Genomic DNA, 254,253 nt, shown 5'->3' on the forward strand with positions numbered 1-254,253 from the left:
CCTGCAGAGAGCTGGGACCAAAGTAACAGAGTAACACACAACGCCGCCAGGGACTCAAATCCTGCAGTGCTAGACGTGTCCCCCTGCTTAAGCCAGTACATGTCCAGGCCCATCTGAAGTTTGCTAGAGAGCATTTGGATGATCCAGAAGAAGATTGGGAGAATGTCATATGGTCAGATGAAACCAAAATAAAACTTTTTGGTAAAAACTCAACTCGTCGTGTTTGGAGGACAAAGAATGCTGAGTTGTAATCCAAAGAACACCATACCGACTGTGAAGCATGGGGGTGGAAACACCATGCTTTGGGGCTATGTTTCTGCAAAGGGACCAGGATGACTGATCCGTGTAAAGGAAAGAATGAATGGGGCCATGTATCGTGAGATTTTGAGTGAAAACCTCTTTCCATCAGCTAAGGCATTGAAGATGAAACGTGGTTGGGTCTTTCAGCATGACAATGATCCCAAACACATCGCCCAGGCAACGAAGGAGTGGCTTCGTAAGAAGCATTTCAAGGTCCTGGAGTGGCCTAGCCAGTCTCCAGATCTCAACCCCATAGAAAATCTTTGGAGGGAGTTGAAAGTCCATGTTGCCCAGCAACAGCCCTAAAACATCACTGCTCTAGAGAAGATCTGCATGCAGGAATGGGCCAAAATACCAGCAACAGTGTGGGAAAACCTTGTGAAGACTTACAGAAAACGTTTGACCTCTGTCATTGCCAACAAAGGGTATATAACAAAATATTGAGATAAACTTTTGTTATTGACCAAATACTTATTTTTCACCATAATTTGCAAATAAATTCATTAAAAATCCTACAATGTAATTTTCTGGATTTTTTTTCCATTTTGTCTGTCATGGTTGAAGTGTACCTATGATGAAAATTACAGGCCTCTCTCATCTTTTTAAGTGGGAGAACTTGCACAATTGGTGGCTGAACAAATACTTTTTTGCCCCACTGTATATACTGTATATACAGTTGAAGTCGGAAGTTTACATACACCTCAGCTAAATATGTTTAAACTCAGTTTTTTTTTTACAATTCCTGACATTAAATCCTAGGAACAATTCCCTGTCTTGGGTCAGTTAGGATCATCACTTTATTTTAAGAATGTGAAATGTCAGAATGATAGTAGAGAGAATTCATTATTTAAGCTTTTATTTCTTTCATCATATTCCCAGTGGCTCAGAAGTTTACATACACTCAATTAATATTTATGAGCATTGCCTGTAGATTGTTTAACTTGGGTCAAACGTTTCGGGTAGCCTTCCACAAGCCTCCCACAATGAATTTTGGCCCATTCCTCCTGACAGAGCAGGTGTAACTGAGTCAGGTTTGTAGGCCTCCTTGCTCGCACACGCTTTTTCAGTTCTGCCCACACATTTTCTACGGGATTGAGGTCAGGGATTTGAGATGACCACTCCAATACCTTGGCTTTGTTGTCCTTAAGCCATTTTGCCACAACTTTGTAAGTATGCTTGGAGTCATTGTCCATTTGGAAGACCCATTTGCGATCAAGCTTTAACTTACTGACTGATGTCTTGAGATGTTGCTTCAATATATTCATATAATTTTCCTATCTCATGATGCCATCTATTTTGTGAAGTGCACCAGTCCCTCCTGCAGCAAAGCACCCCCACAACATGATGCTGCCACCCCCATGCTTAACGGTTCGGATGGTGTTCTTCGGCTTGCAAGCCTCCCCCTTTTTCTTCCAAACATAACAATGGTCATTATGGCCAAACAATTCTATTTTTAGTTCATCAGACCAGAGGACATTTCTCCAAAAAGTACAATCTTTGTACCCATTTGCAGTTGCAAACTGTAGTCTGGCTTTTTTATGGAGGTTTTGGAGCAGTGGCTTCTTCCTTGCTGAGCAGCCTTTCAGGTTATGTCGATATAGGACTCGTTTTTACTTTGGATATAGATACTTTTGTACCTGTTTCCTCCAGTATCTTCACAAGGTTCTTTGCTGTTATTCTGGAATTGATTTGCACTTTTCGCACCAAATTACGTTCATCTCTAGGAGACAGAACGCGTCTCCTTCCTGTGCGGTATGACGGCTGAGTGGTCCCATGGTGTTTGTACTTGTCACGCCCTGACCATAGAGAGCCTTTTTATTCTCTATTTTGGTTAGGTCGGGGTGTGACTAGGGTGGGTGATCTAGTGCATATATTTCTATGTTGGCCTGGTATGGTTCCCAATCAGAGGCAGCTGTTTATCGTTGTCTCTGATTGGGGATCATATTTAGGCAGGCATTTCCCCACTGGTTTTTGTGGGATCTTGTTTCTGTGTAGTTTCTTGTGAGCACTGCTTGAGCTTCACGTTTCGGTTGCTGTTTTTGTGAGTTTCCTTTGTTAAACATGTGGAACCCAAATCACGCTGCAAATCACGTTGGTCTGAGTATATTTCCAGTTCGTACAACGATCGTGACAGTACTTGCGTACTATTGTTTGTACAGATGAACGTGGTTCCTTCAGGTGTTTGGAAATTGCTCACAAGGATGAACCAGACTTGTGGCGGTCTACAATTCTTTTTCTGAGCTCTTGGCTGATTTCTTTTGATTTTCCCATGATGTCAAGCAAAGAGGCACTGATTTTCAAGGTAGGCCTTCAAATACATCTACAGATACACCTCCATTTGACTCAAATGATGTCAATTAGCCTATCAGAAGCTTCTAGAGCCATGACATCATTTTGTGGAATTTTCCAAGCTGTTTAAAGGCACAGTCAACTTAGCGTATGTAGATTTCTGACCCCCGGAATTGTGATACAGGGAATTATAAGTGAAATAATCTCTCTGTAAACAATTGTTGGAAAAATGACTTGTGTCATGTACAAAGTAGATGTCCTAACCAACTTGCCAAAGGTATAGTTTGTAAACATTACATTTGTTTAGTGGTTGAAAAATGAGTTTTATTGACTCCAACCTAAGTGTATGTAAACTTCTGACTTCAACTGTACGTTGATTCCACCTTGACAAAGGATACGTTTTTTTGTAGATTCCCACTTTTTAACACAATAAAATATGAAGAAATCGAAGGGGGGTGTAGACTTTCTAGGCACTGTATATGTTAACTCTCAATTTGCACAAGCTCAGACAATCACTAGAGTAAATCCTGTGAAATGTATGCGAAAATGTTTTTGCGATAGACACGTTCTCCATCTCCACTCATTCCTCCTATCCTGTGGGCTGTAAAAAGAGACAAAGCTTTTTACAGTACGGACAGACGAAAGATGTGACCTTTTGTCCCAGGAGGGCAGAAGGTGAGAACTCTGGGAATCCACTAAGGAGGGCTGGCTCCAGAAGCCAGTCTGTAGACTAGCATCATGTCCTCCTCACCACATTCCTTCCCAACTTAGATCACTGAAACGCTCGCAGGCTACATTGAGCTCAGTCACTCAAACCCAAAGCAACATGGACTAATTTCACACGTTTTCGAAAAGGTGGGAGACTGGTTGCCTGACTGCATGGGTAGAGAGCTGAGCGCGAGAGGACAGAGGATGTAAAAAGTGAAACAATGTCAGTATAAGCCTCCACTTGAGCTTCCTGCAGAGGGAGAGAGAGAGAGCCTTGAGAAAATAAGAAAAAGGATTAAAATTGAAGTCTTTATTGAGGTGTTCAGAGTTGAAATTCAGATTAGCGTGACGGTGCTAGAGGTTAAACAGTCAGGTGTGGATTTGCTGCTCCTATTGTTAAGATGAATCTCTCTCAGGTTAAATACTATATTATGTGCAGAGAAGTCTTCATAAGACAGCCTTTTTAGTAGACACATTCTGTTAGAATGCAATAATATACACTGAGTGTACAAAACATTTACAAACACCTTCCTAATATTGACCTTGCACCACCTTTTGCCCTCAGAACAGCCTCAATTTGTCAGGACATGGACTACCAGGTGTTGAAAGAGTTCCACAGGGATGCTGGTCCATGTTGACTCCAATCATTTCCACAGTTGTGTCAAGTTGGCTGGATGCCCTTTGGGTGGTGGACCATTCTTGACACTGTGAAATTGTGAAAAGGATGATAATGCCCTTTTAGTGTAAGAGCTGTTTGAAATTTCCGCCTGTTTAAGAGTTCCAAACCTCTCTGCCAATAACAGCAAATTTTCTGTTTTCCGCTCCACACTCAAACCACCCCAACAGTCCATTCTTGCTTGAGAAATGACTCTTTGTTAAGAAGCGATTTTAGTTTATTTTTGACCATTTTAAATGAAAACCGCTACAGTGGACTTTTACAACAGCCCCTACATTATCTTCAGACATACACTGAGTTCTTGACACACTTAAACCGGTGCACCTGGCACCTACTACCATACCCCGTTCAAGGGCACTTACATGTTTTGGCTTGCCAATTCACCCTCTGAATGGCTTACAAATCCTTCTTTAACCTGTCTCCTCCCCTTCATCTACACTGATTGAAGTGGATTTAACAGGTGACATCAATAAGGGATCTTAGCTTCCATCTAGATTTACCTGATCAGTCTGTCATAGAAAGAGCGGGTGTTCCTAATGTTTTGTAGACTCAGTGTATTTCCTCTGCGTGTAACTGGGAATTGGAAGGTTCTTCAAATATGGGTAAAGTAAAGCTGAGCTCTACTAATGACTTCAAATGGATTACTTGCAGTAAATGCATGGTTATTGTGGTCAAAAGAAAAAAGTATGTTGGATGTCTTTACCTCGCACTCCTATTTAGAAAAAACAAGTCCTCATCATCCAACCTCAGCAGCAGGTACTTTATTGCATGTTCTGAGACCAGATTCAAGAACTTATCGAGAAGATTGCGTTGTTATGTAATGCCTAGTAAAAATGCACAACGACCTTACTCCCCATTCTTGTGATAATTAACCCATACACCAGCCAACCCACAGGGCTGCTGGCTTGGGGCTTTGCACGTAGGGAACTCCATATCACATCAGGTCACATCAAGTAAGAAGTTATACTAGCAATACTTCCAGTATGTTACCATACTTCTAATATATTGTAACATACTGTACTTCTCCCGTTTTCCTGTGAAACCATCTATTGATACAAAACCCTGGTCAAATATATCAGCACTCAGACAATAACTACAGTGCCTTGCGAAAGTATTCGGCCCCCTTGAACTTTGCGACCTTTTGCCACGTTTCAGGCTTCAAACATAAAGATATAAAACTGTATTTTTTTGTGAAGAATCAACAACAAGTGGGACACAATCATGAAGTAGAACAACATTTATTGGATATTTCAAACTTTAACAAATCAAAAACGGAAAATTGTGCGTGCAAAATTATTCAGCCTCTTTACTTTCAGTGCAGCAAACTCTCTCCATAAGTTCAGTGAGGATCTCTGAATGATCCAATGTTGACCTAAATGACTGATGATGATAAATACAATCCACCTGTGTGTAATCAAGTCTCCATATAAATGCACCTGCACTGTGATAGTCTCAGAGGTCCGTTAAAAGCGCAGAGAGCATCATGAAGAACAAGGAACACACCAGGCAGGTCCGAGATACTGCTGTGAAGAAGTTTAAAGCCGGATTTGGATACAAAAAGATTTCCTAAGCTTTAAACATCCCAAGGAGCACTATGCACGCGATAATATTGAAATGGAAGGAGTATCAGACCACTGCAAATCTACCAAGACCTGGCCGTCCCTCTAAACTTTCAGCTCATACAAGGAGAAGACTGATCGGAGATGCAGCCAAGAGGCCCATGATCACTCTGGATGAACTGCAGAGATCTACAGCTGAGGTGGGAGACTCTGTCCATAGGACAACAATCAGTCGTATATTGCACAAATCTGGCCTTTATGGAAGAGTGGCAAGAAGAAAGCCATTTCTTAAAGATATCAATAAAGTGTCATTTAAAGTTTGCCACAAGCCACCTGGGAGACACACCAAACATGTCGAAGAAGGTGCTCTGGTCAGATGAAACCAAAATTGAACTTTTTGGCAACAATGCAAAACATTATGTTTGGCGTAAAAGCAACACAGCTCATCACCCTGAACACGCCATCCCCACTGTCAAACATGGGTGGCGGCAGCATCATGGTTTGGGCCTGCTTTTCTTCAGCAGGGACAGGGAAGATGGTTAAAATTGATGGGAAGATGGATGGAGCCAAATACAGGACCATTCTGGAAGAAAACCTGATGGAGTCTGCAAAAGACCTGAGACTGGGACGGAGATTTGTCTTCCAACAAGACAATGATCCAAAACATGAAGCAAAATCTACAATGGAATGGTTCAAAAATAAACATATCCAGGTGTTAGAATGGCCAAGTCAAAGTCCAGACCTGAATCCAATCGAGAATCTGTGGAAAGAACTGAAAACTGCTGTTCACAAATGCTCTCCATCCAACCTCACTGAGCTCGAGCTGTTTTGCAAGGAGGAATGGGAAACAATTTCAGTCTCTCGATGTGCAAAACTGATAGACATACCCCAAGCGACTTACAGCTGTAATCGCAGCAAAAGGTGGCGCTACAAAGTATTAACTTAAGGGGGCTGAATAATTTTGCACGCCTAATTTTTCAGTTTTAGAGTGTTAAAAAAGTTTGAAATATCCAATAAATGTCGTTCCACTTCATGATTGTGTCCCACTTGTTGTTGATTCTTCACAAAAAAATAGTTTTATATCTTTATGTTTGAAGCCTGAAATGTGGCAAAAGGTCGCAAAGTTCAAGGGGGCCGAATACTTTCACAAGGCACTGTACATTCAAAGGCTCCTGACAAATGATGGAATAATTGTGTTCTCTATCTGGTTGCTTTTAAGTCTCCAAGAGAGGACAGCTTGTGAGAGAAATAATCACTTGCGGGTGTCCAGAATGACACCTTAATTACATAAATTAATCATTCATAGGTGGTGCTTTGCTTTGGACACCATTTCAAAAGCACAATGAAGACGCATGGTGAACGCCGGCTAACAGGCAGGCAGCACTGCACAGCACGAGTAGCTAGTGCAAATATTTTGATTTTACTTCACCTTTATTTAACCAGGAAGGCCAGTTGAGAACAAGTTCTCATTTACAAGTGCGACTGGGCCAAAATAAAGCAAAGCAGTGTGACACAAACAACAACAGTTACACATGAAATAAACAAACATACAGCCAATAACACAATAGAAAAGTCTATATACAGTGTGTGCAAATGAAGTAAGGTGAGGGAGGTAAGGCCTATAAATAAGCCATAGTGGCAAAATAATGACAATTTAGCAATTATCCGTACGACCTTGGGTGAGGCGGGTTGCAGGAAAGTATATTTCGTTCGTAGATAGAACGTGAGATTAAGATATATACGAAAAAGACTGGCTATTTACAAGGGATAGGATATGGGATAAGACAAAGACAGATATACACGTCCTACTGCGCCGCCATCTTGGAACAAGATCATGCATATCATTTTTCCCTCTGGTGAGCAGCTCTGTCTAAAGCATCTCATTCTAAAGAGTAATGTAAACATGCGGCAATGGAGGCACTGGAGACAAACCTAAGCAGCATCATACTGCTGCCCCTGCCTTTCAGAACAGGTATGACCCCAAGAGTAGAAACCCCAGCTAGAATGGAAAGCGCTCCAAGAACACCCAGTAGTGTGAACTCACAGGCATATAGCTCCCTCTAGGGGATGATTTCAGAGCTGATTAATTATAGAATGGCTGAAGCTTGATAACAAGACGGGGTGAATCTCAATCCTATTTCCTTGATTCCGCATGGAGAATATCAATTGTGTTTAGTTGATTCCTCATTGAGCTCCTTCTCAAATCACATTGGAGGTCCAGGATGGAGAGGACACAAGGAAATACTATTTAGATTCAGTAGTGTAAAGTAGTTAAGTAAACATACTTTAAATGACTACTTAAGTCATTTTTTGTGGTATCTGTACTCTGCTATTTAAATATTTTGGACAACTTTTACTTCATTACATTCCAAAATAAAATAAATCCATTTGTACTCCATACATTTTCCCTGGCACCCAATAGTACTCCCTAAATCATGTCTGGGTGTTGGAGTGTGCCCAAGGCTATCTGTAAATTAAAACAAAAAACACATTGTTCTGTCTGGTTTGCTTAATATAAGGAATTTGAAATAACATATACTTTTACTTTTGATACATATTTATATTTACTTTTGATACTAAAGTATAATTAAAACAAAATACCTTTTAAGACTTTTACTCAAATAGTATTTTACTGGGTGACTAACTTTTACTTTTAGACATTTTCTATTAAGGTATCTTTACTTTTCCTCAAGTACTTTTCCCACCACTGTTTTGATTTAGTCCACCAGGGAAGAAATCCTCCACCAACTCTTCCCACAACCACTCTCTTCAAAGATGGTTTCCTCCCAGCATCTGTACATATGACTAAGCACATTTTTACTGTGTGCTTTTCGAGTAGATGCTTCCTTTGTATATTTAGGTTGTTTTAATTCATTAGTTATTCTGCTGTTACTAAGATGGCCATGCTGGTGCATAGGTCAACACCAGTGTTATTTACAATACAGAAAATATTTGGATATGGGATATGGCTTTGTTGTCCTTCTCATCTTTTGGGATACCATTTATCCTGTGTTGTTCTGTTGCGAATATATCCTTTGTTTATGTAAACCTATCAGCTTGAGATGAGATCTATACACAAATACAGCAGAGAGAATGAATGAACACATCTATCAAAGGATATGTTTCTGTGGCTGACAATGAGCTCTCCCATACTGAGGTTATATAGTGTGTGTGTGTGTGTGTGTGTGTGTGTGTGTGTGTGTGTGTGTGTGTGTGTGTGTGTGTGTGTGTGTGTGTGTGTGTGTGTGTGTGTGTGTGTGTGTGTGTGTGTGTGTGTGAGATGTGGTGCCCAGTCCACAGCGATGTGGGCGGTCTACTAGTCTGCAGTGAATATGATGCTCAGCCCCAAGACAGTCAAGCTGCTCTGTGTCAGGCCACTGCAGTGGGAGAGATCTATGGTGGTCAGGCCATGCCGAGGACTGGCATGGTGGCCTTACAGTCACTAACCATTACAGTCCATCACCCTGAGTGTCACATCACACAATCCTCTGTAACATGAAAGCTGAACTGTTTTAGGATACTGACTCCTGGAATCCAGAGTTCTGACAGACAGTATATGGACAAAAGTGTATAATCACTGTCCAAAATCATGAATTAAAAGTATTATTAATCAAAGTTAATGGCCTTTTGCACATAAAACTCAACTGTATGAAGAAAAAGAGCTTGTGTTTTCAGTCCAACGGATCATTTTCTAATGATCTGCTATCGCTTGGCAAATGGCTATTAAACACTGTCCAAATGGCCTGATATCACCACTGTAATTGTTTTGGTGCCAATTGCTAGTGGTTAATCCCTGAACCCCATTTAAAGCATGAAAGCAATTGTATATCAAGGCTAACAAGATCTATGAAATATTATATATACACTACCGTTCAAAAGTTTGGGGTCACTTAGAAATTCTTGGTTTGACAGAAAAGCAAGTTTTTTTTGTCCATTAAAATAACATCAAATTGATCAGAAATACAGTGTAGACATTGTTAATGTTGTAAATGACTATTGTAGCTGGAAACGGCAGATTTTTTTATGGAATATTTACATAGGCGTACAGAGACCCATTATCAGCAACCATCACTCCTGTGTTCCAATGGCACGTTGTGTTAGCTAATCCAAGCTTAGAATTTTAAAAGGCTAATTGATCATTAGAAAACCCTTTTGCAATTATGTTAGCACATCTGAAAACTGTTGTTCTGATTAAAGAAGCAATAAAACTGGCCTTCTTTAGACTAGTTGAGTATCTGGAGCATCAGCATTTGTGGGATCGATTACATCTATGTAGACATTCCATTAAAAAAATCTGACGTTTCCAACTACAATAGTCATTTACAACATTAACAATGTCTACACTGTATTTCTGATCAATTGTATGTTATTTTAAATGGACAGAATGTTTTTCTTTCAAAAACAAGGACATTTCTAAGTGACCCCAAACTTCTGAACAGTTGTGTATATATCGCATCACAGATGGACATAAGCTAGAAAAGATTTAACTTATTTATGAGAATAGTTGATAGTGTTATTAATCTGGCTGTTAGACAGGTCAGTACAAGACATTCAGAATTGATTTCATTTTATAAACTGGGTGGTTCAAGCCCTGAATGCTGATACCCCAAAAATATTTGGAATGCTCTAATTATGAAACCAGTTTATAATAGCAATAAGGGTGTTTGTGGTATATCAAATCAATTTTTATGTCACATGCATCGAATACAACATGTGTAGTAGACCTTACAGTGAAATGCTTAACCAACCAATGCAGTTAAGAAAAATAAGTGTTAAGTAGAAAATACAAATAACAAATAGTTAAAGAGCACCAGTAAAATAACACTAGCGAGGCTATATACAGGGGGTACCGATACAGAGTCAATGTGCGGGGGCACAGGTTAGTCGAGGTAATATGTAGGTATAGTTAAAGTTACTACGCATATATAACCAGAGTAGTAGCAGCATAAAAGAGGGGGTGGGGGGGGGCAATGCAAATAGTCTGGGTAGCCATTTGATTAGCTGTTCAGGAGTCTTAGCCATTTGATTAGCTGTTCAGGAGTCTTAGCCATTTGATTAGCTGTTCAGGAGTCTTAGCCATTTGATTAGCTGTTCAGGAGTCTTATGGCTTGAGGGTCGAAGCTGTTATGAAGCCTTTTGGACCTAGACGTGGCGCTCCGGTACCGCTTGCCGTATATGGCCAATATACCACGAATAAGGGCTGTATACAGGCACTCCGCGTTGTGTTAAGAACTGCCCTTAGCCGTGATATATTGGCCATTTACCACACCACCTCAGTACTTATTACTTAAATAACTGTTACAGTATAATATTCAACAGATATTTCATAATAGATTGGGTAAAAATATATGCAGTTTACAACATATTTTTCAGATATTGATTTTTAATGTCAGAAAAATCATAATCTCATACATATACACTTGTCATTTTCACAAAAAGTTAAATGCAAGGGGAATTTTTTTCGGAACCAAACAGGCTTTAAGGTCTGTTTCAAGTTAAAAAGCAGCAGAACAGAAACATTGGCATTGTGTCAAATAAAAAATATAAAACAAATCCTTCACACCTGGTGACACTACGTCTGACCTACAGCCACATTTTAATCTTCATAATAATTCAATGTACCTACAAATTACAACGGGTGTATTTTTGTCTTTCTTAGTTGGAGCATGCCATCATACACACACCTCAATTCTTTATTTCAGTGACCTACCATTCGAAAGATAAATTGTTCTGACTTGGGTCTCCACTTGGTGCTATGCTTCTCTTGGGAAGCCAACTTGACACATCTCTTGATCAGAAAGTGAATGGTCACAGTAGCCTAGTGGCTACAGCGTAGCCTAGTGGTTAGAGCGTTGCACTAGTAACCCCCGAGCTGACAAGGTACAAATATGTTGTTCTGCCCCTGAACAGGCAGTTAACCCACTGTTCCTAGGCCGTCATTGAAAATAAGAATTTGTTCTTAACTGACTTGCCTAGTTAAATAAAGGTCAATAGAAGAGGAATAACAGTGTTCTTAAAAACATAATTTCACTCTCAGTGGGGATATTCTAGAATGAGCAAACTAGAAGGAATATCCAACCTGGCTCTGTCTAAATTCTTAGAATGGTGGAGGGAATATTTTTTATAAGAGAATAAGGTTTAAGACAATAGGGGTCAAAAGTAAACAATCCGTGAACAATTAATTGCTGTAAGTTTGTCCTTCTGGTGGTTGTGGGAGCTTCATATTCTCCTTGGACATCATTAGACGCCTTAACTCTTGAAGAACAACTTTAATGCTATAAGAATTTTGCCATTTAGATAGAATTGGTATGCTTCGTGTATCCACCTGATAGAGAGAGAGCGGCAAATCAGTGAACATCATTTGAAGAGCACTACATTTACCAGAACATATATATACACTAATAATTTAACAGATTTAGGTCTATCATTTGTACGAGCAAAAATGTGTATGTAATGTAACTTACCATCCCATTGGAATTATTTATCCCATTCATGCAAATTTTTGTTACAAATCTAACGACCGGTGGTGATTCAGGATATTTTGGACCACATTCCACTTTCAGACTGTATATCCTGTTCTCATAATTAGTCTGGAAAGCAAAACAAAGAAACAAACATTGCTTGGTCAGGGTAAAGGTAATCAGTTACAGTGAGGGAAAAAGTATTTGATCCCATGCTGATTTTGTACGTTTGCCCACTGACAAAGAAATGATCAGTCTATCATTTTAATGGTAGGTTTATTTGAACAGTGAGAGACAGAACAACAAAAAAATCCAGAAAAATGTTAGGGAAATAATTATTTGACCCCTTCTCAATCAGAAAGATTTCTGGCTCCCAGGTGTTTATTGTACAGGTAACGAGCTGAGATTAGGAGCACACTCTTAAAGGGAGTGCTCCTAATCTCAGTTTGTTACCTGTATGAAAGACACCAGTCCACAGAAGCAATCAATAAATCAGATTCTAAACTCTCCACCAGGGCCAAGACCAAAGAGCTCTCCAAGGATGTCAGGGACAAGATTGTAGACCTACACAAGGCTGGAATGGGCTACAAGATCATTGCCAAGCAGCTTGGTGAGAAGGTGACAACAGTTGGTGTGATTATTCGCAAATGGAAGAAACACAAAAGAACTGTCAATCTCCCCGGCCTGGGGCTCCACCCAAGATCTCACCTCGTGGAGTTGCAATGACCATGAGAACGGTGAGGAATCAGCCCAGAACTACACGGGAGGATCTTGTCAATGATCTCAAGGGAGCTGAGACCATAGTCACCAAGAAAACAATTGGTAACACACTACGCCGTGAAGGACTGAAATCCTGCAGCGCCCGCAAAGTCCCCCTGCTCAAGAAAGCACATATACAGTGCCTTGCAAAAGTATTCGGCCCCCTTGAACTTTGCAACCTTTTGCCACATTTCAGGCTTCAAACATAAAAGATATAAAACTGTATTATTTGTGAAGAATCAACAACAAGTGGGACACAATCATGAAGTGGAACGACATTTATTGGATATTTCAAACTTTTTTAACAAATCAAAAACAAAAAAATTGGGCGTGAAAATTATTCAGCCCCCTTAAGTAAATACTTTGTAGCACCACCTTATGCTGCGATTACAGCTGTAAGTCGCTTGGGGTATGTCTCTATCAGTTTTGCACATCGAGAGACTGAAATTTTTTCCCATTCCTCCTTGCAAAACAGCTCGAGTTCAGTGAGGTTGGATGGAGAGCATTTGTGAACAGCAGTTTTCAGTTCTTTCCACAGATTCTCGATTGGATTCAGGTCTGGACTTTGACTTGGCCATTCTAACACCTGGATATGTTTATTTTTGAACCATTCCATTGTAGATTTTGCTTCATGTTTTGGATCATTGTCTTGTTGGAAGACAAATCTCCGTCCCAGTCTCAGGTCTTTTGCAGACTCCATCAGGAGTCTTCCAGAATGGTCCTTGTATTTGGCTCCATCCATCTTCCCATCAATTTTAACCATCTTCCCTGTCCCTGCTGAAGAAAAGCAGGCCCAAACCATGATGCTGCCACCACCATGTTTGACAGTGGGGATGGCGTGTTCAGGGTGATGAGCTGTGTTGCTTTTACGCCAAACATAACGTTTTGCATTGTTGCCACAAAGTTCAATTTTGGTTTCATCTGACCAGAGCACCTTCTTCCACATGTTTGGTCTGTCTCCCAGGTGGCTTGTGGCAAACTTTAAAACAACACTTTTTATGGATATCTTTAAGAAATGGCTTTCTTCTTGCCACTCTTCCATAAAGGCCAGATTTGTGCAATACACGACTGATTGTTGTCCTATGGACAGAGTCTCCCACCTCAGCTGTAGATTTCTGCAGTTCATCCAGAGTGATCATGGGCCTCTTGACTGCATCTTTTGATCAGTCTTCTCCTTGTATGAGCTGAAAGATTAGAGGGACGGCCAGGTCTTGGTAGATTTTCAGTGGTCTGATACGCCTTCCATTTCAATATTATCGCTTGCATAGTCCTCCTTGGGATGTTTAAAGCTTGAGAAGTATTTTTGTATCCAAATCCGGCTTTAAACTTCTTCACAACAGTATCTCGGACCTGCCTGGTGTGTTCCTTGTTCTTCATGATGCTCTCTGCGCTTTTAACGGACCTCTGAGACTATCACAGTGCAGGTGCATTTATACAGAGACTTGATTACACACAGGTGGATTGTATTTATCATCATTAGTCATTTAGGTCAACATTGGACCATTCAGAGATCCTCACTGAACTTCTGGAGAGAGTTTGCTCCACCGAAAGTAAAGGGGCTGAATAATTTTGCACGCCCAATTTTTCAGTTTTAGATTTGTTAAAAAAGTTTGAAATATCCAATAAATGTCGTTCCACTTCATGATTGTGTCCCACTTGTTGATTCTTCACAAAAAATACAGTTTTATATCTTTATGTTTGAAGCCTGAAATGTGGCAAAAGGTCGCAAAGTTCAAGGGGGCCGAATACTTTTGCAAGGCACTGTACATGCACATATACATTGCCAATGAACATCTGAATTATTCAGAGGACAACTGGGTGAAAGTGTTGTGGTCAGATGAGACCAAAATGGAGCTCTTTGGCATCAACTCAACTCGCCATGTTTGGAGGAGGAGGAATGCTGCCTATGACCCCAAGAACACCACCCCCACCATCAAACATGGAGGTGGAAACATTATGCTTTGGGGGTGTTTTTCTGCTAAGGGGACAGGACAACTTCACCGCATCAAAAGGGACAATGGACAGGGCCATGCACCGCCAAATCTTGGGTGAGAACCTACTTCCCTCAGCCAGGGCATTGAAAATGGGTCGTGGATGGGTATTCCAGCATGACAATGACCCAAAACACACGGCCAAGGCAACAAAGGAATGGCTCAAGAAGAAGCACATTAAGGTCCTGGAGTGGCCTAGCCAGTCTCCAGACCTTAATCCCATAGAAAATCTGTGGAGGGAGCTGAAGGTTTGAGTTGCCAAACGTCAGCCTCAACCTTAATGACTTGGAGAAGATCTGCAAAGAGGAGTGGGACAAAATCCCTCCTGAGATGTGTGCAAACCTGGTAGCCAACTACAAGAAACGTCTGACCTCTGATTGCCAACAAGGGTTTTGCCACCAAGTACTAAGCCATGTTTTGAAAGAGGGGTCAAATACTTAATTCCCTCATTAAAATACAAATCAATTTATAACATTTTTGACGTGTTTTTCTGGATTTTTGTTGTTATTCTGTCTCTCACTGTTCAAATAAACCTACCATTAAAATGATACTGATAATTTCTTTGTCAGTGGGCAAACGTACAAAATCAGCAGGGGATCAAATACTTCCCCCCCTCACTGTATGTACATTACAATACCGGTTTTGACTTACTGGTTATTTTTCAAGAATTTTCAACAACACAATTCAGACACAGTATGTTCTTACACACACATATTACTCTTCCACTTCCCTGGTGGAAACACGTTTAGAGGTGCTTATGTTACAGAGGTGATTCGGTAATCAAACCAGAGACAAGAGGAAGCAAGACATCCCACTCGCTATTTCTGGTTCATATACAGTCAATAAACTAAGCAGACCAGACCCAGCTGCTAATGCATTGGTGCCTATGGGAGTGCCACCCCCTTAAAAAGCAACTGCCCCTAAAAAACAACTTCTCATTTAGAAAATCAATATGAGTCTGAAACGTTTATAAAAATTGACTACAAAGTGTAAATAGGATACTTTTGGTCATGAAGTCAGTCTTGACCAAAACATAGATTTGTGGTCGTGACTACATCACAAAATAAATACATGTTGGGTTTGTTTCAATCCTGCCCACAACACACAAGTAATCATCAATTTGGAGTGCAGTTGCACGCAACCCAATCGTAATGCCGTGGTAAATTTGAATTGACTTTGGATATCCCTATGGGGCTAGTTAGGGATCTTTGGTAAATTACAGAATGTACATGGGACAATGTTTAAATTCCAAAAGCTCCAATTTTCAATTATTTAAAAACCTGAAACCAACTATAAAATTGTAGAAATGTATTTACATATATTCAAAGTATGAGAACCTAAATATGTTCTACATTAGAATATTGTCCCATTCACATTGTGTAATTTATTGACGGTCCTTAAATAGCCAAACTAGTCAAACCAACTGCCACGGTCAGACACCAGCCGGCTGACGCTAATTGGCAAAATAATTTGGATAACTCTTCTACCTGCAAAGATACACGAGACTTCCAGATCAAACCACACCACAAAACCAACTCATGTTTGAATTCAGTCTTGGCCCCTAGCATTTCTTAATTAACCAAATCTAAAATTAGGGCAAAACAGGAAGTACAGAGCCTCTTGAGTGGAGCAGCAGTCTAAAGCACTGCATCGCAGTGTTGCGGCGTCACTACAGCCTGGGGTTTGATCTCACTACCGGCCGTGATCAGCCTGCAGGCACCCAGGGTCGTCCGGGTTAGGGGGGGCATTACTTGGCTCATCGCGCTCTAGCGACACCTTGTGGCAGGCCAGGTGCCTACAGGCTGATCTTCAGTTGAACTGTGTTTCCTCTGACACATTGGTGCAGCTGGCTTCCGGGTTTAGTGAGCGGGTGAAGAACAGTTTGGCGGGTCATGTTTCGGAGGATGCGTGACTCGACCTCCGCCTCTCTCTCTCGAGCCCCTTTGGGGAGTTGCAGCGATGAGACAAGTTAGTAATCACGAAAAAAGGGGTAAAAAGAAATTATGAAAAAGTAAGGGCAGTGACCCATTAAAGGTCAACTGCACTTCCTGATTTAGCCTCATTTTTCATCAATGCTCATGAACAAATACCATGACAGAAGGCAAATGAGAGTTGTCCTGGGGGTGTGGTTTGATGTGGGCGTTTCTTGGTTGTGTCTTATCCAGTCAATCACAACAAACAAGGACAGTAGCTAGCCAGCTCGAGTTTAAACATTATTGAAAGAAAGCTGCATAAAACATGTCGTCGGGTTTGCTTGATTGTGAGAACTAGCTTGCTAACATCAGTTAGCAGGGATCAAACCTGTCTTCAGATGCAACATTAGCTATGCAAATCTTCATCTCACATCTCAGGCTATCAAATAATGACATAATGCTATTAGCTAACAAAATGTAGCTACACACTAACCAACAACACACCTGTTTGAGGTTTGACGGTTGACAGCCCAAGACGAAGCTCGTCGGACTTAATCCATATCCTTGGCATTCGGCCAAGATTGTTGAACAACTTTATGGAAGCCCGTTTTCCCTAGAGTAGGTATTTCCTGACCATGGGCAAGTACTAACCACTATCTGGGGAAGACGTTCCAGTGGGCGAGTTTGTTTTGCGTGACTTGGTGCCCCGGGTGGGCGGGGTTTGCTCATGGTCCTTCTAAGGAAAGGTCTCCGCCCATCCGGGGTACCGGACCATGCAAAGCATACTTGCCCGTTCTTTTCCCAAAGAACAAACACTACGTGTTAATAGGCAAAAGGGGGCATGAATTGTTGACATAATGTTAACAATTAACATAATGTTAATCCAAACCTAACATTCATTTCCTCGTAAATTATATTTACATTTTGTAGTCAATTTTAAAACTACAATAAATGTTTGACTCATATCAATGCCACATATACTGTTTTCAAAGGGATTAGTTGTTTTTTTAGGGGCAGTCATTCTTTAAGCAGACGGGAACATTTTTTTCAAAAAGGTAAACAGTCTGAGTGGACATCTTCAATTATCCACCATCTGATCAAACATTATGTGCTGTGTTACGTTGCCTGAGACTTTTGTTACTTTAGCTCAGCTGCCTTTTACACAGTAATGTGGCGCGTAGATAACTCTTACTTACTCCTGCTGCAGTCACACTTACTCGTGCCGGTCCGATGATCATGCCCGTCCACCGTGTTAGCATTATATCTTCATCGTCTTCAAGGCCCCAGCTGACTGTCCCATCTCCAACACCTTTCTGACCCTCTTCAAGCTCTTCCAACAAGCGAAAATTACGTGGAACTTTAACTCCTGAAATAAAAACAAAACAAGATTAAAAACTAGAAGACAGGTTATCCTGGGGTGGGTTTGTCCATGCTACCCCCATGCTAACAACTGCTCAGGCCGCAACACTGCACAACAAAACCATATAAAAGTGCTGACTCAACAAGTTATCTGCAACTACTTCTTGAATTTAGTATTTGCTAGTGGCTGAAAACAGGCAACCAACTATCACTGTCATCATCCCATGTGCTGTAGGTCACTAGAATGAACACTACCTTCTAATGGGTAAATGCGATGTCAGTGTAGGTTACCATTTTAACTGTACACTGATGGCAAAGTATCAAATTCTGACCTGCCTCAATCTTTCCAAATCATCATTAAGAGATCATCCTAACACTGTAGCCTATTGAACACTGGATAATTAGTGATGGAACAGGACCTCATCCTACATGATTCCAGAGAGGGAATAATGAGGTACATGTCTATGTGCAATTTTAAGTGGGGTGTGTCAGTGTGGGTGTTGTGTTCTGGATCATTCTGCATGCCAGGGTGGAACCAAAGATATGGCACTCTGTGCTTGGCTTTGAAAGTAATGGAATGCAGCTGTCGTGATTCCTCAAAATCCACCACTGCACTAACTTCCTTTATGCTGAAAACAGGCGCAAGCCAAACGGCCAACTGTGAAAGCAGTGTTTCCCCTATATTCAATCGTTGCTGCCACTCCCAAAAAATCTGATTCAAATTCTGACGATTTTAAAGCTGCAATATTTTTGGGCGACCCGACCAAAATCTGTCACTCATTGAAAGCAAGTCTAAGAAGCGGTAGATCTGTTCTTTGTGCACTATTTCTATGCTTCCCGTTCATAAGTTTCGCTTTGTCTTTTACTTTCGGTTTTGTAACTAGCTTCAAACAGCAAAAAATACATTATTTCTGGTTACTGATAACATATTTCAGTGGTTTACATGGTACAATGATTCTCTACACTATACACTGCTTGTTTTGTCACAAACTGTTATTGAAATTAGACAAACTATTAGAATTTTAGCAACCAAGAAATGGTGGAGCACTTTCTGCATATTGCACCTTTAAACTTTTAAAGCCCTCACTCACCGGCAAGTTTATTAGGTACACTACCCCGATCACAAAATGGATCACTCATACAGACAGTAAGTCACCTGGCCGTGGCTTGCTATGTAAAGCAGTTAGACAGGCATTGAGGCATTCAGTTACTGATCGATTTGAACTTTATAATGGGCAAAATGAGTAACCTAGGCGACTTTGGGTATGGTATATCATTCGGTACCATGAGCACCAGATCTAGTATCTCAGAAACAACCCCCCCCTGGGCTTCACGCACGATAGTGTCTACGGTTTACCGAGAATGGTGATCGAAGGAGAATGGCAGAAATCCTGCAAGCGAACAGGCGGGCTACAAACAGACAAATAACGGCGCAGTACAACAGTGGTGTGCATAATGGCATCTCGGAACTCACAACTCGTCAATCCTTGTCATGGATAGGCTATTGCAGCAGACAACCACACATGGTTTTACTCCTATCAGCTAAAAACAAGAAGTGTCTCCAGTGGGCACAGTCACAAACACTGGACAATTGAAGAGTGGAAAAACATGGCCTGACGAATCCCGGTTCCTGTTACGTCAGGCTGATGGCAGGGTCAAGATTTGGTGTAAGCAGCATGAGTCTACAGCCGCATCCTGCCTGGTGTCAACAGTATAGGCTGGTGGTGGTGTAATGGTGTGGGGAATGTTTTCCTGGCACAGGGACCTACTTCATTCAAATTGGAAAGGGGGATACCTAGTCAGTTGTACAACTGAAACATGTCTTCCGCATGTAACCCAACCCCTCTGAATCAGAGAGATGCGGGGGGCTGCATTAATCTACATCCACGTCATCGCTGCCTAACTGCCTTGCTCAGGGGTAGAATGACAGATTTTACATTGTCATCTCGGGTTGAGTAACATTTCCATGCCCTGAAGAATTCAGGCTGTTCTGGAGGTAAAGGGGGGGGGTCCAATCTTTGTAATTGCACCATCAAATTACACATGTGAACGGCTGATCTCACCAGCCCGTAAAAACGGAAATCTACTCCTATGAAAGAGTCTCGCACCTCATAGAAAATGTGAGTTTCTGAAATTAAATGCATGCAAAATGCTCATAAGATGTCTGAGTAAATTTTCTAAGTATATGTAAGGCCATGTTCTGTTATAATCTCCACCCGGCACAGCCAGAAGAGGACTGGCCACCCCTCATAGCCTGGTTCCTCTAGGTTTCTTCCTAGGGAGTTTTTCCTAGTCACCGTGCTTCTACACCTGCATTGCTTGCTGTTTGGGGTTTTAGGCTGGGTTTCTGTACAGCACTTTGAGATATCAGCTGATGTAAGAAGGGCTATATAAATACATTTGATTTGATCCATCCTCAGCCATTAAACCTCTTAAATGTAACTAAATGTAATTACATAATCCCCAAAATGAATTATTTATCATGAAAGTGCCATAAACAATTACTAGTAATGCTGCATAATCCAAGAACGGTTCAAATCTAACCTTTCTGGTAAAAATAGTTATAAATTGCTGAGGTGTGGTCACTTTTAATGACACAAGCTCATGTACACATTACAAATATATTAAAATATGAAATTGTTTGATGTATTTCTTCAACAAAACTGTATAAAGGTTGAAATGACTTATATTTGTTCTAAATATAGTATAATCAATTTATAAAATGACTAACTAAGATTAACTGCCTTACAACTGTAAAATACATATTTGTGTATTTAGTGTTAGAGAACATTTGCATCTTTTCATTTCTGTGAACATCTCACCGAGCTCTAGCTTGGCTTCCTGAACTCGTTAGGAACTCACCTTTCATCTCATATTAATATTCTCTGTCCATTTTATTATAAAAAATACTGAACCTTTATTTAACTAGGCAAGTCAGTTAAGAACAAATTCTTATTTACAATGACGGCCTACCCCGGACGATACTGGGCCAATTGTGCACCGCCCTATGGGACTCCCAATCACGGCCGGATGTGATACAGCCTGGATGTAACAATGAGTACGGTATGACTACGACAAACAGAAAATGGTGTTTGTTTAAAATCTATTAATTACTTTAGATTACTGGCTATGAATCAATCTATGAATGTGCTACAGCAACGAAACCATCTCCTGCTGCGCTACGATGTGTTGTTGTTTGTGACGTAGGGTTCAGACAGGAGTTGGACAGTCGGAAGAGGGAATCAAATGTTAAACACTATTATTGCACACAGAGTCCTCGCAACGTATTATGTGACTCGTTAAGCACATTTTCACTTCTGAACTTATAGTTTGGCTTGTCATAACAAAAGGATACCTTTTAATTCATTTAAACATTTCCCAAAACATTCCACTTTGACATTATGGGATATTGTGTGTAGGCCAGTGACAAAACTAAATTAATACATTTTTAATTCAGGATGTAACACAACAAAATATGGAAAAAGTCAAGAACTGTGAATACTTTCTGAAGGCACTGATTGATACACCAGATAATGTGATTTGAACCAAACAGTTTTGGTATCCATTACTGGGAGTTTTAGGTTAGGTACAGTTTGGTATAGAACAGAGAATTTTCAACCAACCTTAACGATACTATCTTTGTACTCTTTTCTGCAAAACATACTGTATCTTCTAAATGTTCTGTGTCCAGTTGCTGGTGGTGCGTTTGAATTCAGAAAATGCTCAGTTTTTAAAATAAATACTTTTTTTGGTCCATGAAGTAATCAAATAATGAGTACGGTTACATGCACACAATAATGTGATTATTGTGGACAGTTAGTCGGAAGTTTACATACACTTAGGTTGGAGTCATTAAAATTTGTTTCTCAACCACTGCACACATTTCTTGTTAACAAACTATAGTTTTGGCAAGTCAGTTAGGACATCCACTTTGTGCATGACACAAGTCATTTTTCCAACAATTGTTTACAGACAGATTATTTCACTTTTAATTCACTGTTATCACAATTCCAGTGGGTCAGAAGTTTACATACACTAAGTTGACTGTGCCTTTAAACAGCTTGGAAGATTCCATGGCTTTAGAAGCTTCTGATAGGCTAATTGACATCATTTGAGTCAATTGGAGGTGTACCTGTGGATGTATTTCAAGGCCTACCTTCAAACTCAGTGCCTCTTTGCTTGACAACATGGAAAATCAAAAGAAATCAGCCAAGATATTTTTTTTTGAGACCTCCACAAGTCTGGTTCATCCTTGGGAGCAATTTCCAAATGCCTAACGGTACCACATTCATCTGTACAAAAAATGGTACGCAAGTATAAACACCATGGGACCACGCAGCCGTCATACCGCTCAGGAAGGAGACGCGTTCTGTCTCCTAGAGATGAACGTACTTTGGTGCGAAAAGTGCAAATCAATCCCAGAACAACAGCAAAGGACCTTGTGAAGATGCTGGTGGAAACAGGTACAAAAGTATCTATATCCAGAGTAAAACGAGTTCTATTTTGTAGAAATGTCCTCTGATGAAACTAAAATATAACTGTTAGGAGGAAAAAGGGGGATGCTTGCAAGCCGAAGAACCCCATCCCAACCGTGAAACACGGAGGTGGCAGTCTCATGCTGTGAGGGTGCTTTGCTGCAGGAGAGACTGGTGCACTTCACAAAATAGATGGCATCATGAGGCTGGAAAATGATGTGGATATATTGAAGCACCATCAAGACATCAGTCAGGAAGTTAAAGCTGGTCGAAAATGGGTCTTCCAAATGACAAGGACCCCAAGCATACTTCCAAAGTTGTGGCAAAATAGCTTAAGGACAACAAATTCAAGGTATTAGAGTGGCCATCACAAAGCCCAGAACTCAATCCCATAGGAAATGTGTAGCCAGAACTGAAAAGTCATGTGCGAGCAAGGCGGCCTACATGCCTGACTCAGTTATACCAGCTCTGTCAGGAGGAATGGGCCAAAATTCACCCAACTTATTGTGGGAAGCTTGTGGAAGGCTACCAAAAACGTTTGACCCAAGTTTAACAATTTAAAGGCCATGCTACTAAATATTGAGTATGTAAACTTCTGACGCACTGGGAATGTGATCACAGAAATTAAAGCTGAAATAAATCACTCTACTATTATTCTGACATTTCACATTCTAAAAATAAAGTGGTGATCCTAACTGACCTAAGACAGGGAATTTTTACTCGTATTAAATTTCAGGAATTGTGAAAAACTAAGTTTAAATGTACTTGGCTAAGGTGTATGTAAACTTCCAACTTCAACTGTGGATTAATATAATAGTTTGATTAAAATGTTTACTTGCTTTGCAAGAAGAACAATTTCCCTGATACTCCTGTTTACATGGACACATCTGAAATCAGGCTACCTGATGGCACTGGTAAATGCAGAAAATGGCCAATCAAAATAAACTTTCAACCACCACGACAGTTATTCTTGGGAAACATATTTGATTGTGAGTTTGGAAGTAAAGTTTGTATGTGAAAACTACTTCTAAGACGCATACATTCAGTAGTTCTGAATTCTTCACTTGCGCTGAAGAGGGAGGCTCGCTTGGCTGGTGCTAGCACAGGCACAGATCAAATACGTCAGAACGCAGATTTGGGTGTTTACATGTCTTAATTCAAAAGATTTTCTCAGAAAACCAGGTGTTTAAATTGGCGTATGCTTACTTTAATTTGGACCTCATGCCAATTAAGGTAAGAGAAAGGTTTACATGACTATTGCATAATCTGCCCCCTGCCCTAACCTGAGAAAAGAATCCAACCAGGAAGTGGGAAATCTGAGGTTTGTAGTTTTTCAACTCAGCCCCCATTGAAGATACAGGGTGATATTAGTTATGTTTCACTTCCCAAGGCTTCCACTGGATGTCAACAGTATTAAGAACCTGTTTTGAGGATTCTACTCCAAAGGAGGGGCTCATAAGAGCTCTTTGAGTGAGTGGTCTGGCAGAGTGCCACAGCCTGTCTGGCGCGCTCACGTGAAAGGTAGCTACGTTCCACTTCATTTGTACAGACAAAGGAATTGTCTGGGTTGGAAAATTAATTAAGTTTTATGTTTAAAAAATCCTAAAGATTGATTCCATACTTAGGTTGGCATGTTTCTACGGGCTGTAACGGACCTTTTTGGACTTTCCGTCCGATGTTCGGCGCGACCTGAACGCGCTTTTGGATTTGTTACCAAACGCCCTAACAAAAGAAGATATTTGGACATAACTGATGGACATTATCGAACATTTATGGTGGAACTGGGATTCCTGGGAGTGCATTCTCATGAAGATCATCATAGGTAAGTGAATATTTAAAATGCTCTTTCTGAGTAATGTTGACTACCCAATATGGCAGGTATCTTTTGGCTGCTTTGTTGTCCAAAGGCTGTACTGCTTCCTCCATAAAGTTTTTAAAAAATCTGACACAGCGGTTGCATTAAGGAGAAGTTTATCTAAAGTTCAATGTATAATAGTTGTATCTTTATCAATGTTTATTATGAGTATTTCTGTAAATTGATGTGGCTCTCTGCACAATGTTTTTGAACTACTGAATGTAACGCGCCAATGTAAACTTTGATTTTTTGATATAAATATGAACTTTATCAAACAAAACATACATGTATTGTGTAACATGCAGTCCTATGAGTGTCATCTGATGAAAATCATCAAAGGTTAGTGATTCATTTTAGCTCTTTCTGCTTTTTGTGACTACTCTCTTAGGCTGGAAAAAATGGCTGTGTTTTTCTGTGGCTTGGTGGTGACCTAACATAATAGGCTGTGGTGCTTTCGCTGTAAATCCTCTTTGAAATCACACTGTGTCTGGATTAACAAGAATTGTATCTTTAAAATGATGTAAAATAATTCTATGCTTGAGGAATTTTAATTATGAGATGTTTGTTGTTTTGAATTTGGCGCCCTGCACTTTCACTTGCTGTTGCGGGGTTAAGTACCCTGAAACTGAACAAATCCCTCTGCAACACATTCGCCACGCTGACCCTCAACACGCCCCCCCCCCCCCTCATAGGTGTGCTTAGTCTCCTCCTTTACTCCTTGTTAATGCACGACTCCAACACCATAATTTAGTTTGCAGGCGACACGACTGTGGTAGGCCAGATCGCCGATGAGACAGCATTGAGGGGGGGGGGGGTTCACAGACCTGGCAGTGTGGTGCCAGGACAACAACCTCTCCTTCAACGTGAGCAATACATAAGGAGCTGATCGTGGACTACAGGAAAAGGAGGGCAGAGCATGCCCCCATTCACACCGATGAGGGTTTAGTGGAGCGGGTCGAGAGCTTCAAGTTCATTGGTGTCCAGATCACTAAGGACCTATCATGGTCCACACACACCAACACAGTCATGAAGAGGACACAACACCCATTCCCCCTCAGGAGGCTGAAAAGATTTGGCATGGGACCGCAGATCCTGAAAATGTTATACAACTGCACTATCGAGAGCATCCTGCCTGACTGGTTGCATCCCCACTTGGTATGGCAACTGCTTGACATCCGACCACAAGGCGCTACAGGGTAGTGCGTACAGCCCAGTACATCACTGGGGCTGTGCGTCCTGCCATCCAGGACCTCTATACCAGGCGTGTGAGAGGAAGGCCTTAAAAGTTGTCAAAGACTCCTTCCACCCAAGTCATAGACTGTTCTCTCTGCTACCATACATTAAGCGGTATTGGAGCAGCAAGTCTGGGACCAAAAGGTTTCTTAACAGCTTTTACCCCCAAGCCACAAGACTGCAGAACAGTTAACGAAATGGCTACGCTGACTATTTCCATTGCCCCCCTTATTGTATTCTTATTTTTTGCACTGACTCTCTTGCACAGGCTCAATGTACTCTGACTGGACTCTAACCACACATACTACACTGACACTCCAACACACAAGCACACTGACGCCCCCACACACATAAACTAAGCAAAAAAATAAACGCCCCTTTTTCAGGACCCTGTCTTTCAAAGATAATTCATAAAAATCCAAATAACTTCACAGATCTTCATTGTAAAGAGTTTAAACACTGTTTCCCATGCTTGTTCAATGAACATGCACCGGTGGAACGGTCGTTAAGACACTAACAGCTTACAGAGACGGTAGGCAATTAAGGTCACAGTTATGAAAACTTAGGACACTAAAAGAGGCCTTTCTACTGACTCTATAAAACACCAAAAGAAAGATGCCCCGGGTCCCTGCTCATCTGCGTGAACGTGCCTTAGGCATGCTGCAAGGAGGCATGAGGACTGCCGATGTGGCCAGGGCAATAAATTGCAATGTCCGTACTGTGAGAAGCCTAAGAGCGCTACAGGGAGAAAGGACGAAGAGCTGATCATTCTTGCAGTGGCAGACCGTGTAACAACACCTGCACAGGATCGGTACATCCAAACATCACACTTGCGGGACAGATACGGGATGACGACAACAACAACTTCCTGAGTTACACCACGAACGTAAAATCCCTCCATCGGTGCTCAGAATGTCCGCAATAGGCTGATAGAGGCTGGACTGAGGGCTTGTAGGCCTGATGTAAGGCAGGTCCTCACCAGACATCACCGGCAACAACGTCGCCTATGGGCACAAACCCACTGTCGCTGGACCAGACAGGACTGGCAAAAAGTGCTCTTCACTCACGAGTCGCGGATTTGTCTCACCAGGCGTGATGGTCGGATTCGCGTTCATCGTCAAAGGAATGAGCAATACACCGAAGCCTGTACTCTGGAGCGGGATAGATTTGGAGGTGGAGGGTCCATCATGGTCTGTCTGGGGTGGTGTGTCACAGCATCATCGGACGGAGCTTGTTGTCATTGCAGGCAATATCAACCCTGTGAGTTACAGGGAAGACATCCTCCTCCCTCATGTGGTACCCTTCCTGCAGGCTCATCCTGACATGACCCTCCGGCATGACAATGCCACCAGCCATACTGCTCATTCTGTACGTGATTTCCCGCAAGACAGGGATGTCAGTGTTCTGCCATGGCCAGCGAAGAGCCCAGATCTCAATCCAATTGAGCACGTCTGGGACCTGTTGGATCGGAGGGTGAAGGCTAGGGCCATTTCCCCCAGAAATGTCCGGGAACTTGCTGGTGCCTTGGTGGAAGACTGGGGTAACATCTCACAGCAAGAACTGGCAAATCTGGTGCAGTCCATGAAGAGATGCACTGCATTACTTAATGCAGCTGGTGGCCACACCAGATACTGACTGTTACTTTTGTTCAGGGACACATTATTCCATTTGTTAGTCACATGTCTGTGGAACTTGTTCAGTTTATGTCTCAGTTGCTGCATCTTAAGTTCATACCAATATTTACAAATGTTAAGTTTCCTGAAAATAAAGTTGACAGTGAGAGGATGTGTCTTATATATATATATAACCACAATTAGCCTGACTAACCCGTACCCATTGACTCAGTACCGATACCCCCTTGCATATTGCCTCATTATTTTGTGTTACTATTTTCCATTTAGCAAATTGTTCATGCTTTTTAAAATAAACTGCATTGTTGGTTAAGGGATTGTACATTAAAAAAAAGTCACGGTAATGTGTTTATGTGAACTTGTATCAATTAGATCCACCTCTCTCAATCAATTAGAGAAGATTTGAAATGGACTAAATGGAGTACACACTGTTGGATTACTTCCGTTATATTTACTTTTATTCAGGAACATTTTCTAAATACAAACGCACCACATGCAACTGGACACGGTAATTTTAGAAGATATATGTTTGGCAGCTCGAGAACGAAGATAATGTTGCCACGTTAAGGTTGGTCTAGAATTGTCGGTGCTACACCAAACCGTTCTCTTATATAGAGGCGGAGTAGTTTTTATAACCGTTCGTGCGATTTGATAGCAACAACATTTAGTCACCATCAGTCAATAACGTTACTTGTAAAAATTTCAATTCTGAAACCTGTACCAACAATATGTTTACAGTGGGCCTTTTAGTCCTGTAATAACTGACCAATATACCACGGCTAAGCCCATTTGTCCTGTACAACCGCTGTCTTTCTGAGGAGAGCTGAAATGCATACTAAATTCAGTTTTATTGAATACAACCACTGACTTTTTCCTCATTTGTTTTGCTCAACTTACATACTCAAGGCCGCTATGTCTACAGTTTAACAGAAATTATGAAAATGTCAATGGTTATATTCGATAAATGTTATTCAAAGGTATGCATTTGAGCACACTGCAGAAGGACCACGGTTGTACAGGACAAACATAGGTACAGGTAAGCGTTTTCAGAAGGTATATTCTTACAAGTATCGACTGAATTGAACGTTCCTCAGCCATCCAGTACAGTTCGGTAACCTCCCAGTAATAATTGATAACAAAAATATTTTGTTCAATCACATCTGTATCATTCTCTAGCTAGTGATACACACACGTGTGGAGAAACGTTAGCTAGCAAATTATGAAAGCCAGTGGTCTATTCTGAAATAGGGCAAATTCTGTTTGCTTTTAACTAGCAAGCTAATTGTAACATCCATGATCCAAGTTAACTATATAACCGTTAACTGACGTTACTGTAGCAAAGAGATGCTAAGTTACTTGGTGGTAGGCTACGTTGACCTATCAAATCATTATGCTAGTTTGACCAACTTCATATAATGAAAATACACATCTTATCAGATAAATCTGGTGGCTGTTAGCAAAACAGTTTGTTACTGACAAATTAGCTAACCTTCACCAATAAGTGCCGATAGCTAGCTTGCTGCAAGCATTTCAGACCCCCTGCATCTTTCAGATTGTGTTCAAGTAAATACATACTATGAGTCACACGGACAAATAATCATTTAGAATCTTTACATATTGCCCAGTGTGTAGCAGACAAACCTGAGGCCGCCATCTTCTTCAGCCAAATCCAGAAGCAGTGACATCACGATTATCTGACCGCAGTCTATGAAATAGGGTGTGTTGGGCCTCAGGCATGTATGCAGAAACGGCTCAGGCCCCGCTGGGTCTTTCCATGTATTCGAATATACTACTAAGTTGGGGGGGGGGGGGGGGGGGGGGGGTTGGACAAGATTCAATTAAAGCCAAAAGGCATACCAAGAATATGGCTGACAAGGTGGTCTTGCATTGGGACAATCAGGAGGCACATTACACGAACTGCATACGAAATAAGCTTGAGAATGCTATGAACATACAGTACCTCAAACTGGTACAGCCAGATCTCTTCTCTGTTCCTCTTTAGGTTTAAACTTTTCTAGGGAGTTTTTCCTGTCTACTATGCTTTTGCCATGTGCTGGCTAACACAGTAGTCCTAAGTGCACACTGCCTGTAATCATGGCACGCCTTGTCATAGTGTTGCATTGTAGCCCTGGCATCAGCATTCTTCCATACCTGAAACATCCCAAATGACATATAAAAGCATTTCTTTATTTCTTACCAAAACATCAAAGCAACCAAGCACTATCAGTAATCATGAAGCATTACAATGCTAGTCCTGACTGAGTCATTAACATTAATGTGGTCAAACATTCTTCACAGATCAGTATTCTGTAGAGAAAGCTGCTGGTTCAGGGAAATAAGTGCAAATTCAATGACTGTACAAGGTAAGGGGAGGCGTGAGTTTCTTTACAGCAGGCGAACAGTCTTTCCAGTGACAGTCAGATAGTCTTCATCTGCCAGGGCGCGCAGAGCCTCTTCAAACATGTCCTTTGTTATTGCCTGAAAGTTAACACATTAGGAGACAGAAACACTATTCAGAAGATGGATATGCTTATCATTCAATTCAAATGTACAGAAAAACACACATTTAAATCTTGTTTTAGGGTAATTGTGAGGACTGTTTTGATCGTTCTCAACAGGAAAAGCAGAGCTGGGAGGTACTACTTACAGCTTCAGACTGTCCTCTGAGGTCATCAAACAGCTGCTGGTACTTCATGGCAGGGGTCTTTCCCCTGGACTGGATCATTTTCTTCAAGGCCCGGGCCACTTCCTCCTTACGCTTACGGGCCGTGGCACTCATTCCTGTGTTGAGTAAAAACAAAAAGACAAGATAATAGTTGCACCATATTGCACATTATCAAAGACACTGGCACATACAAATTCATTACATGGTTGGGTTCGCACATCCAACCAATCCAAAAACATATTTGAAACATTTAACATGGCAGACATCTGAAAGGAATTTGAAGAGCTGTCATAGTAAATAATTACAAATAAACTAAATCCTCCATACCGGTTGTGAGGATGGAGATGTCGACAAAGCCAGTCCTGGGGTCTGTAGCGGACTGCTTGAGGGCTTCGCGATGCAGTCTCTTGGCCTCCTCCACGTCGATGGTCTCCACCTTGTCAGAGAAGCGCACCTTGGCATGGGCCTCAGCCAGGCGGATCAGAGACTCCAGCTGCCTGGGGTAGGCAGACACCATCCCCCGCCCGCTACCAATCTTCCTCATGTCCACGTAGGCCTGGAAGAAAAATACCCATACAATCAATCCAATTTATTTATAAAACCTTTACACTGTTGAATGCTACTGCAGGATATCGACCAGGGCTTCATCTGGCTTAATATAGCCTAAACCTGGAACCAGCACAGAACTTGTTACATTCAGGGCCTGAAACAAACCTAGCCAGCCACTTAATACTTTTCTTCTTTTTTTTACCAGTATTTGGTGCTGTCAGGCCCTGAAGTTACATCTACATCACAACCCCTTTCAACTTAAGAGTATTTGTTATTATTATATGCCTATATCGTACCTCAATGAGTGCCTGGCTGGCTTCTTCGTTCAGTCTGGGGTTGATGTAAGTGCGAGCGTATGCAATGTAGTCCTTCAGCACAGCCATGTCCAGGAACTCTTCCTCGATCTGCTCCTCGCTCTGGTAGTAGAGCGCCACCAGGTGGTGAGCCAGGCGACGGTCGTACGCCTCGTCTTGAGGATCCAGCATCAGGAAGATCAGATCAAATCTGTAGGGGAAAAATATCATTTTATTTTTAAATATATTATGTTTAATGCCTCACATACTACATTTTTTAATAGTAGGTCATATTGTTGTGAGTTATTTTTATTTTCTATATTTTTGGCAACAAGGTGCATTTAGTTACAGTGGAGAAGTAATTGTTTGGGGTTCAGTGACCCTAAGGATATTATTGACAATCAATATAATTTATCAATAAGAGTGTCCAGGGTGGTTGACCTATCAGGTAATATTAACCTTGAGAGCAGTGTGTGAGGGAGCTGGATGTTCTCAATGGTCGTCTTCTTGGGGTTCCACTGAGACTCCACGGGATTGGCTGCTGCCAGGACAGAGGTGCGTGCATTGAGCTGGCAAATGATTCCCGCCTACACAAAAATAAAGAGAGAGCTTTGTAACAAACTACCCTGTAGTTCATCGTTACTAACAGACTATTTACAAAACAGAAAACAAAATTATAATGCTTCTCCAGTAGTGAAACTATTTAATCATTCGATGTTAGCAACACCACATTTAACATTAAAATTCAAGAAGAGCCTATAAGTTTCTGTGAAGTGCATCGTTTCTGTGAATAGTCTTGAACCTAGTGCTGAAACTTAAACATCAGTAAACTTTTTTATTTAACCTTTAACAAGGAAAGTTCATCCCCTGATCCTATTTTGTTCTTTAAAAAAAATGTTTAACCAACCTTGGCGATGGAGAGAGTCTGCTGCTCCATGACCTCATGCAGCACAGAGCGCGTGCTGTCGCTCATCTTGTCAAACTCATCAATACAACATATCCCGTTATCACTGAGCACCAGGGCCCCTGTCTGCAGCACTAGCTGCTTGGTCTCTGGGTCCTTCATCACGTAGGCTGTGAGGCCCACGGCGCTGGAGCCCTTCCCAGACGTGTACTGACCGCGGGGCACCAGGTTGAACACGTACTGCAGCAGCTGGGACTTGGAGGTGCCGGGGTCTCCACAGAGCAGGATGTTTACCTCGGCACGGAAGTTACCGCGGCCTGTCTGGCTGAAGTCTTTACGGGTGCCCCCAAACAGCTGGAGAAGAATACCCTTGGGAAAAGAGAACGTTTATAGTACTGTGCACGATCCCGTGGTGAGTTTCCCAAAAGCGTTGTAGCACAAACATCTTAATTACATAGCAGGCAATATAGAAAATGGTCTTTGTGCTACAACTTTGCTTTCACTGACCTTTTTGATGTCCTCGTGTTCATAGATGCTGGGGGCCAGGGCGGAGGAGAGACGATCGTATACATCTGGTTTGGAGGCCAGCTCCTTCAGTATCTGGACGCGCTCTTCAGTGAAAAGCTTCTGGTCTGAATCCTCATCCAGCCCGTGAAGGCGCTTCTCATCAGTCTTGCGGAAGTGGATGACATCGATGTGGGTCTTGTACACAGACTTCACGTTGCTCTGGCGAGGATTCTCACGCATAGGAACCGCTCTGTAGATACCTGTGGGGGAGTTGAGGAGTTTTGTCACGACAATAGGACCATTTTCTTGCATCCCAACATTAAAAAGCTCTGTAGCAGGACAGCTAACACGGATGTCGGGAGTCTCGGGACCTTGAGAAATTTAACAGTGAGTGAGTGATGACCATGAAAACACACAAGACTGACGGTTATTGCTATGCAGGGATGGAACCAAAATTATTCTCCAATCGTTTTGTTCTGAACAGAACCATTATTGTTTTGGTTCCGTTACACTGTTCCAAGCAGCAAAATAAAGTTCTGGACCGGTTTGAACCAAAAAAATGTAACGTTTATATTGTTCATTTCTGTTCCTTTTTAAACCTTTTTACATTCAACTCGACATTAAATTACTTCACCAATGGATACGGGAGCTTGCTATGGAGCAGGCAAGCTACAGACAAATGTAGGGGGCGACATGTGAATGAAATGCTGTGGGTGAGGAGAGCACTGGGCATGAAGCGCTGGGTAACTTGTTGATATGACATACATTATTTGAATTAGGCCCACATAATTATACCTACGGAGGAGTGACTTCTAAGAAGGAAGGTAACTTCAGAGAGTTGACTTAACGTTGGACCAGAGCTAGCCCTGGATCATGAATCATTTTATTTCACCTGTTCTCTTTACTGCTCCAGAACAGTAAAAGGTCACTTTTATTCTCGGTTCGGTTTCTTAAAAAAATATTCGGTCTTTCCCGGTTTTCGGTTCCCTGAACAGGTTCCAACTTGTTTCTAATGTTCAACAGAGCTGTGTCTTATGGCTTTATCTAGCTTTATTTGTGATATTTCCCCTTGCCTTGTTGGCTTGCTAGGTTATCAATCCTCTGACATCTGCGTTGTTGACGGTAACCATCTGAGTAGGTTTTTATTCAAATGTTTTACTTGTACGAGCTGCATTTGAAGTTACACACGATCATATCCACTGCTAGGTACACAGATGACGAACTGCACACTCAACGCAGCAGAGAAATTAGTCTATAGAACCATGTCTTCTTATTCAAACTCTAGTAAGGCACAGTAGCAGTATGCATGACTATGGCTAATTGTTTTTCCTTACCACGTGACCTGACCAGAAAAACTAAGCCCATGGTTATAGGCTTTAAAAAAGAAGAGGGGTAGGGGGGGCAAACAGCAGTTGAAACAAACAAAGCGCTATTGATTGCAAGGACTGACCACTAAAGTATCACAATTATAGTTAAGCATATTTCAAGTCGAAACAGTGTTTGTTACTAACATGGGATACGGTAGTTGCACTAAGCGCATGAGGCACTTACAAGTTATATTCTACAAGAAATCACTGAATATCATTTATTTATAAGCCCAAAAATGGATGCGGCAACTTCAGATTGCCCTTTTAACTAGAGCACACTTTTTGGAAAGCACTTTATATCCTGTTACAGAATCCCGTTGCCGTGGGCGCCACATCATTGTGTGCGCATTTGTTTATTTGCTTTCTGGAGCCGCGCTGTCTGGCTCTCACTCATCCTCACCCTTTCTCCCCCTCGCATGAGAGATTGAACATCTCCAGCTCGTGGCTTCAGCCAACTAGACAATAGCCATGTATCCCACCCCTGTGCACGCTCTAGCCATGCAGTCTCTCCGAGCCCTGATTGGCTAACCAGCCTGACCCACACTCCCCAAGGGAGTAAATATGGCCCGTACCCCGAACAGTCTTTTCCCAGTCGGTGAGCATGGTTGAACCGGTGGATATGGGGATGCGTGAAAACATAAGTTTGTATCACTATTGTTATGCCTGTTGGACGTGTTTACCACATATGTGCTCCAAGTAGAGATGAACTTTTCTTGACATTTATGTTGCCTATTTGTATAGCTTCACAGTGTTCATTGAATGTTATTGGGTAACTTGTTTATTGTTAGCATGAGCGGTAGTTGTGACTCGGGTTACTACAGCTGAAGTCAGAAGTTTACATTAACTAGTTTTTCAAACACTCCACAAATGTCTTGTTAACAATCTATAGTTTTGAAAAGTCAGTTAGGACATTACTTTGTGCATGACAAGTAATTTTTCCAACAATTGTTTACAGACCGATTATTACACTTATAATTCACTACCACAATTTCCAAATGCCTGAAGGTACCACGTTCATCTGTACAAACAATAGTTGGCAAGTGCAAACACCATGGAACCACGCAGCAGTCATACCGCTCAGGAAGGAGACGTGTTTTGTCTCCTAGAGATGAGCGTACTTTGGTGCGAAAACTTAAAATCAATCCCAGAACAACAGCAAAGGACCTTGTGAAGATGCTGAAGAAAACAGGTACAAAAGTATCTATATCCACAGTAAAACGAGTCCTATATCGACATAACCTGAAAGGACGCTCAGCAAGGATGAAACCATTGCCTCAAAACCGCCATAAAAAAGGAGGGAGGAGGAGGGACTGGTGCACTTCACAAAATAGATGGCATCACGAGGCAGGAAAAGTATGTGGATATATTGAAGCAACATCTCAAGACATCAGTCAGGAAGTTAAAGCTTGGTCGCAAATGGGTCTTCCAAATGGACAATGACCCCAAGCTTACTTCCAAAGTTGTGGAAAAATGGCGTAATAAGGACAACAAATTCAAGGTATTGGAGTGGCCATCAAAGCCCTGACCTCAATCCCATTACAAATGTGTGGGCAGAACTGAAAAGGCGTGTGCGAGCAAGGGGGCCTACAAACCTGACTCAGTTACACCAGCTCTGTCAGCAGGAATGGGCCAAAATTCACCCAACTTATTGTGGGAAGCTTGTGGAAGTCTACCTGAAACGTTTGACCCAAGTTAAATCATTTAAAGGCAATGCTACCAAATACTAATTGAGTGTATGTAAACATATGACCCATTGGGAATGTGATGAAAGATACTATACTATTTCACATTCTTAAAATGAAGTGGTGATTCTAACTGACCTAAAACAGGGAATTTTTACTGCGATTAAATGTCAGGAATTGTGTAAAAGTGAGTTTAAATGTATTTGGCTAAGGTGCATGTAAACGGTCTGACTAAACTCTATGTAATATATGGTTATTAGATAGTCCTCTGCTCCAGTTGTATTCATCATCATTCCTTCATACATAGCTTCTCTCATTTTATTGCACTCTGCACATATCTATGCAGTGTATTTATATCCTGTATAGCATATTCATCTTCTCTGTCCCTTTACAGGACCTTTCTCAGGGTGTTTAAATAAAGTTCATGTGTGTTAACTCTTGGGCTGCTTTATTCCCCTCTAACCGGGGACGGCGTCAGTGGCTCACAAACCAGTAAAATACGTAGAGCCGGGTTGCTCTCTTCCACATACCATATCCAACAGCTAAGTTATACATTATCGCTTCACAGCCAGTCCTTCTACGGGGTAAACAGCTCACCAGTGATGTTGATGCGGTCTCCTGGCTGTACTTTGTCGACCAGGTCATTGTGAGCGTACACTATGGTGGTGTGAGGGGTCTGCCCAGCAGGCATGTCATCAGGAGACTCCTGCACTTTGATCTGAAAAGGGGAGATGGAGGGGGGAAAAAAGGAATCCGAGTGAAAACAGGAGTTCTGCTTCTTCAGAGCTGTGTCTGGGAATACACTAATATTGGATTTGTGTTCTAACCCAGGAAGACAAGCTTTTATGGACTAACGGGTATCTGAACTAAACCACTCTCCTCAGTTTTCTGTTCAGCAGCATCCAAATAAATCGTATCTTCCATTTAAAGTAAGCAGACTGTCTTAAAGTATAACAGCCACCTGCATGATCTTGACCAACTTTAAAAAACGCTTTCACCCCATATCTCACCATCTGTTTGTCGGAGAAGGCTGAGCGGTTGTGGATGAGGGCCAGACTGTGGGTGGTGTTGCAGTTGCGGCACACGGCAGGCTCTGCGATGCGGCCGCGGTCCACCTCCACGCGGGTAGAAAAAGCACAAACCTGGCACTGGAAGAAGGCCTCCTGCATCTCTGGGATCAGCTGGGAGGTCCTGATCACCATGCCGCTAATGGTGATCATTTGGTCAATGTCTGGAAGGAGAGAGACAGAGGAAGATTGTATTAAGTACTGAGCACAATAGCACCAGATATGGCTTCAAATTGTGCTCGTTTCAAACATTTTAGATATGGTTGACTGAGCTTGCCCGGGACAAATGGAATCAATGTCAGCCCCAAAAGTACAAATCATCTGGCACTCTAGGCCGCAGGCTCATTCAAACGCTCAATTTGGAAAGAAAATCAATGTTAAATTGAGTATAATTCACTCTTCATATGGTTTATAGTGCAATAGATGTTCATGTGTTGTTCAGGGAAGCTAGACATCCATCAGATGCTCCCAGGTGATATTTATTTTTAACAACATTTCAACCCGTAGGTCTTCATCTGACATCGGTGCAAATGCAATCGAAATTATAATCAAATACTTCATGAGAGCCCTGGCATTCAGAGTTTGAGCGGAATAGGATTGCCTGTTGCACAGTGAGAGCCAGCTCCTCATAGCTACAAGACCATGGTGCTTACCTATGGCTATGCGCAAACCCTACACCCCAACCCGAGCACTCCTCTTGGCCCTCCCACCCCTACGGGATGGCAGCTCGCCTCTGTCCTGGCAACCCAATGGTGGAACCAGCTTTCCCCTGAATATAGGATAGCAGAGTCTCTGCCAATCTTCGGAAAACATCTGAAACGCTACCTCTTCAAATAGTATCTTAAATAATCCTCCACACCTCAACCCCCTCTCCCATTAAATAAACACTTAACCAGCACTTGCACTTGACCCCCTCTTCTAGCTCCGACTCTGACAGCTGTGTACTTTCCATGCCTGTGATATGTGGTTGTCCCAATGAGTTAAATGTAAGTCGCTCTGGATAAGACTGTCTGCTCAATGACTAAAATGTAAATAGCTGGTTGATGTATTGAATGAAGTAAGTTTTCCTATTAGCCCATGTTGCGCAACATTTCTATAGGCTATGCAATTGCATGGCAAAACTGAGTTGATGCCCTCTGCTAAAAGAGGGATACCATAAGTTTTCTATAGGCTAGGTCTACTATATTTATCTCTTAAAATTCCTAATATTAAGCACATTGCTTCGCTTTACAACCGGAGTAGCCTACCTGGCTGGCATGAAAAAGAACCACGGTGAAAATGTCCTCTATTCGCTATTTAAATGCCCAAGGATGACCTTTCCCCCCCCCTGACCCTGTTCCGACAGGTGCATGATAATGGCCCTAAATCAAAACTAATTTCACACATACAGTACCCGTCAAAAGTTTGGACACCTAATTTCAGGGTTTGTCTTTGTTTTTACTATTTTGTACATTGTAGAATAATAGTGAAGATATCTAAACTATGAAATAACAGATGGAATCACGTAGTAACCAAAAAAGTTTTAGATTCTTCAAAGTAGGCACAGCTTTGCACACTCTTGGCATTCTCTCAACCAGCTTCATGAAGTAGTCAACTGGAATGTATTTCAATTAACAGATGTGCCTTGTTAAAAGTTAATTTGTGGAATGAATGCCCTTCTTAATGCATTTGAGACAATCAGTTGTGTTGTGACAAGGTAGGGGTGGTATACAGAAGATAGCCCTATTTGGTAAAAGACCAAGTCCATATTATGGCAAGAACAGCTCAAATAAGCAAAGAAACGACAGTCCATTACTTTAAGACATGGAGGTCAGTCACTCCAGACAATTTCAAGAACTTCATGTGCAGTCACAATAACCATCAAGCCCTATGATGAAACTCTCTCTTATGAGGACCGCCACAGGGAACGAAGACCGAGAGTTACCTCTGCTGCAGAGGGTAAGTTCATTAGAGTAACAGCCTCAGAAATTGCAGCCCAAATAAATGTGACGCATCAAATCAAAGTTTTTTTGACGAATACAACACTCCTGAAATGCTTACTAACCAAATAGTGCAGAAAGGCATGTGTGTGTGTAGGTAAGTAAAGAAATAAAATAGTAAAAAGACATTTGAAAATAAGAGTAGCAAGGCTATATAAAGACACCGGTTAGTCGGGCTTATTGAGGTAGTATGTACTAGAGGTCAACAGATTATGATTTTTCAACTGCCGATACCGATTATTGGAGGACCAAAAAAACTGGATACAGATTTAAATCGGCCGATTTGAATTTATTTGTAATAATGACAATTACAACAATAGTGAATGAACACTTATTTTAAATTAATAATACAAATCAATTTAGCCTCAAATAAATAATGAAACATGTTCAATTTGGTTTAAATAATGCAAAAACAAAGTGTTGGAGAAGTAAAAGTGCAATATGTGCCATGTAAAAAAGCTAACGTTTGAGTTCCTTGCTCAGAACATGAGAACATATGAAAATTGGTGGTTCCTTTTAACATGAGACTTCAATAGTCTAAGGTAAGTGGTTTTAGGTTGTAGTTAATATAGTATTTATAGGACTATTTCTCTCCATACCATTTGTATTTCATATACCTTTGACTATTGGATGTTCTTATAGGCACTATAGTTTTGCCAGTGTAACAGTATAGCTTCCATCCCTCTCCTCGCCCCTACCTGGGCTCGAACCAGGAACACAACAACAGCCACACCCGAAGCAGCGTTACCCATCGCTCCACAAAAGCCGCAAACCTTGCAGAGCAAGGGGAACAACTACTCAAAGTCTCAGAGCGAGTGATGTTTGAAACACTATTAGTGTGCACCCCGCTAACTAGCTAGCGATTTGACATCGGTTACAACAGCCATTAGGCTGATAGGCTTGCAGTCATAAACAGCGCTGTGCTTGCGAAGAGCTGCTGGCAAAACGCACGAAAGTGCTGTTTGAATGAGTGCTTACGAGCCTGCTGCTACCTACCATCGCTCAGTCAGACTGCTCTATCAAATCATAGAATGAATTATAACATAATAACACACAGAAATATGAGCCATTGGTCATTAACATGGTTGAATCCGGAAACTATCATTTAGAAAACAAAACGTTTATTATTTCAGTGAAATACGGAACCTTTCGGTATTTTATCTAACGGATGGCATCTCTATATCTAAATATTCTTGTTACATTGCACAACCTTCAATGTTATGTCATAACTACGTAAAATTCTGGCAAATTAGTTCGCAATGAGCCAGGCTGCCCATATACCCTGACTCTGCGTGCAACGAACGCAAGAGAAACGACACAATTTCACCTGGTTAATATTGCCTGCTAACCTGGATTTCTTTTAGCGAAATATGCAGGTTTGAAAATACACTGCTCAAAAAAATAAAGGGAACACTTAAACAACACAATGTAACTCCAAGTCAATCACACTTCTGTGAAATCAAACTGTCCACTTAGGAAGCAACACTGATTGACAATAAATGCGCTTTTGTTAAATCACCCCCCAGCGTTGCATCGATTATATGCAACGCAGGACACGCTAGATAAATTAGTAATATCATCAACCATGTGTAGTTATAACTAGTGATTATGATTGATTATAAAAAACAAAGTTTAATGCTAGCTAGCAACTTACCTTGGCTTCTACTGCATTCGAGTAACAGGCAGGCTCCTCGTGGAGTGCAATGAGAAGCAGGTGGTTATAGAGTGTTGGACTAGTTAACTGTAAGGTTGCAAGATTGGATCCCCCCGAGCTGATAAGGTGAAAATCTTTCGTTCTGCCCATGAACAAGGCAGTTAACCCACCGTTCCTAGGCCATCATTGAAAATAAGAATGTGTTCTTAGCTGACTTACTTAGTTAAATAAAGGTATACAGTTTTTTTTTAATCGGCAAAATCGGCGCCCAAAAATACCGATTTCCGATTGTTATGAGAACTTGAAATCGGCCCTAATTAATCGGCCATTCTGATTAATCGGTCAACCTCTAGCATGTACATGTGGGTATGGTTAAAGTGACTATGCATATATGATGAACAGAGAGTAGCAGTAGCTACTTGGTTGACGGGTGGTGGGACACAACGCAGATAGCCCGGTTAGCCTATGTGCGGGAGCACAGGTTGGTCGGGCCAATTGAGGTAGTATGTACATGAATGTATACTTAAAGTGACTATGCATATAAGATAAACAGAGAGTAGCAGCAGCATAAAAGAAGGGGTGGGGGAGCACACAATGCAAATAGTCTGGGTAACCATTGGTTACCTGTTCAGGAGTCTTATGTCTTGGGGGTAAAAACTATTGAGAAGCCTTTTTGTCCTAGACTTGGCACTCCGGTACCGCTTGCCATGCGGTAGTAGAGAGAACAGTTTATGACTGGAGTGGCTGGGGTTTTTGACAATTTTCAGGGCCTTCCTCTGACATGCCTGGTGTAGAGGTCCAGGATGTCAGGCAGCTTAGCCCCAGTGATGTACTGGGCAGTACGCACTACCCTCTGAAGTGCCTTGCGATCGGAGGCTGAGCAATTGCCGTACCAGGCAGTGATGCAACCTTGAAGCATGGAGGTGGTGTGATGGTGCTTTGCTGGGGACACGGTCTGTGATTTGTTTAGAATTCAAGACACACTTAACCAGCATGGCTACTATAGCATTCTGCAGCGATACACCATCCCATCTGGTTTGCACTTAGTGGGACCATCATTTGTTTTTCAACAGGACAATGACCCAAAACACACCTCCAGGTTGTGTAAGGGCTATTTGAGAGTGATGGAGTGCTGCATCAGATGAACTGGTCTCCACAATCACCCAGATCCCATCCAATTAAGATGGTTTGGGATGAGTTGGACCTCAGTGTGCAAAGCTGTCATCAAGGCAAAGGGTGGCTACTTTGAAGAATCTCAAATATATTTAGATTTGTTTAACATATTTTAGGTTACTACATGATTCCATGTGTTATTTCATAGTTTTGATATCTTCATTATTATTCTACAATGTAGAAAATAGTAAAAATAATTAAAAACCCTGGAATGAGTATGTGTTCACACTTTTGACTGGTACTGTATATTATTTAGTATATGCATAGACAAGATTACATTGAGAATAGCCTGATGGGTGAGATTATCATCAGTTGTGAATGATGTTCTGCGTGTGCAGTCTAGGCAAGAAACAGCACATGCATTGTTTTTAAAAAACTTTTTCAAACCATAGTCACATGCATCATGCGGACTACCTAGCCCGAAGGGCTATATGTTTTGAATCAGCTAAACTGGCCACATAACTAAGCATAGCCTATAGGCCTATGACCCCTGGAACATGGTTGGGGAGACCCCATAGCCTAAAGAGCCTAGTGAAAAGTGTTCTTATAAGCCCAGTCATTGCGCCATCACATGTGAAAACTGTTGACTGGCCACTATTTAAAAAAAGGTTAAAGCTTTCTTGTGCTGCTTTATTTATTGCTAAATTCTTAAAATTAAGCACATTAATTCACTTTCGAACCGGTGTAGCCAACCTGGCATATTAAAAACGGAACCGCGGGAAGAGCTTTCGCTACTTGAGTGCAGGCTAAGGATAACATGTTTTTGTGTGGGCCACTCTAAATCAAATAATCCCACACGTTAGTAGGCGATATGCAAAAAACATTACATTCAGAATAGTCTGATGGATGAGAAGCGGAGTGCTTGTCAAATTGTGAATAAGAGAAAGATGGTGTGCAGCCTGTGCAAGAAACATGCTACTTTTCCCAAATCATCATCAGTGTCACATCATGCAGCCTCAGAAATCAAAACATATACCTTAAGTTTTGTATCACAACTAAAGTTGCATAAATAACTACATTTAAGCATATAGGACATGTTTTAACCGATCACTTTGTTAACCAATCAACACAGAATAGCAGCATGCATGTGCGCACTCCCGTCAGAAAAATAACCTTTCTATTTTATTCCGCTATGTTCAATTGTATTCTTCTTACTAGAACATAATATACAATGCCACAGGAAATATAAGCAAATCTTGTCTGCTAAATGAACTAGTGTATCCAACAGCCACATGGCATAGCCAGATCAGGGCCTAACATGACCCCAGAATATGCTATTCGGTTCTTTTCTCCATATGATGCATCTTTAGAAATGCCTAAAATAAATCATGGGTTTATTGTGTTGGTGTAGGCTATAATCAATTGATTCATTTGCCTATTTTAAAGTGTATGTTCCAGAGGTCCGATATCAGTGTCTTGTAGGCTATGTGTGTGGAAGTCCAGAGATGTTAAACGTGTTTATGTTAATTAACGGTGAACAACAGTGAGACCAGCAGTTATTTGCATAACAGCTACCGGCTGACAAAATGTAATTACCGCCACAGTCCTATTACCTTCAGGGTTCAGGCTCCTCATGTTCCTGGTCTTCAGGGCGTTGTACGGCCGCACCTGGATCTGGTGCTCCAAGATGGAGTCTGGGAAACGCTCAAAGAACAGCTCATTGACAGCCATGTCAAACGTGGGGATGACTTCCTGTGAAAGAGATATAGGAAAAACAACATTATAAATCACCATTCTTATTGGTATGCCACACATAATTAAATATATTGTAATCTCTATGTCCATGGTAATAAATGGTAGAAAAATATTTAGCAGACAAATATTACACCAACCCACCTTTGCTAGCGGTTACAATTTGATGTAACGCTGTCATACGGGAAACATTTTAAGTTAGCATTCATAGCCCATTATCTCCCATTAATATTAAAGAGGTCCTAAAGCTAGAAATCAAATATCTAATTGACCCTTGGTAATTCCATATGCTAGCTTAGTAGAATTTACACACCCACCCCCCACTTAGACTCGAGAGGGTTCATATGTGAGACCGTCTGGTGCGTGCGTGTTTACCTGGGGGTAGGAGATGAGCTGCCTGTACAGGTCCGCGTCAAAGGACTGCACATGGCTGCAGTTGACGTTCAGCACAGGCTCACCAACCACACTGATCTAGAGGGACAACACAAGTAGAAAATGATCACTGCAAAAGAATAAGTGCAATACTATTTTCAAGACAAGATGTTAATGGTTGATCACTGTTATTGGTGTCACATGGTGCTAGGGGGAGGGGGACCCTACCTCCTCCAGCTTCTGCATGTAGAGAGGCTCATTCAGGTCCAAACCAGCATTCTCATCCTCGTTGGAAGTCGGGTCAATGAACCTCTGCAGGAATCTCTGTGGGGAAAATGAACAATAATAGCATTCAGTTAAAATGATCTAACAGATTGAACTCACCTTTTTTCTTATCAATTAGATTTGTATTATTTATTTTTCTACACCAATGAAAGCAAAGCCCTAAAGGTTCATTTCCATACCTGGAACTTCTCCTTGCACGTTCCCACGTTGACATCAGTGCCCCAGATAACAAGCTTCTGACCCAGTGCCTGCTCACTGGCTACTGCACCATCTGCACTTGGCTGGTGGAGGACAAAAATGGCATTAGCTGTTATAGATTTCCTAACAATGTCATTCTATATAGCATAAGCCGTTAGCAAATCTCTTAACGCTAACTTTCTAAAATAAATAGCATTAGCTGTTACAGATTTGCTAACAATATCAATCTATATAGCATTAGTGGTTATACATTTCCTGATTATCATTCTCCATATAGGAGTTTCTCTACTCACCGGCTCAGAGTGAAGGTCCACCTGGGGGGCCTTCCTGATAGAGCCCAGGTCAGGGCGCTGTCTGGCTGGGGTGCCACCCACACCACTACGGGGGGTGCCCTCCACCCTGGAGCTCGGAGTCCCGTACATCAGAGGTGAGCTCATGTCCACCTCACTTGGGAGAACTGAGGAGAAGACATTGACTTAACATTCCGAGTGACATCACAGGGTCAAAATCTCAGTTCTTTTAGGTACAGTTCCAGTTTATTTTTTGCAGTTGTGCTGCACAAATGATCTGGGCCCGTCTCCACAAAGCATCTCAGAGTAGGAGTGCTGATCTTTAGTTGCCACATGCGCCCAATACAACAAGTGTAGACCTTACTGTGAAATGCTTACTTACAAGCCCTTAACCAACAGTGCAGTTCAAGAAGAGTTAAGAAAATATTTACCAAATAAACTAGAAAGTAAAAATAGAAATAAAAAGTAACACAATAACGAGGTTATATACAGGGGGTACCGGTACCAAGTCAGTGTGCGGGCAGGGGTACAGGTTAGTTGAGGTAATTGTACATGTAGGTAAGGGTGAAGTGACTATTCATGTGGGTCAATGTAAATAGTCCGGTGGCCATTTGATTAATTGTTCAGCAGTCTTATGGCTTGGGGGTAGAAGCTGTCTAGCCTTTTGGTCCTAGACTTGGCGCGAAGGTACCACTTGCTGTGCGGTTGCAGAGAAAACAGTCTATGACTTGGGTGACTGGAGTCGCTGACAATTTTATGGGCTTTCCTCTTACTCCCCCTATTATATAAGTCCTGGATGGCACGAAGCTTGGCCCCAGTGATGTACTTGGCCGTACGCACTTCCCTCTGTATGCCGAGCTCCTTTCCCCATCTCCTGAGGGGGAAAAGGTTTTGTCGTGCCCTCTTCACGACTGTTTTGGTGTTTGGACTATGATAGTTTGTTGGTGATGTGGACACCAAGGAACTTGAAACTCTCGACCAACTCCACTACAGCCCCGTTGATGTTAATGGGGGCCTGTTCGGCCCGCCCTTTCCTGTAGTCCACGATCAGCTCCTTTGTCTTGATCACATTGAGGGAGGAGTTATTGTCCTGACACCACACTGCAAGTTCTCTGACCTCCCTATAGGCTGTCTCATCGTTGTCGGTTAACAGGCCTACCACTGTTGTGTCGTCAGCAAACTTAACAATGGTGTTGGAGTCGTGCCTGGCCGTGCAGTCATGAGTGAACAGGGAGTACAGCTGGGGACTAAGTGCACACCCCTGAGGGGCCAGTGTTGAGGATCAGCATGGCAGACGTGTTATTGCCTACCCTTACCACCTGGGGGCAGCTCGTCAGGAAGTTCAGGATCCAGTTGCAGAGGGAGGTGTTTAGTCCCAGGATCTTTAGCTTAGTGATGAGATTGGAAGGCACTATGGTGTTGACAGCTGAGCTGTAGTCAATGAATATCATTCTCACATAGGTTTTCCTTTTGTCCAGGTGGGAATGGCAGTGTGGAGTGAAAAGGCGATTGTATCATCTGTGGATCTGTTGGGGTGGTATGTGAATTGGAGTGGCAATTGACAACAACAAAAAATATATATTATTATCAAGTGCCGTCACAAAAAACGTCAAACTGGCTCTTATGAGGACCGCCACACGAAAAGAAGACCCAGAGTTACCTCTGCTGCAGAGGATAAGTTCATTAAGAGTTACCAGCCTCAGAAATCGGCAATTAACTGCACCTCAGATTGCAGCCCAAATACATACTTCAGAGTTCAAGTAACAGACACATCTGATCATCAACTGTTCAGAGGAGACTGTGGGAAATCAGGCCTTCATGGTCGAATTGCTGCATAGAAACCACTACTAAAAAACACCAATAAGAAGAGACTTGCTTGGGCCAAGAAACACAAGCAAAGGACATTATACCGGTAGAAATCTGTTCTTTGGTCTGATGAGTCCAAATTTGAGATTTTTGGTCCCAACCGCCATGTCTTTGTGAGATGCAGAGTAGGTGAACGGATTATCTCTGCATATGTGGTTTCCACCTTGACGCATGGAGGTGGTGTGATGGTGCTTTGCTGGGGACACCGTCTGTGATTTATTTAGAATTCAAGACACACTTTAACCAGCATGGCTACCACAGCATTCTGCAGCGATATGCCACCCCATCTGGTTTGCGCTTAGTGGGCCTATCATTGGTTTTCCAACAGGACAATGACCCAAAACAAACCTCCAGGCTGTGTAAGGGCTATTTGACCAAGAAGGAGAGCGATGGAGTGCTGCATCAGATGATCTGGCCTCCACATTCACCCAACCTCAACCCAATTGAGATGGTTTGGGATGAGTTGGACAACAGAGTGAAGGAAAGGACCCAACAAGTGCTCAGCATATGTGGGAACTCCTTCAAGACTGTTGGAAAATCATTCCTCATGAAGCTGGTTGAGAGAATGCCAAGAGTGTGCAAAGCTGTCAAAGCAAAGGGTGGCTACTTTTAAGAATATAACATCTATTTGGATTTGTTTTTTGGTTACTACATGATTCCATGTGTGTTATTTCATAGTGTTGATGTCTTCACTACTATTCTACATTGTATAAAATAGTAAAATAAAGAAAAACTCTTGAATGAGTATGTGTCCAAACTTTTGACTGGTACTGTATATTTATGTGACTGCAAAAAAAAAGACTAACTCAAACAGCATCATTCTGTGTGTTAATGCTGGAGAGGCAGTTAGTTACCTGAGCGACGCGGGCTGGAGAACAGAGAGGTGTCATGGACAGCAGGGCTGGCAATGTCTGTGGCTGGAGACGTGGGCATGGCAGGCAGATCCCCGTTGGAGGAGTCCTGACCTCTCCGCCGCTGGGAAGGAGGGGAGACCGGGCCATCACTGCCAGCTACAGAGACAGAAAAATACATAGTTGGTTAGGTTAGACTACTTCCTTTCATGTGATTTATATGTCCTTCGAGTGTTATATTAAATTAAAAACAGAATATCGCTGTACAAAATCAATCTATAAATATAGTTTATGGTACTCAGAACCTGTTGCTGTCGACTTAGGAGTGGCTGGAATGTCATCCCTGTTGCGCTTGCGTCTACCGGGAGTTGATGTTGGTGAAGACATTCTGAATGATCACAGGTCCTAGAAAAGAAATCTGGTTGACTATACGGTCAAAGAAAAAGGTTAAATAACGTTAAATGTATGAGTCTTTGACTCGTAAAATAACATAATACATCCAGTAAGTAACACATAGAGGAGAAGAGTTTGAATTATAATTATATTATAACAAAGCCAGTAGTTATTTATGTCAATAACTAACGAGTTAATTGTTGGTAGCTACTTGCATTCTTTTCGACGTGTAATGAAACAATGCATCCTAGCCAGTAGGCTAGCTGGGAAGTCAACTAAACATCCGAAAGAGCTTGTAAACTAAAAATAAAATATTGATTGTAAAATCCTTAACTAGGTACATTCTCTAATTATATATTCCTAATCATTTTTTTATCAAATACTTTGATGGCTGGCATGTTCATTGTAAAACAGTAGCTAGCTAGTGCAATTTAACAATAGAGAGAAAGCTACTATGTTAGTATCTTTGCATGAAAGGCACCAACTACTACTTGCCGAGGAAACCCAGTCTGATTTTATTTTAAAAATCCGGTGAACATTCCCAAACACATAAATTAGGTCATCTGAATTTGCTCTAACATAAAACATTTAATAAACAACGACCTAGTTCATTTAGCTTTTGAAAACGTTAGAAATAGCTAGCTACAGTATCTTAAAATTACTTTTCTTACCTACTACGTAGTGATACCGCAATGAATTTGGCGCGAAATGGTGGGTGTGACGTTTTAGTCCCGGGAAACTTTGCACCAATAGCGAAGCTAAGTACTTGTGCACTAACCATTAGCATTTGCACATCAAGGGGGTTCCGGAGTGTCTTACAATCAGTACGGTTAACATTTTAAATGGAATACATTAATACTTTTTGTAAGTATTTCATTATTAGTTCAGGAGTTTGCATTGTAATAATTGTGTTCACCTAAAGGTCTGGGTAATCCCCGCCATCAATCTGACATCGTTTCACCCTAAATGTTCCACTCAGGGGCTAGTGTAAAACTTTACCACAAGGTGGCGCATGGTGCCATGAGAAACGTGTCAACATTTTTCGACAATCACTCGAAAAATAAAGAATGCATTTCTTTAGATGTTCATAGAATTTATGGGAATGGCATGAAACAAATTCCGGGAACACATCAAACATGCAGAATTGCTCTTACTATAAGTACTTTCTCTGCATTCTTCTATATAGCAACAATGCCTTTATATCAAATTAATAACCATGATAACCTACTTTCCAGGGCCATCAAGGACATGTTATTTATTTTATAGAGAATGGCATGTACTGTGAATATAAAATATTGTTCATTATGTAACATTTCCACTGCCGACAATGTCATATGACCAGAGACCAGAGACGTGCACTTGACAGTTTACATCAATGGTTCCCAAACAATGGTACCTTGCCTACCCAAAGTGGGTACTTGAGAAGACTCATGAGACCATAGGCCTACTGGTAAAAACTACATGAGGGGGTACTTTAGGGGTACCAACGGTTGGGAACCACTGATTTACATGATGATGCCTATAAAAGCGGCTGGCTCCACATACGCAGCATGAAATTGTGTGCTTGTCAGTTAGGGAATTCGATTAATCTTGCCCGGGCGCCTTGGCGTGTTTTGCCCTGGGTGAAAGTTGATTGCATTCGTTTTGGAACCGGGCTTCCTCCCGGGCGTGAGCCAGGTTCGCCGTTTAAAGCCCACGCCTCAAAACTAAAGTAATTAACTGGCGAACCTGGCTCACGCCCGGGATTCGGGCATAGGATTCTATGTTTTCACATGCAAGTGATCACTTTGAGGAAAAACACTTATTTAACTGCCTTACCAATGAAACTAGATTGAAAATTCAAACATATATTTATAGAAAAGTGATGTGTTTCTGGACAATGCACCCTGCTGCATCGTTGACATGGCAGAGCGGCGCAGATTACTGTTCGATTTGAGAGGGCGCAGCTACCTCATCTCTTTTGCACGTTGACCTCACGGGTCAAAGACCGGTGCCCCGCGGATCAGCATAATTGAATCCCCCCAATGCACTCGTAGTATAGAAAGAGGGTGGCATGTGCGCACACCCTTCTCTCCTCAAATGGGAGCTAGGAAGACCACGTGATTCAAACTAGACTCTACTGGCTTGTCAAAGGGGGAGGTAAACCTTTGACGTAAGCAGAGGAAAGATACAAAATACACTCCGCGAAATACAGAGACTTCAGAGAAGTTACAGACCTTAATATACCACCACTATTTTAGAATAAACCTATACACCACTTAAAAGAAGCAACGTTGGGGAAAGGGAAGAGGACGCTCCAGTAATACAGAGTGAGCGTGATACATTGTATCAAGCTTGTTCCAACTACCTGGCTACTAAGTAACGAAATCTATTGACGTCCGATCCCACGAGGGCAGAAAGCAGAGTTCATGTGTGATATATACAGCCTGGATTCTCAGTGCGTGTCTCCACAATGCAACATGAGTTGGGCGATGGAGCCTACAAACTTCTACGACAATAAGCTGAGCAGCGGTCTTCAGGGGGTCTGCAAACCCGGGAGAAGTGATCATGGCACGGGCGAGGACACAACCATGGCCGAGCTGAACACAGCCCCTGCAATGTACGACGACGAGAGTGCCATCGACTTCAGCTCTTACATAGAGTCGATGACAGCAGTACCACACCTGGAACTCTGCAACGATGAACTTTTCCTTGACTTATTCAACACTGTGAAGCAAGAGAAGACAGACTTCTACATGCCAAGCTCGACTACGCCGTCCAGCAATATGCAGCAGCTGTCAAACTGTTCAACCAACGCATACGCAGTTGGAAGCCAAAAAGAGTTCGAGAGGAAGCTCAAGGGTGGATTTGACAACAAGGGGGTCTTCAGTGCACCGATTAAACAGGAATCGGACTGGAGCGACAATGACATGTCCTCGTCGTTACCTTCCCAGATCAAAAACTGCGCGCAGACCTCCGTGAGCCTTCCCATGGGACAACCAACTCCACCATCAACCCCAGAGCCCCTCTCAAGCCAATCAGCCCACTCCTCTCCTCGGAAGGTCGGCAAGGAGAAAGGGAAAAAGAATTTTGACAGGTACAGCCAAGAGTACCGCCAGAGACGTGAGAGGAATAACGTTGCAGTGAGGAAAAGTAGGGACAAAGCAAAGCAACGCAACGTGGAAATGCAGCAAAAAATGCTTGAACTGGGTTCAGAGAATGACAGATTACACAAAACTATCGATCAACTAACCAGTGAGCTCACTGGCCTGAGAGATTTCTTCAAGCAGCTTCCCAATCACAGCTCCTCGTTTTTGGGGACCACGGGTGGGGCCAGGCGGTGACCAATTAATCTTACTTTCTAATTAACTGAACTTTTGAAATACATACCTCAACACAGACTTACCATCTGTAACAGATGCATTATAAACAAGCTTACATTTATGGCACTGGAAATGTACTGGAAACGTAGGCTTCCTCCCATATTGTTGCCATAATCTTTTTGGGGGATTTTTTTCTATATTAAATTATTTTACTACTTCATTTAGTTGTTGTTATACCAGATATGGTACATGTTTTATAATTCCAAACTTTGTAAGAGCAAGAGCATGTTTGAATTTTATATAGTTTATATAAAAAAACATTAAATATTTGTCTTATGGAATCTCTAATAAAAGTGCTGAAAATTCATACAAATCAACATCGTCTATGAGTGTGTTTGGGATGAACATATTAATACATATGTGATTATAAATTACTCGGCATGGTTAAAGTATGTTTTATATGGATTTGCTGGTGCCAAGTATCTACCTCAGTTGGAGTTGGGCCACCTCTCTAGAATAACATTTTCACAGCTAGCAGAAGAAAGTACAGAAAAAGGTAAACAAATACACTAACTTATAATACAAGGTTTATTGACACAGTATAAGCACCATTCATCTTCAGAGAAAGATTAGGGGGTAGATATTCAAGGGAACACTTTGAAAGAAATGTGCGGCTATATACAGCAAACAGGCATATTTTACAGTCACCATTTGGACCCACGTGACAAAGTCTGACATATGTTACTCCTCTCTGGTCCTTCAGTTCTAACCTTGGGCTGTCATCTCCAGGGTCCTAACATATCAGTAACACACAAACAGATCTATTTTTTCCAGCCTAACTATTCATGCGCTGTACAGAGAGGCTGGGCCTGGCTGGGCTGAGGAGACCTCCTAGTCCTACAGATTGATTTCACGGGATCCCACTCCACACTTTGACAGCCTCAGAGGCAGATCTCTTCCAGACCGATCGACAGGGCAGGTTTCCTGGTGACCACGCGGACGTAAGCGCTGAGGGGGCCCACCTCCTTCCCCAACACATTTTCCACCTCGTAACCTGGGAACTGCAGCACATGAACAATCAATCTAACTATGGATCTATAGGCATAGGCTAGTCTAAGAGTAAGACTTACAGTTTACATTTACATTTAAGTCATTTAGCAGACGCTCTTATCCAGAGCGACTTACAAATTGGTGCATTCACCTTATGACATCCAGTGGAACAGCCACTTTACAATAGTGTATCTAAATATTTTAAGTTTAAGTCGGAAGTTCACAGACACCTTAGCCAAATACATTTAAAACTCAGTTTTTCACAATTCCTGACATTGAATCCTAGTAAAAATTCACTGTCTTAGGTCAGTTAGGATCATCACTTTATTTTAAGAATGTGAAATGTCAGAATAATAGTAGAGAGAATTATTTATTTCAGCTTTTATTTCTTTCATCACATTCCCAGTGTCAGAAGTTTACATACACTCAATTAGTATTTGGTAGCATTACCTTTCAATTGTTTAACTTGGGTCAAACGTTTCGGGGAGCCTTCCACAAGCGTCCCACAATCAGTTTGGTGAATTTTGGTCCATTCCTCCTGACAGAGATGGTGTAACTGTGCCAGGTTTGTAGGCCTCCTTGCTCGCACACGCTTTTTCAGTTCTGCCCACACATTTTCTACGGGATTGAGGTCAGGGCTTTGAGATGACCACTCCAATACCTTGGCTTTGTTGTCCTTAAACCATTTTGCCACAACTTTGTAAGTATGCTTGGGGTCATTGTCCATTTGGAAGACCCATTTGCGATCAAGCTTTAACTTACTGACATCATTTTCCTACCTTATGATGCCATCTATTTTGTGAAGTGCACCAGTCCCTCCTGCAGCAAAGCACCCCCACAACATGATGCTGCCACCCCTGTGCTTCACGGTTGGGATGGTGTTCTTCGGCTTGCAAGCCTCCCCCTTTTTCCTCCAAACATAACGATGGTCATTATGGCCAAAAAGTTATATTTTTGTTTCATCAGACCAGAGGACATTTCTCCAAAAAGTATGATCTTCATCCCCATGTGCAGTTGCAAACCGTAGTCTGGCTTTTTTAATGGCGGTTTTGGAGCAGTGGCATCTTCCTTGCTGAGCAGCCTTTCAGGTTATGTCGATATAGGACTTGTTTAACTGTGGATATAGATACTTTTGTACCCGTTTCCTCCAGTATCTTCACAATGACCTTTGCTGTTGTTCTGGGATTGATTTTCACTTTTCGCACCAAAGTATATTAATCTCTAGGAGACAGAACGCGTCTCCTTCCTGAGCGGTATGACGGCTGCGTGGTCCCATGGTGTTGTCCCATTGACTCAAATTATGTCAATTAGCCTATCAGAAACTTCTAAAACCATGACATCATTTTCTGGAATTTTCCGAGCTGTATAAAGACACAGTCAACTTTGTGTATGTACTTCTGACCCACTGGAATTGTGATACAGTGAATTATAAGTGAAATAATCTGTCTGTAAACAATTGTTGGAAAAATGACTTGTGTCATGCACAAAGTAGATGTCCTAACCGACTGGCCAAAACTATAGTTTGTTAACAAGACATTTGTGGAGTGTTTGAAAAACTAGTTTTAATGACTCCAACCTAAGTGTATGTAAACTTCCGACTTCAACTGTAGTAACCCGAGTCACAACTAGCACTCATGCTAACAATAAACATGTTACCTAATAACATTCAATAAACACTGTGAAGCTATACAAATAGGCAACATAAATGTCAAGAAGACCGTAACCTATGTGTATGTAAACTTCGGACTTCAACTGTAAAAACACAAGTTGGACATGCTCAATGAGAACAAAAGTTGCAGCTAAGCTAAGCATCAAAAGTTAGTTATAGGTTACACTCTATAATTTATAATGACAATATATTGTTATTAGATTGGAGGGGGGCGGGGCGTGGCATCCACTGCAAAAACTCAATAGAAAATATTTGTATTGGGTATGTGGAGCTGTTCCACCTCAATTTGCCTGGATTGTTGGTTTGCCCTGGTTTTCAACAATATCCATTCTAGAATGCTGGATGATACAGTGTATTCAGAAAGTATTCAGGTCCCTAGACTTTTTCCATATTTTGTTATGTTACAGCCTTTTCCTAAAATAGATTAAATCGTTTTCCCCCCTCATCAATCAACACACAATACCCCATAATGACAAACAAAAATAAGGTTGACATTTTGGCTCATTTATTTAAAAAATAATAATAAAAAAAATATCACATTTACATAATTGTTCTGACCCTTTCCTGAGTACTTTCTTAAGGCACTTTTGGCAGAGATCACAGCCTTGAGTCTTCTTGGGTATGCCGCTACAAGCTTGACACACCAGTATTTGGGGAGTTTCTCCCATTCTTCTCTGCAGATCCTTTCAAGCTCTGTCAGGCTGGATGGGGAGCGCCATTACACAGCTATTTTCAGATCTCTTCAGAGATGTTCGATCGGGTTCATGTTCGAGCTCTGGCTGGGCCACTCAAGGACATTCAGAAACTTGTCCCAAAGCCAGTCCTGTGTTTTCTTGACTGTGTGCCAAGGGTCGTTGTCTTGTTGGAAGGCAAACCTTCACCCCAGTCTGAGGTTCTGAGCGCTCCGGAGCAGGTTTTCATCAAGGATCTCTCTGTACTTTGCTCTGTTCATCTTTCCCTCAATCCAGACTAGTCTTCCAGTCCCTGCCACTGAAAAACATCGCCACAGCATGATGCTGCCACCACCATGCTTCGCCGTAGGGATGGCGCCAGGTTTCCTCCAGACGTGACGCTTGGCATTCAGGCCAAAGAGCTAAATCTTGGTTTCATCAGACCAGAGAATCTTGTTTCGCATGGTTAGATGCCTTTTGGCAAGCTCCAAGTGGGCTGTCATGTGCCTTTTACTGAGGAGTGGCTTCCGTCTGGCCACTCTACCATAAAGGCTTGATTGGTGGAGTGTTGTAGAGATGGTTTTCCTTCTGGAAGGTACTACCATCTCCACAGAGGAACTCTGGAGCTCTGTCAGAGTGAACATCAGGTTATTGATCAACTCCCTGACCAAGGCCCTTCTCCCCGATTGCTCAGTTTGGCCAGGCAGCCAGCTCTAGGAAGAGACTTGGTGGTTCTGAACTTCTTCCATTTAAGAATGATGGAGGCCACTGTGTTCTTGGGACCTTCAATGCTGCACAAATGTTTTGGTACCCTTCCCCAGATCTATGCCTTGACACAATCCTGTCTCAGAGTTCTATGGACAATTCCTTCAACCTCATGGCTTGGTTTTTGCTCTGACATGCACTGTCAACTATGGGACCTTATGGAAACAAGTGTATGCCTTTCCAAATCATGACCAATCAATTTACCATAACACAGGTGGACTCCAATCAAGTTGTAGAAACATCAAGGATGATCAATGGAAACAGGATGTACCTAAGCTCAATTTCAAGTCATACAGCTAAGGGTCTGAATACTTACAGTACCCAACAAACGTTTAGACACACCTACTCATTTAGTTTATTTATTTTTTACTATTTTCTACATAGTAGAATAGTAGTGAAGACATCACAATTATGAAGTAACACATATGGAATCATGTAGTAACCAAAAAAGTGTTAAACAAATCAAAATATATTTTATATTTGAGATTTTTCAAAGTTGGAATCTTGGTGACAGCTTTGCGCACAGTCTTGGCATTCTCTCAATCAGCTTAACAAAGTTAATTAAGTTAATTTGTGCAATTTCTTTCATTCTTTAATTTTTTTTTTTACCCCTTTTTCTCCCCAATTTCGTGGTATCCAATTGTTGTAGTAGCTACTATCTTGTCTCATCGCTACAACTCCCGTACGGGCTTGTGAGAGACGAAGGTTGAAAGTCATGCGTCCTCCGATACACAACCCAACCAGCCGCACTGCTTCTTAACACAGCGCACATCCAACCCGGAAGCCAGCCGCACCAATGTGCCGGAAGAAACACCGTGTACCTGGCAATCTTGGTTAGCGCGCACTGCGCCCATCCCGCCACAGGAGTTGCTGGTGCGCGATGAGACAAGGACATCCCTACAGACCAAGCCCTCCCTAACCCGGACAACGCTAGGCCAATTGTAGGTCGCCCCACGGACCTCCAGGTCGCGGCCGGTTACGACAGAGCCTGGGCGCGAACCCAGAGTCTCTGATGGCACAGCTGGCGCTGCAGTACAGCGCCCTTAACCACTGCGCCACCCGGGAGGCCCCTTTCATTCTTAATGTGTGAGCCAATCAGTTGTGTTATGACAAGGTAGGGGTGATATTTGGACTCATCAGACCAAAATACAGATTTCCACTGGTCTAATGTCCATTGCTCGTGTTTCTTGGCCCAAGCAAGTCTCGTCTTCTTATTGTTTTCCTTAGTAGTGGTTTCTTTGCAGCAATTTGGCCATGAAGGCCTGATTCACACAGTCTCCTGTGAACAGTTGATGTTGAGATGTGTCTGTTACTTGAACTCTGTGAAGTATTTATTTGGGATGAAGTCTGAGGTGCAGTTAACTCTAATGAACTTATCCTCTGCAGCAGAGGTAACTCTAGGTCTTCCTTTCCTTGGCGGTCATCACGAGAGCCAGTTTCATCATAGCTCGATGGTTTTGCGACTGTACTTGAAGAAACTTTCAAAGTTCTTGAAAGGTTACGGATTTACTGACCTTCATGTCTTAAAGTAATGGATTGTCATTTCTCTTTGCTTATTTGAGTGGTTCTTGCCATAATATGGACTTGGTCCTTTACCATATAGAGCTATCTTCTGTACACCAACCCTACCTTGTCACAACACAACTGATTGGCTCACGCAATAAGGAAATAAATTGCACAAATTAACTTTTAACCAGGCACAGCTGTTAATTGAAATGCATTCCAGATGACTACCTCATGAAGCTGGTTGAGAGAATGCCGAGAGTGCGCAAAGCTGTCATCAAGGCAAAGTGTGGCTATTTTGAAGAAACTCAAATATGACATATATTTGTTTAACACTTATTTGGTTACTACATGATTCCATATGTGTTAGTTTTGATGTCTCACTATTATTCTACAACGTAGAAAATGTTAAAAAATAAAGAAAAACCCTTGAGTAGGTGTGTCCAAACTTTGGACTGGTACTGTATGCAAATAAGGTATTTCTGTTTATAATTTTTAATACATTTGCAAACATTTCTAAAAACCTGTTTTCACTTTGTCATTATGGGGTATTTTGTGTAGATTGATGAGGATTTGTATTTATCGAATCCGTTTTAGAATAAGGCTGTAACGTTACAAAAATATGGAAAAGGGGGAAGGGGTCTGAATACTTTACGAATGCACTGTATATGGTGGTCAGAGCCATATATTTAGATGTTTGGCTTTGATGGTGGTATGTGGTGATACCAGTGTTTGTAGATTAGAAGGAAATATAGATCCAACTCCAGCGATACTAGCATCATTTGGCTCTTCTTACAGTATTGATCTGTGTGAGTAAGTCACGCCATTGTTCTAAACAGCTCCCTTAACACAGTCTAACTATGGGATATCAGACAGATGACAATGATGTCACTTTCAGCAAACATACTGACAGTCTGACACATAGGAGGATCAAAATGCTATATCGGTGCACTAAACTGAGAGGTAAGTACTGTCTGCATAAAAAGGCAGGTACAGCGTATTACATAACATGTGAGAAAGAGAGAGAGCTCACCTCATGGCCAGAGGCTGCACAGTTCAACACAGACATGATGGTGCTCTGCTGGAGCTACAGTAGAGAGAATAGTCATCATACTAGTTGAATAAATGGTCTGGATTGGACTAAGCTTCTTCATATTATCGGTTTTATTCAATTATGTCATATTACATTACAGCACATACCTTATAATAACGTAATAAGCTGTTATGAGCATTGACTTTGTCATAGCGTTTTCAACAGTTTCATGTTTCCATTAATGATACAATCTAAGACTATATTTGACAGTGACACTAAGAAAATACAGATCTATTGGTATACACTTCAAGTGAAAAGATCTGAGACCACATCTTGATTAATATTATATCAACCTTCCCTTTATATTACTTTATACTTTTGCACTGCTATGTCACACATTGAAAACACAGACATTTGCCAACACACAACCTAAACTCAAAATCTTATCTCACCTTTACTTTCACAGTGAAGTCTCTCAGTGTAGAACAATTCATGAACACTTCAAGCTGCATGTTCATTGTTGGTTGGTCAACCAGTGAATCACAAGCAACACAAAGGAATGCTTGACTGGGGACAAAAGACATAATGCAGATACTGACATCACATTTCAACCACAATACACAAGTTCCCTTTGCGAAAAAAAAAGTTATTCTATTGGTAAACCAATAAGATTCAATCAGTTAATTAGGCTTGTCCCCTATAGGTCATCAGCAGGTGAATTGAAGACTTACGGCTTTTGGGGTGCCATCTCCAAGCGGTCGCTCCCACACAGGCTGCAGACTGGCCAGGAGTAGGCCGTGTCCTCATCCACACCAACTATCACACCTACAAATCACCAACACAACCATCAGCACTAGCCAGAGAAACAAACCTCTCTAGGGCACCACACTGACTAAACTGGCAAGCAACATGGGTGGAAACTGGGGCTGAGCAGTGTAACATTTGTATCAATATTCTTGAGGTCACTGTGGTATGGATGAAAAAAGGAAAGATAAAACAAGCTCAGTAAGAAGATAAGAATGATATTTTAGGGTCAAAGGGGAAATAAATCAAGTTTGCAGCCCCAGATATTCTTATCTGTGCATTGAAATGGATAGCAAGTGTTTACTCCCTTAAAGAACTGACACAATCATAGTTAACAACTAGAGATATGCCCCCCCAACACACAGCTTATGTAAAATATATACATATTTACCAACCAATAAAAATAACAATTCTGCCTTCACACTGAGCCAGGCATTTTGCCATAAGTTAGAACTTGCTTACGAGTGCAGATAAAGACACATTATATGGCAGGTAGCCTAGTGGTTAGAGCGTTGGACTAGTAACCGAAATGTTGCAAGATCAAATCCCCGAGCTGACAAGGTACTCTGTCGTTCTGCTCCTGAACAAGGCAGTTAACCCATGGTTCCTAGCCCGTCATTGAAAAGAAGAACTTGTTCTTAACTGACTTGCCTAGTTAAATAAAGGTTAAAAAAATAGAGAAAAAAAGACCCTATTCTACACTACAGAGCCAAGCACAACTGTACCGTGCTGGCCTGGTTATGCATCTACCATAGCGTCTGGAGCCGTGCTGGAAATGACCATTTGAAAATAAACTATCTGAGCCAGCAAAGCACGGGTTCAGCACAGCATTCGGGTTGGTGTGAATCAGGCATTGGTGTTTGTTTTATTCAGCCAGCTGATCCAACATGGAAGACAAGTGAGAGAGACCTGAACTAATCCAAAGGGTTCACAGTTTCACCTTTGAGCTCTCCTGTGACACAGGGTGCTAACAGATGCAACTTATCGTGACTTACTCAAGATTCCCTGAGTTGCATATAAAATAGACTGTAGACAGACAGTGAATGCATTTTGTGCCAGTATCTTAAGGGCTCTGTAGTTTGATTGGATCCCTTAATCAGATTCATACCATTATCACTGAGTTTAGGATAACAGTATCATCACTTGATTACAGATAGATAGTCCACAGCTAGTTGCATTGGTGGGCCTTGAAAGGTTGTAACAACCAGTGGCTCAACCACTTGAGGGAAACTGTGAATGAGAGTGGAAGAACACAATGCCCCTAAACACAAGAAGGCCTCTCTGTCTCGCACAAAGTAACAAATACAAACAGGCAACAGCCACAACACACTCAAAACCGTTTGTCTGTCTCTCCAATAAAACAATTATCCAGGCTAACCCTGAAAAATAATTGATCAAAGAGGAGAGCGTGACTGACCCGAGAACATGCAGAGGGAGTTGGGTGGTGTTTCCGGACCCAGGGGATCCAGCGTCACATGTTGTGGTAAGGCCTGAGGAAGGACATGGGGCTGGGATTGAGGTAGGGGCTGAGGTAAGGGCTTTGCCTGGGACAATGACAGAGACCCTGGGCCCAGCGTGCTCTCGGTATGTGGGCAGCACACTGATACCAGAGGCCGCAGCTGCACAACTGACTGCTCCACACACAGGATCCCACCTGGAGAGAAATCATTGCATAGCTTCATAAAACAGTAGTTTGACCTGACATTGGAGGTGCTTTCATTATTAAGTTTTGGGGAAGCAGTAGCCATGTGACTTCATATGTCCTACAGTATACAATACATAGTGGCTAATGCAATATACACTATATAGTGACAGACTAGATGAATAACACCATGTATGCGTCCCAAATGGAACCCTATTCCATATCAAGTGCACGACATAGGGAATAGGGTGCCATTTGGGGAGTAGCCATGATATTGCAGTAAAACAGTACCATGCTCTCTGACTGCGTCCCTGAATGACAAGCGGAAGGTGCTGGGGGTCCTTATCGCCTTGGCGACAGAGGAAGTGAGCACACAGGAAGTGGTCACACACACAGCCAGCGTCCGTCTGCATGGTGGCCCATCGGACTGCTGCTCCTCCTGCAAACTGGGGTCAGTCACCACCAGCCAAACCTCCCCTGGGCTCTGATCACTACTCTGAGACAGGAGGGGAGAGAGATGGGGGGACAGACAGAGATGGGGGGACAGACAGAGATGGTGGGGGCTATCATTCACATCAACCAAGATGATAATAAAGAGAGGAAGAGAAAGAGGGGATCAGTCGTTAGTGTAGATTATTAGAGAGACAAGGCGCGAGAGAGAACGCGAGAAAGAGAGACAATGAGAGAGTGTGAGACAACGAGAGAGGGAGAGAGAGAAAGAGAGAGAGAGAGAGAGAGAGAGAGAGAGAGAGAGAGAGAGAGAATGAGAGAGAGAGAGAGAGAGAAAAAAAATGGTGTGGGAGACTATGAGCTTACTTTCTAAATTCTAAGTGTCTTAGTGAATAAACACCTTTCTGTCTGTGCATCAAACAAAAAGAATGAGTCTCTGCTGGCTCAGTCTGGTTGCTCGGAATCATCCATTTGATGACTGACATGAAAAGCAGAGTGGTATAGACAAAAAGCGTTGGACTTCGCCACACGCTCTGTTCTGGGCCTGTTATCTCCTTCCCGGTGGTCAAAGTGTAAAGGTTTCACTGATCAACAGTAAAAAAAAAACTGGTAGATAATGTAGGTTAATGTAGGTTAATATGCATACAAATGGTGAAGGCAGTTTGCCTCGTCTTGTCAACACAGCAAGTTCAAATGATTCCCCACTGTCCACCACAGCAGGATGTGATCATGTTCCTGTCAACTCTTTAAATATGTTGTGTTACATCTACCCGTCTCTAATAAGATAAGATACAGATAAGTTTCTCAGTCAGACTATACATTCTCATTGAAATCCAAGGATGCATTTGAAAGTACCTGCGTTCTCTTGTAGATGACAGTGGCGACAAAGCTACAACGATGGCTGTTGAGCTCACACTGAAATAGATGTGACAGGCCGTTACTACAATTCAAATTTGATCGATTGCCACTGGCTCAACAAAGTCAGAGCGAAGGAAAAATGTGTTATCTGGTCTCAACAACTCAAATGTTTGGAGGAATAGTTGGGTAGGTAAACAGAGAGTTAGAATTCAGTTCTCGCCCTCTCTCTCTCTGTGTGTCACTAGTTACCTGCAGTATGTCTCTGAGGGTTTGTTCTGTAGGAGGCAGGTATAGAGAGGATAAAGGCTGTCCCTCTACAGGCTCCACAGAGCCCTCTTGGCCTGACAGCAGGTAACAGAAGCTTGGGGCTGGGCCTTTGTGTCTGCTGTCCTACAAACAAAACAAACACACAGAATCAAGATTATAATCCACTACGTGCAGGCAGTATTCATAGCCAGTTTCTTATTCTAACATAAATTAACCATAATAACATGGGTTCTCAATATCAAATGGAAATACTGTATATACATTGTTCACGTAATTGAGTTTCAATTGCGGGAAAAGGCAGGATATGATTCACAACGGAATATTGAATAACCTACACCTTGACAGCTCTGGTTTTCTCCAAGTACTTTGAAAGGAATCACTGGTGGCCAGAGGCTGTCTATCAGGCTGAAGAGTCTGGTCCACCTGTGAGAGCGAGAGCAGAAGAAAGTGAGAGAAGGGTTGGAAAGGGAAAAGACAGTGAATGACAGGGTATACAGAGAGGAGGTGCAACAATATCAGTTGGTTTCCCTTTTACGGAATGACAGATCTGTTAAGACAGGGCACTTTTTAGCTTTCACCGAATCAACAGAAAACATGCCGAGACTGGTGCGAGAGACACACTCTCGCGCTCTCTCTCACACCTCTTTATCACTAGCAATCTGACTGCTGAAAAGACAAGTCTAGCCGTCTCCCTGCATAGACCTGCAGCGTAAAGACTTTTTGCAGAGAACCTATATTCACCTTAGAGATGATTTGCAGACTACTCACACATCCAACCCTTACACACAAACACCCATAAACAAAACACACCCCATTCAGAACTCACACTGCTGCTGTTCTTTTATATACTATGGATTCCACTTTATATTTGTAAATACAGTGTAAATACAGCCCATTATTACTATGCATACCAATTTAATTTGTCTATTACTTCTACTACTTGTTATTGTGACTCTTTTCATCGCTATTATTGATTAATGTACTGCATTGTTGAGGGAGCTATTACATAAGCATTTCGCTGCACCTTTCATACCCGCTGTAAACTGTGTATGTGAAGAAAACATTTCTTACACAAAAATGAATGGTCCCAACCTTATGTCTCGATCATAATCCATTCAAAAGTTATTGTAGTTACTACCCTGGCCAAAATTAGAGTGATTAAATCAATGGAGGCCAGAGAAAAAAAAAGTGGTAATAAATCTGGAAAATAGCATTGTGTCAGCTAGCACAGATGCGGTGCGAGAATTAAGACTGACAGAATTTAGACTGACAGGCTCACCGGTGAACTTGTCTTTCTTCTCAAATCCGGAGGACATAAAACCACAGAGGTGAGATAGATATCGATTTTGAGACGTGACATTAAACATTTTCATATTTTAGTATAAGCTTTTCATATTAATGCAACAGTTTTAGAAGAGTTCTCACAAAACCAAGCGTATCTCTGAAATGTCAACGGAGCACTGAGCGTACCACAAGACTTTTATTGTCAAAACCTTTAACAATTCATTCAGTTCGGGGCAACAGAACCCAGTACTTATTATCGGATGTATTTTGTTACGAAATCCGACTTCTTGGATTTAATGTTAATGACATGTTAGAGAAAGACCCCAATGAACGATTCAGAACATGAAGAAGGACTGCCCGTTCCATGATCTCGCCATCACGGTTGACAACTCCATTGTGTCCTCCTCCCAGAGCGCTAAGAACCTTGGCGTGATCCTGGACAACACCCTGTCGTTCTCAACTAACATCAAGGCGTTGGCCCGTTCCTGTAGGTTCATGCTCTACAACATCCGCAGAGTACGACCCTGCCTCACACAGGAAGCGGCGCAGTTCCTAATCCAGGCACTTGTCATCTCCCGTCTGGATTACTGCAACTCGCTGTTGGCTGGGCTCCCTGCCTGTGCCATTAAACCCCTACAACTCATCCAGAACGCTGCAGCCCGTCTGGTGTTCAACCTTCCCAAGTTCTCTCACGTCACCCCGCTCCTCCGCTCTCTCCACTGGCTTCCAGTTGAAGCTCGCATCCGCTACAAGACCATGGTGCTTGCCTATGGAGCTGTGAGGGGAACGGCACCTCAGTACCTCCAGGCTCTGATCAGGCCCTACACCCAAACAAGGGCACTGCGTTCATCCACCTCTGGCCTGCTCGCCTCCCTACCACTGAGGAAGTACAGTTCCCGCTCAGCCCAGTCAAAACTGTTCGCTGCTCTGGCCCCCCAATGGTGGAACAAACTCCCTCACGACGCCAGGACAGCGGAGTCAATCACCACCTTCCGGAGACACCTGAAACCCCACCTCTTTAAGGAATACCTAGGATAGGATAAAGTAATCCTTCTCACCCCCCTTTAAGATTTAGATGCACTATTGTAAAGTGACTGTTCCACTGGATGTCATAAGGTGAATGCACCAATTTGTAAGTCGCTCTGGATAAGAGCATCTGCTAAATGACTTAAATGTAAATGTAAAAATGAAGAATCATATTTGTCTTGGTAAAATGTATTTTATAACATAATGAAGTGAAATTTCATCACCAAAGCATCTTTTCACCCGCGCTATGCAAATCACACACAAAAACAAGTCTGGTTTCAATTGTTGGTTTCAACTGACCATTTTGACACCTGAGGGCCTGGGTGTTGCTTTGAGGTGCCCCGTCTAGAAATTCCAACTAGGGGACCAACAGAGGAAGAACGTAAATAGCGATGCTTCAACCCCAACCTAAATGCCCAGAAACAAAATAAATTAAACCTGTCCTTGAGTTCAGGGCCACCAGTTAGTCAGTGTGTGTGTGTGTGTGTGTGTGTGTGTGTGTGTGTGTGTGTGTGTGTGTGTGTGTGTGTGTGTGTGTGTGTGTGTGTGTGTGTGTGTGTGTGTGTGTGTGTGTGTGTGTGTGTGTGTGTGTGTGTGTGTGTGTGTGTGTGTGTGTGTGTGTGTGTGTGTGTGTGTGTGTGTGTGTGTGTGTGTGTGTGTGTGTGTGTGGTAGGTTGGGTTGATGTCATTACTATTCCTACTCTTTGGTGCTGTGAACTCAGTCTGCCTCATTGGTTGTTAAAAACCGGTTCCACAGGGTGTCTGTGTACAGAACTGGCTCTGCACCCCGGGCTGGTCCAACAGGTCAGGATGAAGAATGAGCTCACCTCACACAACACAGACTTTGTTACCGAGACCTTTCTGTAGCTTTATTGTAACATTGTACAAGTAGGCTGATTTGCCTACTGAAGAATGCTGTTTAAGTACAGTAGTATGTGAGTACTGAAAAGAGGGAGTCAAGGACTCAGTGACAACACTAACATTTATCAAAAACTGATTTGACATGATTACAGTAACATGATCTAATTGTCGATTTAATGATGATTCAAATTGAGATTCTTAAGTGCCAACACATCAAAAACACTTGTTTAAGCTTTGATAAAGGCTTATTTAAAGATCAAGCCCCAGCTACTGTATATGCAGGGTTCCACAGTGCTACCTGGAATTTAAATTTAGGAGCCCCAGTCCGTCAAGAAAAACGAAGGATTCTAGCTTTAATACCTCAAATATTTTTCATTGTGCTCCTATATTTCTTTGTGTGCGCCTACATTTTTCAACTTAGCAGCATAAGTGTTCCTTGTTTAAAAAAATATATGTTTTTTTTAAAGTCAGTGTAGAGCCCTGATATGTCAGGAATGTTTTGTTTAAGATAAGAGTATAAGATGGTGGCTACATGCGTTGGGACCAATCCCAAATTGACACCTAAACTACGCACTTCAGGAAATCAGAGGATTTTACAGGTGTAAGTAATATAGTTATCGCACCACCTTGACCTCAAGTGCATAGGGCATAGAGGTGCTTGCTCCTGAAGGGGATATATCCATCATGGCGGACTGTAGACAACAACCCCCGCCTCCCCACCACCACATTATGGGATGCTTTCTGGCATAAATGAAGCCGTAAACACACTAACCCCTCCTCTAAATGTCCCCACACCAGTTCTCCAAAATGTTTCTAATCTGAGCTGCTGACTGCAGAAAGTAAATCATAGGTCCAGTGCGAGCACCAATGATGTATCACTTTACATGTAAACATGGGACAGTGACATGGCAGGATGATCAGCGGGTGGCCATCTTGAACTCAGGTTGGAAAGTTATGAGAGTTAGAGTGTATTCGGAAGGTATTTAGACCCCTCCACTTTTTCCACATTTTGCTACGTTACAGACTTATTCTAAAATGGATTACATAGTTTTTTCCCCCTACACACAACACCCCATAATGACAACCAAAAAAATACAAAAACTGAAATATCACATTTACATAAGTATTCAGACGCTTTACTATGTACTTTGTTGAAGCAGCTTGAGCTGCTTGGGTATGATGCTATACGCATGGCACACCTGTACTTGGGGAGTTTCTCTGCAGATCCTCTCAAGCTCTGTCAGGTTGGATTGGGAGCATCGCTGCGCAGCTTTTTTCAGGTCTCTCCAGAGATTTCGATCGGGTTCAAGGCAAGGCTCTGACTGGGTTGCTCAAGGACATTCAAAGACTTGTCCCGAAGCCACTCATGTGTTGTCTTAATATATAATAATAATATAATAATATATGCCATTTAGCAGACGCTTTTATCCAAAGCGACTTACAGTCATGTGTGCATACATTCTACGTATGGGTGGTCCCGGGGATCGAACCCACTGCTGTGGCGTTACAAGCGCCATGCTCTACCAACTGAGCTACAGAAGGCTGTGTGCTTAAGGTCGCTGCCTGTTGGAAGGTGAACCTTCATCACAGTCTGAGATCCTAAAAGTCTGAGATCCTAAGGATCGCTCTGTACTTTGCTCCCTTCATCTTTCCCTTGATCCTTAATAGTCTCCCAGTCCTTGCAGCTGAAAAACATCCCCACAGCATGATGCTGCCACCATCATGCTTCACCTTAGGGATGGTGTCAGGTTTCCTCCAGACGTGACACTTGGCATTCAGGCCAAAGAGTTAATTCTTGGTTTCATCAGACCAGAGAGTCTTGTTTCTCATGGTCTAAGAGCCTTTTACGTTCCTTTTGGCAATCTCCAAGCGGGCTGTCGTGTGCCTTTTACTGAGGAGTGGCTTCCGTCTGGCCACTCTACCATAAAGGCCTGATTGGTGGAGTGCTGCAGAGATGGTTTTCCTTCTGGAAGGTTCTCCCATCTCCACAGAGGAACTCTGGAGCTCTGTCAGTGACCATCGGGTTCTTGGTAACCTTCCTGACCAAGGCCCTTCTCCCCCAATTTCTCAGTTTGGCCAGCAAACTCTAGGAAGAGTCTTGGTAGTTCTAAACTATTTCCATTTAAGAATGATGGAGGCCACTGTGTTTTGGGGGGGACCCTTCCCCCAGGAGGGGTGCGTAACTTGAGTGAGTTGAGTCACTGACGTGATCTTCCTGTCCGGGTTGGCGCCCCCCTCGTGCTGGTGCTGTGGGGGAGATCTTTGTGGGTTAGACTCGGCCTTGTCTCAGGGTAGTAGGTTGGTGGTTGAAGATAACCCCCTAGTGGTGTGGGGGCTGTGCTTTGGCAAAGTGGGTGGGGTCATATCCTGCCTGTTTGGCCCAGTATTTCTCCTGTCTTATCCGGTGTCCTGTGTGAACTTAAGTATGCTCCTAGGACAATGCCTCAGGACTACCTGGCCTGATGACTCCTTGCTGCCAGTCCCCAGTCCACCTGGTCATGCTGCTCCTCCAATTTAAACTCTCATGCCTGCGGCTATGGAACCCTGACCTGTTCACTGGACGTGCTACCTTGTCCCGGACCTGCTGTTTTGGACTCTCTCTCTAACGCATCTGCTGTCTCAACCTCTGAATGCTCGGCTATGAAAAGCCAACAGACATTTACTCCTGAGGGATTAACCTGTTGCACCCTCTGCAACCACTGTGATTATTATTATCGGACCCTGCTGGTCATCTATGAATGTTTTAAAATCTTGGCCATATTCTGTTATAATCTCCACTCGGCACAGCCAGAAGAGGACAGGCCACCCCTCAGAGCCTAATTCCTCTCTAGGTTTCTTCCTAGGTTCTGGCCTTTCTAGGGTGTTTTCCCTAGCTACCGTGCTTCTACATCTGCATTGCTTGCTGTTTGAGGTTTTAGGCTGGGTTTCTGTTTAGCACTTTGTGACATCGGCTGATGTAAAAAGGGCTTTATAAATACATTTGATTGATTGATTTTTTTATCACCACCTGGTACGGCAACTGCACAGCCCAAAACCGCAGGGCTCTCCAGAGGGTGGTGCGGTCTGCACAACGCATCACCAGGGGCAAACTACCTGCCTTCCAGGACACCTACAGTACCAGAGCCAAAATGACCATCAAGGACAAAAACCACCCAAGCCCGTGCCTATTCACCCCGTAATTACCATCCAGAAGGTGAGGTCAGTACAGGTGCATCAAAGCTGGGACCGAGAGACTTATCCCATATGTATTTTATACCATCTACTGCATCTTGCCTATGCCGGTAAGTAATAGCTCCTCCATATATTAATATGTTCATATTATTTTTCCATCCCTTTACTTGGATTTTTGTGTATTAGGTAGTTGTTGTGGAATTGTTAGATATTACTTGTTAGATATTGCTGCACTGTCCGAACTAAAGCACAAACATTTTGCTACACTCACAATAACATCTGCTAACCATGTGTATGTGACCAAGAAAATTTGATTTGACGTTGAAACGTTAGCTAGCTAACGGCCTGACTGACTTTGTTAGCCAACTACTTTTCACACCATAAACTAAATTATTTGATCAGCTAAATTAGCTAATGTTGCTCAACATTTATCTTGCTAGCCAACAGAGAATTCAATTCAGCTACTGTAGCAAGATACTTAACAATCCTAACAATTCTTGTTCCACCACACTTGTTCCCTCACCTCAAACTTTCCAAATGCCAGTTTTTCGGTTACAGCTCATGAAGTACGCTGCATCACCTTCTCAACTCAGTCTCTAGGCTTCTCACCTACCTCTTCATTGTCATTCAGGGGACACACTAGTGTGTTGTATCTGGCAAACTGCCTTCCCACTGTCCGCTGTCTTTCCAGAGCGCGCGCTGAAGCTGTAACTAGCAAGTTGGCTGTCTCTTCTCTCTTCAGTCGCATGCTTGGATACATACAGTATTGCTCCAAACCCGCATCACTGGTTCTACTTACAGCCATTAGTGACCCGAACCCGCATATTAGACAAGCCAGCAGCCAAAAATTTGTACATTTACTCATCAGATCTACAGAAATCTTGTAATTTACCTATTTTGGATTAAAAACGTTGAATTTCGCCAAAAAGTGTCTAGTTTGCATCCCTGTTACATAGACAGGTGTGTGCCTTTCCAAATTGTGTTCAATCAATTGAATTGACCACAGGTGGACTCCAATCAAGTTGTAGAAACATCTCAAGGACGATCAATTGAAACAGGATGCACCTGAGCTCAATTTTGAGTCTCATAGCAGAATCTTAATACTTAATAATGTATTTCTGTTTTGATTTTTTAAATACATTTGCTAACATTTCTAAAAAACTGTTTTCGCTTTGTCATTATGAGGTATTGTGTGTAGATTGATGAGGAAAAATAACAATTTCATCAATTTTTAGAATAAGGCTGTAACGTAACAAAATGTGGAATAAGTGAAGGGGCCTGAAAACTTTCCGAATGCACTCTAGGTTAAATGAGGGCAGTGGAAACTGGCCATGGATTTCATATCAGGGACACAAATGGTAGATATCTAACGTTCACAGTTCACACCTGTTTTTGTAGCTTTAACCTCAGGCCTAAGCCCAGGACTACGTTGGCCTTGTTCGGGACCTAGAACAGATAACCTCACGAATAATCATCAAAATCATAATACATATTTGAATTTTAATCTTAATACAGGAAAATACACACCTCTGGCTAACAATAGTCTGTAGCCCTGGGTTGAAGTTCAAACGAAAGGCCTGCAGTGTGTGTGTGACTCTCTCACCTTTCCCGAGTGACCCGCTGCACCACTTTGATGGCTCGCAGGACGCAGGTCCGGCCCTCCCACTTCCTGGTGTAGAGGTGGAGAGGGTCCTCAGACGGCAGAGCGTGGAGCTGGACCATGCTGAACATCCCATAGCCGTCCTGGACCAGCACACACAGCCTGGAACACACAAACACAGGGAGAACGTAACACACAGCCTGGGCCTCATAGAAACAGGTAGAATGTAGTTAAATAAACTGAGGGCTGCAAGACAAGTTAGTCATTTGCCAGTCCATTGACTATTATTTCAAATCTGTATTGGTATATTAATGTGTGTTGGTGAGGGTGTAAGAATACAACATTAACTGAAGACACATTATGAACCAAACTCAAAGCTTTGTGATTTTGGCTTGTATTGACATTTTAAAGTTGAGGTGTTGGAGGTTGGTTTGACAGGCTGGCTGCTGAGATTGAGAACCGTTGGCCTAGTAAACAAGATGTGCTGTTCTGCCACAGAACTCTGCTGCTCTCAGCAACCAAGAAAGAGAAGGAGATAGCAGAAGGAATTACTAGGAGATAGCAGAAGGAGTTCAAATCAAATTGTATTTGTCACCGGTGCCGAATACGTCTGCTAAATGACTTAAATTAAATGTAAATGTAAATGAATACAACAGGTGTAGACCTAACAATGAAACGCTTACTTACAAGCCCCTAGCCAACGACGCAGATTTAAGAAAATGCCTAAAAAATATATTTTTTAAAAGGTATGAGATAAGAATACCAAATAATTAAAGAGCAGCAGTAAATGACAATAGCGGGGCTATATACGGGGGATACCGGAACAGAGTCAATGTGCGGGGGCACTGGTGTTGAGGTAATTGAGGTAATATGTACACGTAGGTAGAGTTATTAAAGTGACTATACATAGATAACAGAGAGTAGCAGCAGCGTAGAAGAGGGTGGCTGTAGTGCCTTGAAGTAGTCAGAAGTAGTCAGAAGGAGTTATTAGGACTAAAAGTGGGATATCAGAGGGAGTCAACAGGAGGAGTTAATATGAGTTAGCAGAAGGAGATAGCAGAAAAAGACAGGATTTCAGTTCAGCCCTTCAAGTCCAGACACAGCCGCTGTACTGTACCAGTCCTTAGAGGGTAAACAGTGCTGTTCATAACCCCCAGTTAGAAGATACCAGAGGGGGGAGTGGACTCTTAGTGCTCTATACCCTCCGTCAGGAGGGGGAGGAAAAACAGTGGGAGGAGTAGGAAGGAGAGGTGTGTAATGGACGAAAGTTCAAGGCTAACCATGCATTTGCATTTCCCAGACACTAGGAACGTTTTGAGTCTGTTGGTTTCCATTCCAGCCACCTGCTTGGCTATATAAACTGTGTTGGTAAACATTGGTCTGTGTTTATTTCTCATCTACATCATACCAAGTTGCTAGGGAACAGTACAGCGTTTTATTGTTAACAATTACCAATCCATAACCTACTTACACAGTGCTGTAAATGGTTGAGTCCAATAATCAAAAGAAGAAACATTCTTCTACACTATAAGGTGTTATCAGTTAAATTATGGAACTGCATACATGGGAGGTCCATGAGGAATGTCTGAAAAAGTCTGAATATGTGGATCATGATGCATTTCATGGCAATATACAGAGAGCATACAAAACATTTAGAACACCTGGTCTTTCCATGAAAGGCTGATTATGTGAATTACGGTGACTGCTATGATCCCTTATTTATGTCACAATTAAATCAACTCCAAAATCAGTGTAGATGAAGGGGAGGAGACAAGTTAAAGAAGGATTTTAAAGTATTGAGACATGCATTGTGTGTGCTATTCAGAGGGTGAATTGGCAAGACAAAAGTGACTTTGAACGGGGTATGGTCGTAGGTGCCAGACACACCGGTTTGTGTCAAGAACTGCAACGGTGCTGGTTTCTCACGCTCAACAGTTTCCCGTGTGTATCAAGAATGGTCAACCACCCAATAATGGACATCCAGCCAACTTGACAACTGTGTAAAGCATTGGAGTCAACATGAGCCAGCATCCCTGTGGAACGCTTTTGACACCTTGCATTGTCCTAGGGCTCGGGTCCTCCCGACGAATTGAGGCTGTTCTCATGGCAATGGGGGGGTGCGACTCATTATTAGGAAATTGTTCCAAAGGTTTGATATACTCAGTGTATCTCCATTAACAACATACAGATTTTAGGGAAAACAATTTGTCAGGTAATTTATCTAGCGATGACCTAAGGGGAGAAATTGAACTTTTGCGTGGTAAATATTATCATCTGCTGTCAATCAGATCAAGCCAAAACACTACTCTTGGGTGAAGCAATCTAAAGTTATCCTAATTGGAATACTGATCGTAACTAAACACCGTTTAAGACACTGGGCATCTATCAATCAGTATATTGAGAAAGGATTCAGACCCCTAGACTTTTTCCACATTTTGTTAGGTTACAGCTTTATTCTAAAATGTATGAAATAGTTTTTCCCCCCTCATCAATCTACACACACAAAAAAAAATTCAAATGAATTATAAAACATTTATCTCTGCACAGCTTTATTCAGATCAATCCTGAGATTTTCAATCCTATTCAAGTCCAGGCTCTGGCTGGGCCACTCAAGGACATTCAGAGAAACTCCTGCGTTGTCTTGGCTGTGTGCTTATGGGTCGTTGTCCTGTTGGAAGGTGAACCTTCACCCCAGTCGGAGGTCTTGAGCACTCTGGAGCAGGTTTTCATCAAGGATCTCTCTGTACTTTGCTCCGTTCATCTTTCCCTCGATCCTGACCAGTCTTCCAGTCCCTGCCGCTGAAAAACATCCCCACAGCATGATGCTGCCACCACCATGCTTCACAGTAGGGATGGCGCCAGGTTTCCTCCAGACGTGACGCTTGGAATTCAGGCAAAATACTTCAATCTTGGTTTCATCAGACCAGAGAATCTTGTTTCTCATGGTCCCAGAGTCCTTCAGGTACTTTTTGGCAAACTTCAAGTAGGCCGTCATGTGCCTTTTACTGAGGAGTGGCTTCCGTCTGACCACTCTACCATAAAGGCCTGATTGGTGGAGTGCTGCAGAGATGGTTTTCCTTCTAGAAGGTTCTCCCATTTCCAGAGAGGATCTCTGGAGCTCTGTCAGTGGCCATCGGGTTCTTGGTCACCTCCTTGACCAAAGGCCTTCTCCCCCGATTGCTCAGTTTGAATTTACCACAGGTGGACTCCAATGAAGTTGTAGAAACATCTCAACGATGATCAATGGAAACAGGATGCACCTGAACTCAATTTCGAGTCTCATAGCAACGGGTCTGAAAACTTAGTTACCTGCTTTTTTATTTTTAATACATTTGCAAAAAAGTCTAAAAAACTATTTTTTCTTTTTCAATTGTGTGTAGATGGATTAAAACAAAAATAATCTAAAATTTTAGAATAGGGTTGTAAAGTAATAAAATGTGGAAAAAGTCAAGGGGTCTGAATACTTTCAGGCTGTAATCAGGTAATCATCCTCCATGCGTAGTTATGCTGCATTCAGTTATAAGACTGTAATCCTATCTGTTTTAAATCTAATATGATTAATAAAACAACACAGAGAGGGACAGAGAAGCAGTCTAATATTAAATTGTTTACAGTGACACTAAATATAGTGTTGACATATGTAAACTTGTCTCCAGTTACAGCTAGTATCTCTGCGCTCCGGTCAAGACATTTGTGCATTTGTTTATTTTAGTGCATATTTTCCAACAAATACACATAAATAGCTACATTCATTTGGGAGATTTTTCATTTTGGACAGAACTGAAAAATATCCTGTAGTACTCTCTGACTAAACTTCTATTTTGCAAATGTTGAAAAACAACCACAGAGATCTAAAATCAGAGCATGCATAAAATAGTCTTAACTGGAATAGCTAATTTTGTCTAATGTAAACAGTCGCTGTTTTAAAGTCAACTGCGGCACAAAACTTAGCCTACACAGGTTTCTCTTTCTTTTCTTTTTTTAACAGCAGAGCCTGTTCAAACCTGAAATCGTAAAGTGAAAGCTAATCGGTGAAGAGAGAGAGAGAAAGTTGGGAGAAAGGTAAGAGGGGGGAGTCTTGTGGTATTACCATCTTGACATAACCACCCATCTATCCAGCCCCTAAACTAAAACTATACCCCATTCAGCCTCTCTTTTTAGCCTTTTCCAGTACCACTCAGTTTCAGTCACAGGCTGATTTCAGAATGTGTTATTGTGAGCAATCACAAGAACTCTCAGCAACTCAGGGGTTCTTCCAGGAATTACGATCCATTGAGCGTGTCCAAATACACACACACACACACACACACACACACACACACACACACACACACACACACACACACACACACACACACACACACACCACTTGGCCCCACAGTAAGTAAGAGACCCACACATTAACACAGCCGAGAGGCCTCATTGACAGGGGGCATTGAGGAGGGATTCCTTCCTCTGCACCATCCACCAATCACGTCGCAGAGTGATAAACATGCTTGTAACAGGATCCCTGCAGCACATTGTGTTCCAAGCTCTGTGAAAATAGCCAGCCTCCTCCTCCTCTCCTTCCCCATGCTCTCCTCCTCCTCACTCCCTCCCTCTCCTTTCCCCCTCATCTTGTCTTCTTTTCTGCCTCTCCTCCTACCCCACCTTCTCTATTCCCCACTCCCTCCCTGCAAACAGTTAATCTTCTTGTTTATTCAATTCTGAATTTACTGGAACTAAACATCTTCTAGCATAAATATAATCCTGGTTTCCTCTCTCCCCTGTGTATGTGAAAGGAACAGGCTATAAAATCAAACAACAAAAAGGACTAGAGAAAAGTGGCTACCCAGAATAGTGAGATAGAAATTGGGGAGAGGGAAACAGAGGTCCATAGGTCACTCATCCTACTTTCTTTGATCACTTAAATGGGGACGTTGGGCCAGTGGATAATGGACTAGGCCTACATTGCACTAACCTATTTTTTTTTAACTAAAAAAAAAACAAATTGAACACAAAATTAAAACAGATCAAATATTTCAAATGTTGGATTACTACAGCCAAAGTACACATTACTACATTATCATTTATCATTTAAATTGACTAGATGAGATGGCAAATTCTTATCCTCAACAAAGTGTGCAATACGGACACTGACTAACAGACTCAAGCAGAGGCAGGCAGGCAGGCGTTCATTCTGAAATTCCAGACCTCATGGCCACATCCAGGACACACCCCCACCTGAGCCAGCTCAATCTGGTTGTTGACTAGTGAGGCAGTCAGGCTGAAGGCTGTACACTGTGTTACAAAGTGTGCTTCAAAGTGCGTGCATGTGTTTCCTGTGAGAGGTGGTGTTTGCTTACCAGCTGTAGCAGCATGGCAGGAGCAAAGGGGACAGGAGCAGAGGTGTCAAATTACTACTGCAGGTCAGTCAATTAGTGACAGCCTAGTCAGCTGACCGGGACTCCCCTTCTTCTACCCTCTTGTACCACTCCAGTACCACCCTAAAATACCACTCCAGTCCCCACGTGCAGCTCACAGTGATCCCCCTCCGCACCCTGCCTTGGATCCCATCCCTCAATAAAAGTAATTTTAAAGTCACCTACAATTTGAGTGCAATAATTGTCAATGATATCTTGGGTTCAACATCAGAGGTAATTATATGACTAATGGCTGATTAAAAGGTAATAAAGCATGGTAGCAATTCAACAATATGGCTCCTAAAGAAACATAATACTTCAAATGGCAGAAGCCATGATTGCACATCCCAGCACTTTATTCCAGTAAATCCAGTGCAATTTGTATATACACACACCGAACAAATTCTGTTACAGTTCACATCAGGAAATCATTCAATTGAAATAAATTCATTAGGCCCTAATTTACGGATTTTACATGACTGGGAACACAGTAGGGGCGTTGATCAGAAAACCAGTCAGTATCTGGTGTGACCACCATTTGCCTCATGCAGCGCAACACATCGCCTTCGACATGGAGTTGATCAGACTGTAGATTGTGGCCTGCGGAATATTGTCCCAATCCTCTTCAATGGCTGTGCGAAGTTGCTGAATATTAGTGGGAACTAGAATACGCTGTCGTACATGTTGATCCAGAGCATCCCAAACAAGCTCAATGGGTGACATGTCCCGTGAGTATGCAGGCCATGGAAAAACTGGGACATTTTAAGCTTCCAGAAATTGTGTACAGATTGTTGCAACATGGGGCCGTGCATTAGCATGCTGAAACATGAGGTGATAGCGGCGGATGACAGGTATCACGGTATATCTGTGCATTCAAATTGCTATCGATAAAATGCAATTGTGTTCGTTGTCCGTATGCTATAACCCCACTCATCTGTCTGATACAGTTGAAACCGGGATTCACCAGCGTGCCAGTGGCTATTGAAAGTGAGCATTTGCCCACTGAAGTTGGTTACAACCCGACTCTGGTGAGGACGACGAGCATGCAGATAAGCTTCCCTGATACAGTTCCTGACAATATGTGCAGAAATTATTTGGTTGTACAAACCCACAATTTCATCAGCTGTCCGGATGGCTGGTCTCAGAAAATTCCACAGTTGAAGAAGCCGGATGTAGAAGTCCTGGGCTGGTGTGGTTACACGTGGTCTACGGTTGGGAGGCCGGTTGGACGTACTGGTAACAGCTCTGGTTGACATACCTGCAGTCAGCATGCCAATTGCACGCACCCTCAACATTTGAGACATCTGTGTTGTGTTGTGTGACAAAACTGCACATTTTATAGTGGCCTTTTATTGTCCCCAGCACAAGGTGCAGCTGTGTAATGGTGATGCTGTTTAAATCAGCTTCTGATATGCCACACCTGACAGTTGGATGAATTATCTTGGCAAAAGAGAAATGCTCATTAACAGGGATGTTAACAAATTTGTGCACAATTTTGGGGGGAGAAAAGCTTTTTGTCCTTATGGCAAATTTCTGGGATATTTTATTTTACCTTATGAAACCAACACTTTACATGTTGCCTTTATATTTTTGTTCAGTATAGATGTATTTTAGTGATATATATTTTATGTTATGATTTTCATGTTTGTCTCTTGAAAACTGCCGCAAACCAATTTCCCATTGTGGGATAATAAAGGGAAGTACTACTAGTACTCTCAACGACCATGCATTCTATCATGAGCTCCAGTCCAGGGTCCATGTTCAGGCAACTGTCAAGTCTGCCTAACATAAAAAATTGCTTTAAAAAAACAAGCTCTCCCCTCAAGCAAATAGCCATTCGCTCTCTGAACAAGGTAATTAAATGGAAATTGGTTTTATGTAGTCTGCTCGTCAATCAAAGTTTATTGCTGGCAGTCCTGGAAGCTATAGGTTAGGCAGCGTTGTGCCACCCTGTGGCCAGTGGGCATTACTGGGCATCCCCTCCCTCACCTACTGCTGCAGCCAGGACCCAGCAGGACCCTCCCTGGAGCTCAACAACATGTCGTCTTTTGTTCCAGAGAATTGGCCTGGTGGATCACGACAGCACAGCAGGTCTGGCTTCAATTATAAATGTTTATTTCCTTTGTCAAGCAATGCCATATGGCTGGAGAGTAAAGAGACAGCCCTCTGTGGAGGGGGTCTGTTCAGCTAACTGTCCAATGTTTCGAGATTTCTATGAAATATGACTTATAATTAATAACAATATGCATAAAATAGTTTTCCTTCCAAGAAATTGTAATTAAGTACTTCAAAAAGCAGTTTATCTGTGTTGGAATGGTGTGGGCATACCACAACAAAAGAACACTGTGGGTGTATACCGGTAAATAAAAATATTCGTGAGAATAGTCTGCTGATTGGCCAGCTCATCCTTCCTCGGGAGGATGACATCATCCTATGAGGAAATAGCAAACATTTTTTAAATGGTCTGTTGATGTTAGTTTTTTTCCCTTCTCATATTTATGCGTTGGCTACAAAGGCAAGTATAGGATGAGTCAACAACATTATTTGAGTATGAGTTAACAGAATATTACAGATTTTTACTGGACAGTTACTTTAACAATAGCTAAGAACTAAGCTGGGGCACATGTTGCCACCAAGGCGAGGCAAATGTCCATGGAGAGGCAGAAGAACTTGCTGCAGGAAAAAATAAACAATGGAACAAACATTGCATATGGTCAAGAACCAAAATAACATTAGAAAGTGACATTATCAAAAGGGGGAAGTATCAGCCTATATAGCCAACACACAGTTTGGGCTTCAGTAAGCATAAGAAAATAGCAAGCGATTCACATCTTTCTCTGAAGTTCTCTACCATTACATTTTTACATTTATATTTTGTAATTTAGCAGACGCCTTAGTGTTTTCCATTAGCGCCGGCTGTCGGCTAAATCAGTCGGTCGACTCATTTTCAGCCGGCTACATTTTCCACTTCAAAGTAAGTAGGCTACTGATTATTTAAAAGTTTCAATTCACTACTCTGTCAAACCTACTAGAATGAACTATCTGCATTTTCTAGGGATCTATTGATAGGAGGCACCTGCCTGTCAGACACAAATTGCGCAATGACACGGAAACACAGCAGAGAGGAAGAGGCGAAGAGAGAGTATTCATTCTCCCCAAAATTGGTCAAAAATAAGGCCAATGCATTTCTATGGGCTTATTTTGGACCGGAGCTTGTCGCCTTCCTTTCCGTCTTTGGGACAACGACTGCCATTGCTAGGGCAGAGACATTAGCATCTCGTCATTATATACAGATCTCTGGTTGCAGTCAAATTTCTTTAGGCCTACATGGAGGTGAGAGAGCATGATGTTCGTGACTTTGCAGGTGGTAACAATGAATCAAAATCCACAACTCAGCTTAATTGTTTTCACACATTCATGTGTTTCACATAAGCCAGCCACGCGGAGTCATGACGCATATTTACTGTACGTTGATTGACAAATGAACAGCAAGTGTTGACTATAGTTGATAAAAATACATTTAAAAACTGTCGAACTGACGAAATAAAGTTGATCTCCTATTCCATTTGCCATTCATAAATCATGCAACGTGCCATGGTATTTGTCTTCTTTAAACTCTGGATCCCCATTAGCTGCTGCAAAGGCAGCAGCTACTCTTCCTGGGGTCCAGCAAAATGACATATAATAAAACAATACATTACACCACAATATTACACACTACTCAACCATAACATATATACAATCCAAAATCAATAAAATCAACACAGCAAATTAACAATATTAAAATGCGTGTGTGAGTAGTGTGTCTGTTCGCATATTTTTGCGAATGCTGTGTGTGTGGGTGTTTCTCGTCATAGTCCACACTTTTCCATAAGGTGTAGTTTTATCACATCAGATTTTACTGATTGACTGAGCTACATGATGTGGAACACAGTTCCATGTAGTCATGGCTCTATGTAGTACTGTGTGTTTCACGTAGTATGTTCTGGACTTGGGGACTGTTAAGAGATCTCTGGTGGCATGTCTTGTGGGGTGTGTATGGGTGTCTGAGCTGTGTGCTAGTTGCTTAGACAGCTCAGAGATTTCAACATGTTAATACCTTTTGACCATGACAGTTTTACAATCCAAGGTTACTCCAAGCAGTTTAGTCAACTCAACTTGCTCAATTTCCACATTATTCATTACGATATTTAGTTGAGGATTAGGGTTTAGTGGATGATTTGTCCCAAATACAATGTTTGCTTAATATTTAAGACCAGCTTATTTCTTGCCACCCATTCTGAAACTGACTGCAGCTCTTTCACTTGCTGTGTTTGCTGACATGTATTGTGGTGAGTCCTCTCCATATATAGACACACAGGCATTACTCAGTGCCAGGTCAGTAGTAAAGACTGAAAAAATGAAGGGGCCTTAACAGCTGCCCTGGAGAATGCCTGATTCTACCTAGATTATGTTGGAGGTTTACATTAAATAACACCATCTGTGTCCTGTTAGAAAGGTAACTCGATCCACAATATAGCAGGGGATATGAAGCCATAACACACATGTATTCCTAACAAGTCTAACAAAACAGCTCCCACAATTTTCTTATTATCAATTTCTCTCATCCAAAAATCAGTCATTTGTGTCATTTGTGTAAGGTACAATACACATGTTGAAAGCCCTCCATATAAGTGTGCAAATTATGTTGTTAATTTGTTTGTGAAATAGCATTGTATCAGGTCAAAAGTTTACATTGGGTTAGTAACAGGCTGATTGGTTGGCTGTTTTAGCCAGTAAAGGGTGATTTGCTATTAGCGGAAAGACTTTTGCTTTCCTCCAGGCCTCCACTTTCCTGTAGGCTTAGATAAAAGAGAGGGCAAATAGGAGTGGCAATATAGTCCGCTATTATCCTTAGTAATTCTCCATCCAAGTCGTCAGACCCAGGCAGCATGTCATTGTTGATAGAAAACAAATATTTCACATTTTCCACACTCAATTTACAGAATTCAAAATTAAAATGTTTGCCTTGCATAATTTGGTCAGTTATGTATGGAAGTGTAGGTTCAGAACTTGTTGTCATGCCTACATTTGCTTATCTTGCCAATAGAAAAATCATTAAAGTAGTAGGCAATATCAGTGGGTTTTGTGATGAATGAGCCATCTGATTCAATGAATGGAGCAGAGTTTGCCTTTTTGCACAAAACTTAATTTAAGGTCGCAAATTATTTTTATTATCATTCTTTATACATATATTTTTATATATATATATATATTATTTATATATATATATATATATAAATAATATATATATATATATATATAAATAATATATATATAATATATATATATATAATATGAATACCCCCAATAAAGGAGTGGTTCTGCAGGTGATAACCACAGACCACTTCTCAGTTCCTATGCTTCCTGGCTGATGTGTTGGTCACTTTTGAATGCTGGCGGTGCTTTTACTCTAGTGGTAGCATGAGACGGAGTCTACAACCCACACAAGTGGCTCAAGTAGTGTAGCTCATCCAGGATGGCACATCAATGCGAGCTGTGGCAAGAAGTTTTGATGTGTCTGTCAGCGTAGTGTCCAGAGCATGGAGGCGCCACCAGGAGACAGGCCAGTACATCAGGAGACGTGGAAGAGGCTGTAGGAGGGCAACAACCCAGCAGCAGGACCGCTACCTCCGCCTTTGTGCAAGGAAGAGCAGGATGAGCACTGCCAGAGCCCTGCAAAATGACCTCCAGCAGGCCACAAATGTGAATGTGTCTGCTCAAACGGTCAGAAACAGACTCCATGAGGGTGGTATGAGTGCCCGACGTCCACAGGTGGGGGTTGTGCTTACAGCCCAACACCGTGCAGGACGTTTGGCATTTGCCAGAGAACACCAAGATTGGAAAATTCGCCACTGGCGCCCTGTGCTCTTCACAGATGAAAGCAGGTTCACAATGAGCACATGTGACAGACGTGACAGTCTGGAGACGCCGTGGAGAACGTTCTGCTGCCTGCAACATCCTCCAGCATGACTGGTTTGGCGGTGGTGTGGGGTGGCATTTCTTTGGGGGGCCGCACAGCCCTCCATGTGCTCGCCAGAGGTAGCCTGACTGCCATTAGGTACAGAGATGAGATCCTCAGACCCCTTGTGAGACCATATGCTGGTGCGGTTGGCCCTGGGTTCCTCCTAATGCAAGACAATGCTAGACCTCATGTGGCTGGAGTGTGTCAGCAGTTCCTGCAAGAGGAAGGCATTGATGCTATGGACTGGCCTTCCCGTTCCCCAGACCTGAATCCAATTGAGCACATCTGGGACATCATGTCTCGCTCCATCCACCAACGCCATGTTGCACCACAGACTGTCCAGGAGTTGGCGGATGCTTTAGTCCAGGTCTGGGAGGAGATCCCTCAGGAGACCATCCGCCACCTCATCAGGAGCATGCCCAGGCGTTGTAGGGAGGTCATACAGGCACGTGGAGGCCACACACACTACTGAGCCTCATTTTGACTTGTTTTAAGGACATTACATCAAAGTTGGATCAGCCTGTAGTGTAGTTTTCCACTTTAATTTTGAGTGTGACTCCAAATCCAGACATCCATGGGTTGATAAATATGATTTCCATTGATAATATTTGTGTGATTTTGTTGTCAGCACATTCAACTATGTAAAGAAAAAAGTATTTAATAAGAATATTTCATTCATTCAGATCTATGATGTGTTATTTTAGTGTTCCCTTTATTTTTGTTGAGCAGTGTATATATATATATACATATTTTTTTATATATTTTTTTCTTCCCATAGTACAGTTTATAATTTTTGTTAAGTTTAGTCACATGATTTCTCAATTTACAGTAAGGTAGCCAATCAGCTGTGCAACCAGATCCTTTTGCCTCATCCCTCTCAATCATCGAAATGTGCAATGAATATGGTTGATTTTTAAGGTTAGGGAAAAGTGCAATTAATAGTGCCACTTTCCATGATTTCAATATAACTATGTATTTATGGTTGTTCATAATTTCTTGCATTTCAATCATTATATTTGTCATTGTTTTTAACCATCGAGTGTTTTAATTAATAATTAAGTTCTGTCTGTTATACAAATAATTTCAATTCAATCATAACATTTTTAAATTCCTCATCAATCCACAGGGATTTAACGGGTTTTACAGTCATTTAATAATGGGTGCACGCTTATTAGTAACTGAAATAAGCAATTCATTAAATTATTCAAGTGCAACATTGGGATGTTCCTCATTACACACATCAGACCAACAAATATTTTTAACATTTTCAAAATAGGAATAATTTCAAAACCTTGTTTGATTGCATATACAGTCGTGGCCAAAAGTTTTGAGAATGATGCAAATATTAATTTTCACAAAATCTACTGCCTCAGTTTGTATGTTGGCAATTTGCATATACTCCAGAATGTTATGAAGAGTGATCAGAAGAATTGCAATTAATTGCAAAGTCCCTCTTTGCGATGCAAATGAACTGAATCTCCCCCCAAAAAATCCACTACATTTTAGCCCTGCCACAAAAGGACCAGCTGACATCATGTCAGTGATTCTCTCGTTAACACAGGTGTGAGTGTTGACGAGGACAAGGCTGGATATCACTGTAATGCTGATTGAGTTCAAATAACAGACTGGATGCTTCAAAAGGAGGGTAGTGTTTGGAATCATTGTTCTTCCTCTGTCAACCACAGTTACCTGCAAGGAAACACGTGCCGTCATCATTGCTTTGCACAAAAAGGGCTTCACAGGCAAGGATATTGCTGCCAGTAAGATTGCACCTAAATCAACCATTTATCGGATCACCAAGAACTTCAAGGAGAGTTGTTCAATTGTTGTGAAGAAGGCTTCAGGGCGCCCAAGAAAGTCCAGCAAGCGCCAGGACCATCTCCTAAAGTTGATTCAGCTGCGGGATCGGGGCACCACCAGTACAGAGCTTACTCAGGAATGGCAGCAGGCAGGTGGGAGTGCATCTGCACGCACAGTGAGGCAAAAACTTTTGGAGGATGGCCTGGTGTCAAGAAGGGCCAGACTGATATTCTGCAAAAGGTACAGGGATTGGACTGCTGAGGACTGGGATAAAGTCATTTTCTCTGATGAATCCCCTTTCCAATTGTTTGGGGCATCCAGGAAAAAGCTTGTCCAGAGAAGACAAGGTGAGCACTACCATCAGTCCTGTGTCATGCCAACAGTAAAGCATCCTGAGACCATTCATGTGTGGGGTTGCTTCTCAGCCAAGGGAGTGGGCTCATTGACAATTATGCCTAAGATCACAGCCATGAATAAAGAATTGTACCAACACATCCTCCGAGAGCAACTTCTCCCAACCATCCAGAAACAGTTTGGTGATGAACAATGCCTTTTCCAGCATGATGGATCACCTTGCAATAAGGCAAAAGTCATAACTAAGTGGCTCGGGGAACAAAACATTGATATTTTGGGTCCATGGGAAGAAAATTCACCAATTCACCAAACATTAATCCCATTGAGAACTTGTGGTCAATCCTCAAACAAAACCCCACAAATTCCAAGCATTGATTATGCAAGAATGGGCTGCCATCAGTCAGGATGTGGCCCAGAAGTTAATTGACAGCATGCCAGGGCAGATTGCAGAGGTCTTGAAAAAGAAGGGTCAACACTCCAAATATTGACTCTTTGCATCAACTTCATGTAATTGTCAATAAATACTTGTAATTATACTTGAGTATTCAATAGTAACATCTGGCAAAAATATCTAGACACTGAAGCAGCAAACTTTGTGAAAATTAATATTTGTGTCATTCTCAAAACTTTTGGCCACGACTTGCACACTATTTTTGGTTCCGTCTGGAACTTTAGTTTTCCCAGATATGACTATTATATTATGATCACTATATCTGATGGGTGTGGATACTGATTTAGAGCACATTTCTGCAGCATTAGTAAAGATGTGGTCAATACTAAGGATTCATGTCGCTGCGCCACAAAGATTTCACATCAAGTGAACCTGATATTTAGTAATCATAGTGTAACTTTGATCGCCAATGACGTTGTACATTTCGAAGCAGGCCGCTCATAAATTCAGACCATTATAATGTTCCTCAATTAATTCCGTGAATTTCAGCAGTAGGTCGAGGCTATCTAGACACAGAGCACTCTCAGGATGCACCCAGAGTATACTATAGAGTTGTTAAATCATACAAACTTTGTAACGGCAGTCAAACAAAAGTTAAAATGACCAAAGTTGCTAAGGTTGCGAGATAACTTCTAACGAATGACAGAATGTCCTATTTGGCAAAATCGAGTTGATGATGATAAAGAAAGCAGATCAGAACATGAATAAAAGCGAAGTGGAGAGAGGAAATTGTTTCAATATCAAGGTATCTTAACGGGGACCATTCTACTCTCATAACGTTCGTTGATCACACATTCTATACCGAAGCTCTCATATGGGCAGCAATTACGAGACAGCGCAGAGAAGCGTGGGACATGTTATAGCGGTATTTTGACATGTAAAGGCAAGACATGTATTGATAACGCAACATATGGATTACATAATAAAGTAAGGAATTTTCATATGAGACAGGAGTCATGATTTTGAGTTTGTTGGATTGGGACGATAAGAAACTAGCCTAGGCTCTACATGTGGCTATATAAGGCTACTACATGAGTCAATAAATATATTAATAATACACTTTACTTAGGCTACATTATTGCATGCTAAAAGTTTCTGATCAGATAGATGATCAAACAAATAAATGAGATACCACTTCCACTTGTCCTGACAGAGATAAATGATCCAAATATATAGACCGATTCAGTGAAAAAAAATCACATTGATTGATAATCAGACAAGTCACAGGCTTTTGGTTGGGAGTAGGCCAGGCAACTGCCCGCGTGAAGAGCAAGACTTGAATAACATGGTGCCATGTTTCATGAACGTAAATAAAAGATCCCATACATTTTCCATATGCACAAAAAGCGTATTTCTCTCAAATTCTGTGCACACATTTGTTTACATCCCTGTTCTCCTTTGCCAAGATAATCCATCCACCTGACAGGTGTGGCATATCAAGTAGCTGATTAAACAGCACAATCATTACACAGGCGCACCTTGTGCTGGGTACAATAAAAAGCCACTCAAATGTGCAGTTTTGTCACACAATACAATGCCACAAATGTCTCAAGTTTTGAGGGAGTGTGCAATTGGCATGCTGACAGCAGGAATGTCCACCAGAGACCATTTCTCCATAATAAGCCACGTCCAACGCTGTTTTAGAGAACTTTGCAGTATGTCCAACAGGCCTCACAATCGCAGACCACGTGTATGGCGTTGGGTGGGTAAGCAGTTTGCTGATTTCGACGTTGTGACATCAGCAACGTTGTAGTGATGGTGGGGTTATGGTATGGGCAAGCGGTGGAATTATGGTATGGGCAAGCAAAAGCTACTGACAACGAACACAATAGCATTTTGTCAAATAGAAATTTGACAAATGCATAGAGATACCGTGACGAGATCGAGGACAATTGTTGTGCCATTCATCCACCGCCATCAGCATGATAATGCATGGACCCATGTCGCAAGGATCTGTAAACAATTCCTGGAAGCTTAAAATGTCCCAGTTCTTCCATGGCCTGCATACTTACCAGACATGTCACCCATTGAGCATATTTGGGATGCTCTGGATCGACATGTACGACAGCATGTGAAAACAGGCTTTGAATTTTTTTCTAATTCATAAAAAATTAAAAACAGGAATACCTTATTTACATAAGTATTCAAAATTGAGCTCAGGAGCATCCTGTTCCCATTGATCATCCTTGAGATGTTTCTACAAGTTGATTGGAAAGGGAAAAGGGGATATATTGTCAGTTGTCCAACAATGTATTCAACTGAAATATGTCTTCCGCATTTAACCCAACCCCTCAATCAGAGAGGTGCGGGCTGCTGCCTTAATCGACATCCACGTCTTCAGCGCCCGGGTAACAGTGGATTAACTGCCTTGCTCAGGGGCAGAACAACATATTTTTACCATGTCAGCTCGGGATTCGATCCAGCATTGGATGGAGCTCACTTGTGTAAATTCAATTGATTGGACATGATTCGGAAAGGCACCCACCTGTGTATTTAAGGTCCCACAGTTGACAGTGCATGTCAGAGCAGAAACCAAGCCACGAGATCGAAGGAATTGTCCGTGGAGCTCCGAGACAGGATTGTGCAAAGGCACAAATCTGGGGAAGAGTATGAAAAAATGATTGAAGGTCCCAAGAACACAGTGGCCTCCATCATTCTTAAAATGGAAGAAGTTTGGAACCATCAAGACTCCTCCTAGGGCTGGCCGCCCGGCCAAACTGGCCCATCGGGGGAGAATGGCCTTGGTAAGGGAGGTGACCAAGAACCCGATGGTCACTCGGATAGAGCTCCAGAGTTCCTCTGTCGAGATGGTAGAACCTTCCAGAAGGAGAACCGTCTCTGCAGCACTCCACCAATCAGGCCTTAATGGTAGAGTGGCCAGACGGAAGCCACTCCTCAGTAAAAGGTACGACAACCCGCTTGGAGTTTGACAAAAGGCACCGATAGGACTCTGATCATGAGAAACAAGATTCTCTGGTCTGATGAAACCAAGATTGAACTCTTTGGCCTGAATGCCAAGCGGCACATCTGGAAGAAACCTGGCCAATACCATCCCTGCGGTGAAGCATGGTGTTGGCAGCATCATGCTGTGGGCATGTTTTTCAGCATCAGGGACTGGGAGACTAGTCAGTATTGAGGGAAAGAAGAACAGAGCACAGAGTACAGAGATCCTTGATGAAAACCTGCTCCAGAGCGCTCAGGGCTTTAGACTGTGGCGGAGGTTCACCTTCCAACAGGACAACAACCTTAACTTCTTGGTGACAGGGGGAAGTATTCAACTGCCTGCTACTCATCCCCAGAGGATAAGATATGTAAATTATTAGTAGATTTGGATAGAAAACACCCTGAAGTTTCTAAAACTATTCGAATCATGTATGTGAGTATAACAGAACTTATTTAGCAGACGAAACCCCGAGGACAAACCATTCAGATTTTTTTTATGTCATTTTCTTTTCAATGGGTTTTCATTGGGAATCCAGAATTCTAAGGAACCTTCTTGCAGTTCCTATCGCTTCCACTGGATGTCAACAGTCGTTAGAAATTGGTTGAGGTTTTTCCTTTGTGTAATGAAGAAGTACGGAATTCTTGAACATGGGTCACTTGAAGAGTACTGTTAGATGGAGGCGGATGACCAGAAAGCTAAGTAAAAAAATACATAATGGTGTATTACAAAAGTAGTTTGAAATGTTTTGACAAAGTTTACAGGTAACTTTTGAGGTATTTTGTAGTCAAGTTGAGCAAGTTGGAACCAGTGTTTTTCTGGATCAAACGCGCCAAATAAACTGACATTTTGGATATATATCGACGGAATTAAGCACTGTGATGGACATTTTTATGTCTGTGCTTTTTTAATAACCAATTTCTGTGTTCATGCAAATTAACACCCGGGTAAAATCCTCACTGTAGTATCTGCAATTTGGCAGTACTCCCAAACCCTTGATTTGAGAACGATCTCTCAGTTAAGGTCTCCGCTTATAATAATTATGAATAAGCAACATCATGAAATTATTACTTTGTGTGTCAGTATATAAAATAATTTACGGGACTGCCCCATTGCAGCTCCTGATCGACATGTATACTGGCTGCACTCAGTTGGTTGGAACCTCTCCAGCTTGCTGATAATAAACAAAATTATTAATTTAAGACTGACTTCGAGTGTCCCTGTGTAAAATTTGTGAGGGTCTGCGAGGAGAAGTGGTGCCACGTTTTATGAAGCGTGAGGGAAATTCCTCTCCACACCCCTACCTACATTTACATTTAAGTCATTTAGCAGACGCTCTTATCCAGAGCGACTTACAAATTGGTGCATTCACCTTATGACTACCTGGGCTTGAACCAGGGACACATTGACAACAGCCACCCTCGAAGCATCGTTAACCATCGCTCCATAAAGCCGCGGCCCTTGCAGAGCAAGGGGAACAACTACTTCAAGGTCTCGAGCGAGTTACGTCACTGATTGAAATGCTATTAGCGCGCACCCTGCTCACTAGCTAGCCATTTCACATTGGTTACACCAGCCTGATCTCGGGAGTTGATAGATTGAAGTCATAAACGGCTCAATGCTTGAAGCACAGCGAAGAGCTGCTGGCAAACGCACGAAAGTGCTGTTTGAATGAATGCTTACGAGACTGCTGCTGCCTACCACCGCTCAGTCAGACTGCTCTATCAAATATCAAATCAGACTTAATTATAACATAATAACACACAGAAATACCAGCCATAGGTCATTAATATGGCCAAATCCAGAAACTGTCATTTTGAAAACAAAACGTTTATTCTTTCAGTGAAATATTTTATCTAACGGGTGGCATCCATAAGTCTAAATATTCCTGTTACATTGCACAACCTTCAATGTATTGTCATAATTACGTATAATTCTGGCAAATTAGTTCGAGCCAGGCGGCCCAAACTGTTGCATATACCCTGACTCTGTGTGCAATGAACGCAAGAGAAGTGACAGTTTCCCTAGTTTAATAATGCCTGCTAACCTGGATTTCTTTTAACTAAATATGCAGGTTTAAAAATATATCCTTGTGTATTGATTTTAAAGAAAGGCATTGATGTTTATGGTTAGCTACATACGTGCAACGATTATGATTTTTTCCGCAAATGCGCATTTGCTAAGTCATCTCCCGTTTGGCGAATTTGGTCTTCAAACAGTTCGCAACGAACCAGGCAGCCCAAACTGCTGCAAATAGCCTGACTCTGTTGCACAGAATGCAAGGTAAGTGACACAATTTCCCTATTTAAAAGGAATTCATATGAGCAGGCAATATTAACTAAATATGTAGGTTTAAAAATATATACTTGTGTATTGATTTTAAGAAAGGCGTTGATGTTATTGGTTAGGTACACATTGGTGCAACGACAGTGCTTTTTCGCAAATGCACTTGTTAAATAACCGTTTGGCAAAGTAGGCTATGATTCAATGATAAATAACAGGCACCGCACCAATTATATGCAACGTAGGACAAGCTAGATAAACTAGTAATATCATCAACCATGTGTAGTTAACTAGTGATTATTATGTTAAGATTGATTGTTTTTTATAGTATATGTTTAATGCTAGCTAGCACCTTACCACGGCTCCTTGCTGAACTCGCATAACAGGTAGTCAGCCTGCCATGCAAACTCCTCGTGGAGCGCAATGTAAACAAATAGCACTAGGTTATTCACAAGGAAAGGAAGTATCAAGAGAATTGTTGTAGATTCACACACACACACAGTTATGTATGTATGCATGTACAGTTGAAGTCGGAAGTTTACATAAACTTTGGTTGGAGTCATTAAAACATGTTTTTCAACCACTCCACATATTTCTTGTTAACAAACTATAGTTTTGGCCAGTCGGTTAGGACATCTACATTGTACATGACAAGTCATTTTTCCAACAATTGTTTACAGACAGATTATTTCACTTTTACTTATAATTCACTGTATCATAATTCCAGTGGGTCAGAAGTTTACATACACTAAGTTAGCTGTGCCTTTAAACAGCTTGGAAATTTCCAGAAAATTATGTCATGGCTTTAGAAGCTTCTGATAGGCTAATTGACATCATTTGAGTCAATTGGAGGTGTACCTGTGAATGTGTTTCAAGGCCTACCTTCAAACCCAGTGCCTCTTCACTTGACATCATGGGAAAATCAAAAGAAATCAGCCAAGACCTCAGAAATACAATTGTAGACCTCCACAAGTCTGGTTCATCCTTGGGAGCAATTTCCAAACGCCTGAAGGAACCACGTTCATCTGTACAAACAATAGTACGCAACTATAAACACCATAGGACCACACAGTTGTCATACAACTCAGAAAAGAGACGCGTTTGGTGCGAAAAGTGAAAATGGATCCCAGAACAGCAAAGGACCTTTTGAAGATGCTGGAGTTAACCAGTACAAAAGTATCTATATCCACAGATAAACGAGTCCTATATCGACATAACCTGAAAGTCCGCTCAGCACGGAGGAAGCCACTGCTCCAAAACAGTCATAAACATGACAGACTACGGTTTGCAACTGCACATGGAGACAAAGATTGCACGTATTGGAGAAATGAAACAAAAATAGTGACCATTGTTACTTTTGGAGGAAAAAGGGGGATGCTTGCAAGCCGAAGAACATCATCCCATCCGTGAAGGGGGTGGCAGCATCATGTTGTGGGGGTGCTTTGCTGCAGGAGGGACTGGTGCACTTCACAAAATAGATGGCATTATGAGGCAGGAAAATTATGTGGATATATTGAAGCAACATCTCAAGATATCAGTCAGGAAGTTAAAGCTTGGTCGCAAATGGGTCTTCCAAATGGACAATGACCCCAAGCATACTTCCAACGTTGTGGCAAAACGGCTTAAGGACAACAAAGTCAAGGTATTGGAGTGGCCATCACAAAGCCCTGACCTCAATCCCATAGGAAATTTGAAGGCAGAACTGAAAAAGCATGTGCGAGCAAGGCGGCCTACAAACCTGACTCAGTCACACCAGCTGTCAGGAGGAATGGGCCAAAATTCACCCAACTTATTGTGGGAAACTTGTGGAAGGCTACCCGAAACGTTTGACCCAAGTTAAACAATTGAAAGGTAATGCTACCAAATACTAATTGAGTGTATGTAAACTATTCTGACATTTCACATTCTTAAAACAAAGTGGTGATCCTAACTGACCTAAAACAGGGAATTTTTACTAGGATTAAATGTCAGGAATTGTGAAAAACTGAGTTTAAATGTATTTGGCTAAGGTGTATGTAAACTTTGTTTGGACAAACGTACCCATTCTAGGGTTTTTATTTCATTTGACTATTTTCTACATCGTAGAATATTAGTGAAGCCATCTGAACAATGGAAAAACACTAACGGAATAATGTAGTAACCAAAATAGTAGCCACCCGTTGCCTTGATGAAAGCTTTGCACACTCTTGGCATTCTCGCAACCAGCTTCATGAAGTAGTCACCTGGATGGCATTATAATTAACAGGTGTGGCTGATAAAAAAACTCATTCTTAATGCATGTGCCAATCCGTTGTGTTGTGACATGGTAGGGTAGGTATACAGAAAATAGTCAAATTTGGTAAAAGACCAAGTCCATATCACAGGAAAGGAAGACCCAGAGTTACCTCTGCTGCAGAGGATAAGTTCATGAGAGTTAACTGCACCTCAGATTGCAGCCCAAAACAATGCTTCAGAGTTCAAGTAACAGACACATCTCAACATCAACTGTTCAGAGTAGACTGTGTGAATCCGGCCTTCATGGTAGAATTGCTGAAAAGAATCCACTACCAAAGGACACTAATAATAAGAAGAGACTTGCTTGGGCCAACTGATTGGCTCAAACAGATTAAAACTTCTTATGGCTGCAGGGGCAGTATTGAGTAGCTTGGATGAAAGGTGCCCAGAGTCAACGGCCTGCTCCTCAGTCCCAGTTGCTAATATATGCATATTATTATTAGTATTGGATAGAAAACACTATGCCGCTTCTAAAACTGTTTGAATGATGTCTGTGAGTCTAACAGAACTCATATGGCAGGCGAAAACCTGAGAAGAAATCCAAACAGGAAGTGGGAAATCTGAGGTTGGTCGATTTTCAACCCAGCCCCTATTGAATACACAGTGGCATATGGATAAAGTTGCACTTCCTAGGGCTTCCACTAGATTTCAACCGTCTTTAGAAACTTGAATGAGCCAGATGGGAGTTCTTTGAGTCAGTGGTCTGGCAGAGAGCCAGGTCCTGGTGAAGCGCATTTCACATGATAGCGACCTGCGTTCCACAACTTCTCTACAGACATAGAAATTCTCTATTGAAGATTTATGATAACAACATCCTAAAGATTGAATCTATACTTAGTTTGACAAGTTTTCTTCGACCTGTAATATAACTTTTTAAATAAAGATTAAATATATATTTTTTTTTCATCACTGCGGGAACATCAGGTATACGGAGAACCTCATTCTGGTCCAAATTTTGGAAAATTTTGGCCCTCACAGAATCCAGCCATAAAAACGGAAATCAACAATATAAAAAAAAATATTGACCTTATTGGGGAATCAACTACAGTGGGGAGAACAAGTATTTGATACACTGCCGATGTTGCAGGTTTTCCTACTTACAAAGCATGTAGAGGTCTGTCATTTTTATCATAGGTACACTTCAACTGTGAGAGACGGAATCTAAAACAAAAATCCAGAAAATCCCATTGTATGATTTTTAAGTAATTCATTTGCATTTTATTGCATGAAATAGGTATTTGATCACCTACCAACCAGTAAGAACTCCGGCTCTTGTGAGGATTCTACATACCCCGTAGTCTTGTGAAAACAATGCGATTAGATTGTTAACATAGCTAAAACGAGCCTGACTCAAAGCAGCCTCAAATGTTTCCAGCCAATACATTTTTACTTAAATAACATTACAGCTCTGAAGTTCACAAGCAATGAGACACTTTGGCTTTGGTTAAAGGCAAGTAGGCTACAAATGCATACTAGTAGTAGTCATTTCCCCTGCTCAAGTAATCTACACATTCTGGGTGATGAGATTGTCACCTCGCTTCTTCTCTGGCGAGCTCATTGGCTATTGCTGATCACCGTTCTCAAAACTTGCACATCTCAAACTACAGGACGTCTGGGACAACTCAAAGATGGGATCAATAGCCCTCAGATTGTGTCTCTGACCTGCTCACATTAAACGAGAGTAGAGGAGACTGCACGACCCGAGTAGGGGAATTTTGTCTCGGATCTCATAAACCAGTCTGGGACAGCTAAATCAGGGCCAAAATCTTGTAGTGTACGCCCGGCTTTACAGTTAGTTTACCATGTAAACACTCACAACAGGCCATCATATTCAACCTCATAGGGACTTCATGGTAGATTAAACAAGATATCAGACATGTTGCTGAACTCTACCTGCTCTTGCCCTTCTGGAGAGGAGGCGGCACTCTAGGGGATCGGCCAGGAGCTCTGGACTTGAGTGAAGCCCCAGTGGAGCGCTCCCTGATGGGGGTACAGTAGACCCTCTGGACCACCACCTCCACATCCTGCCCCACTGACCCAGCCTGGCCCATGCCCTCGATGGCCTCTAGGAGCGAATGACACCCTCCGCTGCTGGCTGCACCTGAGCCACCCTGGCTGCATAAAGACTGGAGATTTGGATAGAGGAAAAAAAAAACACTTATTGGACCCGGACATCATATTGTACCTGGACAAACATGGGAGAATATTTGTGTTACCGAATTAAGATTTGAGACCCTTACAACATAGCAAGTTAGCCCACACTATACTTTACCCCACTGGTACTAATTGTGACTGTGTAGAGTGCAGACCACCAAAATAATAGGGCTAATCAAACCTGGGTTAACATCAATAGAATATAACTTTATTGTCCATTCTAGATGGAATATCTGCCAGTAAATATAGTGAAACCCAACCCACCTGTTTGACCGTGCCATCTCCCTCTGGTGAAGTCTTGTTGATCTCAAGCTGGCCAAATGACCTGGTCAGAGAGTATGGGTTGCATCTCTCCACTGGGACCAGGGCTCTGGGGAGGGACATGCTGGTTTGCTTGGTGTCAGAGTATACCTTCTGGCTGAAGTGTGTGTTGAGAATAATGCTATTATGTTGGCCCTCAATCATGAGACTTTGCCTGTAGAGAAAAAAGGGTTAATTTTGAAATATAGATTTGAAGTTGTGTTGTACCAATTCTTGTTTAGTAAATTGACAGAAACTATAGATGGTATTTGACTCGGTCATCTGTCACACACGCAACATTCAGGTTAAAAGGAGTGGAAAGATTGAGTAAACTAAAAGTATAGATTTAGGGGGGCTCTGTTCTTGCATAAGACTGCAGCGGCAGGAAGGCTGAATAAGACGTATGATGAATGTCAAATGTAGATCGATTGATAAGCAGGCAGCCGCCTCCACCTCCATCGGTCTCCTCACTCTCTAAACACCCTACCCCCAGGCACGTAGCAGATTCAGGTGGGTTAGCCTGCCCCCATGCTCCATGGAAAAATGCAATTGAACTGATAAGTTTGGAATCTTTTGCTGTATAGAAAGCTGCATTTTTCTTTTCCACAACAGTGAATTCAGACAGGCTGTTCCGGATACTGTGAAAAGCGGCAAGCCTGACCAAACATGCTTCACAGTACGCTCCAAATCCCTGAGATAGTGGAGCTGTTTTTTTATGTGGTTGTTAACACTTTCTTTCTTCCTGTTATTTTTTATAAACACCCTCAATTCAAATTCAGAATAGCAGCCTGTGTACATTTCAGTTGGGGCTTAATAAAACTAGAAAGGAAATGTGTGCATTGCATGTCATTTGACGATCCTTTGCATGTAAAGAGGCTGATCAATGTCTATTTTTTGTTTCCCTTTTATATCAGGAGAAACCATACTCATATTAATCAAGTAGCTAGAGAAAAATACTTAAAACATGTTTTATCAACAGTCAAGCATTTCAGCTTGTTAAGAATATTCACTTCATCTGAACAATAATTTACCAGACAATGTCCATCCTTTGAAAGCAATCCATCTAATTCAGATCACATTATTTCTCTAAGTGTTTATTATGTGGATGGTACAAAGGTCTGACTCAATATTTATTTTGATGTGACATAGGTAATAACATGGCTTATAGTTGACTCAGGGTCAACCGCAGTCTCTGTGGCTTCAGCTTACATGTGCCAGCCTGCCTCTGACTGGTAATAAGATGGAGGAGCCAGGGTAATAAAATCACACTTCATACAATGCTTCATACAGTTGCTTTCAATATAACAAATTTGATATTTGAGGTAAATGAGTCAACTTTAAAAAAATATATGTTATCTAATATTCAGTAGGTATTCATTACACTCAATTAGTGTCAGTATTAAGGTTTTGAAAAACCTGTTTTCTACATTTAATCTATCAGTGTCAAGGCTATCCTAAAGGAGCAACAGGAAGTGTGACCCTGCACAGTGCAGGTGACTGTTGGGAACTAGTACACGTTCACTACGTGTCATCAGACAGGTAGTTAGGTTAAGGAGCGGCTGCTTTCGTCAGAGGCAGAGTCAGTGAGGTGAATAATGTCTGCAGGTATTTCCACTCTGCTGCTGGCTGTCTGTGCTCTCTGCCCACTCACAAGGAGTGGGAGGCGGAAGGAGGGAGGGGCCCGGCCCACTCAGTGAAGGAGTATGGGGGAGGGAACAATTCACGTGTCACACAGGAAGCTGATAGACAAAAGATCCATTTTACAAGCATCGCTAATTTGATGAATTCCTGGGTTTTTCCACTTCTGGCTGTTCTTTTTGGCTATTGTTATAGCCTCGCTACTGTTATTTTTCACTGTCTTTTTTACTGTTGTTTTTATTTATTTACTTATTTATTGTTCACCTAATACCTTTTTTGAGTCTGTAAGTAAGCATTTCACTGTTGTATTCCGCGCACGTAACAAATCAACTTTGATTTGAAATGTAAGAGAATGAATGGCTATGAGGTTCAGCATTAGGCAAATAAACTAGATTAATAGTTGGTCTATATCTCATTACCAAAATATGAAATTGGGTCTAAAGAACAGATTCTGTAGGTTATACACTGAAAAAATATATATAAACGCAACATTCAACAATTTAAATGAGTTACAAGAAATTAGTTATAAGGAAATATATGAACTGTATATAAGGTTTCACATGACTGGGCAGGTACACAGCCATAGGTCCACCCACTTGGGAGCCAGGCCCAGCCAATTAGAATGAGTTTTCCCCACAAAAGTGCGTTATTACATCCAGAAATACTCCTCAGTTTCATCAGCTGTCCCGGGTGGCTGGTTTCAGACGATCCTGCAGGTGAAGAAGCCGAATGTGGAGGTCCTGGACTTGCGTGGTTACACGTGGTCTGCGGTTGTGAGGTCGGTTGGAGATACTGCCAAATTCTCCAAGACATTGGAGGTAGCTTCTTGTAGAGAAATGAACATTCAATTCTCTGGCAATAGCTCTGGTGGACATTCCTGCAAGCAACATGCCAATTGCACACTCCCTCAAAACCTGAGACATCTGTGGCATTGCACATTTTAGAGTGGCCTTTTATTGTCCACAGCACACGGTGCCCCCATGTAATGATTATGCTGTTTAATCAGCTTCTTGATATGCCACACCTGTCAGGTGGATGGATTATCTTGGCAAATGAGAAATGCTCACCAACAGGGATGTAAATACATTTGTGCCCAAAATCTGAGAGAAATACACGTTTTATGTATATGGAACACTTCTGAGAACTTTTATTTCAGCTAAAAAAAAAAAACGGGACCAACACTCTACATGTTGAGTTTATATTTTTGTTCAGTTTAAATGATTGATTTTGCTTTCAATAAGTCAGTGGGGGACTCTTCTCCACTGCTGGTGAAAAACAATACAGAGAAAAGAACTGCTATGATATTGCTAAACCACTGATACACTACACTGTGTGTGTGTGTGTGTGTGTGTGTGTGTGTGTGTGTGTGTGTGTGTGTGTGTGTGTGTGTGTGTGTGTGTGTGTGTGTGTGTGTGTGTGTGTGTGTGTGTGTGTGTGTGTGTGTGTGTGTGTGTGTGTGTGTGTGTGTGTGTGTGTGTGTGTGTGTGTGTGTGTGTGTGTGTGTAATAAGAGCCGCATGTGTTTTCAATCCTGTCCTCTTGACTTCTTCCACTCTGTTCCCAAATGCTCCAGAAAAAAAGCCCAGTGTTTTTTCCCGGGCCGGCTTGCTGGAAATGACCTAACTACTCCACTGCCAGGAAGAGGAATCCGAAGCAGCATTCCCTGGAGCAGCTTTTGACGTCAGAGCACCGAGTAGGCCCTTGGACTTCCGCCAGGCCAGCTCAGAGCCTGGATATTCCAGAGCTGCATGCTGGACTCCCAAACTAAACCACCAACAGCTGGAACCAGCCTCTATCTTGCGCCCAAACAACTTCACACACCCCAACTACTCTGACTGTGTATACACAACACCATTGCATAAGTTCCAGTAACGCATTATAACACATTTTGAAACAGAAAGTACAGGTAGGCCTATATTAGAAAATATAATTGAGATTTACATTTAACATTTGAGTCATTTAGCAAATGCTCTTATCCAGAGTGACTTACAATTAGTGTATTCATCTTAAAGGGATAGTTCACCCAAATTAACATTACAAAATGGCATTGGTTTCCTTACCCTGTAAGCAGTCAATGTACAAGGTATGACAGCCATGCATGGTTTGGTTTAGTTTCCCTGGCACTGTTTTCACATGCAAATGTTTTAGCATTCAAGTCATGTGACTGTTATTAGCACTTTTCACACATATTCAAATCATCTACAGTGCATTCAAAGTATTCAGACCCCTCGACTATTTCCACATTTTCTTACATTACAGCCTTATGCTAAAATAGAATTTAAAAAATATTTCATCATCAATCTACACACAATACCCCATAATAACAAAGCAAAAACAGGTAGACATTTTTAAACATTAAAAATAAGACTGGGGCCTTCTGAGTGGCACAGTGGTCTAAGGCACTGCATCGCAGTGTTAGCTGTGCCACTAGATATTCTGGTTTGATTCCAGGCTCTGTTGCAGCCGGCCGCAACCGGGAGACCCATGGGGCGGCGCACAATTGGCCTAGCGTCGTCCGGGTTAGGGGAGGGTTTGGCTGGCATGGATGTTCCTATCCCATCGCGTACTAGTGACTCCTGTGGCGGGCCAGGTAACCAAATCAAAATCAAATCAAATGTATTTATATAGCCCTTCGTACATCAGCTGATATCTCAAAGTGCTGTACAGAAACCCAGCCTAAAACCCCAAACAGCAAGCAATGCAGGTGTAGAAGCACGCAACCGTCAGGTGTACGTAGAATGTATGCACACATGACTGTAAGTCGCTTTGGATAAAAGCGTCTGCTAAATGGCATATATTATTAATATTATTACAGTGTTTCCTCCGACACATTTGTGCGGCTGGCTTCTGGGTTAAGCGGGCGTTGTGTCAAGAAGCAGTGCGGCTTGGCTGGGTTGTGTTTCGGAGGACGCACGGCTCTCGACCTTCGCCTCTCCCGTGTCCGTACGGGAGTTGCAGCAATGGGACAAGACTGTAACTACCAATTGGATACCATGACATTGCAGATTATTTTTTATTTTTTTATAAAAACTGAAATATCACATTTACACAAGTATTCGAACCCTTTACTCAGTACTTTTTTGGCAGCGATTACAGCATTGAGTCTTCTTGGGGACGCTACAAGCTTGGCATACCTGTCTTTGGGAAGTTTCTCCCATTCTTCTCCGCAGATCCTCTCGAGGTACATTTGTAAACATTTCTAAAAACCTGTTTTCGCTTTGTCATTATGGGGTACTGTGTGTAGATGGATGAGGGGAATGTTTTATTTAATCCATTTTATAACAGGGCTGTAACGTGGAAAAGGGGAAGGGGTCTGAATACTTTCCAAATGCACTGTATAAGTGACTGTTGCGCTTCACAATCAATTTGAGATACTTTTGGATGATTTGGACATGGTGGGTGAAAAATGCTAATATCGGTCCCATGACTTTAATGGGATTTGTGCCACAAATGCTAAAACTGTAGTATGTGGAAACAGTGCCAGGGAAACTAAACCAAAGCGTGAATTGCTGTCATACCTTGTCAATAGACTGCTTACAGTGAGTACTTTTACACAATAATGCGAATATTGCGGATAGTCAGATTAATATAATCATTTGAGTAAAATGTTTACATTCTCTGGAAGAAGAACTATTTCCCAAATAATCCTGTTTACATGGATACATCTGAAATCAAGCTACCCGATGGCACTGATAAATGCAGAAAATCGAAATAAGCGTTATACCACAGAAACCGTGTTATATTTGGGAAGCATATTTGATTCGGAGTTCGGACATATAAAGTTTGTATGTGAAAACTACTTCTAAGACGCATACATTCAGTAGTTCTGAACTCTTCACTTGCACTGAAGAGGGAGGCTCGCTTGGCTAGTGCTAGCACAGGCACAGATCAAATTCACTGGAACGCCTTTTATTGCTCAGAAAATCAGGTGTTTTAAAACGCCATATGCTTACTTTGATTTTGACCTCACGCCGATTACGATCAGTATAACTTTGCAATTTGGGTAACTATCCCTCTAAGATAGCTAGGTGAGACAACCACATATCACAGTCAAAGTACATTCTCCCTCAAAGTAATTATCAGCAAAGTCAGTGATAGGGGAAAAGACAGTAGAAAATAGTAGAAGATAGTAGAAAAGACAAGTGCAGGAAACGTAATGACTATAGTTTTTCTGCATGAGGAAGATGTGTAGATAACATAATGACTTGGGCATTTCCCCTTTTAATATTACATTTTTTACTTGACACCATAAATTTGCATTATTAACTATTGCAGACTAATGCTCTCTCACCATGGTGGGTATATATGGATGAGGTCTCGAGGCACAGGCATGAGCTGAGCAGTCGTTTCCTTACTGAACAGTACCAGGACCCGAGCTCTGTTTCTGGTGGAGAGAGGGGGGGTGTGGTCTGTAGCAGAGGGATTGTGCTGTTCAGGTCTTGTCATAGTGGTGGTGGTGTTGGATGGAGGCCTGTGGTGGCCTGTAGCAGGGGGGTGGTGTTGCTCACACAGGGCCAGCTGCATGCAGCTCTCCTCCTGGACTGACAGGACCTCCAGTACCAGCACCCCAGGCTTATCGACTGGAGGAGAGACAAGAACAACACAGATGGTGTGTGATGTGAGTGTCTATGTGGGTCACTTGCCTCACAGGGTTAGGGTCAATTCAGTTTTCAATTAAGGAAGTTAAATAGAAATTCACTTCCTGGATCTGAAAAAAGTATTCCAGAACAGTTTCACTCAGTGTCACTCATAATGTAATATCTCTTATGACAGTGTTTATGTGAATAAATAAAGTAGGCTATAACTATTATGAAATGCAGAAACTGTAAAGCTCATACATTCAATGAGGTTCTTGCAAAATGCAATTGGGTCAATCTTGTGTGCCTGCCGCATCCAGCAAGCTGAGAGTGGCTCTAAAGAACAAAACATGCCCAACGTCCCAATTCAAACAAACCTGTCATAAACAAATAAGCAGAGTGTGACTTAGCTCAATGTAATGTGTGTGTGTAACACTGACGATCTATCATGCCATTTGTGATATGAATCAAGACCATATCAGTGCACTCCAATTCAATGCAAGACAAAGCAGCTCTACGTTGGAGTATGTAACTATCACTGATGTTTGCCTGAGGGGATTGTCAACAGGAGAGTAAATCAAAGTCAGCACTAAGTGGAATGAATTGTTAGAACATGTATCATATCTGTAGCTCAGTTGGTAGAGCATGGCGCTTGTAACGCCAGGGTAGTGGGTTCGATCCCCGGGACCACCCATACGTAGAATGTATGCACACATGACTGTAAGTCGCTTTGGATAAAAGCGTCTGCTAAATGGCATATTAGATTAGATTAGATTAGATATATTCCTCCATTTGGCACACAAGACATACTATAATACTATACTGAACAAAAATATAAATGCAACATGCAACCATTTCAACAATATACAGTTCATATAAGGAAATCAGTCAACTGAAATAAATTCATTAGGCGCTAATCTATGGATTTTACATGACTGGGCAGGGGTGCAGCCATGGGTGGGCATAGGCCCACCCATAAGGGAGCCAGGTCCCAGCCAATCAGAATTTGTTTTTACCCAAAAAGGGGCTTTATTACAGACAGAAATACTCCCCCACATTTCTCCAGCATGCTAGCGGCCATTGAAGGTGAGCATTTGCCTACTGAAGTCGGTTACGACGCCAAACTGTAGTCAGGTCAAGACCCTGGTGAGGATGACGAGCACGCAGGTGAGCTTCCTTGAGATGGTTTCTAACAGTTTGTGCATAAAATCTTAGTCTAGGTAACCACCAGTTTCAACAGCTGTCCGGGTGGCTGGTCTCAGACGATCCTGCAGGTGAAGAAGGCAGATATGGAGGTTCTGAGCTAGCGTGGTTACCGGTGGTCTGCGGTTGTGAAGCCGGTTGGAAATACTGCCAAATTCTCTAAAACGAAGTTGCAGGTGGCTTATGGTAGAGAAAGGAACATTGAAGTATCTGGCAACAGTGTTGGAACATTCCTGCAGTCAGCATACCAAATGCACGCTCCCACAAAAACTTGGCATTGTGTTCTGACAAAACTGTGGCATTTTACTGTACCCAGCACAAGGTGCACCTGTGTAATGATCCTGCTGTTTAATCAGTTTCTTGATATGCCACACCTCTGAGATGGATGGATTCTGGCAAAGGAGAAATGCTTACTAATAGGACTGTAAACAGGACTGAGAAATAAGCTTTTTATATGCACGTATGTAACATTTCTGGGATCTTTTATTTCAGCTCATGAAACATGACTTTACGTGTTGCGTTTATATTTGTGTTCAGTATATAACAATGATAGTGAACCCTTTATTAGTGGGCAGGTGAATACAGGAAAGACTGAATGGAGTCCTCCTTCTGACCTGCAATAAACTAATCAATCTAAAGTCGAATAGTGTGTGAAGAAATAACATCAATGACTGACGCACACACTTTTGCCAAATACACACACAGCTTATTCTCGTGAGGATGAACATGCTTGTTATAGCTGGTGCTGAGCAGTTATTGGTTTTTGAGGTTGGTTCAGTTTCATTTCAATTATTAAAAAATAATTTAAATTTAAAAAATCATTAAATGCACTATTCATTGTGGGTTGACTGCTGTAACACAGAATAAAACTATTAATAAAAGTCCCATGATAGTAATGACTGGTCATCACTTTGTTTTATTTGATGACTTTGATTTCATTCCAAGTCATCATCTCATCTCTATAGAGCTGCTGTCAGATAAAATCAATCTGACTAGTTCTGCAAAGTAAATACGGCATACTTTTATGACTGCTGAATACCAATTATCAAATCACTTAGATACTGTACTTTCAGGTAGATACTGCACCATGCAAAGCAACTGCTCTCGATCCCTCTTGATTGCGCATTCTTGTCTCTTATGTATCATGCAACAAAAAAAAACACAGATCGGCTAAGTAGGCACGCAACGGATTATGATCGTTGTAGTTAATTAACATGTTTTCTGCTATAAACTATGTTGAATATTGGCCGGTTGGAAACTATGAGTACCTACTAAATCACACAGTTTGTGCTTCATCTAAAGAAACTGAGCAACGAGCACACAATATATATATATATATATATACATATATATTTATTAATTTATTAATGGAATTCAAATAATTAAACATAAGTTTTAGTTGTTAATCGCTCAACACTAATAATAGGTGAAGCTAGTTGTGTTGTAATAACTGCCGGTGTTATTGTTTAAGTGCAGGTGCTCGTAAATCAAGGTGAGAAAGTCAACAAACAAAAGTGCAAACACTAGTACGCAGTATAGCACACAGAACATTGTTATGATCCAGGACGAGGGCCAAATACTCTCACAAGTCTAAAAATGAGGCCAAGTTAGAGCAAACTTCTTCTCCTTAACATTCTATTTTCTACAAGTTCTTCTCGCACTCTGATGAAAGACAATCAAGCCATCTAACTGACCTACAGACTGAACGGGAGTTGGAAAAGGTAGACGTTTTTTGGGGGGGTTGGTTTTTTCCACAATCAACTGTCACATTAAAATAGTGGTTTAACCTAATTATCTAGGAGCCAATGACAATGAGGGTAGACTCATGCTTTGGTAGCACCATGGAAAGAAAACATAAGTCAGTAAGCAGAGTGCTTCCTGTCACCTACATACTGGCCCCGACCAAACAAATTCACTGCGGTCACAATTATCAACGAGCAACCAGCACTTCCTCCACGCGCTCCAGCTCCAGTCTTCACGTGACCACAGATCTGAGCAGAAAAATCACGCCTGCCTGAGAGATTGACTTCTGTCTCAGAGAACGCATCAAATCAAAGTTAATCTTGAACCATTAACGGAGAATACTTAGCGTATATAGGAATGTGTGGTAACGGTGACTGGGGATCCTTTCATAAGCCCGTCTGGGTTTCTATATTCGCAGAGCACATGGTTACTTCTGCATGTCTGTTGCTGTTTCTCAGTTTTACATGTCAAATAAAAAGCTCTGTAGCCTAATACCTGTGCCTATAGTGTAGTAATGGGGAGAGAAAAAAACATACAGTAACAAATCAGGATATTATTTTTGACAATATATCGTATCGTTTTGACCATCGCATTACTATTTTTGCGCTAGTTGTAATCTTTACCAAAAGTTCAGTATTTTTCCTTCATAGCGTCTTGTCCATCTTTTTAAATAGAGACAATTTTGTTTTTCAATCAAAACTAGTTCTCATGGCTCTCTCTTGTCCCTCTGCAGCAGACATACGGTGAGCAATATGTTTGGAACATCGAATCGCAATAAATTTGCAGTGTCGAAACAGAATACATATCGGATCGTGAGAATCGCAATACATGTCGTACCGGCACTAAAGTATCGTGATAATATCACATCTATTGTATTGTGAGGTCCCTGGCCACTGCCAGCCCTACTACAGTGGTGTCAAACATGGACTTGTGCATTTGTTTGTTGTCTGTATTACCTGTGGCTGTAGTAGAAGTGTGAGAGATGGACTGGTGCCTCCAGAAGCTGATGGCTGACCTCTGTCTGCACTGGAGTCGGTTCAGTCGCTCCGCCATGCCGCCACTGTAGGAAACACACACACAACGTCAATATCCTCAAGAATACTGTATAAACAGCACTCAATACAGGCTAAGGTACTTTAAATCGATTTTAAAGAAGTGAACATTATTCTGTGCTGTGCATCCAACTGTGCAGTGCACCCAAGCCATAGACTGCTACCATCAAGCAAATGGTACCAGAGCATTTGTTCTCAGACCAACAGCCTCTGAGACAGCTTCTACCCTCAAGCCATAAGACTGCTAAATAGTCAACTAAATGTTACCCAAACTACCTGCACTGACCATCTTCCACTGAAATGTCACACACTCACTAGACCATGTATATACACTGAACAAAAACATAAAAACGCAACATGCAACAATTTCAACAATTTTACAGTTCATATAAGGAAATTAGTCAATTGGAAAAATTAGGCCCTAATCTATAGATTTCACATGACTGGACAAGAGCACAGACAATCAGAATGAGTTTCCCCCCAAAAGGGCTTTATTACGGACATAAATACTCAGTATCATCAACTGTCCGGGTGGCTGGTCTGAGACAGTCCCGTAGGTGAAGAAGGCAGATGTGGAAGTCCTGGGCTGGAGTGGTTACACGTGGTCTGCAGTTGAATGTACTGCCAAATTCGTGGCCGGTTGAACGTACTGCCAAATTCTCTAAAACCTCGTTGGAGCGGCTTATGGTAGAGGTATTTGCATTCAAATCTCTGGCAACATTTCTGCAGTCAGCACGCCAATTGCACACTCCCTTGAGACATCTGTGGCATTGTGTTGTGTGACAAAACTGCACTTTTTCGAGTCCCCAGCACAAGGTGCCCCTGTGTAATGACTATGCTGTTAAAATTAGCTTCTTTATATGCCACACCTGGCAGATGGATGGATTACCTTGGCAAAGGAGAAATGCTCACTAAACAGGGATGTAAACAAATTTGTTCACAATGACAGAAAACATTTGTGCATATGGAACATTACTGGGATCTTTTACTTCAGCTTGTGATACATGAGGCTAACACTTTACATGTAGCATTCATATTTTTGTTCAGTATACAGTGCATTTGAGAAGTTTTCAGACCCCTCGACTTTTTCCACATTTTGTTAAGTTACGGACTTATTCTAAAACGGCTAAAATAATTTTGGGGAATAAAAAAATAAAACAGAAATACCCTATTTACATAAGTATTCAGATCCTTTGCTATGAGACTTGAAATTGAGCTCAGGTGGATCCTGTTTCCATTGATCATCCTTGAGATGTTTCTACAACTTGATTTGAGTCCACCCGTGGTAAATTCAATTGATTGGTTATGATTTGGAAAGGCACACATCTATCAATATAAAGGTCCCGCAGTTGACAGTGCATGTCAGAGCAAAAACTAAGCCATGAGGTCGAAGGAATTGTCCGTAGCGCTACGAGACAGGATTGAGTCGAGGCACAAATCTGGGGAAGGTTACCTAAACATTTCTATAGCATTGAAGGTCCCCAAGAACACAGTGGCCTCCATCATTCTTAAATGGAAGAAGTTTGAAATCAACAAGGCTCTTCCTCGAGCTGGCCGCCCGGCCAAACTGAGCAATCGGGGAGAAGGGCCTTGGTCAGGGAGGTGACCAATAACCGATGGTCATTCTGACAGAGCTCCTCTGCAGAGATGGGAGAACCTTCAGAAGGACAAACATCTCTGCAGCACTCCACCAATCAGGCCTTTATTGTAGAGTGGCCAGATGAAAGCCACTCCTCAGCAAAAGGCACATGACAGCCCACTTAGAGTTTGCCAAAAAGGCTCCTAAAAGACTCTCAGACCATGAGAAACAAGATTCTCTGGTCTAATGAAACCAAGATTAAACTCTGGACTGAATGCCAAGAGTCACATCTGGAGGAAACCTGGCAACATCTATACTGTGAAGCATGGTGGCAGCATCAAGCTGTGGGGATGTTTTTCAGCGGCAGGGACTGGGAGACTAGTCAGGATCGAGGGGAAAATAAACAGAGAAAAATACAGAGATCCTAGATGAAAACCTGCTCCAGAGCTACCCAATAAGACCCCGAGGCTGTAATCGCTGCCAAAGATGTTTCAACAAAGTACTGAGTAAAGGGTCTGAAAACTGTAAATGTGATCATTTTTGCACTGTACACACAGAGAACCAAATTCTCTCACCCAGCAAAATACTATGTGAATGAAAGTCTAAAATTATTTGGTTTTAAACAGAATTATGGATCAAAATTAAAAGTAGAAATAATTTCAAATTCCTTATCTTATGTAAACCCGATTTTATTTACACAAAGCCAGTGGAACACTCAGACATAACTTACAAACGAAGCATGTGTGTATAGTGAGTCAGCCAGATCAGAGGCAGTAGAGATGACCAGGGATGTTGATAAGTGTGAGAATTTCACAATTTTCCTGTCCTGCTAAGCATTCAAAATGTAACAAGTACTTTTGGGTGTGAGGGAAAATGTATGGAGTAAAAAGTGTATAATTTTCTTTCGAAATGCAGTGAAGTAAAAGTTGTCCAAAATATAAATAGTGAAGTACACATTCCCAAAATACATAGTACTTAGTAGTACTTTACACCACTGTGGACAACTGAATAATTTCTGCACAAACTGTAAGAAACCATCTCAGGGAAACTCGTCTGCGTGCTCGTTGTCCTCACCAGGGTCTTGACCTGACCGCAGTTCGGTGTCGTAACCTACTTCAGTGGGCAAATGCTTACCTTTGATGGCCTCTGGCACACTGGAGAAATGAGCTCTTCACGGATGAATTCCGGTTTAAACTGTACCGGGCATATAGCAGACAGACGGGCAAGCGTTTTTTCCTGATGTCAACTTTCTTAACAGAGTGCCCCATTGTGGCGGCGGGGTTATGGTATGGGCAGGTATAAGCTACATTCAACGAACACAATTGCATTTTATCAATGGCAATTTGAATGCACGGAGATACTGTGATGAGATCCTGAGGAACATTGTCGAGCACTTCATCAGCCGCCATCACCTCATATTGTAGCATGATAATGCACAGCCCCATGTCTCAAGGATCTGTACACAATTCCAGGAAGCTGAAAACGTCCCAGTTCTTCTGTGTTTGGGACGCTGTGGATCAACGTGTACAGCAGTGTTCCAGTTCACGCCAATATCCAGCAACTTCACACTGCCATTGAAGAGGAGTGGGACAACATTCCACCAGGCCACAATGGGACAACATTCCACAAGGACATAATCTACAGCCTGTTCAACTCTACGCAAAGGAGATGTGTCGCGCTGCATGAGGCAAATGGTGGTCACACCAGATACTGACTGGTTTTCTGATCCACACCCCTACCTTTAAAAAAGCTATCTGTGACCAACAGATCCATTTCTATATTCCCAGTCATATGAAATCCATAGATTAGGACCTAATTCATTTATTTCAATTGATTTCCTTATATGAACTGTAACTCAGTAAAATCTTTGAAATGGTTCTGTTTATATTTTTGTTCAGTGTACAAACCTCACACACAATGCATTGACACTCCCACACGCAGTACATACACACAACACACACATGCAGATTGACACCAGACACACACACACACGCTAATACTCATACTTTGCTTCTTTTGCTCTGTTCTTTATTTTACTCTTAATAATAATAGTAATAATAATATCTATCCTGACGCATAGTCACTTTATCCTGCCTTCATGTACTTATCTACCTCGAACCTCATACAAATTGATCTGGTAATGGTACTCCCTGTGTATGGCTCCATTCTTGTGTATTTTATTTGATTCTCTGTGTTCCTACTTTATTCTTATCTTTAAACTTTGCATTGTTGGGAAGGGCTCGTAAGCAAGCCTTTCACAGTAAAGTCTACACCAGTTGTACTCGGCGCATTTGACAAATACAATTCTATTTGATCAACTGTAGAAATACAAAGGAATCACAAAGCAGTAGTTTGTCATGGTACTCTGTGGAGAAAGATAGTTAAGACCCTCGGATAAGACAATGACAGTGACATTTGGCACCCACATGTCGTCACCCAGGTGGCCCTTTGATCAGCAGCATCGCCCTGGAAACATCCGCAGACGGTGTGTGTGTGAATGTGACTCGAGATGATGATGATTATTTCTCTCGCATTGCTTCTCATTATCCAAGAACTAACCCAGGGGTAAACAACCCTGGTCCTGGAATGCAGCAGAGACTTAACGTTTTTGATTTACCTGACCTGGAAGACCAAGTGTGTTGAATTTAGGCAATCACAGAACTGATCAATTAGCTCAGTTGGTCGGGTATGGTGCCGAGTTAGAACACAATCCTGTAGTACACTCCAGGTACAGGGTTGCCTATCCCTGATCGAACCTATTATGAGATCATAAATTATTCTTAAAAATATTTTTTCTTTAGTAGTCGAACCTTTGAAACGTCCTTTTCTTTTTGCTGGAGTCCTCTGGGGTCTTGGAGTTCCTGTCTGTCTGTTTCTGGGGCGTCTGCAGCGCTGCCTGAGCGGACCTGACCCAGTCACTGACTGACCTTCTGCTGCCCTCCCCTTCCCCAGCCTGCAGAGGACATTCAGCCACAACCCCAGCCTCCAGTCTGTTCAGGCTCAGGGTGTCATGGCTCTCTTCCTCTCCATCAGACAGGTAGTCTGAGATGTCAGTGTCTGTCACCTGGGGATGATTAGTCTATTATTATTATGAGCTTTACACATAACATGATATCAGTGCAATATGTTCATTCCAAAAGGTCATACTTTGGCAGAAGTATTTTCCTTCATTCAAAGGAGTATGTTTTCATCTTAGATCTAACACTTGGGTGCTAATATGTGGCATATCAGCACTTATCAAGTGTTATGTACAATATGATCAAAAACCCTTCTTAAAAACTGTCATCAATGAGGATTAAGGTACACATGTGGAACCATTAAGAGCGGGCAGATAGGAACAAGCCGTTACACTAACAATAACAGAACGCTCTGTCTCATTGGGCACACACACAGCACACCTGAGGATATCAGTTCCCATGTAGAGAAATCCAAAACACTCTCCACCCTGTCATGTGCAGACAAGACCAGCATACCAGCCCCCTTTCCCTGTTAGCTACCCACACCACCCCAGCCTACGCAGCAGCCGAGCAGCGTGCTCTCTTATTTGATTCAACTTGACCCTGCTAGGCGGAGTGCCAGCAGATGTCACACTAACTAGCTAGAGAGCAGGAACACGATGTTCCTGGCCCGTGCTCAAAAATGTGTTCACTCACCCTGCCTGCACGGCACTGGATGCATTGTAAGTAAATACAGAGCTCACACAGCTCTCTCACACAGCCTATGAGGGAGAGGTCCTGCCTCCTAGCTGACATGTTGTTGCTGAACCAACAGTAGTAAAAGGCAAGTTTTACAACCCTGATGGCATGGCGCAGATGGGGTGCAGGTTAATAACCCTGTTGGCTGCTGATAGCCGAGGCAAACCTGGGTTCAAATACTATTGGAACTCATTCAAATAGTTTGAGTGATCACTTTAGCCTGCCAGTGCCTGGAATGCCAGCCCAGGTGGGCGGAGTTTGTACTTTTGGAGACTTTTCTATCCCACTCAATCAATTACACCTATTTGAAAAATACTTCAAATAATATTAAAACCCAGGTCTTGGCTTTGGAGGTTTAGCTTGAGCTTGGATCTGCCTTCATCTGGGAAGTGGCTAGCTGGCTATCCTCATGTACTCTTGAAATAAAGCATCAGTAGGCATGATCCTCTTCCTCGCTACCAACCACAGTTCTAGATCAACAATAAAAACGAAATGAGTACGTTTTGTGTTTGGTTCATTGCAGGGCATAGCTTTATATTGAACAATAAATCGGTCCTTTTGGATTGAGACCTCAAAGTCCATTTCCTGTTAGATCCAGTTTGATTTACAGTTTGATAGTAACCACCTCATCCTTTGCGGAGAGTAGGAAGTACTAACTCTTACCCTTCTGACCCAAACTGTAGTCAAAGGAAATCAAAATGGATAGCCACTGATCAGAATAGGATAGGGAAACACTAGCTTTTACACCGAACAAAAATATAAACAAACAAGTGTTCGTCCCATGTTTCATGAGCTGACATCCCAGAAATTATCCATATGCACAAAAAGCTTATTTGTCTCAAATTTGGATCATTACACAGGTGCACCTTGTGCTGAGGACAATAAAATGACAATTGTCACAACACAATGCCACTGGTGTCTCAAGTTGAGGGAGTGTGCAATTGGCATGCTGACTGCAGGAATGTCCATCAGAGCTGTTCCCAGGGAATTTCATATTCATTTCTCTACCATAAGCTGCCTCCAATGTACACTACCATTCACCAGTTTGGGGTCACTTAGAAACGTCTTGTTTTTGAAAGAAAAGCACATTTTTTTGTCCATTACAATGACATCAAATTGATCAGAAATACATTGAAGACATTCTTAATGTTGTAAATGACTATTGTAGCTGGAAACGGTTTATTTTTAATGGAATATATATATAGGTGTACAGAGGCCCACTTATCAGCAATCATCACTCCTGTGTTCCAATGGCATGTTATGTTAGCTAAATTATCATTTTAAATGGCTAATTGATCATTAGAAACCCCTTTTGCAATTATGTTAGCACAACTGAAAACTGTTGTCCTGATTAAAGAAGCAATAAAACTGGCCTTCTTTAGACTAGTTGAGTATCTGGAGCATCAGCATTTGTGGGTTTGATTTACAGGCTCAAAATGTCCAGAAACAAAAAAACTTTCTTCTGAAACTCGACAGTCTATTCTTGTTCTGAGAAATGAAGGCTATTCCATGCGAGAAATTGAAACTGAAGATCTCGTACAACGATTTGTACTACTCTCTTCACAGAACAGCGCAAACTGGCTATAACCAGAATAGAAAGAGGAGTGGTGCATAACTGAGCAAGAGGACAAGTACATAAGTGTGTCTAGTTTGAGAAACAGACGCCTCACAAGTCCTCAACTGGCAGCTATATTAAATTGTACCCGCAAAGCACCAATCTCAACGCAACAGTGAAGAGACGACTCCGGGATGCTGGCCTTCAATATATTTGGTAATTGAATGATAGGTAGCCTAGTGCTTAGAGCGCTGGACTAGTAACCGAAAGGTTGCAAGATCGAATCCCCACCCAAGCAGACAAGGTAAAAATATGTTGTTCTGCCCCTGAACAAGGCAGTTAACCCACTGCTTCTAGGCCGTCATTGAAAATAAGAATTTGTTCGTAACTGACATACCTGGTTAAATAAAGGTAAAATACAAAAATTACAATTTCCTTATATAAACTGTAACTCAGTCAAATCCTTGAAAAATGTAGCATTTATATTTTTGTTCAGTGTAGCTTTTTAAATGATTGCCATTGTTAAATCTGCATCCATTCATGTCAAGAGTAGTTGTTATTCTGGCTGTTTATTTACCACCATAGACAGATGCTGGCACTAAGATCGCACTCGGTAAATAAGCTAACAGGAAAAACAATCACCTAGAGGCGGCGCGCCTAGCGGCCGGAGACATTAATGCAGGGAAACTTAAATCAGTTCTACCAAATAAATATTGATATGTTAAATGTGCAACCAGAGGAAAAAAAATCTAGATCACCTGTAATCCACACACAGAGACGTGTCCAAAGCTCTCCCTCATCCTCCATTTGGTAAATCCGACCACAACTCTATGCTCTTGATTCCTTCCTACAAGCAAAAATTAAAGAAGGAAGCACCAGTGACTATGTCTATAAAAAAGTGGTCAGATGAAGCAGATGCTAAAATACAGGACTATTTTGCTATCACAGACTGGAACATGTTCCAGGATTCATCCGATGGCATTGAGGAGGACACCACATCAGTCACTGGCTTTAACAATAAGTGCATAGAGGACGTTGTCCCCACAGTGACTGTACGTACATACCCCAACCGGAAGCCATGGATTACAGGCAACATTCGCACTGAGCTAAAGGGTAGAGCTGCCGCTTTCAAGGTGCGGGACTCTAACCCGGAAGCTTACAAAAAATCCTGATATGCCCGACGAAACATCAAACAGGCAACGCGTCAATACAGGGCTAAGATACTACACCGGCTCCGACACTCATCTTATGTGTCAAGGACTGCAAACTATTACAGACTACAAAGGGAAGCACAGCCACGAGCTACCCAGTGACACGAGCCTACCAGATGAGCTAAATCACTTCTAAGCTTGCTTCTAGGCAAGCAACACTGAGGCATGCATGAGCGCATCAGCTTCAGACCTTTAAACAGGTCAACATATACAAGGCTGCGGGGCCAGACGGATACTAGTACGTGTGCTCCGGGCATGTGCTGACCAACTGGCAGGTATCTTCACTGACATATTCAAAATATCCCTGATTGAGTCTGCAATACCAACATGTTTCAAGCAGACCACCATAGTCCCTGTGCCCAAGAACACAAAGGCAACCTGCCTAAATGAATACAAACCCGTAGCACTCACGTCCGTAGCTATGAAGTGCTATGAAAGGTTGGTAATGGTTCACATCAACATCATATACCAGAAACCCTAGACCCACTCCTATTTGCATACCGCCCAAACAGATTCACAGATGATGCCATCTCTATTACACTCAACACTGCCCTTTCCCAACTGGACAAAAGGAACACCTATGTGAGAATGCTATTCATGGACTACAGCTCAGCGTTCAACACCGTAGTACCCTCAAAAACTCATCACTAAGTTAAGGATCCTGGTACTAACCACCTACCTCTACAACTGGATCCTGGACTTCCTGGCGGGCCGCCCCCAGGTGGTGAAGGTAGGTAGCAACACATCTGCCACGTTGATCCTCAACACGAGCTCCCCAGGGTTGCGTGCTCAGTCCCCTCCTGTACTCCCTGTTCACCCACGACTGCATGGCCATGCACGATTCCAACACTATCATTAAGTTTGTAGACAACACAACAGGGTAGGTCTGATCACCGACAATGACGAAACAGCCTATAGATAGGAGGTCAGAGACCTGGCCGGGTGGTGCCAGAATAACAACCTATCCCTCAACATAACCAAGACTAAGGAAATTATTGTGGACTACAAGAAAAGGAGAACCGAGCACGCCCCCACTCTCATCAACGGGGCTGTAGTGGAACAGGTTGAGAGCTTCAAAATCCTTGGTATCCACATCAACAACAAACTAGAATGGTCCAAACACACCAAAACAGTCGTGAAAGGGCACGACAAAGCCTATTCCCCCTCAGAAAATTTAAAATATTTGGCATGGGTCCTGACATCCTCAAAAGGTTCTACAGCTGCAACATCGAGAGCATACTGACTGGTTGCATCACTGCCTGGTATGGTAATTGCTCGGCCTCTAAATGCAACAGAGGGTAGTGCGTACGGCCCAGTACATAAGGGCTAAGCTGCCTGCCATCCAGGACCTCTACACCAGGCGGTGTCAGAGGAAGGCCCTAAATATTGTCAAAGACCCCAGCCACCCCAGTCATAGACTGTTCTCTCTACTACCGCATGGCAAGCGGTGCCGGAGTGCCAAGTCTAGGACAAAAAGGCTTCTCAACAGTTTTTAGCCCCAAGCCATACAGGTAATGAAATGGCTACCCAGACTATTTGCATTGTGTGCCCCCCTCCCCAACCCCTCTTTTTACACTGCTGCTACTCTCTGTTTATCATATATGCATAGTCACTATAACCACATCTACATACTATCTCAATCAGCCTGACTAACCGGTGTCTGTATGTAGCCTAGCTACTTTTATAGCCTCGCTACTGTATATAGCCTGTATTTTTACTGTTGTTTTATTTCTTGATTTACCTATTGTTCACCTAATACCTTTTTTGCATTATTGGTTAGAGCCTGTAAGTAAGCATTTCACTGTAAGGTCTCCTACACCTGTTGTATTCGGAGCACGTGACAACTTAAAAATAAAATCTATCATTTATACGCATAAATGTAAAATATATGTAACCCCAAATTAAACCAGGGCTTCAAAGAACAGAAAAAGCTACACTGAAAATAGGACAAACCTGAGAATAACCTAGGCTATAACTCGATAACTCAAACCTTCAAGCAAATCTCCCATTGACATCAAAACCCGATCTTAAGAAAAACTTTCAACTTTTAATGTTTCACATGTTAGGTGAATTCAGCTTTATGAGATAATCTCTTGGTTTCTGTGAGGCCTCAGACCACAAGCCTCCAGTTCAGGGAGGTTAGATAGGTAACCTTTGACTCCCAGAATGCTGATAGCAGCTGTGAAAGTAAGAGGGAAATGGCTACACGGTCTGTGGGGGTGATGATTATCTGACTACATGCGTGAGGCTTCCTCACGAACATTGCCTCGACTGCATTACAACTAACAGAGAACTCCTTCAGAGGCACATTCTAACTTGTCAAGACAACACATACATACAATGTAACTCCAATCCAGTGTGCATACAGCAAACAATGTCAAGCAACAGTATTCCTTTTAACATGGTCTCTGGCAACAGAGCTAGGGCTAATATGTAGCTTCTCGTTGGCCATACATATTTCAGTATCTTCATTAAACATAGGCTTAAGTGCCTTAGTGACTTCAAAAAGTATTCACACCCCTTGACATATTCCAAATGTTGTCTTAGAGCCTGAATTCAGAATGGATTAAAAATATATATAAAATCATCCTTTTTAACACAGTACCCCATAATGACAACGTGAAAACATGTTTGACATTTTTGCAAATGTATTGAAAACTAAATACATAAAAATTACAGAGTCAATGAATGCTCTGTCAAATTGGTAGTTATTCATTGCTAAACAACCATTTCCAAGCCATAGATTTTCAAGCAGATTTAAGTCAAAACTGTAAGTCTGACACTCAGGAACATTCACTCTTCTTGGTAAGAAACTCCAGTGTAGATTTGGTAGTGCTGAGCGATTAACTGCCATTTTGGTTAGTTTATTGTAGAAAACATAGTAATTAACTACAATGACAATAATCCAATGCACTCGGTCTGTGCGGAGCAGACATGGAGACTGAGAGAAGAGAGAACGTGCAACCTACAGGGATAGAAAGCAGTTGCTTTGAGAGCCTGAACATACATGATCTAAGTGATTGATAGTTGGTATTCAGCAGTCAAAAGTTTATTTGAAGAACTTTTTTTTTAAGTGATTTGGTCAGACAGCATAGGCAGCAGCTCTATAGAAATGAGATGACTTTAAATTAAGACAAACAAAACAAATATTTCTTAATATACTGTGAATAAATGGTTAAGTGATGAGCAGTAATGGGCAGTTACTACCATCTTGTGACTTATTGTTTTACTCTGTGCTACATCATTCAACCCACATAATAAGCAGGCACGACAAAACCTATTCCCCCTCAGGATACTGAAAATATTTGGCATGGGTTCTCAGATGCTCAAAAGGTTCTACAGCTGCACCATCGAGAGCATCCTGACTGGTTGCATCACTGCCTGATATGGCAACTGCTCGGCCTCCGACCGCAAGGCACTACAGAGGATAGTGCGAACTGCCCAGTACATCACTGGGGCCAAGCTTCCTGCCATCCAGGACCTCTACACCAGGTGGTGTCAGAGGAAGGCCCTAAAAATTGTCAGACTCCATCCACCCTAGTCATAGACTGTTCTCTTTGCTGCCGCACGGCAAGTGGTACCGGAGCCCCAAGACTAGGTCCATGAGGCTTCTTAACAGCTTCTACCCCTGAACATCTAGTCAAATGGCTACCCAGACTAATTACATTTCTCCCTCTCTCCACACCACTGCCACTCTCAGATGTCATCTATGCATGGTCACTTTAATTAACTCCACTTACATGTACATACTACCTCAACTAACCGGTGCCCCCCCGCACACTGACTCTGTACCGGCACCCCCCTGTAAATTTTGTTATTTTTATTCTTATCCGTATTTTTTGAAACTGCACTGTTGGTTAGGGGCTTGTAAGTAAGCATTTCACTGTAAGGTCTACAATTCTGCGCATGTGACTAATACTATTTTATTTTATAATGCATTTTATGTAAAACAAATTATTGAAATCGAACACACCTCAAAAAGCACGAAATCGCTCAGCACAATTTATGTTATTGTCCTACTGAAAGATGAATTCATCTCCCAGCATCTGGTGGAAAGCAGACTGAATCAGGTTTTCCTCTAGGATTTTGCTTAGCTCTATTACATTAGATTTTTTTATCATGAAAACCTCCCCTGTCCTTTACGATTACAAGCATAACCATAACATCATTCAGCCACCACTATGCTTTAAAATATGGAGAGTGGTACTCAGTAATGTGTTGTTGGATTTGCCCAAACATATCACTTTGTATTCTGGACATACAGTGCCTTGCGAAAGTATTCGGCCCCCTTGAACTTTGCGACCTTTTGCCACATTTCAGGCTTCAAACATAAAGATATAAAACTGTATTTTTTGTGAAGAATCAACAACTAGTGGGACACAATCATGAAGTGGAACGACATTTATTGGATATTTCAAACTCTTTTAACAAATCAAAAACTGAAAAATTGGGCGTGCAAAATTATTCAGCCCCCTTAAGTTAATACTTTGTAGCGCCACCTTTTGCTGCGATTACAGTCTCTTGGGGTATGTCTCTATCAGTTTTGCACATCGAGAGACTGAAATTTTTTCCCATTCCTCCTTGCAAAACAGCTCGAGCTCAGTGAGGTTGGATGGAGAGCATTTGTGAACAGCAATTTTCAGTTCTTTCCACATATTCTCGATTGGATTCAGGTCTGGACTTTGACTTGGCCATTCTAACACCATTGTAACACCTGGAAATGTTTATTTTTGAACCATTCCATTGTAGATTTTGCTTTATGTTTTGGATCATTGTCTTGTTGGAAGACAAATCTCCGTCCCAGTCTCAGGTCTTTTGCAGACTCCATCAGGTTTTCTTCCAGAATGGTCCTGTATTTGGCTCTATCCATCTTCCCACCAATTTTAACCATCTTCACTGTCCCTGCTGAAGAAAAGCGTTAGTGTTCAACCTTCCCAAGTTCTCTCACGTCACCCCGCTCCTCCGCTCTCTCCACTAGCTTCCAGTTGTAGCTCGCATCCGCTACAAGACCATGGTGCTTGCCTACGGAGCTGTGAGGGGAACGGCACCTCAGTACCTCCAGGCTCTGATCAGGCCCTACACCCAAATAAGGGCACTGCGTTCATCCACCTCTGGCCTGCTCGCCTCCCTACCACTGAGGAAGTACAGTTCCCGCTCAGCCCAGTCAAAACTGTTCACTGCTCTGGCTCCCCAATGGTGGAACAAACTCCCTCACGACGCCAGGACAGCGGAGTCAATCACCACCTTCCGGAGACACCTGAAACCCCACCTCTTTAAGGAATACCTAGGATAGGATAAAGTAATCCTTCTCACCCCCGCCCCCCCCTTAAAATATTTAGATGCACTATTGTAAAGTGGTTGTTCCACTGAATGTCATAAGGTGAATGCACCAATTTGTAAGTCGCTCTGGATAAGAGCGTCTGCTAAATGACTTAAATGTAATGTAAATGTAAAAGCAGGCCCAAACCATGATGCTGCCACCACCATGTTTGACAGTGGGCATGGTGTGTTCAGGGTGATGAGCTGTGTTGCTTTTACGCCAAACATAACGTTTTGCATTGTTGCCAAAAAGTTCAATTTTGGTTTCATCTGACCAGAGCACCTTCTTCCACGTTTGGTGTGTCTCCCAGGTGGCTTGTGGCAAACTTTAAACAACACTTTTTATGGATATCTTTAAGCTTTCTTCTTGCCACTCTTCCATAAAGGCCAGATTTGTGCAATATACGACTGATTGTTGTCCTATGGACAGAGTCTCCCACCTCAGCTGTAGATCTCTGCAGTTCATCCAGAGTGATCATGGGCCTCTTGGCTGCATCTCTGATCAGTCTTCTCCTTGTATGAGCTGAAAGTTTAGAGGGACGGCCAGGTCTTGGTAGATTTGCAGTGGTCTGATACTCCTTCCATTTCAATATTATCGCTTGCACAGTGCTCCTTGGGATGTTTAAAGCTTGGGAAATCTTTTTGTATCCAAATCCGGCTTTAAACTTCTTCACAACAGTATCTCGGACCTGCCTGGTGTGTTCCTTGTTCTTCATGATGCTCTCTGCGCTTTTAACGGACCTCTGAGACTATCACAGTACAGGTGCATTTATACTGAGACTTGATTACACACAGGTGGATTGTATTTATCATCATTAGTCATTTAGATCAACATTGGATCATTCAGAGATCATCACTGAACTTCTGGAGAGTTTGCTGCACTGAAAGTAAAGGGGCTGAATAATTTTGCACGCCCGATTTTTCAGTTTTTGATTTGTTAAAAAAGTTTGAAATATCCAATAAATGTCGTTCCACTTCATGATTGTGTCCCACTTGTTGTTGATTCTTCACAAAAAAATACAGTTTTATATCTTTATGTTTGAAGCCTGAAATGTGGCAAAAGGTCGCAAAGTTCAAGGGGGCCGAATACTTTCGCAAGGCACTGTATACTTAATTTCTTTGCCATATTTTTTTGCAGTTTTACTTTAGTGCCTTATTGCAAACAGAAAACATGTTTTGGAATAATTGTAATCTGTACAGGCTTCCTTATTTCACTCAATTAGGTTAGAATTGTGGAGTAACTACAATTTTGTTGATCCATCCTCAGTTCTCAGATCACAACCATTACACTATGTAACTGTTTTAAAGTCACCATTGGCCTCACAGTGAAATCCCTGAGCGGTTTCCTTCCTCTCCGGCAACTGAGTTAAGAAGGACGCCTATATTTTTGTAGTGACTGGGTGTATTGATACACCATCAAAAGTGTATTCAATGCCTGCCTAATTTTTATTTTTAACTTATTTTCTAATGGGTGCCCTTCTTTGAGAGGCATTGGAAGACCTCCCTGGTGTTTGTGGTTGAACCTGTGTTAGAAATTCACTGCTTGACCGAGGGACTTTAGATTATTTTGTGGGGGATACAGAGATATTTTATTATTTTTTTACCTTTATTTGACTAGGCAAGTCAGTGAAGAACAAATTCTTATTTTCAATGACGGCCTAGAAACAGTGGGTTAACTGCCTTGTTCAGGGGCAGGACGACAGATTTTTCTGGGATTCGATCTGTGGCAACCTTTCGGTTACTTGTCCAACGCTCTAATCACTAGGCTACCTGCTGTATGATGAATGATGAGGTAGTCATTCAACAATTATGTTAAAAACTATTAATGCACACAGAGTGAGTCCATGCAATTTACTATGACTTGTTAAGCACATTTTTACTCCTGAATTTATTTAGGCTTTCCATAACAAAGGTGTTGAATACTAATTGACTCAAGACATTTCAGCTTTTCATTTTTTATTAATTTGTAAACATTTGTGAAAACCTCATTCCACTTTGACATTATGGGGTATAGTGTATAGGCCAGTGACACAAAATCTCAATTGAATTCGTTTAAAATTCAGGCTGTAACAATAAAACTTAGAAAAAGTCAAGGGGTGTGAATACTTCCTGAAGGCACTTTAATCCTCATCTGGAGGGTTCAACACAACTCTAGTCCTCAAGAGGGACAGAGTCTATTATTTCCATCCTTATACCTTCTAAGCTTTAACCAATCGATGACTTCATTGATCAATCAAATGTCATGGTGGGCGGGAACCAGTACAGACCACAGGTGGGCCGCTAGTTGAACAATCCCAAAGCCACATAGTAGAATATTCTAGAACTTTGGAAAACATCGGAGTGAACAGAACACCACTCCTTGTACATTCTCAAGGTGCCTGGCCAACCTTTAACAAACACCCCTGAATGACTTCTGAAGACTGACATAATGCAAGCCTCCATTGTACAACACATGACATAAAGGCACCTTTCTTTCTCTGTTCAGTCACTACAAGTGAGCGGGTAGGCTAAAGATAAACATATTTCCATCATAAAATATAATAGATTGACATATGTCAAACACTAACAATGTTGAATGCAAAATATAATGTGTCATCTAATAGGCTGTTTGTATCTCACGATGTAAATAACATAACCTAGGTCAGGCAGCACAAAAAAATATCCCTCTTTCCACAATTAAATATAGACAACTTTAGAGGCCAAAAAAATTCTACCTTCCAGAAAAATTAGGTTAAACATGTGTATACATGGACATTGGTTAAGTGGCTGCTGGCCGTTTGGGAACGTGCCCTACTCTCTCCCCACATAGAGAGTGCTCCATTCAGCAAAACCACTTGGGGCCAACTTATGAACTGTAACAATTTAGAACATGACCTGAACTTATAATATACACCACTGAGTGGTGAAACATTAGAAACATGTTCCTTATATTGAGTTGCACCCCCTTTTGCCCTCAGAACAGCCTCAATTTGTAAGGGCATGGACTCTACAAGGTGTCGAAAGAAAGCTTTCCACAGGGATGCTCCAATGCTTCCCACAGATCCCACATGAGTCAAGTTGGCTGGAAGTCCTTAGGGTGGTGGACCAGTCTTTATACACACGGGAAATTGTGGAGTGTGAAAACCCCAGCAGCGTTGTGGTTCTTGACACACTTAAACCGGTGCGCCTGGCACCTGACATCATACCCCGTTCAAAGGCTCTTAAATATTTTGTCTTGTCCACTCAACCTCTGAACAGCACACATACACAATCCATGTCTCAATTGTCCCAAGGCTTGAAAATCCTGGATTTAACAAGTGACATAAAAAAAGGTATCATAGCTTTAACCTTGTCAGTCTATGTCATGGAAAGAGCAGGTGTTCATAATGTTATGTACACTCAGTGTAGAAGATGTTTTATTCAAAGCAACTTAGTAGTGCGTGCATACATTTTACGTACAGATGGTTCCGGAAATCGAACCCACTATCCTGGCATAGTAAGCACCATGCTCTACCAACTGAGCTACAGAGGAAAGTGCACTGCATTGTACTGTGTTGGTATTGGCCTGTCAGACCTATTCTGTCAGTTTGTTTTTGAATACTCCACCTAGTGGTAGAATATCTAAAAAGGTTTATCATAAAAATATAACTAACTAAGACCTTGTTGATGTTCAGATTAGTGCTATAAAATAGTTTTGTTGCATTCAAATGTATATATGTGAAGTCATGCTTCCTTAAGTGTATATTACACAGTGTTGTGTTTACATGCGTCATGAGTTGAGTGGGAAGGGCAGTAGCCTAATGGGCAAACCATGTGGCCCTGCGGACACACTGACTGACAGGTGGTACGGGAAACCACCATGCCGCTATTGACATGTTGCTATACACGTGCACATATTTACCGTTACGCTCATACTGAGTGAAGGGAGGTTAGATTAAACTGGGGGTAGACAATTGTAAACACAGCACTGTCATATAAAGGCAGAGGGAACAAAACAATGCACTGTAAGGTGCATAGCACCACCTAGTGTCATTGAACATGGCTGAAACTCAATGTCATAGCTGTTAATGTGCCTCTGTACATTTTTGTAGACGTAAAGTATTGTTTGTGTCCAGTATTTTAGCAATAGTATATTTGTCTTAAACAATGTGAAATGTCTGAGTTTCTATTTATTTCAATAAAGATTATAATTTTTGTTTAGTATTTCTAGATGTGATTACACATACAGTATTTTATCTTGTTTTTTGTAGTATTGGTAAAGTGTGAGTAAACCTCTCATTTACTCACAGTTGTAGGTTTAGGTGATGATTCTTTCGGTTCCCGAGCGCAGGGCTCCGACTCACAATCAGAGATCTCCCCCACACCGTCCTCCTTCTTTCCCTGATCATCTTCAGCCTCATCCACATCGCTATCCGTGTCTATCGTCGGAAGCTCATCTAAAAATAAATATATATTTTTAACAAGTGTCCACTGAAAATCTCACTTTTAAAAGTTCCTATTCTGTTAACTGATACCCAAATGATGTAGTTGACTATTTCCTATACTCGCTCGTACGTGGTTTAAGCATAAATTGGAGAAAAAAATATACACTTTTAAAAAATAAAATAAAAACTTCAAAATTTCCTCATATAACATGTCAGCCTCCTGAGGAGGCTTAGCTGGCTAATCAGCGGTCTTCTCACATTAATATTTGTAATTACCGGTATACACCGACAACATTCTGTTGTTGGGTTGGGCCCACACCATTCAAACACAGAAAAGCTGCTTTTTAACATAAATAATAACAATTTTTTTGGAAAGAAATCTGGAAACACTGGACAGTGATTTTTACCATACAGTGGGGCAAAAAAAGTATTTAGTCAGCCACCAATTGTGCAAGTTCTCCCACTTAAAAATATGAGAGAGGCCTGTAATTTCCATCATAGGTACACTTCAACTATGGCAGACAAAATGAGAAGAAAAATCCAGAAAATCACATTGTAGGATTTTTAATGCATTTATTTGCAAATCATAGTGGAAAAGAATAACAACAAAAAATATCTAGTTAACAGAAGAAAGGAAGACAAAATAAGGACAAAAGAAGGACAGAAGAAAAAGGAAAAGAAAGAGGACAACATAGTGAAACAGTCAGCACTTCTATTGCAACTTGTATTTCGTCGTCCTAACGTAGTCTACACTGCTATTTGCCCAGCAGCTAGCCAGCTAGCATACGTCCACCGTCTACCGAATAGCAGCACTGTAGAAACTATTACACTCAACTGAACGACTTGATTAGTGTAGTGTTAGCTAGCTACATAATTGTCTTTGCTGTCTTCGTATCCAAGATAATTGTGTAGTTTAGAGCGTGTAGTCTTAGAGTGATTATCTTAATTTACTGAGGTTAGCTAGCCAGCTATTTGTCGTCCTTAACGTAGGAGACACTGCTAGCTAGCCAACAGCTAGCCAACGTCTACTGAATAGAACTTCCGCACTCAACAACCCGGTCGCATTCCGCTTCGCTCCACAGGTAGTATCACATTTTTCATTTCATTTCATTACAGCACAACGGTTTGATTTGTTTGATCGTAGCTAGCTACATAGCTAGCTACATAGCCGTCTGTGTATCAAAGATAATTGTTATCGTTCTTTTAACGCAACGTAACGTAATCAACACTGCTAGCTAGCCAGCTAGCCCCGAATAGCAGCACTGTAGAAACTATTACACTCAACGGAACAACTTGATTAGTGTAGTGTCAACAACGCAGCCACTGCCAGCTAGCCTACAAAGTCAACAACGCAGCCACTGCCAGCTAGCCTACTTCAGCAGTACTGTATCATTTTAATAATTTTAGTCAATAAGATTCTTGCTACGTAAGCTTAACTTTCTGAACATTTGAGACGTGTAGTCCACTTGTCATTCCAATCTCCTTGCATTAGCGTAGCCTCTTCTGTAGCCTGTCAACTATGTGTCTGTCTATCCCTGTTCTCTCCTCTCTGCACAGACCATACAAACGCTCCACACCGCGTGGCCGCTGCCACCCTAATCTGGTGGTCCCAGCGTGCACGACCCACGTGGAGTTCCAGGTCTCCGGTAGCCTCTGGAACTGCCGATCTGCAGCCAACAAGGCAGAGTTCATCTCAGCCTATGCCTCCCTCCAGTCCCTCGACTTCTTGGCACTGACAGAAACATGGATCACCACAGATAACACTGCTACTCCTACTGCTCTCTCTTCGTCCGCCCACGTGTTCTCGCACACCCCGAGAGCTTCTGGTCAGCGGGGTGGTGGCATCGGGATCCTGATCTCTCCCAAGTGGTCATTCTCTCTTTCTCCCCTTACCCATCTGTCTATCGCCTCCTTTGAATTTCATGCTGTCACAGTTACCAGCCCTTTCAAGCTTAACATCCTTATCATTTATCGCCCTCCAGGTCCCCTCGGAGAGTTCATCAATGAGCTTGATGCCTTGATAAGCTCCTTTCCTGAGGACGGCTCACCTCTCACAGTTCTGGGCGACTTTAACCTCCCCACGTCTACCTTTGACTCATTCCTCTCTGCCTCCTTCTTTCCACTCCTCTCCTCTTTTGACCTCACCCTCTCACCTTCCCCCTACTCACAAGGCAGGCAATACGCTCGACCTCATCTTTACTAGATGCTGTTTTTCCACTAACCTCATTGCAACTCCCCTCCAAGTCTCCGACCACTACCTTGTATCCTTTTCCCTCTCGCTCTCATCCAACACTTCCCACACTGCCCCTACTCGGATGGTATCGCGCCGTCCCAACCTTCGCTCTCTCTCCCCCGCTACTCTCTCCTCTTCCATCCTATCATCTCTTCCCTCTGCTCAAACCTTCTCCAACCTATCTCCTGATTCTGCCTCCTCAACCCTCCTCTCCTCCCTTTCTGCATCCTTTGACTCTCTATGTCCCCTATCTTCCAGGCCGGCTCGGTCCCTCCCCTCCCGCTCCGTGGCTTGACGACTCATTGCGAGCTCACAGAACAGGGCTCCGGGCAGCCGAGCGGAAATGGAGGAAAACTCGCCTCCCTGCGGACCTGGCATCCTTTCACTCCCTCCTCTCTACATTTTCCTCATCTGTCTCTGCTGCTAAAGCCACTTTCTACCACTCTAAATTCCAAGCATCTGCCTCTAACCCTAGGAAGCTCTTTGCCACCTTCTCCTCCCTCCTGAATCCTCCTCCCCCTCCCCCCATCCTCCCTCTCTGCAGATGACTTCGTCAACCATTTTGAAAAGAAGGTCGACGACATCCGATCCTCGTTTGCTAAGTCAAACGACACCGCTGGTTCTGCTCACAGTGCCCTACCCTGTGCTCTGACCTCTTTCTCCCCTCTCTCTCCAGATGAAATCTCGCGTCTTGTGACGGCCGGCCACCCAACAACCTGCCCGCTTGACCCTATCCCCTCCTCTCTTCTCCAGACCATTTCCGGAGACCTTCTCCCTTACCTCACCTCGCTCATCAACTTATCCCTGACCGCTGGCTACGTCCCTTCCGTCTTCAAGAGAGCGAGAGTTGCACCCCTTCTGAAAAAACCTACACTCGATCCCTCCGATGTCAACAACTACAGACCAGTATCCCTTCTTTCTTTTCTCTCCAAAACTCTTGAACGTGTCGTCCTTGGTCAGCTCTCCCGCTATCTCTCTCAGAATGACCTTCTTGATCCAAATCAGTCAGGTTTCAAGACTAGTCATTCAACTGAGACTGCTCTTCTCTGTATCACGGAGGCGCTCCGCACCGCTAAAGCTAACTCTCTCTCCTCTGCTCTCATCCTTCTAGACCTATCGGCTGCCTTCGATACTGTGAACCATCAGATCCTCCTCTCCACCCTCTCCGAGTTGGGCATCTCCGGCGTGGCCCACGCTTGGATTGCGTCCTACCTGACAGGTCGCTCCTACCAGGTGGCGTGGCGAGAATCTGTCTCCTCACCATGCGCTCTCACCACTGGTGTCCCCCAGGGCTCTGTTCTAGGCCCTCTCCTATTCTCGCTATACACCAAGTCACTTGGCTCTGTCATAACCTCACATGGTCTCTCCTATCATTGCTATGCAGACGACACACAATTAATCTTCTCCTTTCCCCCTTCTGATGACCAGGTGGCGAATCGCATCTCTGCATGTCTGGCAGACATATCAGTGTGGATGACGGATCACCACCTCAAGCTGAACTTCGGCAAGACGGAGCTGCTCTTCCTCCCGGGGAAGGACTGCCCGTTCCATGATCTCGCCATCACGGTTGACAACTCCATTGTGTCCTCCTCCCAGAGCGCTAAGAACCTTGGCGTGATCCTGGACAACACCCTGTCGTTCTCAACTAACATCAAGGCGGTGGCCCGTTCCTGTAGGTTCATGCTCTACAACATCCGCAGAGTACGACCCTGCCTCACACAGGAAGCGGCGCAGGTCCTAATCCAGGCACTTGTCATCTCCCGTCTGGATTACTGCAACTCGCTGTTGGCTGGGCTCCCTGCCTGTGCCATTAAACCCCTACAACTCATCCAGAACGCCGCAGCCCGTCTAGTGTTCAACCTTCCCAAGTTCTCTCACGTCACCCCGCTCCTCCGCTCTCTCCACTGGCTTCCAGTTGAAGCTCGCATCCGCTACAAGACCATGGTGCTTGCCTACGGAGCTGTGAGGGGAACGGCACCTCAGTACCTCCAGGCTCTGATCAGGCCCTACACCCAAATAAGGGCACTGCGTTCATCCACCTCTGGCCTGCTCGCCTCCCTACCACTGAGGAAGTACAGTTCCCGCTCAGCCCAGTCAAAACTGTTCGCTGCTCTGGCTCCCCAATGGTGGAACAAACTCCCTCACGACGCCAGGACAGCGGAGTCAATCACCACCTTCCGGAGACACCTGAAACCCCACCTCTTTAAGGAATACCTAGGATAGGATAAAGTAATCCTTCTCACCCCCCCCTCCCCCTTAAAATATGTAGATGCACTATTGTAAAGTGGCTGTTCCACTGGATGTCATAAGGTGAATGCACCAATTTGTAAGTCGCTCTGGATAAGAGCGTCTGCTAAATGACTTAAATGTAAATGTAAATGGAGAACAAGCTATAGGATAAGAAATACTAGAGTTTTGACCTTCATGAGTAGTCATTTCTATGAACTGTTCGGTCAGGAGAAGTTGGGTCCCATGCCACTGATTAACATTGCGAACCGCTGCCCTGATGTTGCCCATAGTATAAGGCAATGAGGACACCCCCTCATGTTAGGGTACAAGGAACAATATTACAATTATTAATGACCATTGAACTAGTTAAAATTATATTGCCTATGATCCAGGCCATTTAGACACTGATGGAAAAGAAGGCAATTAATGAACAATATATGGAGGTGTCTACATACTGGGACTGCTTTCCTTTGTGGATACAGCGCATTGAATCCATTGGGGCTAACTAAATATGGCAATATAAGTTGGTAGCTATTCCCCTACAAATTATTTTAAATAGATTCTTTGCTACTGACAATGAGAGATGGCCAGTCCAATATGGGATACTGAATTTAACTTCCAGGGAGGACGTGCCCTACAGGCAATAGTGAACTACTACATACAATCTCGAAGATATACTTCACTTTTCGCACATACCTTTGTTCTTTTTTTCTTTTCTTTTTTTTTCTTTAAATGAGGCCACATTTATGTTTAAGGTCATTCAAATCATATTGCTAATAATAAATCAAGATAATGGATTAAGTGCTATTGCTTCTACAGCTATCAAATTTTTGGTCTGTTTATGCATTAGACTTGCATATCACTCGTCTTTTTGTTTCCATTTCCTGCCAACAACTGTAAAGGTCTGAATTGGTTAATTATTTCATGTTTTACTTTATTATTATTATAATAATAATAAATAATATAGAAAACATTAGGAACACAATGGCAAGACTAGCTATTCTCTAGTGATATTAGAAAGGCCTTAATAGTCCTATCAAATGTTCCAGGTGTCTTGATATTCTAGCAAGAAACCATATTGACATAACAAGGCTCCAAGAAACACATTCGCTCCAAAACGACGCACATAGAACAGATAACCATTTGTACAAACTGGTATACTTGGGTAGTATACCGTATACCGGGGTATTCGGGAAAAAGCCACAGGATGGTTTTTCAATACTGATTAAACTATTTATTTTAAGTTTAAGACATTTTAATATTTGTAGCTACTTCAGTAAATACCTGCAGTCAACTTGTGTAATAAGTTAGGATGTAAAGAACATTGCGTTCTTCACTTCACCGATCACATTATTATGAAGCTTACGGTAGTCCCCAATCACATATTGTTTGTTACAAGCACACAAAGGAGAGACCGGAGCCTTGTGAGTCATTCACTGTTGTGCAGCATGCGCCAGATTAGCTAATTACAGTATGAAATGCACAACTAAATGTTTGCCAGCTACACTGAATAAAAATATAAACACAACATGTGAAGTGTTGGTCCCATGTTTCATGAGCTGAAATAAAAAGATCCCAGAAATGTTCCATATGCACAAAAAGTTTATTTCTCTCAAAATGTGTTTACATCCCTGTTGGTGAGCATTTCTCCTGTGCCAAGATAATCCATCCAGCTGACAGGTGTGGCATATCAAGAAGCTGATTAAACAGTGCTTTTCATTTGTATAATTTTCAAAGCCTGTATTCACAGATGCGTCTTATTCTAAATGAATGTAGCCTAGGCTACAAAATTATGTTGTGTGCCTTAAACTTATTTGCACTGTAATTTATTTGGTTAATTCTTATTTTGTTTGCTTTATTTATTTTGTCATTTTTAGCATATACAATACAATGTGGGTTATTCTTTTCATAGGACACATTTATTTTTTGTTCGCGCTTATAAGCACTGTGGGAGCTTATGTAATGCACGTTGTGCAAATCAAGGATATGAATAAACACTTACACAATAATATAAATGTCTGTTTAGAAGTTTAACTCGTACATGTTTACTGCTAATTTTATTGACAGTAGTCTAGTGTTGGTGTATATTATTGGCTCTCCAATACTCCCATGGTACACATCCCATTCGTTTACTGGCCAACAAGCTAGGGAGTAATGATCAATTAGCACATATTACAACTATTGAATCTGAAATCAGGTGAATTACTATCAGGACCCAATTTAAATCAACAAAAGATTCTCCTATTTCTATAAAGAATTATACACTGATTGTAAATCCACATCAAGCCAGATTGAGTCCTTTTTAAAAGATAAGAACTATTCTTCTCTCAACATGAACACAAAAGGGCATTGGATAACATGAATAAAGGCAAATCACCTGTTTGGAAAGGAATTCCTCCTGAGGTCCATTTAAGATTTTGGAACCAATTAGGTCCACTATTACTCAAAAATATGTTCTAAAATTCTGTCATCCCATCTCGAAACTTACTTAACCAAAATGTTATATACAGACCATTGCGGGTTTGTTCAAAATCGATTCTCCTCAGATAACCTCCGTCATCTATTACATATCTAACATGCTTCATCAGAAACCAAAGCTCTTTGAGCAGTTCTCTCTCTGGACACAGAACAAGCTTTTGATAGACAAGAATGGTCATATCTTTGGTCGGTTTCAGAACATGTGGGACTTAGCTCCAAATTCAATGATATGATTAAAATACTAAAAGGTTAATCCCTCAGCCATCCTGTTCAGAATAAATAGAAGTAGAAGGAAAGGTGATCCCATCTCACCTGCACTATTTCTATCGTCTATGGAGCCCCTTGCCCAGGCAAATTACACCAATATCTTTCAAGTCTACAGATCACGTCATCTCATTATACGCAGACGACATCTTACTTTATCTAGACAATGTATCTCAATCTCTCCCAAACGCTTTGACGATCATAGACAAATTCAGCTCCATCTCAAGTTTAAAAATAAATCTAACCCTACTCCCTCCCACTCAAGAGCCTGACAGAGAACCCCACTTGTACTTATGGAATCTAGGGCTGTCCCCGACTAAAAACAATTTTGGGAGGGAGTCATCTGTTCTTTCGACCAGTCAATTGGCCAACATTTTTACGTGTATTTTTCCATATATAGTGCATTCGGAAAGTATTCAGACCACTTCCCTTTTTCCACATTTTGTTGTTTCTAAAATGTTTATTCTAAAATGGGCGAATGGGAGGCACGCTTTACAAGTTGAGATTGAAAAGAAAAAAATAGCTCCTTTTTAAATCGTGGTCACCAAAGTTTAACATGCGACTGCACTTAAAATCTTTACGCTTTGGCCCTATAAATTTCTCACACAATTTCTCACACAATTTATATTAGGTGTAAAAGGTGCACATTCCTTCACATGATGCGGGAGTGCCCTGCAGTTAAATGCTTTTTGAGGGTTCTCTGGTCGTTATTGGGGGGGGGGGGGGGGCAGCCTTGGTTACTGGGTGGGATGGTAAGAGGTGGGAGGCATGCTTTCTTCGGTTAGGGGAGTTCGATGACGATGCGGGAAAATTGGGGCTTGGCAGGGTGGGAAACCCAGTTTCCAGGTGGGGAGGGAGAATGCAGACAGGTGGATGGGGACTGAGGGGAGGACTGGGTTAGGGAGGGGGAGCCTTTGTTTATTTTCCTTGCATACAAAATAATACAAAACTGTTGATACTGTTCTTTATTTGCATTTCTCATATTTCTGTTTTGTTTTTGTGGCAGCACACAGGTACAAGAAAATATCAAAATGCAAAAATATATGAATATATCTGAATTAATATTACTTTGGATGTTATACCTGTACCACCCTTCTGAAAAGATGACAAACTAAATAAAAGTTGGTCACAAAAAACATTTTTGGTGCAGGTGACTATAGTGTTAGCTAACATTAACTACCCTGGAAAAAAATTATCACAGTATTGATATAAAATCTGCAAAAATAATATTGCAATACTGAGGAGGTATTAACGTATATTCTCTGAATGCCATTTAAAGACAAATACATATTGAAATCAAAATACCAACCACAGATTGTGTCAAACAATGCAAGCTGAATGCAAACAGAGCACTAAATATTGCACTCCTTCCAAGTACCTGTTTCAGTGCTGAGCATGCGCTGGGCTCGGCTGTAGGACTGGATGGAGGCTCCTTGTCTCCCGGGCCCGCGGTGCACCTGAGCCACAATGCTGCTGGGGGGAGTTGGAGGCTGCTGGCCTTGGGGCTCACTGTCAGAAGGCTCACTCTCACTGGAGCTCCAGGCGATGTGCACTGGGTCCTCATCACACCGCAGACCACTGCACTGCACTGGATGCGATACAAAGTTTTAATGGATGTTCATGGATAATAAATAATAAAGCATTTTCAGTAATAATGGATTGTCAATGGATTTGGATTTGCACCAGGCACTTATAGAACCTTCCAATACATATTTTAAATCAGTATAGTAGAACGTATTTGACAAGTTAGTTATCACTAGACACAGACACAAATGACAAGTAAACATCATGAAGCATTGTTGTTCTATTGTGATTAGGTACTCATAAAACTTTGATATGCAATGGTATCGCCCCCTATTGGCCAACCAAATATTGTTATTTTAAAACTCAGCTTAACCACTGTTGGGCTAGAGTATGAAATTGCATTCTACAACTAAACGAATCATGACAGAAGAGAATGTTGTTGAAATCCTGGACAAAGGCTAAGTGCAGGCAAATGTTTTAAATATTCCCTTCTGGTGAGGCAGGGAAATCTTTTCTAATATTCCCTTCTGGTGAGGCAGGGAAATCGTTTCTAATATTCCCTTCTGGTGAGGCAGGGAAATCATTTCTAATATTCCCTTCTGGTGAGGCAGGGAAATATTTTCTAATATTCCTTTCTGGGGGAGGTTCAGCATGAAACAGGTTTGTCCGTCTCCGATGAGGAACGCATTGCCTTGCCGTAGTGAGTTAGGCAAGGTTATAGATCATGGGCTGGATAAAAGCGAAAAGTATATCGTCTTCAGAACTGGATAATATTTGCTTTATTTGAGTAATCCGCCTCTCTTAACATTGTTTAATCTCTGGATCTCTTATAAAACTGTGATTGAGAAAAGCCTATGCCTATAGAATCAAACTTTCATTCTTGTTCTTTTTGAAAGTGGCAACTTTTGGACACCTTAGGCTATTACAATATTTGGGAAATAGGCTATTGTTCATTACTTTACCTTGTCTTAAAGCTTTTATGATGAGGTTTTATAGGAGGATTTGGCCATTTGGTTTTCAACCTGGCATGGAGGAATTTTTCCTCCCTGCATGGATCATTTCCTTCTTAATAAACATAAATTGATTAAACTTGTCATTCAATTTTTCAATAGGCTATTGATATTGTTTGCTCATGCTAATCTTTAGTTTGGCTACCTTGTGTTTTTAGGATATTCAAACTTTGAGATGTTGACTCCAATGCTTCTCACAGTTGTGTCAAGTTGGCTGGATGTCCTTCGGGTAGTGGACCATTCATGATACACGGGAAACTGTTGACCGTGAAAAACCCAGCAGCGTTGCCGTTCTTGACACAAACCGGTGCCTCTGCATCTACTACCATACCCCGTTCAAAGGCACTTAAATATTTTGTCTTGCCCATTCACCCTCTAAATCACATATGTCAGAGTCAAGGCCCGCGGGCCACATCCGGCCCGCGAGAAGGTTTTTTACGGCCCCTGGGATGATCTTGATTTATTATTAGAACCGGCCCGCAGACCGCAGCAAGCCGGCAGCCCGCAGATCTTTTACACGCACCAATACTACATTTCCCACAATGCAACGGTGACGCACCGAGCAGTAGGCTGCTTCATTTCAATATTTATTGGCACAGCAGTTGTCAGCATCACAGTAAAATTAACTTTCAGATACCCATCAAAAATGGCAAAACGGAAGGTGGTTTCAAACAAGGTGGGAGTCGGAGTATTTGTTCACGGAGGTAGCTGGAAAACCTGTGTGTCTTCTGTGTGGAGAAAGTGTGGCGGTACTGAAAGAGTATAATCTGAGACGACATTATGAAACGAAACACGCGGACAAAAACAAGAATATGGACATGGAACAAAGGCTACAAAAGGCAGAGGAATTAAAACGAGGCCTCAAATCTCGACAGGCTCTGTTCAAAAAAGCCAAATCACAAGGCCAGGCTGCTGTCAAGGCCAGTTTTATTTTGGCAGAAGAGATCGCTAAATCAGCCCGGCCATTTACGGAGGGGGATTTCATCAAAAACTGCATGATTAAAGTTTGTGACGAAGTTTGCCCAGAAAAAAGGCAACTCTTTTTAAATGTGAGTCTGAGCAGAAACACCATTGCCGAGAGAGTAGACCAGTTGTCCATCAATCTAAAAGAGCAGCTTGTGAAAAAGGGAAAAGATTTCATTGCATATTCCTTGGCTGTGGATGAGAGCACCGACATTTCTGACATTGCCCAGTTGTCAATTTTCATCCGCGGAGTGGACTCCAGCCTAAGCGTGACAGAGGAGTTTTTGGCTTTACGTCCTATGCATGGCACAACTACGGGGCATGATTTGTATGAAGAGGTGTCAAGATGTGTAAATGAGATGGAGCTGCCTTGGGAAAAACTCGTGAGTTTGACAACCGACGGAGCACCTGCGATGTGTGGACACAGGAGCGGACTGGTAGCGAAGATACGGGAAAAGATGCAAGAGGAAAACGCGACAGGTGAGCTGACAGCTTATCATTGTATCATACACCAGGAAGCGTTGTGCGGTAAAGCCTTGAAAATGGAGCATGTAATGAGCATCATCACGCGCACAGTTAACTTTATCAGAGCCAAAGGTTTGAATCACCGCCAGTTCAAGGCATTTCTGACGGAGTTAGAAACGGAGCATGGTGATTTGCCTTATCACACAGAGGTGCGATGGCTAAGCCAGGGAAAGGTGCTTCAAAGATGTTTCGAGCTTCGTGAGGAGATTTGTCTGTTCTTGGACAGCAAAGGGAAAGACACAACACAACTCCGAGACGAAATGTTTCTGTGTGAAATGGCTTTTCTGTGTGACATTACGAGTCATCTGAATGTAATGAACTTGCAGCTGCAGGGTCGGGATCGTGTCATCTCTGATATGTACAGTACAGTGAAGGCATTTAAAACCAAACTGACTCTGTGGGAGACGCAGATGCGGAAAGAAAATTTGAGCCACTTTCCCAGCTGCCAGACCATGAAAGAGAAGCTCTCTACCAGTGCGTTCCCGAGCGCACAGTTGGCTGATAAAATAGGTATGCTTGCCGCTGACTTTCGACGCCGATTTGCTGACTTTGAAGCACAAAAAAGCAGGTTGGAACTGCTCGGTAACCCATTTGCTGTTGACGTGGAAAGCTCACCACCAAACCTCCAAATGGAGTTGATTGACCTCCAATGCAATGATGCACTGAGGGCAAAATATGCGGCAGTGGGTGCTGCGGAGTTCGCCCGTTTCCTCCCCGACACAATGCCCCAGCTGCGCATCCAGGCTGCTCAAACGTTGTCTATGTTTGGCAGCACATACCTGTGTGAACAACTGTTTTCTTTGATGAACTTGAACAAAACATCACACAGAAGTCGACTTACTGCTGAACACCTCCACTCAATTCTGAGGATTTCCTCAGCTCAGAGCCTTACCCCGAACATTGATGAACTTGTGGAAAAGATGGGACACCACCAAGTATCACCCTCAACCTCAAACAAGTGAACATTACTGTGCAATCACATATTTAGAGTTTTTACTCAGTTCAAGTTTAAAAGTTAAAGTTTAATATTTGTTTTCACTGCATGTTACTTCTCCTTAAACAAAGTGTTGTTTTTGATTAATAGATTTTTGCACTTTATTTTATTGTATTTCAATCCAATTATATTTTTAAAATATTTCAGTTGAGTGGATGATAGAAAATTGCTATTATTGTTTTTTTCTTTGAAGTAAATTTAGCCCACTTTTGCTAAAATAGAAAATATAGGCTACTGATGGTGCCTTGAATACCGGTTTCTTTCATTTAATGTTCATGTTATGGGGATTTTTATATAAAGGAAATTTGTCTTTTGTGTCTGTTGAAAATTAAAGATTACTGACAGAGCCATAAGAAAATATTGCTTTATTTATCTGATCATATTGGAATATATTTGTTAGGTTTTCAGTAGGTTCAATTAGGTTCACTAGACTATATGCGTCATTTAAAAAATTTTCAATGAACATTCGAACAGTCCGGCCCTCGGCTTGTAGCTAAATTTTTTATTTGGCCCTCCGTCCATTTGACTTTGACACCCCTGCTCTAAATGGTGCATAGACAATCAATGTCTCAATTGTCTCAAGGCCTAAAAATCCTTCTTTAACCTGTCTCCACCACTTCAGCTACACTGATTGAAGTGGATTTAACAAGTGACATCAATAAGGGATCATAGTGATCATCTAAATTCACCTGGTCAGTCTATGACATGGACATTTTTTGTACACGCAGTTTATAGAGTGATGGAGTGCAGCATCAGATGACCTGGCCTCCACCATCACCCAAACTCAACCCAATTAAGATGGTTTGGGATGAGTTGGAGTGAAGGAAAATCAGCCAACAAGTGCTCAGCATATTTGGGAACTCCTTCAAGACGTTTGGAAAAGCATTCCTAATTAAGCAGGTTCAGAGAATGCCACGAGTGTGCAAAGCTGTCATCAAGGCAGGGTGGTTACTTTGAAGAATTTCAAATATAAAACATATTTTGATTTGTTTTTTAAAAAATGGTTACTACATGATTCCATATGTGTTGTTTCATAGTTTTGATGTCTTAACTATTATTCTGCAATGTATAAAATAGTAAAAATAAAGAAAAACCCTTAAACTTTTGAGCCTCCATTCCTCTGTGTCGTTCTGTACATATTTATTGAAATAGGCTATAGCAGATAGGGAAGCCAGTCAACTTAAAATAGGATAAACGATCGTCCCGATGTAGTCACCATCGAAGATGGCTGTCAATCGGCGATGGACCAAGAATAATAATATCGCCCAACCGTATTGTTGACTATTCAACTATTGTTTACAATACCTTGTGCCGGTGACTGTGCCAGTCGTCGTACAGCTCGCCATTTGTTCCCAGATGAACTTAGGTTCTAAAAATAAATTATATGTTTGAAGCAATATGAGCAACTCAGCATCATGGAGATTAATTGGAATGACAACATGAAGTACAGTAGTTCAGACTGCTTCTAGATCATATAGTCTGTGTACATTACCCACCTTTATCACAGGAGTGTCCAAAAAGCTGTCTCCACAACTCTCCCAGGACTTGGTAGCAGAACTGTCAGTGATTGAAGGCCCTCGTACCCCTTTTCTGACACCAACTTTGACATCAGGAAAGAACATACACTGTATGTCCTTGGAATATCTTTTGCGCTGAAAAATAAATGACTTCATATGTAAAACAGTGCAAAGTTTATATTTACTTAAACTGTCTAGTTAGCTGGCTAGTTAGCTAGATAACTCTGGTCCATGTGCAAGCGTCGGATCTGCACTACCAGATGCATTCGCATCGCAGAAAACGCGTGGACCGAAGTTATTCTGGCGTGCTCAAAATTTGTTTATTTCGTATTTTGGCTCTGCACTCTATCAACATTCACTTTGGTGAGTTACTAAAGTATAATGATGCCAGTCACTAAACATGAATCGCGGGAAAAACCCTCTCTGAAAGAATCCTTAGAACGTTGTTGTCGTCGCACAATTGAACCAGACACAGAGCAGTCTAAGTTAGCGAGCTAACGTTAGCTACCAAGCAGAATAGACTTAGAGAAACGTACCTTTCCTTGAAAAGGCATGTTGGCAAATGGTTACATGTCGTTTTGTATGAGTGGGTATGACATAAAATGTCCAAACATATTAAAATATTGTGATATACAGTATTTTAGCCAGTATATGAAATGACCACTAACGGTGGCTGCCTTCTCCACAACTTTTCTTCTTTGCGCGCCACTGGCGACGTTTGTTCACGTGAAGCTTTCCGGAAGTGGTCAAATCTTCTTTGGCTCCTGGGAAATGCAGTACTAAAGGTTTGTTACGCATCTTTACTCCAGTAATTTGCTTGTCGCACGGTCCTTAGATTCATCCAGGGGAAGATGCTGGAAGCAAAAAAATATTAACGCAACATGTAAAGATCCCAGAAATGTTCCATACGCACAAAATCATTTTTCTCTCAAATTGTGTCCACAAATTTGTTTGCATCCCTATTAGTGTGAATTTCTCATTTGGCAAGATAATTCATCCACCTGACTGGTGTGGAAAATCAAGAAGTTGATTAAACAGCACAATCATTGCACCATTGCAATTTGGGGACAATAATTGGCCACTCTAAAAATGTGCAGATGTCTCAAATTTTGAGGGAGTGTGCAACTGGCATGCTGACTGCATGAATGTCCACCAGAGCTGTTGCCAGAAAATGTAATGTTAATTTCTCTACCATATGCCGCCTCCAATGTTGTTTTAGAGAATTTGCCCGTACAACCCAGTGTTTCCTCTGTATTCATTTAAGTGTGGCACTGTGCCACAGCAGAATCATTGCTGCTGCACAAAAATAAACGTCCTATTTCTACCAAACATAGTTTCAATGTAAAGCACATTTGCTTTTCTTGGTAAATAGATAATATGTCTGGGTTCAACACAGTTCTGAAGGTTATTTAGCTGAGTGGTGGCAGGCAGCCTGCAACTCAAGAAACACAGTGCGCCAGTGACCAGTGTGCGAGTGACCAGTGCTTGATAAAGACTCTGGATTTGAATCACTTCAGAATGCACTTGTATGGGGAGTGATACGTGCCAGAATTAAGCCTAGGCAACCGTACCAACTTGTGGCTGTCGCCTACCATTGAACATCTGACTGATATGACATGATACCAACACCTTACTAATGTCTGTGGACGTCTGTGTCGTCATACCAATGCCTTACTATGTCTACATGACGTGTACGTGTCACGTGACATGAACGTGACGTGAACCCTTCAGCAGTTCGACACCTTACAAAAAAAAAAGTTTCTCCATTGACAGTCCATGTTAATTCATGGCGGTATTTTATGGTGATAGGAAGACGTTCGGTGACTTGATGAGAGGTATCAGTAGCTTCCTGATGCTTAATTCATGCACTTATTACCAGTGCGCAATACAGAAGCTCTGTGGCATGAAATAAAATTAACTTGAATCACCTCAGAGTGCACCTGCGCGAGAAACTACAAGGAAAGTATGTTAGTTTGTTTGTTTGACTAATGTTACCTAGCCAACTAGTTAACTACATAAGCTAGCTATAACCTAAAAACTATACTAACATCATTTAGATCTATAATATTGCTGCCACAATTGTAACAGCAATTAGCTACCCAATATCCACACGTATGTTGATGACAGAAACATGGTTAACTAATGTTACTAGTTAACTACCAGTCTATCACAGTGCAATCCGTTTTGTCACCAAAGCCCCATATACTACCCACCATTGCGACCTGTACGCTCTCGTTGGCTGGCCCTCGCTTCATACTCGTCGCCAAACCCACTGGCTCCATGTCATCTACAAGACCCTGCTAGGTAAAGTCCCCCCTTATCTCAGCTCGCTGGTCACCATAGCATCTCCGACCTGTAGCACACGCTCCAGCAGGTATATCTCTCTGGTCACCCCCAAAACCAATTCTTTCTTTGGCCGCCTCTCCTTCCAGTACTCTGCTGCCAGTGACTGGAACGAACTGCAAAAATCTCTGAAACTGGAAACACTTATCTCCCTCACTAGCTTTAAGCACCAACTGTCAGAGCATCTTACAGATTACTGCACCTGTACATAGCCCACCTATAATTTAGCCCAAACAACTACCTCTTTCCCAACTGTATTTTATTTATTTATTTATTTTGCTCCTTTGCACCCCATTATTTTTATGTCTACTTTGCACATTCTTCCATTGCAAAACTACCATTCCAGTGTTTTACTTGCTATATTGTATTTACTTTGCCACCATGGCCTTTTTTGCCTTTACCTCCCTTCTCACCTCATTTGCTCACATTGTATATAGACTTGTTTATACTGTATTATTGACTGTATGTTTGTTTTACTCCATGTGTAACTCTGTGTCGTTGTATCTGTCGAACTGCTTTGCTTTATCTTGGCCAGGTCGCAATTGTAAATGAGAACTTGTTCTCAACTTGCCTACCTGGTTAAATAAAGGTGAAATAAATAAATAAATAAAACTAGTCTAGCAAGTTAGCTAGCTAGTTAATTTGGAACTGTATCAAGTTCAAGCAAGATAGTTACATTTATCTGTCTTCGATTAGATTTTTTCTTTCTCAGATGAGTTTGTTGAAATATTTCCAGCCACAGCAGTGAAAGAGAAAGAGGGAGTGTAACGGATGTGAAACGGCTAGCTTAGTTAGCGGTGTGCGCTAAATAGCGTTTCAATCGGTTACATCACTTGCTCAGAGACCTTGAAGTAGTAGTTCCCCTTGCTCTGCAAGGGCCGTGGCTTTTGTGGAGCGATGGGTAACGATGCTTCGAGGGTGACTGTTGTCGTTGTGTGCAGAAGGTCCCTGGTTCGCGCCCGGGTATGGGCGAGGGGACGGTTTAAAATTATACTGTTACAGGAGCAGGGTCAAGAGCATCAGCTAATGTTAACTTAGCTAGCTAATGTGAAATCAGCCTGAATTAAATTAAACTTTCTTTAGTTAGCTAACTCTTTAAAAGCTTAAGCTATCGTTTTTATAACAAGTGTATGGCTTACTTTACTAGACAGAGAAGAGGCATAATCCGGGGAGTGAGGTAGGGATATCTGAGGGACAGAATGGAGCAGAGGGGAGATGGAACGAGAAAAGGAGAGAGGAGCGCAGAGTGGAACAGAGGAAAGGCGAGAGCCAGGAGGGGAGATGGAATGAGAAAAGGAGAGAGGAGAGCAGAGGGAAGGAGTTGATAAAAGGAGAGGAGCGAGTAGTAAGGCCAAGTGTGCACCACCGGCAATCCGGATGGGACCCAAAGTTGCTTAAAATTGACAGACTGAAGCCGTGGCTATATAATACACCACATTGTTAGTCATATTTCTTTTATTTAGGCTAAGGGCTAAAAATGTTTCTGCATATTTAGACTGTACTAGTCTGTAGCATTATGTGTAGTGTTGTAATGCTAGCTATCTGTAATAGGTATTGCTCCAGCTACCAGTAATTCCACTAAACCACACTCTACATAACTACAGCTGGACTATATTAACCAGCACCCAGGGACAGAGCACCACATGGAAAGTATGAGGGCTCATGCAATGCTGGCAAAAGGTAAAGATTGTTCTATTGGATCCTTCCATTTCTTAAAATGTCTTCTAATGTAAAAGATGTCTCAGGTTGTGCACTAATCGTGGCTCAATAATAACACATTATGCCTGTTGCTGTTCACAGGTTCCTCAGTCATGGTTGCATCTAGCCAAGCACAGTCCTTGAGCACGATGCCGTCATTGGGGGTTTTAAATGTCTGTGCCATCTAACAAAGCGGGAGCAGGCCCATCACACAAACTGCCCAGAACTGCTGGACCTTGCTGAATTGCTGGGTTGCTTGTGACTATTTCACAAAGCTCAAGGTGAATGACTGCTCCACAATTCTGTGTTTTTGCTCATGTTTTCTTCACTTGATATTTACATGTCACCAGACTTATTTCACATTGTTCTCATTTACTTAAAGATTGACAAGAACACAAACTACAGGTCCTACATAATAGTGGACGAAATGTTGAAGATTCTGGCTAAACTTGTGGAGGAGCCTATCCTCAATGTCATGACATCCAGACATCTGTAGCCATTGGCCTGGACGCTGATGAAACTACAGATATGGCAACTAATAAGCAGCTGGATTTACATGTCAGGTATTATTTCAAGAATAGTTACAAAATTATTTTTAATAGTGATATTCTACAGTCACATGACTTATAATGTGTGTGGATTTTTTTATGTTTTCCAGATACATGGACCAAGAGGTTCAACTTTACAACCAGTTCCTGGACCTGGTGTCAGTCCCTGATGGCAAGGCAGACACTCCTCCCATCAAGGAGGTGCTGCACATCAGAAAGATACCAACAGAGAGATTGTACGGCTTGGGCACTGATAGAGCTGCAGTGATGACTGGTATGGACACAACACAAGGTCTTAGAATTAAATGATTGAGTCAGCGAAATCTCAGCGCAGTGTTGGCTGCATAGTCTGAGGAGGTGGAGGTGAACCGGTGCCTAACTGCTTAGGGCCACTATGCTTTCTGTGCCACGTACAGGTAGGCCTAAATGTATTATAGATTATAGTGGACTCCAAATTAAATAAATATACTATGTTGCTATTACTGCTTTCAGTGTCTCAAAACTCTTATTTGAATGGTCCACAGTGTGGCTTTTAAAACCTGTTTTGTACTGTCAATTGATGTATCATTGTGGAGTGAAACACTTTTTTTAACTCTACAGATTTGTGGCAGCACTTTACCTGCTTTAGCCAGCTGGCAGCAATCGGACTGACTATACAGTCGTGGCCAAATGTTTTTGAGAATTACAAAAATATACATTTTCACAAAGTCTGCTGCCTCAGTTTGTATGATGGCAATTTGCATATACTCTAGAATGTTATGAAGAGTGATAAGATGAATTGCAATTAATTGCAAAGTCCCTCTTTGCCATGCAAATGAGTCAGTGATTCTCTCGTTAAAACAGGTGTGAGTGTTGATGAGGACAAGGCTGGAGATCACTCTGTCATGCTGATTGAGTTCGAATAACAGACTAGAAACTTCAAAAGGAGGGTGGTTCTTGGAATCATTGTTCTTCCTCTGTCATCAATGGTTGCCTGCAAGGAAACATGTGCCGTCATCATTGCTTTGCACAAAAAGGGCTTCACAGGCAGGATATTGCTGCCAGTAAGGTTGCACCTAAATCAACCATTTATCGGATAATCAAGAACTTCAAGGAGAGCGGTTCAATTGTTGTGAAGAAGGCTTCAGGGCGCCCAAGAAAGTCCAGCAAGCGCCAGGACCGTCTCCTAAAGTTGATTCAGCTGCGGGATCGGGGCACCACCAGTACAGAGCTTGCTCAGGAATGGCAGCAGGCAGGTGTGAGTGCATCTGCACGCACAGTGAGGCAAAGACTTTCGGAGGATGGCCTGGAGTCAAGAAGGGCAGCAAAGAAGCCACTTCTCTCCAGGAAAAACATCAGTGACAGACTGATATTCTGCAAAAGGTACAGGGATTGGACTGCTGAGGACTAGGGTAAAGTCATTTTCTCTTTCCGATTGTTTGGGGCATTCGGAAAAAAGCTTGTCCGGAGAAGACAAGGTGAGCGCTACCATCAGTCCTGTGTCATGCCAACAGTAAAGCATCCTGAGACCATTCATGTGTGAGGTTGCTTCTCAGCCAAGGGAGTGGGCTCACTCACAATTATGCCTAAGAACACAGCCATGAATAAAGAATGGTACCAACACATCCTCTGAGAGCAACTTCTCCCAAACATCCAGGAACAGTTTGGTGACGAACAATGCCGTTTCCAGCATGATGGAGCACCTTGCGATAAGGCAAAAGTGATAACTAAGTGGCTCGGGGAACAACACATCGGTATTTTGGGTCCAAGGCCAGGAAACTCCCCAGACCTTAATCCCATTGAGAAGTTGTGGTCAATCCTCAAGAGGCAGGTGGACAAACAAAACCCCACAAATGCTGACAAATTCCAAGCATTGATTATGCAAGAATGGGCTGCCATCAGTCAGGATGTGGCCCAGAAGTTAATTGACAGCATGCCTGGGCGGATCGCAGAGGTCTTGAAAAAGAAGGGTCAACACAAAACAGACTTAAGGAACAGAGTGCAGGGAGAGCATCTAGCCGCCTGCATGCGGCTCTCCATCAACGGCCCTCCCATCAAGGAGCTCAATTACAGGAGGGTGTTGGAAATCTTTTTCCAAAAGCCCAGAATAATAAAGTGATCTGACCAAGACTGTAAACTACGTCAGAACTAGGTTTTTGTCAGAACCTGGAAAGAGATTTCCAATGTCCTCCTTTTGGTATGAACATGAGTGGGCTCTCATGAGTGGGCTCTTAGTGAGCTCTCATTCATGTTCAATCAAATGTTCCTCTTCATTTTGTCAAGATGATACACTTTTTTATTTCAGAAAGACGGTCTCTGTTGTGTTTCTTTAGATAGCTGCAGCACTCAACCTTAAATTGCATCTTGTATGCTATAATAATTTTACCAATACGTTATTGAGCTCATTTCTGGGGGTGGAAATTATCTTTCATTTACATTACATTTACATTTAAGTCATTTAGCAGACGCTCTTATCCAGAGCGACTTACAAATTGGTGCATTCACCTTATGACATCCTGTGGGACAGTCACTTAACAATAGTGCATCTAAAACTCCAGTTTAAGGAAATAGCAATACTCCTAGACAAATCGGAGCGGTAAATAAAGCATAAAAACAATTTCACTCGTAATCACGAGAACTGACTGGAGACTCGATAATAAACTGCAGGTTGCCTCGGGAAGGCACTTGACCGTAGCAGACTCAGACACCTGCTCACCACGCAGCATCTGAGGGAAACACGACACGACAGGGCGATACAAAGACACAGCACGGTGAACAATATACAAGGATCCGACAGGACAGAAACGGAAAACAAGGGGAGAAATAGGGACTCTAATCAGGGGAAAAGATAGGGAACAGGTGTGGGAAGACTAAATGATTGATTAGGGGAATAGGAACAGCTGGGAGCAGGAACGGAACGATAGAGAGAAGAGAGAGAGGAAGGGAGAGAGAAAAAGGGGAACGAACCTAAAAAGACCAGCAGGGGAAAACGAACAGAAGGAAAGCAAAATGACAAGACAATATAAGACAAAACATGACAAGTGTATTTTCGTTTAGCTTAGTTTAACTGATAATGACCAATATTTTTCAATAGATAAGGCTACTGGTATACGTATACTGTACAAACATCTTTCTTCATTCATACAGAAGGTGGCCGGTTGTCTCCGCTGTGTAAGGAAACTACAAAGTTGGTGTATCTGATTGAACATCTAGAAGCTGATCGCCAGCATGCAGAGGAAGCACTACAAACAGAGAAGAAGAGGAGGTGAACTTTTGGGAGAAAAATGTATACTATTTCACTGTGGAAGCAGCCGTCCAGAAAGGTCAGTCAGTGGCATAAATGTAGCCAGCAAAAGTAAACCTAGCACAGGACACAGACTCATTTGGGGTTGTTTATTCTGTTTGAAGCGTGCATTTAAAATAGGACAATGTAGGACGAAAATCACTGCAAGGTGGTCACCATAAAGTAAAGTTCAGTCTAAATCACCATCAAGTGAAGTAAATGTGTTAGTAAAGTGCATAAAAACAATCTGAGTACAATAAGTACAAAGAGAAATGCATAAATGGTAATGGCTCTGCCATTAGAAAAACACAAGAAAATACACAGAACACAATGTTCACAGTTAGAATAGACTAGAATAGACTTTCTAACATTTTTCAAATGTCTGAGTACAAGATGTCCAGAAACAAAATGACACATCTTGCATGAAAAACTGTCAGGATTTGGCCAGGGTTGTTCCGGTTTTTGGTCACTAGATGCCCCCATTGTGCCTTTTGACCTTTTGTTTTCCCTTGATCCCCATTATTATTTGCACCTGTGCCTCGTTTCCCCTGATTGTATTTAAACCCTTTGTTTTCCTCTGTTCTTTGCTCTGTGTTTGTATGTTAGCACCCAGCCCTAGTACTCTGAGAACTCTTGTTGATCCCGGTGGACTCTCTTGTGGAATTCTGTTTTTGTTCTTGTTTGTTTGTTTTTTGAGTATCTTTTGAGGCTTTTTGTGCTTTACCTTCCACCTTGTGGATTTAATATAATAATATATAATAATATATGCCATTTAGCAGACGCTTTTATCCAAAGCGACTTACAGTCATGTGTGCATACATTCTACGTATGGGTGGTCCCGGGAATCGAACCCACTACCCTGGCGTTACAAGCGCCATGCTCTACCAACTGAGCTACAGAAGGACCAGCACCTTTTTTGTCTTGGAGGATTACCTTTGTTCTTGTAGGATTCCTTTTGAGGTTGTGGAGTTACATGTTTTCCTGAAGAACTTCACTTTTTACTTCATTAAATACACCGTCTCAAGTACTGCTGTGTCTGCCTCATCTTCTGGGTTCTGCCGACTATTCGTGGCTCAGTTGGTTAAGTGACTGTTTCTCATTCCGGAGACCCGGGTTTGTAACCGGGTCCTGACAAAAAACAAAAATACATTTAGTAATAAAACAATATGAGTACTTACAAACACACTGTCTACTTGATACCCAAACCCCACATGGAACAGTAGATCCTCACCACACCCATATATCACTGGGGGAAATTATATACACTATATACAGTATAAAAAAGTATGTCACTATATAAATTACAATTAAAAAATGAAACAAAATATAACACCCTGAGTCTTTACATGAAATCAAACGTCATTCTGATAATTACTCACGCTTCAAATAGTGTTATCAACTCCACAAAGTGGTTCTGAGAGCACTGGTATTCAGCTAGGAAGAAGCTAACATCCTCATGTCAATCTGAAAGTATCAACAGGCTAACATGACCATCTTACAAAACAAACTCTCATACACTGCAGATGATGATCCTACTTGGGTACAAGAGTAGGATAAAAAATAAAGTAAGGTTGGACCAACGATGGATTTCAACAGCTATCCAGTGTAATTGTTTGCTTTCACTCTTACACACTGCGCATGCGCAATCCCATAATGGCTTGCACACATTATTTATGTAATCGGCAGGATAGAACAGCAGCCTCTGGTAAGACAAGGGGTAGCGGCCTATGTATATTTGTAAACAACAGCTGGTGCGTGATATCTAAGGAAGTCTCAAAGTTTTGCTCACCTGAGGTATAGTATCTCATGATCAGCTATAGACCACACTATCTACCAAGAGAGTGTTCATCTATATTCTTCGTAGCTGTCTATTTACCACCACAAACTGATGCTGGCACTAAGACCGCCCTCAATGAGCTGGATATGGCCATAAGCAAACAGGAAAACGCTCATCCAGAAGCAACGCTCTTAGTGGCCGCAGACTTTAATGCAGGCAAACATTAATGCAGCAAACTTAAATCCGTTTTACCTAATATCTATCAGCCTACTAAATGTGCAACCAGAGGAAAAAAAACTCAAGACCACCTTTACTCCACACACAGAGGTACGTACAAAGCTCTCCCTCGCCCTCCATTTGGAAAATCTGACCATAATTCTATCCTCCTGTTTCCTGGTTACAAGCAAAAATGAAAGCAGGAAGCACCAGTGACTCGGGCAATAAAAAACTGGTCAGATGAAGCAGATGCTAAGCTACAAGACTGTTTTGCTAGCACAGACTGGAATATGTTCCGGGATTCTTCCGATGGCATTGAGGAGTATGTACACCACATCAGTGACTGGCTTCATCAAAAAATGCATCGATGACGTCGTCCCCACAGTGACAGTACGTACATACCCTAACCAGATGCCATGGATTACAGGCAACATCCGCACTGAGCTAAAGGGTAGAACTGCCGCTTTCAAGGAGCGGGACTCTAACCCGGAAGCTTATAAGAACTCCCGCTATGCCCTCTGACGAACCATCAAACAGGCAAAGCGCCAATACAGGACTAAGATTGAATCATACTATACCCGCTCCACCGCTCGTCGGATGTGGTATGGCTTGCAAGCTGTTACAGAGTAACAGGGAAGCACAGCCGTGAGCTGCCCAGTGACATAAGCATACCAGATGAGCTAAATTACTTCTATGCTCGCTTTGAGGTAAGTAACACTGAAACATGCATGAGATCATCAGCTGTTCCGAATGACTGTGTGATCACGCTCTCTGTAGCTAATGTGAGTAAGACCTTTAAACAGGTCTCACATTGTAATAGCAACATGTTTCAAGCAGACCACCATAGTCCCTGTGCCCAAGAATACTAAAGCAACCTGCCTAATGACTATGTCTCTCTACATTTACATTTACATTTAAGTCATTTAGCAGACGCTCTTATCCAGAGCGACTTACAAATTGGTGCATTCACCTTATGACATCCAGTGGGACAGTCACTTAACAATAGTGCATCTAAAACTTAGGGGGGGTGGGGTGAGAGGGATTACTTATCCTATCCTAGGTATTCCTTAAAGAGGTGGGGTTTCAGGTGTCTCCGGAAGGTGGTGATTGACTCCGCTGTCCTGGCGTCGTGAGGGAGTTTGTTCCACCATTGGGGGGCCAGGGCAGCGAACAGTTTTGACTGGGCTGAGCGGGAGCTGTACTTCCTCAGTGGTAGGGAGGCGAGCAGGCCAGAGGTGGATGAACGCAGTGCCCTTGTTTGGGTGTAGGGCCTGATCAGAGCCTGGAGGTACTGAGGTGCCGTTCCCCTCACAGCTCCGTAGGCAAGCACCATGGTCTTGTAGCGGATGCGAGCTTCAACTGGAAGCCAGTGGAGAGAACGGAGGAGCGGGGTGACGTGAGAGAACTTGGGAAGGTTGAACACCAGACGGGCTGCGGCGTTCTGGATGAGTTGAAGGGGTTTAATGGCACAGGCAGGGAGCCCAGCCAACAGCGAGTTGCAGTAATCCAGACGGGAGATGACAAGTGCCTGGATTAGGACCTGCGCCGCTTCCTGTGTGAGGCAGGGTCGTACTCTGCGGATGTTGTAGAGCATGAACCTACAGGAACGGGCCACCGCCTTGATGTTGGTTGAGAACGACAGGGTGTTGTCCAGGATCACGCCAAGGTTCTTGGCGCTCTGGGAGGAGGACACAATGGAGTTGTCAACCGTGATGGCGAGATCATGGAACGGGCAGTCCTTCCCCGGGAGGAAGAGCAGCTCCGTCTTGCCGAGGTTCAGCTTGAGGTGGTGATCCGTCATCCACACTGATATGTCTGCCAGACATGCAGAGATGCGATTCGCCACCTGGTCATCAGAAGGGGGAAAGGAGAAGATTAATTGTGTGTCGTCTGCATAGCAATGATAAGAGAGACCATGTGAGGTTATGACAGAGCCAAGTGACTTGGTGTATAGCGAGAATAGGAGAGGGCCAAGAACAGAGCCCTGGGGGACACCAGTGGTGAGAGCGCGTGGTGAGGAGACAGATTCTCGCCACGCCACCTGGTAGGAGCGACCTGTCAGGTAGGACGCAATCCAAGCGTGGGCCGCGCCGGAGATGCCCAACCCGGAGATGGTTTATTAGAATTTTTTTCCTTAAAAAAAAATCACCAGATCCAAACTTTTCAGTTCTTATTTTAACCCCCCCCCCCCCCCAGCTAACTTTTCCCCCACAGCTAACACATTTTCCAGAGGAAACACTGCAGTACGTCCAACCGGCCTCAGACCACGTGTATAGCGTTGTGCCTGGCGAGCAGTTTGTTGATGTCAAAGTTGTGAACATCGTGCCCCATGGTGGGGTTATGGTATGGGCAGGCATAAACTATAGACAACGAACACAATTGCATTTTATCTATGCCAATTTGAATGTAGCGATACCGTGACAAGATCCTGAGGCCCATTGTCGTGCCGTTCATCCACTGACATCACCATGTTTTTTTATTTCACCTTTATTTAACTCTGCAAGTCAGTTAAGAACAAATTCTTATTTTCAATGACAGCCTAGGAACACTGGGTTAACTGCCTTGTTCAAGTGCAGAACAACAGATTTTTATCTTGTCAGCTCAGGGATTCGATCTTGCAACCTTTTGGTTATTAGTCCAATGCTCTAACCACTAGGCTACCTTCAGCATGATACACTGCCCCATATTGCAAGGATCTTTACACAATTCCTGGAAGCTGAAGTTGTTCCACGGCCTGCATACACACCAGACGTCACAGATTGAGCATGTTTGGGACCTTCTGGATTTACATGTACAACAGCGTGTTCCAATTCCCGCCAATATCCAGCAACTTCGCATTACCATTGAAAAGGAGTGAGACAACATTCCACAATCAACAGCCTGATCAACTCTATACGAAGGAGATGTCTCGCTGCATGACACAAATGGTATTCCCCAATATATTTTCTGGTTTGATGATCCACGCCCCTACCTTTAAGGTATTTGTGACCAACAGATTCATATCTGTATTCCAAGTCATGTAAATCCATAGATTAGGGCCTAATTAATTCATTTCAATTGACTGATTTCCTTATATGAACTGACTCTGTAAAATCTTTGAAATTGTTGCATGTTGCATTTATTTTTGTTCAATATATTTGATGATTTATTGATGTTTAATTACTTAGCAAGTGAATAGCAAGAGGCTATTTATCTACCACCGTCTGACCTCTGAGTCTGCGGCTAAATTGACAAATGTTCGAGGCTTCATTGGGGCAAGGTCATTTGAATGACTTCAGTGTACTCTACAGTGCCCTACTTTTATTTAAATACAATAGACAGGAACACGAGAACGATTATACTCTCTCAACCCAAATGGAGTCAGTTCCTTCAGTCCACACACACAGGTAGGCAGAGCATGTTTTGGTCATCAATACCTCGATTGATTCCTACATCAAAACTCAGGTGTAACGTCGACACAGGGAGTAAGGAAGCAGGTGCTCTTAGTGAGTTTAATATTAATGAACATACAATGATACAAAACAAGAGAAACGTCTGACAGGAAAGATAACCAATACTGGCTGATAACCGATAAAAAGAATGCTATATAAAGGGTAAGTAATCAGGGAGTAATGAAGTTCAGATTGTGACTGATGAGATGCAGGAGTGTGTAAAGATTGGTTGCCAGGACCAATGGTTAGTAGACCACTGATGTAGAGCACGAGGAACAGGCTAGTCCAGACGGCGAAGGTGGAATTCTCGGGTGAGGTTGGGGATCTAGGTCGTCCACCGGAACCCAGCACCACTCCTTTGGTCCGTACCCCTCCCAATCCACCAGGTACTGGAGCCAACCCCCATGATGTTGGGAGTCCAGGACTGATCTGACGACATAGGTGGGGCTCCCCTCGATGTCCAAGGGAGGTGGAGGGGTGTCGTGGGGGACGGCGTCAGCCAGGGGACCAGGAACCACCGGCCTGAGGGAAACATGAAAAGGGTGGTGAGATCCAGTAGTTAGTGGGGAGTTGTAATCTGTAAGTTAGCTCGTTGACCCTCAGGAGGACCTGGAACGGCCCCACAAACCGGGGACTCAGCTTCTTACAGGACAGGCGGAGAGGGAGGTGAGGCTGACCGTGATCCCCAGCTTCTCCATGAAAGCCTTCCATACACGTGATGTGAATTAGAGGCCACGATCGGAGACCATATCTGCTGGCCATAGTGCTGGAAGACTTGCTGGATCAATGCCTCAGCGGTAGGGAGACCAGAGAGAGGGATGAAACCGCATGATTTTGAGAATCTATCCACAACCACCAAAATGGTGGTGAAACCATCAGAGGGGAGATCAGTGACAAAATCAATGGGCAGATGAGACCAGGGACACTGAGGCACGGGAAGGTGTCTTCCAGCTGGAGCGTACCAGGGAGATTTAGATTGAGTACATACTGAGCATGAGTAGACATGGTGTGCAACGTCCTGCGCTAAAGTGGACCACCAGTATTTCTCAGAAAGGGATTGACTGGTGCGGGTGGTACCTGGGTGTCCAGTGGTGAGGGATGTGTGTGCCCAGGTCAGCAACCAATCTCTGAACCCCGTGGGGACGTAGATGTGCTCCGTAGGGAAGGTGTCAGGAGTGGGATCCCTCTCCAGAGCCTGGCAGATGTCCACATCTATGTCCCAAAACACGGGGCAACAATACGGGAGGACCGATTGATGGGCTGGCGTACACTCACAGGTCCCTCCACTGACGTGGAACCACAGGGTGCGGGAAAGCTGGTCCTCCGACATCCTGGTCCCCAGGCAGTAATCCTCCGCTCTGACCAGGAATTGGAGCCACAGGAGGCCATGGATGACTTTGTGCACGGGTGTGTAAGTGATGAGGAAGGAAAGGCTTTCCTGGTGCTTGGTTTCCACGGTGAGGGTGAGGAGCTGTGACGTGCGTAATAGTGCTGGATCCCAATGGTCGCATACCCAACACTTGGACCGGAAACGAAGTGGAGAATGGGTATGAGGTGAAGTGCAGGGAGGCGGCAAGGGCCTGGTCAATAAAATTCCCTGCGGCACCGAAATCCACTAGAGCTATAGAAACAATAGATGAGTGAAATCGAGACTAAAAAAGGTGATGGAGAACTCATGCCTAACATAGGAGACGGATGATCACGGTGCCGTCCCTCTGCTCTCGTGGATTCCGGTTTGGGACATACAGGACACCGTTGAAGCTGATGCCCCTCCCGGTTGTAATAGGGACAGAGCCTTAACTGTCTCTGACGGCGTCGGTCAGCCGTGGGGAGACGTGTGGCCCCTATCTCCATGGGTTCAGGCTCTGACGGTCAACGAAGCAGGGAGAGAGGCGATGGAGGTGCCGGCGCTCCCGAAGAAGGTTGCCCAGACAGATGGCCATCGCGAGGAGTGTGTCCAAGGTTAGATTAGCATCTCGGTACGTCAACTCCGTCTGGAGCTCCCCCCCCCACCCCCCCTGCTCCTCTGCCCTCCAGTGGATGGTCAAAGACCCCCCCTGAACAGAGCCATGAACCCCTCATAGGAACACAGCTCCTCCTCTCCTCTTTCCCAGACAGCAGTAGCCCACTCCAACACCCGTCCGGTCACCAGAGGAAATAACCGTGGCAACCTCAGACCTCTTCATGGTGGGGGCTCCCATCTGATGATGAGTGAAATAGAGGGAGCACTGTAGTAGGAAGTCACAGCATTTGGAGGGAGACCCATCATATTTGTCTGAGAGGGACAAACGGGCATCGCTGACTTGGGCAGACTGTTGGATGGGCTGGGGTGCTGGCTGGACCTGTGGTAGAGAGATGTCTGACAGGGAAACAACCAATGCTGCCTGGTAACTGATAACAAGTGCTATATAAAGGGTAAGTAATCAGGGAGTAATGAAGTCCAGGTGTGACTGATGAGACGCAGGAGTGCGTATAGATGGGTTGCCAGGACTGGTGGTGAGTAGACTGGCGACGTTGAGCGCCGGCGAGGGGGAGCAGGTGTGAAGGTTGGTTATTTGATGGATAAGACAACGTAATGAAACACTCCCTTTGACTGAAAAGGTGAAAGGTTTTATTACAGCAAATCCATCCAAATCTCAACAGTTTTAAATAGCAAGTTAAAAATACAAAACACAGCTCACTTAACATAGTTGTTTTTTATTAAATATGTAAAAAGCAGGTCAAGTTATTCACAAATAAAATGCAAACATGCAACACATTTTGGGGAATGCATAATGAGTGGGACGTCAGAAGAAAAACATGATCTATTTATAATTATTGACAGTACATGTTTACATTCCTTTTCATTTACACAACATACGACTAAAGTATTATGGTGCACTGCTGAGTTCAATAAGAATAAATGCAACATTAAGAAAGGGTATACAATATACGTACTTGGAATATAGTATGTCAAATTACTCAGTGAACTGACTCACAACTTTCCCTAAGACCTGTGGTTCAAAAGTCATACGAAAACATCTGAAATATACCCGACTTCCATTGAATTACAATGGTGGCTAGTTGCTCTTGAAGTTTAAAAAAAATGTTTACTGTGATCATACTAGTCTACACGAACCCTTTCCCTTATGATGAAGCCATACTGATGAATCAACCTTGTTTCTGTCACTGTAGCACCAAATAAGGCATTTTTGAGTACGCATCGATTATCAAAATTCTTTGAATTGCTGAAGACAGTCACATGCTACTCATAATTTGTCTAACTAACTTACTACTACTTTTCATTAATAATTCTCATGGACTAAACTGCCTCCCATCGCATAAAGGCAACATCAAGTCTCCTTAGTTTTTAATAAATATTGTTTTTGCAATTCAATTTGTAATTGTGTGAATTGTGAGAATTTATGGACAGATTGTCCACTCCAGAGTCAAATGACAGTGCAACATATGGAGGAAGGTTAAATAGGAGATACTACCGGCCCTTCAGGGTTTTGCTTATTGCGTTCTCATGATTAATATGTACAAGTCTTAAAATAAACAATAACTTTGAAACAACGTACATAATGGATGGATCATGGGACCGACCGAGACTGGCAACATACTTAACACGTGCTGTCAAATAAAAACACTGTCTACTCCATATTACAATTTCATCAAATAGAGAATTTTGAATTACATACTTTCTTCACCCTTTTTCAATGGCCTTGGAAACTTCTGTGATGGTCTGAGCTTTTCTGCATGTGGCGGTATGTAATAACAGCAACCTGGCCACAGCATTTCACCGACAGTCAACAAAACACACAGAATGCAGAACGTCTGAGGGATATCTAAAAAATAAAAAACGAGGGTCGTGCTTCTTTTCACGAGGTTGCTTCATGTGCTCAGTCTTCAAGAGAACGAAAAAGAAACAAACCATTAGGGAAAAAAATGTAATAAAAAGAAACAAAAAAATGATACCTGTAACAAAGTTCTCAAAAAGTAAAAGGGCATGGTGGTGGAGACACTGAGGGATGGCAGTCAGTACTCATCCTGCTGATCATCAGGAACCTCTTCTTCATGGACCCCTGGGTCCACGTCCTCCCCCTCTCCTGCACCTTCCTAAGGGGACACAAGCGGTCATAGCAAAATGTTAGGGCAACAACCGCCATAGATCTTTTCAAGTAATTAACAGCATTAGGTAACCTAAATCAATTGCTCAATTTATCAAACAAAGGCCTGTGATTACAAAGAAAATATCTCCCTAGAAAAGAACTAGTATCAAAACATTTACTGCCCAATCCAGTACGAACATTCTAGAATCTAAAACAAATGTTGCACAACAACATCCCACACCCAATCCCCTTCGGGAATCTCCTATGAATAATCACTGAAGAGTCAATAACAGCCCGATTGACCTGTTCGTCTGCAGAGTACAGGATCTCCATTAGCCTCTCCACGAACTGTGCACTCTCCTGACCTTGCTCCTGTGCCAGCACTTCCACCTCCCGCAGCTTTCCAAAGTAAAAATCCCTCTCCTTCTCCACCCCCTCCAGTGCAAGTTTTAATGTGTTCACCTGCACACAAAACGAGACAGACAAATTGATATTCCTTTCATATCTTGCTATTTGACTTTAAACAACAACATTTGTCTGTGTGTAAACTATTCTTGCAGTATTAATGATTTTTCTATTGTCAATCAAATCCAAATGGTCACGTGCGCCATCATAAAACTATTGCTGTTATACACTGCTGCTCCTCTGATCCCCAATTTATTGTTTCTCGGACCCTTTTCATGTTTCTGTTAATCTAATCCTTGTCAAATCAGAATTATGGAGGATTATTATTATCATTCAAGGCAGTTTGGAATTACTTAGCATTTTGGTTCTGCCAAAAAATAATACACATCTTTCTTACAAATCTTACTAGTGAGTCCAACTTAGATATATTAAGTTGTAATGACATGGTTGTAGTAACTTATATATATGAAGTTGTTATGATGCAGTAGTAGTGGCTTTTTACCTGGTCATTGAGCAATGTGACCTGTGCTTCCAGTTCCCGCTCTCCTTTGGCCGGAGTTGTCGTTGCAACTGGGATTCTTTTGGCTGAAGAGGGTCTGGAGGACGGATGGGGGCTGCAAGGGTTTTGTTTCGGCGTTGTTGCGCTCGCCCTGGTGGCTCCTGAACACAAATATAGGTTAGTCAGTCAGTTTCCTAATCTGCTGTACAGAGGGGTATACTACAATCAACACAGAGTTCTTCCAAAATAATATAAGATGGGCGCTGCACTACCTTGTGAACTTGCTGCGCCACTATGTAAAATGTTTTTTACTTTATTTGTTATCATTTAAGGCTCGAGATTGCAGGAAATGGCAGTTAGGTGTTCAAAAATGCAAAAATCTCTGAGTCCAAGGGCGGACAGAGCCCCCTTTACAGGCATCCACCCCACCTTACTCATCTGTACCACCTATTTCAAAACTCCTGGCCAGCTAACTTACCAGAATGAACTACACATTTTCTGGTTTATTAAGAAAGCTACACTTTGTTTTTTGTTGTCAAGTCAATTTGACCATAGCCATTTCAAGCTTATCTTTCTAAAAAATAAACTGTTATTTCAGAGTATTTAGGCAAGTAAACTGGCTAACTCATTGATCGTGCTTTGTATTATACCCTTCAGACGGCTGGTCTTCTTACCTGCAGTGGGGGAGCTGGCTGCGTGGTGTTGAGACTTCTTTGGCAGGTTGAAGATCTGCTCACCGGGGTCAGGTGGGGGGATGGCATCCTGACCCTGTCTGGCCTGAAGTGGGTCGTAATCTTTACCGTCGTAGTTGGCGTCAAAGAACCTCTTGAACCACTGGATGAAGTCAAGGTTGTCCTGAAATCTAGCTTTCACCAGCTTTTCCACAGGAATAATCTGCATAGAGAAGTGGAAAGAAATGATCAAGAAAAAAAAATTGGGGTACCTGTTTTATAATCTGCACTTTACGTGATATGACACGTTCATTTAAAAATATTTTTTTAGGAGCAAAGTGAGCGCGTGTTAATGTGTTTGTTCAATCAAATATAGCCTGGGCTAGCCATAGTAACTAAAGAAAAGCCCTATCTAATGGTAAACTGTTATAAGTAGCTACAGTAGGTCCTGTCAGGACACTACTCACTCAGCCTCATTCTCTCACCTTGTCCACATTCATTCTCTTGAAGGAGGCCTGCAGTAGCTTGAAGTTGTGAATGTACTCATGCTCAAATTTAGCTTGGAACTTAACCTTCTTAAGACTGACGCAGCCAGGGAAGAGCAAATCCATGAACTGGCAGTAGGCCGCTCCTACAAGTGAATGAAAACAAAACCACGTCAGAAGATGTGACACAAAACTACAAATTGTTTCTCTTCTGATACAGGTTTGAAACTAATGATAATGAACAAATTATATTTTTCAGCCAACCTAGCACAACACTACCTACGGCAGACCAGACACAACAGGCTTGACAGCGCTGGAAGTGACAAGCAGCTTTAACCTCAAAATAGTACCATTACTATTGCACACCTTGCTACAGGACTGTGTGTGGTTCAGCAGAGATTGGATTACTTGGGGCAGCCATGGCATGGTAGCCACAGCAAGTGCGCAAACTAGTTGTATTAATAGCACTGTCCATCTTATCTGTCAGAGCAAGGATAGGTTAGGAGCAGGGTTAGGTTTACACCAGGTTTCTTTGACTATACAAATTACTATACCCATTACTAGGTCATTGGCAGAAGCTTGGTGTGGAACAGAGGAAAAGCATGGACATATCTTTCCCTTCCAATACCGCATCACTCTCCCTTTCTATGCTAGGCCTATATCCTGAGCCCATAATGAGGTCCTTGGGTCTGGAAGGAAGAACAGTTTACAGCAAGGTTAACAGGGTAATTATTCTTACCTGAGGAGAGCTGCTCCACTTTAGTGTAGTTCAGACCGAGAAGATCGTTAACCCAGGCAGTGATGTCATGCCTGCTCATAGTCTCCTGGGTTATTGAGGTAGAATATACATTGACCGCCATTCCCCAACTGCAAAAGATAGAAAAGGCATGAAGCAGTTAGTTACAATTCATTTTCTCCAAAACATTACCATCTCAAAATGAGGATTTTTTTTGTAATCTCTTTTACAGAATGGTTAGCCAATATGTTCTCTACACACAATTGTTGACCAACGGATAAAAGCCACCATATAATTTTCAACTACTAACATTACATGTAAATGTAAAGAAGAACAACAATACAAACCATCAAGGGGAAACTCGACAGCAAGCCAGTAAACCTAGGCCTATAACCAGAGCTACTAGTAACGAAATAAAGACACACTGGTCTCAAATCAAATTATGTGAGATCAGTGTGTATGCTGATTTTCATTCCAACCAATTTCCACTGTCAAATTGCTTAACATCTATTACAATTTATCTCCATGCATATCCCATGTTAGGTCCAGTAATGTAATAACATGTTAGTAATGCGGTTATAATATCGGTATGCCCAATTTAACTGAAATGTATACAGACTCTTGTAAACACACTCAGAAAGAGTTTGAGTGTGGGTGTAGCACAAACTCTATATGGGATGAGGTGCAGATTGGATGAGATTTTTTTTTAAACTGTCATTTTCATAATGAAGAGTTGAGATGTTATCTTCAGAAACATCAGAGCAAAGTGACATGAAAGTGATGACTTGCAAACAAATGTTTGAAACTGTTGACCACCCTTCACAGTAAATGCAAAAATGGTCTTTAAGTGTAGCCTACATTATGCAAACGCCTTGTAAAGTACAGCAAATAAATTACGTGTTTCACAGCTTTGGTATTTGGAATATTTTCATTCTAATGATGAGGCAGGCTGGAGCATATAATGTCAAAATGTAAGACCTGAATTGCTGTTGCAACATATCATATTCGCAAATGGGTACCCGAAGAAAATAACGGGCCTGGTGCTTAGGACATATGAGCCAAATGTCTAACGTTACCACTATCTATCGCTCCACCATTCCAAATGCAAACATTCAGCTAATGAGTTTAAATCGTTTGTCACTGATACGGAGGGCTGGCTATAATGCGACGGACAAAGCATTTCCATTTAATAAAAATATGGTAACAGCTAACGTTAGTCTACAATTACATCAAGCGCATAGTCAACATCCTAACAGCTAAACCCTAAACATGAATGGCAAAAGCTGACAAGAACTGGAGTTCCGTTTTCCAACTATCCTCTTCCATTGATTGCGCACTGAGACAGAAAATCGGACAGCCGTTCTCGTGTCAACAAAGCGGATGTACTGCTAGCTTTGTTAGCTCATTGGCTCTACTTGACCCAAACAAACGAGTTTATATATTTTTTTATAAAGGTGCCCCTTTTCCCAGAACACACGATTGGGTAGCGTGGGGCCAACAAGAATATTCTAGCAGCTAGTGCTATCATAACAGTCAAGACAGTGACTGTATTTGACAATGAAGCAAGCAAACTTGCTAGTTTTTCCCCACAGCGGTCCCTTTTCCAACTGGCCAGACAATGTGTGTTATTTTATGTTTAAATGTCACCGATTTCGCTTTGGCATTATTGTGAACTTGCATGGGCCTCCTCAAGACAATTTACGCCATGGCCAAGAAGGAAATACATCCAACGTTATGCACGAGCTGATACATTGTAACAGAATTGAAAAAGGAGCGAGCGGATGGCGTGGAAATATCCAATGCTCCTGAAACAAATGTTCAGAGTTTTGCAGCAACCTTATTATTGCTCAAAGCCTTGCTGTGAAGCCACGCCGAATGCGGCATTTGCACTGATTTACCTGTAGGCGCGCTCTCCTCGCACTGTATTTTTTCTGTAAGGAATGCAGTTGGATCCGTCCGTTGGGATGATGTCGTTGTTATTCTCTCCATTTGGGGACAGTGCTTGGGTGGGCCCAGGCATTGGGTCTCTAAAATATTGAACAGATTACCTGTTCTCTCTCTATGAAAGGACGATGCGATATAAAGTGCCGCACCTCGGGCTCGTTCTCCTGTCTGCTTATTCTTCACAAATCTGACTCTGGTGACGTAGGTGCACCCTAACCAACCACGTGACTGGTGATGGGGGCGCGCTTCTTGGACAGTGGACGGAGAATTCCACGAATAGAAAACGAAGGGACATAGCATACATACATATATACACACATACATATATATATATATAAACCTTTATTTAACTAGGCAAGTCAGTTAAGAACAAATTCTTATTTACAATGACGGCCTACCAAAAGGCTTCATGCGGGAGGGGGGCTGGGATTAAAAATATACATAAATTAAATAAAAATATAGGACAAAACACGACATAGAGAGAGGCCTAAGACGACAACATAGCATGGTAGCAACAACAACATGGTAGCAACACAATATGGCTGCAGAACAAAACATGGTAAAACATGATTGGGCACAGACAGCGGCACAAAGGGCAAGGAAGAGACAACAATACATCACGCAAAGCAACCACAACTGTCAGTAAGAGTGTCATTGAATAAGTCTTTGAATTTGAGTGTTTGTTGCAGCTCGTTCCAGTCGCTAGCTGCAGTGAACTGAAAAGAGGAGCAACCCAGGGATGTGTGTGCTTTGGGGACTTCTAACAGAATGTGACTGGCAGAATGGGTGTTGTATGTGGAGGATGAGGGCTGCAGTAGATATGTCAGATAGGGGAGGGGGTGAGGCCTAAGAGGGTTTTATAAATGAGCATCAACCAGTGGGTCTTGCGAAGTGTATACAGAGATTACCAGTTTACAGAGGAGTAGAGTGCAGTGATAAGGAGCAATGGTGGCAAATCTGATGGCCGAATGGTAAAGAACACCTAGCCGCTCAAGAGCACTCTTACCTGTAGATCTATAAATTACGTCTGTCGGTCTATAAATTACGTCTCCGTAATCTAGCAGGTAGGATGGTCATCTGAATCAGGGTTAGTTTGGCATCTGGGGTGAAAGAGGAGCGATTACGATAGAGGAAACCAATTCTAGATTTAATTTAAGGGGTGGTAGGTAGCCTAGTGGATAGAGCGTTGGGCCAATAACCAAAAGGTTGCTGGGTCGAATCCCCGAGCTGACCCCGAGATAATCTGTTGTTCTGCCCCTGAACAAGGCAGTTAATCCACGGTTCCCCGGTAGGCCGTCATTGTAAATAATAATTTGTTCTTAAATGACTTGCCTAGTTTAATAAAGCTTACATTTAAAACATCTTTAAAAAATCTTTAGCCTTCAACTTTGATATGTGCTGAGAGAAGAACAGTGTACCGTCTAGCCAAACACTCAAACTTTAGACCTCAAGCTCTAAAACCATCAGAGGTAGTAATCACTCGTGGGGAGAGGGGCATTCTTTTTACCAAACCACATGACCTTTGTTTTTGAAGTGTTCAGAACAAGGTTAAGGGCAGAGAAAGCTTTTTGGACATTAAGAACGCTTTGTTGTAGAGTGTTTAACACAAAATCCAGGGAGGGGCCAGTTGAGTATAATACTGTATCATCTGCATATAAATGGATGAGAGAGCTTCCTACTGCCAGAGCTATGTTGTTGATGTAAATTGAGAGGAGCGTGGGGTATATGGCCACTTTCTCACTCATACGCTAAAATGCTTTCTTTATTTTGTGTCTCTGCTTCAATAGCTGGTCTACTTGTAGATATTTAAAATGACAGGACTAAATTATAAGATTATGCATCTATTGTGCTCAGTGGCGACTTGTCATTTACCGGTTTTGAGCCCCACATTAAAAAAATACAAAATCATATTTGTTTTAGGCTTGACTGTTTTGCATGTTATTTTGGCATTAATACGTGTCACATATCATATAGCAAACAATGTAAAAATATATCATTAAGTTAATAAAGCCGCATACAAACATGGTCTATTTTTTGTTTTTCTTGAGTAACGCTTCGATCACAGCATCATCTGAATATGTATGCAACAAAAGTTCAACATTCACCTTCTGCTACCATTTCTGTCAAGCCGTCTACGCATACAGTTTGACGCATACGTTCGATAAATCCAACCTTTGCACCACTAGGCAAGCGCAGCGTTTCATTGGAAATTAATGTGATTCTGGTGTACCAAAATGCAATGACGCTGTTGGTGGCTCCAAAATGCAGGTGTTTCAGCCTAGCTCAGTGCTTTGTGTGGTGGGGCAAGCCATCGTAAAATACGGAGCGTTACAGCTTGATTGGCTCAGTGTTCTGTCACTAATGGGGACACTATGGGTAGAGTTAAAAAATTCAAGCCCCTTGAGTGCTACCATAGAGTTACATTAGAAGTGCCCATCCAAGAAGGCTCAAGGTCATTGGCCACAGATAGAATGACGTCAAATAACGTTATATCTACAGTAGCTTTGATTGGACTGATCATGTCAACATCACACTTAAAATCTTAGCTAGCAGACATCATCATGAATCAAGTCGACAATCTACTGGCAAATCCTTTTTAATCCTTGTCATATGAAGAGAAATTATAGATAAAATGTTAAGTTGCTCCTGGGCCATTGGACATAAACATTACACAAGTAGGAAATCGCAAATTCAACAAAGAGTGGTTTGGAAGGATTTAGTGGCTAACTGCAAGCATTGCAAAGCAATCATTAGCCTGCTATTCAGTGGAGTGGCTGTGTGGTCCCAAATCTAAGATTAAGAGTCTGTTTTCCTAGTTTAAAGGTGACCAAGAACCCGATGGTCCCTCTGACAGAGCTCCAAAGTTCCTCTGTGGAGATGGGAGAACCTTCCAGAAGGACAACCATCTTTGCAGCACTCCACCAATCAGGTCTTTGTGGTAGAGTGGCTAGACAGAAGCCACTCCTCATTAAAAGGCACATGACAGCCCAATTGGAGTTTGCCAAAAGGCACTTAAGGGCCTCTCAGACCATGAGAAACAGGATTCTCTGGTCTGATGAAACCAAGATTTAACTCTTTGGCCACTTCTGGAGGAAACCTGGCACCATCCCTACGGTGAAGCATGGTGGTGGCAGCATCATGCTGTGGGGATTTTTTTCAGCGGCAGGGACTGAGAGACTAGTCAGGATTGAGGCAAAAATGAATGGAGCAAAGTACAGAGAGATCCTTCATAAAAAGCTGCTCCAGAGCACTCAGGACCTCAGACTGGGGTGAAGGTTCACCTTCTAACAGGACAACAACCATAAGCACACAGCCAAGACAACACAGAAGTGGCTTTGGGACAAGTCTCTGAATGTCCTTGAGTGGCCCAGTCAGAACCCGAACTTGAACCCGAGCTAATCTCTCGTGAGACCTGAAAATAGCTGTGCAGCGACACTCACCATCCAACCTGACAGAGCTTGAGAGGATCTGCAGAGAAGAATGGGAGAAACTCCCCAATTACAGGTGTGCCAAGCTTGTAACGTCATACCCAAGATGACTCGAGGCTGTAATCGCTGCCAAAAGTGCTTCAGCAAAGTACTGAGTAAAGTGTCTGAATACTTATGTAAATGTGATATTTCAGTCTTTTATTTCTAATAAATTTGCAAAAATGTCTAAAAACCTGTTTTTGCATTGTCATTATGGGGTATTGTGTGTAGATTGATGAGGTGAAAAAACAATTTAAAGGGGTCTGAATACTTTCTGAATGTACTGTACATAGCGGGCCACACTGGTCCCACTGACACGCCACATGGCAGGCTGGGAGCAGTAAAGGGTCAGCTGTAGGGCAGCACCTGGTTAGGCAGGGTGCGTAAAGACCTGCCTTGCTCAAGGACACAATAGTTGTAGGTTGCACCTGATAAAGTGATGCCAGTAACCTCTGGTTGCCAGTTGACTGATTCCTGTGAAACCCGACAGATTCTCCCAGGGTTAGACATTCCAACCATTCCAATGATTATTGTCATGCAGAGTTAGGGTTGCAAAACTACCAGCAATTTACTAAAATTACCGGAATCTATGGGAATTTAGGTAATTAACAGATAATATATGGCAATCTGTCTTGCATTAGGAGGAACCCAGGGCCAACCGCACCAGCATATGGTCTCACAAGGGGTCTGAGGATCTCATCTCGGTACCTAATGGCAGTCAGGCTACCTCTGGCGAGCACATGGAGGGCTGTGCGGCCCCCCAAAGAAGTGCCACCCCACACCATGAGTGACCCACCGCCAAACCAGTCATGCTGGAGGATGTTGCAGGCAGCAGAACATTCTCCACTGCGTCTCCAGACTCTGTCACGTCTGTCACATGTGCTCAGTGTGAACCTGCTTTCATCTGTGAAGAGCACAGGGTGCCAGTGGCGAATTTGCCAATCTTGGTGTTCTCTGGCAAATGTCAAACGTCCTGCACGGTGTTGGGCTGTAAGCACAACCCCCACCTGTGGACGTTGGGCCCTCACGCCACCCTCATGGAGTCTGTTTCTGATCGTTTGAGCAGACACATGCACATTTGTGGCCTGCTGGAGGTCATTTTGCAGGGCTCTGGCATGCTCCTCCTGCTCCTCCTTGCACAAAGGCGGAGGTAGCGGTCCTGCTGATGGGTTGTTGCCCTCCTACAAACTCCTCCACGTCTCCTGATGTACTGGCCTGTCTCCTGGTAGCACCTCCATGTTCTAGACACTACGCTGACAGACACAGCAAACCTTCTTGCCACAGCTCGCATTGATGTCCCATCCTGGATGAGCTGCACTACCTGAGCCACTTGTGTGGGTTGCAGACTCCGCCTCATGCTATCACTAGAGTGAAAGCACCGCCAGCATTCAAAAGTGACCAAAACATCAGCCAGGAAGCATATTAACTGAGAAGTGGTTTGTGGTCACCACCTGCAGAACCACTCCTTTATTGGGGGTGTCTTGCTAATTGCCTATAATTTCCACCTGTTGTCTATTCCATTTACACAACAGCATGTGAAATGTATTGTCAATCAGTGTTGCTTCCTAAGTGGGCAGTTTGATTTCAGAGAAGTGTGATTGACTTGGAGTTACATTGTGTTGTTTAAGTGTTCCCTTTATTTTTTTTGAGCAGTGTATATACAAAGGTATGTAAACACCCCTTCAAATGAGTGAATTCAGCTATTTCAGCCACACCCGTTGCTGACAGGTATATAAAATCGAGGACACCGCCATGCAGTCTCCATAGACAAACATTGGTAGTAGAATTGCCTTACTGAAGAGCTCAGTGACTTTCAACGTGACACCGTCATGGGATGCCACCTTTCCAACAAGTCAGTAAATCAAATGTCTGTCTTGCTAGAGCTAACCAGGTCAACTATAAGTGTTGTTATTGTGAAATGGAAACATCTAGGAGCAAAAAAGGCTCAGCTGCAAAGTGGTAGGCCACACAAGCTTACAGAAGTGCTGAAGCACGTAGTGTGTAAAAAACACCTGTCATCAGTTGCAACACTCACTACAGAGTTCCAAACTGCCTCTGGAAGCAGCGTCAGCACAATAAATGTTTGTCGGAAGCTTCATGAAATGGGTTTCCATGGCCGAGCAGCCACACATAAGCCTAAGATCACCATGTGCAAAGCCAAGCGTTGGCTGGAGTGGTGTAAAGCTCATCACCATTGAACTCTGGAGCAGTGGAAAAGCGTTCTTTCGAGTGATGAATCACGCTTCACCATCTGGGATTCCGACTGACTAATCTGGGTTTGGCGAATGCTACCTGCCTGAATGCATAGCGAAAACTGTCAAGTTTGGTAGAGGAGGAATAATGGTCTGGAGCTGTTATCATGGTTCGGGCTAGGCCCCTTAGTTCCAGTGAAGGGACATCTTAACGCTACAGCATACAATGGCATTCTAGATGATGCTGTGCTTCCAACTTTGTGGCAACAGTTTGGTAAAGGCCTTTTCCTATTTCAGCATGCCCCCATGCACAAAGCGAGGTCCATACAGAATGGTTTGTCGAGATCGGTGTGGAAGAACTTGACTGGCCTGCACAGAGCCCTGACCTCAACCCTATCGAACACCTTTGGGATGAAATGGAACGCCGACTGCGAGCCAGGCATAAGCGCCAAACATCTGTGCCCGACCTCACTAATGCTCGTGGCTGAATGGAAGCAAGGCCCCGCAGCAATGTTCCAACATCTAGTGGAAAGCCTTCCCAGAAGAGTGAAGGCTGTTATAACAGAAAAGAGGGGACCAAGTCCATATTAATGCCCATGATTTTGGAATGAGATGTTCGATGAGCTGGTGTCCACATACCTTTGGACATGTAGTCTACTTTAGTTTACTCATACACTTCTAAAGTTTCCAGTAATATACCCTCCCTTTTGCAACCCTATGCATAATTGACATACCTCAGTGTGTGAATAAAGAATGGATCTTTTGATCATCTCTGAACAACGAATTGAAACTTGTTTTGTTTTTATATATACAATTGGAATTAAATAGAAGCCAGCCTAAATTGTAATCTTCTGACAGTGCACACACTGCTTATTTTTGGTAAACTAGAACACGGTGGACTATTCAGTCAGTGCACACATGATTAATAAAATAATGTCCAAAGAGATTGCATGGAATTATTATGATTTGCCACATAGGTGTTCCATAATGACTGCAGAAATCATGCCATAAGGCAAAAATGCCAAGTTGACCTGAGAATTTCAGATCTCAACGTGCATTTTTTAGCAGCTGCTGTGCGGCATCAGCTGTCTCGGCCAACTTGCTGGCTGCAGCTGAATTGCAACACTGATTAGCACCGTGCCATTGTGGTGTCATTGTTAAATGTGTTGAACCCGAACAACAGTACAATTAGGATATATCTCTGGTGGCTGAGACTTGCAATGAACATAATAGTTTGTCATTTTTTACAAGCTTTTGCTTGTTTTTCGATATCCAAGTTTGATATTATTGCAACTTTAGCAAGAGAGTTTTGGCTACAAACGTGCAGTCCCCTGTCCCGCGCACTGTGGTTTAAATGTGCATAAGTGTCAATTGTGAAAACGACACACAGACCAAAGTGAAAGTGGAGTCGTAACTGAAACTTACTTGCTAGTTGGCCAGCTGTCAAACCAAACAGTTAGCATGCTAGCTAGTTAATCAAGGCATAACTAGTCAACATCGGCTTCGGTAGCTAGCACCATAGGCGGAAGAGGAAGCGAGACATCCAACTGCCTAATTCTTTCTGGTTCATATACTGTCAATTAACTATCAGACCAGACCTTAGCTGCTTTAATGCATTGGTGCCCCGTTAAGATGACCGGAACTGACCCATTTTTTTCTACGGTAAACGGCCAGAGTGGGACATCTTCATTTATCCACCATCTTTGCTAGTGTACTGTACACTGGACTAGCTAACCAGTTAGCAATAATTACAAACTCACTTTTACAGAAACTAGTGGCCAAGATATTTACCACATTACATCGAGTATAATTCAAAAACATAACACTGAAGTGTACGGCCCATACATGTCCTGAAACATATCCCACACGTTTATTATTATGAATATATATTTTTTATCACACATTGCAACCGTAGATCTTTGACTCACCAGTGAACTCAGGTCCCAGGTTACTCCGTCTTAAAAAAAACTGGTGTATTTCACCACCTCTTTCCATTCAATGAAGGGATACGATTAATCCGACCCGGGTTCCCGTGTTGGAGTGTTTTGCAACGGGTGAAAGTTGATCGGAAGTCGTGGAAAAATTAGGTAAAATCATGATGTCAGTTATCTTCAGGCCATAAAGTTGGAGCTCTAAAAAAAAATATGCTAGATTTTCCGACTTGGAATTTCAAGTTGGATGACCGTTTTCAAAACTATTTTTCCCAGTCAAGAGTTTTTTCTCGAGTTCCCAGTTGTCTGAACGTACTGAAGTCGGAAGTCGGAGATTTCCGAGTTCCCAGTTCTTTTGAACAAAAACGGACTGGGTGAAGTCGTCTCAAAGCAAAGCAATTTAATTAAGCACTGGGAGTAATGAGTGGGATTCACATGCAAAAGTAATTGATTTTGATACAAACACTTTATCTGCCTTCCCAATGAAAACCAGTTTGAAAATTCAAACATAGCAAAGGCCTATATTTTATGGAAAAGAGATGCTGTATGTTTCTGGACAATGCACCAAGCTGCCTTGTAGACAACATGACCCAGCAGCACAGCCTCACAGATTACTGTTCGATTTGAGAATGGTGCTACTCACTCACCGATTTTGCCCGGTCACGTCATGGGCCATAGATCGGTGTCACGCGGCTCAGCATAATCGAATCTACCGATTGTAGAAGCTGATGACGTGGACAACCGACACATATTTTCTTCGACAAGCGTTGCTGAAGTTGATGGGTTTGATCTGGAGTGATTTCGACCTGTCATAACTTGATGCGTTGCTCATTGAGGACAGCTGTATGTGGGCATCGAAGTAACCTAAGCGCTCAAAGTGCCTCTCCCTCTCTCCTTGTTTTGTACATGATAAATAATGCATGCGCGCATTTATTTTATTATCATACAATAACACAATTTTTAAAGATAATGCCATATGTTATTTAATTTCTTAATGCTTCATGTTTTATATTTTATATTTATTTTAAATTACGCAACTATGCATCTTGTACTTCAAATGAAGGGTTTAACCTTCAAGATTCCTATTCCAAGTTGGATATGATAAGTACAGTATAAATAGTTTCCACATTTGCTAAATTAAGCTCTAAATCCAAACAAATTCCATGTGTTTGTTTAAACGTATCTTGTGAGGCTAGGAATACCATATAGACTTTTCTAATTGTAACAGTTTAACTTTAATCCTTGCTCCTACCCGGGCTTGAACCAGGGACCCTCTGCACACATAGACAACTGACACCCACGAAGCATCGTTCCCCATCGCTCCATAAAAGCAGCGGCACTTGCATAGCAAGGGGAACCACTACTTCTAGGTCTCAGAGCGAGGACGTCACCGATTGAAACGCTATTAGCGCACACCACCGCTAACTAGCTAGCCATTTCACATCGGTTACCCTATCATAAAAACAATATTTCCCTTGGCATTTCTCTTAGCACACAGAAATTATATAAATTGTCACAGAAAATCTATCAGATATTGGTCAATCATAGTTTGCCATTTGCAAAAGTGTATACTCTGGGTCAGGGGTGCAACTTTGGTTTTAGAAGGGGGGGAACAACTGCTCTTGGTGCCTGTTTCCCAGACACAGATTAAACTCAATGGATAATCTCCATTAAGAATGCATTTAGGCTTAATATGTGTCCAGGAAACGGGCCATTAAGGTTCTCAGGTATATATCATCACAGCGTGTGTAACAATGTCTGTGCAGGCACTCAAAAAAAACTATAAAAGTGAATGACAAGAGGAATAATTTGTCTTGGACCCAAAGGCTGGTTGAACCACTGCTTGTAGGAAAGAAACACAGCTAATTGTTGTGTTGCAGACATTATTTGGTTCTGGGTGCTGAGATACTTCTTCCTCTGCAGGGGGCAGTCAATCAAGTCCTACGTAGAGAGGAGGAAGACAGATGATGGAGTGGCATGTCAAGCAAGAGCAGGGGAGCAGACACAGAGGACAGAGCTGGCAAATCAATGAGACGATGGTATCCGTTTCAAAAATCAGGAGCAAGAATGCATGAAAAACATTAGCATTAGCAAGATGACCTTGGCTGAAGTGATTAGTCAAAGGCCTTTTCTTTGGCCCAAGGGATTATTTGACAGACTTTCAGATGTTCAATACCAGCTGATGCCTGCATTTTTTTCTAGACTGTTTTTAATTCTTAGTCTTCAAGTTGACATAATTCCCTATTTGACAGGGATCCTATCTTACTGACAATAGCTTACTGTTTCCGAGCCAGTCACGGGTGCACCTCAGCCACGCTCAAGGTACTAAACGATATCATAACCGCCATCGATAAAAGGCAGTACTGTGCAGCCGTCTTCATCGACCTGGCCAATGCTTTCAACTCTGTCAATCACCATATTCTTATCGGCAGACTCAGTAGCCTCAGTTTTTCTAATGACTGCCTTGCCTGGTTCACCAACTACTTTGCAGACAGAGTTCAGTGTGTGAAATCGGAGGGCATGTTGTCCAGTCCTCTGGCAGTCTCTATGGGGGTGCCACAGGGTTCAATTCTCGGGCCGACTCTTTTCTCTGTATATATCTATGATGTTGTTCTTGCTGCGGGCGATTCCCTGATCCACCTCTACGCAGACGACACCATTCTGTATACTTCTGGCCCTTCCTTGGACTCTGTGCTATCTAACCTCCAAACGAGCTTCAATGCCATACAACACTCCTTCCGTGGCCTCCAACTGCTCTTAAACGCTAGTAAAACTAAATGCATGCTTTTCAACCGTTCGCTGCCTGCACCCGCACGCCCGACTAGCATCACCACCCTGGATGGTTCCGACCTAGAATATGTGGTCATCTATAAGTACCTAGGTGTCTGGCTAGACTGTAAACTCTCCTTCCAGACTCATATCAAACATCTCCAATCTAAAATCAAATCTAGAGTCGACTTTCTATTTTGCAGCAAAGCCTCCTTCACTCACGCTGCCAAACTTACCCTAGTAAAACTGACTATCCTACAGATCCTCGACTTCGGCGATGTCATCTACAAAATAGCTTCCAATACTCTACTCAGCAAACTGGATGCAGTCTATCACAGTGCCATACATTTTGTTACTAAAGCACCTTTTACCACCCACCACTGCGACCTGTATGCTCTAGTTGGCTGGCCCGCGCTGCATATTCGTCGCCAGACCGACTGGCTCCAGGTCATCTACAAGTCCATGCTAGGTATAGCTCCGCCTTATCTCAGTTCACTGGTCACGATGGCAACACCCACCCGTAGCACGTGCTCCAGCAGGTGTATCTCACTGATCATCCCTAAAGCCATCACCTAATTTGGCCACCTTTCCTTCCAGTTCTCTGCTGCCTGTGACTGGAACCAATTGCAAAAATTGCTGAAGTTGGAGACTTTTATCTCCCTCACCAACTTTAAACATCTGCTATCTGAGCAGCTAACCGATCGCTGTAGCTGTACATAGTCCATCGGTAAATAGTCCACCCAATTTACCTACCTCATCCCCATACTGTTTTTATGTATTTACTTTTCTGCTCTTTTGCACACCAGTATCTCTACCTGCACATGACCATCTGACATTTTTCACTCCAGTGTTAATCTGCTAAATTGTAATTATTCGCCTACCTCCTCATGCCTTTTGCACACAATGTATATAGACTTTTTTTTCTCCTACTGTGTTATTGACTTGTTTATTGTTTACTCCATGTGTAACTCTGTGTTGTTGTCTGTTCACACTGCTATGCTTTATCTTGGCCAGGTCGCAGTTGTAAATGAGAACTTGTTCTCAACCAGCCTACCTGGTTAAATAAAGGTGAAATAAAAATAAAAGCCAAGAGATAGATCTACTGTATGTGGGCAGTTATACAAAAGTATGAGTGCAATGATCTCATCTAGCAATGGTTGTCTGCTTTTTTTGTTCTAGCTGGGATGGTATGTGATGAATTAGAGGCAGTGAGCTGTCAGCAGTGAACTAGTGTCAGATAATAAATGTGGAGCAGTAAACCACGCCTATGGGAATTCATAGTGCTAGCCCAGAATCCAAACTGATGTGCTCCATTTCACCATTGTTTCAGTTGATTCCAGGCCATGCAGTGCCAGGTGCCTTTCATAAGTGATGGAAAAAAGAAGCAAGAAAGAGCTCATAGAGACAACATTCTCATGTTGTGTCAATTCTTTATTATGCATCATCACCAACATGCAAAATCACTGATATGAACTAGCTCGAAAATCATACTACATATATTTCACACATTTATGATTTCAAATTGGCTTTGCACCTGGGTAACATTTTACACACACAGATCTCAGGTATCAAGAGTGTGACTGTGAGCATCTTTGAGTGTATGTTTGAGAGAGATTTGTGTGTGAGTGAGCAGAAAAATGCAAATAATTTGGTCAGAACATTTCAATGAAAAAGCAACTTCAAAATCTATGGTAAGACAGTAGATATGGATTCTGAAACATGGGAAACAAACAATGTTCTCCGTTCTTGCAAGTGTAAACCTTTGAAACTGAAGTGCTATGAACAATGTTTCCATTCTTTTCTTCTTTAAGGTATTGTACTTCCTACTCCAATTTCATGTCTGTCATCACATCTTTAAATCTCAAGCAGGTATTAATAAAATAAACTCAACTATAACTCTTCATCAACATATAGCTATTAGTTAACGAAATCCCCCAGTAGACAATATCACTTTCCAGCATCAGATTTATAAAAAGTTCAGCTTGTTCTTCCTATACGGTCTCATTCGCTTAGTATCACCTATAGGCGCAATACACCAGGTGGAATTCAGTTAAATATGAAATGTGGCAAACACAAAATGCAGAAGACATAAATAACATTGTCCTTCTGCCACAACTTTCTTACCTAATATAGCTAGTACTATTTAACTACTATATTTATGGGTGAATTAAACAATGTAATCTTGAAGGTGATGAACATTTGCATTTTAACAGTGGCAGAAACAATGTTAGCTACATGTTGCATTGAACGTTTGTCTGTACCCCATCCAAAGGTGAGCTAGGCTAATCAGCTAAGGCAGTGCACACAATATGAGATATGTCAAAAGAAATACATTCTCTGACAAGCCACTCTTTCAATTGGTTAAAAGCAAAGATAAAAGGTCAAAGAACACATACAAAAGCCAAACAACACCAGTAGTTAAAAATCCTTGGACTGGTAGGCCAACCTGGTCATAGCAGTCAGACATACTATAGCTAACCTCTAGGTTATACAGTTGTGCCTCAGTTTACACATACACCAGGTTAATATTTGGATTCAAAAGCAATCTCACTGAAACACAACGGCCTGGTTTGTCCACCATACACCAACAACATATACTTTCACAATTCTTCAACAGCTCTTACCTAAACATAATATGATTAAAAATCAACAAATACTTCCCAATAAAGTTACTTGATTTTATGGCACCGGTGGTATAATAGACAGCTCTGTTGTTATGTGATCTCTCCATATCGGTTCACAGTATTCACTTAAATATGCTGTTGGGTTAAAAATAGATCTTTACATAATATAACTATGTATTCTATTGTTGGATTTAGCAGTGTCATAACATTGATCCTTCCTTCCTGTCACTTCTTCTTCAGCTTGACTTGGAGATCATGCATGCTCGCGGACCATCATCTCCTCATAAGCCTCTCAGTGCCTTCTCTTCTCATCCATCTTCCAGTGTTTTTCTACTTTTGTTGCTTCGCATATTGTTTACCTGTTCAGAGGATAGGGAGTTAAATACTCTGCCCATCTGAGTTGGCATATAGTGTAGTGAGAAATTGTGAGAAGATGTAGAAGACCACAGAGAAATTAATTAGGCTACTTAACCACAAAACTGGTTCAGCATGGTCATTGCTGCAATGTCACCTGTATAGCACCAGGAACATAGCCAAGACGAAGAGAGAAGATTTCAAAGAATAATATTAGGAATATGTTTTGTAATGCACTATTTCCCCTCATTTTAAATATATTTAACCATAGCTCACCATGCGGGTTTTCTCTTGCTCCTGTCTGTGTTTTAGTAGTTCCTCCATCTTCAGCTCATCCTCCAGCACCTGAACCAGGTCATTCTCATAGCACTCCTCCTCAACTCCACCAGTGTTCCTGCCACCAACACTATGGAGGTAAATCCAACATTACCATACTAAAATCTACTGTATATGATTGTGCAGCCTTTATAGATTACTAGATTCCTAGATCTGCTCCAGTGCTTGACGTGGACTGAAATAGGTGCCAGTACTCATTTTGGGTGCCGGTACCATTTATATTCAGGTGCAGAAACCCCTCAATACTTTTGAGCTAATATTCTATATGAGGTGCAAGAACTCAGTTCCGGTGAGCTTCTGCCCAAGTCAAGTACTGATCCACATACTGCATACTGCGTCAAATCAAACTTTATTTGTCACATGCGCCGAATACAACGAGTGTTGACCTTACCGTGAAATGCTTACTTACAAGCACTTAACCAACAGTGTAGTTCAAAAAGAGTTAAGAAAATATTTATCAAATAAACTCAAGTAAAAAATGTAAAATAATAAAAAGTAACACAATAACATAACAATAAACGAGGCTATATACAGGGGGGTACCGGTACGAGTCAGTGTGCGGGAGTCCAGGTTAGTAGGCAGAGATGAAGTGACTATGCATAGATAATAAGCAGCGAGTAGCAGCAGTGTACAAAAGAAATGGAAAGGGGGGGGGGGGGGGGGGGGGGGGGTCAATGTAATAGTCCGGTGGACATTTGAGAAATTGTTCAGCAGTCTTATGGCTTCGGGGTAGAAACTGTTAAGGAGCCTTTTCGTCCTAGACTTGGCGATCCGGTACTGCTTGCCGTGAGGTAGCAGTCTATGACTTGGGCGACTGAAGTCTCTGACAATTTTATGGGCTTTCCTCTGACACCGCCTAGTATATTGGTCCTGGATTGCAGGAAGCTTGGCCTCTGAAGCGCCTTATGGTCAGACGCCGAGCATTTGCCATACCAGGCAGTGATGCAACTGGTCAGGATGCTCTCGATGGTGCAGCTGTAGAACGTTTTGAGGATCTGGGGACCCCTGACAAATCTTTTCAGTCTCCTGAGGGGGAAAAGGTTTTGTCGTGCCCTCAGTCGTGCCCTCACGACTGTCTTGGTGTGTTTGGACCATGATAGTTTGTTGGTGATGTGGACACCAAGGAACTTGAAACTCTCGACCCACTCCACTACAGCCCCGTTGATGTTAATGAGGGCCTGTTCGGCCTGCCTTTTCCTGTAGTCCACAATCAGCTACTTTGTCTTGCTCACGTTGAGCTGTAGTCAATGAACAACATTCTCACATAAGTGTTCCTTTTGTACAGGTGGGAAAGGACAGTGTGGAGTGCGATTGAGATTGCGTCATCTGTGGATCTGTTGGGGCGGTATGCGGATAGATTTAGCTCGTTTGGTAGGCTCGCGTCACTGGTTTCCCTTTGCAGTCTGTAATAGTTTTCAAACCCTGCCACATCCAACAAGCGTGAGAGCCGGTGTAGTAGGATTCAATTTTAATCCTGTATTGATGCTTTGCTTGTTTAATGTTTCGGCTGAGGGCATAGCGGGATTTCTTATAAGCATCTGGATTAGTGTCCCACTACTTGAAAGTGGCAGCTCTAGCCTTTTATCTCGATGCGGATGTTGCCTGTAATCCATGGCTTCTGGTTGGGGTATGTACGTATGGTCCCTGTGGGACAACGTCGTCGATGACTTCTTTAATATTAGACATCGCACACCAGCTGTTATTGACAAAAAGACACACAACCCCACCCCTCGTCTTTCCAGACGTAGGTTCTCTCTTCTGCCGGTGCATGGAAAATCACGCCAGCTCTATATTATACGTGCCATTGTTCAGCCACGACTCGGTGAAACATAAGAAATAAGACATTACAGTTCTTATCCTACAGTTGGTAGGATAATCTCAATCGTAGGTCATCAATTTTATTTTCCAATGATAGCATGTTAGCAAGTAGAATGGATGGCAGTAGGAGTTTACTCGCTTGCCTATCGATTCTCAGTAGGCAGCCCGATCTGTGTCCTTTTTTACTCGGTCTTTTCTTCACGCAAATGACCGGGATCTGGGCCTGTTCCCGGGAGAGCAGTATATCCTTCTCGCCAGACTCGTTAAAGGAAAAAGCTTCTTCCAGTTCATGGTGAGTAATCGCTGTTCTGATGTCCAAAAGTTATTGCTGGTCATAATAGATGGTAGCAGCAACATTGTGTACAAAATAAGTAAATAAATAAGTTACAAACAATACAAAAATCTAGCAAAATAGCACAATTGGTTATGAGCATGTAAAACGTCAGCCATCCTCTTCGGCGACATCTATACAATGGCATACTGTATTTACCGTGGTTTAGTGGTCATCTGTGCTAGAAGATCAGAAGTGGGAGAGGAGACCAGTTCCATGTTGCTCTCTGTCTCACTTCCAGCCTCTGACGGAGACAACACAGTGTTAAACTGTTGAAACGATGAGCAAAGTATACTTTCAAAAGTCAGATAGAAACAGTGAGACTATAGTATCACCTGAATTGAGCTCTTTAACCAATGAAGACATGGTGTTGGTGATGGAGTCAGCAGCAACAAGAAGGTCATTTCTCAAGTTTCTCCTGGGGCCTGGAGATAGAACAGAGCCTCTGTGAAGACTGTGGCTCTCCAGAACCAGAGTAGGCCAATCCACTCTCACCTGTAAAGTTGTGTATGTGTGTGTGTGAATACATGCATGTGTGTATTACCGTGAGCAAAGGCCTCCTGCACGTCTCCTCCCACACCCATGAGTGAGTCCTGAGGGGTGTGAGTGGGTGTGGTGCCGGCAGACTCTGACTGGGTTGGCATGGGGATGGGCCGGCTGACTGCGTGGCTGGGGGATGAGCGGGGGGAGCCAGGCCCTTGAGTCTGAAACAGGAAGTAGGGGTTTTAGTGTGACTCTAGGTGTCCCTTCCTGTCACTGTTTCAGTAGTAGTAGTAGTAGTAGTAGTAGTAGTAGTAGTAGTAGTAGTAGTAGTAGTACACCAGTGCAGTAACAACCAGTGATTATCTTGATCAACATTGATCTATCTAATGTTGGTGGAGCTATTTTTATACTGAATGATTCTGTTATGAATCTCTATAGGTCTGTATGGGGAATTTAAGTGGGGATTGTAGCTTTGGCCAAGAAAAGCTCAAGGTCCTACTCATCATCACTGCTTAAAACCTCCAATAATTATATGTTATCATTCCCATATGTCAATTACAATGTTATAAGAGCAGTAATGGAGCAAAAAATCCTCAAGTTCAGACCAGCTGTGCTGAAAAAGCTGTTAGGTTATGCATATAAAAAAATATTTAAAAAATACATCCATAAATGGTGAGCAACAAACATAGCACACATGCCATAATGAATTGTAAGTTCATTTAGTAGCACTTTTCATGAAATCAAAATGATCTAAACATTTAACATGCTGTTAGTTCAACTGACTGCTGCATTTTCATTTCCAATGAGAGCTGATCACATATTGTCAGCAAAACCACAAACAAACACAATATAATCACATTCATTTGTCCTCAAGTCTCTTCACATCTCTTTGAAAGAAGCATTAGTTATTTTGAGGTTTTACAGACAGACTTACAGCTTGCTTCCTTTCCTCCTCCTGTTAAGAAAAAATGTTATTCATTTACCGTCCCAAAAAACACACAATAGCATAATGATTCAATGAAGACAATTTCTTTCACATGTAAAAACCTATTGGGATTTTCTGCCTAGGCCTAAAGCAAGTCTGATGCTAGCATTCTAATGCTAGGTAGAGCTAACTGGAAATTTCATTGATCCTTTCAGTTGAGTAATTAGATTGATAGCCTTACCACTTAAGCCAGTAGAGTAAGCAGTTTATGTCAGAATTCTATCCATTATTGTTGTGACTGACTCCGGCTGAATATTATCCTATATACTGTTTTATTATGTGAAAGTGATGGTTGTATATTGTCAGTGGTCATAATCCTATGATCAAAACAATGTCCTTGGGTAGACAGACCAGAAGAAGGTCTGTTAAATCGTATATCTCGATATCTTGACATGGAAGAAATTGGGGAACACAAAGTCATTTTTGATAAAGACAGAGTTATGGGCTATGGTCAGAGGATGAGAAGGGAAGACCTATCAAGACCAGAGCAACACTTTAGGATTTACTAACACCAGGGAAGTTCCGCAGAGAAAGTTGAAGTGCGCCCTCTAGTGGGCAAATAATGAAATGTGCGTTCTATTTTCTCTCCTCCCCAGTCCCTCCAGGATTTAGCTGGAGGGATATTTGTGGGCAAAAAAATGCGTGATTTTGCAGCGGCAATTCTGATATTTAGCATGGTAATATGCAATGATTTTGTCCAATTTGTCGCAAAAATGCGCTGACGAGGGAACGTTTGTTGATGTTTGACTTGATTGAACCATATTGGCCCAGCGTCGTTAGGGTTTGGCCGAGGTAGGCCGTCATTGTAAATAATAATTTATTCTTAACTGACATGCCAAGTTAAATAAAGGTTTAAAAATAATAATTAAAAAACGTGGTAAATGTGCGCTGATTGGTTGAATTTGCGAGCCCTCTTTTTGTACTGCGCTGCAGGGTCAGTTTTATGCAGAAATAGTGCGGTGTTTGGTACAATTTTCAAGCCCTCGCAAATACTTTTGCAAAAATGTTGCGATCACAGAATCGCGAATTCTGGAGGAGACTGAGTAGACCTATATTATAGTAGAAATTAAACTGTATGGCATGCATAGTGCGTTCTTACGCACCTTCAGCAGCAGCATCAGCTGCTCCAGCTGTACCATGAGTTCCCTGCGACTCTCCTGCAGAGCAGACATCCTCTGCTCCAGCTCATCTTTGCGTTGCCTGGTTGAGGAAAAACAACCATAATATATATATATATATATATATATATATATATATATATATATATATATATATATATATATATATATATATATATATACACACACACTACATGACCAAAAGTATGTGGACACCTGCTCATCGGACATGTCACTCCAAAATCATGGGCATTAATATCGAGTTGGTCCCCCGTTTGCTGCTATAGCGAACAGCCTCCACTCTTCTGGGAAGGATTTCCACTAGATGTTGGAACATTGCTGCAGGGACTTGCTTCCATTCAGCTACAAGAACATTAGTGAGGTCTGGCACGGATGTTGGGTGATTAGTCCTGGCTCGCAATCAGCGTTCCAATTCATCCGAAAGCTGTTCAATGGGGTTGAGGTCAGGGCTCTCTGCAGGCCAGTCAAGTTCTTCCACACCGATCTCAACAAACCCTTTCTAAATGGACCTCATTTTGTGCACAGGGGCATTGTCATGCAGAAACAGGAAAGGACCTTCCCCAAACTGCAGCACAGAATCGTCTAGAATGTCATTGTATGCTTTAGCGTTAAGATTTCCCTTCACTGGAACTGAGGGGCTTGCCCGAACCATGAAAAACAGCCCCAGACCAAAAAGTCCTCTTCACTGAAGAGTTTTGTCTCACCAGGGGTGATGGTCGGATTCACGTTTATCGTTGAAGGAATGAGCGTTACACCAAGGCCTGTACTCTGGAGCGGGGTCGATTTGGAGGTGGAGGGTCCGTCATGGTCTGGGGCGGTGTGTCACAGCATCATCGGACTGAGCTTGTTGTCATTGCAGGCAATCTCAACATTGTGCGTTACAGGGAAGACATCCTCCTCCCTCATGTGATACCCTTCCTGCAGGCTCATCCTGACATGACCCTCCAGCATGACAATGCCACCAGCCATACTGCTCGCTCTGTGCGTGATTTCCTGCAAGACAGGAATGTCAGTGTTCTGCCATGGCCAGCGAAGAGCCCAGATCTCAATCCCATTGAGCACGTCTGGGATCTGTTGGATCTGAGTGTGAGGGCTAGGGCCATTCCCCCCCAGAAATGTTAGGGAACTTGCAGGTAACTTTGTGGAAGAGTGGGGTAACATCTCACAGCAAGAACTGGCAAATCTGGTGCAGTCCATGAGGAGGAGATGCACTGCAGTACTTAATGCAGCTGGTGGCCACACCAGATACTGACTGTTACTTTTGATTTTGACACCCCCTTTGTTCAGGGACACATTATTCCATTTCTGTTAGTCACATGTCTGTGGAACTTGTTCACTTTATGTCTCAGATGTTGAATCTTATTATGTTCATACAAATATGGACACATGTTAAGTTTGCTGAAAATAAATGCATTTGTCAGTGAGAGGACATTAATTTTTTTGTTGAGTTTATATGCACACACATTTAAATGTCCCTTTACATGGTCAGGAATTTTTTTTTTTAAATAAACTTGATATGGGTCTACCTGAGAAGACGTAGCTCGGCCAGCAGAGTGGGGTTCTGTTGGGCGGTGCCCGTTGGCGGCTGGGAGGCCTGCTCGTGCTGCACTCGCAGGCGCTGGATCTCTTGCAATATTTCTCTGTGACACACACGTACACACATGCCAGTTGAAGCTAGTATATCACATATGTAAACTTTCTGAAGTATAACTGAACAAAAATATAAACGCAACATGTAAAGTGTTGGTCCCATGTTTCCTGAGCTGAATTACAAGATCCAAGAAATGTTCCATAAGCACAAAAAGCTTATTTCTCTCAAATGTTGTGCACACATTTGTTTACATCCCTGTTAGTGAACAATTCTCATTTGCCAATATAATCCATCCACCTGACAGCTGTGGCATATCAAGAAGCTGATTAAACAGCATGATCATTACACTGGTGCACCTTGTGGTGGGGACAATAAAAGGACACTCTAAAATGTGCAGTTTTGTCACACAACACAATGCCACAGATGTCTCAGGTTTTGAGGGAGTGTGCAATTGGCATGCTGACTGCAAGAATGTCCACCAGAATTGTTGCAAGATCATTTACCATAAGCCGTTGAAACTGAGGAGTATTTCTGTCTGTAATAAAGCCCTTTTGTGAGCAAATATTCTGATTGTCTGCCCCTAGCTCCCTAGTGGGAGGGCTTGGCTCCAAGCCCACCCATGGCTGCGCCCCTGCCCAGTCATGTGAAATCCATAGAATAGTGCCTAATTTATTTATTTAAATTGACCGATTTCCTTCAACGAACTGTAACTCAGTAAAATCATTGAAATTGTTGAATGTTGCATTTTTATTTTTGTTCAGTATAGTTTTGTTTTGTGCATTTCAGATGGTGTGTTTTGGCTTACAGGTGGGGTCTAGGGACGGAAGGTAACCTCGTGGTTAGAGTGTTGAGCCAGTAACCAAAAGGTTGCTTGTTTGAATCCTCTAGCTGACAAGGTGAAAAATCTGTTGATGTGCCCTTGAGCACGGGACTTAACCCTAATTGCTCCAGGGTTGCTGTTTGTTGATAATGGCTGACCCTGGCCGTGAACCACTTTAGGGGGAGTTGGGATATGCAAAAAAAAACAGATTTCCAGTTCACACATGCGTATAATATACAAACTTGAACTTGAAATAGGACATTTCCTAAGCACCAAATTATTATTATTATTATTAACAGCTAGCTTGACTACATTAAGTCTACCACAACCACATCAAGTAATTTGACTTGCTGTCAAATTGTTCTGGTACTGCCATGAAAACAGGGCTACAGCCAAGGGCTGTCACTAGGGTTGGGAAGTATACCGTATATACTGTATTCCTCACTATTTTGAAATGCTCATGGTATGATTTTCAATACCGTAGGAAAAAATGTGTGGTTTTGTTTTTGAATACATTTTCAAATGCGTACTTTTTAAATAAATACCTGCAGTCAACTTGTGCATTAAATAGATGAAGCAAATCGCATTTTTCATTTCACCTGTTAGATCATGTTTTATCGTGAAGCTTACCGGTAGTTCACCAAAACAGCTGTTGAGCCAGTCACGTGTGGTTGTTAACAAAGAAGCAGAACAGAGTCATATTCCCCTGCAGCGCAAGTTAGTGAGGTGATCAAGTTAAACTTGTATGAAATTGACTGTTTTGTCAGCTATATATCTTAACACTATTAAGTTACCAAATAACTAATTAAGATGTACCAAATAAATTATATCCAGCTGCGTACTTGGTTTTCTAACTTGCTAGCCAAGGGGCTGATGTTACCTTGCAAGATCAAGCTTCTTAAATCTTGGTAATAGTAGAGACAATCCCCTCCTAGCTTGACATCCCTACCGTATTGTATTTGTTTTGTGTGTGTAGCAAAATGTGAGTAAGTAGCCTTTTGAGAATCTTGAATACATTTATGATGTCGTTAGCATTTATCTAGCATCCACTATATACTTAGTACTTGTTAGCATCTGGTTAGCTTTTTGGTTATAGAATTCTTGGGGGCTTTTTCCCCATGCGCCCAGCCTGTCACAGGAGTCGCTAGAGCACGATGGGACAAGGATATCCCGGCCCACCAATCCCACTCCTAACCCGGACAACGCTTGGCCAATTGTGCGTTGCCTCACGGGTCTCCCAGTCATGGCCGCCTGCAACACAGCACGGTATCGAACCAGGATCTGTGGTGATGCAGTGCCTTAGACCGCATGCTCCATTCGGGAGGCCCATTGGGGGCTTTTTTTAACATTGAAAAAAAAAATGTTGTATCACCGGTAATACCGTATATCCGGGATGGCACAGGCACGGTATGAACGTGTATAATCGTGTAACCGACAATTATGGACAATAACTGTGAAAAAACAACAACGTCACAATCGTAATAATAATGTTAAAAGAAGGGGAGTTCAACTTTATATTCAAGTAGATATAGTTCACCCAACAGCAGTTTAATTTGTACAAGTGGGTAAAGTTTGGTGCAGTTCTGCTCATTTTACAAGCAGAACGGCATGGTCGGGAGGATATGCTTCATTTCCAAAGGTTCCAAGCATTCAAAACCATTCATAAAGCTGTGTTGTTGCATTTTTTTAGTGTCGTAGCTAATTTTGAAAAATGCATTAGAAGTTCAAAACACTTTACAACAAAAATTACAATTATGATAATAACTGTGGCTATTTGCATGACAATTGACGGTTACCCAAAATTCCATAATTGTCACAGCCCTACTACAACCTATTAGAATAACTTGCGACCACAGCTTGTGTGAGAAGCACATTGGGTAGAACATTAAGTAAGCTATCACCATTCTTGTAATTTGGCACGATTGGCAGGTTTGTAAAAAAGAGGCGAACAGAGAGAGAAAAGCGAATTCAGAGGGAATCCATCCCTGACCTGTTTTTGCTCTCCAGCTCGGCAATAAGCTGCCTCTGCTGCTTGTTGGCGTCCAGAGTGAAAGAGATGTCGTTGGGGACCCTCTGCTGCTGGGCTTGTTGCTGTAAAACATAGAGGCACATGACATGATCATGACATTACCATAACACACAGGGACACATGACATTATCTATTGTACTGAGGTTAATCCTGCTGATGTCATTTCCTTATTCAAAGCTATTCATAAACCACCTCATACGCTTAGGGGCACAAGTTTTTCCTGACTGGGTGGCCTGACTCAGGGCCCACGCTCAACTTTTATCTTCAGAGACAGACAATTGGAACAAATGTGTATTTGTGCTGTGCACATAAAGATGTCAGGTTGCTATTCATGGTATTTTCTCCCTCTATGCCCTCAGATAGCATGTGTCTCACCACGGCGGCTCCGTCAGAGGCCAGTCTAGCAGCGTAGCGGGCGATGAGACTGTGCTCTTCATCCTGGTGGTTACTGCTCTCCAGCAAACTGTTTACAGGTGGAGAGAGGAGAGGAGACAGAGTCACACACTTCCACCTATATATTTACTGCAGGCAAATATAAAAAGTAGTTCTGTACTGTACTTACATTACTGTATATACATAGGGAAAGAATATTACATGGGAATTTCCTCATGGAAATGATAATTGGAACAGTGTGTCTGTGTGATTGTTTAGTTAAGTATAATGCACAGTATTTACATGCAAACACTTAGTTTGTTTGTCAATTGGTGATGCTATTTAGGGACAAATCATAGCTATTTTGCCAAAGCCTTAAAGCAGCTAGATACCAACGCACGTACACACACACACACACACACACACACACACACACACACACACACACACACACACACACACACACACACACACACACACACACACACACACACACACACACACACACACACACACACACACACACACACACACACACACACACACACGCACTAAAGAACAACATTAAGCTTATACAAACGCTAAGGAAGGTAACATGCAGTTGAAACTGTAAGTATTTTTAATCTGCAGAAAGATCTCTAAGATGATACTACTACACAGAGTCAAGAGAGGCGGAGGCAGCAGGAGAGAGGAACAGCAAGGACTAAAGCAGATGATTCCAACAATCTTAGCACCCTTACAAAATAGTCCATTTGGATGGATGCTTCAGTAAACGGTCTGTAGCTTCCACTGGATCATTTTGTTAAGGTCTGAGTTTCCTTTCAGAGAAAAGGAACAATCCCAATACTGTTGAAAACTTTGAGATCTATTGTACAGCATTTATTGCAACTCATGAACACGCACTAAAGTCCAAGAATCTAAATCCAATCAAACTATTTAATGTAGCGGCCCAAGTTGTTCTAATAGAGGACAAACGTAAACACACAGATGTTCTCTGAAAAGAACTGACTACTGCCACTTATCAAAGCAAAGGAAAAGCAGCAAATTCCAAACTGTCATCATAAGCACATTAAAATGACAATTCTAGGGCAGTAAACTAGATTTTTACTACGTGAAGAGCAAAACAAATGCAACTTTCTACAGCCCTGTAACAACTTAATGAGCAAGATCATGTTGATTTAGCCTTAAAAAATGATTGCTAAGTAGCACAACAGCTGGCAAAAGCATTATGGTGAATGAAAAAAGTGTTACATTTTCTAATGGCTTAGCTACATTACTGTATGTCAGCTGTTAAAAGACAAGTCAATGGTTTGTGAATAGACACTTTGTACCACTTGAACCAAATATTCCATTGAGGGCACCAATTAAGACCTATTCTTGTTGTCTCGCTGCAACCAAGAATAGAGTCCAGTATATCAACCTAAGGTTCATTTATTCTGCTTGATGTGAGTAGTGTATGCAGTATTCAGGCTTGTAGCTCCAATTAATAAAGGGAGAGCCGTGCCAGGGGTGGTGTAAATACAATGTGAATACAGTGCCTTCAGAAAGTATTCAAACCCCCTGATTTTTTCCACATTTTGTCATTACAGCCTGAATTTAAAATGGGTTACATTTAGATTTGTGTCACTGGCCAACACACAATACCCCATAATGTCAAAGTGGAATTATGAGAGCAGAGATGGGTGATAACAGGAGAACTTTAATATACACCCTGGCCCAAAGGCACAGGCGAGGCAGCACAAAGTATAACCACAGTAACATGAACCGGATTAAACAAAACAAACAAACCTAGCGCAAGCCAGCCTGTAGCGTAACACCCTACACAAAGAACAATTCCACACACGGACATGGGGGAAACAGAGGGTAATATACATTTAGTCTGATGAGGGAATGTGAACCAGGTGTGCGGGAAAACAAGACAAAACAAATGGAAAATGAAAGATGGAGCAGCGATGGCTAGAAGACCGGTGACGTCGACCCCCGAACGCCGCCCGAACAAGGAGAGGGAACGACTTCGGCGGAAGTCGTGACATTTACAAATTAATTAAAAATGAAAAGCTGTTTTCAGTCAATATGTATTCAACCCCTTTATTATAGCATTCCTAAATAAGTTCAGGAGTAAAACTTTGCTTAACAAGTCTCATAATAAGTTGCATAAACTTTGTGTGCAATAATAGTGTTTCAAATTACTATATATTTTGGGGGGTTTACTTTAATCCCTTTTTGTGATATCCAATTGGTATTTACAGTCTTGTCCCATCGATAGTGGCCGTAGTCAGCTTGCAGGCGCCTGGCCCGCCACAAGACCACAATGGGACAAGTAAATCCCAGCCAGCCAAACCCTCCCCTAACCCAGACGATGCTGTGCCAATTACGCACCACCTCATGGGTCTCCCGATCACAACTGGTGGCGACACAACCTGGGATCGAACCAGGGTCTGTAGTGACACCTCAAGCGCCTTTGACCGTTGCGCCACACGGAAGGCCCTTTACATGATTTTTGATTGACTACCTCATCTCTGTACCCCCTCAGCTGAGCAGTGAATTTCAAACACAGATTCAACCACAAAGACAAGGGAATTTTTCCAAAGGCACCTATCGGTATATGGGTAAAAAAATGAAGGCATTGAATACATCCCTTTGCCCAAGGTGAAATTATTAATTACACTTTGAATAGTGTATCAATACGGTACAAAGTTACAGGGGTCATTTCTAACTCAGTTGCCGGAGAGGAAGGAAACCCCTTCAGTATTTCAGCATGAGACTAATGGTGACTTTAAAACAGTTACAGAGTTTAAAGGCTGTGCAAAACTATTCCAAAACACGTGTTCTGTTTGCAATAAGCACTAAAGTAAAACTGCAAAAAATGTGGCAAAGAAACAAACTTTCTGTCCTGAATACAAACTGTTAAGTTTGGAGAACATCCAACACAACACATCACTTAGTACCACTCTTCATATTTTCAAGCATGGTCGTGGATGCATCATGTAATGGATATGCTTGTCATCAGCAAGGACTAGGGAGATTTTTAAGATAAAAAGAAACAGAATAGAGGTAAGCATATTCAAAATTCTAGAGGAAAATCTGGTTCAGTCTGCTTTCCAATAGACACTGGGAGACAAATTCACCTTTCAGCAGGACAATAACCTAAAACACAAGGCCAAATATACACTGGAGTTGCTTACCAAGATGACATTGAATGTTTCTGAGTGGCATAGTTATCCAGTTGAAGTCGGAAGTTTACATACACCTTAGCCAAATACATTTAAACAGTTTTTCAATTCCTTACATTTATTCCAAGTAAACATTCCCTGTCTTAGGTCAGTTAGGATCACCACTTTATTTTAAGAATGTGAAATGTCAGAATAATAGTAGAGATAATGATTTATTTCAGCTTTTATTTCTTACATCACATTCACAGTGGGTCAGAAGTTTACATATACTCAATTAGTATATGATAGCATTGCCTTTAAATTTTTTAACTTGGGTCAAACGTTTAAGGTAACCTTCCACAAGCTTCCCACAATAAGTTGGGTGAATTTTGGCCCATTCCTCCTAGCAGAGCTGGTGTAACTGAGTCAGATTTGTAGGCCTCCTTGCTCGCACACGCCTTTTCAGTTCTGTCCACAATTTGTCTTTAGGATTGAGGTCAGGGCTTTTTGATGGCCACTCCAATACCTTGACTTTGTTGTCCTTAAGCCATTTTGTCACAACTTTGGAAGTATGCTTGGGGTCATTGTCCATTTCGAAGACCCATTTACGACCACGCTTTAACTTCCTGACTGATGTTTTGAGATGTTACTTCAATATATCCACATCATTTTCCTACCTCATGATGCCATCTATTTTGTGAAGTGCACCAGTTCCTCCTGCAGCAAAGCACCCCCCAACATGATGCTGCCACCCCCGTGCTTCACAGTTGGGATGGTGTTCTTCGGCTTGCTAGCCTCCCCCTTTTTCCTCCAAACATAACGGTGGTCATTATGGCCAAACAGTTCTATTTTTGTTTCATCAGACCGGAGGACATTTCTCCAAAAAGTACAATCTTTGTCCCCATGTGCAGTTGCAAACCGTAGTCTGGCTTTTTATGTCGGTTTTGGAGCAGTGGCTTCTTCCTTGCTGAGCGGCCTTTCAGGTTATGTCTATATGGGACTCGTTTCACTGTGGATATAGATACTTTTGTACCTGTTTCCTCCAGCTTCTTCACAAGGTCCTTTGCTGTTGTTCTGGGATTGATTTGCACTTTTTGCACCAAAGTACATTCACCTCTAGGAGACAGAAAGCCTCTCCTTCCTGAGCAGTATGACAGCTGCGTGGTCCCATGGTGTTTATACTTGCGTACATTGTTTGTACAGACGAACTTGGTACCTTCAGGCGTTTGGAAATTGCTCCCAAGGATGAACCAATTTGAAGGTAGGTCTTGAAATACATCCACAGGTACACCTCCAACTGACTCAATTATGTCAATTAGCCAATCAGAAGCTTCTAAAGCCATGACATAATTTTCTGGAATTTTTCCAAGCGGTTTAAAGACACAGTCAACTTAGTGTGTGTAAACCTCTGACCCACTGGAATTGTGATACAGTGAATTATAAGTGAAATAATCTGTCTGTAAACAGTTGTTGGAAAAATTACTTGTGTCATGCACAAAGTAGATGTCCTAACTGACTTGCCAAAACTATAGTTTGTTAACAAGACATTTGTGGAGTGGTTGAAAAACGAGTTTTAATGACTCCAACCTAAGTGTATGTAAACTTCCGACTTCACCTGTAGTTTTGTCTTGAATTGGCTTGACATTTTTTGGCAAAACTTGAAAATGGCTGTCTAGCAATGATCAAAAAACAACTTGACAGAGCTTGAAGAATTCTTAAAAGAATAATGTGCAAATATTGTACAATCCAGGTGTGCAAAGCTCTTACCCAGAAACACTCACAGCTGTAATTGCTGCCAAAGGTGATTCTAACATGTATTGACTCAGAGGTGTGAATACTTATGTAAATGAGATATTACTGTTGTTCATTTTCAATACATTTGCAAAAATTTCGTAATTTTTTCTTCTTCTCACTTTGTCATTATGGTATATTGTGTGTAGATGGGCGAGAGAGAAAAAATATTTGACCCATGTTGAACTCAGGCTACAACACACCAAAATGTGTAATATTTTCTGAAGGCATTGTAGCTAGTAGTTTCCACTGTTACTTTTTTTCCACTGTTACTTTACAGACAGGAATCCAGACTAACCATGACGTGGGGTTGTGTTGTAGGAGATTCACATACAGCCCAATGAGAACATGTTCATCAGCCAGTCTATCGGCCACATCGAGACTGTAGTTTAACCTGGAACAATGTAGAGTTTCAGAACACAAACACAAACGGCACACATGATGAGGACAAGGAGAAAAGAGGACCGGACAAGAACAGGTCTGGAGAGAGACACAATGTCTTCTCAGTCATTGAATGATCAATAGAAGAAAACACGAAACTGTGTTATGCTGTCCCTGTTGTATTCTCTTTAGATACTAATACTATGGATAGGAATGTGATGCTGTACCTGTACTGCATTTTCAAATCATTTACAGTACACAGAGAGAAAAAAAACATGCATTTATATCTCTAATCCTGTATTATAATCCTTTTATGGGAATTGTTATCTGAATAGACAGTGTTTAGGTTTTCAACTGTGAAAGTACTATAAGTAAATGAATGTCAAAACATTGATATGTCGTTCATTTGACATTTTGAAAAATGTGCTAAATAACCTATAGCGCCAAGATGCAAAGCGTCGTCATGCACTAACTGCCACTCTGTCTGATAAAGCTAATGATTTCAATAAGATTGTCAAGACAAGAATGAGTGATTTTTTGCAAAGTACTGTTTGTTTACTACTGACTCACAAGACCAAAACCCCACCTTAACCACATCGTCAACAAATGACCCCGTACAACCTCAACTAATCATCACATCCACTGAAGGTACATATCTTTAGAAACCTGGCTCTACAAATAAGGTCAGTGTTTAAACCAATGGAGTCCTTTGTCTCTTTCCTTAAACTAGCATCAAGTACAGGTGCAGCTCCGATACATGGAGATGAGGACTCACTGACGCCGGATAACTATGCATGTAACTTCTCCTGTAAACTTCCCTGGCTCGCCCAGTGTGAGTGTGTGTGTGTGTGTGTGTGTGTGTGTGTGTGTGTGTGTGTGTACCGTGCACTTGTACTATTCCTGAGTCCAAGGCTGACACTACCAGCCAGCGAAACAGAAAATAAAAGGATATAAAAAGTAAGTCAAAAGGAGTGTAGTTGTATGTTAATCATTGTAAAAGAAACTTGAGAGAGAGACTCCAAGCTAATATTAGTGACTTGCAGAAGTTAGCTTCACTCTCCCAGGTAACGTGGGACACGTATGAAAATGACTGTAATAGATACTCTACCCTAATGAATGGTTAATGGTCTTTGTTATGCATGCACTATCTAGCATATTTCAAATAGCCCCTTGAGTATCACTGTGTAAAACCATCTACACTGTAGGAAACCAGAAGAGTGAATGGCTCCACTGGGACAATGAGCACTACAGTGTACGCTCTATAATGACTATATCTATAGACTATATCTAGTCTGAAATGGCACCATATTTCCTATAATAGAGCCCCACAGGCCTGAGCATGGTCAAAAGTAATGCGCTATATAAGGAATATTGTTCCATTTCAATTAAAGCCTATATCTATCTAAATTAGTTTGTGCATGCATTTAAGTCACCAAACCATTCTCACAGGCAGTAGGCACCCTTGGGTCACTGGGTTACTTACCCCCTTCCTTTCAACAGATCTGGAGCAGCCCTAGCCAACTGTTTTCTCTGCTCAGCTTCATTATTCTTGGTTTTATAAGGCAAGCTATTTACACCAGACAAAAGAGTGAGACCGCGAAAGGAGCAACACACACAAACACAACAATTGACCCAGGCACACACTCACACTCACACACACCTCCACCAACACTCTACCCTGTACCAACCAGCCAGATACAACCATAGAGGTTTACAGAAATAAGGACTGGTTAGTAGAATGAATATGTATATGTGGACTTTCAGGGGACTTAAGTGGATGTAGTAATCTTTAATCATGACGAATATGTAGTCAGGTAACCTGATTCTGCATACGGACCTCGTTGCAGTCTTTCTGATCTCAGATACTTACTTCTTAGTGGAGTAAGGGTTCCCTGACGTGGGCATGGAGTGGGAGAGCATGAAGTCATTGGTGCTGTTCATTGGTCTGGGAGGCCTGTGCAGGAGACAAACTTTATCATGTTCAAACAGCCAACTTGACAGAGAGTGTGTGTGTGTGGGAAAGAGATAGTGTGTGTGTGTGTGTGTGTCTTTCTGATCTAGGTCTTAGAAGGCTGACGGAGCATTGAATGGGTCTGGGGAGTCAGGGCAGTTTCTGATTGTGACAATATTGTTATGTAAACAATGCGTGGGTGTGGATTCCCTCTTCACTCATCCAAAGGCCATTGACTCCTCATAATCTTATTGTTTACATGAACTAAAAAGGTATTCACATGTGGCACAAAGGAAAGTTGGGATAACTGATGCAGAAATCAGTAGTAAACAGCACATAAGTAGGTTGTGCTAAAACTGAAGTGACTTTCAGGAGCTACAGGGCATAGTATACTGTATAAGGACAAAATAATATTGCACTAGTTACTAGTAATATATTACACTAGCTTCTATATTACTTGAGTTGATCTAATTAAATGTACTACAGGCATATTCTACATATTCTAGGCAAATATTCAAAGCAAACTTACCAAGTGTCTCTATTTTGCAGCAAGAAAAGAACAAAGACATGTGTTACGATCACCCATGCATGAACTACAAAGGCCACAGTGAAGTGGTACAACTGAATTCACTTCCACATGAAAAGGGTCTAGATGACCAAATCAATATTTGTCTGTCAGCCATCAGAATGAATTGCCACTCGTTTCCCACACTACAGACTGGGCTCAGCTTAGCTGTTAAGGGTTTGAATAAGAATGTATCAAATACTGTATTTCTAGAAGACCTTGTCTTCATATTGTCTTTTTTGATTTTCCAGCAAAAAACTGAGCAAAGATAAAACATCTGTTTTACCAATTGTGGTTATTCCTACCGCCTCATGAATTGATCATGTGCATCCGACAACTGACTGATTGTTATTACTTGAGTGTTAGAAGCATGTAGTGTAATGTATATAAAGGCAATTACAAAACATGTAGATATACAGTACGTACAATTCACAACGTTTCAACATTTACTTTGGGGATAAGGGGCTAGTAAGGGATGATGGGATGGATATGAAATGTATTGAAATTGAAAAGGAGGATTGTGCTATTGAATACAAGTTTTAATATGTTACTGTAGGAATATAATAGAATACCTACACAACTTACACCATACTTACACAATGTGGGCTAGGTTCAGAGGTTTCTCTGGCATGTCGGGAAACATAGGGTGTAAAGGTTCTCTGCTGGATGCACAGCTCAGAGACTTGCTGAGAGCATTAGATAACTTCTTAGCAGGCGATTTCTGGGAGAAACCCAAAAAGATGCTACGTCTGATTTCAGAGGGCAGGGAGAGGCACTTAAAAACAGAGTAATGACTTTCAAAAATGTGATACAGGACTTGATGTCATTGACCAAAATGTAAGAGAATTGAATCACAGTCTCATCACCATCCCCATAGCACTGCATTGGGTGAAGCAAAGCAGAAATGGCTGCTGCACTGGCTGGCTGGCCTGATGCTGTCATGCCCCCCCCCACCCCCTCTCTCTCCAACCCATCACCCCCCCTTACCCATGACGTGTACTCCTTCATTTGGTGCTGGTTGCTATGGGAACCGCTGGCATGCCCCCTCCAGAAGCAGTCCTGACACAGCTGGTAATTATGACATTGCTGGCAGCGGTAGCGGAAACCCATCATACTCTCACTGTGGCAGTAAGAGCACTCGACCGGGTGGAACACTGCAGGGGGCATGGCACACACACAAACATGTGCACGCACACAGACACACAAACACGTGCATGGGGATGCACGTACACACACACATACACACACACATGTGCATATATATACACCACACACAGACACACACACACACACCAAAGGTTGTTGATACAAATACACATTTGGTGCAACCAATATCTTTAAAAAAAAACAATGGCACTGGGATGTTTTGCAGGTCTATTAGACAGCATTCTTTTGATTTACATCAAATAAAGGAGGGTGTTCTTTGATCATCAGTGTGTGTAAGACTTTAATTCTGTTGTCAGTTCCTTGTCATTCATGAGGGGTTGGGACGTGGGCGATGGTGGAAGGCTGCGTTGTGTGTGCTCGCGCTCGGGCATGGGTTCCTGAGCGCAAGCTCTGTATGTCTACTGTGTAGTGACTCAATGCGATGATATGAGACAAAATGACCCATCATTCCTACCCGCAGCCATCCCATGAATGTGTTAAATATGCTGTGGTGGCTCACCATTCTCCACATTAGCCAAGCGATGCATGAGTGGTAACCACACCAGACACTGAGGAGGAGGGTCTGACATCAGCGTGTCCAGGAATGTGTTGAGGGAGACCTTTTTCTGTCAACATACAGTAGAGGACGGGGTTACACATCAAATACAGGTTTGGCATATGGGGTAGTACTAGAAAGAAAATACAGTAATATGATGGGATGTTTCATACACAATTACAACATCCACCCACTATACAGTATACCAATAACGTGTTGTATACAGTGCATTCAGAAACTATTCAGACCCCTTCCTTTTTTCCACATTTTGTTACAGCCTTATTCATCGACCTACACACAATAACCCACAATGACAAAGTGATTTAAAAAAAAAAACAGAAATACATTATTTACAAAAATTATTTACAAAAATGAACTCAGGTGCATCCTGTTTCCATTGATTCTCCTTGAGATGTTTCTGCAACTTGATTGGAGTCCACCTGTGGTAAATTCAATTGATTGGACATGATTTGGAAAGGCACACACCTGACTATAGAAGGTCCCAAAGTTGACAGAGCATGTCAGAGCAAAAACCAAGCCATGAGAGCGAAGAAATTGTCCGTAGAGCTCCGAGACAGGAATGTGTCGAGGCACGGATCTGGAGAAGGGTACCAAAAAATGTCTGCAGCATTGAAGGTCCCCAAGAACACAGTAGCCTCCATCATTCTTAAGTGGAATAAATTTGGAACCACCAAGACTCTTCCTAGAGCTGAGGGATCGGGGGAAAGGGGCCTTGGTGTAACGGTTTTCTAGGTGTGGTGAAGGAGAGTCGGACCAAACTGCAGCGTGTAGATTGCGATCCATGTTTAATGAATAAAAACGTAACACGAATCTAAAACAAACACTACAAAACAAAGAACGTAACGAAAACCGAAACAGCCTATACTAGTGAAAACTAACACAGACAGGAACAAGGACACTAAGGACAATCACCCACGACAAACTCAAAGAATATGGCTGCCTAAATATGGTTCCCAATCAGAGACAACGATAAACACCTGCCTCTGATTGAGAACCACTCCAGACAGCCATAGACTTTGCTAGATCACCCCACTAGCTACAATCCCAATACATACACACCAAAACCCCAAGACAAAAACACACCACAATACAAAAACCCGATGCCACACCCTGGCCTGACTCAATACATGAAGATAAACACAAAATACTTCGACCAGGGCGTGACAGAACCCCCCCCCTAAGGTGCGGACTCTTGAACGCACCTCAAAACAATAGGGAGGGTCCGGGTGGGCGTCTGTCCATGGTGGCGGCTCCGGCGCGGGACGTGGACCCCACTCAGTTAATGTCTTAGTCCCCTCTCCTTGCGTCCCTGGATAGTCCACCCTCGCCGCCGACCATGGCCTAGTAGTCCTCACCCAGAACCCCACTGGACTGAGGAGCTGATCGGGACTGAAGGACAGCTCGGGACTGAGGCAGTTCGGGACTGAGAGAAAGCTCGGGAGTGAGGGAAAGCTCAGGAGTGAGAGGAAGCTCAGGAGTGAGAGGAAGCTCAGGAGTGAGAGGAAGCTCAGGAGTAAGAGGAAGCTCAGGAGTGAGAGGAATCTCAGGCAGGTAGATAGATCTACCAGATCCTGGCTGGCTGGTGGTCTCTGCAGATCCTGGCTGACTGGCGGATCTGGCGGATTCTGGCTGACTGGCGGATCCTGGCCGACTGGCAGTTCTGGCAGATCTGGAAGAGTCTGGTTGACTGACAGATCTGGAAGATTCTGGTTGACTGGCAGATCTGGAAGATTCTGGCTGACTGGCGGATCCTGGCTGACTGGTAGATCCTGGCTGACTGGCGGATCCTGGCTGACTGGCAGATCCTGGCTGACTGGCGGATCCTGGCTGACTGGCAGTTCTGGCAGATCCTGGCAGACTGGCGGATCCTGGCAGACTGGCGGATCCTGGCAGTTCTGGCGGATCCTGGCTGACTGGCGGATCCTGGCAGACTGGCGGATCCTGGCTGACTGGCGGATCCAGGCTGACTGGCGGATCCAGGCCGACTGGCAGATCCTGGCCGACTGGCAGATCCTGGCCGACTGTCAGTTATGGCGGCGCTGGGCAGACTGGCAGCACCGGCGGCGCTGGGCAGACTGGCGGCGCTGGGCAGACTGGCGGCACTGGCGGCGCTGGGCAGACTGGGGGCACTGGCGGCGCTGGGCAGACTGGCGGCGCTGGGCAGACTGGGGGCACTGGCGGCGCTGGGCAGACGGGGGGCACTGGCGGCGCTGGGCAGACTGGCGGCGCTGGGCAGACTGGGGGCTCTGGCGGCGCTGGGCAGACTGGCGGCGCAGGGCAGACTGGCGGCGCTGGCGGCGCAGGGCAGACTGGCGGCGCGGGCGGCGCTGGGCAGACTGGCGGCACTGGTGGCGCTGGGCAGACTGGCGGCGCTGGGCATACTGGCGGCGCTGTGCAGGCTGGCGGCACTGGTGGCGCTGGGCAGACTGAAAGATCTGGCTGCTCCATGCTGACTGTCGGCTCTGGCTGCTCCACACTGACTGGCTGCTCTGGCTGCTCCACGCTGACTGGCGGCTCTGGCTGCTCCATGTGGGCTGACAGCTCTGGCGGCTTCTTACAGACTGGCAGCTCCTTGCAGACTGACAGCTCCTTACAGACTGATAGCTCCTTGCAGACTGACAGCTCCTTGCAGACTGACAGCTCTGGCTGCTTCATGCAGACTGACAGCTCTGGCTGCTTCATGCAGACTGACATCTCTGGCTGCTTCATGCAGACTGACAGCTCTGGCTGCTCCATGCAGACTGACATCTCTGGCTGATCCATGCAGACTGACATCTCTGGCTGCTCCATGCGGGCTGACAGCTCTGGCGGCTTCTTACAGACTGGCAGCTCCTTGCAGACTGACAGCTCCTTACAGACTGACAGCTCCTTGCAGACTGACACCTCCTTGCAGACTGACAGCTCCTTGCAGACTGACAGCTCCTTGCAGACTGGCAACTCCTTGCAGACTGACAGCTCCTTGCAGACTGACAGCTCTGGCTGCTTCATGCAGACAGACAGCTCTGGCTGCTCCATGCAGACTGACATCTCTGGCTGCTCCATGCAGACTCACATCTCTGGCTGCTCCATGCAGACTGACAGCTCTGGCTGCTCCATGCAGACTGACAGCTCTCGCTGCGCTGAACAGACAGGAGACTCCAGCAGCGCTGTAGAGGAGAAAGGCTCTGGCTGCGCTGAACAGGCGGGAGACTCCGGCAGCGCTGGAGAGAAGGAAGGCTCTGATAGCGCCAGACAGGCGGGAGACTCCGACAGCGCTGGAGAGGCGAGGCGCAATGTAGGCCTGATGCGTGGTGCTGGCACTGGTGGAACTGAACCGAGGACACGCACAGGAAGCCTGGTGCGGGGAGCTGCTACCGGAGGACTGGGGTGTGGAGGTAGCACAGGATGGGCTCGACCGTGAAGGCGTACTGGAGATCTTGAGAGCAGTGCTGGCACAGGACGTGCAAGGCTAGGGATGTGCACAGGAGGCCTGATGCGTGAGGCTGGTACCAACTTCACCAGCCGACTAACACGCCTCACCTCAGGACGAGTATGGAGCGCTGACCCAGGTGCCATCAAATCCCCGAGTCGGGCGAATTCCATGCAAAAAGCACCAACACAGCAACTCCCTCATTTCTCTCTCCTCCAATTTCCCCATTAACTCCTTCACAGTCTCTGCTTCGCTCACCTCCAACACCGGCTCTGGTCTCCTCCTTGGCTCCTCACGATAAACAGGGAGAGTTGGCTCAGGTCTGACTCCTGACTCTGCCACACTCTCCCTGAACCCCCCCCCCCCAAGAAATCTTTGGGGCTGACTCTCAGGCTTCCTTCCAAGTCGCCGTGCTGCCTCCTCATACCGGCGCCTCTCCGCTCTTTCCGCCTCCAGTTCTTCCTTGGGGCGGCGATATTCTCCAGGCTGAGCCCAGGGTCCTTTACCGTCCAGTTCTTCCTTCTCTTTGGGCTGCTCCTGTTGCCTCTTCTCCTGCTGCACCTTTGGGCGGCTACACTCCCCTGGTTTAGCCCAGGGTCCTCTCTCGTCGAGGATTTCCTCCCATGTCCAGAAATCCTTATTGTGCATCTCCTCTTTGGGCTGCTCCTGCCTGTTGACACGCTGCTTGGTCCGTTTAGGGTGGGTGATTCTGTAACGGTTTTCTTGGTGTGGTGAAGGAGAGTCGGACCAAACTGCAGCGTGTAGATTGCGATCCATGTTTAATGAACAAAAACGTAACACGAATCTAAAACACAAACACTACAAAACAAAGAACGTAACGAAAACCAAAACAGCCTATACTAGTGAAAACTAACACAGACAGGAACAAGGACACTAAGGACAATCACTAAGGACAATCACCCACGACAAACTCAAAGAATATGGCTGCCTAAATATGGTTCCCAATCAGAGACAACGATAAACACCTGCCTCTGATTGAGAACCACTCCAGACAGCCATAGACTTTGCTAGATCACCCCACTAGCTACAATCCCAATACATACACATCAAAACCCCAAGACAAAACACACCACAATACAAAAACCCCATGCCACAACCTGGCCTGACCCAATACATGAAGATATACACAAAAGACTTCGACCAGGGCGTGACACTTGGTCAGGAAGATGACCAAGAACCCGATGGTCACTCTGAGAGATCCAGAGTTCCTCTCTGGAGATGGGAGAACCTTCCAGAAGTACAACCATCTCTGCAGCACTCCACAAATCAGGCCTTTATGGTTGAGTGGCCAGATGGAAGACACTCCTCAGTAAAAGGCACAAGACAGCCCGCTTGGAGTTTGCCAAAAGGCACCTAAAGGACTCTCAGACCAAGCTTGTAGTCTCATACCCAAGAAAACTCGAGGCTGTAATCGCTTCCAAAGGTGCTTCAACAAAGTACTGAGTAAAGGGTCTGAATAGTTATGCAAATACGATATTTAAAAAAAACATTTGCAAAAATGTCTAAAAACCAGTTTGCTTTGTCATTATGGGGTATTGTGTGTCGACTGATGAGGAATAAAACAAACGTAATCAATTTTAGAATAAGGCTGTAACGTAACAAAATGTGGAAAAAGTCAAGGGGTCTGAATACTTTCCAAATGCACTGTACATTCAATTTACTTGAACATTGATGTTCATTTTTTGTGTAGATGGGACTCTCACCTGTTGTGCAAAGCAAGTTCTTGTGGCTTGCTCAGTATAGCCAAAGGAAGGTGCCTCAAAAACAGTCATTGGTAATTTGAGAACCTCCCTCAGAAACTGGTCAAATTGGGAGTATACCATTATGCCACCAGGGTCTGATATCTGTGAAAAAATATCTGTGCAGAAAATGGGGGGGGGTTACTCCAAAATATATAATTAATTGATCAAATTAATTGTCAGCTGTCACCATTGTTAGCTAATTGCAGCAATAGGCAGTGCAATCACTGAAACAAAAACTAAAACAAATGAGAGCTGGGTAGCAATCCGTAGTAATTACCACAAAACACAAGCTAAAATGCCCTAACCTATCATTTACTTTCCCTATGAGTAGCTGTGGCTGCTCTGCTGCAATAAATTAGTGGATTAAGTAATAAGCCCTATCCTTTTTATTATAAATAATTACTTCTCCCAGCCATGAATAGTTATTTGACATTTGTTTCATTATTTGTCCATTGTTGATATAGTCCAAACCTAATCCCAATTGAGATGTTGTGGAAGGACTTAAAACGAGCAGTTCATTCTTGAAAACCCCAAAATATCGCTGAGTTAAAGCAGTTCTGTATGCAAGTGGGCCAAAATTCCTTCACAGCGATGTGAGAGACCGATTAACAACTATAGGAAGCAACTATAGGAAGCATTTGGTTGCAGTCATTGCAGCTAAAGGTGACACAACTAGTTTGAGTGTAAGGGGGAAATTACTTTTTCACACAGGGGCATTGGGTGTTGCATAACTTTGTTAATTAAATAAATATAAGTAGTATATCTTTTTTTGTTATTTGTAAACTCAGGTTCCGTTCATCTAATATTAGGTTTTGGTTGAATATCTGATAACATTCAGTATCAAAAATACGCTAAAATGTAGAAAATCAGAAAGTTGGCAAATACTTTTTCACGGGACTGTAGGCCTATGATACGTCAAAGGGACTGTAGGCCTATGATACGTCAAAGGGACTGTAGGCCTATGATACGTCAAAGGGACTGTAGGCCTATGATACGTCAAAGGGACTGTAGGCCTATGATACGTCAAAGGGACTGTAGGCCTATGATACGTCAAAGGGACTGTAGGCCTATGATACGTCAAAGGGACTGTAGGCCTATGATACGTCAAAGGGACTGTAGGCCTATGATACGTCAAAGGGACTGTAGGCCTATGATACGTCAAAGGGACTGTAGTCCTATGATACGTCAAAGGGACTGTAGGCCTATGATACGTCAAAGGGACTGTAGGCCTATGATACGTCAAAGGGACTGTAGGCCTGATACGTCAAAGGGACTGTAGGCCTATGATACGTCAAAGGGACTGTAGGCCTGATACGTCAAAGGGACTGTAGGCCTATGATACGTCAAAGGGACTGTAGGCCTATGATACGTCAAAGGGACTGTAGGCCTGATACGTCAAAAGGACTGTAGCCTACTGGTCAGATGGGTTAAATGGAAACTGAAATCTGAACACTGATTGTAGGTCTACAACCTCTCACATAGCCTTAATATTAACTCCCTCAGAATGAAACATTTCTTGCAGTAAAATGATACACTAAATGTGGGCTACATTTGAACTCGGGAACAGGCATGGAGAAATCTATTTCTTTTGGCATCTTGAGAGAATGTGAATGTGCAGTTAGATATTGTCTGTGGAGGTGCTATCTTAATCAGCATCATAAAAGCGGATCATATTGCAACCACATAAAATATGCATCCAAGCCAAACTGAAATCTTATCAGAAACATGTTGGGTCATTTTCACAGCTTTCTATTTCCTTACAACCGGTCAAACTGATGTAAGTTGGAAATGTTTCTAAGAAAATATTTCCAGTTTTTTTAGGGTTATTGCATTTTCTCCCTGGTCCCTAAACATCTATGAAAGAAGCAGAGATGACAGAGCAAACTTGACCAATCTCAACTAGATTGGAGCTTTCATTCTATCGATCTATTACATTATTCTGGTGAGCAAGGGTTTATTTAGTCTTCTAGGGCAACATACATTGAGTATACAAAACATTAAGAAATCTTTCCATTACAGACCGACCAGGTGAATTCAGGTGAAAGCTATGATCCCTTATTGATGTCACTTGTTAAATCCACTTCAATCACTGTAGATGAAGAGAAAGCGACCGGTTAAAGAAGGCTTTTTAAGCCTTGATACAATTGAGACATGGATTGTATATGTGTTCCATTCAGCGGGTGAATGGAAAAAACAAAAGATTTAAGTGCCTTTGAACCAGTGGAGGCTGCAGAGGAGGGAGGACAGCTCATAATAATGGCTGGAACAGAGCAAATGGAATGGCATTAAACCATGTGTTGGTTTGATACCATTCCACTGATTCCCCTCCAGCCATTATCACGAGCCCGTCCTATCCAATTAAAAAATGCCACCAGTGCATTTAACGGGGTATGGTAGTAGGCACCAGGCACACTGGTTTGTGTCAAGAACTGTAACACTGCTAGGTTTTTCAATAATGGTCCACCACTTAAAGGACATCCAGCCAACTTGACACAACCGTAGGAAGAATTGGCGTCAACATGGGCCAGCATCCCCGTGGAACGCTTTCGACACCTCGTAGAGTCCATGCCCAGACGAATTGAGGCTGTTCTGAGGGAGAAAGGTGTGCGTGCAACTCAATAATAGGAAGGTGTTCTTAATGTTTTGCACACTCAGTGTATAATAAAGAGAAGATAAGCTGCATGTATCTAATTATAGACAATTTGACAAACAAATAGCCAACCAAAAATGTCTGAAATGATATGCACAAACATATCTAAATCAGGCAAAGATATCCGGCACCCCCTTGTCAAAAAAATCACTCCGCTGTCTCTGACTGTAGCCTACAGGGCATTTTCTGTTTTAGCAGGTTAGGGTCGGGTGCCTCAGATTTTCACTTTATCACATATAGTTCGGCGGTTGCAGATGTGTTATTAGCAATTGCGGGAGGGTGCAGGTGCACAAACAGCTGACCCACGCACCACTAATGCCCACATCATTCCAACACAGAAAATATGCTTTTTAGCATACTCAATTAGCATTTCTTGGAAGTAAAACTATTTCACTAATATTGTAATTAATTATAGGTCATATTTAATAGAAATCTGTAAACACTGGACAGTAATGTTTGGCAAATCATTCTCTGTAAATGATTCATTCATCTTCATCTTAATCTATAATCTTAAGAAATATTAACCATGTATCTTACATCTTAATTTATCCAAAATCTTCCCTCCGCAGATGGTTGCCAGGGCCATCTTCACAACAAAGACAGAGATTTTTCCGAGACTTTCCCTAAAAGAAGAAATGTGTTTAGTATTTTTTCAGATTTGTATAATTTGTGTATTTGTGAAAAAGTCAAGAATATGCAGTACAATGATAATACCTGCAATAATCTAAACACTTTCTCATTCAAGGTGCTACCCCTAGGATTTTTGTTTTTGTATTATAATTTCTGAAAATGTCTATTAATATATCTGGCGCTAATAGTGGAATGATAGTGTTTCACAGTATGACTTACATTCTTTTGAATGGTTGCGATACTCGCCTATTGATTTCTCCCACCGGAGCAGCATCTGTTGTCAAACTGGGAAAGCTGTTCTGACTTTTTGGCTGTGTTATCTAGTGGAAATCGCTCTGTCATTTCCCGGTTGCTACAATTCTACACTGTTCGCTCAATTTCAGTTTATGTGAGAAAACAAGGTCAAAACAGCTTTCCCGGTTTGACAGATGATACTCTGGCAGGAGAAATAAATAGACGAATATCACAGCCAATCACAACACTAGCGGGTAAGTAATACTGTGAAACATTATTATTCCACTATTAGTGCCAAATATATTATGAACATTTTCTGAAATTACAACACAAAAATTACCAAAAATCCTATGCTTAGCACCTTTAAGTTGCTCTTATACACTGTAATTACAGCAGTAAAAACAAGCAGAAATGGTTCAACTGTATTTATCATCATCACTATGTCATTTTCACTGTTTACTTTCTCTTGTCTTTCATCAGAACTAAAGATGTATCACTTGACACAAGACTATTGTGAGACCATTACATTGTTAAAACAACAGTCAGTCTGGATTTCGTTCTCCCATGAAAGACTGTGTGTGAACAGACGCCACACACGCCACACACGTACACAAACACATGCAACACAATTGCCCCATCATCACGCTCAGTGACCGTCACACAGTGATGCGGTCATGGTGGATCCTCACGGGTCATAGGCAGCCAGCAGGAAGTTGAGCAGCATACTGATGGACTGTTCCACATTGATCTGGTGGGTGGTGGGCATGCGCTTGTTGAGCTGGTAGAAGATGGTGGAGAGTATTGCTTCCAGGCGAGCCACAGTGAACTCTGTGTTGAGGTCCATGGTGTTCAGGCCGTTCTCTCTGAACGCCTCAATCACATTCCAGATGTCCACCAAATGGACTGTGAAAAGACAGAATAGAAATGCACGGACACGTTTCCCTTTTAGCCACGTGTTTTCAGAGACACAAGACAATCCCAATCAAACCTCAGACAGAGGACATCACGCTATACTCACGGTTGCATTTCTTCTGAACGAATCTGAGTTTGCAAGCTGTCCTATACGTGGACAATCTTATGGAATCCAACTCTTGTGCCCCTGTAGGAAAAAATGTATTTGTGTGCTAGGTAATATGACAGACAGTAACACAGGAATGCTGGTGATGATGAGACTTTGTGGAGCTACTGGGGGAAGAGTGTTGCTTCACACACTGTCCTTGCAGAGTGCATCCATGTGGTCATTAACAATAGATTCCTGTCTATTATTGCTAATGAAAGTAAGCTGTGTTGGCCTATATTGGATCCTATACTGGAATCTTTCTTTGAGGTAGCATGGTAAATGACTTGGTAAATGTTATTAATAACCTGGTGAATGTTGTTATTATGCATACAACAGTTATAATACTTTGAGTGTGGTTCACTACTTTTCAGAGATCGCCCTGTACACTTACGCATCTCTGCGAACAGTTGTCGTCTCTCCGCCATTATGTCACCACTCCTACCACGATCTTCAATCATTCTGATCAGGAGGAAACAGATGATATGAGGGAAGGTTAGTGTTAGGACAAAGACAAACACACTATCCAGGACACACTTCCACACTCCATCCCACAGGTGGCAGTGTCTAGGTGCTGAGCCAAGGCTCGATAAGCATATCAGGTACTGTCAATTAGGATTGTCAGTCAATGTCCCAGCTTAAAAGCCACAAAGCTGCTGGTTTTGCTTGGTGGCCATCAGGCTTTCCATTTGTTTTTGAGTCTTTACTTTGGGTATGCCTTTGGTGTTTTTCTTTTTTGTACATATTTCTGTTTTGACACCATCTGAGCAAATAATAATCTGTTTGGACTGGTCCACCAAGAGGTCAAGAGAGACAGAGCTAGCCTTGGACCAAGGTAAGTTTGCTGTCTCCCTGGGCACATGTGCATCCAACACGGTCCTCAAACACTGATTTCTCACATTCAAGCAGCCATTCATTCAGGTTACAGACAATGTAGCTAGGCCTAACACCCCTAGACATAACGAGTGCAGCAAAATCAGTAGGCTAGTTATTGGTTTCTTAAAAATGTTCATGAGTAATGACTTACACTCACTGGGCCATGACAGTTTGAATTAAAATAATACACATTTATTTTATTCTTTCAGTACTTGAGTCCTAATAGTGACACGTTTGTAATGGATCAATGATTAGGTCATTATTGTGTGCAGACAATACAATATTGCTTCCCAGGTGGTCATTTTACAACAAGAAAATACATTAACGTAACACTACTAACTCAACAGCTTTAGTAGTTGTAGTATTACTCATAGTAGTGCCACTGTTCAGCCGCAACTACTATCATTTAATGTACACTACCGTTCAAAAGTTTGAGGTCACTTAGAAATGACCTTGTTTTTGAAAGAAAAGCACATTTTTGTCCATTAAAATAACATCAAATTGATCAGAAACACAGTGTAGACATTGTTAATGTTGTAAGTGACTATTGTTGCTGGAATATCTACATAGGCGTACAGAGGCTCATTATCAGTAACCATCACTCCTGTGTTCCAATGGCATGTTGTGTTAGCTAATCCAAGTTTATAATTTTAAAAGGCAAAATGATCATTAGAAAACCCTTTTGCAATTATGTTAGCACAGATGAAAGCTGTTGAAGCAATAAAACTGGCCTTCTTTAGACAACTATCTGGAGCATCAGCATTAGTGGGTTTGATTACGTGGGTTTGATTACAGGCTCAAAATGGTCAGAAACAAAGAACTTTCTACTGAAACTCGTCAGTCTATTCTTGTTCTGAGAAATGAAGGCTATTCCATGCAAGAAATTGCCAAGAAACTGAAGATCTCGTACAATGCTGTGTACTACTCCCTTCACAGAACAGCGCAAACTAGCTTTAACTAGAATAGAAAGAGGAGTGGGAGGCCCCGGTGCACAACTGATCAAGAGGACAAGTACAAGTGTTTAGTTTGAGAAACATACGCCTCACAAGTCCTCAACTGACTTCATTAAATAGTACCCGCAAAACACAAGTCTCAACGTCAACAGTGAAGAGGCGACTCTGGGATGCTGGCCTTCTAGGCAGAGTTGCAAAGAAAAAGCCATATCTCAGACTGACCAATAAAAATAAAAGATTAAGATGGGCAAAAGAACACAGACACTGGGCAGAGGAAATTTGGGAAAAAGTGTTATGGACGGACAAATCTAAGTTTGAGGTGTTTGGATCACAAAGAAGAACATTTGTGAGACGCAGAAAAAATGAAAAGATGCTGGAGGAGTGCTTGACGCCACCCGTCAAGCATGATGGAGGCAATGTGATGGTATTGGGGTGCTTTGAGGTTGGTAAAGTGGGAGATTTGTACAGAATAAAAGGGATCTTGAAGAAAGGAGGCTATCACTCAATTTTTGGAACGCCATGCCATACCCTGTGGACGGCGCTTAATTAGAGCCAATTTCCTCCTACAACAAGAGAATGATCCAAAGCACAGCTCCAAACTATGCAAGAACTATTTAGGGAAGAAGCAGACAGCTGGTATTCTGTCTATACTGGAGTGGCCAGCACAGTCACCGGATCTCAACCCTTTTGAGCTGTTGTGGGAGTAGCTTGACCGTATTGTATGTAAGAAGTGCCCATCAAGCCGATCCAATTTGGGGTGAAATCTCTTCAGATTACCTCAAAAAATTGACAACTAGAATGCCAAAGGTCTGCAAGGCTGTAATTGCTACAAGTGGAGGATTGTTGACGAAAGCAAAGTTTGAAGGTCACAACGATTATTTCAATTAAAAATCATTATTTATAACCATGTCAACGTCTTGACTATATATCCTATTCATTTTGCAACTCATTTTCAAGTATGTTTTCATGGAAGACAAGGGCATTTCTAAGTGACCCCACATTTGTTGAACGGTAGTGTACATGCTAGTCTCAATGCAACACTACAGTACTAAGTATCTGACACCCCTTCTACAACAGCAACACTTACCATCCTCTTGGTTATCTCTACGTACTGTATCCCCATCCACACTCTATTATCTCAATTCACTTCATAGCCTGAATCACCACAAGACACTGTATCATTAGTACCAAGAGTCCTTCACTAAACATAATCTGTGACATGACTGACACAACCCAGAGTCATTTTTTTCCATCAACGCTAATAACTTTTGACCACCTCACACTGCCCATTTTCACTTGAATAAATGGCAACATGACACATAATTTCTTACCTGGTGACATATTAAATCATGCATTTTTTTAAAACTGTAGCCTGCGGACAGTCCCTACAGGGCATTGAAAAACTTGAGCGAGACAAGGACGAACGTTTCACAGCAGCTAGCGAATGCTCACACTATGCCTCGCTGCACACTGTCCAAGGAAATCTAATACACCTAGTCATGTGGTAAGTTGCCATGGTAGCAAAGAACCCAGTCACTCCATTCCTAAAAAACAGGGTGCAATGCCCCCCCTTCTCTCTCACTTTAAATGGGACCAGATTTTGTGGAGCAAAACATCAATGACAACAAAATTATAAACGATTCATTATACTCTTTCTCCCACGACTGGCCACTTTTCACCAATGAAGTAGAAGTTAATTGAATAATTAAATAAATATGCAAATATTATGCAGTGGCCTCAGGTTACATGCAGAAACTTCCAAATGTTTCATGCCAAATGCTAATTGAAGGTACTGTACACATACACAAAAATGAAAACAATTTCTGCACATAGACCCTTCTCTGCAGAGTAACGCCCTCTATGGTAACACTGGATCAAATTGATAGCAAGTAGCGCATTCACTCCTAGACACTGTATTCACACAATAAAGATGACTGCAAACAAACATTATCTGTCTGTAATGTCACGTTTTAGTTTAAGTAAGTTACAACAATGTTAAACACTTTTGAGTGAATCATTCATTAATCATCCAAGCACAATCTACTTGAGTCTCATATAGTACAACAAACGCATAGCAACTAACTAACTAATAATGGTCCTTCTGTAGCTCAGTTGGTAGAGCATGGCGCTTGTAACGCCAGGGTAGTGGGTTTGATCCCCGGGACCACCCATACGTAGAATGTATGCACACATGACTGTAAGTCGCTTTGGATAAAAGCGTCTGCTAAATGGCATATATATATATATATATATAATAACAATGTAACATACTCAAACTGCCAATTCATATCACAAAGGAACAGAGCCAAGCTCTTGTGCCAAGTATTTGACCTTACGAATGCTATTCTAAATCTGTGAAATAAATAGCTAAGATTGACACAAACTACTATTCCCCTGTTGAAGATTGAAAACAACCACAAGCAACACAACTCAGGAGATAACAAACTAGTCAATGTTGAACATACCCTTCAGAATGTACCATGGTCCTCTGTTTCCTTGTCTGTCTGTGTGCTACTCCAAAGGCTTGTCATTCTTGATAACAACTGTACAGAGTATATAAAGCCCTCTCTACCAGACAAACATGACAACAAAAAGCAGCCAGCCCCAGTTGGAAGGGGTTAGCTTAGCTACTGTCACATATCTGAAATTAGAAACTGTCAGGACACAGGTTGTGCTGCTGCCTCTATCTTTAACTTCAAATGAGCAGGCTTGACATTCTTGTACAGCTTTACTGGCTCTCCAGTTGCAGCCCCTTCCAACCTCTCACTTGGCGCCCACCCAGCGAGCATTACTCTTGCTCTGTGCTAGCGTCACATACACTTGAAGTATTAACAATAACTGCCCTGAAATGAGCAAATCATTGTATACCATAAACATTGCAGATAACTTGGAACACTCCTCCCCTGCCAGAATCAAAACCAAGGCTATAAAGACAGTTTCTCTTAGCAATATTAAAACTATCACATTTCTTCCTGCAGTGGATAGATAAACTCTCTTGCCCAGTTATTAACTGAATTTCAGGCACGCTGAACCCTTCCCTTATAAGTCTCTTATGTATATTATGGCGCTTTTTTTATTACCACAGTCAAAGAAAGAAAAGCAAAGGGGTACAGTATTTCTGAGACATGAGCATTTGTTTGAGTTATGGCCCTGTATTTCCCCATATTTTTCCCCACTTAGACATCAGCTATACAGTGCCTTGCGAAAGTATTCGGCCCCCTTGAACTTTGCGACCTTTTGCCACATTTCAGGCTTCAAACATAAAGATATAAAACTGTATTTTTTTGTGAAGAATCAACAACAAGTGGGACACAATCATGAAGTGGAACGACATTTATTGGATATTTCAAACTTTTTTAACAAATCAAAAACTGAAAATTGGGCGTGCAAAATTATTCAGCCCCCTTAAATTAATACTTTGTAGCGCCACCTTTTGCTGCGATTACAGCTGTAAGTCGCTTGGGGTATGTCTCTATCAGTTTTGCACATCGAGAGACTGAAATTTTTTCCCATTCCTCCTTGCAAAACAGCTCGAGCTCAGTGAGGTTGGATGTAGAGCATTTGTGAACAGCAGTTTTCAGTTCTTTCCACAGATTCTCGATTGGATTCAGGTCTGGACTTTGACTTGGCCATTCTAACACCTGGATATGTTTATTTCTGAACCATTCCATTGTAGATTTTGCTTTATGTTTTGGATCATTGTCTTGTTGGAAGACAAATCTCCGTCCCAGTCTCAGGTCTTTTGCAGACTCCATCAGTTTTTCTTCCAGAATGGTCCTGTATTTGGCTACATCCATCTTCCCATCAATTTTAACCATCTTCCCTGTCCCTGCTGAAGAAAAGCAGGCCCAAACCATGATGCTGCCACCACCATGTTTGACAGTGGGGATGGTGTGTTCAGGGTGATGAGCTGTGTTGCTTTTACGCCAAACATAACGTTTTGCATTGTTGCCAAAAAGTTCAATTTTGGTTTCATCTGATCAGAGCACCTCCTTCTACATGTTTGGTGTGTCTCCCAGGTGGCTTGTGGCAAACTTTAAACAACACTTTTTATGGATATCTTTAAGAAATGGCTTTCTTCTTGCCACTCTTCCATAAAGGCCAAATTTGTGCAATATACGACTGATTGTTGTCCTATGGACAGAGTGTCCCACCTCAGCTGTAGATCTCTGCAGTTCATCCAGAGTGATCATGGGCCTCTTGGCTGCATCTCTGATCAGTCTTCTCCTTGTATGAGCTGAAAGTTTAGAGGGACGGCCAGGTCTTGGTAGATTTGCAGTGGTCTGATACTCCTTCCATTTCAATATTATCGCTTGCACAGTGCTCCTTGGGATGTTTAAAGCTTGGGAAATCTTTTTGTATCCAAATCCGGCTTTAAACTTCTTCACAACAGTATCTCGGACCTGCCTGGTGTGTTCCTTGTTCTTCATGATGCTCTCTGCGCTTTTAACGGACCTCTGAGACTATCACAGTGCAGGTGCATTTATACGGAGACTTGATTACACACAGGTGGATTGTATTTATCATCATTAGTCATTTAGGTCAACATTGGATCATTCAGAGATCCTCACTGAACTTCTGGAGAGAGTTTGCTGCACTGAAAGTAAAGGGGCTGAATAATTTTGCACGCCCAACTTTTTCAGTTTTTGATTTGTTAAAAAAGTTTGAAATATCCAATAAATGTCGTTCCACTTCATGATTGTGTCCCACTTGTTGTTGATTCTTCACAAAAAATACAGTTTTATATCTTTATGTTTGAAGCCTGAAATGTGGCAAAAGGTCGCAAAGTTCAAGGGGGCCGAATACTTTCGCAAGGCACTGTATATTGCAGCTGTTCACGTATTTACTTACATCCACTGATTGCCCAGTGTTATTTTACACCATAAGAATATAATTGATATCAGATTTAGAACCACAGTGTAGAGCTGTGTGTAAAGCTGCCTGCTTTGTTCAGTAATAAAGTTAACTGTACAACAATCGTCGACAAAAACACCCATCACATATTGAAATTGCAGGACCAGTCAAAAGTTTGGACACACCTAGTCATTCAAGAGTTTTTCTGTATTTGTACTATTTTCTACGTTGTAGAATAACAGTGAAGATATCTAAACTATGAAAGAGCACATATGGAATCACGTAGTCACCCAAAAAAGTGTTAAACAAATCCAAATATATTTTATATTTGAGTTTCTTCAAAAGGAGCCACCCTTTGCATAGATGACAGCTTTTTTGTGCTTAATATAAGGATTTTTTAATCATTTGTACTTTTGATACGTAAGTATATTTTAGCAATTACATTTACTTTTGAGACTTAATTATTTTTTTAAACCAAATACTTTGACTTTTACTCAAGTAGAATTTTACTTGTTGACTTTTACTTGAGTCATTTTCTAATAAGGTATCTTTACTTTTACTAAAGTATGACAATTGGGTACTTTTACACCACTGCCTGTCTCTGAGTTGTACTAGTAAATGCTGCCTGCCTGAGGGGCCTCTGATCACCATGGTTCTTTGCTCCATAATCCAGAAAGCATTCTATCCGTTTTTTAACATGTTTTTGGTTGTTGTTCCTGAACTGACCCTGTGTCCCAATGTGAGCTCCTTACTGGAAGAAAAAAAACTCTGATACTGGCTGGTTTACAAAGGTGATTAGTGAAACTGCTTCGGGAAATTGCTGCAACAACAGAAAAACTGTATCGGTGGGAATATGCTGATATTTACACAATATATAACAAAGTATGTGGACACCCATTCAAATGAGTGGATTTGGTTATTTCAGCCACACCAGTTGCTGACAGGTGTATAAAATCGAGCACACTGCCATGCAGTCTTCATAGACAAACACTGGCAGTAACATGGCCTTACTGAAGAGCTCAGTGACTTTCAATGTGACACTGTCATAGGATGCCACCTTTCTAACAAGTCAGTTCGTCAAATTTCTGCCCTGCTAAAGCTGTCCCGGTAAGCTGTAAGTGCTTTTATTGTGAAGTGAAAAATGTCTAGGAACAACAACGGCTTAGCCATGGAATGGTAGGCCACACAAGCTCACAGCATGGAACCGGCAAGTGCTGAAGCGTGTAGCACGTAAAAATCATCTGTCCTCGGTTGCAACACTCACTACCAAGTTCCAACCTGCCTCTGGAAGCAATGCCAGCACAATAACTATTCATCTGGAGCTTCATGAAATGGGTTTCCATGGCCGAGCAGCTGCACACAAGCCTAAGATCACCATGCCCAATGTCAAGCATCGGCAGGAGTGGTGTAAAGTTAGCAGCCATTGGACTCTGGAGCAGTGGAAACGCGTTTTCTGGAGTGATGAATCACACTTAACCATCTGGCAGTCCGACGGACGAATCTGGGTTTGGTGGATGCTAGGATAACACTACTTGCCCGAATGCATAGTACCAACTGTAAAGTTTGGTAAAGGGGGAATAATGGTCTGAGGCTGTTTTTCATGGTTTGGGCTAGGCCCCTTAGTTCCAGTGAAGGGACATCTTAATGCTACAGCATACAATGTCATTCTAGACGATTCTGTGCTTCCAACTTTGTGGCAACAGTTTGGGGAAGGCCCTTTCCTGTTTCAGCATGATAATGCCCCAGTGCACAAAGCAAGGGCCATATAGAAATGGTTTGTCGAGATCTTTGTAGAAGAACTTGACTGGTTTGCACAGCGCCCTGACCTCAAGCCCATCGAACACCTTTGGGATGAATTGGAATGCTGACTGCCAGGCCTAATCACCAAACATCAGTGCCCGACCTCACCAATGCTCTTGTAGAACATCTTGTGGAACATCCAATGGAATGCCTTCCCAGAAAAGTGGAAGCTGTTATAGCGGCAAAGGGGGGCCCAACTCCATATTAATGTCCATGATTTTGGAATGAGATGTTTGAAGAGCAGGTGTCCACATATTTCTGGTCATGTAGTGTACCAAACTGTTGGGTGATGATGCCATAACAGTTTTACAAACGAGCCATGATAGCCATGTCAATGACTTGGTTACTTTAATTGCAATGGATCCTGCTCAGCTCTGGTGTATTTCAGAAAGAACTGAGAAACACTATGGTTGACAGTGTGAAATACCAAGAGCATAATTTGTCAACATTTCTTGTCAAACACACATGATGAGTGAAGAAAGGCAACAACAGGCTGTATATGACAGATTTATATGCACATCCATTGCGATAATCTGTATCCCGTTACGACAGAGGCACTACAAATGAGGCATAATAACGGTAACCCCCAAATTGTCAATCTAACAGTTGACATGCAATTTGCCTCGGGATTAAAACAAATCTCGATCTCACTAGTTCCTATACGGTAACTTGGATTTTACACGAGTGATATTAAGGTCGTTCCAGTGCACTTGTGCTGTCTATACTTACCAGGATTTCGAGGAATAAAACTGCATTGTTTACATCCAGGGTAGACGTGTCAGCCGTGTCCATAGATGTGATTACGATTAATTTAGGTCAATTGTACAATACCCCTAGAACGATCTATTCCTGTAATTACGAACGCTTTTTGCAGCGCTGATGTGATGGAAATTTTCGAGTAGCGCAATCCAGCATTTGCCTCGAGTACGTGTGGCTTCTGCCGATGACGTAATGCGGAATCTCTTCACTTGCGTCAGTGTATTCTTTACAAATGTTGAAGTTGACAAAATAAACATACAAATACATATTGATTCAGCCATATACTTACTGTATAAACCCATTAATACAATGCACAGGAAGGATAAGTGCAGTCCATGAAACCAAACCACATCTAAAAAATAATAATAAAAAAAAATGGTGAGAAACTGATGAGAGAAATCTGTATCACATCAAAGTGTTTATAGTAACATACATGGCCAGTAAAGAAGTCTCAACAATTTGGTGTTGTCTGTCTGGGAGTTTATTACACTGGGCTGCCCTGTCTCTGAGTTGTACTAGTCAGTTCTGACTGCTTGTGGGGTCTGTGGAAACAATCCCCATCTGATAAATACATTTTTTGAATGGTGAGAAACTGATGAGAGAAATTTGCATCACATCGGAGTCAGATAAGCACAGTTTAGAAATGAACAAATAAGACAAAACATCCTCCACATGCATAGCCTGGGAAACCGTTAGTGGGAGCTATTGATCTTCACTATCATCTAGACTATGTGACCAGCGGCTATTACGCTGGTGGCCCCCGGCGAACGGCTCGTACATAAAACATCCTCTATTCAGAATGCAAAGTCATCGGTTTCCTCCTTAACTAGTTTTAATTGCGTGCCACTGTGGGGAAAAAAACTGAAAAAATGTGCGTAATTTTCTACCACCATGCTAAAGTGGCTAATGCTACTTCATGATGTTGGCCACCTCAACTAAGGGTAAACAACCGACTGCTGCAACCGGATTGGCTGAACGCGTTATGAAACATTCTGAAGTTGTCCAAAAATCTCAAAATGGTGGTGGAAAATAATGTTTTATTAATACAGTACGCACATTAAAAAAACAATCACGCGGCACACCATTAAAGCAAGTTAAGGAAGAAACCGATGTATTTGCAGCCGGAATAGAGAATCCTTTACGTACGAACCGGTCGTCCAAAATCAATCTCGCTCTATTTTCTCCCACTGCCGGCCACTGGGCTCCCTCTAACCACCACATTTGCTAAAGAGTGGAAACGCCAACCGGATGCTTCAGATTTGTGCATCCGGTGAAACATCTGGATTGTTCTAGGCTGGGCACATTAAACCCAGACAATAGTCGAGATACATAGCCCACACTAGGCTGCACAGGCTACCTCACACAGATAGAGAGGATGCAGAGGACAACAAAATAGCACTTCCTTAGAGGACTAGGTTACAGTGGGCCTATATCTACATAATGTAATTGTATTTTTATTTTTAAAAGTAACCTTTATTTAACTAAGCAAGTCAGTTAAGAACAAATTCTTATTTACAATTACGGGAAACAGTGGGTTAACTGTCTTGTTGTAATAACTAATAACATATATAATTTAATATAATCTACCAAAGATAATGCGGCCTCCTAGTGGCACAGCGGTCTAAGGCACTGCATCTCAGTGCTAGATGTGTCACTACAGACACCCTGGTTTGAATCCAAGCTGAATCACAACTGGCCTTGATTGGGCGTCCCAAAGGGCGGCGCACAATTGGCCCAGCGTTGTTTGGGTTTGGCCCGGTGTAGGCTGTCATTGTAAATAAGAATAATAATTTGTTCTTAACTGACTTGCCTAGTTAAATAAAGATACAAATATAGTTTACGCTACTTTGTCACGCTATGGCTTGTCACATCATCGGGCGAAAGCGGGGAGAGAGGAGCGCCTTTCTCAAATCTAACGTAATCTATGTAGTTTGGTCAAATTGCCAATAACGCAACATGGGGCATCATCTTTTCCAAAAAATAAACGTTTGACTTTTCAAAATAGTTTCCATCGGAAAGGCAGATAAAGCGTTTCCATCAAAAGCAATCACGTTTGCATGTGAAAACACAGAATCCTACCCATTTCTACACGTGCTTAATTACATCACTTCTGTTTTGAACCGACTTTGCAGTGGGGCTTCTACACGGGCGCCGGGGCGAGATTAATCAAACTCCCTCTGCGTTCAGAACAGAAAGGGGTTGGGTGGTGGGTTGGGAACGCTCTGCTGCCCTCTAAATACCATCACTCATTGCTTCAAGCCACACCCCACCACACCCACAAAACGGAGCAAACGTACCTCAAAGTCTGTTCAAGAACGTTGAAGAACGTTTTTGTAAAATGTGTCTTTCCGTAAAACCGTCATGCAATGTAGCAAGTGATTAATCAAACTGAACGCACCCCTGATTTTTTTGTGTGCATAATTATTCACTAAATATCTACACTGATTGGTCAAAAGACCAATTATTGGGAAAAAATGTATATAATAATTAGGCTGCCTGTGTAAATGCAGCCCTTCAGTCACATTGAATAATCCTTTTCCAGTTTCTGTGTGCGTGTAAAGTAGTAATTGGAGGTATTCTCAGTACAACTTAGTTGGTGGGTGTTTGGAGTGGACTTGGAGACAGCCAGCAGATGTAGTTCTTCAAATCAAATCAAATTTGATTGGTCGCATACACATATTTTGCAGATGTTATCGCAGGTGCAGCGGAATGCTTATGTTTCTAGCTCAAACAATACACACAAATCCCAAAATAAAGAAATATCATAATGAGCAATATCAGAGTCCAGAATATAAACATAGACAGTATGAACAGTATATGAATAGGAACGGTGTGTACAGCAGTAAATATATAAGTCTCTGCTAGGTAAAGCCCCGCCTTATCTCAGCTCACTGGTCACCTTAGCAGCACCCACTTGTAGCACGCGCTCCAGCAGGTATATCTCACTGGTCACCCCCAAAGTAAATTCTTCCTTTGGTCGTCTTTCCTTCCAGTTCTCTGCTGCCCATGACTGGAACGAATTGCAAAAATCTCTGAAGCTGAAGACTCACATCTCACTCACTAGCTTTTTGCACCAGCTGTCAGAGCATTTTTACAGATCACTGCACCTGTACTTAGCCTATCTGTAAACAGCCCATCTATCTACCTACCTCATCCCCATACTAGTATTTATTTATTTATTTTGCTCCTTTGCACCCCAGTATCTCTACCTGCACATTCATCTTCTGCCGATCTACCATTCCAGTGTTTAATTGTTATATTGTAATTACTTCGCCACCATGGTCTATTTATTTCCTTAACTTACCTCATTTGCACTCACTGTATATAGACGTTTTGTTTTCTTTTGTTCTACTGTATTATTGACTGTATGTTTTGTTTATTCCATGTGTAACTCTGTGTTGTTGTATGTGTCGAATTCCTACGCTTTATCTTGGCCAGGTCGCAGTTGCAAATGAGAACTTGTTCTCAACTAGCCTACCTGGTTAAATAAAGGTGAAATAAATCAAATATAGGATGAGCCCATAGCTGTTCTGAAGGTGCTGCATCACCCCCTGAAAAATCGGAATTAAACCCCCCCGAGTGACAAAAAAATATATGTGCCACCCTCCCCTGCATCTGTACTGTCTCTGCCTTCTAGATGATAGCGGGGTGAACAGGCCATGGCACAGGTGGCTGAGGTTCTTGATGATCTTCTTGGCCTTCCAGTGACACTAGGTGCTGTAGATGTCTTGAGGGCAGGCAGTATGCCCCCCGTGATGCATTGGGCTGACCTAACCCCCTGAAGTCCACTATCAGCCCCTTTGTTTTGATGACGTTGAGGGAGAGGTTATTTCCTGTCACCACTCCGCCAGGGACCACAACTCCTCCCTGTAGACTGACTTGTCGTTGTTGCTAATCAGGCCTACCACTGTTGTGTCGTCAGCAAACTTGATGATTGAGTTGGAGTACAGGAGGGAGCTGAAGATGCATCCTTGTGGGGCCCCCATGTTGAGTATTAGCATGGCAGAAGTGCTGTTGCGTACATTCACCACCTGGGGTCTGCCCGTCAGGAAGTCCAGGACCCAGTTGCACAAGGCAAGGTTCAGACCCAGGGCCCCGAGCTTAGTGATGAGCTTGGAGGACACTATGGTGTTGATGGCTGAGTCGATAAACAGCATTCTTACATTGGTAATCCTCTTGTCCAGATCAAATCAAATGTATGTATTAAGCCCTTCTTACATCAGCTGATATCTCAAAGTGCTGTACAGAAACCCAGCCTAAAACCCTAAACAGCAAGCAATGCAGGTGTAGAAGCACCGTGGCTATGAAAAACTCCCTAGAAAGGCCAGAACCTAGGAAGAAACCTAGAGAGGAACCAGGCTATGAATGGTGGCCAGAATGGGATAGGGCAGTGTGCAGTGCAATGATGATTGCGTAATCTATGGATCTTTTGGGGTGGTATGCAAATTATGGTAACACTTTACTTGACACCCAGCATAACACATTATGACACGGTCATAACAATATGTCATAACAGCTGACATAACTTGTCATAACCTGTCATAACTCTGTCATGCCACATATATTTATACCTGTTGTGAAGTATATTGTGTTATTTTATGGCTGGTTATGACACCTACATAAGAGTGTTAAAACCCACAAAACCTACCGCGGTAGTTATTTTATGGCTGGTTATGACACCTACATAAGAGTGTCAAAACCTACCACACAAGGCAAAACATTCCATTACACCATACAACAGTATGTTTATGTTATATACAATTATCTGAAATGGACCATACTAAATGATCATTGTAATAGTGCACACATTGATGTCAGACTGACACCTACCCCAATGCTTTGTTGCTGATGACTGGGATGAATGCAGGAGCAGATTTCAGGAGCAGGACAAGACACCTTCTGTTTGACTGATGACTGACATAAGGGCTTGTATGTGATAGTCCTATCTGATTTACATGATTATGATGGTCAAAATTATTCTTGACAGTGTCATAAAGGGTATTTTCTACATGTTATTTAAATTATGATGTACAAAAAGATGACTGTAAATAATTCCTTATACAACAACAAGAAATGACTTACGAAACAGACTTTCAAACAAAAGGAAACTTCTTGGCAGAGAAAAAAACATTTAAATAAATGTGGGTTTTGACACTCATATGTAGGTGTCATAACCAGCCATAAAATAACTACCGCGGTAGGTTTTGTGGGTTTTAACACTCTTATGTAGGTGTCATAACCAGCCATAAAATAACACAATATACGTCACAACAGGTCTAAATATATGTGGCATGACAGAGTTATGACAGCTGTTATGACATACTATGTAATGGTTATGGCTGTGTCATAAAGTGTTATGATGCTGGGTGTCAAGTAAAGTGTTATCCAAATTGTAGTGGGTCTAGGGTGTCAGGTACTTACTTACTGACTTTATTGTCCCCATGGGGAAATTTTGTTGCAGTGCCATGTACACATTTAAAGTGGCGTTTAAATACAAAACAAATTGACATTGAAACTTTCATAACAGTTACATACCAATAAAAAGAGACTAGCCTGCTGGCCTTACTGGGACGGTAGGAATATTAGTCCGAGCTATTTAGGAGGGATATCACACCTGGCACAAATTATTGTATAGTTCTGTTTTTCCTGCAGAGGGTTGCCCTATACCTGCTCCCAGAGGGGAGTAGTTTACAGTCTGGGTACAGGGGGTGGCTTGGGTCTAAAATTATTTTGTGAGCCTTGCGGAGGGCCCTGACCTTAAAGATCCAGGCCTGTCTGTTTGACTCCAAGTACATTGCTTGCTGTGGTGATAATCCTTCTAAGCATATTTCTCTGGCTGACAGTGGCATTGCCAAACCAAGAAACATTACAAAAAGTTAAAATACTCTCAATGAAAGATTTGTAAAACAGAGTCAGTATAGTACAGTCAACATTAAAAGACTCTAGCTTTTTGAGAAAGTAGAGTCTCTGTTGACTCTTTTTGTAGATCAGATCTGTACATTTACTCCACTGAAGCTTTTTGTCCAAGGGGACACCCAGATATTTGTATTCCTCTACAATTGTCACGCCCTGGTCGAAATATATTATGTTTATTCTTCATTTTATTTCGGTCAGGCCAGGGTGTGACATGGGTTATTGTGGTGTGTTTTTGTCTTGGGGTTTTGTGGGGTGTCTACGTAGTCTATGGCTGCCTGAGGCGGTTCTCAATCAGAGTCAGGTGATTATCGTTGTCTCTGATTGGGAACCATATATAGGCAGCCATATTCTTTGAGTGTTTCGTGGGTGATTGTTCCTGTCTTTGTGTTTGCACCAGATTGGGCTGTTTTGGTTTTCATTATTTCATTTCATTATTTTTGTAGTTTCTGCATGTATAGTTTTCTTTATGAAAATATATCATGAATCATCATCACGCTGCATTTTGGTCCGATCCTTGTTCCACCTCTTCGTCAGAGGAGGAGATAGAAGAGAGCTGTTACAACAATCTCTATGTTCTGACCTCTGATAGATGTTGCAGAGGTAGGTGTTGTAAGCTTCCTGAAGTCTATCTCTTTGGTCTTGTTGGTATTGAGGACCAGGTGTGATTCGTCACATCACTCTACAAAGTCATTTAGGACCAGGCCACGTTGTTCCTCGTCATCACGCAACATGCTGATCAAGGCAGTGTCATCTCAAACTTAACAAGGTGTCTGTCAGGATGGGATCTAGTACAACTATTAGTGTACAAGATGTACAGGAGTGGGGACAAAACATATCCCAGAGGAGAGCCTGAGTTGGTGGTGTGCATGTCTGCCACGTGGGGACCGACTTTGACTCGCTCTGATCGCTGGCTCAGGAAGTCCAACAACCACAAGTCCATCTAAGGAGAAGTCCTGAATGAGTCTCTGTGCCAGAATGTAAGGCTGGATTGTGTTGAAGGCAGAAGAAGGTGGAGGTGATATGATCCATAACTAACCTCTCAAAGCACGTCATGATGACAGAAATTAGTCCTTGTGTTTTATACTGTGATTTTGTGGCCAGTTTTATGATCGTAACACTTTAGTCTGTTAAGATCTTTCATATTGATTGAATATTGTGTTGTTTGCTATGTTGCCCGGAAAATCAGTTTGCTGTAATTACACTTAATATTTGCCTTTGTAGAACTGTACAAATTCAATTCAATTCATCTATAAATGTTGTGATAATCCTGTGTTGCTTCCATACCAGTATCCAGTTGAGGTCTTTATGACCCAGGCCTATCCTAGAACATGTTTGTTATAAATCTACCAATAGTAGGCCTATATCTGCTCTTTAACTTGTAGCGCACATTGGACTTTCAAGTGAAGTTGATTGCCATAAGGACATAAACAGGGTTGGGGTCAATAGCAATTTAATTTGAAATTCCAATTCAATTCTTGAATTCACTCATAAAGTGGAGAATTTACATTGAATTCAATTTTAATTCCAACAATCTTAAAGTTATGGAATTGGATTTAGACTATTTGCACTGATGGAATTGGAATGATAAAAACAATTGATTTTTGGAATTAGATTTCAAGTCAATATTTGTAAATTTCCCAGTTAAAGGAATGAATGCACTTTGTATCAAACATTTACTGAAGGATTTGTTTCCACTATAGTAAGGCTGTCTGAAAAGTGACATGATCAGCCTGAAAGCCTGAGGTAATTTAATTTGTGGAATTGTTTGGGATAATATTTAATTGTGAATTGAATTATTGAAATGTAGTTACCTTGGAATTGAGAGGTATTGAATTATCTCTGAATTCAAAGGCTGACCTGGAATTTGAATTGAATTACAAGGAATTCACAGAGGGAATTGAACTAGAATTGAATTAGTTGAATTAACCCCAACCCTTGATATAGCTGACATCTAGGTGTTAATATTTAATCAATTAATGATCAATAACAGATAATCTTTATTACATTAATTATGGTGTAATTGCGGCTTTAGCACAAAACGTGAAAATCAAGATGAGTCTCTTTCATTTAATTAATATGCTATCAAAACTTGCTTCGTGACTCATATTTCTACAAGCATTACCCCAATATAATCATATGTATCTGTTATCCCTTTGACTCCTAACCAAACAATTTCACTGTAAAACTTCCAGAAACGTAATATCCAACCAGTTAGCCTAGCGGTTAAGCGCGAAAGGAAGCTGAAAGGTAGCTGGTGGAAAAATCTGCAATTCCGCGCTTGAGCAAGGCATTAACCCCAAACATCTGTACCCAGGACCCCGATGACTTGAACGTCGATAAAGCGTCGAGTTTGACACCCCTGCTTTAAATATTGATAGTGTCTCAAAATGTGTAGACACTTGTCTAACCTTGGTGTAAACCTCTGAATTAATACAATGCATCACGTCCCCTAATTTAAAATGTAAGATGATGAGCTATGCATGTACCATGCAAAGGGCCTCGAGCGGTCGACAACAACTGCAACATTTGGCATTTTGTAAAGTGAACAAACCTCCGCTGCTATAGTGCGCTTGGAAGCAGCCCCGTTGAGAACCTGCGTGTTGCTTAGCAACAACGTGACACGGTAGTTTACGCAACTGTTCAAGGTAGAATAGAATCTTATGGGGCATTATTGTATTTTATGTAGCCGCTAGCTAGCTAGTCAGAAAATACTTTTTTGAACATTTCCCCGGATATGTTGTAGACGGTAAAAGTAGCTGTGGGTGCTACAGTAGCGCCTGAATCAGGACATTGACATGTAAAAAAAAAAAAAAAAAAAAAAAACGAGCATATATCCATTCTGGGAACAAGTAAATTCATAGCCAACTCAACTCTCTTCAGTCCAGGCTAAATTAACGCCTTTACCTTCCTTCATGCCACATGACACACACCTAGCCAGCTAAGATTACATTTTGCCATTAGTTTACACAGTGGCAAGACGTAGTAGGTACCAAATAATATATTTCATTTCACTAACAATGATTTAACTAACAATTTGTTTGTTGCACAGGATTGTGGCGATTGCATACTGCTACTGCCTTAAATGGAACCACTTAATTTCCATCCAGGGAAGGGGGGCCGAGATTACTAGGTTTTAATTATATTTTGCACGATATACGCCTCCCCACGCACACATACCTGAACACTTGAAAAGCAGTTGAAACAGAACAGAGATAGTGGTTCGCATTTTTCTACTATGGTTATACTCTGTCATCACACGTTTACTTGCTCCCAGACAATGAGACAGGTTGGCACAACACCACCGGTGTAATGTACTGTATCAAATTACAGACCATGACAAAAGGTGAGTCACTCACTTGCTTAATAACGTTTCCTATGAGCACTCCACTTGCAAGTATGTTGTACCTTGAAAGCACCGGCCTGAAGTGCATGTGAGACTGGGTAGGATATCTGTTTCAATATTCTGTAGTTAGGCCAGGAACTATACTGCAGCCAGATGGCGCCCTTAAACCACCAAGTCCATATTGCCACATGCGGCTCAAATTAAGCTTCCCTGGCCTGTTTACTGATGCTTACAATACGGCGATTGGTTATGAACAGTTATGGGTGATACTGGAAGGACATAAGCTCATTATGTTATTGTCATAATAAGTGCATGACTTGGACTGAAATAGGTGAATGTACTAATTTTGGATGCCTGTATTGTTCATATTTAGGTGCAGGAACTCCACAATACTTCTGAGCTAATATTCTGCTGTGCATCACAACAAGTAGATCATTTGATGTGTCAATACTCAGTGCCGGTGAGCTCCTGCCCAAGTCAATCACTGCTTTAAATAATACTATGTCTCTTTCATACATAGTGGATTGCATGTCCGATATACCATATGTACCTTTGTGTCTAATTTTAAGGGACAGACATTTCATGTTAATTCCTTATGCTATACAGTCATACTGTTATTTGTATAGTATAGTATTTATGAAAATCAGTTATGTGTTTTTGGCTTTTCATCATGCCAACCAAAAGGAAACATGATTTGGGGCATAACTCTTCAATTTGATTTACGGCTCGTAATTTCTGATATCTTTTAAGATCAGGCAGATCTTCAAGCAGTGTGCCTCAGCAGACGTCGCAGTTGTGCCCTGGTTAACACCCCCCCACTGTGTGCCAACAAAGCTGTTTGCCATATTCAGGAGCTGAAGAGGCAACTGGAGAACTGGTGTCAACAGGTAAGATGCTGATGTCATAGTGTGATCATGCAAGAGAGAGAGAACTATGGGGCAAATATCAGTGATATTAACAAATGATCCAATCTATCTAGAAATACTGTAAGGTTGGATGCATTTCTGTAATTTGTCCTGTCCCCTCTATCAGTCAGGAAATGTTCAGCATCAGATGTCTCATGAAAAACAGAAAAATAGCAAAACTTTTAGGTAAGTAGTGTCGTGTTTATCCAATGTTAGTCTTCATCCAAAGCTTTACATTTACAGCAATTAAAGGGATAGTTCACCCATATTGGTTTCCGTACCCTGTTAGCAGTCTATGTACAACATATGACACCAATCCGTCCTTTGGTTTAGCTTCCCTGGTAATGTTTCCAAATGCTCATATTTTAGCATTTGTGGCACAAATCCCAAATCCCATGTCATGAGATTGATATTAGGAAAGCTAAGGCTAGCTTTTTCAAACATAAATTTGCTTCCTGAAGCACTAATTCAAAAAGGTTTGGGACACTGTAAAGTCCATGGAGAATAAGAGCATCTCCTCCCAGCTGGCCACTGCACTGAGGATAGGAAACACTGTCACCACCGATAAATCTACGATAATCGATCATTTCAATAAGTATATTTCAACAGCTGGCCATGCTTTCCACCTGGCTACCCCTACCCTGGCCAACATCTAAGCAACCCCTGCAGCAACTTGTCCAAACCCCTCCTCTTCTCCTTCACCCAAAGCCAGACAGCTGATGTTCTGAAAGAACTGCAAAATCTGGATCCCTACAAATCATTCGGGCTAGACAATCTCTCTTTCTAAAATTATCTGCAGAAATTGTTGCAACCCCTATTTACTAGCCTATTCAACCTCGCTTTTGTATCGTCGGAGATCCCCAGAGATTGGAAAGCTGCCGCGGTCATCCCCCTCTTCAAAGGGGAAACACTCTAGACCCAAACTGCTACAGACCTATATCTATTCTACCCTGCCTTTCTAAAATCTTCGAAAGCCAAGTTAATAAAGAGATCACTGACCATTTCGATTCCCACCGTATCTTCTCCCCTATGCAATCTGGTTTCCGAGCTGGTCAAGCCACGCTCAAGGTCCTAAACTATATCATAACCGCCATCGATAAAAGACAGTAGTGTGCAGCCGTCTTCATTGATCCGGCCAAGGCTTTCGACTCTGTCAATCACTGCATTCTTATCGGCAGACTCAATAGCCTTGGCTTCTCAAATGACTACCTTGCCTGGTTCACCAACTACTTCTCAGAAAGTGTTCAGTGTGTCAAATCGGAGGGCCTGTTGTCTGGACCTCTGGCAGTCTCTATGGGGGTGCCACAGGGTTCAATTTTCGGGACGACTATTTTCTCTGTAAATATCTATGATTGCTCTTGCTGCTGGTGATTCTCTAATCCACCTCTATGCAGATGACACTATTCTGTATACATCTGGCCCTTCTTTGGACACTGTGCTAACAAATCTCCAAACGAGCTTCAACGCCAAACAACACTCCTTCCGTAGCCTTCAACTGCTTTTAAATAATAGTAAAACTAAGTGCATGCTCTTCAACCGATTTCTGCCCGCACCCTCCCGCCCGACGAACATCACTACTCTGGACGGTTCTGACCTAGAATATGTGGACAACTACAAATACCTAGGTGTCTGGTTAGACTGTAAACTCTCCTTCCAGACTGACATTAAGCATCTCCAATCCAAAATTAAATCTAGAATCGGCTTCCTATTTCGCAACAAAGCCTCCTTAAGCCTCCTTCACTCATGCCGCCAAATATATCCTCGTAAAACTGACTATCCTACCGATCCTTGACTTTGGCAATGTAATTTACAAAAGAGCCGCCAACACTCTACTCAGCAAACTGGATGTAGTCTATCACAGTGCCATCCGTTTTATCATCAAAGACCCTTATACTATCCACCACTGCGACCTCTGCTCTCATTTGCTGGCCAAACCCACTGGTTCCAGGCTATCTATAAGTCTTTGCTAGTTAAAGCCCTGCCTTATCTCAGCTCACTGGTCACCATAGCAACACCCACCTGTAGCACGCGCTCCAGCAGGAAACGAGCCACCTACGTTTCCCCACATGGCAGTTTCTTGTCATTGTTGCTAGCTACCTGGTCATTCAGAATCACAACATCCTAAAGACTTCTGCCTCATTGAAGTGTGTGCATCGTTTTCGTAACGCTGTCAGCTAACCCATATATATTTAAACATGCTGCCAACAAATGCTAATTTGTTTGTTGAATGGGATTTGTGCCACAAATGCTAAACGTTAGCATTCGGAATCTGTGCCAGGGAAACTAAATCAAAGCATGGATAGGATAGGATAGCGCTCTTACCTTGTCCATATACTGCTTACAGGGTAATGAAACCAATATGTAATTTTGTCATTTGTGTGAACTATCCCTTTAATGCGCCTATTTCTTCAGGTATGTGAAGAAATGTGTTCCGTCTTTTTCAGATTTCATTCCAGTGAATCCAAGTCTTCAATTATGTCTACTGCGTTATACATTATAAATAATAGACATTGGGCTAAGTGCAAGAACCGAAAGAAGTGAATTATTTTTCTCAAATGAGAGGGATACAGTACACAGCCTCGTGCCACATGATGTCCATGAACACAATGGAATATTTCTAGTAACAAAAATGTCCAGTGTAATGGCATCTATAACGTGCACATTATTCTGAATCGTCCATATGCAGTACAGCCCCTGTTGTTTGCAGATGCAATGAGTCCACTTGTAGTGTTGTTATGCAGGTGAATGAGGACCCAAAAGCGACTTGGCGAAAACAGAGTCTTTAATCCAGTTTAAGGAAATAGCAATACTCTTAGACAAATCGGAGCGGTAAATAAAGCATAAAAACAATTTCACTCGTAATCACGAGAACTGACTGGAGACTCGATAATAAACTGCAGGTTGCCTCGGGAAGGCACTTGACCGTAGCAGACTCAGACACCTGCTCACCACGCAGCATCTGAGGGAAACACGACACGACAGGGCGATACAAAGACACAGCACGGTGAACAATATACAAGGATCCGACAGGACAGAAACGGAAAACAAGGGGAGAAATAGGGACTCTAATCAGGGGAAAAGATAGGGAACAGGTGTGGGAAGACTAAATGATTGATTAGGGGAATAGGAACAGCTGGGAGCAGGAACGGAACGATAGAGAGAAGAGAGAGAGGGAGGGAGAGAGAAAAAGGGGAACGAACCTAAAAAAGACCAGCAGGGGGAAAACGAACAGAAGGGAAAGCAAAATGACAAGACAATATAAGACAAAACATGACAGTACCCCCCACTCACCGAGCGCCTCCTGGCGCACTCGAGGAGGAATCCTGGCGGCAACGGAGGAAATCATCAATCAGTGAACGGTCCAGCACGTCCCGAGACGGAACCCAACTCCTCTCCTCAGGACCGTAACCCTCCCAATCCACTAAGTATTGGTGACCCCGTCCCCGAGAACGCATGTCCATGATCCTACGTACCTTGTAAATAGGTGCGCTCTCGACAAGGACGGGAGGGGGGAGGGAAGACGAACGGGGGTGCGAAGAAAGGGCTTGACACAGGAGACATGGAAGACAGGATGGACGCGACGAAGATGTCGCGGAAGAAGCAGTCGCACAGCGACAGGATTGACGACCTGGGAGACACGGAACGGACCAATGAACCGCGGAGTCAACTTACGAGAAGCTGTCGTAAGAGGAAGGTTGCGAGTGGAAAGCCACACTCTCTGGCCGCAACAATACCTTGGACTCTTAATCCTACGTTTATTGGCGGCTCTCACAGTCTGTGCCCTGTAACGGCAAAGTGCAGACCTCACCCTCCTCCAGGTGCGCTCACAACGTTGGACAAACGCTTGAGCGGAGGGAACGCTGGACTCGGCAAGCTGGGATGAGAACAGAGGAGGCTGGTAACCCAGACTACTCTGAAACGGAGATAACCCGGTAGCAGACGAAGGAAGCGAGTTGTGAGCGTATTCTGCCCAGGGGAGCTGTTCTGCCCAAGACGCAGGGTCTCTGAAAGAAAGGCTGCGTAGTATGCGACCAATCGTCTGATTGGCCCTCTCTGCTTGACCGTTAGACTGGGGATGAAACCCCGAAGAGAGAGGTCCTGTGTAGCTCAGTTGGTAGAGCATGGCGCTTGTAACACCAGGGTAGTGGGTTCTATCCCCGGGATCACCCATACGTAGAATGTATGCACACATGACTGTAAGTCACTTTGGATAAAAGCGTCTGCTAAATGGCATATATTATTATTATTAGACTGACGGACGCACCAATCAAACGACAGAACTCCCTCCAAAACTGTGACGTGAATTGCGGACCTCTGTCTGAAACGGCGTCTAACGGGAGGCCATGAATTCTGAACACATTCTCGATGATGATTTGTGCCGTCTCCTTAGCGGAAGGAAGTTTAGCGAGAGGAATGAAATGTGCCGCCTTAGAGAACCTATCGACAACCGTAAGAATCACAGTCTTCCCCGCAGACAAAGGCAGACCGGTAATGAAGTCTAGGGCGATGTGAGACCATGGTCGAGAAGGAATGGGGAGCGGTCTGAGACGACCGGCAGGAGGAGAGTTACCTGACTTAGTCTGCGTGCAGTCTGAACAAGCAGCCACGAAACGGCGCGTGTCACGCTCCTGAGTCGGCCACCAAAAGCGCTGACGAATAGAAACAAGAGTTCCTCGAACACCGGGATGACCAGCTAACTTGGCAGAGTGAGCCCACTGAAGAACAGCCAGACGAGTGGAAACAGGAACGAAAAGAAGGTTACTAGGACAAGCGCGCGGCGACGCAGTGTGCGTGAGTGCTTGCTTAACCTGTCTTTCAATTCCCCAGACTGTCAACCCGACAACACGCCCATAAGGAAGAATCCCCTCGGGATCAGTAGAAGCCACAGAAGAACTAAAAAGACGGGATAAGGCATCAGGCTTGGTGTTCTTGCTACCCGGACGGTAAGAAATCACAAACTCGAAACGAGCGAAAAATAACGCCCAACGAGCTTGACGAGCATTAAGTCGTTTGGCAGAACGGATGTACTCAAGGTTCTTATGGTCTGTCCAAACGACAAAAGGAACGGTCGCCCCCTCCAACCACTGTCGCCATTCGCCTAGGGCTAAGCGGATGGCGAGCAGTTCGCGGTTACCCACATCATAGTTGCGTTCAGATGGCGACAGGCGATGAGAAAAATAAGCGCAAGGATGAACCTTATCGTCAGACTGGAAGCGCTGGGATAGAATGGCTCCCACGCCTACCTCTGAAGCGTCAACCTCGACAATGAATTGTCTAGTGACGTCAGGAGTAACGAGGATAGGAGCGGACGTAAAACGTTCTTTTAGAAGATCAAAAGCTCCCTGGGCGGAACCGGACCACTTAAAACACGTCTTGACAGAAGTAAGAGCTGTGAGAGGGGCAGCAACTTGACCGAAATTACGAATGAAACGCCGATAGAAATTAGCGAAACCTAGAAAGCGCTGCAACTCGACACGTGACCTTGGAACGGGCCACTCACTGACAGCTTGGACCTTAGCGGAATCCATCTGAATGCCTTCAGCGGAAATAACGGAACCGAGAAAAGTAACGGAGGAGACATGAAAAGAGCACTTCTCAGCCTTCACGTAGAGACAATTCTCTAAAAGGCGCTGGAGAACACGTCGAACGTGCTGAACATGAATCTCGAGTGACGGTGAAAAAATCAGGATATCGTCAAGGTAGACAAAAACAAAGATGTTCAGCATGTCTCTCAGAACATCATTAACTAATGCCTGAAAAACAGCTGGCGCATTGGCGAGACCAAACGGCAGAACCCGGTACTCAAAATGCCCTAACGGAGTGTTAAACGCCGTTTTCCACTCGTCCCCCTCTCTGATGCGCACGAGATGGTAAGCGTTACGAAGGTCCAACTTAGTAAAGCACCTGGCTCCCTGCAGAATCTCGAAGGCTGATGACATAAGGGGAAGCGGATAACGATTCTTAACCGTTATGTCATTCAGCCCTCGATAATCCACGCAGGGGCGCAGAGTACCGTCCTTTTTCTTAACAAAAAAAACCCCCGCCCCGGCCGGAGAGGAAGAAGGCACTATGGTACCGGCGTCAAGAGACACAGACAAATAATCCTCGAGAGCCTTAAGTTCGGGAGCCGACAGAGAGTATAGTCTACCCCGAGGAGGAGTGGTCCCTGGAAGGAGATCAATACTACAATCATACGACCGGTGAGGAGGAAGGGAGTTGGCTCGGGACCGACTGAAGACCGTGCGCAGATCATGATATTCCTCCGGCACTCCTGTCAAATCGCCAGGTTCCTCCTGAGAAGTGGGGACAGAAGAAATGGGAGGGATGGCAGACATTAAACACTTCACATGACAAGAAACGTTCCAGGATAGGATAGAATTACTAGACCAATTAATAGAAGGATTATGACATACTAGCCAGGGATGACCCAAAACAACAGGTGTAAAAGGTGAACGAAAAATCAAAAAAGAAATAGTCTCACTGTGGTTACCAGATACTGTGAGGGTTAAAGGTAGTGTCTCAAATCTGATACTGGGAAGATGACTACCATCTAAGGCGAACATGGGCGTAGGCTTGTCTAACTGTCTGAAAGGAATGTCATGTTTCCGAGCCCATGCTTCGTCCATGAAACAACCCTCAGCCCCAGAGTCTATCAAGGCACTGCATGTAGCACCGAACCGGTCCAGCGTAGATGGACCGACATAGTAGTACAGGATCTAGATGGAGAGACCTGAGTAGTAGCGCTCACCAGTAGCCCTCCGCTTACTGATGAGCTCTGGCTTTACTGGACATGAATTGACAAAATGTCCATCAAATCCGCAATAGAGGCACAGGCGGTTGGTGATCCTCCGTTCCCTCTCCTTAGTCGAGATGCGAATACCTCCCAGCTGCATGGGCTCAGTCTCTGAGCCAGAGGAGGGAGATGTTTGCGATGCGGAGCAGGGAAACACCGTTGACGCGAGCTCTCTTCCACGAGCTTGGTGACGAAGATCTACCCGTCGTTCTATGCGGATGGCGAGAGCAATCAAAGAGTCCACACTGGAAGGGACCTCCCGGGAGAGAATCTCATCTTTGACCACTGCGTGGAGTCCCTCCAGAAAACGAGCGAGCAGCGCCGGCTCGTTCCAGTCACTAGAGGCAGCAAGAGTGCGAAACTCTATAGAGTAATCCGTTATGGATCGATCACCTTGGCATAGGGAAGCCAGGGCCCTAGAAGCCTCCCTACCAAAAACTGAACGGTCAAAAACCCGAATCATCTCCTCTTTAAAGTTCTGGTAATTGTTTGAACAATCAGCCCTTGCCTCCCAGATAGCTGTGCCCCACTCTCGAGCCCGGCCAGTAAGGAGTGAAATGACGTAAGCAACCCGAGCTCTTTCTCTAGAGTATGTGTTGGGTTGGAGAGAGAACACAATATCACACTGGGTGAGAAAGGAGCGGCACTCCTTGGGCTGCCCGGAGTAGCAAGGTGGGTTATTAACCCTAGGTTCCGGAGGCTCGACAGACCAGGAAGTAACAGGTGGCACGAGACGAAGACTCTGGAACTGTCCAGAGAGGTCGGAAACCTGAGCGGCCAGGTTCTCCATGGCATGACGAGCAGCAGACAATTCCTGCTCGTGTCTGCCGAGCATGGCTCCTTGGATCTCGACGGCAGTGTTACGAGCGTCTGTAGTCGCTGGGTCCATTCTTAGGTCGGATCCTTCTGTTATGCAGGTGAATGAGGACCCAAAAGCGACTTGGCGAAAACAGAGTCTTTAATCCAGTTTAAGGAAATAGCAATACTCCTAGACAAATCGGAGCGGTAAATAAAGCATAAAAACAATTTCACTCGTAATCACGAGAACTGACTGGAGACTCGATAATAAACTGCAGGTTGCCTCGGGAAGGCACTTGACCGTAGCAGACTCAGACACCTGCTCACCACGCAGCATCTGAGGGAAACACGACACGACAGGGCGATACAAAGACACAGCACGGTGAACAATATACAAGGATCCGACAGGACAGAAACGGAAAACAAGGGGAGAAATAGGGACTCTAATCAGGGGAAAAGATAGGGAACAGGTGTGGGAAGACTAAATGATTGATTAGGGGAATAGGAACAGCTGGGAGCAGGAACGGAACGATAGAGAGAAGAGAGAGAGGAAGGGAGAGAGAAAAAGGGGAACGAACCTAAAAAGACCAGCAGGGGGAAAACGAACAGAAGGGAAAGCAAAATGACAAGACAATATAAGACAAAACATGACAAGTGTATTTTCGTTTAGCTTAGTTTAACTGATAATGACCAATATTTTTCAATAGATAAGGCTACTGGTATACGTATACTGTACAAACATCTTTCTTCATTCATACAGAAGGTGGCCGGTTGTCTCCGCTGTGTAAGGAAACTACAAAGTTGGTGTATCTGATTGAACATCTAGAAGCTGATCGCCAGCATGCAGAGGAAGCACTACAAACAGAGAAGAAGAGGAGGTGAACTTTTGGGAGAAAAATGTATACTATTTCACTGTGGAAGCAGCCGTCCAGAAAGGTCAGTCAGTGGCATAAATGTAGCCAGCAAAAGTAAACCTAGCACAGGACACAGACTCATTTGGGGTTGTTTATTCTGTTTGAAGCGTGCATTTAAAATAGGACAATGTAGGACGAAAATCACTGCAAGGTGGTCACCATAAAGTAAAGTTCAGTCTAAATCACCATCAAGTGAAGTAAATGTGTTAGTAAAGTGCATAAAAACAATCTGAGTACAATAAGTACAAAGAGAAATGCATAAATGGTAATGGCTCTGCCATTAGAAAAACACAAGAAAATACACAGAACACAATGTTCACAGTTAGAATAGACTAGAATAGACTTTCTAACATTTTTCAAATGTCTGAGTACAAGATGTCCAGAAACAAAATGACACATCTTGCATGAAAAACTGTCAGGATTTGGCCAGGGTTGTTCCGGTTTTTGGTCACTAGATGCCCCCATTGTGCCTTTTGACCTTTTGTTTTCCCTTGATCCCCATTATTATTTGCACCTGTGCCTCGTTTCCCCTGATTGTATTTAAACCCTTTGTTTTCCTCTGTTCTTTGCTCTGTGTTTGTATGTTAGCACCCAGCCCTAGTACTCTGAGAACTCTTGTTGATCCCGGTGGACTCTTGTGGAATTCTGTTTTTGTTCTTGTTTGTTTGTTTTTTGAGTATCTTTTGAGGCTTTTTGTGCTTTACCTTCCACCTTGTGGATTTAATATAATAATATATAATAATATATGCCATTTAGCAGACGCTTTTATCCTAAGCGACTTACAGTCATGTGTGCATACATTCTACGTATGGGTGGTCCCGGGAATCGAACCCACTACCCTGGCGTTACAAGCGCCATGCTCTACCAACTGAGCTACAGAAGGACCAGCACCTTTTTTGTCTTGGAGGATTACCTTTGTTCTTGTAGGATTCCTTTTGAGGTTGTGGAGTTACATGTTTTCCTGAAGAACTTCACTTTTTACTTCATTAAATACACCGTCTCAAGTACTGCTGTGTCTGCCTCATCTTCTGGGTTCTGCCGACTATTCGTGGCTCAGTTGGTTAAGTGACTGTTTCTCATTCCGGAGACCCGGGTTCGTAACCGGGTCCTGACAAAAAACAAAAATACATTTAGTAATAAAACAATATGAGTACTTACAAACACACTGTCTACTTGATACCCAAACCCCACATGGAACAGTAGATCCTCACCACACCCATATATCACTGGGGGAAATTATATACACTATATACAGTATAAAAAAGTATGTCACTATATAAATTACAATTAAAAAATGAAACAAAATATAACACCCTGAGTCTTTACATGAAATCAAACGTCATTCTGATAATTACTCACGCTTCAAATAGTGTTATCAACTCCACAAAGTGGTTCTGAGAGCACTGGTATTCAGCTAGGAAGAAGCTAACATCCTCATGTCAATCTGAAAGTATCAACAGGCTAACATGACCATCTTACAAAACAAACTCTCATACACTGCAGATGATGATCCTACTTGGGTACAAGAGTAGGATAAAAAATAAAGTAAGGTTGGACCAACGATGGATTTCAACAGCTATCCAGTGTAATTGTTTGCTTTCACTCTTACACACTGCGCATGCGCAATCCCATAATGGCTTGCACACATTATTTATGTAATCGGCAGGATAGAACAGCAGCCTCTGGTAAGACAAGGGGTAGCGGCCTATGTATATTTGTAAACAACAGCTGGTGCGTGATATCTAAGGAAGTCTCAAAGTTTTGCTCACCTGAGGTATAGTATCTCATGATCAGCTATAGACCACACTATCTACCAAGAGAGTGTTCATCTATATTCTTCGTAGCTGTCTATTTACCACCACAAACTGATGCTGGCACTAAGACCGCCCTCAATGAGCTGGATATGGCCATAAGCAAACAGGAAAACGCTCATCCAGAAGCAACGCTCTTAGTGGCCGCAGACTTTAATGCAGGCAAACATTAATGCAGCAAACTTAAATCCGTTTTACCTAATATCTATCAGCCTACTAAATGTGCAACCAGAGGAAAAAAAACTCAAGACCACCTTTACTCCACACACAGAGGTACGTACAAAGCTCTCCCTCGCCCTCCATTTGGAAAATCTGACCATAATTCTATCCTCCTGTTTCCTGGTTACAAGCAAAAATGAAAGCAGGAAGCACCAGTGACTCGGGCAATAAAAAACTGGTCAGATGAAGCAGATGCTAAGCTACAAGACTGTTTTGCTAGCACAGACTGGAATACGTTCCGGGATTCTTCCGATGGCATTGAGGAGTATGTACACCACATCAGTGACTGGCTTCATCAAAAAATGCATCGATGACGTCGTCCCCACAGTGACAGTACGTACATACCCTAACCAGATGCCATGGATTACAGGCAACATCCGCACTGAGCTAAAGGGTAGAACTGCCGCTTTCAAGGAGCGGGACTCTAACCCGGAAGCTTATAAGAACTCCCGCTATGCCCTCTGACGAACCATCAAACAGGCAAAGCGCCAATACAGGACTAAGATTGAATCATACTATACCCGCTCCACCGCTCGTCGGATGTGGTATGGCTTGCAAGCTGTTACAGAGTAACAGGGAAGCACAGCCGTGAGCTGCCCAGTGACACAAGCATACCAGATGAGCTAAATTACTTCTATGCTCGCTTTGAGGTAAGTAACACTGAAACATGCATGAGATCATCAGCTGTTCCGAATGACTGTGTGATCACGCTCTCTGTAGCTAATGTGAGTAAGACCTTTAAACAGGTCTCACATTGTAATAGCAACATGTTTCAAGCAGACCACCATAGTCCCTGTGCCCAAGAATACTAAAGCAACCTGCCTAATGACTATGTCTCTCTACATTTACATTTACATTTAAGTCATTTAGCAGACGCTCTTATCCAGAGCGACTTACAAATTGGTGCATTCACCTTATGACATCCAGTGGGACAGTCACTTAACAATAGTGCATCTAAAACTTAGGGGGGGTGGGGTGAGAGGGATTACTTATCCTATCCTAGGTATTCCTTAAAGAGGTGGGGTTTCAGGTGTCTCCGGAAGGTGGTGATTGACTCCGCTGTCCTGGCGTCGTGAGGGAGTTTGTTCCACCATTGGGGGGCCAGGGCAGCGAACAGTTTTGACTGGGCTGAGCGGGAGCTGTACTTCCTCAGTGGTAGGGAGGCGAGCAGGCCAGAGGTGGATGAACGCAGTGCCCTTGTTTGGGTGTAGGGCCTGATCAGAGCCTGGAGGTACTGAGGTGCCGTTCCCCTCACAGCTCCGTAGGCAAGCACCATGGTCTTGTAGCGGATGCGAGCTTCAACTGGAAGCCAGTGGAGAGAACGGAGGAGCGGGGTGACGTGAGAGAACTTGGGAAGGTTGAACACCAGACGGGCTGCGGCGTTCTGGATGAGTTGAAGGGGTTTAATGGCACAGGCAGGGAGCCCAGCCAACAGCGAGTTGCAGTAATCCAGACGGGAGATGACAAGTGCCTGGATTAGGACCTGCGCCGCTTCCTGTGTGAGGCAGGGTCGTACTCTGCGGATGTTGTAGAGCATGAACCTACAGGAACGGGCCACCGCCTTGATGTTGGTTGAGAACGACAGGGTGTTGTCCAGGATCACGCCAAGGTTCTTGGCGCTCTGGGAGGAGGACACAATGGAGTTGTCAACCGTGATGGCGAGATCATGGAACGGGCAGTCCTTCCCGGGAGGAAGAGCAGCTCCGTCTTGCCGAGGTTCAGCTTGAGGTGGTGATCCGTCATCCACACTGATATGTCTGCCAGACATGCAGAGATGCGATTCGCCACCTGGTCATCAGAAGGGGGAAAGGAGAAGATTAATTGTGTGTCGTCTGCATAGCAATGATAAGAGAGACCATGTGAGGTTATGACAGAGCCAAGTGACTTGGTGTATAGCGAGAATAGGAGAGGGCCAAGAACAGAGCCCTGGGGGACACCAGTGGTGAGAGCGCGTGGTGAGGAGACAGATTCTCGCCACGCCACCTGGTAGGAGCGACCTGTCAGGTAGGACGCAATCCAAGCGTGGGCCGCGCCGGAGATGCCCAACTCGGAGAGGGTGGAGAGGAGGATCTGATGGTTCACAGTATCGAAGGCAGCCGATAGATCTAGAAGGATGAGAGCAGAGGAGAGAGAGTTAGCTTTAGCAGTGCGGAGCGCCTCCGTGATACAGAGGAGAGCAGTCTCAGTTGAATGACTAGTCTTGAAACCTGACTGATTTGGATCAAGAAGGTCATTCAGAGAGAGATAGCGGGAGAGCTGGCCAAGGACGGCACGTTCAAGAGTTTTGGAGAGAAAAGAAAGAAGGGATACTGGTCTGTAATTGTTGACATCGGAGGGATCGAGTGTAGGTTTTTTCAGAAGGGGTGCAACTCTCGCTCTCTTGAAGACGGAAGGGACGTAGCCAGCGGTCAGGGATGAGTTGATGAGCGAGGTGAGGTAAGGGAGAAGGTCTCCGGAAATGGTCTGGAGAAGAGAGGAGGGGATAGGGTCAAGCGGGCAGGTTGTTGGGCGGCCGGCCGTCACAAGACGCGAGATTTCATCTAGAGAGAGAGGGAGAAAGAGGTCAGAGCACAGGGTAGGGCAGTGTGAGCAGAACCAGCGGTGTCGTTTGACTTAGCAAACGAGGATCGGATGTCGTTGACCTTCTTTTCAAAATGGTTGACGAAGTCATCTGCAGAGAGGGAGGAGGGGGGAGGGGGCGGAGGATTCAGGAGGGAGGAGAAGGTGGCAAAGAGCTTCCTAGGGTTAGAGGCAGATGCTTGGAATTTAGCGTGGTAGAAAGTGGCTTTAGCAGCAGAGACAGAGGAGGAAAATGTAGAGAGGAGGGAGTGAAAGGATGCCAGGTCCGCAGGGAGGCGAGTTTTCCTCCATTTCCGCTCGGCTGCCCGGAGCCCTGTTCTGTGAGCTCGCAATGAGTCATCGAGCCACGGAGCGGGAGGGGAGGACCGAGCCGGCCTGGAGGATAGGGGACATAGAGAGTCAAAGGGATGCAGAGAGGGAGGAGAGGAGGGTTGAGGAGGCAGAATCAGGAGATAGGTGGGAGAAGGTTTGAGCGGAGGGAAGAGATGATAGGATGGAAGAGGAGAGAGTAGCGGGGGAGAGAGAGCGAAGGTTGGGACGGCGCGATACCATCCGAGTAGGGGCAGTGTGGGAGGTGTTGGATGAGAGCGAGAGGGAAAAGGATACAAGGCAGTGGTCGGAGACTTGGAGGGGAGTTGCAATGAGGTTAGTGGAAGAACAGCATCTAGTAAAGATGAGGTCGAGCGTATTGCCTGCCTTGTGAGTAGGGGGGAAGGTGAGAGGGTGAGGTCAAAGAGGAGAGGAGTGGAAAGAAGGAGGCAGAGAGGAAAGAGTCAAAGGTAGACGTGGGGAGGTTAAAGTCGCCCAGAACTGTGAGAGGTGAGCCGTCCTCAGGAAAGGAGCTTATCAAGGCATCAAGCTCATTGATGAACTCTCCGAGGGAACCTGGAGGGCGATAAATGATAAGGATGTTAAGCTTGAAAGGGCTAGTAACTGTGACAGCATGGAATTCAAAGGAGGCGATAGACAGATGGGTAAGGGGAGAAAGAGAGAATGACCACTTGGGAGAGATGAGGATCCCGGTGCCACCACCCCGCTGACCAGACGCTCTCGGGGTGTGCGAGAACACGTGGGCGGACGAAGAGAGAGCAGTAGGAGTAGCAGTGTTGTCTGTGGTGATCCATGTTTCCGTCAGTGCCAAGAAGTCGAGGGACTGGAGGGAGGCATAGGCTGAGATGAACTCTGCCTTGTTGACCGCAGATTGGCAGTTCCAGAGGCTACCGGAGACCTGGAACTCCACGTGGGTCGTGCGCGCTGGGACCACCAGAGTAGGGTGGCCGCGGCCACGCGGTGAGGAGCGTTTGTATGGTCTGTGCAGAGAGGAGAGAACAGGGATAAACAGACACATAGTTGACAGGCTACAGAAGAGGCTACGCTAATGCAAAGGAGATTGGAATGACAAGTGGACTACACGTCTCGAATGTTCAGAAAGTTAAGCTACGTAGCAAGAATCTTATTGACTAAAATGATTAAAATGATACAGTACTGCTGAAGTAGGCCAGCTGGCAGTGGGTGCGTTGTTGACACTACACTAATCAAGTCGTTCCGTTGAGTGTAATAGTTTCTGCAGTGTTGCTATTCGGGGGCTAGCAGGCTAGCTAGCAGTGTTGTTTACGTTACGTTGCGTTAAAAGAACGACAATAGATGGCTAGCGAACCTAGAAAATCGCTCTAGACTACACAATTATCTTTGATACAAAGATGGCTATGTAGCTAGCTAAGTAGCTAGCTACGATCAAACAAATCAAACCGTTGTACTGTAATGAAATGAAGTGAAAATGTGATACTACCTGTGAATGCGACCGGGTAGTTGAGTTCTATACAGAAGACGTTGGCTAGCGTTGGCTAGCTAGCAGAGTCACCTACGTTAAGGACGACAAATAGCTGGCTAGCTAACCTCGGTAAATTAAGATAATCACTCTAAGACTACACACTCTAAACCTAAACAACACAATTATCTTGGATACGATGATACGAAGACAGCAAAGACAGCTATGTAGCTAGCTAACACTAAACTAATCAAGTCGTTCAGTTGAGTGTAATAGTTTCTCCAGTGCAGCTAATCAGTGGACGTTAGCTAGCTGGCTAGTGAAGACTACGTTAGGACGGCGAAATACGATAATTACGCAATTATCTTTGATACAAAGACGGCTATGTAGCTAGCTGAGAAGAAATTGCTAAGATAAGACAAATCAAACCGTTGTGATATAATGAAATATAATGAAAAAGTTATACTACCCGTGGGAGCGAAGTGCAGATGCGACCACTCGCTCCAACCGGAACCGGAAATCTAAAAGCACTTCATGGTTACAGATGTGAGTGCTACAGGTAGATAGTCATTGGCTCGTCAGAAAGGTAGTCAGAAAGGCTCGTCATTGGCTCACATCAACACCATTATCCCAGAAACCATAGACCCACTCCAATTTGCATACCGCCCCAACAGATCCACAGATAACGTAATCTCTATTGCACTCCACACCTGGACAAAAGGAACACCTATGTGAGAATGCTATTCATTGACTACAGCTCAGCGTTCAACACCATAGTACCCTCAAGCTCATCACTAAGCTAAGGACCCTGGGATTAACCACCTCCCTCTGCAACTGGATCCTGGACTTCCTGACGGCCGCCCCCAGGTGGTAAGGGTAGGTAACAACACATCTGCCATGCTGATCCTCAACACGGGGGCCCCTCAGGGGTGCGTGCTCAGTCCCCTCCTGTACTCCCTGTTCACTAATGACTGCATGACCAGGCATGACTCCAACACCATCATTAAGTTTGCCGATGACACAACATTGTTAGGCCTGATCACCGACAACAACGAGACAGCATATAGGGAGGAGGTCAGAGACGTGGCCATGTGGTGCCAGGACAACAACCTCTCCCTCAACGTGATCAAGACAAAGGAGATGATTTTGGACTACAGGAAAAGGATGACCGAGCATGCCCCCATTCCCATCGACGGGGCTGTAGTGGAGCAGGTGGAGTGGTTTAAGTTCCTTGGTGTCCACATCACCAACAAACGAACATGGTCCAAGCACACCAAGACAGTCGAGAAGAGGGCACGACAAAACCTATTCCCACTCAGGAGACTGAAAAGATTTGGCATGGGCCAGTACATCACTGGGGCCAAGCCTTCCAGGAACTCTATACCAGGCGACGTCAAAGGCCCTAAAAATAGTCAAAGACTCCATCCACCCAAGTCATAGGCTGTTCTCTATGCTACCGCACGGTAAGTGGCTTCTAAACAGCTTCTACCCTAAAGCCATAAGACTTCTGAACATCTAATCAAATGGCTACCTAGACTATTTGCATTGCCCCCCTTTACACTGCTGCTACTCTCTGTTTATTGTCTATGCATAGCCACTTTAATAACTCTACCTACATGTACATATTACCTCAATTACCTTGACTAACCGGTTCCCCTGCACATTGACTCTTGTACTGGTACCCTCTGTATATAGCCTCGCTATTGTTATTTTACTGCTGCTCTTTAATTATTTCTTCATTTTATTTATTTTTTTAAAGGTATTTTTCTTAAAACTGCATTGTTGGTTAAGGGCTTGGAAGTAAGCATTTCACTGTAAGGGCTACACCTGTTGTATTCAGCAGATGTGACAAACACAATTTGATGCAATCTAGTGGATATAAAGGAATACAGCTATGTGCTTTAACCACCTGGCTATATTCTCCCCTGCTACAAAGTCAACGTCCTCGGTGACTTAGCACAAATTTCTAACTTGTCTTACAGCTTCTCTGAAGAACACAGTACCCAGACTGGTTATAACCTGGTACAACACTTCGGGACTGAGTGAAATTGCATTATTACAAACTGATTTAGGAGCGTTATACGGGTTTGATTGTACCCAAGCATTTGCACTGGTACTTCTGTGTGGAGCAGGAACGGGCATTTCACAGAATCATCTGCATGAACTGGCTCAGAAACATCTTGTTCCTCAGTAATATTTTCATGTTCTTCTCTATCAGAAAAATAACTGTCACTATCAGCGTTACCAATTGGTTCTGTGTTTCCCTCTCGAGTTACCTTTGGATAGGAGACACCACACTTTACATTACATTTTTTAAATTTAACCAGGCAAGTTAGTTAAGAACAAATTCTTATTTACAATGACAGCCTACACCATTCATACCCAGTGCTGGGCCGATTGTGCACCGCCCTATGGGACTCCCAATCAGATAGCACTGAATCCATGATATGGCAGAGGTTGAAAATCTATAACACAAGTTTTCTCAACAACAGATTATGTCCAATAATATCAATGGCTGCACTGAAATCTAACAGTGCAGCTCCCACAATCCTCTTATTATCAGTTTCTTTCAACCAATCATCAGTCATTTGTGTCAGTACATGACATATTGAGTGCCCTTCTCTATAAGCATGCTGAAAGTCTGTTGTTAATTTGTTTACAGAGAATTAGCATTGTATTTGGTCAAACACAATTCTTTCCAATAGTTTGCTAAGAACTGTCAGCAAGCTGATAGGTCTGCTGTTAGAACCAGTGAAGGCCATGCACATAAGTTCCTTACTCTTTGCAAATGCAATGTATATTTATGTTTTGGTCACAGGTTGTAGAGTTGAAAATATGAATCGAGGTAGAAGGTAGAACATTTTCACAATTAAAGGAAGGGATTTCAGAGCTGTGGAAAGAAGTCCATGCAACTGTAAGTTATGTCATAGTTATGTTGACATATCATATTTTTCACAATATTTAATTTATTGCATACGATATCCTCCTAATGTTGTGTCCGGGCATATTCCAGAGACTTGCAGGTGAAGCGGCGGTCTCTCACACCGAGGAGGGGTTCCTTAAAAGAAACATCAGGATACCTTGAATCTTCATGAGGAAAACAAAGAGTATGAACTGGAGATTGAGGACTACAGCAAAAAAGATCTGGTGAGAGGTTTATCACTTCGTTCATATCACAATATTCATATTTATCTAATACTAATCACTAAGGAAAGGAATCCGTAACACCATTATACATTGCAGTATCAAGAACTTGGTCAGTGTTGCTCTGATGGTGGGTCCCTCTGACGTGTGTGTGTGTGTGTGTGTGTGTGTGTGTGTGTGTGTGTGTGTGTGTGTGTGTGTGTGTGTGTGTGTGTGTGTGTGTGTGTGTGTGTGTGTGTGTGTGTGTGTGTGTGTGTGTGTGTGTGTGTGTGTGTGTGTGTGTGTGTGTGTGTGTGTGTGTGTGTGTGTGTGTGTGTGTGTGTGAGTGCATGCACATGTGTGCGTACATACCTGTATGTATGTGTGTGTACCTACGTACGAGTGTGTGTCTCTGTATGTGTCATTCAGTGAACAGGCAGCGAAGCAGCTTCAGAAGAACAGGAAGCACATGCAGCAGAAGTTCAGTGTGAACGAGGACCGGAGAGCAGAGGCTAAGGAGGAGCTGTCCCAGATGGCTACGCTGCACCCCAATGCCAAGGTCAACTTGGAGGAGCTGGAGCAGAAGACCTTCATGGTGGAGCAGAGGATGCGAGTATGTGTGAGAAGAGCCATGCACTTAGCTAGACATCCATGCACTCTAACCTGGAGTAAATCCATCTTAGATATAAAGGTGGCATATCCTTATTGACACGTCTAATGTTTAGATTCAGGGCTCTGACCATTAGATATTGTCGATCACATAGTCTGCACTAGTTGTCAGTGAAATAAGCACATACTTTTAGAGATTCATCCATGCATGGAGACTCATTAACAAGTTGGGTTTGTGAAAGGAAAGGAGCACTTGAAGATAGACGTTCAGATAGATCCATGTACAATGATGGAATGGGCTTCTTTACTAGTGTTACTGATGCAACACATCAGTATCTCCTCAGAAAGTGACTGAGAATCCTAAGAAAGACGAGCGAGATAAAAGCCCTGGCCATTCTGAAGGTAAATCTCTTCTGTCTGTTTTCTTTACCGTTTTGAGTTTCACGGGTTGGTTCTGTCGAGTATCTTTTTATTCTCAGGTCTGTTATAAAAACAGTGTGACAAGAGACTGATATGATTCATTGTGTAGAACAGTTTCTTCAGTTTTGAACTGTATTTCAGGATAAAAGAACAACTATTGAAGCAGAATTACACCAGGAGCAAACCAACACAGGAAACGCCAGATGGGAACTTAATAAGGAATATGAGGTCGGCGTTATCAGCTACAAAACAACTGGAAATTGAAACGGAAAAACTGAGAAAGATTTACAATGATAAATCTGAGGTAATCTAACGTTTTATGTTCAGTTTACTATTCAGTTTTCTATTTTAGTGAGAGATGTTGTCTATTTCAAATTCAATTGCTTATTTATTTCTCTGTTTCAGAAAGTGTGAAGTTTAAGGGAGCAACTCAATGATTCTCCTACGGAACACAACAACACTTCAGTTTGTCTGTAAAAGGAACGGAGCCTAAAACTTGCCCATCCAAATACAGTCAAGGTATGATAAAGCAAGGGTTTACACAGAGCCACTTACCACTGTGTTTCATTTTCAAAATAGTGAGAAATGTCATGGATAGCACAACACATTCCATAACATCTATTACATCTAATAGACATGCATCATTTTCAAGTTATACGGTCATGTATTTTGAATCAGAAGGTGGGTGGGACTTGTTGAAAGTTATCAATGTTGAAATCAGGCTGCCAATTGTCTTTGTGGCTCATGGTTCGTTCATTTCAATCTCATTTATCATTGATAGGAATTACACCAAGCTGTTACCGACGGGTTTAACCATGCCTTGAGTAGGATCACAGACCTCAGTACTAAGTCCAAAGAGTACAGAACAGGCCCTCACATGGAGGAAACAGCAGCCGCTATGCCAGATGTCATTGAAGAACTACAGTAAGAATCTCTCCTCTCTTCACAACCACCCTCTGTTCTGCCAATATAATATAATAGGCCTTCTACCCTATCTAGAGTATTTGGAATTTATTATCATTGTAAGCCTGTTGCACCAGAGACCCTGGAAAGCTTGAATGTATTAGTTTGATTCATGCTGTTCTCAGAGCGTGAAGCGTCACTATTAACTTTGAAGTCTTGGCTTTTCCATCATTGATATCGCCACAGGAATCAGCTTGGCATTATTCCAAATCAATTGATTGCCGTTCACCTGTATTTCACATTTATCAGGTTCGTCTTTGATGCCGTAGAGTTTCAAAACCAAACAGCTATGTTAATCATGAACACCTTGGAACGTGATATCACCAACTGTCAACAACGGATGGAGCCAACAGTGGAAACTCATACTACTCTGTTCACGACCAGACAGGAGAAAATGGAGGAAACCAAGGTAACTAAACACTGGGTCATTTGGTTGAATACAAGGTGGTTTGGTTTATGTTGTACTCACTGTATTTGACTTTAGTATCACTGTTATTGCTAATACAGAGCATTTAGCTGGAATTGTGGATTTTATCTCTTGGAAACCATGTTCAATTCTGATTCCCCTGAAATGTTGACTTGCCACTTGTTTTAATGTCAGGTAGGCTGAGTGCTTGAAATTAAAAATGTTTCGATTTCAAACATGCCCATTGGCATTTGTTTTCAGAGTGGTACTGTATATTGGTAACAAACACAAGAGAAAGTCTGAAAGGGTCTTCAGTTTATTGTGTAGTTATTTGTGGATTAGCGTCAGTAGAATTACTCACCACAATCCGTTGTGAGAAGACAACAACAGCAATTAAAATTACAAGCCAAGGCCAATCTTTTTATTTTATTTTATAGGAGTCACAAATAACTGATGAGTGGTTTTAGGTCTCTCCTGTATTGGTGAATCTTTATTGGTTAGACATTTGCCGTTTTCAGTCACCTGTATGTTAAAACATCATATTCATTTCAACAAAAGGCTATTATTTTCAACCTCACACCATTGACAGCACAGTGATAAAAACACCTTTTCATCATTCTAATATTTTTTTGGTATTCACCTCAAAAAGAATATGAGTGTGGAAAAAAATACTAGATTTTCTGTCTTGTACATTATTGGATATTTAAATGCTTTGTTTTAAAGCCTTATACATTGTAAGGATTTCATCTACAGCATGCAGGATAGGATGATCAGCCCAGCCAGGGCCTCGTGGCTGATGGGAGTCTCACATGGCTTATCTAATGTAAAATCGCCATGTGGTATAGAGTTTCATTAAACGGTGATCAAGAATGCATTAGTTCAAAACAAGAAAAGGCAATGGAGCTTAGGCCGCCATGCATCCGCGAGCGCAGCAACTTTTAAAGAAGTTGTTGGCGTGAGACAATTTAAGAATTAGGAAGTCTTCCTTATAGATACAAGTCCCATTAGCCTGATAAAAGGCAGTCATGCAAAAAGAGCTTTAGCCTTTTCCACTTGAAGAAATCAAATGGAAACAACAATAGACCTATAGTCCCTCTCACCAAATGAAAAGATCAAGAGTTAGAGAGAGTTGCTACGTTATAAGGAAATGGGTTACTTTGATCATTAGGTGCAATATAAAGCACTCACATAATATCCACATTAGCGTAACACAATGAGCACACTAAGCATTTGGGAACCGCCGTGCGTGACTCAGAGAATGGCGCACACACTGTAATGGCTGGACACGTTTGAGATATGAAATTACACAGGAGAAAGATGCTGACCTCATATCATCGGAAGGCCCTGGAGGTCACTATGGATGTTGACTGTTGGGATGTTAACTGTCAGGTAGAGCCAATTAGCATGGCTATCAGCTCAGAGGAGGAGTGTGTGTGTGTGTGTGTGTGTGTGTGTGTGTGTGTGTGTGTGTGTGTGTGTGTGTGTGTGTGTGTGTGTGTGTGTGTGTGTGTGTGTGTGTGTGTGTGTGTGTGTGTGTGTGTGTGTGTGTGTGTGTGTGTGTGTGTGTGTGTGTGTGTGTGTATGTGTGTGTGTTTTTGATGGCATGCTCATCGGGTTTCCTCAGCATCAACAAACATAATTCACCTCTGTTGCTTGTATATACTGTAGACACATTAACAAAGAGTAACACTGAGTCAGTTTAAATTCAATTAAATGGAATCAGCTTGTCTTGTTGTCCTGCAGGTAAGCTGGCTGCCATCTCCAGTCCCCAAACATTTCCGAAGCTTTTCCACCATCAATACAGTGTCGTCCTTCGTTAATTTAATCAAGCGGTTAGCTGACGTTCGACGTAGTCACTGTGGATAAAGTAAACAATGCAAACAAACCGCAGACGCCATCAATTTCTTATGGGCAATGAAGTGTAATTTGTTCAATTTACACTTCAGAAAACAGCACCCATCAGATGGGCTTTGTCAGTAGTGCTGCATGCCTTGCCTGCTGTAATTAAACCTGAAATCAATAGCAGGCATTTGTCATGTTTACGGCCCGTCTCTCTCCCTCTCTTTCTGCTGGGTTAAACTCATCACTTTAGTGCTGCTGCTGTTGTGTTTTACTGCAGAGACACACTTCATTATGTTCCTTCGTTCTGCAGGTACAGTATAGTACAGTGCAGTCGAGATAGGCACCAGGATACAGGGGGGGAGGAGCGGCGAGAAGAGGAAAGAGAGAGAGAGATTGTTATTTATTTGCTTGCTTGATTCCCCCGAATAGTGTCCAGTTTAATTGTCTGTGTTTGTCCCTGTGTGCCCTAGTTTGTAAGACTCACGCGTACACCGTATACACTGTATACACTTACGAGCACATACAGAGACAGTCTCACAGACATGTACACGTTCCATCTCCTAAACAGCCTATGACAAAATATGTTATTGGAAATCAATTGTAAGCTCGTCATAATGCTGAGTGTACAGTATTTCCTAAATACATAAATCCATGACTTCACTCCCAGGTCTATGGGATCATAAGAATGCGTATCTCTCCTGTCTGTAGGCCCAACCTGGGACAGTGATCCATATCTTTGATGACTTATATAGTATCTGACATCCAACGTGTACTGGTTTAAGTACAGTATAACTTCTGCTTCAGCATGTGTTGTTCTTTGGTAGAACTGTAGCAGCTCTCCTCCACTAGGGCTTGATGGAACCAACCACCACGATGGAACTCCTCAGGCATACTGTACTCACTTAGAAAACTGCAACCTGCCATGTCTCCCCAATACTCTCTGTGACCATTCTCATAAGCCCTGTCAACTGCTTGATGTGACAGGAAACCTTGTTATCAAGATATGTCAAACCTGGTTTAAAAAAAAAGTATAACTGAACTTGTGTTTCTCTGTGTGTGTTGTAGGCTGACCTAAAGGTAGCCCTTAAAGAGAAGGTTGAGTTGGCCCATGAGTACAGAGAACTTAAGAATGCCTTCATGATCGCCAAGCGGGTGGCTGTGTGTGTGTTTGACAAAAGGAACCAAACAGAGGCTTTTTTTAATGACCATTGAATCATACATTTAAATCATGATATGATAAGATATGAAATTACACTCACTGGCCAATTTATTAGGTACACTCATCTAGTAGCAGGTCGGACCACTCTTTTGCCTGAATTCTTCGGGTCATAGATTCTACAAGTCGGAAATGGTCCACAGGGATGTTTTATCCATGCTGACGCGATGGCATCACACACTTACTGCAAACTGGATGGCGGTACACCACCGCCACCAGCCTGTACAGTTGACACCAAGCAGGATGGGTCCATGATGCAACAGGAACCAGGATTCGTCCTACCAGGCAATGTTTTTCCACTCCTCAATGTCCACTGGAGCCGCTTCGTCTTGTTTTTAGCTGATAGGAGTGGAACCTGGTATGGTCATCTGCTGCAATAGCCCATCCGTGACAAGGATTGAAGAGTTGTGCATTCCAAGATGCCGTATTGCACACCACATATGTACTGCGCCTTCATTTGTCTGTTTGTTAGCTTGCACGATTCTTGCCATTCTCCTTCAACCTCTCTCATCAACGAGCTGTTTTCGCAGCCCTAGACAATGTCATGCTTGAAAAGCCCAGGAGGACTGCCGTTTATGAGATACTGGATCCGGCGTGCCTGGCACCGACGATCATACCATGCTCAAAGTCGCTTAGGTCACTTGTTTTGCCCATTCTAATGCTCAATCGATCAGTAACTGAGTGCCTCGATGCCTGTCTGCCTGCATTATATAGCAAGCCAAGTGACTCACTGTCTGTAGGAGCGATCCATTTTTGTGATTGGGGTGGTATACCTAATTAACTGGGCGTTAAGTGTATATTATATTCAGTTTGCCAGTTGATTGGATTGTTTCTTTGCATGGTCAGTTATTTTCGGATGGTTTTAGTTGGGCAACCAATGAGGAGGTTACTGCAGTAATCTGATCTTAATGCGATAACTTTAGTGTAGGAGGATTATGGATGTGATATAGTAGTATTTCTGCCAAGGGGGAGTTGAGAGAGGCGATGGGTGGATGGAATTCATGCAAACGCATAAAGACTAAGTTCACTATGCAGTCTTGAATGGGTCTCTGAATAAGGATGCATCCGAAATCGCACCCTATTCCCTTTATAGTGATCTACTTTTTCACCAGGGCCCATAGGGCTCTATTCTGAAGTAGTGCACTATAAAGGGAATAGGGTGCTATTTCTGATGCCTCCTTAGTCTTTATGCGTTTGCATGAATTTTCTTTCAAGGTGTTCCAAGGTGACATGTTTCATTATGTTTATGTTACACATTAGCTTCTGTTCACTAGGTGGTCAATGGGAGAGAGAACCATAGCAAGCACAGGTAAAGAATAGGAAAAGAGAATGCACTTGCAATGCTAATACTCCCAAAGTTTTTAAATGAGAAACTACAGAACAACTTATACTCCCAAAGGTATTGAATAGTTGTGAGACTACAGAATCGTTTTGGTCTTTATGGTCCGGGACGCAATTTAACTTTGATCTTGAGAGGAATTGCAGATGACAACCATATTCTATAGCCTAACCAGGAAATAAAACATGCACTGCCCGGCACTGCACTGGCAATAAGCAATAGACATGATTTGTTTCCCAAAATGACTAATACCTTTACTTGAGCAATTCGTCATCTGACTGCATGAATGTTATCAAGTGAGAAATGCATGCAGAAATAAAATCCTGTGGACAGGATTCTCCACGCTCATGATCAAAGCCTGATTTTCTTTTACTCTGGATTCAGCCTCCCTCAACCATTTCTGTTTGTTTCAAACTCTAGACAGGTTTAGAATAGCACCACCGTCCCAGCATTCACGTTCTCTACCCAAATGAAGCTTGATAATATGCCTGTAATTTACTTAAATTGACTATCATTATAGAATAGACAATGTTTCTCAGTGTTGTTTTTTAAAATCTCATCTAGACTTATAATGTGTTTACCTAGGTAACCAAAATCTCAAATTTTCTCATTAAAAATACAAAACAGATTTAAGGTAATGTAATGAATTGTTGGTTTTTGATTGATTTGCTGATTTTCATATCCCTCTGCCAATCTCATTTCTATCAGTTGCCATTCTCAATACACAATGTGACACGTTTTTTTCTCCATAGTAGCTGGCTAACAGAGAAGAAAGACTAGTTGCCAAGGACACAGCACACTGGTGGGATCATATCATGGCAGACATTGTTTGACAGCCCATAGCAATACTGTGTACAGGAATGACATGGCTCCCTCCAAACATGTTACAAGTTCTCAGTTGTTTGAAGAGCCGGTAAAATGTTAGATATTCAGCAGAGGGACCCAATAGAAGCTCTGACTCATCAAACCATGGTTTTACAGGCATTGGCCTGTTATAATACAAACAAATGTAGCACCATGGTAATAAGACATTGTACTCACACAGATACCTCACCCGTTGTTAAGACACTGTACGCATTCTGTTTGTAGGCATTTGTAATTAGTTGACATAAATAGTAAGTTCATGTTAGCGTTGGGTTTATTTTTTGAATCACCTGCAAATAGCTAAATGCTTCAATGCTCCAACCAAACACATTTCCTCAAGTGTTAACCTAAAAATGGTTTTTGTTATTTCCCCTCCAATAGGATCAGTTACTTTATGGTTCATGTAAGTGTCCTCTTATCACTGCATTTAAGCATTGTTTTGTTTATGTGGATGGAGTTCTCTGCACAGGTTTTTAACAGGGTACGCCATAAAGAGCATTCCTGTTATTGTCTTTCCTTCAGCAGTTGATGGCTGAGCTAATTTGCTTTAGTTTCTCTATGCACTGGGGAACACATTGCCAAGCAATGATAAGCTTTGTAGGGAGAGAAGAGAAATGGAGGGAGGAAGAAAAAGCAATGGCATCTATCAGAATTGAAAGAAACCATTTTGCTTGAAACTGTGTTCAAATAATAAAGCGAGCAGCATGTCTTTCCAATAGACTAGGAATAATTTCTAGTTTCGGTGGGGGGTTCATGACTGTGTGTATGTGTAAAATATGTCTTGAGGGGATTGGTATAAAGTTAAACTGGGTGAAGTAGAAATATTTTACTCATCAGCTTTGCAGTCACAGAGTTTGCCTCGGCTAGAACAAAACTGCTGAAGCATTTAGAGAAAATTAACCCCCCATCCTGGCAGCCAGATGTGACTGGATTCTGATGACTGCACACGAGTGAGCAGAGAAACCAAGAGACTGTGAAATTCCTGTCAGGCCCGTGTACTGCAGAATGGGCTATTGACTGCGTTCTCTATTCCCCTCCATCATTCTTCTTGAACACTGCCATTAATTTCCTCTCCTGCCTTACCAATTCCTTTTTCTCTCTTTTCCTTTCCTTTCCCTTCCCTCTTTCCTTCTTTCTCCCTGTCTCCCCCACCCTCCTAGCTTTCTTTGTTGCAGAAGAGGATGCACAGAGCTGTGGTGAAATACTTCAGACAACGCAGCCTCTACAGCCTGGCTGAACTGGCCCGCTTCCAGAACCTCTCTAACGAGAACAACCAGAAAATAAAAACCATCCAGGTATGTATGTGTTCCATAGAACTTCTTTCCCGTGTGGATCCACACCCAGACAACATTATAACCATTCAGTTTAATGGGTTTTTCTTCAATTCTTCAATCTGCCTGCCTAGTCCTACAGTATATTTAAAGGGTTGGGAAGATCCATGGGTTGAGTAGATGTTTTAATTGAATGGGAGTATAATCATTTCTAACGGTATAATAACTTCATATAATGCTGAGCATGTTTGGCCTCCCACATCTAAAAACACGGCGAGCTGAGCGTCATGCCTTCATTTGCAAGGAACTAACCAGTGCACTAACCCACAGTAAAACATTCACCGGTCACCGTGGACCTCTGTGGTGTCATCACACTAGAGTTAAAGACGCCGCCGCCATACATCCAGTCGTCACAACGCCAGCACAGTGACGTGATTGATGATGTGTCGGCGAGAGCCAATGGCATGCGGTGACCCGGTGTCTGAGGCTAGCTCTGTCTCCTCTCCAGATAACTATATCTATACATTCACACCATTAGGTCACCTATTTATTCACTACATTACATTTGGCTGTGTAGCTAGCCTACCTTCTGTTTTTTATTGTGTATATTCTACGTTATGAGTTTACCTCATTTCTCATTCAGGCTTTGGCTGTGTTGGGTGTTACTGCTGGGATACCTATCTATGGTAATACCCCAAGCTACCTTTCTCAAAAAAGAGTAGGCTCGTATTCTGAATCTGCAGGGTTGCATGGAGAAGTGGAGATCTTCAATTACTGGATAATGGGTGTGGCTAATATGTGGTGGGATGTGAGAGGCGGTCAAAGCAGACAGAAGGAGAGTGATGAATCTTTATCAAATGTCCTGTCCTGTAGCACCCTCACCGACCGTCATACTGTAGCAGGTAGGTGCCATTCAACCATGGAACCATTCACATTTTCTCATAGCCATTATATATTTTATGCAGAGGTGTTTACAGTTAGCATTGTTTCCTTCCCCTTGCTCTCCCGGTGTGACAATCAGCCATGTCGATCGGCTGTTCCCAATCTAGCACTACTATTACCTAGGTCACAGTCCCACAGACCTAGACAATACAAGTATTGCGATTCAAATATAATTCAACTGATTTGATTCGATCAGACTTATTCCCAGATAGAATTGATCTCATTCAACATAATTTCAGACCCTCTGTCTCTGTTCTTCTCTACACAGTGAGCAATAACACGTTTAGTGATGATTTTCCTCTTCATCCATTCCTTCCCCATTTTTATTGCCAACATGCTTTTTGATGGGTCTTGTCCAGCCAGACATTACAGCCAGTCAATCATTCAGAGAGGAAGGGTGCAGTCATGTCTCCCAGGCCTAGCCCCGAGGAGCAGAGGGGAGGCTGAGGGGAGGCCCAAGGCAGCTGAACACAGAGCAGAGCAGAGGGGAGAGCAGAGCAGGGAGGAGTGGAGCATGGAGGATGAGGAAAAGGAGGAGGGGGAGGAGGGAGGAGCTATCAGGGAGCTGCAGAGTGTGAAGGACAAAAGAGCTGGTGTATTGAAGCGCAGCGCAAGCGTCACCCGTCACAGCCCAGCACAGGGTCCCTCCGAGCAGAGCAGAGCAGCTCCTCACTTTAAACCCCCAACCCGGCTCCTCCAGACTAGAGCAGAGTTTTACTACGCACTACGCACAGCTTAGACTCAGGGTCCTTACTAAGAGTAATGCACAATTTAACAGAGTCCCCTTAGAATAGTCCACACTAACAAAGAGACATGCCGAGTTGTGCATGAGTAGTGTACACTTAAAAATAAAGGCCGTAAGCAATGCATACTTGTAACACAAAGACCCTCTGAGAAGTGTACACTTTAAAACCAAATTCCCTCAGAGAAGCACATGCTTTGTGCCCAAAACATCCTTCCACAGGAGTTTTCAAACTTTTCTTTCCCAGGGACCCCCGCCCACGAATATCAGCGACCCAGGGACCCCCCGCCCATGCATATCAGCGACCCAGGGTCCCCCCGCCCACGCATATCAGCGACCCAGAGACCCCCCGCCCACGCATATCAGCGACCCAGGGACCCCCCGCCCACGCATATCAGCGACCCAGGGACCCCCCGCCCACGCATATCAGCGACCAAGGGACCTACATCGTTTGTTAGCTAACAATAAATAAATAATGTCTTGTCTTATCATCAGGTGAATAATAATGGCAAGTAAATTAATAGATTTTCTAGACAGTTTCATTATCCTGACCTCCCCACAGTCAATTGGAAGAGGAGTGTAAACTAACATAGAAAGGTCAAGGTATCTTGGTAGAGAAAATGTTGATGTTCAACAAATGATTCAATTGAACTGAGAGAACATTTAGCCGCTTTGAAGCAAATTTCGGGCAATTCTACAGTTTGGCAATTTCCTGCAATTCTATGCATTGTGCTATCGCTAATGCTGTGTTCCTCTGCTCAAACTTTAGAACAAAATCTATGGGCATGTGCCCTGTATGCTGTTTTCTTCTCTCTTCTCTAGATTCTCCCTGACAGTCAAGCTTCTTTTTGATTGTTAGTTCTCAAATATGATATTATTTAAAAATATACAGTGCCTTCGGAAAGTATTCACACCCCTTGACTTTTTCCACATTTTGTTATGTTACAGCCGTATTCTAAAATGGATTATATATACACTACCATTCAAACGTTTGGGGTCACTTAGAAATGTCCTTGTTTTTTAAAAGAAAAACACATTTTATGTCCATTAAAATAACAACAAATTGATCAGAAATACAGTGTAGACATTGTTAATGTTGTAAATGACGATTGTAGCTGGAAACGGCTGATTTTCAGTGAAATTTCTACATAGGCATACAGAGGCCCATTATCAGCAACCATCACTCCTGTGTTCCAATGGCATGTTGTGTTAGCTAATCCAAGTTGATCATTTTAAAAGGCTAATTGATCATTAGAAAACCCTTTTGAAATTATGTTAGCACAACTAGACACTCTAATGTAAATGTCTTCTTGCTCAGTAGTGCACCGGGGCCTTCCACTCCTCTTTCTATTCTGGTTATAGCCAGTTTGCGCTGTTCTGTGAAGGGAGTAGTACACAGCATTGTACGAGATCTTCAGTTTCTTGGCATTTTCTCGCATGGAATAGCCTTCATTTCTCAGAACAAGAATAGACTGACAAGTTTCATAAGAAAGTTCTTTGTTTCTGGCCATTTTGAGCCTGTAATCGAACCCACAAATGCTGATGCTCCAGATATTCAACTAGTCTAAAGAAGGCCAGTTTTATTGCTTCTTTAATCAGAACAACAGTTTTCAACTAAAGTAACAGATATGGACTCATGTAGTAACCCCCCAAAAAATCTAAGTAGCCACCCTTTGCCTTGATTACAGCTTTGCACACGCTTGGCGTTCTCTCAACCAGCTTCATGCAGTAGTCACCTGGAATGCATTTCAATTAACAGTTGTGCCTTGTTAAAAGTTCATTTGTGGAATGTATTTCCTTCTTAATGCATTTGAGCCAATCAGTTGTGTTGTGACAAGGTAAGGTAAAAGACAAAGTCCATATTATGGCAAGAACAGTTCAAATAAGTAAAGAGAAACGACAGTCCATCATTACGTCAAGACTTGGAAGGGCAGTCAATCCGGAAAGCAGGCTCAAAAACCATTAAGCGTTATGATGAAACTGGCTCTCATGAGGACCACCACAGGAAAGAAAGACCCAGATTTACCTCTGCTGCAGAGGAAAAGTTCATTAGCATTAACTGCACCTCAGATAGCAGCCCAAATAAATGCTTCACAGAGTTCAAGTAACAGACACATCTCAACATACACTGCAGAGGAGACTGCGTGAATCAGGCCTTCATGGTCAAATTGCTGCAAAGAAACCACTACTAAAGGACACCGATAATAAGAAGAGACTTGCTTGGGCCAAGAAACACAAGCAATGGACATTAAACTGGTGTAAATCTGTCCTTTGGTCTGATGAGTCCAAATTTGAGATTTTTACTTACTTACTTACTGACTTCATTGTCCCCGTGCGGAAATTCTGTTGCAGTGTCATGTACACATTCAAAGTGGCGTTTAAATACAAAACACGATTGACAAAACAACTTTCATAACAGTTACGCACCAATTAATAGAATAATAGTAAGAAATAAGAAATAAAACATTGAAAAAAATAAAAAATAAAAATAAAATAAAAAGACTAGCCTGCTGGCCTTACGGGGTCAATGGGAACATTCGCCCGAGCTATTTAGGAGGGATATCACACCTGGTACAAATGATTGTCTCGTTCTATTTTTCCTGCTGAGGGGTGCCCTATACCTGGGCCCAGAGGGGAGTAATTCAAAGTCCAGGTACAGGGGGTGGCTTGGGTCTAAAATTATTTTGTGAGCCCTATGGAGGGCCCTGACCTTAAAGATCTCATCCAGGCCTGTCTGTTTGACTCCAAGTACCTTGCTTGTTGTGGTGATAATCCTTCTCAGCATGTTTCTCTGGCTGACAGTGGCATTGCCAAACCAACAAACAATACAAAAAGTTAAAATACTCTCAATAAAGGATTTGTAAAACAGAGTCAATATAGTACAGTCTATATTAAAAGAACCCAACTTTTTTTGGTTCCATCCACCGTGTCTTAGTGAGATGCAGAGTAGGTGAGGGATGATGTCCGTATGTGTGGTTCCCACCATGAATCATGGAGAAGGAGGTGTGATGCTGTGGGGGTGCTTGCGCTTAGTGGGACTATCATTTGTTTTTCAACAGGACAATGTCCCAAAACACACCTCCAGGGTATGTAAGGGCTATTTGACCAAGAAGGAGAGTGATGGAGTGCTGATGACCTGGCCTCCACAATTACCAGACCTCAACCCAATTGAGATGGTTTGGGATGAGTAAAGTAAAAGAAGCCAATAAGTGCTCAGCATATGTGGGAACTCCTTCAAGACTGTTGGAAAAGCTTTCCAGATGGTGCTGGTTGAGAGAGTGCCAAATGTGTGCAAAGCTGTCACAAGGCAAAGGGTGACTACCATGAAGAGTGTATAATATAAAATATATTTTGATTTGTTTAACACTTTTTTGGTTACTACATGATTCTGTTTGTGTAATTTCATAGTTTTGATGTCTTCACTATTATTATACAATGTAGAAAATAGTAGAAATAAAGAAAAATCCTCGAATGAGTAGTTGCAGTTGAAGTCGGAAGTTTACATACACCTTACCTTTAATACATTTAAACTATTTAAAAAATCCCTGTCTTTGGTCAGTCAAGATCACCACTTTATTTTAACAATGTGAAATGTCAGAATAATAGTAGAGAGAATGATTTATTTCAGATTGTTTTTCTTCCATCACATTCCCAGTGGGTCAGAAGTTTACATACACTCAATTAGTATTTGGTAGCATTGCCTTTAAATTGTTTAACTTGGGTCAAACGTTTCAGGTAGCCTTCCACAGGCTTCCCACAATAAGTTGGGTGAATTTTGGCCCATTCCTCCTGAACGAGCTGATGTAACTGAATCAGGTTTGTAGGCCTCCTTGCACACACACGCTTTTTCAGTTCTGCCCACAAGTTTTCTATAGGATTGAGATCAGGGCGTTGTGATGGCCACTCCAATACCTTGACTTTGTGGTCCTTAAGCCATTTCGCCACAGTTTTGGAAGTATGCTTGGGGTCATTGTCCATTTGGAAGACCCATTTGCGACCAAGCTTTAACTTCCTGACTGATGTCTTGAGATGTTGCTTCAATATATCCACATATTTTTCCCTCCCTCATGAAGCCATCTATTTTGTGAAGTGCACCAGTCCCTCCTGCAGCAAAGCACCCCCACAACATGATACTGCCACCCCTGTGCTTCACAGTTAGGATGGTGTTCTTCGGCTTGCAAGCCTCAGCCTTTTCCTCCAAACATAACGATGGTCATTATGGCCAAACAGTTCTATTTTTGTTTCATCAGACCAGAGGACATTTCTCCAAAAAGTACGAACAGATTTTTGTTTCATCAGACCAGAGGACATTTCTCCAAAAAGTACGATCTTTGTCCCCATAAGCAGTTGCAAACCGTAGTCTGGCTTTTTTATGGCGGTTTTGGAGCAGTGGCTTCTTCCTTGCTGAGTGGCCTTTCAAGTTATGTAGGACTTGTTTTACTGGTGGTACCTTCAGGTATTTGGAAATTGCTCCCAAGGATGAATCAGACTTGTGGAGGTCTAAAATTTATTTTCTGAGTTCTTGGCTGATTTCTTTTAGATTTTCCCATACAAAAAGGCAGTGAGTTGGAAGGTAGGCCTTGAAATACATCCACAGGTACACCTCCAATTGACTCAAATTATCAGAAGCTTCTAAAGCCATGACATAATTTTCTGGAATTTTCCAAGCTGTTTAAAGGCACAGTCATCTTAGTGTATGTAAACCACTGACCCACTGGATTTGTGATACAGTGAATTATAAGTGAAATAATCTGTCTGTAAACAATTGTTGGAAAAATTATTGTGTCATGCACAAAGTAGATGTCCTAACCAACTTGCCAAAACTATAGTTCGTTAACAAGAAATTTGTGAAGTGGTTGAAAAGCGAGTTTTAATGACTCCAACCTAAGTGTATGTAAACTTCCGACTTCAAATGTAGGTTAAAACAAGTTAAAATAAAGTTAAAATAAAAATGTATATATATATATATATATTCCGGACTCTGACATTGCTCGTTCTGATAGTCCTTAATTTTTATTTTATCTTTTTGGATTATGTTAGTATTGTTTAGTATTGCTATGTTTTATTACTGCACTGTTGGAGATTTAAAAAATACAAGTATTTCGCTGCACCTGTGATAACATCTGCAAATCTGTGTATGCAACCAATAAACTTGGATTTAATTTTGATTCTCAACTGTATTTCAATCCCAAAAATGACCACTTAGGTGGCCTGCCTAAGAATTTTCTTCCCAGAAAAAAACCCTCCAATGACTGTAATGTCCTCCATATTAAAGGGATTGTTCGAGATTTTGGCAATGAAGCCATTTATATACTTGCCAAAAGTTGAATGGACACGAACAGCTAGCATGCGAACAGTTCCTCTAGACCTCCAGTAATTGCGCTAATGCTAGTTAGCATTGGCTCATGAAACTACCTCTAACTTCCTTCATACTGGGCACAGAGACATAATAATGGTATCCACGATGATATTCTGTTGCAGCTAGCGATATTCCTAAAATTATTATTTTTAACAAGAAATATATATATTTCTTTTGTATATATATTTTAATCGCAGGCCGGCCTTATGAACCATTATTGAAAACTACACAATACAGATTGTTATGGCCTCACAAACAAGGAGGCAGTGGACGGTGGGTTGGGGAACCCGGGGAGTGTGGGATGGTGGGCAAGTGGGTGCGTTTGTGTGTGGTGGAGGCTCTGTCATCCTGTAACACTGCTGCCAGAACTGGCAGTTGAGTTTTTGTGTTCTGCCAGTTTTCACCAGGGATGGCATAATTGACAATGGTTAACAGCGGCAAGGCTCACAGTGCAGAGTGCTTGTTGAATGGCCAGTAATGATAGCAGCAGACGAGCACTAGCCCCGGTCTCCAGAGACAGTAATCCAAAAATCCTGTTTCTGATATAATTGTTAGTCAGAGAATGTCTGCATGGCTAGGCCGGTTCAGATTCCCAAGCTGGTTGACAGTGCCAGGCAGTTTAATAGACAAACTGGATTCTGAGGTTTTTAAAACATAGGCGCACTGAACCTTTACCATGATTCAACCAGGAGCCTCTCTCTCTTGTTCTCATTATTGCTCTCTCCTTCAAGATGCTGGGTGTAACCTACTCCCACTATCTCTAGACAGCCTGATGAGCAAACAGCAAGTAGTGAAACAGATAGACAGAGAACCGAAAGAGTATCAAATCAACACTAGAGTTATCTGTATGTCTGTGTCTGTCGCCAAAACGGCTGCTTCTCTCCTCTCTAGCCTCCTCGACTCAACGTCATCCATCGACTGTCGTCACTCTGTTTTCTTAATTAGCTGGTATTCATTGACTCTGTTTGCTCCCTCATTCAAACAGGAGGAGTTGTCAGAAGCAATCCAGCGCGTCTCTGCTTTCCTGCAGTCAGTGGCAGATGACTCAACTACAGTAACAGTGATCATGCTGCGACAATAGAGACAGGAGCAGAGAACAAACAAGCGGGTCCGGATGCCATTGGATTGAACAAGAAGAAGATTCCTACAGTTCAGATAACAGTGTAATTGGACATTCACCTGGTCCCAGACAACTTACTTACCCCAGCACGCTTCACTAATTCACTATGCTCCCTCTCTCTCTTACCAGCAGCAGATCCATAACAATGAAACAGGTGACTTTCATGCTGCTGTCAGGACTGATCTAATTTTAGCTGGGTGAATGATTGCAATTGGCTTTGCCTCATCAGATAATTAATCTATGTCACCATTAATTGGAAAAGAGAATAATTACAGGCAGTGTTGACAGAAACTCTACGCTTCTCCAGATTTCGAGATCTAATTACGACTACTAAAACCCTCCGTGACCTTAACTAGCACTTAGTACATCACCTCGACCACCCTGACCAATGCCGAAGCAAAAACACTTCCTCTCAGTAGACATTAAGCCCTGCTTTTGTTGTTTCATTTTTTTCTCCCTCTCCCCTTTT

At 42.6% G+C, this 254,253-nt stretch overlaps 6 protein-coding genes across 25 annotated transcripts; 1 reads left to right on the forward strand and 5 right to left on the reverse strand.

Moving 5' to 3' along the window:
- Positions 1 to 11,523: 11,523 nt before the first annotated feature.
- Positions 11,524 to 29,002, reverse strand: ube2v2 (ubiquitin-conjugating enzyme E2 variant 2). 2 transcript variants are annotated; one of them, XM_046359724.1, is made up of 4 exons: positions 28,851 to 29,002; positions 17,874 to 18,022; positions 11,997 to 12,122; positions 11,524 to 11,857 (listed from the first exon to the last, which is right to left on the reverse strand). In XM_046359724.1, the coding sequence occupies exons 1-4, from the start codon at positions 28,861 to 28,863 to the stop codon at positions 11,711 to 11,713; spliced, it is 435 nt and encodes a 144-aa protein (XP_046215680.1). In that variant the 5' UTR covers positions 28,864 to 29,002; the 3' UTR covers positions 11,524 to 11,710. The 2 variants fall into 2 exon arrangements, with proteins under 2 accessions (XP_046215680.1, XP_046215679.1); XM_046359723.1 differs by having other exon boundaries at positions 17,853 to 18,022.
- Positions 29,003 to 29,375: 373 nt separating this feature from the next.
- On the reverse strand, positions 29,376 to 47,721 carry mcm4 (minichromosome maintenance complex component 4). Of its 2 annotated transcripts, none has more exons than XM_046359726.1 (17): positions 47,668 to 47,721; positions 46,909 to 47,008; positions 46,607 to 46,762; positions 43,890 to 44,053; positions 43,578 to 43,679; positions 43,342 to 43,437; positions 43,117 to 43,212; positions 42,603 to 42,741; positions 36,187 to 36,407; positions 35,774 to 35,894; positions 32,128 to 32,387; positions 31,624 to 31,989; positions 31,176 to 31,303; positions 30,720 to 30,927; positions 30,202 to 30,430; positions 29,857 to 29,990; positions 29,376 to 29,687 (listed from the first exon to the last, which is right to left on the reverse strand). In XM_046359726.1, exons 2-17 carry the CDS (start codon positions 46,988 to 46,990, stop codon positions 29,595 to 29,597), a joined length of 2,595 nt encoding a protein of 864 aa, XP_046215682.1. In that variant the 5' UTR covers positions 46,991 to 47,008; positions 47,668 to 47,721; the 3' UTR covers positions 29,376 to 29,594. The 2 variants fall into 2 exon arrangements, with proteins under 2 accessions (XP_046215682.1, XP_046215681.1); XM_046359725.1 differs by having other exon boundaries at positions 46,909 to 47,029; positions 47,668 to 47,707.
- A 1,461-nt stretch (positions 47,722 to 49,182) lies between these two features.
- Positions 49,183 to 50,675, forward strand: LOC124040897 (CCAAT/enhancer-binding protein delta-like). The gene has a single exon (XM_046358011.1). The coding sequence runs from the start codon at positions 49,405 to 49,407 to the stop codon at positions 50,317 to 50,319; it is 915 nt and encodes a 304-aa protein (XP_046213967.1). The 5' UTR covers positions 49,183 to 49,404; the 3' UTR covers positions 50,320 to 50,675.
- Positions 50,676 to 50,868: 193 nt separating this feature from the next.
- Positions 50,869 to 135,379, reverse strand: spidr (scaffold protein involved in DNA repair). The gene is made up of 20 exons (XM_046359727.1): positions 135,163 to 135,379; positions 134,606 to 134,761; positions 134,415 to 134,478; positions 129,472 to 129,681; positions 120,753 to 120,901; positions 107,517 to 107,770; positions 103,032 to 103,135; positions 98,844 to 99,132; positions 92,880 to 93,090; positions 92,355 to 92,587; positions 68,956 to 69,114; positions 61,346 to 61,433; positions 60,993 to 61,133; positions 60,741 to 60,800; positions 59,727 to 59,931; positions 59,211 to 59,447; positions 57,721 to 57,814; positions 57,442 to 57,556; positions 56,990 to 57,043; positions 50,869 to 51,359 (listed from the first exon to the last, which is right to left on the reverse strand). Exons 1-20 carry the CDS (start codon positions 135,178 to 135,180, stop codon positions 51,240 to 51,242), a joined length of 2,961 nt encoding a protein of 986 aa, XP_046215683.1. The 5' UTR covers positions 135,181 to 135,379; the 3' UTR covers positions 50,869 to 51,239.
- Positions 135,380 to 150,578: 15,199 nt separating this feature from the next.
- mapre2 (microtubule-associated protein, RP/EB family, member 2) lies at positions 150,579 to 164,614 on the reverse strand. Of its 3 annotated transcripts, none has more exons than XM_046359731.1 (7): positions 164,320 to 164,614; positions 154,792 to 154,919; positions 154,053 to 154,198; positions 153,571 to 153,790; positions 152,900 to 153,057; positions 152,296 to 152,454; positions 150,579 to 151,999 (listed from the first exon to the last, which is right to left on the reverse strand). In XM_046359731.1, the coding sequence occupies exons 2-7, from the start codon at positions 154,910 to 154,912 to the stop codon at positions 151,919 to 151,921; spliced, it is 885 nt and encodes a 294-aa protein (XP_046215687.1). In that variant the 5' UTR covers positions 154,913 to 154,919; positions 164,320 to 164,614; the 3' UTR covers positions 150,579 to 151,918. The 3 variants fall into 3 exon arrangements, with proteins under 3 accessions (XP_046215687.1, XP_046215686.1, XP_046215684.1); XM_046359730.1 differs by lacking the exon at positions 164,320 to 164,614 and adding an exon at positions 163,817 to 163,957; XM_046359728.1 differs by lacking the exon at positions 164,320 to 164,614 and adding an exon at positions 156,687 to 156,938.
- A 3,876-nt stretch (positions 164,615 to 168,490) lies between these two features.
- Positions 168,491 to 208,695, reverse strand: dtna (dystrobrevin, alpha). Of its 16 annotated transcripts, XM_046359737.1 has the most exons (24): positions 203,574 to 203,794; positions 199,674 to 199,741; positions 199,241 to 199,321; positions 198,912 to 199,125; positions 197,896 to 197,981; positions 194,670 to 194,824; positions 189,480 to 189,585; positions 188,801 to 188,967; positions 188,410 to 188,534; positions 187,778 to 187,786; positions 187,168 to 187,251; positions 186,781 to 186,864; positions 185,215 to 185,310; positions 179,977 to 180,064; positions 179,563 to 179,663; positions 176,688 to 176,801; positions 175,126 to 175,222; positions 173,972 to 173,992; positions 173,099 to 173,258; positions 172,890 to 172,979; positions 172,714 to 172,798; positions 170,346 to 170,475; positions 170,188 to 170,226; positions 168,491 to 170,074 (listed from the first exon to the last, which is right to left on the reverse strand). In XM_046359737.1, the coding sequence occupies exons 1-23, from the start codon at positions 203,588 to 203,590 to the stop codon at positions 170,209 to 170,211; spliced, it is 2,196 nt and encodes a 731-aa protein (XP_046215693.1). In that variant the 5' UTR covers positions 203,591 to 203,794; the 3' UTR covers positions 168,491 to 170,074; positions 170,188 to 170,208. The 16 variants fall into 16 exon arrangements, with proteins under 16 accessions (XP_046215693.1, XP_046215690.1, XP_046215688.1 ...); XM_046359734.1 differs by lacking the exons at positions 170,188 to 170,226; positions 203,574 to 203,794 and adding an exon at positions 208,492 to 208,695; XM_046359732.1 differs by lacking the exon at positions 170,188 to 170,226.
- Positions 208,696 to 254,253: the final 45,558 nt, after the last annotated feature.

This window comes from Oncorhynchus gorbuscha, linkage group LG08 (assembly GCF_021184085.1).
Source record: "Oncorhynchus gorbuscha isolate QuinsamMale2020 ecotype Even-year linkage group LG08, OgorEven_v1.0, whole genome shotgun sequence".
NCBI classification, from domain to species: Eukaryota; Metazoa; Chordata; class Actinopteri; order Salmoniformes; family Salmonidae; genus Oncorhynchus; species Oncorhynchus gorbuscha.

Bases quoted from the DNA above. Each gene is read 5' to 3' on its own strand.
- mcm4 (XM_046359726.1), bottom strand. From the start codon at position 46,990: ATGTCTTCACCAACATCAACTCCCGGTAGACGCAAGCGCAACAGGGAT. The intron at 44,054-46,606 runs GTAACTAACTGC...TCTTCTCCTCAG, and splicing joins CTCCAGCCCGCGTCGCTCAG to TTCTCCCAAGTGAGGTGGAC. The intron at 31,304-31,623 runs GTTGGTTAAACA...ATTTTTGTGTAG, and splicing joins AGACTCTCTCCATCGCCAAG to GCGGGAATCATTTGCCAGCT.
- dtna (XM_046359732.1), bottom strand. The intron at 175,223-176,687 runs GTAGACCCATAT...TTCCTCAACCAG, and splicing joins GCCGAGCTACGTCTTCTCAG to GCAACGCAAAGATGAGCTGG. The intron at 170,476-172,713 runs GTAAATACAGTA...TTACCTCCATAG, and splicing joins CAGATGACCACTAAACCACG to TGTTGGTGGCAGGAACACTG.
- LOC124040897 (XM_046358011.1), top strand. From the start codon at position 49,405: ATGTGTGATATATACAGCCTGGATTCTCAGTGCGTGTCTCCACAATGC.
- mapre2 (XM_046359728.1), bottom strand. From the start codon at position 156,808: ATGCCTGGGCCCACCCAAGCACTGTCCCCAAATGGAGAGAATAACAAC. The intron at 154,920-156,686 runs GTAAATCAGTGC...TATCTTTTGCAG, and splicing joins CGAGGAGAGCGCGCCTACAG to TTGGGGAATGGCGGTCAATG. The intron at 152,455-152,899 runs GTAAAAAGCCAC...TTTTGTGTGCAG, and splicing joins TCACATTGCTCAATGACCAG to GTGAACACATTAAAACTTGC.
- spidr (XM_046359727.1), bottom strand. The intron at 99,133-103,031 runs GTAATACAGACA...TCTCTCCTCCAG, and splicing joins CACTTCTACTACAGCCACAG to TCGATAAGCCTGGGGTGCTG. The intron at 60,801-60,992 runs GTAACTAGTGAC...CATCTATTTCAG, and splicing joins CCCTCAGAGACATACTGCAG to TGTGAGCTCAACAGCCATCG.
- ube2v2 (XM_046359723.1), bottom strand. The intron at 12,123-17,852 runs GTAAGTAAGAGT...TTTGCTTTCCAG, and splicing joins TAAGTGTGACTGCAGCAGGA to ACTAATTATGAGAACAGGAT. The intron at 11,858-11,996 runs GTAAGTTACATT...TCTCTCTATCAG, and splicing joins TAAATAATTCCAATGGGATG to GTGGATACACGAAGCATACC.